The sequence below is a fragment of the Plecotus auritus genome (genome assembly GCF_963455305.1).
Source record: "Plecotus auritus genome assembly, chromosome: 9".
NCBI lineage: Eukaryota > Metazoa > Chordata > Mammalia > Chiroptera > Vespertilionidae > Plecotus > Plecotus auritus.
In genome coordinates, this window is record NC_137783.1 from 124691778 (window position 1) to 124980135 (window position 288358).

Consider the following 288358-nt stretch of genomic DNA (forward strand, 5'->3'; position numbering starts at 1 on the left):
GGGAAGGCTGTGACCCCTCACCTGGTACAATATCTTTACAATTGATTTCAGGCTCACTCCTGTCCTCTTCCGCCAAGCCCAAATGCTGTTGTTTGGAAGCAGAGCTGTGCACTGAGGGCTGAGAAGGGGTGGGAGGAGCCAGGAGCAGTTCCCTTTGCATTCTGATTTGCATTTATACTGGAAACAGAATCTCTCTGAGGAGACCCTCCCAGTTCTTGAGATTGTGGCAGTGAGGTCAGCTCTATCCCTGTTCCTGGGGTGCCCTGCCAGCCCCCTGCCTCCCTGAGGAGAACCCACAAGGAGTAGGTCTGTTCACCCTGTCACTCTGGAGTCTCTGACTCCACATTGATAAACACCCCCACCCTGGATGAGAGCCTTCCAGCTCCCCAGCTGCCCCAGGGATTATTTTATGGGGTCAGGGTGGCAAGGAACTGGGATTATTGCATAATCCACTGCAATCTATCTCCCGAACCACCACCACCCACCCCCTCCACCAGGGAGAGCAAAGTCTAAAGCCAACTAACACACTGGAGTTGTCAACTTTCACCGATTGCCCTGACAAAGGTTTAAAACGAATCCCGCAAGCCTGTCCCCACAATCAATTCCATGTGGGAGGGAGGGGACAGCCTCCAAAGGAAGGCCTTCCCAGCCTGCCCCATTTCAGGACCTGCCGCAAAGAACTCCTGCTGGGTCTGTAGTCTTCTGGGCAACCCATCTGGGCCGCATCCCTAGGCTCTCCCAAAGTTTCAGGGGTGACAGTGGAGTGTGATGGGCCTGCAGCCCTCCAGGAGTCTGCAAGGGAACCCTGCCAAGGATACTGGCTCTGGATCATTGCCCAAGGCAGGAAATTGTGGCCCTGGTTACCATGGAGATGCTGGCAGAGCCTGTGCCTATCTGTGGTTGACAGCCTCCCTTAGGAAAGGAGGAGAACTTCGGTTGCTTGAGAACTAGCTGAGCCTGGGGGATAGTCTGTGACATCATGAGCCAGCCCCTGAAGGGGCTGGAGAGGAGAGTGAGGCTGGGACCTCTGGGAGAAATTCCACTGAAGTGGCTTCCTGCCAATCCTGCAGCTTTAAGGGCTGGGGCTAGCCTCTGGCAGAGTAAGGCCTCGCTTCCAAGCTGCCAACCCCAGCAAGGGCTGTTAGAAGAGGTTCTGACACAGTGGAAAAAAACCAGGAGTCAGAGCCGGAAGTGAAAGCCACGCCCACAGGAAAGAGCCCAGGCTAGTGGAGAAGGTGTCTAGTGCAGAGGAGAAAGCACTAGACTAGTTGGGAGGTTCCAGTCCCTGAGTCACCAACTCTGAATCACTGAGGTAGTCAAGAGCACTCTTCTTCTTGGAGCCCGAGTTCCCGGCTGTGAGACTAATGTTCGCCCTGTGGACTGAGTCGCTGAGAGCCCAATCCCTCCTGGTGTGTTAGCAGGTGTGAGGGGCAGGTGGTCTCCCTCTGATTCAGCGGGTAAAGGAGGGCCAAGGCTGTGAGGGCGTCTCCTGGGCATTCATCCCTTCTGTGGCTAAAACTGGAGGATGAGCTAAGTTAAAATATCCTTTGAGAGGGCCTGACGCTGCAAGTGTGCTTGTGCAAAGGGCAGAGCTTGGCCCTAATACACATGGCTGTGCAAGGCTAGCAGAGTGCCAGGGAGAGGGAGGCTGACCGGATAGGACCCTGGAGCAGCCCAGGGGGCAGGTGAGCTGCCTGGACCTTCCTGCAGCCCTGGGCGAGGGGCTCAGGAATATCCAACACATTTGCCCTTTGATATCCAGGGAACAAAGGCCGCGCTGTTTCGAAGCTGTGAAGCACCTTTGGAAAGACTGAGAGGCAGAGTAGTGTAGGGGAAGGAAACTGATCTGGGGACTCAAAATCCACCAGGCTGCTTTCCAGCTGTGCGGCCTGAAGCAATTACATTTTTCGAGGTTTGGTAGTCTCACCAGTAAAATGAGATAAAAATTCCTGCTCTGCTTTCCTCTCCTAGTTGAGGTGGAAATGCCATGAATGAATAGAGATGTGCTCACTTCGGCAGCACATATGCTAAAATTGGAATGATGCAGAGATTAGCATGGCCCCTGTGCAAGGATGACACACAAATTCCTGAAGTGTTTCATATTTTTTTAAATAAATCTTTATTCAGATTATTACAATTGTTTCTCCTTTTTCCCCCCATAGCTCCCCTCCACCCGGTTCCCACCCCACCTTCTCCCCTTACCTCCCCCACACTGTCCTCATCCATAGGTGTATGATTTTTGTCCAGTCTCTTCCTGAACCCCCCCATACCCCTTTCCCCCTGAGAATTATCAGTCCACTCCCTTTCTATGCCCCTGATTCTATTATATTCACCAGATTATTCTGTTCCTCAGGTTTTTAATTCACTTGATTTTTAGGTTCACTTGTTGATAGATATGTATTTGTTGTTCATAATTTTTCTCTTTACTTTTTTCTTCTTCCTCTTCTTTAAGAATACCTTTCAGCATTTCTTATAATACTGGTTTGGTGGTGATGAACTCCTTTAGCTTTTCCTTATCTGTGAAGCTCTTAATCTGCCCTTCAATTCTGAATGATAGCTTTGCTGGGTAGAGGAATCTTGGTTGTAGGTTCTTGCTATTCATCACTTTGAAAATTTCTTGCCACTCCCTTCTGGCCTGCATAGTTTCTGTTGAGAAATCAGCTGACAATCGTATGGGTGCTCCCTTGTAGGTAACTAACTGTTTTTCTCTTGCTGCTTTTAATATTCTCTCTTTGTCTTTTGCTCTTGGCATTTTTTTTTCTAAAATATATTTCTTTATTGATTTCAGAGAGGAAGGGAGAGGGATAGAGAGATAGAAACATCAGGGAGAAACCAAGATGGCGGCATAGGTAAACACCTAAACTGCTGCCTCGCACAACAATTTCAAAACTACAACTAAAAGACAGAACGGACACCATCCAGAACCACAGGAAAGCAGGCTGAGTGAAAATTCTACAACTAGAAGGAAGGAGAAAAGCTCACAGAGAATTGGAGGTACGGCAAAGGGGCTTTGTGCGCGCAGAGAGGAAGGGCGGCTGAGAGCCTGGCTGACTTCCTCTGGCGGAAGGGGAAGGAAGCCTCCGACCGCACTGAACCCCAGTTCTGACTGCACTGAACCCCATTTCCGGGCGAGCCCCTGAGGACCCACGCTCTTGTGGGGGGAGTCTGGACTCTCGGGCGGAGACTCGGGAGCCGGGGAAGGCGGAGGACTGAAAGTGCACACGCGCGCGAGCGCTGGTGCGCACAAAGGCTGCGGGGGTTGCCACAGGCTTTCCCTAGTGGAGGGGAGTCAGAGGATTCTGACTGCACTGAGCCCCAGTTCTGACTGCAGTGAACCCCGGTTCCAGGCGAGCCCCTGGGGACCCACGCTCTTGTGGGGGGAGTCTGGACTCTCAGGCGGAGACTCGAGCTGGGGAAGGCGGAGGACTGAAAGCGCACGTGCGCGCAGGGGCAGGGCTGACAGGAAGCCAAGACTGAGGCTCCACCCCATCCAAGCTGAGCACAGAGGCTATTGCAATTTGGCAAGTCTAATCCTATAGGGCTGCCTCCAGCACCGGGCTTCTCCCAGCATAGACACAGCTGATCCTTACAGCCAACTGACCCGGAGGTCAATTCTTCCCAGTGATACCAACAACAATAAAGACTTAATTACAACAAGGCTGTACACACAGTCCACAAAGGGGTGCACCAAGAGTGTCCACCTCAGGTTAACTGGGGAAGCAGACCCACTGGGCCATATTGGAAACCTAGCACAAATATCTACCTTACCAACTCAGGGAATCAGTGAAAATGCGGGGTCAAAGAATCAGATCACAAACGAAAGAAATGGAGGAAAACAAACGACTGGATATAGAATTCAAAACCACCGTTATAAGACTTTTTAAGAATATCCTAGAAAAGGCCGATAAATATAACCAGACCCTCGAAGATATGAAAAAGGACCAACTAGAAATTAAACATACACTGACTGAAATAAAAAATATTATACAGAGACCCAGAAACAGAATAGAGGAACACAAGAATCAAGTCAAAGAATTGAAATACAAAGAAGCAAAAAACACTCAACCGAAAAAGCAAAAAGCAAAAAAAAAAATCCAAAAAGTTGAAGATAATGTAAGAAGACTCTGGGACAACTTCAAGCGTACCAACATCAGAATTATGGGGGTGCCAGAAGAAGAGAGAGAGCAAGATACTGAAAACCTATTTGAAGAAATAATGACCGAAAACTTCCCCCACCTGGTGAAAGAAATAGACTTACAAGTCCAGGAAGCCCACAGAACCCCAAACAAAAGGAATCCAAAGAGGACCACACCAAGACACATCATAATTAAAATGCCAAGAGCAAAAGACAAAGAGAGAATATTAAAAGCAGCAAGAGAAAAACAGTTAATTACCTACAAGGGAGCACCCATACGACTGTCAGCTGATTTCTCAACAGAAACTATGCAGGCCAGACGGGAGTGGCAAGAAATTTTCAATGTGATGAATAGCAAGAACCTACAACCAAGATTCCTCTACCCAGCAAAGCTATCATTCAGAATTGAAGGGCAGATAAAGAGCTTCACAGATAAGAAAGAGCTGAAGGAGTTCATCACCACCAAACCAGTATTATATGAAATGCTGAAAGGTATTCTTAAAGAAGAGGAAGAAGAAAAAAGTAAAGAGAAAAATTATGAACAACAAATACATATCTATCAACAAGCAAACCTAAAAATCAAGTGAATTAAAAACCTGAGGAACAGAATAATCTGGTGAATATAATAGAATCAGGGGCATAGAAAGGGAGTGGACTGGTAATTCTCAGGGGGAAAGGGGTATGGGGGTTCATGAAGAGAATGGACAAAAATCATACACCTATGGATGAGGACAGTGGGGGGGAGGTAAGGGCAGAAGGTGGGGTGGGAAAGGGGTGGAGGGGAGCTATGGGGGGAAAAAGGAGAAATAATTGTAATAATCTGAATAAAGATTTATTTAAAAAAAAAGAGAGAGATAGAAACATCAATGATGAGAGAGAATCATTGATTGGCCGCCTCCTGCACACCCCCTACTGGGGATCGAGCCCACAACCTGGGCATGTGCCCTTGGCCAGAATCGAACCTGGGACCCCTCAGTCCGCAGGCCGATGCTCTATCCACTGAGCCAAACTGGCCAGGGCTTGGCATTTTAATTATGATGTGTCTTGGTGTGGTCCTCTTTGGATTCCTTTTGTTTGGGGTTCTGTGTGCTTCCTGGACTTGTAAGTCTATTTCTTTCACCAGGTTGGGGAAGTTTTCAGTCATTATTTCTTCAAATAGGTTTTCAGTATCTTGCTCTCTCTCTCTTCTTCTGGCACCCCCATAATTCTGATGCTGGTATGCTTGAAGTTGTCCCAGAGGCTTCTTACACTGTCTTCAACTTTTGGGATTTTTTTTTTGCTTTTTGCTTTTTCGGTTGAGTGTTTTTTGCTTCTTTGTATTTCAATTCTTTGACTGATTCTTGTGTTCCTCTAGTCTGTTGTTGGGTCTCTGTATAATATTTTTTATTTCAGTCAGTGTATGTTTAATTTCTAGTTGGTCCTTTTTCATATCTTCGAGGGTCTCGTTATATTTATCGGCCTTTTCTAGGATATTCTTGAAAAGCCTTATAACCGTGGTTTTGAATTCTATATCCAGTCGTTTGTTTTCCTCCATTTCTTTCGTTTGTGATCTGTTTCTTTGTCGCCACATTTTCACTACTTCTCTGAGTTGGTAGCTTTGTGTGCTAGGTTTCCTATACAGCCTAGTGTGTCGGACTCCCCAGTTAACCTGAGGTGGACACTCTTGGTGCACCCCTTTGTGGACTGTGTGTACAGCCTTGTTGTAGTTAAGTCTTGATTGTTGTTGGTATCACTGGGAGGAATTGACCTCCAGGCCAGTTGGCTGTGAGGATCAGCTGTGTCTACGCTCGGAGAAGTTTGGTGCTGGAGACAGCCTTATAGGATTAGCCTTGCCAAATTGCAAAAGCCTCTGTGCTCAGCTTGGATGGGGTGGAGTCTCAGGGCGGAGCAGACAGTCTTGGCTTCCCATCAGCCTTGCCCTTGCACGCACGTGCCACCAGACCTCTGCCTTCCCCAGCTCCCGAGTCTCCGCCCGAGAGTCCAGATTCCCCCCACAAGAGCGTGGGTCCCCAGGGGCTCGCCTGGAACTGGGGTTCAGTGCAGTCAGGAGCTTCCGACTCCCTTCTGCTAGGGAAAGCCTGTGGCAGCCTCCGCAGTTTTTGTGCACATTGGCACACGCGCCTCCAGACCCCTGCCCGCCAGGGCTCTCCCGCGGCTCCCCCGGGTCTCCGAGTCTCCAGGTGCCTTTCTCTCTGACAGTCCAGACTCCCCCTGTATGAGCTTGGGTCCATGGGGTTTCGCCTGGAACTGGGGTTCAGTGCAGTTGGAACTGGGGTTCAGTGCAGTCGGGGGTTTCCTTCCCCCTCCCACCAGAGAAAGTCAGCCAGGCTCTCAGCCGCCCTTCCTCTCTGCGCGCACAAAGACCCTTTGCCGTACCTCCAATTCTCTGTGAGCTTTTCTCTTTCCTTCTAGTTGTAGAATTTCCACTCAGCCAGCTTTCCTGTGGTTCTGGATGGTGTCCGTTCTGTCTTTTAGTTGTAGTTTTGAAATTGTTGTGTGAGGCAGCAGTTTAGGTGCTTACCTATGCCGCCATCTTGGTTTCCTCTGTGTTCCATATATTTTTTTTAATTTATTTTATTGATATTTTACAGAGAGGAAGGGAGAGGGATAGAGAGCTAGAAACATCGATGAGAGAAAAACATCGATCAGCTGCCTCCTGCACACCTCCCACTGGGGATGTGCCCGCAACCAAGGTACATGCCCTTGACCAGAATTGAACCCGGGACCCTTCAGTCCACAGGCCTACGCTCTATCCACTGAGCCAAACTGGTTTCGGCTATGTTCCATATTTTTTAAAGGGGTCAAATATATAATGACGAAAGATTTGACTTTGGCCCTGGCTGGTGTGGCTCAGTTGGTTGGGCACTGTCTAGTGCACTAAAAGTTTGATGGTTTGGCTCTAGCTGGTTTGGCTCAGTGGATAGAGCGTCGGCCTGCGGACTGAAGGGTCCCAGGTTCGATTCCAGTCAAGGGCATGTACCTTGGTTGTGGGCACATCCCCAGTAGGGGGTGTGCAGGAGGCAGCTGATTGATTTTTCTCTCTCATTGATGTTTCTAACTTTCTATCCCTCTCCCTTCCTGTCTGTAAAAATCAATAAAATATATATATATTTTAAAAAGTTTTATGGTTTGATTCCTTGTCAGGGCACATGCCAGGTTTGCAGACTCAATCCCTGGTGGTTGGGGGGGCATGCAAGAGGTAGCCAATCAATGCTTTACTCTCACATCGATGCTTCTCTCTCCCACTCTCTTCCTCTCTAAAAATCAATGCAAAAATATATTTTTAAAAAATATTTGACTACCCTAGCTGGTTTGGCTCAGTGGATAGAGGGTCAGCTTGCTGACTGAAGGGTCCCAGGTTTGATTCCAGTCAAGGGCATATGCCCAGGTTTCAGGCTCGATCTCCAGTAAGGGGCGTGCAGGAGGCAGCCAATCAATGACTCTCATCATTGATGTTCTATCTCTTTCTGAAATCAATAAAAAATACATTAAAAATAAAATAAAATAAGATTTGACTTTGCGTAGTGGGCAAATAATGTATCATAGAATTATAGACTTGAAACCTATATAATTTTATTAACCAATAAAACTTTTTAAAGTTTCTGAGGTAGATTCTGTTATTAACAAATGTTACCCCAATTTTAAAAAAAGAATAATTATAAAAGCCACCCTAAGCTACGCACAAATGAAGGACTCACGGAGCTTTACCTAGCTGAGAGAGGAGCCTTCTTCTTGTCTGAACTGGCCCCACCACAGCCTGAGATCCCACCTCTTAACAGAATCCCAGGCTCCCCTTCTGGTACCCTAGAAAAATGAGGTGGGGGTACCTTTTTACTCCTGCTTTGTGAGGAGTGATTCTGTACCGCAGTTTAAACAAAAACCCAGGGCCCCTCTGCCAAATTTCTGTGAGGGTGCTCTGCTGTCAGCAGCTGCACAGCTCAGACTCCCGTTCCTCTCCCCACCCAGCCCCAGGAAATGGCAGTCTCCTCTGCTGTATTCCCACTTGTAATTGCTTTGATCTTCTTCGAATTTTATAGGTAATTACTTTTCTTTTTCTTTCTTTCTTTCTTTCTTTTTTTTAGCTAGGACTTGGAATGTAATTCCCCATTTGGTAAGGTTTAAAGGTTTAAAACTATCTACACAGGAGTCAGAGAGATGGGTTCTGTTATCAGTAATCTGCTTTCAAAGCCCTGTGAGACTGTTTTTATACACAAATTCAACATCCAGCACTGCCTTGGGAATTTTGGATCCAGTTTGGAACTAATATAGGGGACAAGAGAATGGTAGGCATGGATTTCCAGGGGTGGGGCTGGTTCCCTCCTTGACTGCCTCTACCCCAGAAGCAGCCCTAATCATTTCCCAAACGTTGTGGGATGGGAAGGGGGGAAGGGAGAGAGAGAGAGAGAGAGAGAGAGACTCATGTGAGTCACATTGATTGGTTGCCTCCTGTACGCATCCTGACCGACCTACCGGGGCCAGGAATCGACCCTGCAATCGAGGTGCGTGCCCTGCCCTTGACCGGGAATTGAACCCAAGACCAATTAGTCTGAGGGCTGGTGCTCTAACCACTGAGAAACCCAGCCAGGATGAATATAGAGTTTCTGAGGTGGATTCTGTTAGGGGGTCACGTGAGGAATGAACTCGGGGTAATGAGAGTCCAAGACAAAAAGGGAAATAGAGGCAGCATCTAGTACCTGAAGATAAGCTCAGCCTAGAGGAGGGGAGGAGATGGGGGGGCGTGGGGTGGGGGGGCAGGTGGGAAAGGCACCAGAAGAACTTGAGGAGTGGGGCGGAGTCTTTGGCTTCCACTCGCATCATGTGAGAGATGGATAAAGTTGGGGGGATGACAGCACCTCCTCTAGTACCCAGGGGAGGTGCCTGCTGTCTTGTCAGAGAGAGAAACCTTTGCTTTGGCACGTACACACCAGGCCCTGCTGGTCAGGGAAGGAAACAGATGAGGCCATCTGCATCCTGGGCCCTGCAACTCAGGAAAGCCATCAGCTTTGCAACCATGAGAAAGGTGAAAAAGTCAGGCTGTCAGTGAGTGTTCAGAGGGGCTGCGGGGCTGGTGGGATGTGTCAGAGAAATGTGTGTTCTATGCCCATGTGGTTGAAGCTGTATATGCTCTGAGCTTCTTATCAATTTCTTATCCTGGCATTTAAAGCTAAAGATGCACCTGACACATCTTAAATTTCCTGCCTCCCTGCATTTACTCATGCTGTGTGCTCTGCTTCCTCAACACCGGATCTTCATTAACCTTTGTCTGAGCTCAGATGCTACCTTTTCCAAGAAGCCTTCTCCGGTATCTCCAGCCAAGGACCCCTCTCTCCTCTGAATGCTAGAGCCATTTTTCTATTTCTGCTATGACAGTGTTACATTTCATCTTGCATTTTAACTATTGAGGGGATGCTGTTTGTCTCCCCCCACTAAATGGTAAGTCTTTGAAGGCTTATTAATTTATCTCATTCATTTTTTTAATCCCACCACCTAACACAGTACCATTTACATAACGGGCACGTAATTCAAAATACATTTATTAAACAAATAAGTGTATACGCTGCGGATATGGAGACAAATGAGAGCGTTTCTGTCAATTAGGAGCTGTCAGTGAGGAAGAGATGCACAGCTATAAGAATCAATTTAATATCAAGCCCAAGGAACAGTATTTGGCCTATGGAGATGTGGGGTTTGGGTGGGCAGAGATGGTGGCAAGGGGGAGAACATTCGGGTTGAAGGAACAGCCTAGGTGGATGTACCTGGCACATTTGGGCAATGTGGTAAGTAGCCTTGGGACTGGCATATAGGAAGCATGAAGGCAAATAGGAGATAAGGCAAGAGAGGGCATGGAAGGCCTTGCATGCCTTTCCAAGGAATTTGGATTTTATTCTGGAATAAAATGGAATGAGGAATCATTGAATGCTCTCAAGGAGTGTGACAAATATTTAGTGAATGGAGGACTGAATCAGCACTGTGTTTTGGGTGGACAGTATTATTTGTCCAGGTCCATTTTAGAAAAATCTTGTATTGGGTGCTGAGCAGCACCCATTCTCTGAGGCCAAGGATACCCTGATCAAACCACTTTTGTGAGATTTTCTCTTTTAAAGAGGACACCCCCGAAGAGCACTTAGGTTGAGAAGTCTGTTTTGCCCTATGAAACAAACAGTGTTTCCTAACCCATCCAATGGGTCCCTCCCTCTGCTTTGGCTTTACTACAGAAATTCTTTCCTTTGGATTACATTAGTCAGGGCTCTTCAGAGAAACAGCGTGTGTGTGTGTGTGTGTGTGTGTGTGTGTGTGTGTGTAATGAGATTTAATGTAAAGAATTGGCTCATGGGACGATTATGGCGGATCTGTCGTTATCTGTAAGCTGGAGACTCAGAAAAGAAGGTGGTATAAATTCCCACCTGGTGATGGGAAAAGATCAATCTCTCAGTTCAAGCAGACTGGCAGAGATGCCCACTGATACCCACTGTCTCTCAATGAAAACAACTTTCTGAACATGGGACTGGCTTGAACCTCCCTACATAATTTCTTCACCTTTGTGGAGTGGGGGAGTGACAACATATAGAGAAAAAAATCATACACTTTGGAGTGAAGTCAGTCCCAGGTTAAGTACCTGCTGAAATCCTTATTAGTTCTATGACCTTGGCAAAGTCATTAATCTCTCTTAGCCTCACTTTCCTTATCTGAAAAAAAAATGGAGATAATTATGACTGTTACAAAGAATTAAAGTGAAGATGAGCATGGGGATTGCCTACCTTGCCGCCTGACACATAGGAGGTGCTCATTAAATGGTATTTATTTTATTCATATTAGCAGAGTTAGAGGCTATTTATTGTTTTGCATAAGAAAAGGGAAGTTGTGCTTGGAGTGAGCTATTGTTAAGTGTTTTAATTTAGGGGACAGCAAACTCCTTGCCCAGATTATCTTCAGAGGTCATCCCAGAGCCCTTCTGGTGAGGGTTCTTACCTGTCTCCTTAGCCTAATACCCGCTCTCTGCGCTCTGGCCTCCTCTTCCCAGCAGCTGTGGTCATCTTTGGTAGGCAGGCGGGTAGGGGCCCAGCCCTAACTAGATGAGGACATTGTTTCAAACACTGGGGAACCACAGACACTGTTGCAATCTGCCCTACCCTGAGGAACCCTGGAAAACCTGTGGCTGGCCCTCAGACCTGCCAGCTGTGTGTTTCTGTGAGCGCCTAGGTTTCTGGGCCTTAGAGTGATGGGAAAACTGTTAGAAGATGGCAGAGAGATGCCTTGCTTTTCTAGAGATGAGGTTAGAATTTTCCCTTCACAACCAAGAAACTCACAATTTATGGATTGTTCTTAGAGCTGGGTGCTTAGGTGATGCCCCAGGTGCAGGGAGGAAATAGACTCATTTATGGCCTTGGACTCACTGTCAGGTAGGAGAGCAGAGCCACACACCTCTACTCCAGAGGGTTTGAGGGATGCACAGACCAGTGAGGTAGAAGCAGATAGGAGGGAGGTACCGAAGCTGTGGGTGTAGGGGGTGGGGAAGTTAGGGGGAGTACCAGGAGATTGGTAGTTTAAAGAAGCGATGGAAGAGGAAGGCAGGCCAGGCAAAAGAACCAGCCTGAGCAAAGGCTTGGAATGCAAGTAAAAATAACATGTTTAAAAACAAAAAACGTTGACAGTGCTTGGGTGCGGTTGGAATGCTAGGTGCTGGGTGGGTTAGGCCAGTAGGGAGAGCAGACCATAGAGGCTGAGTCCTCACTGTGAGTTGTGGGGCTTAGAAGGTTTAGCAGCAGGGGAAAAAGCAGGTCAACTTTTGGAGATCATTCGACTTAGGTGAGAAAGACAGACTGACCCCGTGCTAGGCATTTTCTTTCAACAAATAGTTGTCGAGTGACTATTTCGTGCCAGATGTCCTGGGCACTGGGAAACCAAGATTCAAATCAAGCCTTCTCTGAGGGTAAACTCCACATTTTACGGAGGAGGAAATTGAGGGTAGAACTGACTCCAGCTGGTGGCTCCGGCTGGGGTCTTTCTGACCGGAGGGCCGAGCGGCTATGGGCGGCCAGCGCACGTGGGTCTGCTTGTGCGTCTTCTGGCTGCGCGCGCCGCCAGGGCCTCTCCACAGCCGGGCCCGGCTGGGAGCCCGCCCCCAGCCCGACCCACACGTGGGTTCCCGCACGTCCGCCCTGCTCCCCGCTCCCCGCCCCCCTGACGTCAGCCCCACCCTTCCATTTAAGGCCCCTCCCGAGCTAGGCTCAAAGTACCGGAGCCGCAGCCGCCAAGTCCGGATCGTACATCGTGCGCCACCGACGCCCGCCCCCCGTGCACTCCCGGTACGGTAGGGCCCGGCGCGCTCTGCGCCCGATGGGGCGGGCAAGCGAGCTGGCCCGGGCCTCTGTGGCCTGGCGCTACCTGCTAAGCAGTCCCTACTCCCTGGGGATGTAGGCGCTGCTTTCCAGAAGCATAGTGAGGAGACCTGGGCGGTGGCCCCCGCCCGGCGTGGGCGCGGATCCCGGCGCACTCAGCTTTTGCTCTAAGTGGGCACTGTGGCATCCGGCCTGGCTGGGGAACCCAGGAGGTGGCCGCACCTAACCTGGGGTGGAAAGTCCAGGTGGATGCAGGACAAGGGCGGGTCTGAAGGGTGGGGTGAACCTCTGGGCTGGAACTCGGCAAACGGCGCAGGACTCGAGGTCCGGTTCCGGACCCCATGGAGCCAAAAAAGCCTCAGCAGCCTGGGTGGGTTCCTGGAAGCCGGAAAGCCGCTGAGCAGCTCCTTCCCGAGTCGGATTTTAACCCTGGGACTCTGGAGCAGTGGGCTCCCTGGGAGTGGCCGCTGCCTGTAGATTACAGAGCGCTCTTTGCGCCAATCACATTTATTAAGCAGCGACTGAGGTAGCTATGCTTAGCACTGTGCATCAGCTCTCCCGCGTTTCACACGGTCTATTGAGAGGAGAATCATCCGGAACCGTTCCTTCTGGCAAATGGGGAAACCTAAAGCTGGGAGAGGGTTGGGGCATCTCTAAGGTCACAGTAGGTGGCAGAGTTGGGGAGTAGACCCTCTTTCTGCAGAGCTTCCTCTCCCACACGTGTCCCCACATTGAAGGAAGCGCTGGAGCCCAGAGCTTAGGTTTTGGTGAAGGCAGGAAGGTCTCTGGAGGAAGAACTGCTCCCTTCCCCCTGCTAGGCTGCAGGAACCTTACAAGGCTGTCCAGAAATAGCAGTGATTTGTAAGGAGAGACCCGATTCCAGCCTGGCGACCCCGGGCTGCTTGCCTGTAAGCCCTCTTGGATATTTGCCCTTTGGAACGCTGTCAAAACTAGATCCAGTGAATGCAGCGCCGGGTTAGGTTAACAGAACCTAATGTGTGTTCCCTCCCAAGCTCTGGAAATCGAGGGTTCTACCAAGTATTAACACTAGGACTCTAGGCCTCAGGCCTCTGAAGCTATTTCCGCACTTCCTGTACTGACAAAAAATTTCCTTGTACCGGGCCTCACTCCTTTGCAACAAGGATCACTGCAGAAGCCACACCGGGCACCTCCCTCCAGGGCTGGTTAGCAGCCCCTGGTATTGCGATTTAGAGTCTGGCTCTGGCCGTGCGCCAGGCCCAGGAGGCTGCCAGCCGGGCTTCACGTGGTTCACGTCTGCTTCGGAGCTCTAAGTCTAAAGTCTGACTCTGAGCTTGCGCCCTCTGACCCTAAGGGCGGGATAGTTTCTAAGCTTTTCCGCTGACGGGCGGGGCCGGTGCCCACCTCTCTACAGCCCTCGGCCTCTGGACCACTCCCAGTCCATTCCCAGCTCTCTGAAATTTGCAAGCGCTCCAGGTGCGCGGGCGGGTGGGGGAGGGGAGAGCTGCTAATCTTCCGGGTCTGGTTGTTTCTACCCCAGGGCGCCTGGGGACCCAGCAGTCAGTCTGATCTGCCCTTGGGGGCGGGGGGAGATGAGTGAGCGCGCATGAGCAGAGCTCTCTGCCCGCCTCGCTGCCGCGGGGTTGGGTAGTGAGGCAGTTAAGCAGTTAATGGTACTCTTTGCACGTACCTCTGGAGTAGACGGCTCTTAGTGATCTTGTTTGAGGAAAGGCCGGCCCAGCTTGGAATTAATAGAGCAAGATGGGTGAACACTCAGGAGGCTATACTTACACTCAGACGTCAATATTATTTTTACATGCGAAGGTGAGGTTTTTCCACACCAAGTTCCTAGCCAAACCAGACCAGACCCTGGCATTAGGCCTTTCATCTCCCCTTTGGCTATCTTTGGGTTTTTCCTCTTCCCCCTTTTTAGTCATTCCTTGTGATTTCTAGTGGCAAGTACCCCAAAAGGAAGTGAAATAAGCTTTTTTCCGAACGTCTTTTGGTTAATAAGTGTGCAATGACAGTTCATGTTCCCCCCCCATAGGTTCCTTTTGGTTCTAAGTCCAAAATGGCAACACTCAAGGATCAGCTGATTGTGAATCTTCTTAAGGAAGAACAGAGCCCCCAGAATAAGATTACAGTCGTTGGGGTTGGTGCTGTTGGCATGGCTTGTGCCATCAGTATCTTAATGAAGGTAAGTGAGAGTCCCATCACTCTGGAAGGCAAGGATAACTTGACCCCACCCATTCCTCCACTCCCTAATAATTGCATGATCACATTGTATATGTAAATATTGAGGTTCATGCACTCATTCAAAGAACTTTATGTGAAAAAAACTTTTGAAATATGCTATGCCAAAAGGATATCAGAACAAAAAAATATCAAGGTTATTAGGCTGGCAACACAGTTTCTTAAATTCACTCTGCTGTATAAACATGCATGAATTGCCTACAAATGAAAGAATCCCTTTAAACAAGCTAAAATTATTTTAAAGTAATTTTTGAAGTGAAATGATATATACTATGGTAAAATGAAAGTCACACTGAATGTGGGAAATTTATTTTTATTTTTTTGTCAGTAAAGAGGATGGATGTTTTTATTTTTATACTATTTTAATTTTATTAAAAAATTTTTTTAATTTTTAATTTTATTTTTGACTGTGGCAAATCTTAAAGTCTTGCTCCCATGTAAGTCACCATTGGCCCTCTACTTGGATAGCAATTTTAGTATTATTTTTGGAAGCCAAAGTTTAATTAGAAGAAAAAAATGTGTGAATGAATAAAAAGCATTTTTTACTGTAGTCAAGCCTGGTTTATATAAAACCAAAATTGAGGCAACTTATAGTATTAAAATATTTTTATTTTTTTTAAGATATTTTATTGATTTTTTTTACAGAGAGGAAGGGAGAGTTAGAAACATCGATGAGAGAGAAACATTGATCAGCTGCCTCCTGCACACTCCCTACTGGGTATGTGCCGGCAGCCAAGGTACATGCCCTTGACCGGAATCGAACCTGGGACCCTTGAGTCTGCAGGCCGACGCTCTATCCACTGAGCCAAACCGGTTAGGACTAAAATATTTTTAAGTTCAGATTTGGAGTTCCTAATAAGAGCAGTGGGCACACAGTGCAATATACAGATCACGTATCATAGAAATGTACACTTGAGACCTTTATGATCTTATTAACCAACTAGAGGCCTGGTGCAAGTGGGGTCCTTCAGCCTGGCCTGCGGGATCAGGCTGAAACCAGCTCTCGGACATCCCCCAAGGGGTCCCGGATTGTGAGAGGGTGCAGGCCAGGCCAAGGGACCCCACCAGTGCATGATTGGGGCTGGGGAGGAATGCAGGAGTTTGGCCAGCCCAGGAGGGACCACGGGAGGGCTCCAGGGTGTGTTTGGCCCGTCTTGCTTAGTCCGGATTGGCTGGACCCCAGCAGCAAGCTAATTTACGGGTCGACTGTCTGCCCCCTGGTGGTCAGTGCACATCATAGTGAGCAGTTGAGCGGCCTTAGCATATCATTAGCATATTATGCTTTGATTGGTTGAATGGATGACCAGACACTTAGCATATTAGGGTTTTATTATATAGGATGTGACCCCAATGAATTTAATATAAATAAATGAAATTATGAATTCTGGGTTCTAAACAGAAAAGGATTGAAGGCAGAAATGAGCTATGCAGATGTTGCAGAGCAACATAGTTGCTCTATCTGTGTTCTTAGGAAAGGCCACAAAGTATTCCAACTCTTAATTCCTTCCACCACTGAATCAGAAATGGATGCCATCTGTTTTTCCTACACTACCTATGGTCTTTTTCAGTGATGCCCTCTAATTCAGATGTGGGTAAGAATAACTGCCAGACCACTCATTACACTGTAGATGATTTGGGGGTAGATCTGCAGCTCAGCTAGTACAACCTCTTTGGTTACGACAGTCATATCCTATTTGTATTAAAACTATTGTTGGTGCTCCTGGTCAGATGCACCTAAGGACTTTTATATGTTGAACTGAAAGGATATTTTTCACGAATAATTTAAAATGCACAAATCTATGTATGTAAAGTTGTTATAGCTCTTTAATATATGGAAACATAATTAGGGAATGATCCAGAATATCACTTTTTAATTCTAAGTCGTTTTTTTAAAAATATATATATTTTTATTGATTTCAGAGAGGAAGGGAGAGGGAGAGAAATAGAAACATCAATGATGAGAGAGAATCATTGATCTCCTGCCTCCTGCATGCCCCCCACTGGGGATTGAACCCACAACCTGGGCATGTGCCCTGGACCAGAAACGAACCCAGGACTCTTCAGTCTGCAGGCCAACTCTCTATCCACTGAGCCAAACCTGCTAGGGCTAATTCTAAGTCTTAATACTGGTCATTATCACCTATTTAATAAATAACCTAAAATCTATATGTGAAACTGAATTTGAAAGAGTAGCTCAATCAGTTTTACATAACTGAACATTATCCTAAACACTACCAATCCAGTGTTCTATTTTAACATGGGGGCCTGCTCCTATGCCAGAAATATGGAAATTTTGCAGGCCCATCTAAAAATTTGGAAGTAGCAAGTTTGATTTTCATTGTTGTTGAAAATGTTTTATTTTTGAGGTGGTACCTTTGGAAGCAATTTTGATTTAAGAAAAATTTTTGTCTTTTTAGGACTTGGCAGATGAACTTGCTCTTGTTGATGTCATGGAAGACAAATTAAAGGGAGAAATGATGGATCTCCAACATGGCAGCCTTTTCCTTAGAACACCAAAAATTGTCTCTGGCAAAGGTTAATTTCAACATATTTATATTGAAGTCCATACTAGACTTAATTGTTTATCAGGCTCAAAATCCTAGCTCTTCAAACACTTTTTTATACAGGATAAGAGAGCTTTTGAACAATTTTGCATCGGTACCTACTGATATTGAAGTTTCAATTTATTTACTTTCCATACTTTCTTTTGCACACTAACATAATAATAGTATCTGTTTTGACACTTGAAAATCATTGTCAACTTACCTGATAGGTATCTTCCTTCATTATCTTCATCCCTCACTTAACCATCCTGTGCCATAAGGATCTAGAAGCAAGATATACTTGACAAGTGTAAAGCTGCCTCTGCTTTTTTAAAAAGAAGCCTGTTCCTGGGCTGATTTGACCACAATTAAGTATTTAAGTAGAAGCAGGAGTGTGGAAGAGTATGAGCATTGAGCTCAGGTGGCCAAAAATTTGGCAATGTATCTCATTTGATATGAGAATCTATTAAGTTTTATTCCTTCCAGCTCCCCCCAGTTGTAGTTATATAAAGTCACAATGTGACTAAAACAAAAAGGGGGCATTGATGTACTCTTCATCCATGTTAGTGGCCACCGTGATAAAACTCCAAAATCTAAAGGAGAGAAGTCTGGGGGGCATTAAGGACTTTTTTCTGCCACATATACAAACCACTGTCCCCCCAAAAAAGTTGATAGAAAAATGTTTTGCCGGCTAGGTATTGGAGATCTCTTAAAGGCCTTAATCTAATTATTGTTTTCTGTTGTCTAGACTATAGTGTGACCGCAAACTCCAAGCTGGTTATTATCACAGCTGGGGCTCGTCAACAAGAGGGAGAAAGCCGCCTTAATTTGGTCCAGCGTAACGTGAACATCTTTAAATTCATCATTCCTAATGTTGTGAAATACAGTCCCAACTGCAAATTGCTTGTTGTTTCCAATCCAGGTGAGGTTTTTAATTGCATAACAATAGATGAGCTAGAATAAAACTGATAGTATATATTATATTCTGTATACACATATTTATTTGTCATCTTTCACTTTCTTCCTGGGAGTGGATTTTTCTTTTTGTAAAATAGTTAAATTTAAAGCATGAAAGGGGATAGGATACAATGCCTCTGAATGTAATTGGAACTTTAAAATTAGTTATTTGTGCAAGAAACCTTGGATAAGGTATAAGTTTATGGCTAATGTGATATTCTCTTGATGCACAGCTTATTTTGATTAAATTACATTTCTTGAATACTTAATGTTTTGCTATATTATACATATTATAGAGGTTTACAAATATTAACAAAAACATTGACCACGATCATAGTCAAGATCCATACAGAGCCATATGTCTTTTTCTCTCTCTTGAAAGTTTAACTGGTCCTTGGGAAAGGGAGGTAGGCAACCCCTGCCACCTGCTGAGGGTGGCACAAGCCCTCCCTGTTTCCCATGGTGTTGATGGGAGGTTCACGTGCTGGGGAAAGACCAGGAAGACCTTGAGCTTAGGCCAGGCACTTAGGCAAGCCAGGTAGGCCAAGAGCAGGGGGAAGGAGTCCAGGCAGTGGGTGGCTAGGGCCTGGTGATTCAGCAGCAAGTCCAGCAGGTTGTAGTCTGCGAAGGAGATCATCATGTTACCCATGGTTCTGGACAGCGAGGACTTCAGGTGCCCAGACAGTTCCTCCACATAGTCCTCCTTGCCTGCCTATTAGTTGGTATAGATGAAGGTGATGTATTTGCAGCAGAGGTTCTCCATGCTGTCATTCACCATGCCTACCAGGGCCGCCTCTTGAAGGTCCTTCCCATGTAGCCCAAGGGGAGCAGCTTAGGTGGTACAGGATAGCACTGGACTGGTACAGGGTGAGGTCTCCGCCCTGGAACTTGGGGAACTGCCTGTACATACAGGAGGTCTTGAGGGAGCCCTGCAGCCAGGTCTCCTTAGTCACCACCTCTTTCTTCCAGCTCTGGCCCTGGTCAGCCAGCAGCATGTGATGGCCTCACAGCACCCTCAAACAGGGAAGTAGACCATGGTGTAGGGCAGCATGGTGAAGGTGTAGACAAAGGCGGTGGCTACACCAGCAGCAGCAAAGTTCAGGCAGGCCTCCGCCATATATCTTCAGTAGCTAATCATTATTTAATCATTCACCTGGTGTCTTTGCCTAAATGTTTTCTTCACAGTGGATATCTTGACCTATGTGGCTTGGAAGTTAAGCGGCTTTCCCAAAAACCGTGTTATTGGAAGTGGTTGCAATCTGGATTCAGCCCGGTTCCGATACCTGATGGGGGAGAGGCTGGGAGTTCACCCATTAAGCTGTCATGGGTGGGTCCTTGGGGAGCATGGAGACTCTAGTGGTAAGCATGCCTTATTTCCTCTTTCTGTTTTCAAAAAGATTGTGTAAAAAATTGACAGTTTAATTAAATTGGAGCCTAAATCAGATATCCATTCATCAAGGTAGAATCATTTTCAGAAATCGATTCTTTGTGTAATTTAATGTTAAGAATTGTTAAGATTTTAGCCATCTTACATGACATTTATCTGGCATGCAGGATGGGGAATGAAATTTATTGTATTTCTTAACCATGGACATGTTACATAAGACCTCAATCACTTAATATCATAGCTGTTTATAATAGACCTGCATTGTTTGGCCCTGAAAAGGTTAGTCAAGTCAAATGGAGAGTATGAAAAAATCCTATTATCTCAGTAGAAGTGTTATAATTTTTGCAGATTCTCAGTTCCTTATGCCAACATAATTTTCCTTATAATCTTATACTATCTTTATATTCCAATATATGTCTATTAAGCATCCCAGTAGGTTAGGAAAATAGGTTAGAATATTGTAAAAATTCTTACTTTTATAATAAAATATAAACAAATGGAAATCTAAAAGTAAGGGTATTGCAGTCTTTTTTTTTTTTTTTTTTTCATTTCTTTTTATTTTAGGTATTGTAGTCTTGAGTATCTACTAAAAGGGGTAATACTCCCCAGATAAAAGAGAATTAGAAAAACGGGTCAGAATTACTAGTTGCTGACTGATGCATGGAAATAAGTGAATTTTGTACTGTTTCTTTTAGTGCCTGTATGGAGTGGAGTGAATGTTGCTGGTGTCTCCCTAAAGAATCTGCACCCTGATTTAGGCACTGATGCAGATAAGGAACAGTGGAAACAAGTTCACAAGCAGGTGGTTGACAGGTAATATGTCTCATAATTTGGCAGCATGGGAAATTAAACTTTATTGTTTGTATTTAAAATATTAAAAGTTTAGTAGTATATGCATTTGAGTATATTTTGTTAGAGAGAAAACTTGTTTTCTAAAACCTTGTTAAAGATCATACTATAAAAAGAGGTAAAGATATTAAAAATTATAGACATTTATTAATGCTACAGTTTATCTTTTGCCATAATTCCCAACTTATAATATGATAAATCTTTCTGCTTATTATATTGTAAATTATTAAGTTAGATTAAGTCTAGTCTGCTGGTGCTTGGAAATGAGTGAATTCTCTGCTTCTCTCACTCATCCCTCCACCCCCCAGCTCCCTTACACTCTTGAGATAATCCTAAGTAAGCATGTTTATGTATTCTTGGATTTATTTTAAATCCAATGTTATATCTTAAAGACTCATTTACTTTGTTACAAGGTACTATAGTTATTTGTTTTGATAGTTATGTAATATTTCAATGTATGAGTATACCATAGTTTATTCATTCTTCTGTTGGAGAGAATTGGGCTTGTTGTCAGGTTTTTGCTATTGCTGGCAATACTATTGTGAACATCCCTATACATAATATCCTTGTATACATGGAAAGGTCTACTCTTTTTTTTTTATATTTTTATTGATTTCAGATAGGAAGAAAGAGGAAGAGAGAGATAGAAACATCAATGATGAGAGGGGGAATCATTGATTGGCTGCCTCCTGCATGCCTCCTACTGGAGACTGAGCCCGCAACCTGGGACCCTTCAGTCTGCAGTCTAACGTTCTATCCACTGAGCCAAACTGGCTAGGGCACAAGGTCTACTCTTGTGTGTATAATGCAACTTTGTGGCATTATCCTATATAATAAAAGGGTAATATGCAAATTGACCCTAATGGCAGAATGACCAGTTGCTGTGATGTGCACTGACCACCAGGGGGTTGACGCTCAACGCAGGAGCTGCCCCCTGGTGGTCAGTGCATTCCCACAGGGGGAGCTCTGCTCAGCCACAAGCCAGGCCTGACTGCTGTGAGTGCAGTGGCGGTGGCAGGAGCCTCTCCCACCTCCTTGGCAGTGCTAAGGATGTCTGACTGCGGCTTAGGCCCACTCCCCGTGGGCTCCAGTGCTGCCATGGACATCTCCCAAAAGCTCCAGTGCTGCCAGAGGGATGTCTGACTGACAGCTTAGGCCCGATCCCCCGGGGAGTGGGCGTAAGCTGGCAGGTGGACATCCCCTGAGGGATCCCAGACTGCGAGAGGGCACAGGCCGGGCTGAAGGACCCCTCTGGGTCCATTAATCTCGTGCACCAGGCCTCTTATTCACTATAAAGCTTATGTTCAGTAAAAGCTTTGTGTATTGTTTTTGTTTGTTTGTTTGTTTCTCCTATCTTACGTTTTCTTGCCCTTCCCTGTGATTTATACCCTACAGTGCTTATGAGGTAATCAAACTGAAAGGCTATACATCCTGGGCCATTGGCCTATCTGTGGCAGATTTAGCAGAAAGTATGATGAAGAATCTTAGGCGGGTGCATCCAATTTCCACCATGATTAAGGTAGGTCTATGTAGTGATATGTTGTACTTGAATGTCATTAATTTACATTTTTAAAAAACGATTTCTTTTGAGAAAGCAATTAGATTAATGTACGTCCTCAGTCATTGATTTAAGAAATTAATGCACCTGCAACTTTCTTTTTCGGAAGAAACATGGGCAAGCATTAAGATGAATGTCCACTAGCACTAAGTTTAGCACATAGATAACTTGATAATTTGTTGACTTAAAATCTATTCAATTATGTTCAAATGGGTGGAAGACTAAAGAAACAGAATTTCTTCTTTTGGGAAAAATGGAAATCACACTCAAGTTACAGTTACCAAAAGTGTTATACAGTAAAAATTGGAAAGTAGTATGGATAATAGCAATAGTTTTAGATTTTCTTTTAGAATAGAATTTTTTAAAATTTTTTATTGATTTCAGAGAGAGAGATAGTGAAAGAGAAACATCTATTTGCTATTCCACTTATCTATGAACTCATTGCTTGCTTCTTGTATGTGCCCTGACTGGAGATTGAACCGGCAACCTTGGCATATCTGGACGATTCTCTAATCAACTGAGCTATCTGGCCAGAGTCTAGAATGGAAATCTTTTTGCAATTTTAATGACTTTATTTTACACTGTTCATTACATCCTAACTGAAAATTTGGAAAGGAATTTCTACTTACCCGTTTATATCAAATAAGCTTCATAATTGTAGAGAATGTAAGTCTTGGGAGACCCCAAAATGTATAGAAAAAAAACAAAATATTTTTCATTTTGTCTTCAGGGTCTCTATGGAATAAAAGACGACGTCTTCCTTAGTGTTCCTTGCATCTTGGGACAGAATGGAATCTCAGATGTTGTGAAGGTGACTCTGACACCTGAGGAAGAGGCCCGTTTGAAGAAGAGTGCAGATACACTGTGGGGGATCCAGAAAGAGCTGCAGTTTTAAAGGCTTCTGATGTCATACCACCTCACTGTCTAGGCTACAGCAGGATTTTAGTTGGAGATTGCATATTGCCCTTTTTATCTGATCTGTGACTAAGAACATCAGTTTCCTAAAGATAGAGATAAGTAATGGTTCATAAAACCCAGCATCTGCATCCTGATGCTGGATGGTCCTTGTGTAGTCCTAAACTGGTTAGTGTGAAATAGTTCCACCTCCTCAAAGGCACCGCGGCCAATGTTGCTCACATTACAGTTGCCCTTCAGACTAGATGTGTATTCACTGTGTGTTACATAACTTGTGGTTCCTTTTTCTCCAATCAATCACATCCTGGGATCCAATGTAAATCCAATATTGCATGTTTTGTGCATAACTGTTCTAAAGGATCTTATTCTGTGTACTGTATGTATCAGATTAGTGTACATTGCCATATAATGTAAAAAGAAAAGTCTACATATAAATAATACAGCCAACTATCCAAGTGTCATACCAACTAAAATGCCAAATAAACCTTGAACAGTGTCTACTCTGTTAATTTATTACCATATAAAATCATAAAGCTACTATTCATTACATTACTGGGAGCTACTACGTTATTCTTGGGCAGCTGCAATGATTTTTATTTATTGGTTGATTTTAGAGAGAAAGAAACATCTATTTGTTGTTCTAATTTATGCATTCGTTGGTTGATTTTTTTTTTTTTTAATATTTTATTGATTTTTCATAGAGAGGAAGGAAGAGTGATAGTCAGTCAGAAACATCGATGAGAGAGAAACATCGATCAGCTGCCTCTTGCACACCTCCTACTGGGGATGTGCCCGCAACCAAGTTACATGCCCTTGACCGGAATCGAACCTGGGACCTTTCAGTCCGCAGGCTGACGCTCTTCCACTGAGCCAAACCGGTTTTGGCCGTTGGTTGATTCTTGTATGTGCTCTGACTGGGCATTGAATCCACCCACAACCTTGGTATAATGGGATCGTGCTCTAACCAATTGAGCTGTAATGATTTTTTTTTTAAGGGATATTTACTATTGACCAGACTTTAGTTTAATCTGGATTAACAGATTAAGGCTGTGGCTAGATTGATTAGGTTCTTTTGGTACCATTTCCATTTTAGTCAGTTGTTTTAATATACTAAGCCCCAAGGTATTACATAAGATAACTTGATAGAATCTTTGTTTTCTGGAGGCCAGTAACATAATGGTACAGTAGTCCCCCCTTATCCATGAGTGATACATCCAAGACCCCCAGTGGGTGCTTGAAACCACAGACAATACCAAACGCTATGTATACCATTTTTTATCATATGAAATATGATAATGTTTAATTTGTAATTAGCAGTGCCCTGACCGGTTTGGCTCAGTGGATAGAACATTGGACTGTGGACTAAAGGGTCCAGTTTCGATTCCAGTCAAGGGATCTATGTACCTTGGTTGCGGGCACATCCCCAGTAAGGGGTGTTCAGGAGGCAGCTGATCGATGTTTCTAACTCTATCCCTCTCCCTTCCTCTCTGTAAAAAATCAATAAAATATATTAAAAATAAATAAATTAGGAGCAGTAAGGAATTAATAATAAAATAGAACAATTATAATCAAGACTAAAAAGTTATGAATGTGGCATAAGGTCAAATAAGAGTTACTTGAACATAAGCACTGCGATATAATAGTTGAGCTGATAACCAAGATGGCTATTAAATGACTAATGGGTGGCTAGTGTGTACCATGTGGATAATCTCCATAAAGTGATGATTCGTGGCTTAGGCAGGATGAAGTGGGATGGCACAAGATTTCCTCATGCTACTCAGGATGGTGTGTAATTTAAAACATGAATAATTTCTGGAATGTTCCAATTAATATTTTCAGACTGCATTTGACTATGGGTAACCATGGAAAACAAAACTGGATAAGTGGAGGGACTACTGTTTTTTTATTTTTATTTTTTATTGATTTCAGACAGGAAGGGAGAGGGAGAGAGAAACATCAATGATGAGAGAATCATTGATCAGCTGCTTCCTGCATGCCCCCTATTGTGGGTTGAGCCCATAACCCAGGCATGTGCCCTAACTAGTAGTCAAACCATGATCTGGTTCAAAGGTTGCCATTCAACCACTGAACCACTCTGGCTGGGCAGGACTATTATCTTTAATAATTTTAAATAAAATAGTCCATAACTATGACTCTTATCCAGACCTAAAAACTGTACTTCCAGAGCAACTTTATTGTCATCCCTTTTCTAGAAATTTTCCCCCAAAATTTCCCTCCTAAGAGCTAGTTAAGGAAAATAATTACACTTTTTAAAATGTGTCTTAAATGTAAAATGACAGGACTGACTTATGTAGTCTTGACAATTAATTTGCTTTCCTGTAGACCAACCTTAAGCTATAACTTACCATAAAATTTACTCGAAGTGTAGGATTCTGTGGATCCACACAGTTGTGCACTCCCACCACTAATCTTGGGACTTTTCAATTTACTGGGGGAGAAAAGTGTATTTAATCCTACAGCCTTTTAAGTTAGGCACCTTTAGTCTTTAAAAAATTTTTTATTTACATTAATATCAAATTATTTGATACAATAAATTAGTCAACACCAACATGACTGAAAAATAATGCTTAAGAGAGACTTGTTAAACTTTTATAGATTTTTCAGATTTAATCTTGTTAAGCTTCCTTGCTTTCTGGCACAGTAAGTGTTCCAGGTACACATTGTATCTTTGCCCCAGGCAAGGAATAGGCCAACTCTGCAAGGAGCCCTGAGTCTTTTTAATGGAACATGATCTCATTTTAGTTTTAATGCCTTGTGAAGTGGATTAAGCAGGTCTTAGCCGCCATCTCACACAAACGGCCAGTTAGTGGTGGAAAAAATGGAATGTTCACAACATGGTCCTCCTTTCATATAGGTTGATATGCCTATATATCTCTCTCTCTCTGTGTAGATATTTCCCCCCACTAAAACCTACGCTGAGAAAATAAAACTATCACGACTTCAAAGCCATATTCTTTCTAATCCTTTGCTGAGTGCCTACTATACTTTGGTAGGTGTGGGAATATGCAAAAATCTTGCATATTTGGCTCTCTTGTAACAAAATGGTAAGTTAGCTTGGCTCACAGCCACCAGAGAAAACCACTCAGGCAGAGAGGATGTCTGGCTCCTGCCAATGCCCCTAGGCCTTGGGCAGGTAAGAATGAAGAGCTTTTCTTCAGTCAGGAGTTTGGTCACTACCAGATGATAACTCCTTAGGCCAACAGGGGTATGAAGCAGATGTAGAGCTTAGATTTGGAGGTCATCTAGGCCAGCAGTGTCTCCCTCTCAGCCCCATGGAAGTGAGGTTCAAAGGCAGGGAGTTGCTGTGGAAGCACACAAGTAAGTGTAGTACAGGATCAACAACAGCTGCCACTCCTGTCCACCATAGAAACCTCTTGCTTGGGGCTGGCAATAGGTTCAAGTCCCTAAGAGGAACAGGAGTAGGGAGGTGGTGGTAGTTGACACATTGGTCAAGGAAAGCTAGAGGAAGTGGCATATATGCTCAAAACTGAAAATGAGCAATCAACTTTGAGAAGGGCTGGGGGAGAACTTTCCAGATATAGGGAACAGCAAGAAGTTCTCAGCCAAGAAAAAGCTGGGGAGAGAGTGGGATGAAGGGTGTTTTGAGATGAAGTTGCAGAGGTGTGAGGAGGCCAAATTTTTAACGTATCATAGGTTGTAAAAATTGGTTATTTTTTTTCCTTTTTTTTAAATTGATTTTTTTTAGAGACAGAGGGAGAGGGAGAGAAACATTGATGTGAGAGCAAAACATCAATGGGCTGCCTTCTGCATGCCTCCTACCAGGGGATGGAACCCGCAACCTTTCTATGCACAAGAGGACGCCCAACCGAGCTGCACAAACCAGGGCAATTTTCGTTTTTAAGTGTGACAGAAAGCTATTGGAGGGCTTTAAGCAGTTATTGCATGATCTGAACTATATTAATCATAGGCTTTGATACAGAAAATGAATTACCCTTTAGATTTTGAAGAAGATTCAAATGCAAATGACAAAAAATGACAGAGGAGGTTGTGTCCCTTTGTGTGAGTTATAAATTAAAAATCACTCTTAGAAAACTAGACATGGCCATATATATTTTTGATTTCAGAGAGGAAGGGAGAGGGAAAGAAATAGAAACATCAATGATGAGAATCACTGATCATCTGCCTCCTGCAGGTCCCCCCCTGGGGGTCAAGCCTGCAACCCAGGCATGTGCCCTTGACCGGGATGGAACCTGGGACCCTTCAGTCTGCAGGCCCAGCTAGGGCTTTTTTTATTTAAAAAAATTTTTTTTTAAATTGAATTTTAGAGAAAGAGGAAGGGAAAGAGAGAAACATTGATGAGAAAGAAATATCCATTGGTTATCTCCTGCATGCCCCCCACTGGGGATTAAGCCTGCAACCTGGGCCTGTGCCCTGACTGGGAATCAAACCAGTGACCTCTTGGTACATGGGTGGATGCTCAACTACTGAGCCACACCGGCCGAGCTCATTTTCAGGATTACCCTCTACTCTCGCAAGAGAAATTCAAACGTTATTTCAGCACTCCATCCTGAAGTTACATAGCTTAATAATAATTTTTAAAAATTCCTGCAAATGAATGTTTGGATATAGGTGTGATAAGTACACCAAAATGTGTGTTCCTCAAAGTCAGGTTGGTTACTCCCAAGTCCACACTTTACTGCTTTAAGCTGGCAAAACCCTAAAAACAGGAGGTGTTCCCAGGAGGGTTCTTTCCCATGGGGACCTGGAGAGCTTAGCCGGGTGGTTGTGGGGTCTCCAAAAAGTCAGGGCCGGAAAATCAGTCCCAGGCCGCCGGAAGGAAACGAAACAACACTCCGATAACCTTGATTGCACACTCTCCAAGATCGTCTCTTAATTCTTCACACGGACAGCAGAAGGGAGTAACTGCAGGCACCCAGGTAACCAGCTCACACCGAGCGGACGCCGAGCGTCTGCCAATGCGCCTGCGCCGGCCGGCGGGGGCGGGGCTTGCGTGCTGACGTACGCGGAGCGTGCTCGCGTGTCGGGCGGGGAATAACCGTAGCCGGGCTTCGCACCTGTACTGCCGTGGCTGTTGTTCTCCGGGGTCCCTATTTTAAAAATCCTTAAAGGCTGTGTGTTATGCTTCCGTGGGGGTCTGTACTGAGTTGCCCCAAGCAGAGCATTTGTGAGTATCTGGCACTGGGGCGAAAATGGTGGCTGGAGCAGGGAGAGCTCAAGGAGCCTGTTGGTGCCTCAGCCCCTACTACCTCTCCACACCTTTGACCAGGATATTCTTTCTTTGGCTTCCCCTCAACCCTGGCTCCCCTTTGGTGCAAACTCAAGAGGTAGTTTCTTAGTTCAGTGTGATTAAGTACATCGCTAGCTATGAGCGTTATTTAGGGAGTTCGATTCCACTGAAATTGCGTTATCTCTCAGGTTCTCAGAATGTCAACGGTCAAGGAGCAGCTGATTAAGAATCTAATTGTGGAAGATAAAACCTCCAATCAGAAGATCACCGTTGTTGGGGTTGGTGCGGTAGGCATGGCTTGTGCAATTTGTATCTTATTGAAGGTAAGTAAGTGATAAGCCTATTCTGGGGCTGAAGATCAAGCACTTTTAGGTCTTGCCAATAGATGAGTTCAGGTTTGCAGGGCTAATCAATTGACAGCAAATATGTATCCTCTCATCAGACTTTTTTTCTCTTGGTCATATTCCTCTCATCTGATTTTGACACAATTTAAGAAACATTTACTTGGAGTTTACCATTCTGAGACTATTGCAAATTTATTTATAGGCACGTTGTTAAGTATTATAACATTGAATTATAACAATGAATTGTCTTCCTTGAGTAATGGGTGAAAATTATATTTCCCAATGGCTTCCACTTTACAATAAAAAAAAAAAATGGTGTGACATGCTCATTATAAAACAAAAAGTACACAATTTGATAAAATAACAAAGTTATTTTGAAATGGAAGTTCTTTAATTTTCCTTTCTGTGTCCAGAGCATCTTCTCATGTGCTTATTGGCCATTTGTGTATCTTCTTTGGAGGAATGTCTATTTAAATCCTTTGCCCATTTTGCCCAGCCAGCATGGCTCAGTGGTTGAGTGTATACCTATGAGCCAGGAGGTCATGGTTCGATTCCTGGTCAGGGCACGTGCCAGGGTTGTGGGCTTAACCCCAGTGAGGGGCGTGCAGGAAGCAGCTGATCAGCGATTCTCTCTCATCATTGATGTTTCTGTCTTTCTCTCCCTCTTCCTTCCTCTCTGAAATCAATAAAAATATATTTTAAAAAATCTTTTGCCCACTTAAAAATCCAGTTATGTGTTGTTTAGTTGCAAGAATTCTTATATTCTAGATGTTAACTGCTTATCAGATACATGATTTTTACATATTTTCTCCCATTCCCTTGGTTTCCCTTTACTCTCTTGATTGTGTCCTTTGATGCACAGAAGTTTTTTATTTTAATGTAGTTTATCATTTTTACTCTTGTTGCCTGTGCTTTTGGTGTCATATCTAAAAATCATTGCCATATTCAGTGTCATGAAGCTTTTCATCTGAGTTTTATAGTTTTAGATCTTCGATCCATTTTGAGTTAACTTTGTATATGGTTTAAAGTAAGTGCTTCTACTTCATTCTTTTATATGAAAATATGCCATTTGTTGAAAAGATATCCTTTCCTGGTTGAATGTTTTGGCACCTTTGCCAAAAATCACTTGATCATATGCATTAGAGTTTATTTCTTGGCTCTCTGTCTTGTTCCATTGCGCTATATGTCTGTATTCTGTTACCTCACAGCTTTGATTACTGTAGTTTTGTAATAAGTTTTTAAATCAGGAAGCATAAAATCTCTGTTATTTTTTAAGATTCACTATTCATGCCTTCTCCCTCCCCCTCCCCTTTACTTTCCCCTTCTTCCCTCCCTCCCTTCCTTTCTCCCTCCTTCCCTCCCTCCCTCCTTCCCTACCTCCGTCCTTCCTTCCTTCCCCTTTTCTGTATTTGTGGGTTGTTTTTTTTGCCTTCAATTTGTTTTGGAGCTCGAGCATTGGCCTCATCTTGCCCATTCAGTGGTGGCAGCAGCAGCCAGATTTTGCCTCCTCCAGAGTTCTGAGACTAGCTCCTTGAAGCTCCTGTTTTAGTCTTTCTGTGCCTTCAGCCTTAGGGGTGGTAGTTTCAAGCTGTGGTTACAATCTCTGGGTTATCTCAAGTGTTATCTTTTTCTTCTTTCATCCTTCCAACATCTGTCTAAACAATTCCCTATATTAAATCCCTTCCATTGAAATGCTTAGAATGGTTTCTGTTTTCCTGTTCCAGACCCAGACAGATACATAGATTGATGTAAAAATGGATCCATAAACATTTAGTTTTTAAAAAATCAGCTAGCCCTGGCCGGTGTGGCTCAGTGGATAGAGCGTTGGCCTGCGTACTGAAGGGTCCCAGGTTCAGTTCCGGTCAAGGGCACATGCCTGGGTTGCGGGCTCAATCCCCAGTGGCGGGCGTGCAGAAGGCAGCCAATCCATGTTTCTCTCTCATCATTGATGTTTCTATCTCTCTTTCCCTCTCCCTTCCTCTCTGAAAACAATAAAAATATATTTTTTAAAAATCAGCTAGCCAAAAGTTTCATTCTTCTGGATGAAACTCATCCTCCTCCTATTCCTGATATAGGACACATAATTTAGTAAATTTTAGAATTTACAGTTGTCCAGTCAGATAACATGGTACCTGATTTGAGGAAAAAAACATTAGTAAATAGGGACTTGTATCCTTTTTCGTTATTGCTCACCTTTGGAATCTGGCCACTGGAATCTAAGGGAATACCCTCCTTCTGTATAGTTTTATATTCTGTTGAATCTGATGAAAACCCAATTCAAATTAGAGTAAGCATATAAAGAGACTATATATTGTCCATATAACTAGAAAATCTAAGAGCAGAACTAGCTTCAGGTACTACTAGATTCTAGAATTCATACATATTGAGACACAGTATTTGTATATCTTGGTTTATATTTCCTCTGTTGGCTTAATTCTCAGGCAGGGTCTTTCTGTGTAGTGGTAAAGGTGACTATACAGTTTATTCTTAAGAGCCTTATGTCATTCTTAGAGCTATGATTCCAAAGAAAAATGACACTTAATTTTCCATCTTCCATTTTCAAACCTTATAGACATTATGCCCATTTGTTATGTCTGGGCCATATGCCCATTTGTGAACTAATTTTTGTGACCAGAAGGAAGAATGGAACAATTGGTTGGGTCTGGTTATATGCCCATCTACTGTTAGGTTGGGGGGCTGATATTAATTGTACTGTACTGACCTACATGGAAAGGGTTCCTATAGGTGGCTACTTTTTTATTTGGCCATAACGGTGCATACTAAAAACAACTTCAGCCAATTTAGAAATAAGGCATGTGGGCTAAATATAGTAAAATCCTTGGAAAAAATTTAATAATTTTTCATTGGCTTTATTTTTTAAATTGATTTTTAGAGAGAGGAAGAGAGAGAGGAATGGAGGAGGGGAAGGAAGGACGGTAGGGAAGAGAGAGAGAGACAGAGAGACAGAGATAGAGACAGAGACATCTCTTTGTTGTTCCACTTATTTATGCATTTACCAGACACCCGGTGCACAAAATTCGTGCACAGGTAGGGTCCCTAGGCCTGGCTGGCAGTCAGAGCCAATCGGGGCCTTCGGCTGCCGGCTGGGGCCTTCCTTCATTCCGTGCCACCCCCTGGTGGTCAGCGCATGTCATAGTGAGTGGTAGAACTCCCAGTCTCCTGGTCAAACTCCCGAGGGGACACTTTGCATATTAACCTTTTATATATATAGACTAGAGGCCCGGTGCATGGATTTGTGCACTGGTGGGGGGCATGGCCACAGGGATCAGCCCGCTGTGGGAGCGCTGCTCATCCCTGTCAGCCAAGCGGCTGTGGACCCGCCCACTGGGCGGCTGTTCCACTGCGGGAGCGCCGCTCATGCCTGTCAGCCAAGTGGCGCTCCCACTGTGGGAGCACACTGACTACCAGGGGGCAGCTCCTGCTTTGAGTGTCTGCCCCCTGGTTGTCAGTGTGCGTCATAGCGACTGGTCGACTGGTCATTGTGGTCGTTCAGCCATTCGGTTGCTGGGCTCTTACATATATAGATTGGTTGTTTCTTGTATGTGCCTCGACCAGGTCATCTTACTGCAACCTTAGTGTATCTGGACATGCTCCAACCAACTGAGTTAGCCAGCCAGGGCAACTTTTTATTGGTTTTAAACTGTTATCTGAAGTGGAAGAAACCCAATTCTAACAAAATTAACAATTATATGAAGGCAAAACAATGAATTTTTATTACATTCTGTTGTTTACCTTGACTTCTGGCCCATTCTAGGCATATTAAAAAACTATCATTTTTTATATATTTTTTTTCTATTAAAAATATAACTCTCCTTTGAGTATAAAATAGCCACACAACACTTTTTCTCATTCTTCTAAAATAGGAACATTTTCCAGAATATCTTATTCATAACTTTAATGTATTTTAGGATATGGCTGATGAACTCGCCCTTGTTGATGTCGCAGAGGACAAGTTGAAGGGAGAAATGATGGATCTTCAGCATGGCAGTCTTTTCTTTGCTACTTCAAAGATTGTTGGTGGAAAAGGTTAATTTTAGTGTTTTTAAAAATTTTTATTTATTGATTTGAGAGAGAGCGAAGAGAGAGAGAGTGTGGGGGGGGCATCGATTTGTTGTTCCATTTATTTATTCATTCATTGGTTGATTCTTATATGTGCCTTGACCAAGAATCGAACCCATAACCTTTTGGTGTATGGGATGATGCTCCAATCAATGAGCCACCCAGCCAGGGCTCTACTAAATTTTTATGGTTTTCCTTCACTTTTATTTTCCTCATACTTAAAAGGACAATTTAAAAAATATGTTTTTATTAATTTTAGAGAGGAAGGGAGAGGGAGAGAGAGAGAGAGAAATATCAGTTGGTTGCCTCCCACACATGCCCCGACCAGGGACTGAACCTGAAACCCAGGCATGTACCCTGACCAGGAATTGAACTGGCGATCTCCTAGGACATAAGTAAGTGTTCGACCACTGATCCACATCGGCTGGGCAGGACAATTTTTAAACAACTTGCTTTTAATGTCTTTCTAAGACATTCAAATTAATAGCCATAGAAACAATTATTTTAAAATATTAATTTTGAAATGTAAAAAGAGTTTAAGTATAACAGACATTAGTGCATCCCAGTGAAACATTACCAATTCAGTTGATACATTATGTAATATCTATTCAAATTTCATTCAGAAATTGAGGTCCAAGACTAGCCTAGACAAGGTGCTTTTTTTAAAAAAACACATTTTAAAAATACTTATTTTGATACAGTCTATCATAAATAAGTCAGTAGAGTTTCCAATCTGCTCCAGATGCATCTGGGTAGTAAGACTGGTGCCATCTAACTCGTGTCTGAATGATGTTCCATTTCTTGTCCCAGCTGGAGCCCAAACCTTCCATGTTGTTCCTGTCCATTGATTGCTTCCAAATCCATATGACCAAATAGTTTTCATCCTCAGAGTAAACTTAAAATAGTTGATTCAGGCATTCCAGGATCTGCACCCCTCTTAAACCCCAAGTAAATCATGAGTCGAATAAAGATGCAATGAATGGCAAACTGGCCACACTTTAAGAGCTGCTGCATCCTCTGCTTGACCTCTATGCTCAGCTTCACCATGGTAGCAGCCTGGGCTGCGCAATCCACTAGATAATCTTGAAAAGAACAAGATGGTGAGAGCTTACTTTACCAGATTTCAAGGCTTATTCTAAATGTAAACCTACACTAATTGAATGCAGACACAAAAGATTGTTATATAACACTCATGTTGTTAATAAACATATCATTGGGAAATTTATGGACTTACAAAATTTTTTGTTATGGTAATGGTTATTTTCATAGAAAGAAAATTGAACCATTATTTGATAATACAAGAATTAATTCCAGCTTGGTTAAAAACCAAAATGTGAAAGGTAAAACTTGAAAACTTCTGTTTAGAAGATAATATATTATCTTTATGACCTCAGGGTAGGGCAAAATCTTGTAAAGACAAAGACACAGCTCAAACAATAAAGGAAAGAATATAGAATTTGTGTTTATAAAAAGACACTGTAAAAGAGTGAAGAGACAAGCCATAAACTGAGAGAAGATATTTGCAACATAACTGACTAAGGAATAGTATTCAGAATAAAAGTATTTGTATAGCCCAGGTGGTGTGGCTCAGTGGTTGAGCATCGATCTATGAACCAGGAGGCCACGATTTGATTCGCATTCAGGGCATATGCCTGGGTTGCAGGTTCAATCCTCAGTGTGGGGCATGCAGGAGGCAGCTGATCAATGGTTCTCTTTCATCATTGATATTTTATCTCTCACTCCCTCTCCCTTCATCTCTGAAATCACTAAAATATATATGTAATATATATATTTAAAAGTACTTGTATAATAAATGGTAAATATACAGATCTCAGTAGAAAAATGGGAAAAGACAAATATTTCACAAAAGAAGAAACTCAAATCGTCTATAAATATATGAAAAGACAGTTTCATTAGTAACTAAAGCAAGGGAAATAAAAGCATAACAATATACCATTACACATCCATTAGATTGGCAGAAGATGATAATACTAAATGTTTGTCACCATGTGAACAATAGGTGCTCTCATACTTGACATGTAGGAGTATATTATAGTAAAACCACTTTTTAAAAAAGTTGGCTATTACCTGGTGAAATTGAACATAAACATATCCCACAACCCAGAAATTGCACTCCTAGATAAATTCCCAAGAGAAACTACACATGTGGGCTAGGATACATGAACAAGATTGTATAGTGGTGTAATTTGTAATAGTTCCAAATTGGAAACAATTCAATGAATATCAGTACTAAGTTGTATATATTACAGAACTTTGAAAGTGAATGAACTACAAGGACACACATTAACATGGATGAATATCAGAAGCACAATAATTAGCTAAAATAATATGATTCCAAAACATAAAACTTATTATGTTGTTTAAATAGGCATTGGTGGTGCCCTAGCTGGTTTGGTTCAGTGGATAGAGCATTGACCTGTGGACTGATGGGTCCTGGGTTCAATTCCAGTCCAGGGCACATTCCCAGGTTGCAGGCTAATCCCCAGTAGGGGGTGTGCAGGAGGTAGTCGATCAATGATTCTCTCTCATCATTGATATTTCTATCTCTCACTCTCCCTTCCTCTATGAAACTAATACAAATATATTTTAAAAAATAGGCATTGGTGGTAAACCTTTTTAAAAAGTTAATATTGTGATTTCCATCACTTAGGTAACTTCTGAGTATGAAGGATGTAGGTGCAACCCTGAAAGCATACAGGGGTCTTCCAAGATATTGGTGGTGTTCTGTTAATTTGTATGATTTTTACAGAGTTGTTAACTTTAATGTTTTAAAAATTGATCATGTATTTCTTAAACACTCTTCTATATGAATGATATAGTTCACAATAGAACATTTTGAAAATACATTTTCCAAGTTCTAATGAGGAAGAACAATGGGACATCATTGATTATCCACAGATGTTTTAAATTTTCTGATGTGTACAATAGTTAACAGACATCAAGTGCCTGGACCATAGAAGGTGCTAAGATCTTTTTTTTTTTTTTAATAAATCTTTATTCAGATTATTACAATTGTTTCTCCTTTTTCCCCCCATAGCTCCCCTCCACCCGGTTCCCACCCCACCTTCTGCCCTTACCTCCCCCACACTGTCCTCATCCATGGGTGTATGATTTTTGTCCAGTCTCTTCCTGAACCCCCCCATCCCCCTTTCCCCCTGAGAATTATCAGTCTACTCCCTTTCTATGCCCCTGATTCTATTATATTCACCAGATTATTCTGTTCCTCAGGTTTTTAATTCACTTGATTTTTAGGTTCACTTGTTGATAGATATGTATTTGTTGTTCATAATTTTTATCTTTACTTTTTTCTTCTTCCTCTTCTTACAGAATACCTTTCAGCATTTCATATAATACTGGTTTGGTGGTGATGAACTCCTTTAGCTTTTTCTTATCGGTGAAGCTCTTTATCTGCCCTTCAATTCTGAATGATAGCTTTGCTGGGTAGAGGAATCTTGGTTGTAGGTTCTTGCTATTCATCACTTTCAAAATTTCTTGCCACTCCCGTCTGGCCTGCATAGTTTCTGTTGAGAAATCAGCTGACAGTCATATGGGTGCTCCCTTGTAGGTAGGTAACTGTTTTTCTCTTGCTGCTTTTAATATTCTCTCTTTGTCTTTTGCTCTTGGCATTTTAATTATGATGTGTCTTGGTGTGGTCCTCTTTGGATTCCTTTTGTTTGGGGTTCTGTGCGCTTCCTGGACTTGTAAGTCTATTTCTTTCACCAGGTTGGGGAAGTTTTCGGTCATTATTTCTTCCAATAGGTTTTCAGTATCTTGCTCTCTCTCTTCTTCTGGCACCCCCATAATTCTGATGTTGGTACGCTTGAAGTTGTCCCAGAGTCTTCTTACACTATCTTCAACTTTTTGGATTTTTTTTTCTTTTTGCTTTTTTGGTTGACTGTTTTTTGCTTCTTTGTATTTCAATTCTTTGACTTGATTCTTGTGTTCCTTTAGTCTGTTGTTGGGTCTCTGTATAATATTTTTTATTTCAGTCAGTGTATGTTTAATTTCTAGTTGGTCCTTTTTCATACCTTCGAGGGTCTCGTTATATTTATCGGCCGTTTCTAGGATATTCTTGAAAAGCCTTATAACCGTGGTTTTGAATTCTATATCCAGTCGTTTGTTTTCCTCCATTTCTTTCGTTTGTGATCTGTTTCTTTGACGCCGCATTTTCATTGCTTCCCTGAGTTGGTAGGGTAGATTTGTGTGCTAGGTTTCCTATATGGCCCAGTGGGTCGGCCTCCCCAGTTAACCTGAGGTGGACACACTTGGTGCACCCCTTTGTGGACTGTGTGTACAGCCTTGTTGTAGTTAAGTCTTGATTGTTGTTGGTATCACTGGGAGGAATTGACCTCCAGGCCAGTTGGCTGTAAGGATCAGCTGTGTCTACGCTGGGAGAAGTTCGGTGTTGGAGACAGCCTTATAGGATTAGACTGGCCAAATTGCAATAACCTCTGTGCTATTGGATGGGGTGGAGTCTCAGGGCGGAGAAGACAGTCTTGGCTTCCAGTCAGCCTGCAGACCTCTGCCTTCCCTGGCTCCCGAGTCTCCGCCCAAGAGTCCAGATTCCCCCCACAAGAGCGTGGGTCCCCAGGGGCTCGCCTGGAACTGGGGTTCAGTGCAGTCAGAACTGGGGCTCAGTGCAGTCAGGAGCTTCTGACTCCCTTCCACTAGGGAAAGCCTGTGGCAACCTCCGCAGCCTTTGTGTGCACTGGCATGCGCACGCCTGCAGACCTCTGCCTTCCCCGACTCCCGAGTCTCCCCCCGAGAGTCCAGATTCCCCCCACAAGAGCACGGGTCCCCAGGGGCTCGCCTGGAACTGGGGTTCAGTGCAGTCAGAATTGGGGTTCAGTGCAGTCAGGAGCTTCGGACTCCCTTCTGCTAGGGAAAGCCTGTGGCAACCTCCGCAGCCTTTGCGCACACTGGCACGCGCACCTCCGGAACCCTGCCTGCCGGGGCTCCCCCGGGTCTCCCCCGGGTCTCCGAGTCTCCGGGTGCCTTTCTCTCTACCTGACAGTCCAGACTCCCCCTGTATGAGCCTGGGTTTACGGGGTTTCGCCCGGGACTGGGGTTCACTGCAGTCAGAACTGGGGTTCAATGCGGTCGGGGGCTTCCTTCCCCCTTCCGCCAGAGAAAGTCAGTCAGGCTCTCAGCTGCCCTTCCCTCTGCGCGCACAAAGACCCTTTGCCGTACCTCCAATTCTCTGTGAGCTTTTCTCTTTCCTTCTAGTTGTAGAATTTTCACTCAGCCAGCTTTCCTGTGGTTCTGGCTGGTGTCCGTTCTGTCTTTTAGTTGTAGTTTTGAAATTGTTGTGTGAGGCAGCAGTTTAGGTGCTTACCTATGCCTCCATCTTGGTTTCTTTGGTGCTAAGATCTTTATGGAAGAAAGGGAGGACTATGAGATCAGAACTTGTTATTATGATCTTACGAATCACGTTAGAGTTTAAATACAACATACCATGGGAAGAAAACCTAAGGCACTATATATAAGGACTATTTTAGAATCATAAGCAGTAAGTGCTATAAAAATTCAGTGAAGTAAGACAGTAGTATTTATGAATGATATCATTAGGGAATGCCTAGCAGAGGAGTTGGTATTTAAAGAAGTACTTGATTAAAAATATAGCCAAAACCGGTTTGGCTCAGTGGATAGAGCATCAGCCTGCGGACTGAGGGGTCCCGGGTTCGATTCCGGTCAAGGGCACGTAGCTTGGTTGCGGGCACATCCCCAGTAGGAGGTGTGCAGGAGGCAGCTGATCGATGTTTCTCTCTCATCGATGTTTCTAACTCTCTGTCCCTCTTCCTTCCTCTCTGTAAAAAATCAATAAAATATATTTAAAAAAAAAAAAAAATATAATAATAAGCCGAAACCGGTTTGGCTCAGTGGATAGAGCGTCGGCCTGGGGACTGAAGGGTCCCAGGTTCGATTCCGGTCAATGGCATGTACCTTGGTTGCGGGCACATCCCCAGTAGGAGGTGTGCAGGAGGCAGCTGATCGATGTTTCTGACTATCTATCATTCTTCCTTCCTCTCTGTAAAAAATCAATAAAATATATTTAAAAATATATATAATAATAATAATTGCTAATGTTTATTGAACATTTAATATGTACAAGGTTCTGTTCTGAGAATTTTCTGTATATAAAATCACTGAATCATCTAAAGGAAAAACTCTTAATCACCCAGTCTTGCAGATGAGGAATTGAGGGTCAGAGAAATAGGCAAAAACTTGTCCAGAGTCACACAGCTAAGAAGTGGCAAAGTCAAAATATAGGCGGTTGGATCTCAAGAGTCTTTGCTCCAGACCATTATGATTTGCTGTCTCTTAGAGGATTGAGTTATATTTAAAAAGGAAAATAAGTAATAAGTATGGAAATTATAGCATTAACAAAATCAGGGCATCTGGAAAATCTGACAAAAATAATACACAAAGTTAGTAAAATAACTTGGAGGCAGATTATGAAGACTTGATATTTTACTTTGTTATACACTTTGACTTTGTTAGGCACAGTATTTCAAATAATCAATTTGAATTGTGGAGAGATGACTGAAGAAGTTGTAAGGCTTTTATGTCTGTGTATCCTCAAAAAGTTGAGCCCTGACTGGTTTGGCTCAGTGGATAGAGCGTCGGCCTGTGGACGGAAGGGCCCCAGGTTCGATTCTGGTCAGGGGCATGTACCTTGGTTGCGGGCATATCCCCAGTAGGGGGTGTGCAGGAGGCAGCTGATCGATGTTTCTCTCTCATCTATGTTTCTAACTCTCTATCCCTCTCCCTTCCTCTTGGTAAAAAATCAATAAAATATATTAAAAAAAAAAAAGTTGAGGTGGGGAGAAGGGAGGAAGAGAGGGGATGGTGGAAAGAGAGACAAACAGATTACTTTGGATTTCTCTGGTTAGGTAAGAGTTTATGGAAGGTCAATGTCAAGCAAGGTCTTTGAGCAAGAATGAGTAGACTGTGTGCAGAGAGAGAATTTTTTATAGATTTTTTTACTTGACAGAAGGGAGAAACAGTCTTTTAGATTAATGTAACACATACCAGCCTAAGAAATGCCATCTTCCTAAGTTGTATTTCTAATTAAAATTTTTACTGGGGGAGGAAAAACAAAATGTTTATGGTTTATAATTTGCATTAGAAAAATAAGAATGACTGTAAATGAAGATGTAATCAAATCTTTAAAATTGAACAAATTTTCTTTTTAAAAGAGCATTAAATAATTTTTAAAATAGAGCAGATTTTATCTAATTAAATTTTTGACATCCATATGATAAATAACTTCCAGGTATGTAATACTTAAAAAAAGTCCATTATGGGATAGTGAGCATCATATCATATTGTCATTAGGGATTGAATAGGTGAAACAGTTTTACAACTGATCATTAGATTTAGAAGGTAGTTTATTTTCTTTTGTGGATCAAGAACGTGCTTGTGATCTCAAATCCAGTCCCTTCTAATTAGAAATAAATACATTCCTACTCTTAGAATCCTGGAACAGATACATACATTTTCAGAGTTTTAAGCTTTTGATATATATAGTGTTTCTAAGAAGCCAGAGAGTTGATTTGCATTGCCTCAGGCCTTAATAACAAATGAGAATGTCAGCTTAAAAGGATAGTATGATCTGGTTTTTTTTTTTTTTTAAGCTGTTTGAAACTTTTAAGTCATAGTGACAAGGCTTCCTTCAGGTTATTCAAAATAATATTACTACATGGAAAGTCTTCATTTCCAAATGCCAGATATGAAGGTATATAAATGCTTTAATACCAAGATCATACAATAGTCTTTTAAAGAATTAAGGCACAATGATTATGGCAGTCATGATCCAAATATTGTCTTTTGTTTCCCTTTTAGATTGTCGTGTATCTGCAAACTCCAAATTAATTATTGTCACAGCAGGTGTACGGCAGCAGGAAGGAGAAAGTCGTCTTTCCCTGGTTCAACGTAATGTGGACATCATGAAATCAGTTATTCCTCCCCTGGTCCAGTATAGTCCCGACTGTAAGATACTTATTGTCTCAAATCCAGGTGAGTCTTTTCTCTTTAACTGCATAAGGATAGTCTTTCCAGACCATTCCTTTTTTTTTTTTTTTCCCCTAGCGCAAGGGGAAGTTTATTTAGCATGCAAAGCAAAAGTACACTTAGAGAAGACTGGAGCAGAATGCTCAGAGAGCTGCCTTGGCCCTTTAGAAAGAAAGTCACAGAGGCAGAAGAAGTGAGCCAGCTGGGCTGTGTGAACTCAGGAATCAAGTTACAGAGGCAAAAGAAGGGGCTTGAAGGGAGTTAGCCCAGGATGAGCCCAATAATCCCCTAGTTGCAAGTCTTGTGGGAACCCTAACAGAAAGAAAACAAAGATACAAGCCTGAAGAATGAAGGCATGGGCAGGCTCTGGAGAGAGAGCATGTACTGGGTCCTTTATCTTTTTTTTTTTTTTAATTTATTGATATTTTACAGAGAGGAAGGGAGAGGGATAGAGAGCTAGAAACATCGATGAGAGAGAAACATTGATCAGCTGCCTCCTGTACACCTCCCACTGGGGATGTGCCCGCAACCAAGGTACATGCCCTTGACCGGAATCGAACCCAGGACCCTTCAGTCCGCAGGCCGATGCTCTATCCACTGAGCCAAACCGGTTTCGGCTGGGTCCTTTATCTTAAGAGTTTATTTTATTATTATTATTTTTACTAGAGGCCCAGTGCACACACTCGTGCATGGGTGGGGTCCCTTAGCCTGTGCCCTCTTGCAATCTGGGACCTCTCCGGGGGATGTCAGACTGTCGGTTTTGGCCAGGCCTGTGGGGATCAGGCTGAAACCAGCAGTCCGACATCCCCCCCGAGGGATGTAGCAGTGCCAAAGCAGCAGGTGGTCGGGGAAGACCCCAGCCAGGGCCGGGCACAGCTCTGCTGCCACTCATCTTGGCCCTGCTGCACCTGCCGCCACCACCGCCACTCGCCACTTGTTAGCGCTGCAGCAGAGGTGAGAGAGGCTCCCACCACCACAGCTGCGCTCACCAGCTGTGAGCCTGGCTTCTGGCTGAGCAGTGCTCCCACTGTGGGAGCGTACTAACCACCAGGGGGCAGTTCCTGCATTAAGCATCTGCCCCCTGGTGGTCAATGCGCATCACAGCAACCAGTTGTTCCGGTGGTTCTGGTCATTTGGTCATAATGGTCACTTAGGCTTTTATATATAGATTTTTTATTTTCAAGAAAAACAATTTTAAATATAATAATGTTACATGCAGTAAACATTAATATTTCAAGAAAAATGATTTTAAATATAATATTACATGCAATAAAAATTAATATTTCAAGAAAAAAAGATTTTAAATATAATAATACCAAAACTGTACTAACATAGTATCACAACTGTAGGAAATATTAAAAATCTGCAAATAACAGGATTACTTCTATTCTAAAATATTTTTTCTCCCTTTTCTTAAACAACTTTATTGAGGTAAAATTTATGAACAATAAACTACCCATTCAAAGTATATAATACAATGATTTTTTCCAGATTTTTTGAAATATAATTGCCACATAACATGCAAGTTTAAGGTGAACAGTGTGATGATGATTTGATACATTTACATATTGGGAAATGATTACCACAGTAGGGTTAGTTAACAACTCCATCACATACAGTCATCCCTTGGTATTCTCAGGGTATTTAGTTCCGCTGTGGATACCAAAATTCTTGGATGGTCAAGTCCCTTTTATAAAATGGAGTGTCTTGTAGTTGCATATAACCTATATTTGCATATAGACTACAGCATGGTATGCCTACATATTGCTTTATTTGTGTGTAGTCAGCATAGAACTCAGTGCATGACAAATTCAAGTTTTGCTTTTTGGAACTTTCTGGAATGTCTTTTTAAAAATATATTTTATTGATTTTTTACAGAGAGGAAGGGAGAGGGATAGAGAGCTAGAAACATCGACGAGAGAGAAACATCGATCAGCTGCCTCCTGCACACCCCCCACTGGGGATGTGCCTGCAACCAAAGTACATGCCCTTGACCGGAATCGAACCCGGGACCCTTGAGTCCGCAGGCTGACGCTCTATCCACTGAGCCAAACCGGTTAGGGCTGGAATGTTTTTTCAAATATTTTTGATCTGTACTTAGTTGAATCTGCAGCTGTGAAACCTGTAGGTATGGAAGGCTGACTATAATTACCACTTCTTTTATCATGGTGAGAACATTTAAGATTTTCTGTTTTAGCACCTTTCAAATATATATATTGTTAACTATAGTCACCAATGCTGTATATTAGATCCCCAGAACTTATTCATCTGGAAGTTTACGTTTATCCTTTGACTGACATCTCTCCATTATCCCCTTTCCCAAACCCCTGACAACACCATTGTACTCTCTGTTTCTATAAGATTAGTTTTTTTTTAGATTCCACCCATAAGTGATATCATACAGTATTTGTCTTTCTCTGTCAGACTTATTTTACGTAGCATGATGCCTTCAAGGTCCATCCCTGTTGTTACAAATAGGAGGATTTCCTTCTTTCTTGTAGCCAAATATTCCATTGTATATGTATATACCACATATTCTTTTAATAAATTATATATATATTTTTATTGATTTCAAAGAGGAAAGGAGAGGGAAAGAGAGAGAGAGAAACATTAATGATGAGAATCGATTGGCTGCCTCCTGTACACCCCGCACTGGGGATCGAGCCCGCAACCTGGGCATGTGCTCTGACTGGGAATCGAACCATGTCTTCTGGTTCATAGGTTGGTGCTCAACCACTGAGCCACATAGGACAATATGCCACATATTCTTTATTCATTCATTCATAGACAGACACCTAGGTTGCTTTCATATCTTGGCTATTGTGAATAATGCTGCAGTGACCATGGGAGTGCAGGTATCTTTGAGATACTGATTTCATTTCTTTTAAATATATACCAAGATGCCAAAACCGGTTTGGCTCAGTGGATAGAGCGTCAGCCTGCGAACTGAAAGGTCCCAGGTTCGATTCCGGTCAAGGGCATGTAACTTGGTTGCGGGCACATCCCCAGTAGGAGGTGTGCAAGAGGCAACTGATCGATGTTTCTCTCTCATCGATGTTTCTGACTATATATCCCTCTTCCTTCCTCTCTGTAAAAAATCAATAAAATATATTTAAAATAAATAAATAAATAAATAAATAAATAAATATATACCAAGAAGTATGATTGCTAGATTATATGGTAGTTCTATTTTTTAATTTTTTGAGGAACCTTCATACTCTTTTCCATAGTGGCTGTCCCAGTTTAAATTCTCATCAACAGTGCACAAGGGTTCTCTTTTCTTCATATCCTCACAAAATGTCCCTAAATGTTTTATATTTTTGATGCTATAAAACGAGTTGTTCTTTACATTTCGTTTTTAATTGTTTATTGTGAGCATATAGTAATACTGTAGATTTTTATGTATTGACCTTGTATCTTGAAAAATTACTAAATTCACTTTTCCTAGTAATTATCTTTAAATTTTGGGGATATTCTCTATGTATTATCATGTCATCTGCAAATACAATTTTATTAGTTTTAATTCTTCCTTTACAATTTGAAGACCTTTTTACTTTCTTGCCTCATTTAACTGTTTAGCACTTCTAGTAAAATGGTGAATGTAAGTACTAATGACAGACAAATGTACATCACCCTGGAGGCTCATTTCCTCCCTTTTTAAAAAAATATATTTTTATTGATTTCAGAGAGGAAGGGAGAGGGAAAGAGAGATAGAAACGTCAATGATGAGAGAGAATCATTTATCAGCTGCCTCCTGCTAGCCCCTTAATGGGGGTCGAGCCTATAACCCGGGCATGTACCCTTGACCGGAATCGAACCTGGGACCCTTCAGTCCGCAGGCAGACGCTCTCCCTACTGAGCCAAATTGGCTAGGGTCCTCCCTTTTTCTGGGTAGCTTATCAGAGAGTTGGATAAGCTAAATTGAGCCATTGAGCCAACCTATGTAGAAACAGCAAGGTCTTAAGCTGATGTCAGTATTTCTGGCATGCAAGGTTCTTTTCAGGGACCTAAGTATGTATCTTGGCTCTGGAAATGCATGCTGCTTACCACTGTTCCCAGACCCAGCTATCCTTTGATAAATTTCTTGTTTAAAGAAACTAGGACAAAACTAGGGGTTCACTTCCCCCTCCAAAGCTACATACAGATATACAAGTTCATTTCCTCCCACTGAGCCAAACCGGCTAGGGCTCTTCGCTCATTTTTAAATTGGGTTGTCTTTTGGTTGCTGAGAAATAAGAGTTCTTTTGTATTCTGCATACAAGACTCTTATCAGATATATGTTTACAAATATATTCTATAGGTTGTCTTTTCACTCTCTTGATAGTCTACTTTGATCCACAAAAATGTTTAATTTTAATGAAATCTAATTTATATATTTTCCCTTTTGTTTCTTGTGATTTTAGTGTCATACCTAAAAAAATCATTACCCAATCTCAGGTCATAAAGATTTACCACTATGTTTCTAGCTCTTATAATTAGGTCTTTGATTCATTTTGAATTACCTTGCACACGGTGTGAGGTAAGGGTCAAGCTTCATTCTTTTGTATGTGGCTATCCATTTATTTCAACACTAGAGGCCCGGTGCATGAAATCCATGCATGGGGTGGGGGTTCCCTTAGCCCAGCCTGGACCCTCTCCAATCCGGGACCCCTCGGATCGGGCCGAAACCAGCAGCCAGACATCCCTCTCACAATCCGGGACTGCTGGCTCCTAACTGCTTACCTGCCTGCCTGCCTGCCTGATCGCCCCTTAGTGCCCCCCCTGCTGGCCTGGTTGCCCTAGCTGCCGCTCCTGCCGGCCTGGTCACCCCCAACTGCCCCCCCCCCCTGCCAGCCTGGTCGCCCACAACTGCCCCCCCCACTGGCCTGGTCACCCCCAACTGCCCCCCCCTGCCAGCCTGGTTGCCCACAACTGCCCCCCCCCCACTGGCCTGGTCACCTCCAACTGCCCCCCCCCCCCCGCCGGCCTGGTTGCCCCTCACTGCTGCCCCTGCCAGCCTGGTTGCCCCTCACTGCCTCCCTCTGCTGTCCTGGTCACTGCTCACTGCCCCCCTGCTGGCCTGGTCACCCCATGCAGCCTGCTGGTCAGTTGTTTGGTCGTCCCGCGCTAACCCTGCTGCCGGCCTTGTTGCCCTATGCAGCCTGCTGTTCAGTTGTTACTGTGAGGGCGTCATGACCAATTTGCATATTACCCTTTTATTAGTATAGATTTGTAGAAGAGATTACTCTTTTCTCAATAAATGGTCATAGCACCTTTATCTAAAATCAATATCATAGCCCTAGCTGGTTTGGCTCAGTGGACAGAGCATTGACCTGAGGACTGAAGGGTCCTGGGTTTGATTCTGGTCAAGGGCACATGCTGGGATTGCGGGCTTGATCCCCAGTAGTGAGCATGTAGGAGTCAGCCAATCAATGACTTTCTCTCATCATTGATGTTCTATCTTTCCCTCTCTCTTCCTCTCTGCTATCAATAAAAATATATTTAGCCCTAGCTTGTTTGGCTCAGTGGATAAGAGCATCTGCCTGCAAGAAAATGAAAAGATGACCCACAGAATGGATAGAATATTTTCAAATCATATATGTGATTAAGGACTTGTATCTAGAATATATAAACAATGCTTATAACTCAATGATAAAAAGAAATGATAGCCATTCTGACAGGTGTGAGGTGATATCTCATTGTGCTTTTAATTTGCATTTCTCTGATGATTAGTGATGCTGAGCATCTTTTCATATGTCTGTTGGCCATCTGTGTGTCCTCTTTGGATGTCTATTCAGATTCTTTGCTCATTTTTACATTGGATTGTTTATTTTTTTGGTGTTGAGTTTTATAATTTTTTTAAAAAGTTTATATATTAAGCCCTTATCAGATGTATTAGCAAATATGTTCTCGCATTCAGTGGTTTGTCTTTTCATTTTGTTGGGGGTTTCCTTTGCTGTGCAAAAACTTTTTAGTTTAGTGTAGACCCATTTGTTTATTTTTCTTTTGTTTCCCTTGCCTGAGGGAATATATCAGAGAAAATATTGAGAGAAATGTCTGAGATTATACTGCCTATGTTTTCTTCAAGGATTTTTATGGTTTAGAGCAGCCGTGGGCAAACTACGGCCCGCGGGCCGGATCCGGCCCGTTCGACTGTTCTATCCGGCCCGCAGAGCCAAAAGAGTGGAGGGTTCTCTTGCTCTCCCCTCTACTCCTTTACTTTGAATTTATATTAGTTCACACAAACACTCCATCCATGCTTTTGTTCCGGCCCTCCGGTCCAGTTTAAGAACCCATTGTGGCCCTCGAGTCAAAAAGTTTGCCCACCCCTGGTTTAGAGTCTAACATATAAATTTTAATCCATTTTGAGTTTATTATTATGTATGGTGTAAGAAGGTTGTCTAGTTTCATTTTACTGCACATATCTATCCAAATTTTCTAACACCATTTATTGAATAGACTGTCTTTATCCCATTGTATGTTTTTGCCTCCTTTGTCAAATCTTAATTTACTATAAAGGTGTGGGTTATTTTTGGGTAACGCAAAAATTAGAGACAAAAAAGCATATTACATAATGACAAAAGGTTAATAGATACAGAAAAAGCATTCAACAAAATTCAACGCCCAATCATGATTTTACAAATGAATCTCTCAGTAAACTATGTGTAGAAGGAAATTATTCTGATAAAAGATATTTATGAAAAACATAGCTATCATCATACTCAATGGAAAAAGACCGAAAGGTTTCTCCCTGCTAATAAGATCAGGTAAGACAAAGATGTCATTTCACCACTTCCATGTAACATCATGCTGGAAGTTCTGGCCAGAGTCACTGAACAAAGATTTATCAAATACTTTATTTATTTATTTAAATATATTTGTATTGATTTCAGAGAGGAAAGGAGAGGAAGAGAGAGATAGAAACATCAATAATGAGATAGAGTCATTGATTGGCTGCCTCCTGCATGCCCCATACTGGGGACAGAGCCTGCAACTTGGGCATGCACCCTTGACCGGAATTGAATCTGGGACCCTTTAGTCCACAGGCCGATGCTCTGTCCACTGAGCCAAACCAGCTAGGGCTCAGACAAATACTTTAAATCAACTATTATAAGTATGTTTAAAGAGCTAAAGCAAACCAAGCCACAAGAAGTAAAGGAAATATGAGACTGATGTCTCACCACATATTGAATAGTAATAAAAGAAAGAAACTAAATAGAAATTCAGAATTGAAAGTTAAATGAAAATTCAATAGAAGGGTTTAACATCAGATTGAAAAAGCAGAAGGAAGAGTCAGTAGACTTGAAGATAAGTTAGTTCAATGTTAGGGCTTTCTAAGTTTCTATTGCTTTTTTTCCTTTGGTGCAAACTTCTTTATTTTGTTTCATGCCTCATAATTTTTGTTAAAAACTGAACATTAAAAAAATTATAGTATGAAAACTGTATAAATCAAATTCTTCTCTCCTAGGGATTTTTGTTGTTGTTGATACTTGTTGCAGTTGTCTTTTGTTTATTTCATGACTTTTGTGAACTCATTCTGCAAGTCTGTATTCTTTGTTGTGCATGGCCACAGACATCTTTTGTCTGTTTGTTTAGTGATCAGCTAATGATTGAATGGAACTTTTAAAAAATGTGGAACCAAAAAGTATTTCCCAGTCTTTGCTGTAGGCCTCTGTGTGCATGTTGAAGCATGCCTTCAACACTCAGCCAGTTTTACAACTGTACCCTTCACTTCCTGCTTGTGCAGAGCCTCAAGGTCATACAGAGCTTAAGCTTAGGATCTTCTCATGTTTTTTCTGAGCATGCACGCACTGGCATACTGCCCTGGGTATGCATGTGACTTTTGTCTAGGTAGGAAATGTTGGTAGCTTAGATGAGGCTATGGTGATAGGAAAAATCTAGGCAGCCTTGAGGTAGAATTAATCAACTATAAAATATACAGATAGGCACATATATTATCTTAAAAGAATTTAAAAAATTCTGATAGTGAATAATTTAACCTCTTAAAACCTATGTGAGAGATTATCAATATTGTTGAATTGCTTTGCTTCAAATTTTGTAATTTATATTTGACTAAGACAATTGATCTGTCTATTCAGAAAAGCAAATTGTTAAAGGAAGTTATTATAAATCTTTTTGTAACAAGAAATTTTTCTTCCTAGTGGATATTTTGACATATGTGGTCTGGAAGCTAAGTGGCTTACCTGCCACTCGTATAATTGGAAGTGGTTGTAATCTAGACTCTGCCCGTTTCCGTTACCTGATTGGAGACAAGTTGGGTGTCCATTCCACTAGCTGCCACGGTTGGATTATTGGAGAACATGGTGATTCTAGTGGTAAGTTTAAACCCATTTTCATTATGTAATTACACTTACCTATAATGATGCTTATTTAAAGTCTATTTTTTGTGATATTAATATAGCTGTGTAACTTTTGTTTTATTGGTATTTCCCTGGTGTACACTATCTTTTTTTATTTTTTTATTTTCAGTCTTTTGCATCATTGATTTATTTACCACTCATTAAATTGTACATAGAGCATATAACTTTTTAAAAAGTCAGTGAATGTTTCTTTAGCTGGAGCACTTTCATTTATTGTTATTTTTTTAAACATTACGGAGGTACAATTCATATACCATAAAATTCACCCATTTAAAGTGTATAATTCACTGGTTTTTAGTATATTCACCAAGTTGTGCAGTCATTACCACAGTCTAATTATAGAACATTTTCATCACCCCAGAAAGAAACCTTTACTTCTGAACTCACTCCCACCCCAGCCCCATGCAACCACTAATTTACTTTCTGACTATATAGCTTTGATTATTCCAGACTTTTCATTTAAATAAATTTATATAATTTGTGATTTAAACTGTTACTTAGGCCATACCAACCTTTTTCTTTTCTGAACTTAAAACATTTAAGCTCTGCAGCACAATTAGAACTTTATACTTTTTACAGTGTTCTCTAATTGTATTATATGTTTGAATCTTCTTTCCACAGTGGCAGTAAACCCATTAAGAATAGGGGCCATTGATTCAGTTATTCATTTGTTTAGTCAAAGCATTTAATGAGTCCTTCTTGTATTTGTCTGTTGTTTTTTTACTATAAATGTCATCCTATATAATAAAAGCCTAATATGCTAAGTGTCCAACTGTTCGTTCGACTGTTCAACCAGTTGCTATGATGCACACTGACCACCAGGGGGTAGATGCTCCAACCGGTAGGTTAGCTTGCTGATGGGGTCTGGCTGATTGGGACTGGGGCGAGACAGGTGGACATGCCCTGGAGCCCTCCCACGGTCCCTCACCAGCCCCAGTCGTGCACTGGTGGGGTTCCTTAGCCAGGCCTGTGGGGATTGGGCCGAAACCAGCTCTCCGACATCCCCCAAGGGATCCTGGATTGTGAGAGGATGCAGTATGATAACAAATATTTTTGATTTGTCTTAGACAAATATTTAATTTCACCTATTGGCTTGTTACTATACTAATTCAGCTCTTCCTCCTGGAAGTCATTAAAAGTAAATTTTCCTAGTTACATTTTTATTTCTCACTTTTATTTTTATTTTTTATTTTTTTTAATTGTTTGAAGTATTAAAAATAGTAGTACATATGTCTCTTTTTTTTCTCCCATTGACTTCCCCCCACCCTCCCCTTCCCCCCAGTACATGCCTTTACCTGCCACCCCCCCCCCCAGTGTCTTTTATCCATTGGTTATGCTTATATGCATGCATACAAGTCCTTCGGTTGATCTCTTACAGCCCCCCCACCAACCTCCCCTGCCTTCCTGCTGTAGTTTGACAGTCTGTTCAATGCTTCTTTGCTTCTGTATCTATTTTTCCCCCTTTTCTTTCCTTTAAAAAATCTTGCCTCTGCAGACTAGAAATAAACATATAATAACAAAAAATGTTTGAGTCCCAATTTCAATGTCCAACAGTTCTGATTCCCCGTTTCAATGCCAAACAGTTCCTTATGTGTACATGTCAGCAATGATATCTGGATGGTGGGCACGTGGTGGCAATGCAGGTCCAACCCTCTCTGGTTTGGTCCTAGGCACGCTGCTGCGTCACACAGCTTCTGACTGCTAGCATGGTAAGGCGTCGTCAGCATCTCCCATCTCTGGACTGTTTCTCCTCTTGTCTCGTGGTTGGAGCAGACCTGTCAATTCCTCTCTGTTGCAGGAATCCACATGGTCTTGGAGTTGTTTTCTGAAAATATACAAACATATTCTCGACCGAAAGTTAATAAAGGAATCTTTTCTATATAATTGATTTGGGATCCTTTTTATTTTTGCCCAAACGATTTTCCTTTGTCTTATTTAGACACCATGTGTGTTTTTCATGGGTGTCTTGCTGTTAGTATTACAAATAAAAATTAATTTTGTAAAGTAAAAATTTTCTAGATGTAATTTACTTATAGGATATTTTTCCTTACATGATATTACCCTACTATCCCCCCTTTTTTGATTAATGGAGGCTTTTGTAAATTTTATAATGCAGTCTTGATAACTTTAAATTTTAATTTTTTGCACAAAAATATGACTGCTTTAGTTTCATTGCATGTTCAGGGATTTTACCATGAGATGAACTACCAAAAGAAATTTTAGTTAACACTTTAGGAACAGCTTTTTGTCCAGTACAATTAAATTTTCTTGAATATTCACTTATTTGAATTAGTCAATTTAAATTAATCTGAAAACTTGATTATTATTTTACTGTCAAATTTAATACTCTACCAACAATCTTAGTTTACCCTGTAAATATTAGTGGAAAGGATTATTTGCATTCTTGAGTAGGCCCTGAGCATTCCTGGTGCTAGGCTGGATTTAGATATAGGGCAGCTGCTGTCAGCCAAGTCTCTGTCTGTTACCTGGGTCCCAATCTGAGCTGGGCCAAGTCACACTGTCTGTCACCTGTGTCCCGATCTGAGCTGGGCGTGGGAAGCAAAGCAGCCATGGGAGCAGGAGACCTCCCTCAGACGGGGCGAGGGTTCAGGCCCCTGCAAGGTTGGGAGGGTGGGGGTCTGTGACCCACCTCTGATGATCCCCAAGTTCTCTCCTGATGGCCCCTCTGCGACTGTGCCTGTCTTAGGTTGTTCCTTCCCTGAGGAATCTTACCCGTCTCTGGCTAACCAGTCATCCTCCGGGGCCAAGCAGGGTGATGTGAGGTTCAGTTCTGTCTCCTTGGTAGCCTATGCCCCCGTGGCCTCCACGCCCAGCACCTGCCTTGGGATCCCCTGGCCTGCTGGCGGGGTATTTCTCACTTTTAATAGTACATTATTTTATTTGAAAACAAAGCAGTGTATTTCTTCAAAAAACATTTTTATTTACTTTTAAATTGATTTTTAGAGAGACAGGAAGAGAGAGGCAGATAGAGATAGAAACATCAATTAGCTGCCTCCTGCATGTCTCCTACTGGGGATCAAGCCTGCAACTGGGGAGTGTGCCTTGACTAGAAATCGAACCAGCAACCTCTTGATGCATAGGTCGATGCTCAACTACTGAGCCACACTGGTTGGGCAAACATTTTTTATATATTGACTTGAGAGAGAGAGAGAGAGAGAGAGAGAGAGAGAGAGAGAGAGAGAGAGGGACATATTGAGATTAAGAAATTTGTTGGCCGAAACCGGTTTGGCTCAGTGGATAGAGCGTCGGCCTGAGGACCGAAGGGTCCCGGGTTCGATTCCGGTCAAGGGCATGTACCTTGGTTGCGGGCACATCCCCAGTGGGAGGTGTGCAGGAGGCAGCTGATTGATGTTTCTCTCTCATCGATGTTTCTAGCTCTCTATCCTTCTCCCTTCCTCTCTCTGTAAAATATCAATAAAATATATTTAAAAAAAAAAAAAGAAATTTGTTGTACCACTTATTTATGAATTCTTTCGTTGATTCTTGTATTTGCCCTGACTGGGGATCGAACCTACAACCTTGGTGTATCAGGATGATGCTCTAACTAACTGTGCTAGTTGGCCAGGTCAGCTTCACCTCATTCTTTATTGGATATGAGATTCTAGATTGATAATAGTTCCCCCTCAGCTCTTTGTTACTGTTGATAAGTGTGGTGTTAATTTGTTGCTCTTTTCCCGTTTTGCTTGTAATATTTTATCTTTTTAACCATTTTTTTCTTTGTGGATTCTGTACTTGCACCTTGCTTTAAAATGCCTCCTATGTCACATAGTTATAAATAAATTCTACTACATATTTTTCTAACACATAATTTTATTTTTTACATTTCCCTTTTTGGCCATTTGAAACTTATTTTTATTATATGGTATAAGGTAGTAATCTAAGTTTATAAAAAATTAGTAGAACAACCGAAGCAGTACTAGGAAGAAGAGTTCATTCTGAGATACATTTCTTTTTAGTGCCCTTATGGAGTGGGGTGAATGTTGCTGGTGTTGCTCTGAAGACTCTTAACCCTAACTTAGGAACTGATTCAGACAAGGACCAATGGAAAAATATCCATAGACAAGTTGTTGAGAGGTAAAGTACTCACTAAGTTTCTTAAAGTATTAATATTCAGTAGTAAGAACAAATGTCACAGAAAAAAATATAGTTGATCTTTGAGTTTTGCGTGGTAAATGATTCTAATCGTATGAAAATCCTTGAATTTAGACTTATATTACTCATAGCTTTATTTGGGGGCATTTTGACAAAGCAAATGTGCTTCACAAGAACTCATATGTGTTTCAGGGTAATTTAGCAAGTAATTCTGAGCACTTTGGAACCAGCTTTCCTAGGTTTAAAACCTGACTTCACCATTTATTAAGTAGTGTGATATATTTAAAATTTCAGAAGCTCAGTTTCCAAGTTTTTAAAATGGGGATAATAATAGAGCTCGCTTTAGAGGGCTGTTATGAAGAGTAAATGAGTTAGTACACGTAACATGCTTAGAATAGCTCTTAGAACTTGTGTTCATCAAATGACTCGATGAAAAAAACAACACGAAGCGACGCAGATGATCAGAAATTAACTGGGTGTATTTATAAATGAAGTGTCTGTGTAAATCAGCTTTAACAGTACACCTGATTCTCCTTTATGCTTTAGCCAAGTCACATATTAGTAAAAGTTATACAACCTAAAAATCACTTCTGGATATTCTAAACTGGAATATTAAATTTATAAAAGCTCAAGTGTAATGTATATTTAGGATGCCAACTCTACAGAAAAGTATAATAATTAGGGAAGAGACTAAAAAGGTACACAATATAGCAAAAGTGATTATGGGCAAGTTTTTATTTTTTAAATGCCTTTTAGTTTAAAAAAAATAAATTGTTTTCTGATCATAAAATCACACGATCACCTTAATGTGTACAGAGTTTCAATTGGGAAGATAACAAAGTTCTGGATATGATGGTGGTAATAGTTATACAACAGTGTTTATGTACTTAATACCATTGAACTGTATACTCAAAATGGTTAAAATGGACAATTTTACCACAATTTAAAAAAGGAAATAAAGTAAATGGCTATAAATAGTGTTTTGAAGTTCAGACTGTCAAGTTAGCGAAGCATAATAAGCTTTAACCTAGCGTTAAGTTCATCAAGCTTGGTGAAAGCACACTGGACAAAAAAAACAGTATAGAGTATTAGCATTTTTAAGGAGGTATTACAAGTGCTCAGGTGTAGCTTCCAGGCCACATCACTATGTTGAGCACACTCAGTTGCAAGGGAAAAGGGCAGATTACCCCACTATAAGAAAGATGCTGTCTTTGTTTTCCAACACCTTTTTGTTAATGGTGAAAATGAGACTTTTATACATTCTTGCAAGAGCAGGTGTCAGTCCAGTTATACAGGCACCAACACTTTTTTTTTTTATTACAGTTGACATTCAGTAGTTTTTAATACAGTTATTGCCACATAGCCCTCAGGATCTGTATGTTTGCTCTCAGTCTTCTAGTCCTGGTACATTGCACAAATCAAGGGTTACATAATATACAATGCTGATAACCTAGCTCTGTTAATGTTTAATATCCAACATTTTAACTAATTTATTTTTTCAAATTTTGATTGTGATAGATTATACATAACATAAAGTTTACCATCTTTAACCATTTTAAATTTATTCAGTGGTATTAAAATCATTCATATTATTGTGTAATCATCACCACCATCCATTTCATATCTCTTTCATCTTGTAAACTAAGACAATCCTATTCCTCCCTCTCTCCCCAGGCTCTGTCAACCAACATTCTTGACTTAAAAAAAAATTTACTTTAAGTCTCTTATATAAGTGGAATCATACAGTATTTGTCTTTTTGTGACTGGCTTATTTCACTTAGCTGATTCATTCTTCTCTCTGCTCAAATCTGCCTTTGAATCTGTAGTGAGTTTTTCATTTCAGTTACAGTCTTGCACTGCTTAACGATGAGAATACATACTGAGAAATGCATTGTTAGGTGGTTTTGTAATTGTGAGAACATCAGTGTACTTAAGATAGAACCTAAATGAAGCCCTGCCCAGTTAACTAAGAGCTTAAATTGGTTGAAATTAACCACAATTTACCCTACAAACCTTCCCCTGAAGTTTCAATCATTCAAAAAACTTCAGAGTTCCAAAAGAGTTACATGAGACAGATTCTGTTAGTGTAATTATTGCCTAGGTAGAGAGATAGAATCTTAGTGCTTCCTATTTTGCCATTATCCTAGAATCCTCCAGTGCTTAACTAATTTTTTTAAACCTAAAAAATTGTGTTTTTTTGCAAAAGCAAACTCAAGATCCTCTTCCCAGATACTCCTGTCTTTTCTGAAAGGTCCATACTTGCTGTTAACCTTTTACTCATGATATCTCTCCATGACTTGGGTGATTATCTTTGTATCACATATTCCTCAGAGTTTGTTTGACTAACATGTCTTTAATATTTTATACATAGAAAATGAAAGGCTAGTATACCTATAACCATTAGGATCTATTAAGATCGAAAGGTAATTAGAATCTCTCAAGGTGTTTTGGTAATTCTTTACTAATTGAACTACCTTACTTTCCCCTTTTATTTACTACTGGAGGCCTGGTGCATGACATTCGTACACTGGTGGGGGTCCCTCAGCCCAGCCCCTGCCCTCTCGCTGTCCAGGACCCCTCGGGGGATATCCACCAGCTGCTGCGGAGCTGGCTCCCGCCACCACAGCTGCACTCGCCAGGTGTGAGCCCGCTGGCGAGGCCCGCTTCTGGCTGAGCAGTGCCCCTCCTCCCTCCCCCTCCCCCCCTCCCCCGTGGGAGCGCACTGACCACCAGGGGGCAGCTCCTGTGTTGAACATCTGTCCCCCGGTGGACAGTGCACATCATAGCGACTGGTCTTTCCGCCGTTCAGTCAATTTGCATATTACCCTTTTATTATATAGGATCACTTTTATTTTATTAAAGGTATTGGTAGACACATTCAATTGTGTGTTCAGTATCTCTAAAGCAAATTTATTTATTTATTTCTTCTTCCGGCCAAACTGTTTCCACAGAGTTTGCATCAATTGGAAGTTTTCGGTCAATTTCCCAAAATATCTTTTCACTTTGATCATTATTATTGTTATATTTTATTTTCTTAAATTTCCTTAAAGGAATCTACAAACCCTTTGTTAATAAATTAGTTAACAAAACGTGTTAATATTAGTATCATTTTCAATCCTTCTCAACAAAAATGTCCGTTACCTATAGACCATATGTTTTCAGTTACCAGGACCCTTAGACACCATTTCCCAGTAAAAGCAGGAATCTACTGATCTGGAGGCACAATCATAATATAGCCAACTAAGGAACATATTTTAGCTAATAATGGTTTCCAAGTGTCAGGGAGCAGTCCATCTATTGCTTATAGTGATGTTACAGTATTAGTCTTTTGTCTGCCCAACCCCTAGTAATCAGATCACAGGGAATGTTAGTTCCTTTTCATCTCATGGCACACATAAACTAATTGTTACCATTCTGTGGTACACCAAAAATGAAAAAATATTTTTTGCTGATCTGGCAAAAAATAGGTATAATTTTGAGTCATTCACACTGGACAGCTATGGTTGTGTTGGCTGTTGTCATTTTTTTTTTTAATTTGACAATCTAAGGGAAAAGTTGTCAGCATCCCTGACAAAATAATTAGGGTATTTAAAAAAAATTCTTGCGGCATACTGATTGAACAATGATTACTATCACATTTCCCGCTGGAGTCCTATGTGTTTTGAATACCAAATAGTATAACATGTTATAGATCAGTACTCATTCCATTTAGTCCTCTCAACAATGCAGTAGCCAAAATGGAATTATTTGCCCTTTAGTCATTTAGCAGAGGATCTATAATTATAAAAAAATCTTTAGAGTATTGCTAGTATTTATCTAAAAAATGACTCAACTCTTTTATAGTCTTTGATTTTCCAGTACCTAACCAATAATTGCAGAGGAGTGACATCAGGATTTAATAAGATGTCCTTCCAGGTTCCCAATAGATCATGTAATTTAGAACATGGATCAGTTTTTGTCTTAAAATACCAGCCTTAGAACTGCTTGTTCTCTTTGCTCCCTTTAGCTTTCCTTTTATACCAACAGTTTTATTTTCATTAGGATGGTTAATAACAAATAAAGGATTATGTTTTTAACCATTTTTTCTCAATCCTCTTTCTCAAGCCATTTTTTGTTGTCAATCTTACCTGGAGGATATTTTTCCATTGATTTTTAGAGAGAATGGAAGAGAGGGGCAAGAGACAGACAGAGAAACCTTGATGTGAGAGAGAGACATGGATTGGTTGTCTCCTGAATGCACCCTGACCAGGACTGAGGATCAAGCCTGCAACTGAGGTACATGCCCTTGACTGGGAATTGAATCCGTGACCCTTTAGTCTGAGGGCTGATGCTTTAACCACTGAGCAAAGCTGACTAGGGCTCTCAAGCAATTTTGTTAATTCCTGAGAGGATAGATCTGTCATCCAGATTCCACTGATAAGATTTGTCCCGAGTTATCTACGAAGAGCTTTCAATTTGTATACCATCAATTAATTACTTTCTAGGCATAATCTTCCTCCCTTTCCTTTTACTTACCCCACAGAGTCTTGGTCTGAAAGCTAATTCTAATTTGACACTAATCTGCATGAATTCTAATAGTACCCCTGGTTCTGGATTGACAGTCAAATCCTAGCACACCACGATGAGTACAGTCCAACTGTTATGTGCCGAGGTGGTCCATTTACACATCAGTCTTTTTAAAAAAAAAAAAAAATATATATATATATATATATATATATATATATATATATTTATTGGTATTTTACAGAGAGGAAGGGAGAGGGATAGAGAGCTAGAAACATCGATGAGAGAGAAACATCAATCAGCTGCCTCCTGCACACCTCCCACTGGGGATGTGCCCGCAACCAAGGTACATGCCCTTGACCGGAATCAAACCCGGGACCCTTCAGTCCGCAGGCCGACGCTCTATCCACCGAGCCAAACCAGTCAGGGCTACACATCAGTCTTATATTTTGCAACCAAGTATGTTATGTGCAGTCCTGGTGCCTTGAAATTATGTGTAGGTGGTTGTTAGATAACCTGATAGGAATAACAATGCTGTACATTCTATGTTTCCTATCCTGGATCCTTTTCTCAAAACTAAGTAAACTCAGTGCTATGTTAAAACCTCCTGTCCTTTGAGTCAATCCAAACCTGAGACCACTGTTGGTGGCAGTACAAAAATATCCTATATAATAAAGAGGTAACATGCAAATTGACCATCACTCCAGCACATAAGATGGCCACCCCCATGTGGACACAAGATGGCCACCACAAGATGGCCAGCAGGGGAGGGCAGTTGGCAGGGACCAGGCCTGCAGGGGAGGGCAGTTGCAGGGGGACCAGGCCTGCAGGGGAGGGCAGTTGGAAGGGACAAGACCTGCATGGGAGGGAAGTTGGGGGAGGAACAGGCCTGCAGGGGAGGGCAGTTGGGGGTGGATCAGTCTGGCAGGGGAGTGGTTAGGGGGTGATCAGGCTGGCAGGCAGAAGCGGTTAGAGGCAATCAGGGAGGCAGGCAGGCGAGCGGTTGGGAGCCAGCAGTCCTGGATTGTGAGAGGGATTGGGCCTAAACGGGCAGTCAGACATCCCTCGAGGGGTCCCACATTGGAGAGGTTGCAGGCTGGGCTGAGGGACACACACACACACACACACACACACACACACACACACCATGCATGATTTTCATGCACCGGGCCTCTAGTAATACATATATATTGTAGACAACAAGAATATTCAGGAAAGCATAAAGAAAATAATAGCAGCACAGCCAGCATGGCTCAGTGGTTGAATATTGACCTATGAACCAGGAGGTCACAGTTCTATTCCTAGTCAGGCCACATACCCGGGTTGTAGGCTCAGTCCCTAGTGTGGGCCTGCAGGAGGCAGCCAATCAATGATTCTCTCTCATCATTGATGTTTCTATCTCTTTCTCCCTCTCCTTTCCTCTCTGAATTTAATGAAATACATTTTCTTTAAAAAAGAAAATAATAGCACCTGTAAGCCTGTCACTAAAAAATAATCACTATTAATAACTTGGTGGGTTGATACAGTTCTAAAGTTTCTATAAAAATGTATTATGTTCTATCCTGGCTGGTGTGTTCAGTGGCTAGAGCATCGGCCTGTGAACTGAAGGGTTGTGGGTTTGATTCCTGGTCAAGGGCACATACCTGGATTTTGGTTTTGATTATCTCCAGCCATGATCAGGGCACATGGGAGGCAACCAATTGATGTGTTTCTCTCACATCGATGTTTTCCTCTCTCCCCCTCCCTCCATTCCTTCCACTCTCTCTCAATGGAAAAAAATATCCTCCAGTGAGGTTTAACAACAAAATAAAAGTATTGTGTATTTTACAAGTTTGAGATGAGAAATTACATAGTGTTTAGGACTGTGTTATTTTCTTTTGAAAATGTATCATGGCCCAGCCAGCATGGCTCAGGGGTTGAGCATCAATCTATGAACCCGTATGTCACAGTTTGATTCCCTGTCAGGGCATATGCCCAGGTTGCAGGCTTGATCCCCAGTGTGGGGCATGCAGGAGGCAGCTGATCAATGATTCTGTCTCATCATTGGTATTTCTCTCTCTTTCTCCCTCTCCCTTCCTCTCTGAAATAAATAAAAATAAAGAAAATGTATCATGACCTGGTTTAATGATATATTCTTCGGAAAAATATGTGCACATGGTTTAAATTGTACACATTGCACCCCAGTAACAATTTTAAGTGGCTAGCAAGATGTATATGCTAACTTTCAAGGTGAACAGGTTCTATGTTTGGATATTTAAGCAATAATATAAAATACACAATATAACATACAGATGATATATTGTAGAATTGTATACCTAAAACCTATGTAATTTTTTTAAACCAGTGTCATCCCAATAAATTCAATAAAAAAAGTTAAAAAGAAGCAATACTACAAAAAGTTGAAAACTAATTTTCATCTTGAATGGCATATATGCTTCAGTATTCTGCCTTTATGATAAAAGGAGGGTGAATTATTAAAGTGATAATGAAGTCTATGAGAGTAGTATAGAAACTTGTATTACTTATTTATAACTGATTTCTAGAAAATTTAATGGAGTGGCATTGATTTGTAAGTTGCTTCAGAATGGATGCTTGAAATATATTCTTTTCTCTAAGTTGACTTCTCATTCATTTGATTTTCTTACTTTCTACAACTATAGTGCCTATGAGATTATTAAGCTGAAGGGGTACACCTCTTGGGCTATTGGCCTATCTGTGACAAATCTGGTAGAATCAATTTTGAAAAATCTTAGGAGAGTGCATCCAGTTTCGACTATGGTTAAGGTAGGCTTAAATTGATCTTTATTATCATTAATGTTTGTTGAGTCCTTACTATGTGCCAGGCATATGCAAGGTGTTGAGGATATAATGGTGAACAAAAAAGACAGAGACCCTGTCCTCATAGAAGTTAATGAAAAAATGGATTTAATAAAACAATTACAAAAGAACACATCTAATAATAAATTATACTAAGTGCTATGATGAAAAACTAAAAAGTGCTAAGAGTACACAAGAAGAGAATTTAACTACTCTGGGAAGGGGCATGGGTGGTGGTTAGGGAAGTCTTTCCAAAGAAGTAAAATGACCTAATCCAAGTAATGAGGAGGAGTTAATTTGGAAGGCTGGATTAATTATCCAAGCAGAAGGAACACATGTGCAAGAGCATCTGGAGGTAGATATAAGCAGAGAACACTTGAGGATCTAAAAAAATGGGTCATCTGTTGAAATGCAGAGAGCAAAGGGAGTAATGGGAAGTGCACGGTGAAGGGAAAAGCAAGCAGGGTCAGGCCACCAAAAGGAAGAGGGTAGACTGGGTCATGGTCAGCACATAGGGCCAGGCCAGGCCCCAGGGGTCTAGGCCCTTGTTTTCAGCCCACCCAGCAGCCCCCAAATGGCTTGATGGGATGGGCATGCATTCTACAGTTCTAGTCGGAGAAGCCCCTTCTAGAGAAAAGAGGGGGTTGGAGAGAGAGAGAGAGAGAGAGAGAGAGAGAGAGAGAGAGAGAGAGAGAGAGAGGAGTAGAGGGAAACAAATTCCCGGAACACTGACAGAGAAGCAGAGGGCTTTCTTTCCCAGCCATAGTGACCTTCTTTCTGACGCCACCCAACATCTGGAAGCTCATGTAAAAACTTCAATAGTTACAGAGAGGTGACAACAGAATGACCAAGTACAGGGAAAGTAAGGGAAGGTGAGTGTAACTGGAGCTGGAGCCTGGCTGGGAATAGAATGTGGGCTGACAGTCTGGTGGGGCAGTGGACTTCCATAGCTAGGCACAGGCCAGAGTGGAGTGAATGTGAGTACAGCCTGGCAAGGGACCCTCAGAGGAAGATGTGTGGTTGGTCTGATGGAGCTCATGAGGTTGAATATAAAGTGGCTACCAAAATGAGGGAGCTGGACTTCAGTGGAGGAGGTGGCCAGAGAATCCCTCTGTGGGTGACTATAGCAAGACAGGAACAAGGTGTATACCCTGAGCTCCTGAGGAGAGCCCCAGAAATGGTGAGAGGGAAGCTTGGTTAAGTAGTGCCTGTGGGCTTTGAGCTATTGTGTGAAACTGGGAGGCACCACTCTAGAATCAAGGGGCTTTGCCTTTCTCTGAATGCTAGTTCCTGATAATCAGACCTGGGGGAAGAACAAGACCTTTCCATCACCTCCTCTAACCCTAGACTCAACCCCAAGGATAGGGTAGGAAAGAGTAATGAGTGATGAGATACAGGGAGGTCTGAGGGGTCTACTGGGTCTTCTTATCTTTCAGGGGTAGTAGGGAGAGGGAGAGGCTAGTTTAAGAGCATGCAAGCATTGTGTGAGTTGTGCAAGGCTTTTTTGTTTTTGTTTTTAAAATATATTTGTTTTGATTTCAGAGAGGAAAGCAGAGGGAGAGAGATAGAAACATCAATGATGAGAGAGAATCATTGATCCGTTGCCTCCTGCATGCTGTACACTGGGATAGAGCCCGCAACCCGGGCATGTGCCTTGACCGGGAATCAAACCGTGACCTCCTGGTTCATAGGTCAGTGCTCAACCACTGAGCCATGCCAGCCAGGCAATTTGTGCAGGTTTTAATAGACTTTCTGGCAGCTGCTTCTGTGGCCTTGGAGTCAGCTGCTGGAGTGGAGGGAATATTAGGGCTGTAGACCAATGTTTCAGTAGGCCCAAGATAGGGCAGTGGCCATGACTGCACCTATGCCATGGGCCCTGTACATCATGAGAGGTTCAGGATAGAAGTCAGGTTGGGGCAGTGGATAGAGGTATCCTGGAAGGCAAGAGTATATTCCATTGGCAACTGGTGGGGGCCCTGCTAGGCACGAGAGAGTACCCATACCCATAGGTTCCATTGGAGGCTCACTTCTGGAGACTTGAGATGCCATCTGTGGCATCTTTTGTCCAAACTCAGTGGCACACCATAGTGTAAAGGTCAATTTATACAAAACAGAGCCTTCTCAGCCACTTTCTGCTTACAAATTCACTGTTCTCTTGGTGTATCTCAAACACAGGCTACTTGATTTTACAGTACTTTATCCGATGAAATGACATTATGAAGGACTGCATGGCATTCTTCCCCTTAGACAGAAGGATGATCTGGGAAGGGGTAAAGTAAACAGTGCCTTTCTTGGTCCCTTTGAGACCTCTGGCATGATATTCATGTTACTGAACACAAGTTCCACATGGTCATAGGACATTAGGATGCTCTTGGTATTGTCAATGATCACTTAACCACCCTCTGAGTGATTCTTGTTGTGCTCCATAGTCTCTCCAGTATACTTTTATTCTTAAGAAGCTCTCTAGCACAGCTGCTTTTCCATATCAGGTTAACTGAACAATAATCTAATTTTGCCTTTTAGGGCTTATATGGAATAAAAGAAGAAATCTTTCTCAGTGTCCCTTGTATCTTGGGGCAAAGTGGTATCTCAGATATTGTGAAAATTAACTTGACTTCTGAGGAGGAGGCCCTTTTTAAGAAGAGTGCAAACACACTTTGGAATATCCAAAAAGACCTGGTATTTTAAAGCCTTTTAATGTTCCACTGTTTCATAGAACAAAAGATAACAAACTGTGTGTTTTACATTTTGAAAGTATTTTCATCTGATTTGAAAAATATAAGAAAACATTGGAGACCTATAGCATACTCTAGCTTCTCAAGGGTAGAAAAAGGAAGTGGTAAAGAAATTTATCCTCTTTTATGAATCTCGCATTGCTCTACTCTAATGATACCCAACTTGTACAAATGTAAGAGTGGCCTTCAGGTTTAGTAAAATATATATAACAATCCATTATAATATAGAACTTAAGATTTTTTTTCACAAAACAAGCACTTTTTCTATTATTGAAATTTTATCTTGTGCTTTCTTCCCTTAGGGAAACAGCATATTCACTTTATATTGCTTCATGTGTCTATGTATAATTTTTACTGAGTACTTATTTTTAAGACCATGTGTATCAGAAGGAAAATAGAAATATACCCTTTTGGTGTAAAAATTTTTAAATAACTTCAACCCTGCAGGTATAATACCAATTAATCTAAATTCAAATTGTGGATTTGGTGTCTTTGTTGAAATACTACACAGGGAGCTTAGACCATCATATTAGATATAAGTGAAAATTAAGCATTGTGGAAAATAAATACAAAGAAATTTGTCTTGGTTTGTGTGATTAACTCAAACTAATATGAAACATGGAACCTTTGATTTCCAACTTTCAATTCGGAAATCTGGATTACATTTCTTTCCAATTCGTTCATCAAACTACTATTATTCTTGCTGTGTTATGGTTATAAGTCAATATGACATGATTTCTGCCCTCAAGTATCTCACAGTGAGTATTTAAGGTATATCAACTAATTAATTATTAATGAATGCTTTATAAAAGTCAATTGATAGCTCCCTCTTTGTGTACAATCTAGGAGTAAATGTTCTTCTTTTGATTTATATATACACAAATATATATATATATATATGTGTGTGTGTGTGTGTGTGTGTGTGTGTGTGTATATGTATATACATATAATATGTAACATGTATATTTCTTTACTCCACAAAGAATTAAGGCAGCTGTAGGAAATACCAATAAAACAAAAGCTAAGGAATCAGGACCAAGGCAATTTACAAATTAGGCTAGAGCAGTGGGGAAAGTTAGAAGGCAGCTATGCCGGCCCTGAGGACTTGCATGGCTCCAGTGCAGGCGTACGTATTTGCAAAGAGAGTCACAGTTCACCTTGTTAGTCTTGCTATCGTAATAGCTTTCATTCTAGTCATCTACCACTAAACATGATTAGTTCCCTATTATTTTGTTTTTTAATATTTTATTGATTTCAGAGAGGAAGGGAGAGGGAGAAAGAGAACCATCAATGAGAGAGAATTATTGATCGGCTGCCTCCTGCACGCCCCCTACTGGGGATTGACCCCGCAACCTGGGCATGTGCTCTTGACCAGAATTGAACCCAGGTCCCTTCAGTCCACAGGCCGCCACTCTCTCCACTGAGCCAAACCAGTAGGGTTATTTTGTAAAAAAAACAACAATGCCCTAACTGGTTTGGCTCGGTGGATGGAGCGTCGGCCTGTGGACTGAAAGGTCAGTCCCAGGTTCGATTCCGGATGGGGGCATGTACCTTGGTTGTAGGCACATCCCCAGTAGGAGGTGTGCAGGAGGCAGCTGATCGATGTTTCTCTCTCATCAATGTTTCTAACTCTCTATCCCTCCCTTCCTCTCTGTAAAAAATCAATAAAATATATTTAAAAAATTAATAAGTAAATAAAAAGAAAAACAACAACACACACACACTTCCCTTGAATACACAAAATATGATCATGAGTGAGTTTAGGTAGGATCGAGGGAAAGAGGAATCTTCTGTGGCTTTTGCCTTGTTTTAAAAGCTCCTCTTTGTATTCCAAATTAAAATTTCATTTTAGGAAATCCTGGCAGAGATTGAAAAGCTGTAAATTATAGTTTCTACAGTGAATATTCTAGGAAGTACAACTACATCATGTATTCCCAATGGGGGCAATCTCACCCCTTGGGGTGTGTGTGTGTGTGTAAGTGAGAATCTTAGATGTTACAAGGGTCTGGCTCTCTAAAGCTCAGCCCTACCAGTTAAAATCTTATTACTTAATATTTAATTTAATGATGTGGGGGGAACCAAATGATTAGGGGGAAATGTCTAAAAAATATCTTGAGGGAGAGATAATGAAAAAAAAAGTTAAACACTGCCCTACATTTATAAAATTATTCGTTAGATGTGTATTGTCTATTATGATTCACAAATGAATTAGAAAAAGTTAATTATGTAGGAATGTGGCAGGAGAAGAGATGTGGAAATCTTGGTTTATTTCAGACTAAGGGTTAAGTGGGGAATTTTGGATTCTACACTCAGATAATGACTTGTTTTCCCTTCCACTTGTAGAAATGGTTATCAGCACTGCACTGATCAAATTCTTAGGGCTTCATATCTTATTTAAAAATCCATGTTGCAGGCCCTGGCCAGGTAGCTCACTTGGTTAGAGTGTCCTCCCCTTATGCTAAGGTTGCAGGCTCTATCTCCAGTCAGGGACCATACAAGAAGCAACCAGTGGCCCGACCAGCGTGGCTCAGTTGTTGAGCATTGATCTATGAACCAGATTCGATTCCCGGTCGGGGCATATGCCTGGGTTGTGGGCTTGACCCACAGTGTGGAGTGTGCAGAAGGCGGCCGATCAGTGATTCTCTCTCATCATTGATGTTTCTATCTCTCTCTCCCTCTCCCTTCCTCTCTGAAATCAATAAAAATAAAAAAAAGAAGCAACCAGTGCATTCATAAACAAGTAGAACAACAAATGCATGTTTCTCTCTCAAGTCCATTTTTAAAAATTAACAAAAAATCTTCATTGCATAGAGGTTTTAAAAATTCTTATTTTTTTTCTACTTAACCTCACATTTGTGAGTAGTAAAAAGTAGTCCTGAGGGGTTGTGGGCTCGGTTCCCAGTAGGGAGCATGCAGGAGGCAGCCGATCAATGATTCTCTCTCATCATTGATGTTTCTATCTTTCTCTCCCTCTCCTTTCCTCTCTGAAATCAATAAAAATATATATATATTTAAAATGTAGCCCTGTGGTATCTTTCTCCTACAGCCCTGGTGAAAAATTCCCAATCAAGTGTCAAAAGCCCTTATTGCATACATCTGGACAAAGTTTGGTTAGAAATAGCTTTACTTGGGCTCTCCGGTGGATGGGTTCTGGGAAAGCAGTACTCCTTTTGATAGCTGAGGCCCTCTAGTTCAGTGTGCCTGCTGCACCTCCTGCAGTGGGAGCCCAAGGAGCTTCTGAGCCTCTTTGAAGATCACCAACTACTGATTCCTCAACCCACCAAATGTGCACAGATGACAGGCATCAGAGCCCCTATCTCAGACCTCGTGCTTACGCCAGGTGTGCTAGGCCCCTACGAGGGCGCACGAGCTGGGCACAGCTTCAGTCAGGCGTCCTCAAACTATGGCCCGCGGGCCACATGCGGCCCGCCGAGGACATTTATCTGGCCCGCCGTGTGCCGCTGCCTGTCCTGCTTAGCAGCCAACTCGTCCCGGGCCCACAGTGCGCATAGGAATTTGTTCATAGTTTTTTTTTTAAAACTATAGTCTGGCCCTCCATTGGTCTGAGGGACAGTGAACTGGCCCCCTGTTTAAAAAGTTTGAGGACCCCTGGTTCAGTAATCAATGATTTTCCTCCTCGGACCTCAGCCAGCTTTTCTGCATTCTCATCCTCTACCTCTCCAGTGAGTGGCCATAAGCTGGGCAGCAGGAGTCCTGTGCACTAGTGGGAGAGTGGACTCAGTGGGAGCGAATTTTTTACCCTGGGGATGGCTCTGGGTCCCTTGGGGGTGGCACGCATCCCCCTGGGGGGTGTCGTAGCCCTTTTCCCGTGTGAGTGTGGCTGGAGGTACCTTGCACCTGGCTGTGCTTGGCCTTGGGCTGTACTTGGCTCGGTTCTGGAGCTGACAACTGGGGCAGGGGAAGGACGAGGGTGGAAGGGGAGTAAGAACCGAACTGGCTGGTAGTCTCATCTTTGGTGAAGCAGCCCCCTTTCCTTCTTTCATTCCCTCTTGTACACACCTTCCTCTTCCTCTCCTTGCTTTGCCTCCTGGATGCTGGGCTGCTGGCCAGAAACTACCCAGCTTGTCTGATAGTCATCTTTGTCATTCCCTGTTGTGTCTGAAGCACCTCCTTCCTCACTGGCGCCCAGTTCTCTACAGACCAATTTCTAATGTGGACGTGACTTTGCAGTTTTTCTCTATTAGATTTCCACGATGGCGACTGCCAAGCATGAACTTACTAAGAATTTCACTTCAGAGAAGGTCATTCATCACTATAAGATCCCTGTTATAGGACCTGGAGCAGTTGGTGTGGCCTGTGCAATCAGCATCTTATTAAAAGTAAGTTATGTGCTTAGTGCCATAGCGTGAGCCAAGGTTTCCTCTGTTGGAGGTAAGGCCACTGCATGTGGTTGTATAAGTGGGTCCAGTTCAAAGGTTGAGTGGGAGCCCTATTTGGCTTAACCCAGAGGAAGAGATGACCTTTTATTTTAAATCCATACCCAAGGATGTGTTTTTATTGATTTTAGAGAGAGAAAGGGAGAGAGAGAGACATCAATGTGTGGGATTAAACCCGCAGCCTGGGAATGTGCTCTGGGAATAAGGACTATGTTCCTAACAACTGAGTCACACCAGGTGCCCTTTTTAATTGCTCCACCCAGAGTGGGCTTCTTTTTCTAGTGCTTATGATAGTATCATGTTAGAAGCATCTGTGTGAAAGCATGTTGACATTAGACTTTCACTCATTTGCTTGACTAAGAAATTGAGCTCACAGCCCTAGCTGGTTTGGCTCAGTGGATAGAGCATCAGCCTGTGGACCAAAGGGTCCTGGGTTTGATTCTGGTCAAGTGCATGTACCTTGGTTGCAGGCTCCTGGTCAGGAGGCAACCAGTTGATCTGTTTCTCTCACATCTTTCTCTCTGTCTTTCCCTCTCTCTTCCATTCTCTCTAAAAATCAGTGGAAAAATGTCACTGGGTGAGGATTAACAAAAACAAACAAACAAAATAAATAAAGGTGATTAAATGTTTAAGAAAAAAAAAGAAATTGAGCTCATAAAAACAAAACCAAGAAAAAAAAAAACCCTGGAGAAATAGGTGGCAGGAAAAAAAGTGTTTAGTTGTTCTTAGTATTGATATAGCTGATAAAACTAGCTTCCATTTTAATGGCTAGTCATAGGACTAAAACGTTTCTGAATCCTTTCTAAGAATATTACCCTCATCTGAACCCATAATGGCTTAGTAAATCATAAACTATAAACTATGCTTTGCTTTTATTAATGGGATATCTATGAAGTTTTTGTAAGCCACTTTTCGATAGCCTTTGATCTTGGCATGATTTATTGGATTTAAAGGATTGGCACTGAGTTTCATATCTTAAGGCATATCAGCTGCTATCAACTGCTGCTCTATGACTCATTTTGTCCGATAAACTATAATGCTTTTAACAGCAGTGTCCTCAATGCTGATGCATACATACATGAAGACCAGTACATTTGTTTTCAATATCAATAATAACAATATGCTTTATGTATATTATCCTATCTAATAAAAGAGTAATATGCAAATTGACCATCACTCCAACACACAAGATGGCCGCCCCCATGTGGTCAAAGATGACCACCCCCATGTGGACACAAGATGGCCGCCACAAGATGGCCAGCAGAGGAGGGCAGTTGGGGGGACCAGAATTGCAGGGGAGGCAATTGGGGGGGACCCAGGCCTACAGGGGAGGACAATTGGGAGGGACCAGGCCTGTAGGGGAGGGCAGTTGGGGGGGACCAGGCCTGCAGGGGAGGACAGTTGGAGGTGACCAGGCCTGCAGGGGAGGGCAGTTGGGGGGGACCAGGCCCAAGGGAAGATAGTTAGGGGTGACTGGGCTGATGGGGGTGGGCAGTTAAGGGGGACCAGGCCAGCAGGGGAGGACAGTTGGGGGGAACCAGGCCTACAGGGGAGGGCAGTTGCGGGGGACGCAGGCCTGCAGGGGAGGGCAGTTAGGGGCAGTTGGGCTGGCAGGGGAGTAGTTAGGGGGTGATCAGGCTGGCAGGCAGAAGCGGTTAGGGGCAATCAGGCAGGCAGGCAGGCAAGTGGTTGGGAGCCAGCAGTCCTGGATTGTGAGAGGGATGTCTGACTGCCCTTTTAGCCATCCCTCGAGGGGTCCCAGATTAGAGAGGGTGCAGGCTGGCTGAGGCCCCCCCCCCATGCACGAATTTCGTGCACTGGGCCTCTAGTCTAATATAATCCCCTAAAGTAATTATTAGATCTGTTTTATAAAGGGGGATAAAAAAGGTACAGACTGTCTCAAGTTACATGACTAAATATGTATATAAATAATATGTATAGATAATATTTATCATCTCTGCTTTGAAGGGCCTTTCTGGGAGGGATTGGCCCCTATCTCTAAAGATAATAGCCATAAGCTCCCAGAGCTTCAATATTATGATGCTGCAAACTATATCATTGTATATCTTAGAAAATGTGGTGCACAATCTCTCTACAAAGCCCCAGGTTAGCCCTAGCTGGTTTGGCTCAGCGGAAAGAGTGTCAGCCTAGGGACTGAAGGGTCCCAGGTTCGATTCTGGGCCAAGAGCATACATATGCCTGGGTCTTGGGCTCAATCCCCAATAGGGGGTGTGCAGAAGGCAGCCAATCAATGATTCTCACCATTGTATTTTTCTCTCTCCCTCTCCTTTCCCCTCTGAAATCAATAAAAAATATTTTTTAAAAATCCCCAGGTTAAGGTTTATATTAATCTCTTCCTCTCCAGAGTAAGTTTACTCTGTAACTTCTTTTATTCAAGGAAATTATGAAACCTTAAAAGCTCCTTGCTGATGAAGAAGGAATTCTCCATAGGAATTGTTTGGTAATTTATTGGCAGAAATTTATGGTGCAAACCTAGTAAAGAAACAGCAATGTCTTTGAAAGTTACTAAATTATACCATAATACATAAACTTCCATTACTATAGTATAATACCCATGAATCTTTATTTCACTTAGTGTTGTATCCAAAGTATAGAACAGTGCCTATTGGAATAGACACTTAGTAGCTAAATGAAAGAATTGCTAGCTGTGGCCAGATTGCTTGGTTGGGTTGTTGTCCTGTACACCAAAAGGTTGCAGGTCCCATTCCCAATCGGGCCCATAAGGGAGGCAACCAATTGATGTTTTTCTCTTACATCCTCGGCAGAGGTTAAAAAGGGAAGAGTTGCTAAAAGCTAAATGCATGTTAAAAGGGAAAAGGCACTGGATAGCAAATAGAGTAGATATTATACTCATTTTCATTTTTCTAAATAAAGAAAGAAGATCCAGAGAGATCAAATTAGAATACCTTTTTTTTAAAAAAAAAATACTTTTAGATTTACAGAAAAATTGAAAAGATAGTACAGAGTTCTATCTTTACCTCACATCCAGTTAACATCATACCTTAGTATGGTATATTTGTCATAATTAATGAGCTGATATTAATACATTATCATTAACTTTACTTAGATTTTCTTAGTTTTTACCTAATGTCCTTTTTCTGTTCTAGGATCCTATCTAGGATTCCACATTGCATTTAACCATCATGTCTCCTTAGGCTCCTCTAGATTGTGACAGGTTGTTATACTTTCCTTGTTTTTGATAACTTCGGCAGTTTTGAGGAGTACAGTGAGGTGTTTTGTAGAATGCCTTTCTATTAAGATTTTTCTAGTGTTTTTCTCGTGGTTATACTGGGGTTATGGATTTTTGGGAGGAAGATACAAAGGTAAAGTACTGTTTTCATCACATCACGTCCAAAGTATGCCTGTGGTCAATATGCTTTATGATGGTTGATGTTGACCTCAGTCACCAGGCTGAGATAGTGTTAGGTTTCTCTGCTGTGGAGTTCCTCTTTTTCTCCCCTTTCCATCCTGTGCCCAGTCCACACTTAAAGAGTGGGGAGTTATGCTCCTCTCCTTAAGGGTGGAGTGTCTACATAAGTTATTTGCAGTTCTTCTGCTTGGGAGATTTGTCTTTCCCCATTTACTAATCCAATTTATTAATATCAGTTTGGACTGACAGATTTTTATATTTTGGGTTATAATCCAATACATATTATTTTGCATCTCAACTTGTTCTAGCTTGGGCCACTGAGAGCTCTTTCAATTGGCTATTGTGTCCCTTTGACAACTTAGTTTCTGGCACTATGAGATGTTTTGGCTCCTTCATCTTTTATATTTTCTGCTCCAGTCCTAAATGCTTTTCCCAAGGAGCCCTTGTTCTATTTATTGGGGAATTGTGTTATAAGCCAAGATCTGGGTGCTAGGTGTGTTCACTGCTACTGGGGTTACAGTACATTTAAAAAAATAATCTTTCAAAGATAATGTTATAAATACTGCATAATTCTGGTCCATACTACTCCAATCTCTGTGAATAATTCAGAGAGTCTAGAAAGCATTGGCATCTCATTATGCAACAGCCTTTTCCTTGCAATACAGTTTAGACTTCTAGGCTAATCAGTTATAATCTAGTTTAAAGTGCTTGTCTTTAGATTTCCATTAATTAGAATAAAGTGAAAAGATCCAACAATATGACCTGGACATATACTTAAGTTATAGATACTTGAGTATCTCTAAGTACTAGCACACAGTCATTGTTTTTTTTTTAAATGAAAATTTTAGTATAAAGATAAAATATGTAGTTACTTAAACATTTTTTTTCAAAAGATAATACATTCACAAGGTTAGAAAATGAAACATAACAAGATACACATGAAGAAGTCACACTGTCATCCAGTTTCTATCCAACCTTTCCCCCAACATCTGCCTTAGGCAACCATTTAAATTAGTCTCTTGTGTGGAATCCTCTAGTGTTTCTTTTGCAAATACCAATATATTATTTTTCTCTTCTTCCTTATAAAGTAGCTTGCCAGAAATATATAGTACTGATTAGTTTTTGCAGGAAACATTGCCTGATTGTAGAACTATAACATTTTAGTGTTGGAAAGGATCTTATATTTTAATCCACTTATTCAGAAAACTTTTATTGAGTTCCTTTGTGCCAGGTAGATGCTAATCATGAGATGAGTAAGACTGCCTATTTTCTTTTTTTTTAAATGAGAGACAACATGTTCGTTTTTTAAAAAGATATATTTTTATTGATTTCAGAGAGAAAGGGAGAGGGAGAGAGAGATAGAAACATCAATGATGAGAATCGTTGATCAGCTGTCTCCTGCACACCCACTATGGGGATGGAGCCTGCAACCTGGTCATGTGTCCTTGACTGTAATTGAACCCAGGACTCTTCAGTCTGCAGGACGATGCTCTGTCCACTGAGCCAAACCAGCTAGGACAAAGACCGCCTATTTTCAAGGAGCTCATAGTCTGGTGAGAAATCTCGTTTACAGAATTCATGCTTTATCATTGTGCAGCCTCAGCTTAAAATGAAGAGATGTTCACTAACTTCAGAGACTATCCTATTTATTGAATGGTTTCTGGTTTTGTTTTCCTAATTATGAGCTGAAACTTCCCTCTTTCTAACTTGTATCTCTTCTTTTTGGATTTCTATATCATTACGAAATGTTGAGCAGGTTTACTGTGTCTTCTAATAAGAATTTTCTTTTATTCTCCAATGAATCAAGAGCCCCACACTCCCTTGGACTCAAATGTCTTTTAGGGCTTGAGTGATGAACTTGTCTTGGTGCAGCGGTCACCAACCTTTCGGACCTCATCAACTACAGTGGTCCGCGGACCATTGGTTGGTGACCGGTGCCTTGGTGGATACTGATGAAGGCAAATTGATGGGTGAGACAATGGATCTTCAACATGGTAGCCCTTTCATGAAAATACCAAATACTCTTTTTTGCAAAGGTTAATGTCATAACCAAATACTATAAAAATATAGTATTTTTTATATATTTCTTATAAAGCTGGTTGCTCCCTATTCTGTACTCTTATAACATGTTGTTCAGATTTCATTAGATTATACTTCATTTGTTCATGTGTTTACCAACACACTGTACTAAGTTCCTGATAGCAGCAGCAATAGTTATCATGACAGTTAACATTAATTGATTGACCACTTTGTGTCAGACACTGAGCTAAGCCCTTTAAATATATTACTTATTCCTCAGCACAACTCCGTTTTACTGATGATGCATCTGCAAACTCAGGTTAAATAAAAGTGATGGAGCAAGGTTTTGAACTCAATTCTATTTGACTCAAAAACTGAAGCTCTGAACTACAGTACTTTTTTACTACAGGAGATAATTATTTAAACTAAAATCTCCCTGTTCAAGGATTTTTCATACCACATTATCTCCAAGTAAACATTCTCATTTACCAGATTTAGTTAGGTGTATTTGACCTACAACTGTATAAAGTACAAAAGATATATGTTAGGAGGCTTTAAAAAAAGAGTACATGAAAGTGTTGCTTTTCCTGAAATTAAAAGAGTGCTACAGGCATAGTAGATCTAGTAGAGCCCACTCTTTAGCAAACATAGTGTGGTGACTGAGCTGAATAGGAAATGTGTACTTAAATGTCAGATGTTTTCTCCCATAATCTATTTTCTAATCAAATCTTTCCCCAGATTACCTTGTTATTGCAAAGTTCAATGTAGTGATCATCACAGCAGGCACATGCCAGATAAAAGGAGAAACACCTCTTAATTTAGTCCATCACAATGTGTCCATTTTTAAATTAATGATTTCCAACATTATCCAATACAGTCCCCTCTGCAAACTGACTGTTATTTCCAGTCCACATCAGACTTAACTGTTCAGTGCATTTTTTTGGGGGGGGGAGAGAGAAAGGTTAGTAACTTGGTAGAAAAAAATGAGTATTAAATTCTAAACTAATATAACCAAAATCTTTTCCTGTTTTGTTAATTAATATGCATTTTTACAGTTATATTCAGTGTGTATGCACCATAATGAAGATTTTTTACATTAAATATCATTCTGTATTAGTTTCAGATATACAGCGTAGTAGACAATCATGTACTTTACAAAGTGGACCCACCAATATTTCAAGAACCAGCTGACCCCCATACATAGTTATCACAATACTAGAGGCCTGGTGCATGAAATTTGTGCACGGGGGTGTGTGTCCCTCAGCCCAGCCTGCACCCTCTCCAATCTGTGACCTCTTGAGGGATATCCAACCGCAACTGCTCGCCTGCCTGCCTTCCTGATTGCCCCTAACTGCTTCTGCCTGCCAGCCTAATCACCCCCTAACCACTCCCCTGCCAGCCTGATTGATGCCTAACTGCTCCCCTGCCAGCCTGATTGCCCCTAACTACCCTCCCCTCCAGGCCTGGGTCCCCCCCCAACTGCCCTTCTCTGCATGCCTGGTCATCCCCAACTTCCCTCCTCTGCTGGCCCGGTCACCCCTAACTGCCCTCCCCTGCAGGCTTGATCGCCCCCAACTGCCCTCCCTTACAGGCCTGGTCCCTCCCAACTGCCCTCCCCTGCTGGCCATCTTGTGGTGGCCATCTTGTGTCCACATGGGGACAGCCATCTTTGACTACATGGGGGCAGCCATCTTGTGTGTTGGAGTGACAGTCATTTGCATATTACTCTTTTATTAGGTAGGATTATTGACTACTAGAGGCCTGCCTGATGCACGAAATTCGTGTATGGGTAGGGTCCCTAGGCCTGGATGGTGATCAGGGCTGATCCAGGCCTTCCTGCTGCCGGCCAGGGCCTTCCTTTGTTCTGAGCTGCCCCCTGGTGGTCAGTGCACATTATAGCGAGTGATCGAACTCCTGGTCTCCTGGTCGAACTCCTGAGGGGACACTTTGCATATTAGCCTTTTATATATATAGAATATTCTCTAAGCTGTAGTTTAGATCTCTGTGGCTATTCTGTAACTATTTGTACTTCTTTTTTATTTTTTTTATTTTTAAAATATATTTTATTGACTTTTTACAGAGAGGAAGGGAGAGGGAGAGGGTTAGAGAGTTAGAAATATTGATGAGGGAGAAACATCAATTCAGCTGCCTCCTGCACATTCCCTACTGGGGATATTCCCGCAACAAAGGTACATGCCCTTGACCAGAATCAAACCTGGGACCCTTCAGTCCGCAGGCCAACGCTCCATCCACTGAGCCAAACCGGTTAGGGCTGTACTTTTTAAATGTTTGTTTAGTTAATCTTCACCTGAGGATATTTTTTCCTTTGCTTTTTCAGAGGGAGTGGAAGGGAGGGAAAGAGGGAAGAGGAGGAGAGGAGAGAGGAGAGAAGTGGGGGAAGGAGAGGAGAGAAAAGGGAAAGGGAAGGGAAGAGGGGAGAAGAGAGGGAAACATAGATGTGAGAGACACATCAATTGGTTGTCTCCCACATGCACCCCAACCAGGGGCCGGGAGTGAACCCAAACCCAGGTATATGCCCTTGACCAGGAATGGAACCCGAGACTCTTCAGTGGGAGGGCAGATGCTCTAACCACTGAGCAACATCAGCCAGGGACAAATTAGTACTTCTTAATCCCTTCACCTTTTGACCCAATCCTCCTCCCTTCGGTCAGCCATCAGTTAGTCTGTTCTCTGTATCTGAGTCTGTTTCTATTTTGTTCATTTTGTTCTTTAGATTCCACATATAAGTGAAATCATATGGTATTTGTCTTTCTTTGTCTTCGTATAATACCCTCTAGGTCCATCCATGCTTGCCGGAAACCGATCATTGTCTCACTAATTAGAAAGGTGTGGACAAGGAACCTTGGAAGGCTGGTCAACCTTGAAGCTCTGAAAGGTCAGAGCCAACCACTCCCTATCTAATTGAGACAATGGTAATTGAGGCAACTTCCCCATCTTGTAATCATGTAAATCCTTACTGATATGATAATCCGCTTATTACCTGCTTAAGGGTAATGGGTGTATCCCATAGCCTCAATAAAAGGGATGGCAAGGCCAAAGCAAAGGGTAGTCCTCCCACTAGAGTTGGGCTTCCGCCTGGCCCCCCAATATTTCCAAATTAACTCTTTTCCAAGTCTCTTTTCATTTGTGTGCGGCCTTCTCCAGAACCTGAACCCTGAATCGGAACCCTGAACCACGAGGGACGTGAAAGGGGTTCACACATCTGGCGCCTTCAACGAGGGACTTCTGGAGGAGAAGGTATTTTTCGCCTAAGAGCGAAGGAAGAAAATTACACCGAGGAAAGGTGTGGAAATTCACCGGAAAAAGGTGAGGAAAATTCACCGAGAAAAGGTGAGGGAAATTCACCGGAAAAAGGTGAGGGAAATTCACCGAGAAAAGGTGAGGAAAATTCACCGCACGCAAAGCCCACGGACTAGCTGCAGAGTCGCGAACTGTAAGTAGGGTGGGAACGTCTTTTTCAGCCAGGCTTAAGGGGAAGAATTAGGTTATAAATATAAAGTAAACTTTATTATTAGAATTTTCAGAAAGTATTCCTTTATAATTTTTGTTTAACATAACCCTTGGTTTTAGATCTTGAGTGTTTGGCAAAAAGTTGGTAAAAACAAAAAACTGTTTTCCCATGGGGAACATAATAGTGCGTTTGCTGGAGCCTTTTAGAGAGGCTGGGGAGGAGCTTCCTCCCCTGGTTCCCTCCGCTCCTCCCAGAGAAGAGCGGGAAGAAAAATTGAAGGAATGGCCTTTATGGTCCCCTCCACCTCCATGTCCTAATCCTGAAACATTTAATTCACCAATAGAATCCCCTCTACAGAAAGTCATCAGAGAAGGAATAAAGGACATGTCGGTGGAAGAAAGGCTCGCTTTTCCTGTTATACAAGTAGCTGACCCACAGTACCCAAATCAGATAATAAGAAGCCATGAAAAAATTGATTTTAAAATGATAAAAGCTTTACGAGAAAGCGTTGTTCAAAATGGTCCAACGGCTCCTTTTACAGGAGAAATCATGAATAATATTTCTGATGCATTCTTAACTCCTTCTGATTGGTATACTCTGGCTCGTGCAACTCTGAATGGAGGAGATTATTTACTATGGAAGGGAGAATACTTAGAGAAATGTCAAGAGCAAGCCCGCGCAAACGGAGGGCTGAATGCTCAAATAACTTATGAAATGCTGGCAGGACTGGGACAGTATATGGATGTACAAAATCAGCTACATTATGTGCAACAGGCGTATGAGCAAATTAGACTTTGTGGAAGGAAAGCTTGGTGGGCTTTACCAGCAAAAGGGGACCCTGAGGGATCTTTTAGTAAATGTATGCAGGGACCTACAGAGTCATTTTCTGATTTTGTGGCTCGTCTCACTCGAGCAGTGAGACGACAGATTCAACATGAGGCAGCAGGAGATATTTTAATTCAGCAATTAGCTTACGAGAATGCCAATGCTGATTGTAAAAAATGCCTGATGCCTCTGAAAAGAAATAGTACCATTACAGAGATGATTCAAGCATGTCAGAATGTGGGATCAGGCACTTTTCAAGCAAATTTACTCGCTGCTGCGGTAACAGGTAGAAATAAGAGGTGTTATAAGTGTGGAAAAATAGGACATTTCCAAAAGGAATGTAGGCAACCGAGAAGGACACAAGGTAACACTCTAGGAAGAGGCGTGAACACTCCGCCTCAAGATTTAAGCATTTCTCGGTGTCCTAGATGTCAGAAAGGGAACCACCAGGCCAGTTCTTGTAAATCAAAATTTCATAGAAATGGGCAGCTGCTAGATCCAGATAGATGGCATGGTCAGTTGCCGGGAAACGGCCAGAGGGGCGCCCCCCAGCCCCGTCATCAATAGGGGAAATCTGCCCTTCAAGGCCCACAGTGGATTCTCTCATCCGAGCAACTCCAGGAAGCGCAGGCCTGGATCTTAACAGCACTATAGCGGTCACTTTGACCCCCGATATGGCTCGGCAAGCTATTCCTACAGGAATTTGGGGACCTGTGCCACTAGGAACTTTAGGATTAATCTTAGGGAGGAGTGGAAACACTCTAAAAGGACTAACTGTCCTACCTGGAGTCATTGATTCAGAGTATGAAGGAGAAGTTAAAGTTATACTAGAATGTAATCATATTATGCAAATTACTCCAGGACAAAGAATTGCTCAGATACTACTTCTACCTTATGTTCAGCAAGGTGAGGCTATAAATAGGAAAAGAAAGATGCAAGAATTTGGAAGCTCAGACATCTATTGGATACATGAAATTAACAAAACCCGTCCCATGATTAATTTAAGAATAGAGGAAAAACAATTTAGGGGTCTAGTGGACACTGGAGCAGATGTTAGTGTTATAAGTAAAGAATTCTGGCCTCCAAGTTGGTCCATGGTAGAAGCTATGGGCTCAGTTAAAGGAGTAGGAGTTCCTGATAATACACAACGTAGTGCTGCAGTGTTAAGGTGGCAAGATGAGGAAGGACAGACAGGATGGTTTCAGCCCTACATCATTTCTGGAATTGCAGTCAATTTGTGGGGCCGGGATGTTTTAGAAGGTTTACAGGCATGTATTGTTACCGGCAAAGGAAAGAAGTTAACTGAGATAGGATATCAACCTTTTTTAGGAGTGGCCACTGTTCAGTCTCCTCACCCTCACGCTGATCCTATACAATGGAAAGATGATAAACCTGTATGGGTGGATCAGTGGCCATTAACCAAGGAGAAATTAAGTCATATTCATGAATTAATACAAGAGCAAATAGAGGCTGGCCACATAGAACCTTCCAATAGTCCCTGGAATACGCCTATATTTACAATCCCTAAAAAGGCCACAGGAAAATGGCGATTGTTACATGATCTTAGAGCAGTTAATGCTACTATGCATACCATGGGAGCTTTACAACCTGGACTCCCAGCGCCTTCACAAATCCCTTTAAATTGGTCCCTCATAGTAGTAGATCTTAAGGATTGTTTTTTCACCATTCCCTTGGCACCTCAAGATAAAAAGAGATTTGCATTTTCAGTGCCATCTATTAATAATATAGAGCCTATGAAAAGGTATCAATGGAAGGTTTTACCTCAAGGAATGGCCAATAGCCCTACTTTGTGTCAAAAATATGTGGCTCAAGCTGTTCAGCCTTTAAGGGACAAATATTCCCAATGTTACATTATTCATTACATGGATGACTTGCTCTTAGCAAGCCCACGGGAAGAACAGACCTTGGCCATGTTTTCCCAATTAGAGGAGGAGCTCCCTAAATGGGGCTTAAGAATTGCTCCAGAGAAGGTACAAAAAGAAATACCTTTCCAATATCTGGGAACCATAATTGAAAACCAAAGCATTAGGCCTCAGAAGGTGGAGATAAGAAAAGATTGTCTTAAAACCTTAAATGACTTTCAGAAATTATTAGGAGACATTAACTGGTTAAGACCTTATCTGAAGATCTCTACAGGAGAAATGACAAATTTATTTAGTTTACTTAGAGGTGACTCTAATCTTTCTTCTCCTCGAACTTTAACAGATGAAGCTAGAAATGAGTTGCTAAGGGTTGAGCAGGCAATTTCCTCAGCCCAAGTAGCACGGGTACAGCCCGAATTACCTTTATTGGGACAAATTAACCCTACTGCAAATAGTCCCACTGGAGTCATCTTTCAAAATAAAAATTCTCCCGCCATTATTGAATGGGTCCACCTAGGACATCAATCCTCTAAAACTGCAGTTACATATGTAGAACTATTGGCCCAATTATTATTTCAAATTAGAAAACGTTGTAAACAGCTTAGAGGGGAAGAGCCCCAGTGTATCTACCTCCCCCTCACTGGAAAGCAATTAGAAATGTTATTTCAGACTGATATAAATTGGCAAATTGGACTAAGTGGATATTCAGGGGAACTTAGCTGTCATCTATTAAAAGATAAATTACTACAATTTTTATATAATACCTCCATCATTATACCAAAAAATACTAGGCAGGAACCTATTCCTGGAGCTTTAACTGTTTTTACTGATGGTTCATCTAATGGGAAAGCTGCCTATCATACAATAAATTCAGACCGAGTCATACTGACCAGTCATACTTCTGTACAAAGAATTGAACTAGAAGCTATTAAGGCTGCATTGCAGGATTTCCAAGAACCTCTTAATATTGTCTCTGATTCCTTTTATGCTGCAAACTTAGTGAATAGAATTGAAACTGCCCGGTTGAAATGGCTTAGTGACCAAAGTTTATTTTTACTATTCAAACAAGTTCAGCAGATTGTACAACAGAGACAATATCCTTTCTACATCACCCATATCAGGGCTCATAGTGTCTTACCTGGTCCTTTAACAAAAGGAAATGCACAGGCTGATAAACTGGTTGCTTTATTAAAAGAAGCCTTAGAATCTCATCAGCTTTTACATCAGCCTGCCAAAATGTTGTCTAAACAATTCTCAATCACTCGACAACAGGCAAAACAGATTATTAAGGAATGTCCAACCTGCATGTTACATCTACCTCAAGGGCCTAACACAGGAGTCAACCCTAGAGGTTTGCTAAGAGACCATATCTGGCAAATGGATGTAACGCATTATAATTCCTTTGGACGCCTTGGGGCATTACATGTCTCTGTAGATACCTTTTCAAAAGTCCTATGGGCTACTGCATCTACAGGAGAAACAGCAAAACAGGTTATTAATCATTGCCTAGCTGCTTTTGCTGTCATGGGAATTCCAAAAATTATTAAAACTGATAATGGGCCTGCTTACACGAGCTGTCAATTCCAGGAATTTTGTAAAAGGTGGAAAATTCAGCATATTACAGGAATACCATATAATTCCCAAGGACAGGCCATTATTGAACGACAGCATCAGCGGCTAAAATCCCAACTTGAAAAACAAAAAGGTGGGATGATGGAGAAATCACCTGCAGGTAGATTGCACCAAGCCTTAATTACTTTAAATTTTTTCACTTGTGATGATGAAGGAAAGACACCTATGGAGCTGCATTGGTGTCAGAACAAAACAAAAGAAAATGGTCTAGTTAAGTGGAAGGATCCCGAATCTGGTTTATGGAAGGGACCTGATCCATTATTAACCTTTGGCAGAGGGTATGCTTGTATATTTCCAGAGAATTTTTCCAAACCCGTGTGGATTCCTGCTAGAAATATCAAACTGCAACAGGGATCCAAGAGAGAAACTAGCCAGACTGAGGACCTTGCACCTGGAGCCACACCATGCAGCTGCAGACAATCAACTACCTCAGCCACAGAGAGCAGCGACTCCAAGCAATCCACTGAAGATGAGGAGCAGGAGGAAGACGAGCTGGACAACAAACAGCCCAGAGACCACCTGGAGCATGGTAAAAGAAGACGGTACAGACTCCTGAGAACGTCTTTGTTGCCATGCTAGTAGTGATCAGCTGTACGGTAATATTACCTGGGGAAAATGGGCAAAAAAGGGGAAGTATTTTTGGACTTATGTTCCCGACCCTTCATGGGTAAGAACCCTTATGTGTGATTCCCTGCCTAATCTAGTATCCAGGAGGAACATGGGTGGGGCAAGGAAGTAGGGGACTATCACTACTTGCTCCTGGGAAAGGTGCAGAGAATGTACAGTTTGAATTTGAATTGCCATTGGCTTAGAGCAAAGAATATCCTTACATGGTATTTTTCCTCATATTCGCCATCTTTCCCTTTTCCAGCTAATGAATTAAAGTTTTTACAAATTCATAAATGCATTGGGGATTTCTGTGCTCATGTAAAGCGAAAAGGCCAGTTTAAAAACGAGTGCGCATAGTTTTTGAGCTGGGCTTGACACTTTTCTGTGTACAGAATAAAAACCCTAGAGATTTTAGCTTTAAAGATGGCGAAGATGAACTGGGAGACAAATTAAAGCTAGTTTCCCAAGGCATTTTAAGCAGCCCCTTTTGAAATTCCCGCCCTGAGGCAAGTAACCAGGAGGAAGTAGATAACAAGTTTGCATATGAATGGCGGATGCAAAAACTAGTAAATCATTTATGAATATAAATATTTGTTTGATGGATTTTTTTTTCCATGTTAAAATTTCAAAGCCTTAACAGAGATGATTCTTGTAAAGCTCCAAGGGCCCAGAGTAATACAAGAAAATTATTCTCTCTTCTTAAAAGAAATCCTTTTAAAACATCTAATATACTTGAAATTGCATGGTATTATTCTACAATGTCATTATAATTTTTGATATTTTACAAACAGCATATTGTACAATTAATCCAAACAAACTTAAAAATCTAAATTTTTTTTTTTTTAATGTTTGGCAGCAATTTAAAAGGAACTCTCTTCTCACAATTCAATTGCTCACAGCTGTTGCTTGAGTTTTCAGTTCATTCTGAGGTTGAAACCTCATGTTGGATGGTACCATAGATCTGTCTCTCGCACGATGGTGTGAGCTGGGCCCGCCCTGGAGAATAAACCTGGGTTCCCCAAGATATATGATCAATACCGGGGCCCCCCACCAGTGGGGGGATCCCAAGGCAGGTGCTGGGCATGGAGGCCATAGGGGCATAGGCTACCAAGGAGACAGAACTGAACCTTACATCACCCTGCTTGGCCCCGGAGGATGGCTGGTTAGTCAATGACGGGTAAGACTCCTCAAGGGAGGGGCAACCTAAGACAGGCACAGTCGCAGGGGGCCATCAGGAGAGAACTTGGGGGTCAACAGAGGTGTGGCACAGATCCTCACCACCCCAACATTACAGGGGCTTGAACACTCGCCCCTTCTGAGGGAGGTCTCCTGCCCCATGGCTACTTCGTGCTTCCCATGCCCAGCTCAGATTGGGACCCAGGCAACAAACAGATTTGGCCCAGCTAAGACTGAGACCCAGTTACAAACAAGAGACTTGGCCCAGCTAAGACTGAGACCCAGGCAACAGAGAAGTGGTTGATGGCAGCTGCCCTATACCTAAATCTAGCCTAAATCCAGGAGTGCTCAGGGCTTTCTCAAGGATGCATATAATCCTTTCCATTAACTAAAATTGTTGTTAAAGTATTAAATTTGACAGTAAATTAGTCAAGTTTTCAGATTAATTTAAATTGACTAAATGAAATAAGGGAATATTCAAGAAAATCTAATTGTACAAAAGGCTGTTCCTAAAGTATTAACCAAAATTTCTATTGGTAATTCATTTCATGGTAAAATTGCTTAACATGCAATGAACCTAAAGCAGTCATATTTTTGTGCAAAAAATTAAAATTTAAAGTTATCAAGACTGCATTATATATTTTTCAAAAGCCTCCTAATAATTAAATCAAAAAAAAAAAAGGGGGGGGGATAGTGGAGTAATATTATATAAGGAAAAATACCTTGTAAGTAAATTACATCTAGAAAAAATTTTTACTTTGAAAATTAATTTTCATTTGTTACGCTAACAGCAAGACACCCATGAAAAACACACATGGTGTCAAAATAAGCCAAAGGAAAATTAGTTGGGCAAAAATAAAAAGGATCCCAAGTCAAATTTATAGAAAAGACACCTTTATTAACTTTTGGTCGAGAATATGTTTGTATATTTTCAGAAAACAACTCCAAGACCATGTGGATTCCTGCAACAGAGAGGAATTGACAGGTCTGCTCCAACCACGAAGACAAGATGAGAAACAGTCCAGAGATGGAAGATGCTGACGACGGCTCGCCATGCTAGCAGTCAGCAGCTGTGCGTCGCTGCAGGTTGCCCAGGACCAAACCAGAGAGGGTCGGACCTGCATTAACACCATTTGTCCACCATCCGGAACTGAAATATCATTGCTGACATGTACACATAAGGAACTGTTTGACATTGAAACTGGGACTCAGAACCGTTGGACATTGAAATTGGGACTCAAACATTTTTGTTCTCATACATTTATTCCTAGTCTGCAAATGCAAGATTTTCTTTTAAGGAAAGAAACGGGGGAGATGCCGGAAACCGATCATTGTCTCACTAATTAGAAAGGTGTGGACAAGGAACCTTGGAAGGCTGGTCAACCTTGAAGCTCTGAAAGGTCAGAGCCAACCACTCCCTATCTAATTGAGACAATGGTAATTGAGGCAACTTCCCCATCTTGTAATCATGTAAATCCTTACTGATATGATAATCCGCTTATTACCTGCTTAAGGGTAATGGGTGTATCCCATAGCCTCAATAAAAGGGATGGCAAGGCCAAAGCAAAGGGTAGTCCTCCCACTAGAGTTGGGCTTCCGCCTGGCCCCCCAATATTTCCAAATTAACTCTTTTCCAAGTCTCTTTTCATTTGTGTGCGGCCTTCTCCAGAACCTGAACCCTGAATCGGAACCCTGAACCACGAGGGACGTGAAAGGGGTTCCCACACATGCTGTGCAAAAGGTAAGATTTCATTCTTTTTTTGTGGCTGAATAATAATTCCATTGTATGTATGTATCACTGCTTTTTTATTCCTTCATCTGATAGGCTCTTGGGTTGCTTATAGTGAAAATTTTTTTAACACTAGTGGGTATGAAAAAATAATTTGTTTAATCAAGTGACTTTCAAGGTTTACATTCTAAAGTCACAAATTAATTGTTTTCAGATTACTGTACTAAGTGTTCAGAAGTGAAAGTAACACTATAGTTTTTTTTTTTACTGCCTGACTCTCCAAAATTGTACTAGACTTTTCATTGGTGAAATACAGAGTAGATAAATTCAAGATATACTTTAGAGATAAAATATCCAGGACTGCTGATAGATTATGTGTAGTGAGGGGCAGAGAGGAATAAAAAACGACTTCTAGATTATTTTCCTTGAACAATTGATTTCATGGTGGTTCCATTTATCTGGGTTAGGATGCTTTGAAGGGTGTGAGAGAAAGGAGTGCTAGGTTGGGAAGGGGTGCGGAATCAAGGTTTCCAATTGGGACATGTTAAATTTGAGATAATCTGAAAAGACATTCAAGAGGAAATATCAAACAGGTAGCTGATTAAATTTGGGCATCACTGTATTTTAAGGTCATTGGAATAGTTTTTCTCTAGTGGTAGGCTAAAACTGAGTACATGATTAAGTTTATTCATTTTAATTTTGATATTAAAATTATTTAAATTTTGTTTCATAACTTTATAAAATATTTATGGATTGAGGGCAGTCTGATTCAGCAGTATTATCCATTACACTTCCAGTAGCAATTCCTTCGTCAGCCACTGGGGTGGGTTAAGGATAGAGCCAAATCTTTTTTTTTTTTTTTTTTACACTCCTCACCCGAGGATATTTTTCCATAGGTTTTTTTAAAAAATATATATTTTATTGATTTTTTACAGAGAGGAAGGGAGAGGGATAGAGAGTTAGAAACATCAATGAGAGAGAAACATAGATCAGCTGCCTCCTGCACAACCCCCACTGGGGATGTGCCCGCAACCAAGGTACATGCCCTTGACCGGAATCGAACCTGGGACCCTTCAGTCCGCAGGCCAACACTCTATCCACTGAGCCAAACCAGGTAGGGCTCCATAGGTTTTTAGAAAGTGGAAGAGAGGGGGAAAGACAGAGAGAAATATTGATGTGAGAGAAACACATAGATTGGTTGCCTCCTGCATGAGTCTCAACCAAGGCCTGGGCGGGGAGGAGCCTGCAACCAAGGTACGTGCCCTTGATGGGAATCAAACCCAGAACCCTTTGGGTTGCAGGCCAAAGCTCTATCCAAACTGGCCAAACTGGCTAGGGCTAGAGCCAGATCTTGAATGTGCCTGAGCCTCTGCCTCTGTGCGATCATGGGTTACTTAGGGTAGTTTTTTTCAACCTTTTTCATCTCATGGTACACATAAACTAGTTACTGAAATTCTGCAGCACACCAAAATATATATATACTAGGGGCCCGGTGCATGACATTCATACACTGGTGGGCGGGGGTTGGTCCCTCAGCCCTAAGGGGATGTCCGACTGACAGCTTAGGCCCACTCCCTAAGCCGCAGTTGGACATCCTTAGTGCTGCTGCAGAGGCAGGAAAGGCTCCCGCCACCACCGCTGAGCTCACCAGCCATCAGTTTGGCTTGTGGCTGAGCAGTGCTTCCCCTGTGGGAGCGCACTGACCATCAAGGGGCAGCTCCTGCATTGAGTGTCTGCCCCCTGGTGGTCAGTGTGTGTCATAGCGACTGGTCGTTCCACCGTTCGGTCATTTTGCATATTACCCTTTTATTATAAAGGATTTTTGCTGACCTGATAATAAAAATAGGTATAATTTTGATTGCTTCACACAGAATGGCTATTGTGTTGGCTCTCATTTTTTTAAATTTGATAATCTAAGGGAAAAGAGGTCAGTGCTCCTGACTAATCAGGTATAGCATGTTTTAAAATTTTTGCAGCACATCTAGTGTCCTCTTGAGGCACATAGGTTGAAAATCACTGACTTAGGGGAATGTGTTAATTTGCAAATATTTGTTAATTTCTCAGATTTCCTTATGTTATTTCTAATTTAATTCTGTTGTGGTATGAGAATATACCTTGTTATGATTTTAGCTCTTAAACTTGAGATTTTGTGGCTTAGCAGGTAGTCTATCATGGAAAACATTCCATGCACACTTGATAATGTATATTCTGTTGCTGGGTGTTTTAAGATGCCATTTAGCTCTGGTAGTGCTGTTCAAGTGTTCTGTATCCTTGTTGATTATCTTAGTAGTTGTACTATTTTTTTTTAAATATATTTTATTGATATTTTACAGAGAGGAAGGGAGAGGGATAGAGAGCTAGAAACATCGATGAGAGAGAAACATCGATCAGCTGCCTCCTGCACACCCCCCTCTGGGGATGTGCCCGCAACCAAGGTACATGTCCTTGACCGGAATCGAACCCGGGACCCTTCAGTCCGCAGGCTGACGCTCTATCCACTGAGCCAAACCGGTTTCGGCTGTACTATTTTTTTAAAAAAATATATTTTATTGATTTTTACAGAGAGGAAGGGAGAGGGATAGAGAGCTAGAAACATCGATGAGAGAGAAACATTGACCATCTGCCTCCTGCACACCCCCTACTGGGGATGTGCCCGCAACCAAGGTACATGTCCTTGACCGGAATCGAACCCGGGACCCTTCATTCCGCAGGCAGACACTCTATCCACTGAGCCAAACCGGATAGGGCTGTACTATTTTTTTAAAGTATATTTTTATTGATTTCAGAGAGGAAGGGAAAGGGAGAGATAGAAACATCAATGATGAGAACCATTGATCAGCTGCCTCCTCTAAGTCCCACACCAGATCAAGCCCACAACCTGGGCATGTGCCCTGACCAGGGATTGAATCTGTGACCTTCTGGTTCATAGGTCGATGCTCAACCTCTGAGCCATGCCAGATGGGCTGAGTAGTTGTTTTATTCATAATCAGTGTGGTGTTGGTTTTCAATTCAATTATTGAATTGTCTACTTCTCCAATTTTTGCTTCATGTATTTTAGGACCTATGTTTATAATAACTCTGTTATTACAAAATATCCCTCTTTGTTTCTAATAACATTTTTCAGTTAAGAATTTGTCTATTGTTAGTAGGGCTACTGAGGTTCCCTTGTAGAACAACTACAAAAAATGGGTGCATCATTTTCCACCCTTTTATGTTCAACCTATTATAACTTTTAAAATCTAAAATGTGTCTTTTCTACAGAGCAACAGAGTTAAGATCTCATTTTACTCAGTTTGAAAATATGTCTTTTGAATGGATTTGTTTATTCAGTTTTTTTCTATTGATATGTTTGGATTTATGCATGCCATTTGGCTGTTTTCTGTGTCTTGTGTCTTCTTTTGTTCCTTGGTTCCTCTTTTACTTCGTTGTGCATTAAAGGGATGTTTTCTAAAGTGGCATTTAATTTTTATTAAATTTTAAGTATGTCTTTTGAGTGTTTAAGTGGTTGTTCTTAGGGTTACATTATCAGCTTGTCTTTTGTGTAGAAGCTAAGAGAAGAAGAAAAATATACATTTATAAAGTTTTTCTTAACATTGACCTTATTTTTCATCCAAGTTTTTTTTAGTATATTTTTATTGATTCAGAGAGGAAGGGAGGGGGAGAGAGAGAGAAACATCAATGATGAGAGAGAATCATTGACTGGCTGCCTCCTACACGCCCCCTACTAGGGATCAAGCCCGCAACCCAGGCATGTGCCCTTAACCGGAATTGAACCCGGACCCTTTAGTCCATAGGCAGATGCTCTACCCATTGAGCCAAACCGGCTAGGGTTTTGAAATGTACTGGCAGGTTTCATATTTTATGACTTGGAAAACCTATGGTTAACTCTCCTGTTTCCTAATATTATTTGTTTGGGACACAGCCCTTTTACCCCCTCATTTTGCTATTTTTGATTTCTCTCTCTTTCCCTAAGAATTAGCTTTCTATTTTATTGATATTGGTTTTTTTAAATCTTACTATCTGCTCTTATCTTCATTGATCAATAACTTTATGACCAATAATTTTGTCATTGATTTTAATGTTTTAAAAGATACATTTAAAAATATACATTTACCTTTTTTTGGTTTTGTGGCACTTAGTCGTTCAGTTCTAAATATTTTGTAATTCCTAATTTTCTAAGACAGTGAGTTAAGAGTATTTTTTCCCTTTAAAACATTTTAAAATTTGTGCTATAAATGGGTTGATTCTAACTTAGCTCAATTGAGATCAGAGAAATGTGGCTTGTCCAACTTCAGCTCTTTCAAATCTCTTCTTGACTTAGTCAATAGGAAGTGTAAATGTTCCTTGTTTTGGAGGAAAAATAGGTTTTACTGGGCATGATAATCTTTCTATATCGATTCAATCACACTTACTTTGTTGTTTACTAAATTACTAATTTTTAATTTTACTAATCTGTATAAATTTCTGATAAAGGTATGTTCTAAGTGTCCACTATAATTGTGAATCAAATATACCTTGCATTTCCCAAATTTTTTTCATGTATTTTGATGCTAATTTATTACTAGTTGCATCTAAGTTTATAATTATTACATATTGTTGGATTGTTTCATATATCATGTAGTGTTACCCATTTTAATGCTTTTTTATTGAAAATTCTATTTGTTTGCTAATACTATAGCTACACTGCCCTTCTTTTGGCTAATAGTTACCACTTTTTAAGTTCAGTAAGAAAAAAAATTTTGATAAAGCTAATGCTGTTTAAATAGTTCACATACCTAAAACATCAGACTACCCCAAAATTATTCCCTTATCTAATGGGACTAAGGCCTGGTTTATGTTTTTCCTAACAATTATATTCTACCTATGCTTGTTTCTCTCTGTTCCCCACTTAACTAAGCTTTGTGCTATAAATGGGTTATTCTCTGAGAAAAATTATTTAAAAGACTTAATGAGTATTCATGTTTCTCAAAATGGAATGAACCAAATCTACTGTATTTGTGCACAATAGACTAAACAAAGAAACAACAAAAAAGTTTTATTTCTTTGGGTAGATATTGTTGGAATTGTGGTATAGCTGGAGATTGATAGAGAACCATATCCCCCCCCCCTAATAAAACCCCCCACAGATTTACGTTTTAGATAAATCTAAAAAAAAACATTATTTTAGACGAGAACATTTTCTGACATGAATTTTTTCTTCTCAGTGGCTAACTTATGAAGCCTGGAAATTTAGAGCATTTCCCCAAAACCGTATTATTGGGAATGGCTGTCACCAGGACACTGCTGGTTTTGTTTCCTGACTGGGCAGAGGCTTGGTATCCACTCTGAAAGCTGTCATGGGCTGGTCCTTGGAGAGCATGGGGACTCCGTGGTAAGCACCTTTGAACCATGCATACTCTTGTGAAATACATCTTGACTATATTAATCATAAAACTATTTAATCATAAAGTAAAAATAGCTTCTGGGTGGAGAGAAAGAACTTTTATTGCACTTTTAGGCCCTTTTGTTAGTTTTTTTTTTTTTTTTAGTTTTTGGCACATTATTTATTTTTATAATCTACCAGAAACACAAGTTTGAAAAAACTGAGAATGTTACTGTTACTTTAATGTTACACGTATTAGATATTTGTGGTTAAGATTATAATTACAGCACTAAGTAACATGATGTAGTTTATATTTAACTTGGGCCACTCTAGTTCACTCCAATTCATGAGTGAACATGAATCCTCATATTAATTAGAAAAATTTAAAGAAAGAGGAGGAGTAATATAGTCATAGCAGTTCTTCTTTTCCTTGTTTCTTCTGGCTAAGAACCCTTGAAATGCACCTAATATAAACCTGGCTATGGAAAAGGACTTGAAATTATAAAAGTTAAAACTGTCACTTTCTTGTTTGGAGAATCTTGCCAAGATAATAGAATAGTGGGCCCCATCCCTGGAGATCTTGAAGAAGCAGATTTGAGGTGGGACTTGGACATGTGAATTTCTAGATAGTTCCGTTGAACATTCCAAGTTGAAAACCACTCAGGGCAATTATAATAGTTATACTAAGATTTTTTAAAGTCCTGTTATAGAATACCATGCAATAAATAGATTTTTGGGTATCTTTTTCTTAGTTCCTGTGTGGAATGGAGTGAACATTGCTGGGGCCCTCTGAAGGACTGAACTCAATATAGGAACTGATAAAGATCCCCAGCAGTGGGAGAATGTTCACAAAGTAATTGCCAGGTAAGATGTTTTTTTGTATTTTTGGGAACTAGGAAGTGAGTGAGCCTGAACTCTGCCAGAGGAATGAGATTAGCTCCCTTAAATATATGTTGTCATATTTCCAATAATATTCTTTCAAGAGCACTTTTTATTTTTTGTGTGATCATATTCACGATTATATATTTTTAAAAAATATATTTTTATTGATTTCAGAGAGGAAGGGAGAGGGAGAGAACATCAATGATGAGAATCATTGATTGGCTGCCTCCTGCATACCTCCCATTGGGGATCGAGCCTGCAGCCCGAGCATGTCCCCTTGACTGGAATCAAACCTGGGACCCTTCAGTCTGCAGGTCCGTGCTCTATCCACTGAGCCAAACCAGTGAGGGCCAGATTATATATTCTTAAGCAGTGATGTCTTACTGCTGAGCCTAACCACAGTGCCTACCATCTAGTAGGCACTCACTGTTGACTGACAATATATTATTTTAAACTGCTGCTATATAGACTTAACTGTTAGTGGTAAAACTGATTTAATATTAATTTCTGGATCTCAGCGCCTTACCTTAAATAACCCCTCTAAGAAATTTCTAGGAATAAACTGCCTGCTCCCTAAATATCTTGAAAACATCTCAAAATTAGGACATTTTTTTATAACCTCATGAACCTTCTGTTCTACTAGATGAGCTCTGCAGGACAGTACAGCTCATTTGGTGGTCCCAAACAGAACCACTTGCCAGGAAGGCGGACTTCAAATGACAATAGAAGCGTAGTTCATTGCCCTAGCAGTCCGTGGTCGGCAAACTGCGGCTCGCGAGCCACATGCGGCTCTTTGGCCCCTTGAGTGTGGCTCTTCCACAAAATACCACGGCCTGGGCGAGTCTATTTTGAAGTGGCATTAGAAGAAGTTTAAGTTTAAAAACTTAGGCTCTCAAAAGAAATTTCAATCGTTGTACTGTTGATATTTGGCTCTGTTGACTAATGAGTTTGCCGACCACTGCCCTAGCTGGTTTGACGCAGTAGATAGAGCGCCGGCCTGCAGACAGAAGGGTCCCAGGTTTGATTCCACTCAAGGGCACATATTCGTTTCAGGCTCGATCCCTGGCAACCAATCGATGTCTCCCCGCTCCACTTTGTCTAAAAACGAATGGGATAATATTCTTGGGTGAGGATTAACAACAAAAGAGTAGTTCATCGCACCTTCTTCCTCAGTTATGGCCAGACCATCTTGCCTAGTTAACATGAATTCTTAGGTGTAGAGGTTGGCCACTTTCTTCTTGATGAAAAGTTATATGATAGTCAGGCCTAGAAAGGAAACAAATCTAGGTAGGGATTGCCTGGCAGGAGGGTATCACTCAGGACTTATTAAAGTTTCATGAATTTTTCCTAAAGATGTTCAATAAAGAAGAAAACAGTTATGCAACAAATTTTATTTAGCATAGTCAGTCCGAACATTCAGCACAAAAGTTTACAGAGGATAGAAAGTGCATTAATAAAAGCCAGTCTTTACCAAAAGAAAACAGAAAATATATTATTGATTCAAAATATTTTACACTTGAGTGATAAACTGCAATAACTTATTCTGGTCATCTACTGATCAGAGAAAGAAAGAGAGAAAAGAATGCTTTAAGAAGAGCTCGTCTCCAGCTGGTGTCAGAGAAGTCAGTAGAGGTCACTGAGACCGGCAGTCTTTCTTGCTTTTTGCATTAGTGCCCTCAGCTGGAACTGTTTACGGGACAGAAGACGTACATGCTGGGAGGGGGAAAAAGTTTCAACAGTTTAGAACGGCTTTGGCCCAGGTATGAAGTATCAGACAGTCTGTAACACAGATGTGACCCAAGAATCCTAAACTCATTATATCAACCTTCCTTTGAAACCAATACTTCATTACATATGGTTTTTTAAACTCCACTAGCTTCATGCTGGTAGGTTGTGTTAAGGAAAGTAATCTTCTGGTACCTTATAAAGATATATTTCACAAGAAAAGCACCATATTGCAGAATATAGCTCAGGAATTTGAGCTACATCTTGAGACTATCAAGATGCCAGGTAAATTTGTACTATGATCCTAATGAAGTTACAAAAAACTTTGATAACTATGACTGTTTGTCCTCACTTGGCTAGGAAGGGCAGGGATGAGCAGCACAAGGCCAGCTTTTGTCCCATGCTTAACAAATAGCATACCTCTTTTGCCTCCTCTCCAAGTGCATCTGTCCCTCAGCTATGCCACCTAAGTAGGGGACAGTGTATGGAAGGGAGACCCCTTTGGTCTCCTGTTTATGCCCAGCCATCATGTGTTTGCACAAGGTCCTCACTGAGATAGGCAAGATCATCGAGTGACCCGACTAGCCTCACATGTACACTGAATCATCAACAGCAGCCAGATTGAATATCCAAAGGGTGGCTACTGCTCTTCCCAAAACCATGCTGCTTATGACCCAACAAAGACCAGTAGTCAGATTTGGCTCAGGATCTTTTCTTCATGTCTGTACAATAGCATTAAGCCTGAAACAACCTTCATTCAGAGGGCTTTAGTACCAGCAGGGCAGCCCAAACTTTGCAGGGCTGGAAAAACTGGTCTAAAATTATGTAAACTTAAGAAAATTATCAGAAAAATAATGGGGGTGGAGCGTTGTCAGTGATCTCAATTTATATGGTATGACCAGAAAGAACCAATGGAAATGTGAGTGTACCTCCTGATCCACCCAGGCTCAGTAGTAAGAATGATATTCAGTTTAATGTTCCCAGGAATGATGTGTGTGTGTCACTAGCCCACTTTTCTTCCCCTTCTCAGACAGATCCTCAGCCTTTGTAGGTGAGAAGACACTGCCATATATGACAACTTGCTCTCATTTGGGGAAAATGAGGAATTTTAACGCACACCCTCCAGAGAAACCCTCTTGCGTTTGTGGTTTGTAAGATCAGTGTCTCTAAAAGTTCCAAAATCCTGGAAAGCAGAGTTAGGAAGACATACCTTTAAGAAGACATCCAGGTCTATTACTCCCCGCCTCAAGGCTTCTCCCAGGTAAAAGATAGTGTCTTCAATAGCATTTTCTTCTGCATACAGATTTAGGATCTGTTTATATAGTGGGGCTGTCGGAATGATGACTTCATCAATATCATTGTTTTCAGATTGATTTTCCATTTTTTCCAGAGCAGAGCTGAGTTCTTCGTCCTTCTTTCTCAAAAGTTCTATGTTTTTATCAACCTCAGCCTGAAAACAGAACAGTCCAAGCATGACGACTTTATACTAATTGTGTGTAATTATCTGCTTGTCAGACATCTACAACTCCTGGATGAGATTAATGTTGCATTCAGCACATGGGTCAAAGGCAGAGGAGAAGGTATGATGAGTGAAAGCAGAATAATGTTGGAAATACCTTGAGCTGAACCCTTTCAGTGGCAGTGATAACCTTATCACTTACCACTGACAAATGATATTGTAAAATAATCAGACAAGACACTTTACAACCAGAGGTTCTTTACATGAAACTACAAGAGATCTTCCTTTCCAACAAGTGGGCATCTGCCACAAAGGAGTAACTCTTCCTCAGTATAGAGATTCAACAGACAGAACCCTAAACACTTGAACAAAGTCACAAGATATCACAGGTGGTAGCTGCAAGCTCTGAATTGTACTGGTGTCACTTTCCTGAACTTTTGAAAATAGATGGCTACTGGGAAGCTCACTTTACACTAAAACCACTGTGTAAGACTAATATGCACATAACAAATCACTTCCCCAAAGCCCTCAAACATTCACTAACTCTTAACCCTTTCATCAAAACTGTCCCTTGCGGGGATGAAGTAGAGAGTGAAGCTGGCACTCATGTTATTGCCTCTATTTCATTGTTAAAGTCACAGGGCTGACTTACACTGACTATCCAGGGCACAGCAGGCTGATAAAATGTAAGAAAGCTTAAGAACTAAAGGTTGCAAACTCTACATTTATATGTACCTCTTAAGTCACCCATATATCTTTGAATTAAGTCAGAAGGGTTCAATGAAGATACTTTAAATACAGCTCAAACAACACTTGGAAACAATACAAAAGAACTGACACCGAGGTCTGCAGATCTTCACTATGGCTAAGAGCTCTCAAATTCTTATTTCCTGGTAACTGGCAAAATCAAGCACTCAAAACACAGTCCTCCTGTGTGTCAAAACACCATCCCCCAGGGTGAAGGTGCAAGCAAAAATGCTCTAAATACCACCCACCTTCCAATCAGATCTGAGACACAGGCTCCATTTAAACAAAGCTATACAGAGGCTAATGTTTGAAGACGTATAATTTTCTCAACTGACTCTACCCTACAATGTCCAGTGTAACAAGGTAACACTGCCTACCATTCATCCTAAAAATCACAACTATTCAATGAGTTACTTACTACTTCTTGATCTAAACGGGTAACCATCTCTTCCAGTTTCTGGTGACCTTTTTTCAGGTCTTCCTCTGTTCGTTTCAGGGCATTGAGCTCCGCCTGAGCGCGATCCATTTCCTCCTTCATCCGCCATCTCAGTTTGTCACTGACCGCTGAGATGAGAGAGGCTCGGATGGTGTCCTCACTGATTGTACCATCCCTACTGGGACCTGCAGGAAAAAAGGGCAAAAAACACTTATTTCCAAAATCCTTCTATTTCTTTCTCAGGAACCTTCAAAAACAGGGCAAAGTATGAGCTGACACTTTCAAAGTAGGAGGAAAGAAAAACTTTTAAATGTTACAATTCCATAAATAACTTTGAAATCTCAGTTGATTCAGAAATACTTTTCCTTCAAGAGATTATTAATTCATATATTTCTTAACAACGAAGTTATACCAACGAGAAACATTTTATTCAGGCCAAGACCATTCTCAGGCCTTACCATTAGACTGAAGGAGACAGGAACCCACTCGAGAAGCCTGTAACAGGACTGAGATCAGGAAGAGTCCCTAATATATGGGTTAATAAGGCTTCACTTCCGCAAGGCTTTATTCCTTTATTTTTATTTTTATTTTTTTGAGAGTGGAAGAGGAAGGGAGGGAGATGAGGAGAGAATGGGGGAAGAAGAGAGAGAGAAAAACATCAATCGCCTCCCATACACACCCTACTAGGGATGGAACTGGCAACCTGAATATGTGCCCTGATTGGGAATCGAACCTGCCACTTCTTGGTGCATGGGACAGTGTTCCAACCAAATGAGTCACACCAGCCAGGGCTACTCCTTTACTCTTTTTTTTTTTTTTTAATAATTTTTTACAGAGAGGAAGAGAGAGGAGAGGGATAGAGAGCTAGAAACATCGATGAGAGAGAAACATCGATTAGCTGCCTCCTGCACACCTCCCACTGGGTATGTGCCCGCAACCAAGGTACCGGAATCGAACATGGGACCCTTCAGTCCGCAGGCCGACGCTCCATCCACTGAGCCAAACCGGTTTCGGCTACTCCTTTACTCTTTACCAGAACCAGTGAGCAAGACAATGACATCCAGAAAAACTCAACAGCTGATAACTTATTTATTCTCAGATTCTTTACTATTCTCTTCTAAATGACTTTTCCTAACCAGTGTCTTAAATAATTTTCTTGCACATTTCAGATCAAATAAATGCTGCAGATATTTTCTTCAAAAGGTCCTGTGTGGTGAAGTTCTGGGAGGGGTGGGTGCAGGGTGGACGGGGTCAATGGGGAAAAAACGGGGGGGGGGGCACATTTGTAATACTTTCAACACTAAAGATACATTTAAAATAATCAAGAAACAAAACAAAACAAAAAACCCCCACAAAATGTCCTGCATTTAACGTAAGGATTGTCTTTATAATTATCAATGTTTTTCACTCTTAAATCAGCAAATGTATAAATGGCATTTGATTTTCAGTTATGTTTGATGATGGAATACTATGTGGGGAATTACTCTAAGTATATTTACCTTCTATTGCCTTCAATGCATAAGAATGATTACAGACTAACAAAGTATACCTCCACCTTGAGCTGAAAATTTTTATCATCTTGACAATGAATTCACTCACCAGGGAAAAAGCCCTTTTAGTTTGTAAGAATGTACTTAAACTCTCACCACTCATTTCCATCTATTACAAGCCTCTTCTTGGTCCCAAGTTACAGTATGTAAAAGGAACCTGCTGTTCAAACCACACCGCAACCAGCTCCACACATGCTCTTCCGTGTCCCATTTGGTCACAACTCCACTATTCCATAAACTGGTCTCACTCTGCTTTTTAGTTTTTGATTAATAAAGTTATCCTCTCCCAGAAGCTGTTCAATACCCAGGTTACCCTGAGTGCTCTTCTGGGCCTTTGTAAATGACATGGGGAGACTCTGGTGTTCTCTGGAGTCATGGGTATTGAGAGAGACTAAAGTTTTGCTCCCCACCCCTTTCTCTTGTTTCCACCCCAGAAGAACTGTTTTGTTTTTCTGAATTGGATTTTCTTTCTCTTGCAAGTGAAAATTAGTACAGTGTCTCACATGGCCAGGTTTTCCTGAGGAGTGTCCTTCGTCCATCTGTCCAAAGGACACTGCTTATGCAGAAGGAAGAGCTCAATATCAGATTCCTAGTTCTACTACAAGGGTCTCGACTTCTTTCCACTAGAAACTTCTTGCTGAGGAGAGCCCAAACAGTATCCAACCTACCAGAGGGTTCATACAGAGGCAATTCCTGCTTTTGGTTGATTACTAAAATACAAATCCATATAGTATATACTTTCTACAATTCACTTCTGATCTTACCAAAGTACTTCAGCTTATTTCATTTTTCTGAGAAACAGAAATATTATCTCAGACAACCTGTGCTTTGGAGTTCAGAATTGTAAAGCTAGAGGCTAATCACATTTTCCCAGTTAAAACTGAGGTATTATTTACTAGAGGCCCAGTGCACAAAATTTGTGCGCTGGAAGGGGGTGTTCCTCAGCCCAGCCTGCACCCTTTCCAATCTGGAACCCCTCAGGGGATGTCCTAACCGCTCTCCTGCCTGCCTGCCTGATTGCCCCTAACTACTTCTGCCTGCCAGCCTGATCACCCCCTAACCACTCCCCTGCCGGCCTGATTAATATCTAACTGCTCCCCTGCCGGCCCGATTGCCCCCAACTGCCCTCCCCTGCTGACCTGATCTTGCCCCCAACTGCCCTCCCCTGCCAGCCTGGTTGCCCCCAACTGCCCTCCCCTGTAACCCTGATTCCCCTCAACTGCCCTTCCCTGCCAGCCTGATGGCCCCCAACTGCCCTCCCCTGCAGGCCTGGTCCCCCCCAACTGCCTTCCACTGCTGGCCTGGTTGCCCCTAAATGCCCTCCCCTGCAGGTCTAATCTTGCCCCCAACTGTCCTCCTCTGCCTGCCAATTTGGTTCTGATTGGTCGGTTTCTATGTTAGTGTCAAAAGCTCTGCCTCCTAGGCAGCCATTGGTTCCTCACACTTCACCCAGATTTGGTTCCTGGAGAGAAATGGAGGCGTGGCTGCTGGCCAGGTCCAGAGAGAGAGAGGCAAGTGCTGATCAACAGGTGCCACAGAGGCTATGGATCAGACCCTGCTTCTCTCTTCAGGCCTCTCTCCAGGCCTGATTTGCAGCCCCCTCAGCAACCAGTGCTGGATCACCATGCCTGCTGCCGTAGCAGTCAGTGCTGGGTCGCCACGGCAACCCAGCGCTGAATGCAGCCTCCGGTCGTGATGGACCCAGGGTTTTTATATATTAAGATGGCTTCTTAGTACCTAACTTTTCCAGAGTGTTCTCAGGAATTTGCCAGCTACTGCATCACCTGTAGGCTCTCTTCACTCAATTTTTCTTATTTTCCTCTCTCAGATCTATCAGATTTCCAGGACTTCTAACTCCAAAGCCCTCATCTGCCAAAATGTAACAAAAACCCTCAATCCTTTTGAGTCCTTAAAGCCCTCTGCCCCCTTTCCCCATCTTCCCACAAAGGCCAAAAATCCTCAGAACATCTTCAAAGAGGACTGAAACCATCAGATGGAAGTCTTCCACTTTATTCTCTCGTTTGGAATAAGGATCCAGACCCTTTAAATACGTGCTTGATTCCTCACACTTCAAAAGTACTAACCTTTCTCAACAAGACAACTTACTTTCTTCCAGAGCCCTTCCAAGGACCAAGGACCAGGTGCTTTCAAGCTTTCATGTATCCCTCTTTCTAATTTGCATGAGTCTAAAAGCACAGTGACTGCCTTATGTCCTCTGCTTTTGTTCTGATTCACTGGTTAAGGAAAGGTCCATTTATTACCTCTTTTCCTAACCCCAAACCTCAGGTAATCTTTGAACTCTTATTTTCTCTAGTTCTTACCTCTCTGAGTTCTAGTCCACTTTTAGCCACCATCACTGTAATCCATGACATTTTCAATGGCTGTGACATCGCTTCTCTAGTTCATGAAAATTGGCTTTGAGGTAAAAAAAAAAATCTTGCTCCTTTTATGTATAAACTAGAGGCCTGGTGCATGAATTCGTGTACGGGTGGGTCCCTCTGGGTAGCCTGTAGGGATAAGGCGAAACCTACAGTCCAACGCCACCTGCAGCTCCTACTCCTGCTCATCCAGGCCCCACTGTGCCTGCTGCAGGCTCACGCCCAATCAGTCCGATCGGGAGAGGTTTGAGCTGCTGCGGCAGTACTTGCCAGCCATAAGCCCTGCATCTGGTGCCCTCCCAAAGGGAGTGGCCTGCGGGATCGGGCCAAAACCGGCTCTCCGACATCCCCCGAGGGGTCCTGGATTGTGAGAGGGTGCAGGCCAGGCTGAGGGACCCCACAGGTGCACGATCGTGCTGGGGAGGGACCACGGGAGGGCTCCAGGGCATGTCTGGCACCATCTCATCCAGTTCTGATGGGGGCCGAGCAGGGTCGGCTGGCCAAGGAGGGACCAGCCAGACCCCAGCAGCAAGCTAACCTACCGGTTGGAGCATCTGCCCCTTGGTGGTCAGTGCATATCATAGCAACTGGTCAATTGTCTACCCCCTAGTGGTCAGTGCACATCATAGCGACTGTTTGACCAGTTGACTGTCTGCCCCCTGGTGATCAGTGCACTTCATAGCAAGTGGCTGAGCAGCCTTAGCATATCATTAACATATTATGCTTTGATTGGTTGTTCAGTTCTGCCATTTGGTCTATTTGCATATTACCCTTTTATTATATAAGGACTGGAGATATATAGTACATAAATAGATATACAGTATAACCTACGGTATTAACAGTTCATGGGGGGGGGGTATGACTAAGAAAAAAATGTCTAAAAAGGTTCCTGAGGTTAAGAAACACTGCTATAATCCATCTGTAATTCTTATTTTTACCAGAAATTTTATTGCTACTGTAAACTTCTACTTGCTGGCCTTATCATCACATCAAACCTCATTCCTAAACTTATGATCTACACTTGCTACAACACTGAAGTTATGCTAACTAAAACCTATGAAAGGCAAACTTCTTGAAGGGCCTGTAATAATGACCTGCTAGATCAGCGGTCGCCCGCCAACCGGTGGTCCGTGAGGTCTGAAAGATTGGTGACCACTGTGCTAGATGATACTGCTTTTTTCCATAACCAGCTCTACCTCTTCCATTAACAAGCTCTAGTCATTCTAAATTTACAAAAAGTTATACTTAGGATAAAGTTTCAGATACCCATTTTTAAAAACATTTAAATCATGGAATTTATACTGTTTCTCTTACATGTTAAGGCAAATGCTACCACATAGCACCAAATAAGTTTCCAGCTAAAGCCATTAACACTCAAAATGGAACCCCACTGAGGCAGTAGTTGCCTGGCTTTCTATAAAGGCCACAGTTCATCTGAGGAGGCTAGAAATGCCAAGATAGACCTAGTCCTTTCACACACAGACCATTTTATACAGCATATTTGAGTACTTTAAATCCATCTTTCTAAAAATAATTATAATTAAGATCTGAAATGTAAATGCCAAAAGAGAAAACCCACACTGAAGTTCAAAATTCAATGAATCTTGACATTTTAAGAGATTGTTTATATAAACAACAAAAAATATGGTGGAAGATTCTCTTCTGGATCACTTCTCAAAACTATTTTTCCCCCTTAAACATTTTAAGAAAAAAATTTAATATTCTTTAACATTTTTATTGCTTTTAGAGAGAAAGAAGAAGGGAGAGAGAAACATTGATTTGTTGTTCCACTTACTTATGCATTCATTGGTTGATTCTTGTATGTGCCCTGATAAGGGATCAAATCCACAACCTTGGCAAATCAGGAAGATGCTCCAACCAAGGAGCAATCTGGACAGGGAATTTCAATATTTTTATACCTGCTAACAGGGGTGGGAAACATCTGGCCCACGAGAAATCATTTGGTCTGACCCTGCTAAGGCATTAGGGGTGAGAGTTAATTAAACGTTTGACCAAATATAGCAGGGTAATTTTTAAGTTGATAATTTGGATGGCCCTCTAAGGATGTTATAAATATCCAAACAGCCCTTGGGAGAAAAAGGGTTCCTCACCCCTGTGCTAGAATAAAACTTGAAGAGTGTGTGGCTAACCGGCATACCTCAAAAGTCCCCACATCCTGACCTTTACCCATGCAGAGTCAGATTTCACAATTCCAGATTAGTAACAACACAGATTTTGAGATAGTCCTAAGCAAAAACCTCATTTAAATGTCAGGATCCAATCACTAAACTTAATCCTTAGGAAATAAGGCAGTTTTCTACTATTGGGAAACCAATACTCTACCCAATGAATATGATAGTTCAATGAATTATTTAGGACAGTATCTTCAAAGTTCACTACCACACAATCCGGATTTAAAACAATCTTTAAACACTTAAGACAATTAGTTTTATCTTTTTTTGTTGTTTTTGTTAATCCTCACTCAAGGATATTTTTCCATTGATATTTAGAAAGAGTGGAAGGCGGGGTGGGAGGTGGGGGGTGGGGGGAGGGAAAGAGAGAGACAGAGACAGACAGAGTGAGAGGACTATCAATGTGTCCACCTTGATTGGTTGCATCCCACACATGCTCCGACTAGGGCTGGGGATCAAGTCTGCAACGGAGGTGCATGCCCTTTACTGGGAACTGAACCCAGGACATTTCCTTGCCTGGGCTGACACTCTATCCACTGAACCAAACCAGCTAAGACAGTTTTACTTATCTTGTAACAGTACTTACTACTGATCACTACTCCCTATAACTTAAATACAAGTTAACTACGTAAATAGTAACTTTCTTGATCTTACCTCTAACCAGCAAAAGCTAATTCCATGCCTAGTAAATCCCATGCCTAGCATTTTTACTTAGGATCTTACTCGTTCAGACCCACATAATAGTCTTTGGTCTGGCAATTATGCTACAGAGCAAACTATGGAGGCTAAGCAATCCCAAGCAGTAGCTTACTGACCATCTACTCAGAAACTGGATCAAGCCCATTATTTCCTTTTATAATAGAAATTAAAAATAGGTCAATCTAAAAAAAAAAAAAAGAATAAGAAAAAGAAGAAGAAGAAAAGCCCTAACCGATTTTGCTCAGTGGACAGAGCATCGGCCTGCGGACTCAAGGGTCCCAGGTTCGATTCCTGTCAAGGGCATGTACCTTGATTTCGGGCACATCCCCAGTAGGGGGTGTGCAGGAGGCACCTGATCGATGTTTCTCATCGATGTTTCTAACTATCCCTCTCCCTTCCTCTCTGTAAAAAATCAATAAAATATATTTAGAAAAAAAAATAGGTCAATCTCTGAAGTAGGAACATTTCACACAATACAAGCAATTCTGATTCATGCCATTAAGCTCAAACCAGGCAAATTCATTAAGCTGCTCACAAAAGGCTTTTATTTATAGTCTATATAAGTTCTAAAACTATTGCCAGGCTCTGTGGCAATAAAGAAAGAAGGGGCTCCCTCAATTTATTTTTTTAAACACTATCAGAGTTTAAAACTTAACTCATTAGTTAAGCCCAGAAAAGTTTCTATAACCACAATGAGCAAGTTTATAGAAAGCCATCGGCAGGTATACATTTCTTGAAAATAAGCACACACCACAAAGGAAGATTTAAATTAGTTTACATTATAAAATCAAGTTTTCAAAAGTGGAGGAACCTTATTAAAACAGGATATACCCTGCCCTGACCGGTTTGGCTCAGTGGATGGAGCATCAGCCTGCGGACTGAAGGGTCCCGGGTTCGATTCTGGTTAAGGGCATGTACCTGGGTTGCGGGCACATCCCCAGTGGGGGGTGTGCGGGAGGCAGCTGATCAATGTTTCTCTCTCATCAATGTTTCTAACTCCTCTCCCTTTCCTCTCTGTAGGAAATCAATAAAATATATTTAAAAAAAAAAAAACAAAAAAAAACCAGGATATACCCTGACCGATTTGGCTCAGTGGATAGAGCATCGGCCTGCAAACTGAAGGTCCCAGGTTTGATTCCAATCAAGGGCATGTACCTTGGTTGAGGGCACATCCCCAGGAAGGGGTGTGCAGGAGGCAGCTGATTGATGTTTCTCTCTCATCAATATTTCTAACTCTCTCCCCTCTCCCTTCCTCTCTGTAAAAAATCAATAAAATATATTAAAAGAAAAACAGGATATAAAAGTAACTACTTAAAAAAATGCCACAAAATCATTCAACTATCATAATTGTAAAAGATGACAAATGGTACTGGCAGGCATAAGCACAAAAAATTACCTGAAAGATAGTAAAATTCCATCCTTTAAAAATGAGTGAGAATCAGAGTCAGTTCTTAAAATTATTTTGTAAAATAATGTAAGAATTACAATGTTAGAGGTATCCTATTGGAATAACAACAGGAAGACAAAGGAATTAGCTTCTCCTTTCATTTGTTGATTAAAAAAACTAAAATCCATTGTTAAATGACATGAAGGCTTTTTTTTTAAAAGCTTTCAAAATTGTATCATTACTATGGCAGATAACATTTAGCACAGCAAGCCCTCTGCATATTTACACTCATAATTTACTGACTACCCAGGATTGGAAGAAAGTGCTACCTACCCTGAAGATGAGAGTTAGGTATTCCCAAAGGAAGTGTGTCAAAGACTGGAGATGAGATGCTCAAATCCACACACTAGCAAGTGTGCACTAGTTCACCCACATGAGCCAGGTGCCCAGGAAGGGCAGTTTCTATAACTGTAGGCCAAACTCATTAATCCAGGGCAGCCAGAGAAGGAAGAACAGCTTTAGACAGGACAGGTAAGAAAACCTTGCCATGTTCACTAGCTTCTATCCTCAAAGGAATGTTACTCAATAGGAAGCTTTCAGTGTTTCTTTGCTCTTTGTCTAATTATTATATATAGAACAATGAATGGCAAAATACAGAAACGAAATAATTCAGTTGCAGCATTTTATAGGGTTTTCCACTCCGACACATTAAACAAGACTTTAATGGTAAAACTGGTTTTTCAAATGTCTGTTGATAATACTCTTCCAAACGTACTGTTTCTGATCCTTGTTTTTGATTGAGTTTAGAAACAAAATCTTAAAATGACATTATTAAACTCTGAGGTTGAGATATACAGTACTTAGGAAGATTTCCCAAGAGAAATTCTGTATTAGGCACTGGCTTTAACTCTAGGGTTACCATTCTTAATTTTCTAGTAAAGAACTAAACCAGTCGTCTTCTGTTGGGTGTGTCGTACGATATGACAACCCGGTAATTAGGCTGCATCTTTTAGTTATTTTAGACAAAATGACAAGGATTAAAAAAGAAAAAAAGAATTATATTAAATTCAAGCATCATTCCATACAAGATGGTGGTCTATTACTGTGGAGCTTACAATAATACAAATCTTTGTCACATATAAGTTATTCATATATCCTAGGTACCAGCCTAATGTGACAGGAGTATCATCAATTGAATATATATTTCCCTAAGCATCTTGCTTGATAGCTCCCAACCAATGATTGTCCTGAAAGATTACAGGGAAAATAAAAAGTGGGTATAAGCACCCATTTTCAATATTACCATTATTGAACTATAACAAACCAAAAATCATACTGTATGTACATTCAAGACCTAGACTCAGAATTATCAAAATCTACATAGCTTCCTGAAATAAACCAACCTTCAAGAGAGAATTTCTACACTTTGCTGCGATTGGGATTAAGAGATTGCCAAACTTTTAACTCTTCTGTTTGACAGAGGTTTGTTGGTGGTGGCAGTGCAGACCTAAGGTCTCACCTGGTACTCATACCCATCTTGTATGTGAAACTGGTGAAGATATAGTCATGGACAAAGCAGTTTCTCTCTTGTTTCTCTAGTAATAGGAAAAAGGACCTTTATGTTAAGTTCCAATACATATCACTGGTTAGATTTTATTAAAAAATTTATTTTTGCCATGAGAGTAGTTTGTTCCTTCATTACTTGTTGACTACCAAAGTAGAGATGAATCAACAAATTCAGTGTAACTAACTTTTCAACAGAGTCCAGGGGTCCTCAAACTATGGCCCGCGGGCCACATGTGGCCCGCCAAGGACATTTATCTGGCCCGCCGGGTGCCGCTGCCTGTCCTGCTTAGCAGCCGACTCATCCCGGGCCTACAGTGCGCACAGGAATTTGTTCATAGTTTTTTTTTTTAATTACAGTCCGGCCCTCCAACGGTCTGAGGGACGTGAACTGGCCCCCTGTTTAAAAAGTTTGAGGACCCCTGGAATGGAGAGTCCTCAAGAACTATAGTTTTGCTGCCCTGGCCGGTTTGGCTCAGTGGATAGAGCATTGGCCTGAAGACTGAAGGGTCCCAGGTTCAATTCCAGTCAAGGGCACATGCTCCAGGTTGCGGGCTGGATCCTCCGTAGGGGGTGTGCAGGAGGCAGCCGATCAATGATTCTCTCTCATCATTGATGTTTCTGTCTCTCTCTCCCTCTGCCTTTCTCTCTGAAATCAATAAAAATATATTTTTAAAAACCCACAAAACTATAGTGTTTTGTTTTTTAAAATATTTTTATTGATTTCAGAGAGAAAGGGAAAGGGAGAGAGAGAAACATCATTATAGTAACACTAGAGGCCTGGTGCATGAAATTCGCTTCCCTTCCCCGGCTGCCGGCCAGGGCCTTCTTTTGTTCCAGGCTGCCCCTTGGTAGTCAGCACACATCATAGCGAGCGGTCGAACTCCTGGTCGGTCAAACTCCCAAGGGGACACTTTGCATATTAGGCTTTTATATAGATTCTTGAACATTTGCTAGATAAACCTTAAATCTTTCTTAATTTGGATTATAATATCCAACAACTTCATTATTCCCAGATTACTACCACTAGCACATCAGGATCTGTCAGACAGTGTGTGATGTACAAATCAAGGTGTAAATTAACTGATCCCACATCAGGCCACTCTTCCCTGTCCAATGGAGTTTGGCATTGTCCATGGGAATGCCCAGTTGGGGACCAACGCTTCTTAAGTGCCTGTTTTCAACCCCGAAAACCTATGAATTACCTCATATCTATACCTGCCACTGCTTTCTTCTAGCACTGCTATTAAGAGAACATAAAACTTAAGTATTAATGTTGTCTTGTAAATTTAGTCTTTGTGACTTGGTAGTGGCCAAGTAGTTTTAAACCTTTAAAATCAGAGTTCAAGTTCTCTTACAGTTTTCAACTTTGTGAAAGTTATATCCCCAGTCCTAACAAAAATGTTTCACTCCAAAGAAACATATACTTTACCCTGAAGAAACAGAAACTTAAATTTTTTTGTTTTTAAAATTTAAGTTTTATCCTCAGATATCAAGAAAAGTGGTAAACATTTGATGCCTTTGTTGATAAATAATGTCTGCAATGGACAGAAAATTTAAAGAATGTTGTCTAGTTGCACATCTTTTCCCACTGATCTTCCAGTAGAAATGTTTTTGGCAGTCACTTGCAAAGATGACATCCAAAAAATATACCTGGTCTTAAAATGACTTCAAGAAAGAATTTAAGTTACAGGTTGCAGCTTTCCCCTCCCTTAAATAATGCAAGTGTATTAAACCCCACTACAACTGCCCAGGCCTGATGGAAAAGCCTCATCAACAGATTTTTCATTATTCAACGCTGACATCACTGCTTGGTCAATGCCCTCAGTGAGTTCCAATCTCATGAAGGTGACGTTAAGTCAGGTTACACAGCTGTCTGCCCAGGTAACAAAAAGCTATAAAATGAGATGAGACAAAACAAATGCTATGATATTATTTTAAACTAGAGGCGCCTGCTTGCCTTCCTGATTGCCCCTAACCACTTCTGCCTGCCAGCCTGGTCACCCCCTAACCACTCCCATGACAGCCTGATGCCTAACTGCTCTCCTGCCAGCCTGTTTGCCCCTAACTGCCCTCCCCTGCAGGCCTGGTCACCCCTAACTGCCCTTGCCTGCAGGCCTGGGTCTTCCCCAACTGCCCTCCCCTGTAGGCTTGATCGCCCCCAACTGCCCTCCCTTGCAGGCCTGGTCCCTCCAAACTGCCCTCCCCTGCTGGCCTGATCACCCACAACTGCCCTTCCTTGCAGGCCTGGTCCCTCCCAACTGCCCTACCCTGTTGGCCATCTTGTGGCAGCCATCTTGTGTCCACGTGGGGGCAGCCATCTTTGACCACATAGGGGCAGCCATCTTGTGTGCTGGAGTGATGGTCAATTTGCATATTACTCTTTTATTAGATAGGAGAGAGGCCTGGTGCATGGGTGGGGGCCGGCTGGTTTGCCCTGAAGGGTGTCCCGGATCAGGGTGAGGTTCCCTTGGGACGTGGAGTGGCTTGGGCGAGGGGCCTGTGGTGGTTTGCAGGCTGGCCATGCCCCCCGGCGACCCAAGCGGAGGCCCTGGTATCTGGGATTTAACTTTTTTTTTTTTAAATATATTTTATTGATTTTTTACAGAGAGGAAGGGAGAAGGATAGAGAGTTAGAAACATTGATGAGAGGGAAACATCTATCAGCTGCCTCCTGCACACCTCCTACTAGGGATGTGTCTGCAACCTAGGTACATGCCCTTGACCGGAATCGAACCTGGGACCCTTCAGTCCGCAGACCGATGCTCTATCCACTGAGCCAAACCAGTTAGGGCTTATTTATCTTCTATAATTGAAACTTTGTAGTCTTGAGTGGAGCCAAGCCTCCTGCTTGCTCTGTGGCCACAGCCATTTTGGTTGGGATTTATTTATCTTCTATAATTGAAACTTTGTAGCCTTGAGTGGAAGCCTGGGCCTGCCAGGGTGTGCGGAAAGCTTGGCTTCCTCCATTGCTGAGGAAACCCAAGCATCCTGCTTGCTATGTGGTCACAGCCATCTTGGTTGGGTTAATTTGCATACTTGCTCCTGATTGGCTGGTGGGTGTGGCTTGTGGTGCAGCAGAGTGATGGTTAATTTGCATATTACTCTTTTATTATATAGGATGTTGTTCAAAAAAAATAAACTGATGAACAGAGTTCATCCAAAGATATGGAAGCATGAAACAGACTGAGGAATCTCAGAGGGAAGGTGTGGAAGGGTGAGTGGGTGGGAAGTGATCAACCAAAGAAATTGTATGCATAATGCATAACCCATGGACACAGACAACAGGATGGTGAAGGCCAGGGCAGGGGGAGGAGGAAGGCTGGATGAGGTCAATGGGAGAAAAAAGGGGACATGTGTAATACTCTCAACAATAAAGATTAAAAACAAAACACTACATTGAATGGAGTCAGACAGAGCTGTTTTAAGTTCCAAGATGTGCATCCATCCTCAGTCTTCTCTACTCTCTCAGAAGAGGTTGCTTTAAGAATGCCATCTCCGCCCTAATCCGTTTGGCTCAGTGGATAGAGCGTCAGCCTGCGGACTCAAGGGTCCCAGGTTCGATTCCGGCCAAGGGAATGTACCTTGGTTGCAGGCACATCCCCAGTAGGGGGTGTGCAGGAAGCAGTTTCTCTCTCATCGATATTTCTAACTCTCTCTCCCTCCCCTTTCCTCTCTGTAAAAAATCAATAAAATATATTTTAAAAAACAAAAAAAAGAATGCCATCTCTATTACTTCATTGTTAAGTGGTTTATTTACTTCAATATTGTTGGAGATGGTTAAAAAACAACAATTGCACAGTCATCCCCATCCTATCTAATAAAAGAGTAATATGCAAATTGACCGTCACTCCAACACACAAGATGGCCACACCCATGTGGTCAAAGATGGCTGCCACAAGATGGCCTGCAGGGGAGGGCAGAGTTGTGAGCAATCAGACCAGCAGAGGAGGGCAGTTACAGGTGACCAGGCTGACAGAGGAGGGCAGTTATGGGTGACCAAGCCTGCACGGGAGGGCAGTTGGGGGCGACCAGGCCAGCAGGGGAGGGCAGTTATGGGTGACCAGGCTGGCAGGGAAGGGCAGTTAGGGGCAATTGGGCTGGCAGGGGAGCAGTTACGCGTCGATCAGGCTGGCAGGAGAGTGGTTAGGGCAGGGGTGCACAAACTTTTTGACTTGAGGGCCACAATGGGTTCTTAAACTGGACCGGAGGGCTGGAACAAAAGCATGGATGGAGTGTTTGTGTGAACTAATATAAATTTAAAGTAAAGGAGCGGAGGGGAGAGCAAGAGAACCGGATAGAACAGCCAGATCCGGCCCGCGGGCCGTAGTTTACCCACGGCTGGGTTAGGGGGTGATCAGGCTGACAGGCAGAAGCAGTTAGGGGCAATCAGGGAGTTGAGCGGTTGGGAGCCAGTAGTCCTGGATTGTGAGAGGGATGTCCGACGGCCCGTTTAGGCCCGAGCCCACCAGGATTGGCCTAAATGGGCCGTTGGACATCCCTCGAGGGGTCCCAGATTGGAGAGGGTGCAGTCTGGGCTGAGGGACACACACCCCTCCCCATGCATGAATTTCGTGGACCGGGCCTCTAGTCAGCAATAAAAAGACATTTGTTAGTTAATGGTGCCTTTAAACAGGTGCTTGTTTTACACCATCAAATCAAAACCTATAAAGGGAAACTATCATGTTCCACAAAGTTTAATGATAAATAACCACATTCATTCTTTCTCATGGCCACAGCAGAACAGACAATAATAGCACCAATCCTAATAACCACTGATAGAAAATTTAACTGTTTGTGAATTCTGATATTCAAATGATACATTAATGTTTCTGCCTTGCTTTATTACAATTTTGAAGTTCACCAATGTACTACTAAAACATAATGTACTATGTACAATGTATTACTAAAACATAATGAAAAAACCAAGCCGGTAAGCCACAAAGTTTAGAAAAATGATATACATTAAAGGATAACCTAAATTATCATGAAATGATAAATTCTTTCTAGCCATTCTAAAAAAAAAATACTCTTAAAAATACAATGAAATATTGACTTGATAACCTATTCTAAAAACATAAATATTAGATTTTACTGTAATATGCCATCAACGTTCCTGTTTTTGGATATATGGAAATCATCTATTCTAAGCTATAAAATGTTTTATACCTACCATACTGAAATGAGTTAACACTGAGGTCCTCCACAAATCAAAGGATACACTATCATCACAGTGAGAAACAGGGTGAGAAAATAGCACTGTTCCTATTTTATTGATGCTGCCTGAACCAAAACTAATAGCTTAACAAGATTCAGTGTGCTCTGCTTATGGATGAAAGATCTCCCTTCATTAGGTTTCTAACTCCATCATTTAAATTATATTGTAGGGAGGATCCAAGATGGCGGTGTAGGTAAACACCTAAACTGCTGCCTTGTACAACAATTTCAAAACTACAACTAAAAAACAAAACATCTATCACCCAGAACCATGGGAAAGCTGGCTGAGTGGAAGTTCTACAACTAGAAGGAAAGAGAAAAGAGCACTGAGACGTGCACAAGTGCTGAAAAGCTGAGGTACGGAGGTGTGCGTATTGGGCTGGCGGTGGGCGATTGGAAGAGCTGCTTTTTTCAACCCGAAGGGAGATAAGCTCCCGATTACTCCAAACTCCAGTTTCTGGGGAGATGCGGGGGACCAAAACTCCTACGGGGAGAAGCTGGACTGTCTGCCATCGGGTCGGAAAGTGAGAGTGGCTTGCTTGCAGAGGTGCGCGCAGGAATAATTGTTTACTGCACTGGGGCGCGAGATGCGGGGATGAGGTTGGAGAAGCAGAGCCGGCTTACTGGCAGCCATCCGCTGTTTGCCACGCCCTAGCCTAGTGACGCCCTGAGACCTCGCCCCGCACAATCTACACACCCACCCAAGCTCCAAGCAGCAGCTTTAGCATATGAATGGCCTGCCCTATCGCAGCTTAACCAAGCAAACTTGCAACCCGGGTCAGACAGCTCCAAAACCTCCAAACCCCAAGCAAAGAGGAGAAAACTGTAGTTCTCGCTGTAGCTCCTGCTGGGTGGCCTCAGACAGTAGCTGACCTGCACCCCATTGGAGATCCAGAAGCCATTGTATCTAGTGGTCAGTGTGAGACACCAGATTTCAACTCCTCACATCCATAAGTGACACATTCAAGAGGCAGACTCAGTGAGCACCAAAGCCCCACTGAAACAAGTCCTGCACCATAAGCATGTCTCCAGCGCAGCAGTTCTTCCATTATAGACACAGCAGGTCCCCACAGCCAATTGGCCTGGAGGTCAATTCCTCCCAGTGTACCAACAGCAATCAAGGCTTATCTACACCAAGACTTTGCACTCAGCCCACAAGGGGGTGTACCAAGAGCATCCTCCTCAGGTGATTGGGGAGGTTGAGCTACTGGCCCCTATAGGTCACCTACCACACAAAGCCACTCCATCAACACAGGGAAGCAACCAAAATGCGGAGACAAAGAAACATGTCACGAATGAAAGAAATGGAGGAAAGCAAACTACTGGATGACACAGAGTTCAGAACCACATTTATAAGGTTACTCAAGAATCTTCTAAAAACCGCTAAGGAACTTAGCGAGACCTTTAAGGATCTTAATGAGAATGCCAAAAAAATGGAAAAGGACCAGTCAGAAATTACACATACACTGTCTGAAATAAAGAATATACAGAAATTCAACTGTAGATCAAAGGACCCCAAGAATCAAACCAATGATCTGAAATATAAGGAAACAAAAAACACCCAACCAGAAAAACAAAAAGAAAAAAGAATCCAAAAATATGAAGATAGTGTAAGGAGCCTCTGGGACAACTTTAAGCGTACCAACATCCGAATTTTTGGGGTGCCAGAAGAAGAGAGAGAGAAAAATATTGAAAACCTATTAGAAGAAATAATGACAGGAAACTTTCCCTACCTGGTGAAAGAAATAAGACTTACAAGTCCAGGAAGCGCACAGAACCCCATACAAGAGGAATCCAAAGAGGACCACACCAAGACACATCATAATTAAAATGCCAAGGGCAAAAGACAAAGAGAGAATCTTGAAAGCAGCAAGAGAAAAACGGTTAGTTACCTACAAGGGAGTACCCATACGACTGTCAGCTGATTTCTCAACAGAAACTATGCAGGCTAGAAGTGAGTGGCAAGAAATATTCAAAGTGATGAATAGCAAGAACCTACAACCAAGATTCCTCTACCCAGCAAAGCTATCATTCAGAATTGAAGGTTAGATAAAGAGCTTCACAGATAAGAAAAAGCTAAAGGAGTTCATCACCACCAAACCAGGATTACATGAAATGCTGAAGGGTATTCTTTAAGAAGAGGAAGAAGAAGAAAAAGGTAAAGATAAAAATTATGAACAACAAAATGCCATCAAATACATACCTACCAACAAGTGAATCTAAAAATCAAGTGAATAAAAAATCTGAAGAACAGAATGCACTGGTGAATATAAAAGAATCAGGGACATAGAAAGGGAGTGGACTGACAATTCTCAGGGGGAAGGGGGTGTGAGGGGTGTGGGAAGAGATTGGACAAAAATCTTACACCTATGGATGAAGACAGTGGCGGGGGGTAAGGGCGTGGGGTGGGGTGGGGGATCAGGTGGAGGGGAGCTATGGGGAAAAAAAAAGAGGAACACCTATAATAATCTGAACAATAAAGATTTATTAAAAATTAAAAAATAAATTATATTGTAGAATAAAAGCTACATTACAGTAAAAATGAGAACATTAAAAAAAATCAAAACCATGATACTAGAATCTCAACAACTGGAATATATCAATGACAAAAACAGTGGAAGAAAATGCTTTTTGGGGGCAATATTTACGTCAGATTGCAGGATGGTTATAATTTATCAGAACATATAACAGAAAAATAAGCTTTACAAGATCTTACATTCAGTAAGGCACTTGGCAAAATATTTATTAATTAGTGGCCCGGTGCACGAAATTCGTGTACGGCGGGGAGAGGGGTGTCACTTAGCCTGGCCTGAACCCTCTCCAATCTGGGACCCCTCGAAGGATGTCCTACTGCTGGTTTACAGATTGGGCCTAAACTGGCAGTCGGACATCCTTCTCACAATCCGGGACTGCTGGCTCCTAACCGCTCACCTGCCTGCCTGCCTGATTGCCCCTAACCACTCTACATGCCGGTCTGCTTGCCCCCAACTGTCCCCCGCCGCCGGCCTGCTCGCCCCCAAATGCCCCCCCTGCCAGCCTGATCACCCCCAACCGCCCCCCATGCCAGTGTGCTCGCCCCCAACTGCCCCCCTGCTGGCCTGCTCACTCCAAACTGCCCCCCCACTGTCCTGATCACCCTCAACTGACCCCCACTGACGGCCTGCTCGCCCCCAACTGGCCCCCCTGCTGGCCTGCTCACCCCCAAGTGCCCTCTCCCTGAGCCGGCCTGATCACCACCAATGCCCGCACCCCCCAGCCTGATCACCCACAACTGCCGTCCCATCCTGGCCTGATCACCCACAACTGCTCTCTCCTCTTGGCCTCTAACCGCCTCTACCTCGGCCCTGCCACCATGGCTTTGTCCAGAAGAACATCTGGAAGGTCTCCTGGGAGGTCTCCCAGTCTAATTAGAATATTACCCACCCTTTTATTAGTATAGATGAACTTCCTATATATCAAACACTGTTCTGATGTGTGTGTGTGTGTGTATGTGTGCGAGAGGTTGGTGGTGATGGTGGCAGCTGACTGATCAGGGTAGGCCTGACTGCTTCGTGCAAAGACAGTAGGCAGTGGACAAATTCTAAGACAGAAGAGAAGCAGGAGATAAGGTCAGGATCGCATAGGGCTTTGTAGGCTTAAGAACTTGGGACTGAACTCTGGGTGAACTGGGAAAACAATGAAAGGTTTTGAGCAGAGAAGTGACGTGATTTATTTTCACAAGATCATTCTTGCTGTTGTTATAAACAGATGTGGAAGGCCAAGGAAGCAGCAGAGAAACCTTTCAGGAGGCTTTTGAAGTGAATAGTTAAAAGTAAATTAACAATAAGAGTTTTTCCTCTAAGGAGGATTCTAACAATTCAGTGTAAAAATAAAAAGCAGGGGTGGGGGAGGGAAGGATAATGATAAGACTAATGGTGTTTAAAAATACAAACTTGTAACGAGGAGTAAATAAGCCATAAAGATCTAGTGTGCAGTATAATGAATATAGACAATAGTATTGTATTATAATTTCATAAAGTGATATTGCTACAACGGCAATATTACAACATATAAATGTATCAAAGTAACATGCTGTACTCCTTTACTTACACAATAGTACATGTCAAATTTATTCAATAAAAAAAGTGAAATGTACTTTTCACAACAGGAGACTCACTCTCCTTATGTGAAGAAATACAATTTTGAAGGCTACTTACCAACAGTGGTCACGGGAGGCTGAGAAGGGTACTGGGAACTTGTTGTGGCAGGATACGGACCACCAGGTGGGTAAGGACAGCCTGGGTAACCACTAAAGAGAAAAACGGAAAGCATTTAAATATTAAGATGACCCAACACTACAGTATCTTTAGAACCCCATTCAGGAAGTTAAACTTGACATGTCGTTCTTTTACTAGTTAATGACTTCACAGTTTTGAAGCTACAGGTGTCTATTCAAGCAACGTTCTATAGAAATTCCATAAATGACACTAGCTTTATTCTCAAAGTGAATGGTTAAAATGCTCTTGATTGGCCCTGGTTATTTGAAGGTCATCTTCACAGCAACAGAAAGCAACTAGAGTATTTCTAAGGGCAGTTCAACAGCATCAGAATGGGAAGCAACAAATATTTTGTGAGAGAATTTTTCCATTCTGATTTCCTAGCAAATAGGGAAATGATACTATTTAGTTTTTTAAAAAAATATTTTTATTGATTTCAGAGAGGAAGAGAGAGGGAGAGAGAGACAGAAACATCAACGATGAGAGAGAATCATTGATCGGCTGCCTCCTGCATGCCCCCGACTGGGATCGAGCCCGCAACCTGGGCATGTGCCCTTGACTGGAATCGAACCCGGGACCCCTCAGCCCACAGGCCAACGCTCTATCCACTGAGCCAAACCAGCCACGGCTACACTATTTAGTTTTTACCTGTGGTTCATTGATAACCTTTGTGAATATTTGATCTGAAAATACTAAATAGTTTTAAATTTTTTTCTTCTCTATAGAAACTTTGTGTTATTCATGCATTCACATAGAGTTGGAAGGAACTTTCCTTAGAAGCATTATCCTCCTATCTAACATTGTTTCATAAATACCATTTACAATACCCCTGACAATAGTATCACTCCTCTTGCATTTTGGAGCCATTACTGAGTAAAAGAAGAGCTACTTGAACACAAGCACTGTGATACTGTGAGACAGCTGATTTGATAACTAAGAGGGTTACTATGTGTCTAATGGGCAGGTAGCATATATAGCATGGGTACACTGGACAAAGGGATGATTTATGTCCTAAGCAAGGCACAGTGAGACAGTGCAAGATTTAATCATGGCACTCAGAACGGCATGCAGCTGAAAACTTATGAACTGTTAATTTCTGAATTTTCCATTTAATATTTTTGGACCATGGTTGGCTGAGGAAAGTAAAATCACGGATAAAGGGGATTACTGGACTATTTTTATCTTTGCATGTTATTAAGCAATTTGCCCTAAGTAGCAACTCTCTTTCAGGTTTTTAAAGAGCCCTTTTTGACCTAAGTGTATTTAAAAAAAAATTTCCAACACTTTTATGTTCCTTTTTCTTTATGTACCTCTTCAAAATTTACTTTTATATTTAAGGCACTGTGTCAGTGCTTGAGGCAGAAGCTAAGATGTGAATCCATCTCTTCCTCAGGATACTACTAATAATTAAAATAGGTCAAGATCCCTGTAAAAAAATCTTGATAGGATAAAGGAAATAACACATGCCAAATCAAAGTTCAGGAGAAGGAGAGCAGAAAATCAATACTAGCTAGAGATCAGGGAAGGTTTTGGGAGATGTATAATACTTATGAAAGTTGTACCTACCTAATTCTCTTTAATTCCCCTACTCATAACTCTATATTTTCCAGCTACAGTAAAGTATTTCCCTATTCTTTCCTGGTTTTTATTTATTTATTTATTTATTTTTATAAATATATTTTATTGATTTTTTTACAGAGAAGAAGGGACAGGGATAGAGTTAGAAACATCGATGAGAAAGAAACATCAATCAGCTGCCTCCTGCACACTCCCTACTGGGGATGTGCCCGCAACCAAGGTACACGCCCTTGACCGGAATGAACCTGGGACCCTTGAGTCCGCAGGCCGACGCTCTATCCACTGAGCCACACCGGTTAGGGCCTGGTTTTTATTTTTATTTATTTTTTGGCTTGCATAAAATGAGTGGACTGGACTTGATAATAAGTTTCCTCTCAGTTATCAAATGTTATTACTCTTTGCTGCTCCATCTACTTGTAAACACCTAATTTTCTTAAGGTCATCATTAAAAACCAGTACTTGCATTTATGAAGCTATCTCTAAGCTCCCACTTCCAAACCAGATGTGACATCTTCTTTAAAGTTCTGTTTATTTATCACAACACTTACCATTTTCTGTCTTTTATGATACCGGGAATTGTTTTCTAATACTCTTTAATACATGCTTACTAATACATATATCAAAACTGGGACAACCATTCTTGACATACCTTTTAGTTTCCTTGTATACATCCTGCAGATGCTAAATAAAACTTTGAAAAGATCTTAAGATTTGGAAGAGACCTTAGAGATTATCTAGTTCAACTTTTTATAGCAAGAATAAAGACTCTCGCCCTGGCCGGTTTGGCTCAGTGGATAGAGCGTCGGCCTGCGGACTGAAGGGTCCCAGGTTCGATTCCGGTCAAGGGCATGTACCTGGGTTGCGGGCACATCCCCAGTAGGGGGCGTGCAGGAGGCAGCTGATCGATGTCTCTCTCTCATCAATGTTTCTAACTTTCTATCCCTCTCTCTTCCTCTCTGTAAAAAATCAATAAAATATATTAAAAAAAAAAGAATAAAGACTCTCAAAAAAAGAAAAAAAGACTCACATAGCCATTGTTTTAAGATAAAGATTCTTCTTCAGTCACTGATTTATTAATTCCCTTTAGGACAAAGAGGGAAGAGAAAGAGGTTCTGGCTCTTCTGCCAAGACCTCTTATATACAGAAAGATATAGATGGCAATGTGAATACAGTTACCTTCACACATCATTAACATGTTATGCTTTGAGATGAAAAGTTATGTTTCACAGGAAAAAAACATCAAATCTTTGAAAAATAGCTGCTTCAAAAAGGAACTTCTTACAAATAAGATCACAAAACACACTTTTATGGTTACATATGGTAAGTAGATAAAGGTTACATTTCTGTCAACATCTTTGGCCTTCATTTTTGACAAGTTTCTTTGCAATGGCTTTATTATTCAGAAGTACATTTCCCTATTGTCCTTCCAACAACTATTCCCTACACATCTTAAGTTCCTTTTTATTAGCAACTGCTAATTATAGGCCGTAATTTCAGGGCTTCATACAGGATTCCATTTCTAGAACTTAAATCAGAAAATTAAGGGCTTCAAAAAATCTAAAACTACAGCCTGCTTAAGAGGCCTGGTGCACAAAATTCGTACACAGGGGTGGGGACGTGGGAGGGGGAAACCCTCTAGCCCAGCCTGCATCCTCTCCAATCCAGGACCCCTTGATGTCTGACTGCCTCTTGCAATCCGGGACCACTAGCTCCTAACCACTAGCCTGCCTGCCTGCCTGCCCCTAACTGCTCCCCTGCTGGCCTGATCGCCTCTAACCGTCTCTGCCTCGCCCTGCACCTGGGATCCAGGTTTCCCTCCTCCAGCCAGTCGCAGGCACCCGGGACCTGGGCTTCCCTCCCTCTGGCCAGCCACAGGCACCCAGGACCTGGGCCGGCTTTGCCCGGGCCGGCCGTAGCCACAGGGGACCGTGGGCAGGTGGCTTCGCCTGGGTCACAGCTGCAGGCACCTGGGACTGCGGGGTGGGCGGCTTGTCCCCCTCCTGGGCCACAGCCCCAGGCGCTGATGCCCGGGACCACGGGATGTGCAACTTGTCCCTCTCCCGGGCCAGGCTGCAGGTGCAGTCGCAGCCACTGGTGCCCGGGACCTCGGGGCGGGCGGCTTGTCCCTCTCCCGGGCTGCAGGTACAGCCGCTGGCGCAGCCTGGCTGGTCCCCATTCCTCTCTTGCGAGCTCATTTGTGCCTGGCTGGTCCCTATTCCTCTCTCCCCAGTGTTCGAGTGCCTGAGCTGTTACAGCGTGAGGGTGTGATGACCATTTGCATATTAGCTCTTTATTATATAGGATAGGATAATCATAGGAATCCTTCTCTATTGCACCTGACAGATGTTCATCTAATCTCTGCTTACCTAATGTGACAGACTGCATACTACTTTAGAAAGCTAGTCTCTGAGATTAAGAGAAAGACCCAGAAATAAATAAGTTGGCTAAATTTAAGTTATATAAGATCCTACATATTATATGTGTAAATCTATATATTTAGCCATAGCAGTTACCTGTTTAGGCAATCTGGCTGCATTTATCTGTGAGGGTTATCTGACTCGAAGAAGAGTTAGCAGGGTTAAAAATTTCTTGTTAATTGTTAGAGCAGCTGGAAATCTCATTCAGGCACCAGTATATGCCAGTCTTTCTGGCATATTCTGCCCAAAGATCACCTTTCAAAACTATTCCTAGATTACCAATGGAACAAGTACACATTTAAAGAGGTGTTTTGGTTTTTTTAAAATATATTTTTATTGATTTCAGAGAGGAAGGGAAAGGGAGAGAGAGGTAGAAACATCAATGATGAGAGAGAATCAATGATTGGCTGCCTCCTGCATGCCACTACTGGGGACCGAACCCGCAACCTGGGCATGTGTCCTTGATAGGAATTGAACCTGGGACACTTCAATCCACAGGCTGATGCTCCATCCACTGAGCCAAACCAGCTAAGGCCCAAATACACATTTAAAACATGGGTTAGGAATTATTTCTTACTGATTTTCTAGTGTGCATTGTTCATAGACTGGCTGAATTATTAAATTAATTTATCAGTGCTATATATTATCAAATGGGTAATAAAGATTTGTAGCACATATTAGTTTATGAACTGAATGAATAAATACCACGAGGACAAGACTGACTCCATCATATGAACCATTAATTTGCTCCTTGTAATTTACAGAAAGGTAAGCTGGTCATTTAAAAATATATTTTTTTATTGATTTCAGAGAGGAAGGGAGAGGGAGAGAGGTAGAAACATCAATGATGAGAGAGTCATTGATTGGCTACCTCCTGCACACCCCACACTGGGAATCGAGCCCGCAACCTGGGCATGTGCCTTGACTTGGAATTGAACTGTGACCTCCTGGTTCACAGGTCAATGTTCAACCACTGAATCACACTGGCCAGGCCAGAAAGGTTAAGTTCTTAAAAAGGGTATTAAAATATTATTCTCCTGGTTGAATTCATTAAAATTCATATTCCTTTAACCTCTGAGTCACTTACACTGTTCCCCAAGGGAAGTAGCAAAAATTTCAAGGTCCAAAATCAATCAAAGATCATTTTCATTGTCCCCTCCCTTTCCTCTCTGTAAATGGGACAGAGCCACATTTCTCTAAAATGGAAAAAACTTTTTTAGAACTATGTACATACCATAAAATTCCACCAATACACCGAATTTTACTTGGCATTTAATTGTTAATTAAATTTACTTTAATGCCCAGCACCTATTATTTTGACTCTAGATCAACAGAATTTCGAATACAGTTATTCAAAAAATAAATTTTTTATTACCTGGGATTGGAAGGGTATCCGGATGGGTATGAAGAGATTCCACTGGGCATGCCTGGCATGTAGGAAGCTGAAAATAAGTTTTAACATTTTAAAATAATATTCCTAGTCCTGGTACATAGGTTATCACATGAGATATACATCACTGAAACTGTAGCAAAATCTCACACAAAGAATCAAAAATTTCATACAGTTAAAGAATCCAAATCTCAGCACAAAACAAAACAAACACTTCACCCACATTAGTTCTTTACTTCAAGCATAATGCTCTGTATATCACATAATTCTCAAAGCATTAAACATGAGTTATATATAGGTGACAATCCCAACAAGGACTAACTGGCACATAGGTCAACCTGGTCAGCTCTACAAGCTCTCAAGGAGTCTCCAACTTTAGACAGGAACTGGTTTAATTTAGAATTTAGAAGAAGGTAACTCTGCCCTCATCTGGTCCAACGTCAGCTTCTTAGTGACCTCTTTATTATATCTAAGAAATCTTATTATATTTCCTTTAAGACTATGTTGACCGATTAGCACAGCTGGTTTTGTTGGCTTGACTGAGGACTTTAAATGACTTCAAATTACTATGAGAAGTCCTGTACAAAACTTACATTCAGCTAGAATAGTTTAAAACAAAACAAAAGTTTGGGAATACTAGAGAAAAAAAGTTCAAATCTAGCAAGCTTATAGAATGTTTTACATATATTTTAAAGTGAAGACCAATGACAGAACTAGTCAGTCGTGCCAAGAGGCTAATCAACATAGAGCAAGAAAACAGAATTTTGACTTTAACTGGAAATGAGCCGTCTTAGAATCAATGTGTCCCAAGTGAAATTTTTCTCACTGAACATAACAATGAATTACCCTTAATCCAATCAATATCTTAGTGCCTTCTATGTGACAGGCACTGGGAATGTGATGGGAAAATAAAAAGGAATTCCTGGCCTCAAGTGGCTTATATATACTCTAGTCAGGGAGATAAGCAAGCAAGGAATAATAGTAGAGCGACAAGTGTTACAACAGAGGAAGTCATACAGGAGGCAGGTAATTTAAACGCAGGAGGTGGGGAAAAACAAAAGTGATCTAACAGGAATGGTATATGAAGGCTTGAAGGCAAGTGAGGTGGAGCCCTGGAGAAACAAACTTTTAGAGCACAGAATGCAAGTAAGGTGGGAGAAGTATGCTGAACTCTGGCCAAGGACCATAGAAGTCTTTATCAGAGCCCTAACTGGTTTGGCTCAGTGGATAGAGCGTCGGCCTACAAACTGAAAGGTCCCAGGTTCAATTCCAGTCAAAGGTACATACCAGTAGGTGTGCAGGAGGCAGCTGATCGATGTTTCTCTCTCATCGATGTTTCTAACTCTCTATCCCTCTCCCTTCCTCTCTGTAAAAAAGCAATAAAATATATTAAAAAAAAAAAAAAAGAAGTCTTTATCAGAGTTGCTGAGCATACATCTCTCAGTACCAGTGTTCACAGTCTTCTAGTTAGGATGAATCTATTGATGTCATAAGTAAAATTTTTCTTAAGTATAATGAAGCTAATGATGTTCAATGCTATTTTAAAAAGATAAAAACCTCCCAAAATGTCACAATTACTAGATGACATAAAATATCTTTTTTTCTAGGGGCAAAGCACAGTTGATCTTTATGAACATCAAAAGATGAGGCCACTATTAAGTGTCAGCAACATACATAGTCAATTAATAACCCCCATGCTAGTTTCTCTCTCACACATGTAAACCACCACCTCATAGTTATAAGCAACTTTCCTTTTCTGAGGTTCTGAAAAATTAACAATTCTACCGAAGCCTTCAAATTTTGATTTTGGGAAACAAATGCTATTTGGAGTGAAGACTGGCAGGGAAGCATATAATGAAGTGAAGTCATTTTAGAGCCAGAATAAAATGGGATACAAATACACAAAATGTAGAGGGTTATTATAAGGATTAAATAACAACGAATATGAAGTGCTTAGCTGTGTCTCATTGTTACCATTCAATAAATGTTTTTCTAAAATAAATATTTTTATTGATTTTAGAGAGGGAGAGAGAGATAGAAACATCGATGAGAGAAAATCATTGCTCAGCTACCTCCGGCTTGCTCCCCATTGGGGATCAAGCCTGCAATTTGGGCATGTGGCCCTGACCAGGAATCAAAAGGTGGCCTCCGCCAAAACCGGTTTGGCTCAGTGGATAGAGCGTCAGCCTGCGGACTGAAGGGTCCCAGGTTCGATTCCGGTCAAGGGCACGTAACTTGGTTGCGGGCACATCCCCAGTAGGAGGTGTGCAGGAGGCAGCTGATCGATGTTTCTCTCTCATCGATGTTTCTAACTCTCTATCCTTCTCCCTTCCTCTCTGTAAAAAATCAATAAAATATATTTAAAAAAAAAAAAAAAAAAAAAGGTGGCCTCCTGGTTCATAGGTCAACACTCAACCACTGAGCCATGCTGGCCAGGCCCATTCAGTAAATGTTGACTATTACTGTTAGTTGTCAAAAATGAGATTTGAACATAACACTTTTTATTTTTTAATATATTTTATTGATTTTTTACAGGGAGGAAGGGAGAGGGATAGAGAGTTAGAAACATCGATGAGAGAGAAACATTGATCAGCTGCCTCCTGCACACTCCCTACTGGGTATGTGCCCGCAACCAAGGTACATGCCCTTGACCGGAATCGAACCTGGGACCCTTGAGTCCGCAGGCCGACACTATCCACTGAGCCAAACTGGTTAGGGAAAACATAACACTTTTTAATTGTGACTCATAGCTAGCTTGAAAGTTATCCTAAAACAGATCAAAAGTGTTTTCATGCAGGAGGCAGCCAATCAATCAATGATTCTCTCATCACTGATGTTTCTATCTCCCTCTCCCTTCCTCTCTAAAACCAATAAAAAAATATATTTTTAAAAAAGTGTTTTGACTGCCCTACCCGGTTTGGCTCAGTGAATAGAGCATAGGCCTGCGGACTGAGGGGTACCGGGTTTGATTCTGCTCAGGGGCACATGCCTGGGTTGCGGGCTCGATCCCCAGTGGGGGTCGTGCAGGAGGCAGCCAATCGATGATTCTCTCTATTCATTGATGTTTCTGTCTCTCTCTTCCTCTCTGAAATCAATAAAAATATATTTTTAAAAGTGTTTTGACTAATGATAATAGTGATAATAGAAGTATATGATTTCTCACCTAAAATATAATACTTATTTAAGTATGTACCCATTTCTGAGCTATTCCTTGATATGAGGAACAAAATTCAGACTTTAATTTTTTACAGTTATACCTAACTAGAGGCCCGGTGCACAAAATTCTAAAAGGCTAGTTTTACTTAAGTGGTCTCTGAAGTGTGTCCCTCAGCCCAGCCTGCACCCTCTCCAATCTGGGATCCCTCTCACAATCCAGGACTGCTGGCTCCCAACTGCTCGCCTGCCTGCCTTCCTGATTGCCCCTAACCACTTCTGCCTGCCAGCCTGATCACCCCCTAACCACTCCCCTGCTAGTCTGATGCCTAACTGCTCCCCTGCCAGCCCGATTGCCCATAACTGCCCTCCCCTGCTGGCCTGGTCACCCCTAACTGTCCTCCCCTGCCAGCCTGGTCACCCCCCTAACTGCCCTCCCCTGCAGGCTTGATTGCCCCCAACTACCCTCCCTTGCAGGCCTGGTCCCCCCCAACTGCTCTCCCTGCAGGCCTGGGTCCCCCTACAACTGCCCTTCCCTGCAGGCCCGGTTGCCCCCAACTTCCCTCCCCTGCAGGCCTAGTCACCCCCAACTGCCCTCCCCTGCAGGCCTGGTCCCCTAACCCCCAATGGCCCTCCCCTGCAGGCCTGGTCCCCCCCCAACTGCCCTCCCCTGCAGGCCTGGGTCCCCCCCAACTGCCCTCCCCTGCAGGCCTGGTCCCCCCTAAATGCCCTCCCCTGCAGGCCTGGTCCCCCCCAACTGCCCTCCCCTGCAAGCCTGGGTCCCCCACAACTGGCCTTCCCTGCAGGCCCGGTAGCCCCCAACTTCCCTCCTCTGCCGGCCTGGTCACCCCTAACTGCCCTCCCCTGCAGGCCTGATTGCCCACAACTGCCCTTCCTTGCAGGCCTGGTCCCTCCCAACTGCCCTCCCCTGCAGGCCATCTTGTGGTGGCCATCTTGTGTCCACATGGGGATGGCCATCTCTGACCACATGGGGGCAGCCATTGTGTGTGTTGGAGTAACAGTTAATTTGCATATTACTCTTTTATTAGATAGGCTAATAATATTGTTTAAGTGTATAAAAGTATTAAAACTGGAAAGGATGGGCAATAAATTGGTCTTTTAATTAAACTAGTAATTTACCTAAACTAGTTCTAGATCACGTCACAAAATTGAACTCCAGTAACACTCTCTTTAGTGTGATCTCTTTCTAGAATGTTGTGCTTACCAATGTCAATATAAAACTGGGAGAAATTTAGGGGGGAAATGTTGCTTAGGAGACTGCCTATATTTCTGAAAAGGCTAGCTTTACTTTAAGTGGTCTCTGCTATGTTATTTGACCAAATAAATATGAATCATGAAGAAATATTTGATTTTTGAAAAACATGAGCAAGAGTATATAACTTGGGTACTGGAGTCAACAGAATTTAAGATGAATAATTTAATACCTAGAATCTTTATTAAAAGAGGTACTAAATTCTAAAACCAAACTTACTCTGGGAAGGCAGGAAAGGAAAAGGAAATGGGTTCAGAAAGTTCTTTCTACTAAATTCCCATTCCGTTTCTGAGTCAAGATGCTCCTCAAGACAGAATGGATTAAAAAGGAAGAATAATTTTCAGCAGAAAAATTGAAGTGCATGTAGTTTGATTTATAAGATAAGTCTGGTTAATTATAATCTTAAGCAAAATTTGTAAAAAATAATCACAACTCAAAACAATGAAATCAATGCAGGTTTATTAAAATCAAACAAGTACAACCAATTCTCAATTATCCAGGGTGATTTTAAGAATTATTAGAAAAAACAACCCGGAAGTAGTTGAGATAATATACACCAATTAGGGGAGAATTGGTACTGACTCCATGCCCCCATGCCCTTCCCTCAAAGTAAAATCACGAATTGGCTGTACTAAAGAGAAGAAAGCTGAGAGCTAGATGTCCAATTGTGTACACCCAGAATAGCTGAATGAGAACGATTTATGACTTTGTTTTTGATTCTTATCTGCAACACTGACCCTGGAGTTGCAAAGAAAAGGAGAGGTCAAACTACCTTTCAAGTTATGTCTGCTTCCAAAATGACCAAATAAGGCTATTCTATGGCATGCATAATTTAAAAACAATTCTAGCTCTATTCCAGCATTCTTTCTCCCCCATTTTGGAATCCAGCACACCAGAGTCAGATTTCTACCCACAAATGAAACCCCAAATGCCAGTCTTTGATGGGAATCTGTACATGCAGATGTGGGGCCTCAGAACATCTCCAAAAAATCCACTAACTTGACAAGCTAGAAAGCAAAGTGAAGTCATTAAAAACATTTTGTTAACAAGGTTTTCTGTCTTCTTTTGTTTGAGTTTAAAAACCAAATCTCAATTCTACTTACTATTTGGTGGCCCTGTTGCCTGGTATGGTGGGTAAGATGCTGAAACTGTAGGTCGAGAGAAGACTGGAGGTTCATCTCCAAACACCACAATCATGACCTGAATAAGCCCCAACAGGTCTGACTGAGGCTAAAAACAAAAAACAAATTTAAGTCAGCTAGATTTAATTTTCGGCAAAAAGGCAGTCTGGCCATTTCTTATCAGTTTTCAACTCAGCTTGTTAATTTTCTTTACAGAACCCCCAAACACAAAATTTTCATTTAATTAATAGAGCTAAGTGATTTTTTTTTCCTTATTACTTAGTTATTTATGTGTAACAAGTCTGCTGCTTCATGTATAGTACTCCCCACTTACCTAAGGTTTCACTGTCTGCAGTTTGTTATCCATGGTCCTAAATATTAAATGGAAACTACAGAAAAAGAAATTCATGCTAGTTTTGCTGCAACACTTCAAACTGCAAAAGTTATGGCCACAGTGTGTGATAAAGTGGCTTAGTAAAGATTGAAAAGGCATTAAATTTGTGGGAGCCCTCACTCATGGCTTAGTTGCTTGCTGGTTTGATGCCTGGTCAGGGCATATGCCAGAGTTGCAGGCTTGATCCCTGGTGAGGGGCATGCAGGTGGCAGCTGATTGATGTTTCTTTCTCCCTCTCCCCTCCTCTCTTTAAAAATCAATAAAAAAATATTTAAAAATAAAATTTGTAGATAAAAGACATGAACAGAAAATGTGCTCCAACTGACAGCAACATGTTGCATCAGAAAGCACTGAGCCTACCTGAACACTTTAGCAAGGGATTCTCTGAAACAAGTGATCACATTCACATAAATTGTATTATAGTATATTGTTATAATTAGATTTTTATTTTATTTTATTTTATTTTATTGATATTTTACAGAGAGGAAGGGAGAGGGATAGAGAGCTAGAAACATCGATGAGAGAGAAACATCGATCAGCTGCCTCCTGCACACCCCCTACTGGGGATATGCCCGCAACCAAGGTACATGCCCTTAACCGGAATCAAACCCGGGACCCTTCAGTCCGCAGGCCAATGCTCTATCCACTGAGCCAAACCGATTTCGGCTATAATTAGATTTTATTACTAGTTATTGTTAATCTCTTACTGTGTCTAATTTATAAATTAAACTTTATCATAAATATGTATGTATAGGATAAAAGCCACATGATATATATAGTTTGGTACTATCCGAAGTTTTAGGCATCTACTGGAGGTCTTGCAATGTAACCCCAATGGATAACGGGGGGCTACTGTATATTAAAAAAAGCAGTAACCAAAAGAATACACTGCAAAATTCAGGTAGTATTATTCTTCGTTTGATTCCATAGAGCTAACCAAAACATAACTCAAATGGACAAATTAAGTGTTCTGTTACAAATTCAGGGATGAGCACAGCAGTAGTCACAAATATTGAGGCCTTTAAAAGATAATGTTACCTTGGAAACACATATTCTTATATTGATTTTATTAAAGATAGTATTATAAACTCTGAAATCATAGGCAGACTATCTCAGAATCACTAGATTGTTGTACAAAATATCAAATTGTTAAAGGATCTTCCCTTCCAATATCATAGTTACAAAGAGAGTACCTGTTTTTCCATTATAGGTTGCTAAATTTTTATCTCAAATATCAATCAACCACCAATTTAAGATAAATTATGCTAGGCAAAGTTATTCAAACTGGCTTATTTAATGGTTCCATTTTCATGCCTTAATATAGTCTGTGTATATCTCATCTGATTTACTTCATGCATGAGTTCATCAGGTTCTGAAGGATTAGTTCAGTCATCTGGATCAGCTAATGATCTTCATAATTTCTCTTTTCCAGATAGAAGAGTTCATCAGCAGTTTTCAACTTTCCAAGTACCAAACTCACCTCATTTGTTCAATCTGTCCCAACTTAGGAATAATAGACAAGTAACATTTTAGAAAGCTTCCTGTAAAAAACCCGCCAAGTCCCACTATTCTAATACGTTATGTTTGTCTGTGGATTTATATGCTGAGCCTGGGAATAAGCATGTGCAGTATCTGTGTAGTGCCAAGAAGTGTGGGCTGGAGATTGTGGCTAGTATGAGGAGGTGGGGAAGGCTATTAAGACCACACACTTTTATCTCTTGTTAATTATTTAGTTCAACAAAACACCTAAACTAAATTGAAATATAATTCACATACTATAAAATTTACCCTTTAAAAAAAATCCTCACCTGAGGATATGTTTGGGTTTTTTTTAGAAGAGGGAGGGAGGGGAAGGTGGGAAAAGAGAGAAAAAGACAGAAAGAAAGAAAAGGAGAGAGAGGAACATCGATGATCACCTTCTGTACATGCCCTGACTGGGGATTGAACCTACAACCTGGGTATGTGCCCTGACTGGAAATTGAACCACAATCTTTTGGTGTACAGGCTGATGCTCCAACCAACTGAGCCACCTGGCCAGGGCTTGGCTCTGTTTTTCAGAGGTTTTCTGCTTGGCTTTTTTTTAAATCCCCACTGGAGAAACTGATGTGGGAGAAATACATTGACTGGTTACTTCCCAGGTGCCCCAACTGGGGCACAGGATCAAACCTGCAACCAAGGTACATGCCCTTGACCTGAAATCAAACCTAAGACCCTTTGGTTCTTGGGCCAATGCTGTAACTACTGAGAAAAACTGGCCAGGGCTTTTTAGCATCTTGTCTTTGAAGCTCAGGAACCCAGCATATCCCTTAAGGGGAAAATGCAGATTATCTTGTGTACTTATTTATTTTTAAATATGTTTATTTATTTTTAATATATTTTTATTGATCTCAGAGAGGAAGGAAGAGGGATAGAAACATCAATAATGAGAGCGAATCATTGATTGGCTGCCTCCAGCTTGCCCCATACTGGGAGTCGAGCCCACAACCTGGGCATGTGTCCTGACCGAAGTCCAACTATGACCTTCTGGTTCCTAGGTCGACATTCCACCACTGAGCCATGCTGGCCGGGCTTGTTTATTTCTTTTTAACTTCCTCTTCTCCCAAATTTTGGTTCCTAAAGTACTGGCTGTATTGGCATTCAGAACTACAACTGTTGTCTTTTCAGCCTTGTGAAACAGCTAGAAACTCTTCACGTTTCTTTGCCTCTTAGCGAAGGCCCTCTGCCCAGGTTCTCAGCCTCTTACCCTGTGGCAAAAATCAATAAATACTCCCAGGGGAAATTGGCAGAATGTTGGCTTATTTCTTGCAGTTCTCTTTACTAGTGGATCGTGGCCCTTCAAGTCTGATTGCCTCAACAGTTCTCCAAAGCCTTAGAGATGTTGTTTGTACTTTGTTTTTTTCTAGTTATTTTGATAAGAACACTGGTCTGCCAGAGCTTTACCATCAAGAGGCAGAAACAAGTTTCCTATTCTTGAAAGGAACACTCTGGGTAATAAGATTTGAACAGTTTCACAAATATATGCCATCAGTATACTATTTTTTAAAATGCACTTCCTACTTTATGAATTCTACCTATTCTTAAAGGCTCAATTCAAGCAAATAAAAGTGACTATGTGTATGATGTAAATTACCAAGCTCTATACAAATATAAGATATACAGTCATGGGGATACATTCTGAGAAATGCGTTGTTAGTGATTTCATCATTGTGTGAACATCACAGAGTGCACTTTCACAAACCTAGATGGAATATCCTACTACTGTAATTGTATATGCTATACTTGTATATGACTAGCAGCGTAGTAGGTTTGCTTATACCAGCATGACCATAAACATGAGTTATGCGTTGTGCTATAATGTTAGGATGGCTACGACATCACTGGACAATAGAAATTTCCATTATCTTATGTGACCACCATTGTATATGCGATCTGTTGTTGTCATAGGGCACATGACTATATTTGTTCTGGAGAGCCTTTTCTGATTACTCAGCTCAGCAATTAGTGATCTTACATGAACTTATCTCCTTTTTGGAATCCTCTTTGAGTGCTAACAAAAAGTAGATGCCAGTAAGCAAAATATATAAAATACAACAAATTCACAGAACACTGTTAATACTTACGTGTTTCCATTCATGTAGATAAGGAAGATATATTTTCCCATTTGCATCAACATGCTTTCCTGTTTTAATAGTCATTGAACTAGTAGGCTTAACAAAACAGATAGGGGGATTATATGGGTATGTGTCCAGCAACCACAGGCATATTGGAATATTATATGTATTACCTGAGAGAGAAAGAAACTTCAGTTACACCATTTTTTATTATTTTTCAATAATGGCTTAGTAGGCGAGCAAGAGAGAGCTACAAGTAAGCAACACTTTTTAAAAATCACAACAAATATTTTAATATTTCAAAGTTCTGTTTAAGATCAGTTCCTTAAATTTTCTGTTTGCAAAATACATCAGCAGGATTCAGTAGCTAATTGATCACTACTCTGTTAAGTGTGTGCTTGCTGCCCTAAAAGCATTCTTCATGAATTATCTTCCTACTCAGTCCATTCTTTGCTACTTGACCCCTGTCATTTCAGTTAATAATGTTCACTGAGAAGGGTCATACAAGGAAGACCATGGATTATGGTATCCTATCAGAAAGTGATAAAATTCTGTTGCCAAAGCTAATCCAACTGTCAAACAGATGCTGATTGGTGGCTACAAGTTGACCAATTCATATGGCATTTTCAGTGATAGTTATTCAATCAATGATGTCATCTTTTTTTAAAAAAATATCTTTTATTGATTTTTTACAGAGAGGAAGGGAGAGGGAAAGAGAGTTAGAAACATCGATGAGAGAGAAACATCAATCAGCTGCCTCCTGCACACCTCCTACTGGGGGTGTGCCCACAACCAAGGTACATGCCCATGACCGGAATCGAACCTGGGACCCTTCAGTCCACAGGCCGACGCTCTATCCACTGAGCCAAACTGGTTAGGGCTAATGATGTCATCTTGTTCTCTTTGCTTTATGTAACAGAATCTCTTTCAGTTGAGAAATCTGATATATATAGTCAAACTAAACAGTGTATCAAAGGATCCAATAGAGTTAATACAGTGAACATAATTATAACCTTATCTGACTAATAAGCTCAAAGTCAATGTCCCAAGAAACCATTTGAATCACCTAATATGAATTCAGATACTTTTCCTCTCAGAAACAGTTTCACTTCATATAAATATATACATAGACATTTGCTTAAATCAGAAAATTGTGGGACTGTGGTTTTTTTTACCCAAAACTACTGCTACAATAAAAAAGAACTCCAATAGAATATATTTTAATACAGAAAACATACGTTTATTTCCACGAACCAGAATTGTTTGCTTTGTGAAAATGAAGAATTTTACAGAATTACTTAGGCATAAGAACTATGCCATATAAAATATGGTGAGGGCACATGGAAGGATTTAGATAAAATTTATATATATGAAATAAATGTCTTTAATTATGTTTACCATAGTTTCCTGTCTTCCTTTTTTCCCCATTACCTATTTCCTTAACCAGAGTTTACTTCCTAAAGGCAGTCAGTAATCCTAAATTTTATTCAGTCCACCCTAATTTTATCATACTTGCTTAACTGTGTTGATGTTCAAATATTTTCCCTCTGCCTGAAATGTCCAGGCAGAGGGAAAATATTTGATGTCTGTTGTAAATGGTTGATTCATTCTTTAATACAAAGTTCAAATGTCATTATCTTCCAATATGGTCTTATTCTCCTTTGTAATCTCATAGCACCTTTATTTTTAAAAAATATATATTTTATTGATTTTTTATAGAGAGGAAGGGAGAGGGATGGAGAGTTAGAAACATTGATGAGAGGGAAACATCGATCAGCTGCCTCCTGCACACTCCCTACTGGGTATGTGCCTGCAACCAAGGTACATGCCCTTGACTGGAATCGAACCCAGGACCCTTGAGTCCGCAGGCCGACGCTCTATCCACTGAGCCAAACCGGTTAGGGTGTCATAGCACCTTTATATTTTATCATTCTATAGCAGTTATGGAATATTGTAAATACCTATTTATTCCCTCTGTTTCCCTATTTGTATAACTTCTTCCAGAGAAGGTACACTTTTACTTATCTTTGCATCCATAGCCCTTATCTCCTATGCCTCATGCATAGCAGGTACTATATAAAATTAATGGCTAAGTTACAGAGACACAGGTCTTAGTGAGTCACAAGGAACAATTCACAAAGAGAGCTGTCCAAAAACACAACTGTCATTTATGAAACTGAATGTTCCCTTATCACTGTAAAGTATTCCAGCAGAGGGTGCTGACTGGCTAATAGATATGTAATGATCCATCATCAGATTATCACCAACATTACAACCTTAAATAATACCTACTTTTTGTGTTTATTACATACCAGACTCATTGCTAAGTCCTTTACATACAATGAATTCTTGAGTTAGATACTATTATACAAATGTTATAGATGCCCACTGTCACAAACCTGATTAGAGAGAGAGAACTAAAACCTTACTTTGCCCTTTTTTTCCCTTTTAAAAAAAATGTATTTTTATTGATTTCAGAGAGAGAGAGAGAGAGAGAGAGAGAGAGAGAGAGAGAGAGAGAGAGAGAGATAGAAACATCAATGATGACAGAGAATCATTGATTGGCTGCCTCCTGCATGCCCCACACCAGGGACCCGGGTATATGCCCCGACCAGGAATTGAATAACCTCCTGGTCCATGGGTTAACATTCAGCTACTGAGCCATGCCAGCTGGGCTGCCCTGACTTTAAAGCCTCTATCTCAGCAACTACACTGTACAGCTACCATTGTCAGAAAAGTCTGAATGGGGTGGGATGCTGAACTAGGAGGCATGTAAGATTCTAGTTTTAAGATTCTCTGATTCTATGAAACTTCAGCACAAGGAGTCACTTATTGATATACTGTATGTGGGTAGGAAAGGAAAAAGTAAGCTAAAATAGTAGGTGCTGCTGACAAATGAAGTTCAATTTCAACAGAAGTCAAATCTCTACATCATCATGAAATCATGAGGAAATAGGTTTAATTTAGTTATAACTCTTTGACAACATATTATGTGAATCAAAATGCATCTATGCTGGAAACATAAATTACATAAGATACTTACCTCTATAAAGCACAGGAACTGTTCCAGTGAGGTTCATTAGTTCCCTGGAACTGCCATCATTAAAAACTGAAAGGAAAGAATGATTTAAACATGAGCATTTTTGTAGATGTTCCCATTAAGTTATTCTTTCAGAAGTGCTGATTAAAACTCATTATTACCCTTGAAACGGGTTAACTTGTTAAATGTATCACCCATTTTGCCGAATAACAGTATCCTTCGCTGATTCACTCAGAGATCAGTTTTTAAATGAGTAAAGAAAAGATGCTTTTGAAGTACTTGGAAAAATGAATGTGAGTGCTACAATCCCAGTAAACAAGAGCTCTGCTTCCCCAACTAACACGATTATAAAATTATATAAAAAACACTATCAACTAATACCATACTGTTAGTCTAATATCATAAAATTTTAGATTCCCCATGTTTAGCCCAAACATAGCATCAAACGAGTTTTAAAAAAGTTTTCACAATGAAATACAGACATGTTTTAATACGAATATTTCTCATACCATATCACACAAGTTTTTCTAAATATAATTAAGGCACACATAATTTGTATTTATTGGCTATTATCTATATATAAAAGCCCAGTGACCGAATGACGGAACAACCAGAAAGACTGGTCGACCAGTCACTATGATGTGCACTGACCACCGGGGGGCAGACGCTCAATGCAGGAGCTGCCCCCTGGTGGTTAGTGTGCTCCCACAGTGGTAGCACTGCTCTGCTGACCAGGATGAGAGGCTGCTCCCACAGCAGGAGCAGGCAACTGGCTGACGGGGATGAGCGGCGCTCTGGGAGCAGCTGCTCCAAGGGTGGGTCCACAGCCATTTGGCTGACCTGGATGAGTGGCGGCTCCCACAGTGGGCTGATCCCCACAGGCCACACCCACCAGTGCATAAATCCATGCACCGAGGCCTCTAGTTTGTAATAATGATTTGGAATTAACACTGTACCACATAGGGAAAAGGCTGTAATGTGAAGTACAAGAACAAAATACTGTGGACCTGCCGAAACCGGTTTGGCTCAGTGGATAGAGCGTCGGCCTGCGGACTCAAGGGTCCCAGGTTCGATTCCGGTCAAGGGCGTGTACTGTGGTTGCGGGCACATCCCCAGTGGGGGGTGTGCAGGAGGCAGCTGATCGATGTTTCTCTCTCATCGATGTTTCTAGCTCTCTATCTCTCTCCCTTCCTCTCTGTAAAATATCAATAAAATATATTTAAAAAAAAAAATACTGTGGACCTTAGTTCTTTCACTTACTACTGACAATTACAAACTATGCTGTAATTTATTCTGATTTTGTGTTGTTTTTTTTTTTTTTTTTTTAAAAACACACACATCTATTTGAATTATGACTTATTTTACTCTAAAAGCATATTGATAATAATGGTTGGACATGGTCTGGCCACATAAGGTTAATATAAGATTTGTTCAATGATATTGGAGTCTTTGCCAGTTTTGATCAACATACTTACTCTTTCAGCATGAAGTAAAAACGATCACAGTAAAATTCTAGCTCCAGTCCCCCTCCATCCCACCCTACCCCATTGAAGCCAGTTTTAAATAAACAAATTTTGGTAATACAAGGTTTTTGCGACTCTAGATACCATTGTACAGTATGTGGACATGAAGTAGAATCGTGCCCTAAGTTTGGAAGAGAACTTGAAGTTCACGTCTTAGTTGTTCAGGAAACTCAGGACTGGTTGTCCCTCTGTTGCCTCCCACCTCTCCTCTCCAGGCTCCTAATGTTTTCAAAGCCCTAGGAGTGAGTGGAGTTTAGAGTGAGAGTCTCAGCTACAGAATTCAGCTCCTTGTCCTAGGTGCCAAGGGCCTCCTAATGGACAGGAGCTCTTGGCCCTGGCACATAAGGTGTGGGGCCAAAAAGACTATTTAAAAAAAAAGAACTTTAGGTATTGTTCTTACTTAAAACCCACTTCATTTGTCTCAATAACGAAACTGTCACCTACGCACTCTACAGAATTAAGCATCAGATTTTAAAAATGTTTTCCTCATCTACAAAATAAGTGATAGTCCAGCATATAGTTTTGCTAAATGTCTTCCTAAGAATATACAGAGATGCGGGGGGTAGGGAGGAATGTGTCAGTAGTTAATTAACTTTAGGATACACTACAATATATTCTCTCCCCTCTTGGTGAGGTAGCATATTAAAGGCTCTGAGAGATATTGCAACACTGCTGCAAATAAGCCCACTTAATTTTGTTTAATCTGTAACTACTCAAACTTAACCATAGAACCCAAACTCCCAGCAACATTCTTTACAACTATGGATAATACTTTGGGAAATGATTAACGAAACCATCTTTAACATCCCCTCTAGGTCTAAATTTGCATAGCTATATCTTTGAGTACCTTTTTAACACTTAAAATAACTAAACAAATATAAGACATTATTATTAGGTCTTGCAATTTTCTATCCCTCCAACACTTATATTAGGTGGAAGTTTAGTCCTACAATAGAAAAAACAACTATCTTAAAAGGAAAATGGAAAACCTAAAATAATTAACAAAAGGAGTAAACTCAAAGTACAGTGATTGATATTTTATTATGTAAACTCACCATATGAATCCAATACCGGTTTGAGATCTTTGTATAATGTAATCACATTGATAGTTTCACGTACAGTTAGGTCTCTGTATTTGTACTGAAAAGCAAAATCACACAAGAATTTAGTTTAAAACCAATGTACATATTTTACTGCTAGGTTAATTTTCTTAAAATCTTATTTTTTAATAGCACTCTTCTTAAAAGTATAATGGTTCTGACTAATCATTAACATTAATCAAAGCCTGAAAAATTTAAAGTAGAAAGTTATTTGTATAAAGCAAGATGGACTAATGGTATAAATACACCTCCATAAATTGCTAAAATAATGGCAGAGGAGGGTGTTAACTAAAAGTTTTATTTAAGTTGGGAGCTAAGATAATGTTCAAAGAAAAAAATGATCTGTAACAATATATAAAAAGGTAATATAATGTTATGTCAACTGTATCTCAAAATAAAATAAAGACACATTAAGTTAAAACAGGTGGACCAAAGTACTATGATGGGTGCAGGGTCCCACAATCAGATAAAGAATCAAGAACCATCACCTATGTCTAGGGTCCTGGCTAGCAATTCCTACAGGAACCACACCCGACTAAAAGAATAACACCTGAAGCTAGCCCTCCACCAGAGTATGAAATTTCACAAAGTGATGCTACTTACTATTCCTTCCATCTATTTATTGGCTGGATAGAAAAAATGCTGATACTCAGAATTAATATTATCACTTGTAGGAGACTCAGTTTTTGAGATATTGGGCCAAAAAACTAAAAGATAGGTAGAATAACACCCTCTCCCACCTCTCCCCTATATCCCTTTTGTTTCTTAGGGTAAAAAGAGGTTAGACGGAGAGGGAGGCAGCTTCCTCAGCAGGGGTGGGCAAACTTTTTGACTCGATGGCCACAATGGGTTCTTAAACTGGACCGGAGGGCCGGAACAAAAGCATGGATCGAGTGTTTGTGTGAACTAATATAAATTCAAAGTAAAGGAGCGGAGGGGAGAGCAAGAGAACCGGATAGAACAGCCAGATCCGGCCCGCGGGCCGTAGTTTGCCCACGGCTGCTCTAGAGTCTACTAGACCAATGGTTCTCAACCTTTCTAATGCCGCGAGCCTTTAATACAGTTCCTCATGTTGTGGTGACCCCCAACCATAAAATTATTTTCGTTGCTACTTCATAACTGTAATTTTGCTACTGTTATGAATCGTAATGTAAATATCTGTGTTTTCCAATGGTCTTAGGCGACCCTGCTACTTCATAACTGTAATTTTGCTACTGTTATGAATCGTAATGTAAATATCTGTGTTTTCCAATGGTCTTAGGCGACCCTGCTACTTCATAACTGTAATTTTGCTACTGTTATGAATCGTAATGTAAATATCTGTGTTTTCCAATGGTCTTAGGCGACCCTGCTATAGAGCCTAAGACCATTGGAAAACACAGATATTTACATTACGATTCATAACAGTAGCAAAATTACAGTTATGAAGTAGCAACGAAAATAATTTTATGGTTGGGGGTCACCACAACATGAGGAATTGTATTAAAGGCTCGCGGCATTAGAAAGGCTGAGAACCATTGGTCTAGAGGAAGCCTAGAAATCTTAATTACGGTTTTAAAATTCAAAATCAGTATCTGAATATTCTTGTCCTTATGTATACTTAATACTATGTTATCAATTTAAAGATCAAAAATGGCATGGAGGAAAAAAACCAAGATGGCGGCATAGGTAAACACCTAAACTGCTGCCTCGCACAACAATTTCAAAACTACAACTAAAAGACAGAACGGACACCATCCAGAACCACAGGAAAGCTGGCTGAGTGAAAATTCTACAACTAGAAGGAAAAAGAAAAGCTCACAGAGAATTGGAGGTACGGCAAAGGGGCTTTGTGCGCGCAGAGAGGAAGGGCGGCTGAGAGCCTGGCTGACTTTCTCTGGTGGAAGGGGGAAGGAAGCCTCCGACTTAACTGAACCCCAGTTGTGACTGCACTGAACCCCAGTTCCGGGCAAACCCCTGGGGACCCACGCTCTTACGGGGGGAGTCTGGACTCTCGGGCGGAGACTCGAGCTGGGAAAGGCAGAAGTCTGAAGGCGCACGCGGGCCAGTGCGCACAAAGGCTGCGGAGGTTGCCACAGGCTTTCCCTAGTGGAAGGGAGTCAGAGGATCCTGACTGCACTGAGCCCCAGTTCTGACTGCAGTGAACCCCAGTTCCAGGCGAGCCCCTGGGGACCTACGCTCTTGTGGGGGGAGTCTGGACTCTCGGGCGGAGACTCGGGAGCCGGGGAAGGCGGAGGACTGAAAGTGCGCACGCCCGCGCGCGCCAGTGCGCACAAAGGCTGCGGAGGTTGCCACAGGCTTTCCCTAGTGGAAGGGAGTCAGAGGCTCCTGACGGCACTGAGCCCCAGTTCTGACTGCAGTGAACCCCAGTTCCAGGCGAGCCCCTGGGGACCCACGCTCTTGTGGGGGGAGTCTGGACTCTCAGGCGGAGACTCGAGCTGGGGAAGGCGGAGGACTGAAAGCGCACATGCGCGCAAGGGCAAGGCTGACAGGAAGCCAAGACTGAGACTCCACCCCATCCAAGCTGAGCACAGAGGCTATTGCAATTTGGCAAGTCTAATCCTATAAGGCTGTCTCCAGCACCGAACTTCTCCCAGCATAGACACAGCTGATCCTTACAGCCAACTGGCCCGGAGGTCAATTCTTCCCAGTGATACCAACAACAATAAAGACTTAATTACAACAAGGCTGTACACACAGTCCACAAAGGGGTGCACCAAGAGTGTCCACCTCAGGTTAACTGGGGAAGCAGACCCACTGGGCCATATTGGAAACCTAGCACAAATATCTACCTTACCAACTCAGGGAATCAGTGAAAATGCGGGGTCAAAGAATCAGCTCACAAACGAAAGAAATGGAGGAAAACAAACGACTGGATATAGAATTCAAAACCACGGTTATAAGACTTTTTAAGAATATCCTAGAAAAGGCGGATAAATATAACGAGACCCTCGAAGATATGAAAAAGGACCAACTAGAAATTAAACATACACTGACTGAAATAAAAAATATTATACAGAGACCCAGAAACAGAATAGAGGAACACAAGAATCAAGTCAAAGAATTGAAATACAAAGAAGCAAAAAACACTCAACCGAAAAAGCAAAAAGCAAAAAAAAAAATCCAAAAAGTTGAAGATAATGTAAGAAGACTCTGGGACAACTTCAAGCGTACCAACATCAGAATTATGGGGGTGCCAGAAGAAGAGAGAGAGCAAGATACTGAAAACCTATTTGAAGAAATAATCACCGAAAACTTCCCCCACCTGGTGAAAGAAATAGACTTACAAGTCCAGGAAGCCCACAGAACCCCAAACAAAAGGAATCCAAAGAGGACCACACCAAGACACATCATAATTAAAATGCCAAGAGCAAAAGACAAAGAGAGAATATTAAAAGCAGCAAGAGAAAAACAGTTAGTTACCTACAAGGGAGCACCCATACTACTGTCAGCTGACTTCTCAACAGAAACTATGCAGGCCAGACGGGAGTGGCAAGAAATTTTCAATGTGATGAATAGCAAGAACCTACAACCAAGATTACTCTACCCAGCAAAGCTATCATTCAGAATTGAAGGGCAGATAAAGAGCTTCACAGATCAGAAAAAGCTGAAGGAGTTCATCACCACCAAACCAGTATTATATGAAATGCTGAAAGGTATTCTTAAAGAAGAGGAAGAAGGAAAAAGTAAAGAGAAAAATTATGAACAACAAATACATACCTATCAACAAGCGAACCTAAAAATCAAGTGAATTAAAAACCTGAGGAACAGAATAATCTGGTGAATATAATAGAATCAGGGGCATAGAAAGGGAGTGGACTGATAATTCTCAGGGGGAAAGGGGTATGGGGGGTTCATGAAGAGAATGGACAAAAATCATACACCTATGGATGAGGACAGTGGGGGGGAGGTAAGGGCAGAAGATGGGGTGGGAAATGGGTGGAGGGGAGCTATGGGGGGAAAAAGGAGAAATAATTGTAATAATCTGAATAAAGATTTATTTTAAAAAAAAATGGCATGGAGCCGAAACCAGTTTGGCTCAGTGGATAGAGCGTCGGCCTGCGGACTAAAGGGTCCCGGGTTCGATTCCGGTCAAGGGCATGTACCTTGGTTGCGGGCACATCCCCAGTGGGAGGTGTGCAGGAGGCAGCTGATCGATGTTTCTCTCTCATCGATGTTTCTAGCTCTCTATCCCTCTCCCTTCCTCTCTGTGAAATATCAATAAAATATATTTAAAAAAAATGGCATGGAACAGACACTCTTCAGTTACACAGTATGTAAAACAATGTACTGTTTTTAAAAAGTGATATATAAATGTTACAACATAGGTCTGGGCCACAATCTTCTAGGGCTCCCCAAAACTTTCTCTACAATTAAGAATAACTACTTTGTCAAAAGAAAACCAAGACTAGAAGATACTAGACAACCAAGAAAAGAAATATTTTGAAAACTGTCACTTTCTCTATAGAGGTTATGTTCTCTTCAACCAAAGACTACTGACTAGGAAAAATATTTTTTCAAAGAAATAAGCTTATAAACCTAACTAGAGGCCCAGTGTATGAGATTCGTGCACTCGGGGGTCCCTGCACCCTCTCGCAGTCCGGGAGCCCTCGGGGGATGTCCGACTGATGGCTTAGGCCCACTCCCTGCCAGTTGGACATCCTTAGTGCTGCCGTGAAGGTGGGAAAGGCTCCCTCCACTGCCGCTGTGCTCGCCAGCTGTGAGCTGGGCTTCTGGCTGAGCAGCGCTCCCCCTGTGGGAGCTCACTGAACACCAGGGGGCAGCTCCTGCATTGAGCGCCTGCTCCCTGGTGGTCAGTGCACATCATAGCGACCAGTCGTTCCGCCGTTTGGTTGATTTGCGTATTAGCCTTTTATTATATAGGATATTTTGTTAATATTGATAACTGTTTACATTACTTCAATTTCTATCATTCTTTTTTATTTACATCTTTGTGTGTGTTTTTTCCAGGTCAGTTGATTTTTTTTTATTGTTGCTATTGTTAATCCTCATCCAAAAATATTTTTTCCGTTGATGTTTTTTTTTTTTTTTTTTTTTTTTAGAGTGTGTGGAAGGGAGGGGGAGAATCAGAGAGAAATCAATGTGAGAGACTCATTAGGCCACCAGTGACTGAACCAGCAACTTAGGTATGTGCCTTTGACTGGAATCGAACCTGGGACCCTTCAGCCCACAGGCCAACACTCTAACCACTGAGCCACTGAGCTAAACCAGCTAGGGATGATTTCTATCATTCTTGTTCTGACAAACATCCAAAGCTAACCCAGTGAACTACAGAAGAATCAACTCTCAATCACTAAACATGCATCTTATTCCAATTAGGTGTGGTAAATGTAGGGGGAAAAAACAAATGCCCAGTTCACTCTGGTATCAGGTGCCATATTTGAAGTAACTACCAAAATAATTCATAGCTTTAATAGACAAAATGCCTGCTTTTTTTTTTAAAAAAAAAAAGAAAATTTACACTATTCTTGAACTGTGAGGATTATAAATTAAGTTCAAAGCAAATAAATTCATGTTATAAGCATACAATTAAAGATAGTCACTTTTATGGCCAATAGACATGAAAAGATGCTCAATGTCACTAATCACTGGAGAAATGCAAATTAAAACCACAATGAGATATCACCTCACACCTGTCAGAATGACTATAATCAATAAATCATCAAACAAGTGGTGGGGAGGATGTGGATAAAGAGGAACTCTGATGCACTGCTGGTGGGAATGCAGATCGGTGCACCTACTGTGGTGAAAACAGGAAGTTCCTCAAAAAAAAATTAAAAAATAGAATTGCTTTAGGACCCAACAATTCCACTTCTGGGTATAATCCAAAGAAACCCAAACACTAATTCAAAAGAATATATGCACCCCTATGTTCATTGCAGTGTTAATTACAATAATCAAGATATGGCCCTAGCCAGTTTGGCTCATTGGATAAAGCTTTGGCCTGTGGACTGAAGGGTCCCAGGTTAGATTCTGGTCAAGGGCACATGCCTGAGTTACAGGCTCAACCCCCCGTAGTGGGCGTGCAGGAGGAAGCCGATCAATGATTCTCTCTCATCATTGATGTTTCGATCTCTCTCCTTTTCCCTTCTTCTCTGAAGTCAGTAAAAATATATTTTAAGATATGAAAGCAACCCAAGTGTCCATCAATAGACAAGTGGATAAACAAGATATAGTGCATAAATGCAATGCAATATTACTCAGTCATAAGAAAGAATGAAATCTTACCATTTGTGACAGCATGAATGGGCCTAGAGGATATTAATGCTAAGTGAAATAAGTCAGACAGAGAAATACAAATATTATATGATTTCACTTTTCACTATATGAATCTAAAGAACAAAACAAACAAACAAAATAGAAACAGACTCATAGATACAGAGAACAGACTGATGGCTTCCAGCAGTGAAGGGAGCTGGGAGGCTGGATGAAAGAGGTGAAGGGATTAAAAAGTACAAATTGGTAGTCACAAAACAGTCATGGGATGTAAAATGCAGCATAAAGAATATACCCAATAATATTGTAATAACTATGGCGCCTGGTGAAATATCAGAGGGAACACTTTGCAAAGTATGTGCTTATCTAACCACTATGCTGTGCACCTGAAACTAATACAAAATAAAGAATATAAACTGATTGAAAAAATAATCTTTAAAAAGTAAATGACAAGATAGTTGCTCTTAGCAAATCAAAGTCCCTGAAATGGTAATGCAATTCTATTTCTTTTACCCGAGGTAGGGAGGTACTGGTATTTTGGCTTCTCTGGACGTTTTTACCTAAATCGAGCCTGTTCACCAATAGTTACTGATCTCCCACCGGTCGGGTATTGAGCTGTGCGAGGAATACAAAACTGAGAAAGACCGTCTCTGGGAGCTTCGAGGGAAGGGCCAAAGCTGACAGACCCCTACAATGGAGTGGAGGACTGCCCCAGATCGAGAATTAAATACAACCTTCTCTTTGTGTTTAAAAAAACGAAAACAAAAACTATTCTGCCCCACAGACTGCTCCAAACTCAACCCAAAGAGAGCGGGGCGGGCGGCAGGTGGCAGACGGCCTCCACTCCGCGCCTTTGTTGACAGCCGCCGCCCCCCACCTTCCCCCGCCCGGTATCGGGTACGGGCTCTAGGCGACCGGGACCTCTGGGTCCGGGCCGCAAAGGCGCTCAAGGACCACACTGGGCTCTCGGCTGGTAGGCCGGGCAGGCTCGCTGGACTGGTCGGGACATGCCGGCCCGGGCACGGAAGGCAGCGGTGGGCGCGCGCCGGGGGCGAACGCGTCGCGGCCTCACCTTGGACACCATTTTCTTGAGCTGGCTCTCCGACACGGCCATGGCGGCCACCGCGCCGCTCCGTCCCCGCAGGCAGAGGGTCAGCCGCGCCGGGGCTGCCCAGGCCGCCCCACAGCACTAAACACCGAGTAGCCAGTCCCCCGCCGCCCCGCCTCTAACAACAGGAAATCGGCCGCCACAACAGACTTTCCGCTTCCGTTACGTCACTTCCGAGGTAATCGCTGAAGCTGCGGTGGTTCTTGCCCACCCGCTGTTCAGGTGTGGCTGGTCGCGCCCCAGAGTTGAGGGCCGCTTGTCCCCAGGGTCGAAACCCTGGGCTGGGGCAAGATCTGCAGGTGTTTCATAGTTGCCCTCAGACTAGGGGAGCAGGTGCAGGGAGGAGAAGTACTGTGAAGGACTTGCCAACGAGCTTTAATGGCTGATTCATCGAATGGGAGGGCACTGGAGTGGGCGCCAGACAACTGCCACTGACTTGCCCTTGTGATAATAGCAAGTAAGTGCACTTCTAGCTTGGGCTGAAGTTTTTAACAGTTCTAAGACGAGCGGCTTGCTTTATATGATGCCCAGTGTCTCAGGGTTTTTGTTTGTTTGAAGCTTGTAAGTTCTTAATACTTCATTCCCAAGGGCAAAGTGCAGATTCCTCCTTCACAGGAAGCCTGGCAAACCAATCCCCTGGGTCAGAACTTCTCTATGCCCAGACATAAATGCTAATAGAGGCTGCATTTACTTTGCACTAGGTTTGTATACTAACCTGTCCACTGTCAAAGTCCAAGTCTTTGAGGGCAGGCTCATCTTCAGATGCTCATTGCCTTGTACAGCACAAGAGTACTTGATCTTAATTGAATTTCTACTTTGGATAAAAGTTGTTCATAGTCATATTAGTCACTGAACATTACCAGTTTTATGATGTTATTCAAGATATTGTAAACTGTAGTATGGTAATTTGGATGATTCAGCCTAGTGCTAATGAGGAACAGGTTGTGGTATTAATTCCCTTCTAAGTTGGCACTTAAGGTCACACACACAAAGGGTGTAATTGAAACCACGTGAAAGCATCATTATAAATTGTTGCATGCAAACACAAACTATATTGCTTTTAAAAATATGGACACCATACGTTAGTAAAGCATACAGTTCGTCAAAGGAAACCATAAGGCTGTCTATCTTGCCACTGCACCTCTTTTATGTCACTTGAAAGCAATCTGGTTTTCAAACAGCTTACTCAAGAGCACCTTCACTTAGGGGTAGAGAACGTCCTGACAGCCCATGGGCTGTATAACGCCTGAGAAATCATTTGGTCTGGCCCTGCCAAGGAATTAGGGGTGAGTTAATTAAATGTTTGACCAAATATAGTAGTCAAATTTTTAAGATGATAATTTTATATGACCCTCGAATGATGTTACAAATATCTAAATGGCTCTTGGCAGAAAAAGATTCCCAACACCTAATTTAGAGCAACTATGCTTTTATTAATTGTGGGAGCTCAGGTAAAACATTGTTTAAAAACTTTTCTTGCTAAAAAATTTTTTAAAGTTTGAAAACAATTAACAAAATCCAGTCTCTTCATTTTGCATTTAAGCCACTTAAAATGAAATAACTAAATATCTTGGGGATTATAAAATTATATGAAAGAATCTTTCTCTTCAACCTGAATAAATTTCCTTCCACTCAATAAATTAGGCATCTCCTGGTGATTTTAAAGTCAAAGTTTATTTTTTTGATAACTTCTGACATTTAAGGAAAACCGCAATGTAAACCTGGAAAAATATTTATTTCTGCTACAATATCAAAGAATCATTTTAATCCAAGCACCACTAAAACTCAGAACAAGAGATATTGCATGATTTTGGAAAAATAAAAAAGTGAAACTTAATAGCAGCATCACAAATGTCAAGTTATTAGCAAATCATAGTGAGATGGTGGTGGTACTGCTTCTTGACTTGTATATGGAATTTACAACATAACTGATAATATTCAACACTCAAGGAACTGTCTGATAGAATTACTTCTATGTTGTGGGCTTCTATAGGGCAAGGGCTGTTACTCATCTTTGAATATTCAGATTCTAACATAGTACTTGGAATAATAATAGGTGCTCAATAAATATTTGTTGTATTGTCATGTTTCTTCTATAATTAACGTAGCAAATTCTTGGCAATTCATCTATAATACAGTATCTTGTGGTTAGATTTATGTTTTAGAGCATATTAGACAGTAAAATTATCTAATTTCTCATTAGATATCTAATATTAGAAAAGGCTAGTTGTATTTCTAAAAAACACAAGAATCATTCTTTCAGTTTTACTTTCCTATCTCATACAAATGGACAATGAGGGTACATTGCTAGAGTACACCAAAATAATCTACCCATCTAGTGAACTTACACAGAACTAATGCTCATCTCTTTCAAATGTCCAAGGTTTTTATACTAGTTCATTCTGGTGGGAATCTTTCCATGCATATTAAATACTTTCCTACTTTTTTAAACACAGGATATAATATAAACTGATTATATACTGAATATACTCTCATCTTTTCTTAATGATTTAAGCTCATCATTATAAACATTATTGTACTAAATCAGCATTAGATTGATGGTTTCCTCTCTATCTAGGATGTATCTGTCCTTATAAACCACTAGTGGCCCAGTGCACGAAATTCGTGCACATTAAAAGGAGATTAATTAGAGGAAATAATTTAATATTGCTATTTGCCCTTTCTCTATAATAGAAGTGTCAGAGATGAAAGAAAATTAGTAAAATGTATATGAAAACCTTCCTCCTGTGAAAGTCTGGGACGCACCACGGGACCCAGAGTCAAGTCCCCGTCCACCCACATGCACCTCAAAATCGCGTGAGACCCAGACCTGGCCGTCCCCCTGCCCCCTCATTGGGATAGATCCAGACCTGGCTAGTACCACCCTTGTCAAGCCCCACAGGGCAGGGAATGTAGCCTCAGGTCCCCTGGCCTGGCGCCAGGACGGGTGGTGTGGCCTGAGGTCCCCCAGCCCAGACCGGGGTGGGGGGGGTGTGCCTTGAGGTCCCCCGTCAAGCCCTGCCAGGTGTGGAACATGGCCTGAGGTCCCCTGTCAAGCCCCACCAGGCTGGGGGGGGGGGGCAGACTCAGGTCCCCCGGCCTGGCACCGGGAGGGGGGAACAGCCTCAGGTCCCCTGTCAAGCCCCATCGGCAGGGGGGTGAAGCCTCAGGTTCCTCCTGGGCGGGGGGCGCGGCCTGAGTTCCCCCGACCCAGCACTGGGGGTGCACCTTGAGTCCCCTGTCAAGCCCCGCCAGGCAGGGGGGTGCAGCCTCAGGTCCCCTGGCTCAGTGTTGGGGCGGGGGGTGCGGCCTGAGGTCCCCTATCAAGTCCCATCTGGTGGGGAGCGTGGCCTGAGGTCCCCTGTCAAGCCCTGCCAGGTGGGGGGCACGGCCTGAGGTCCCCTGGCCTGGCGCTGGGATGAGGGGAGCAGCCTGAGGTCCCCTAGCCCAGCACCAGGACAGGAAGCACACCTTGAGGTCCCCTGTCAAGCCCCACGGGGGCGGGGGAGGGCGTAGCCTCAGGTCCCTGCTGATTGCTTGTTAAGGCTCCTTATGGGAAGTTGGCCTCAGCTGTGGGTACAGCCATCTTTGTGACGGAGTGATGGTTAATTAGCATATTCCCTCTTTATTAGATAGGATTGGGCTCCTATCTCTCTGACCATTTATGATATGCTTTCAAAGCACCTGGACTTCTTCACAGAACTTATTACATTTTCAATTGTACATTTATTTGTGACATTTGATCACTGTGTATGTCGTACTAGATTATAAGGACCATAGGGCTTGTACCTAACCCACGTTTGCTCACCACTATACCTGCAGTGCCTAAAAATGCAGTGCTGTGGTATAGTGGGCTCCCAGTCAATACTACCTGAATAACCAAATAAACACCTACCGCAGTGCATACCCATCTCTGCCATTTGCTGAGGGCAAATCTGGGAAGTCAGGGAATCAATCCTTCTAAAAACTACATTGGGGGTGAGGGGGAAAGTCGGCTCCTGCATGAGAATGGAAGAGTACAGAACCCCAGCCTTAGGGGCCTGTGGTGACTATTTTGGCTATTAGGCCTTTTCCCTCTACTAGCACTTGGAAAAAGTAGAGGTTGTATGGATAAGTGCCCTTTACCCATGAGATCTTGGTCACTAAAGCTCAGTTCCTGCCCATGAGATCTTGGTCACTAAAGCTCAGTTCCTGCCCATGAGATCTTGGTCACTAAAGCTCAGTTTTCTCTTCTGTAAAATGAGGATGATAATTCCCACCTCACTGGGTTACAGTAAGGATTCAACAAAATAATGAAGTGCTTATCACACTGCCTGAAACATCAAGTGTTGATGTTGGTTGTTACTATTAGTTGTATGCCACCTCAGTAATAATATGCAATCTTTCACATATGAACATATTGTTATTGAACCATCACCAAAGGGTATGTACTCTGATAGTTTCTTTAGGAATTGTTAAAGGATCTGCTCAGAATAATCAGTCCATCCAACCTCTCCCCCTTTAAAACTAATGGCTTTTATGACAGCCTCGTATTTTAGCTTAAAAGTAAACTGCTTGGCTTTCATTCACAATCTATTTTCACTGAAAATACACATTTCTCTATGATTCTAATATTACAGTGAATTTATGAGGTGTTAGAGATCTGATAGCCCAGAAACAAGTTATAGAAAATTTCAAAAAGGAATTTGAAATTTTCCACTGGAAGGTAAACTATAATTTTTCTTCATATATTAAAAAAAAAAATTCACTTTCCCTTTTACTATTTTAAAGTACATGTAAAATTCTTTTCCATTGTTTGGTAGCTAATTAATTGAAGAAGGAAAACAAAATGCTTTATTACCATTACTACCAACATTATTTTTAAACCTTAACTTGTGGATCCTTTGTATACCTAGCAAAGATCTGGCAAATCCATACTGAGCCTTTGGCTTAGCATGTTTACTGTAACAGTTGAAGAGTACTTTTCTTCTAAAAATGTATCACTTTCTAAATATTCCCAAAGTGCTGAATGTGCTTTTAGTTGAGGATACATAATTTTACATGATGCATTTTGCAGATAAAGTTCATCTCTGCTATAGGTTTAAAAAATGATATAGTTACATAAAGAACGACAAAGAAAATCAGATTTTTCCCCTCCTTATCCCTAAGAATTCAAATTACAAAAGCAACCAAGAAACCATCTACCTTAACCAAGCAGTTTGTAAGGATAAGTAATAAGATACAAAAGTTCTCAGCCCTATATATGTTGGCAAAATTAAATGACCTTTCCCTCCAGGTAGCTGTGAACTTCGGACTTAAAGTTTTAACTGTTGTTGGAGATCATGGAGTGTGGAGGCGCTGCTCTGGAGTTTCTCAGTCACTCTGTGTTCTTGCACTGTGCTTTTGATGACTTCAGATACCCCACTGGTTCCAAGGATGCAAGGCAAACTTAAAAACACTTCACTATTTATATCATAATATCCCTGAAATGAATAAAATTAATTATAATAGAGCTAAAGCACTACAAACAAGTTAATATCATAAATATGGTTACTTTCTTGCTTTTACAGCCATAGTACAAAGTGACACAGTTGAACTTTAAAAAATTTTTTTTTGTTCATTTATTTTCTAAATTCAAGTTATTGTTTCAGATATTTTTTGTGAGATGGGAGGAACTTGGTCAAAGATATCCCCTTTATGGGAAGAGAAGCTATCGCCCTGCAATATGAGCAGCAAGTTGGGGGCAAAGAAAAAAGACTGTTAGAATAGATTCCCAGGAGAGGGGCACAGAATAGGCTCTGGGTACAGTCAAATATAATAACCTGTTTTAAGTTCTCCTTTCCATGTTTTATTTCTCCTGGTATTCCTAAGTTTTCAAGAAAATTTGGTTAAGCATATGTGCCTGTCTTAGTGGTGCTTGAGATGAAGTGGTAAAGCACAACTGAGCTGGATATTGCAAACTGATGAACAGCTAAGACTGGTGACACGTCAGTCTGGGGTGACCTGGCTGGTTAAGGTGATAAAGGACAACCAGAAGTTTATGGAATATTTAAATGCTTCTTAGGAATTCCCCAAAATTACACGGGGGTGAAAAGAAACATGGTAGAAGTGCAGAATTTCCATAGCCAAGCAGGATAGGGCTTAGACCAGGGGTGGGCAAACTTTTTGACTCGAGGGCCACAATGGGTTCTTAAACTGGACCGGAGGGCCGGAACAAAAGCATGGATGAAGTGTTTGTGTGAACTAATATAAATTTAAAGTAAAGGAGCGGAGGGGAGAGCAAGAGAACCCTCTGCTCTTTCGGCTCCGCAGGCCGGATAGAACAGCCAAATGGGCTGGATTCGGCCCGCGGGCCATAGTTTGCCCACGGCTGGCTTAGACCAAACTGCCTCCCTCCCATGTATTACTCTAATGTTGAAGATACCTCATTACAATATGAATAGCATCTTTTCAGGTTTTAAGCTAATAATATAAAAGTTTAACCGTATGATGAGAGAATGAGAATAGCAATTACCTTTGCTAAAGTTGATACAGAATGCACTTTCTTTCTATCATTTATAAGACTGTCAACCAGGTCAGCCACTGATAGACCAACAGACCAGGATCTTTGACCTTTTACCTTTAATAGTTCCGTGGCTCTAGGTTATGGAAAAAAAAATCAATTCAGAAAATGAATAAAATATGTAGTTAGTCTTTCAATTTAAAGTATTAATTACATATTTTTATAACACAGAAATATGAGTTATACACTAATTGTTAGGAAAACCCACAGATAAATTAATGATTAAGGTTTTCTTAAAATGTTGGATAAACAGTTCACAAAAGGACAATACAAATGGCTTAACATAAAAAGATGCTCTACCACTACTACTATTTAACTAAATGTGAGTTGAAACAATATATCAGTTTTGCCTATCAAAACTGGCAAATATTAAAAAAATTGGTAACTACTTTTAGAGAAGCTACAGAGAAACAGGCATTCCCATAACTGCCGGTGAGAGTGTAAGGTGATACAATTTTTTAGGAGAAAGATTAAGCAACATCTGACCTAGAAATTCCTCTTCTAGGAATTCGTCCTTCAGCAATATGCTCAAATGTGCAAAGACATATATATAATTATGTTTGCCTTGTTTGAGACAGAAAAAATTTGGAAACAATTAATCAAAAGTGAGTTAAATAAATCACTATCCAATATGGTGCCATGTAGCTCCAGAAAAGAATAAAGTAGATTTATATGGGCAATATGGAAAATGTCCAAGATTTATTATTAAGAAAACAAAGCAAGTAGCAAAGTAATATGAATAACATAAATCTGTTATAATAAAAATAATTTAAAAAATGATGTTTGCAGAAGCATTGAAAGAAATGTTTGAACATGTGGGCACTAAACTGTTAACAGTGGTTGCTTCTAGAGAATGGAATTACCCCAGCTTTTCACTTCCTGCTTTATAGATATCTACAGCATATACAGTTTTATAATAGTACACATTGTTTTGGTAACTAATAAAACATGATATAAAATTTAAAAACATGTTTGAATTTCTTCCTTTTAAAAGCTATAAATGCAGGTTTATATAAAGAATCAGGTTAGAATGGATTGTGCAACATACTCCCCTTACCAATAAGAGAATATTCTTTCCAGTTAAAAACTATATGCTGAAGATTTAAAAAGCTAAAAATCTCCACCACTCAGACTGTAGGAAAGTATGTCATTATGTGATGGTGAAACAATAAATGGCATGAAAATATATGTAGAGTTCAACCTATAAGTTCTATACCCCCAGAAGTCCTCTGAATAAAGCAAAAGATACAAGGATCTGTGCATTATACTTTGTTTTTGCCTCCACTTATAATATGGCTTATCCATTCATGTTAGACTAATTTCTAAATGTATTGATGTGTGATTAATAAATATGTATTAAATTTTAAGTGGTATGAGAAGTTTTTGTCTACATTTAAGAAAATTGTCAATATCCTCAGATGTTTAGATATAGGAGCAGTAAATCACTGTCTGTAAATCAGGAACCTGTTCAACCCTGTCAACTGTGTATCTGAAGTAAAGTTTGCAAAGCACTCTGTTCAATTTTCAGATAAGAAACAATAGGAAACATTGCTCCCTTGTATTTTTGGATTTGTCCATACTAACTAGTTTTGTCTGCAGGAGCCTGGTAAGTAAATGTTAGTTAGAGAAATGTAAATTTACACTCAGTGTTACCTGCTGGACAGCTGCACCTGCGAGTTATGACTCATGACTTCTTCTTGACCACCCCATTTGGTAACTAAAAAGTAAATGAAAAAGCAATTATATTTTGTCAATAACTCTTTTAGGATTAAGATGTGATAAATGATTGTTTGCCATCCAGGGTACCCACTTCTAGCAATAAATTTTCCACTAATGACACTAAATGTGCTGTAGTGACAGCTGGGGTAAGACTTTGAGTTGCAATCCCCGAAACACATGACCCCCAAAGTCTACTTGCAGCCTCCTTACCTGTTCTCTCTCATCAACAATAGTTCTACCTGGGCCATTTTACTGTCCAAATAGAAAGCTTTCCTTCCTCAGCAGGCTGCGAATAATAGGCTCTCAAGTATTACAAACACTTGGCATTTGTTCTGCTGGGACCCACACAGACTAATTTCTTTCACCAGGTGAGGAATAATTTGACCATCTATTCTAGGCTAGATTTCAAACTTGCTAAATGTAAATCCATGCTAGTTTAAGGAGCCCTTTTAAATGTTGTATCTAATATCAATCCTAATCTTTTTGGTTCCATTCTTCAAGAACAGTAATCCTCTGGATCCCAAAATTTAAATGAAAAATAACCATGGGACAGCACTTTTCCTTTACATAACACCTTCCCCTTCGGTAAGATGGATGCGTACGTAAAGCAGATGATCTAACACTCTGTTCTGAGGTCCAGCCTTGGATTTCTAAAACACCATTCGAAGGAGCTACCTGCAGTTTACATATGATTTCAATATCACAGCTGAAAATAGCTGCTCCAAAGTATATGTTTTGCTGATTATCTAATTTGGTAGGGCATAATATGAATGACCTTTGATCACAAGATGGTGTCAGGATCATTCCTTCATCTCAAAACACATTTACTGAGACCATTCCAAGGAGCTTACAGTCTTGTGGGGTAAACAGACTGGTAAGAATGCAGTTATAACATAGTGTGACAGTGTTTATAATAGAGGCATAAACTTACTTAACCTGGATAAGTAGGAAAGGCTTCCTGGGAGAGGTGGCACTCAAGCCCAGTCTTGAAGGGTAAGCAGAAGTTCGCCAGTGAATGAATATTCAGGGAAAGGAAGCATCAGGAAGTAAAGGCAGAGAGACATGAGAGTGCATGAACCATTCAGGAAATTGCAAGGTCATCATCTGACTAGCATAGAATGCCTGGCTGGATGGCAGAAGATGAAGCAGGGGAAGGAAGCAGGAAACAGATCCTAAAGGGTTTTCTATGTTATATGATTTCCTCCCTAGGCTGTAGTTGCCACTTGTCTCTGAAATAGTTGAAGAGAATAATTTTACTTACACACCTGCTATTATTATGTTTCCAAATCCTAATGTTGCTTTACTTCAAAACATAGTTCTACATGTTTTTACCAATTTTTATTCATAACCATCTTGCTAATTAATGTAATAATAGCTACTATTTACTGAGTGTTTACTTGATGCCAGATACTGTACTAAATGCTTTAAGTAAATTATCTAATTAAGTCACAGCAAGAAAAAGCACAGCTTTGAAGTCGACCAGGGTTCAAACTTCAGTTTTGCTCTTACTACATGTGTAACCACAAACAAATTAGTCAACCTGAGTTTTAAGCTTCCTGATATATTAATTTGGAAAACCACCATCTCCTTCTCAAGTTGAGATATGCAAACCATTTAATACACATAGTATCCACTCAATCTACATATATAAAAGCCTAAGCGACCAAATGACCAATCACTATGACGCACACTGACCACCAGGGGGCAGATGCTCAATGCACAGGGTCGGGCTCCCTCCTGTCTGGATCGGGCCTCGGGGATCAGGCCGAAACCGGCGATCTGACATCCCCCAAGGGGTCCCGGATTACGAGAGGGTGCAGGACAGGCTGAGGGACCCCACCTGTGCATGAACCCATGCACTGGGCCTCTAGTCATATATAAAAAAAAAAGCCTGATATGCAAATCAACCAAATGGTGGAACAACCGATAGCTATGACGCCATTGACCACTAGGGGGCAGACACTCAACGCAGGAGCTGCCCTCATTGGTCAGTGCGCTCCCACAGTGGGAGTGCCACTCGGCTGACCAGGATAAGCCACTCAGAGGGCAGGTCCACAGCCGCTCGGCTGACCAGGATGAGAAGCACTCCCACAGCGGGCGATCCCTTCATGCCACGCCCCCACCAGAGCATGAATCCTGTGCACCGAGCCTCTAGTATAATTATAAATGCTATTACTGTGGTAGTATCACTTATACAAAAATATAACCAGTTGATATCTATGAAACCAGCAGAGGGAGTCTCTAATCCATTTCTGGCTCAGGGCCAAGCTAAGTAACCAATCCATAGCTATCACTATCTCTGAAACAAATAGAAAACAGGATAAAAAGTGATCTGACAGTGGTATCTAAATGAAAGATGGGGAGATGGGTTGGGGAGTACATAGGTAGTTTCAGTGGCATAAGAACTGTTCTTAATAATTGAGTGTGGATTCATTGAGTGTGGATACGTATATATAAGTAGACATTTGCAAGTTATGAATGTTTATTCTATTATGCTCTAAAACATATATATACATTATAGTATATACTTTTGTATGTGTCAAATATTACATACTAGAGGCCCGGTGCACGAAATTCATGCACAAGGGGGGGAGGTGTCCCTCAGCCCAGCCTGCACCCTCTCCAATCTGGGACCCCTCAAGGGATGTCTGACTGCCCGTTTAGGCCCGATCCTACCTGACATCCCTCTCACAATCCAGGACTGCTGGCTCCCAACTGCTCGCCTGCCTGCCTTCCTGATTGCCCCTAACCACTTCTGCCTGCCAGCCTGATCACCCCCTAACCACTCCCCTGCCAGCCTGATTGATGCCTAACTGCTCCCCTGCCAGCCTGTTTGCCCCTAACTGCCCTCCCCTGCAGGCCTGGTCACCCCTATCTGCCCGCCCCTGCAGGCCCGGTCGCCCCCAACTTCCCTCCTCTGCCGACCTGGTCATCCCTAACTGCGCTCCCCTGCAGGCTTGATCGCTCCCAACTGCCCTCCCTTGCAGGCCTGGTCCCTCCCAACTGCTCTCCCCTACTGGCCATCTTGTGTCTACATGGGGGCAGCCATCTTGTGTGTTGGAATGATGGTCAATTTGAATATTACTCTTTTATTAGATAGGATAGAGGGTTGGTGCATGGGTGAGGGCCGGCTGGTTTGCCCTGAAGGGTGTCCTTGATCAAGGTGGGGGTTCCCTTGGGGCGTGGGGCGGCCTGGGTGACGGGCCTGTGGTTGTTTGCAGGCCAGCCACGCCCCCCAGCGACCCAAGAGGAGAACCTGGTATCTGGGATTTATTTATCTTCTATAATTGAAACTTTATAGCCTTGAATGGAGCCAAGCCTCCTGCTCACTCTGTGGCCCCAGCCATTTTTGTTGGGATTTATCATCTATAATTGAAACTTTGTAGCCTTGAGTGGAGGTCTGGGCCAGCCAGGGTGTGCAGAAAGTTTGGCTTCCTCCATTGCCGGGGAAACCCAAGCCTCCTGCTTGCTCCGTGGCCGCAGCCATCTTCGTTGGGTTAATTTGTATACTTGCTCCTGATTGGCTGGTGGGCGTGGCTTGTGGGTGTAGCAGAGTGATGGTTAATTTGCATGTTATTCTTTTATTAGATAGGATTATACTTAAGTGATCCTAATTCTCATGTACCTACATCCCTCTATTTCTAGTTCCCATTTGAGAGCTGAAGACAAATTTACCATATCATTCCTTATGCTTTTATCCTACTTCCCTTAGACCAGTGGTCGGCAAACTCATTAGTCAGCAGAGCCAAATATTAACAGTACAACTATTGAAATTTCTTTTGAGAGCCGAAAACCAACTTCTGCGCATGGGCCACGAAGTTTCAATCGCACTGTACGTGCACGCCCGCACGTGGTATTTTGTGGAAGATCCACACTCAAGGGGCCAAAGAGCCGCCTGTGGCTCCCAAGCCGCAGTTTGCCGACCACTGTCTTAGACCTTTCTCATAGGAAGTCAATACTGCCTTTTATTACAGTCATTTCCTATATTATATGCTAAGCTTCCTAAAAACAGGGTCAGGTTCTTATACATCTATATAGCTCTAACAACAGTCAGCACAGTGTCTTAGGTTTACTTATTGTCACACCATCCTTTATTTTCTCTTTACAATTTGTGATATTAATGCAACCATATTTATGAAATGTTCTAATTCATTAAAAATTATAACTTATTAGAGGGATTGGTTAAATAAATTTTGATATATTGAGTAGTTAAAAAGAATGAAATATATATATATAGTAGTCATTTGCAAGTTATCAATACATAAAAGGGCAAGGTAGAGAATAATGTATGATGTACAGTATATTTTATACATCTGCTTCTCTATGCACAAAACATTTCTGTAAGGTTACATAAGAAACTGGTAACTGTGATTGCTTTTAGAGAAAGGGGTGTCTGGCATACAAGGGAGGTTTATTTTCCACTGTATACCTTTTTGTACTATTTAAATTTTTTTGCGATATAAATGTATGATTTTTTTCAACTAGAAGAGCAGGTTAATAATTTACACTTTTAATAAGGAAAAGGTGCAAACACAAAATTCAAATTGTATCAGAATAAACAGCAATTTCACAAAAGAATAAGCATCGTGAGACAATATATGGTTAATCACCATATAGCTAACAATAACTTTTAGCTCAAAGGAATGAAAAAATCACTGTAAAGTGATGTGATCTGGAAAAGCTTCATAATGTAATAAGGGGGGGCTTGACTGAAATCTTGAAGGATGAGAGGGAGGGAGAAGGGATTAGGAGGAAAATGAGGTGGGCAAAGATCCCTGCGGCTGAAGCAAAGCTGTAGGTGGGGCTAGGCGGCACAAGCCCTGGGTTTTAGACCCGGAAAGCTATAGGCTCCTGGACAGGTCACTCTTACCATCCCTGTATCCATTTCTGGGTTCTTAAAACAAAGTATAACTGATGATCCCTTGGGTTCCTTCCAACTCTTTAATAACATGACTACCTCCATAACTATAACTGGGAAGGAAGATTAGGGCATTCCTTGAATACTGTGGGTGGGACTCCTTGAATGCCAAGCAAAGGAATTTAATGATTTGGTCAGAGAAAGCCAGTAAACGTTTTTGAAAGGAGGTATATGATTTAGGAAGACTGAATTATAATGAAAGCATTTGTAAACACTGTGTAAGTTTTGGCTAATATCCTTATTAATTTGGTAGACTAGAGGAGAAAGAGCAAACTAACTGGGAGATTTACAATAACCAGATAAGCAAAAGATCAACCTGGACCAGAATTCAAATGGAGTAGTGAGCAAAATTCAGGTCTTAGGTTTGTTTGAATCCCTAGACATTCATTACTCTAATACATCTGGCTCCAAGTTCTTGTTCGCTACCCTTTTCTAGGGTCCTATTGATTAATGTTTAGCATTTTGAACCTGGAAAGTATTTCTGCTTGAATTACAATGTCAAGCTCTGTAAAAGTTTATTCCATAGCACTGAACTTTCTAGGTAGCCAGTGCAGATTTATACATATTTAAAATACTACTGTATTTTATTAAAATAATTTTTTTAAATTATACAAATACCACATATCCATAATAACAAAATTAGAAAACACAGAAAAGTACACATTTTTTAAAAGTTACTTCTACCCCAGACATAACAGCTGTTAATATTTGGAATCAAAGCATATAGGAAGCTTTAAATTTTAAGAAAATCGTTTTGAGGAAATATAAAACCTGACTAAGGAGTCTTGCCTAATTGTAAACTTACAGAAAGGTAAATATATTTAGGATAACACACTTGAGTTTATTCACTATGCAGAGCTTGTTACAGAAAAGGCACCCAAATGTGGAACAAAACCCAACTAAGTTCCACAATTCTTGAGTCCCCAGATATATATGAATATCATGGGCACTAGTGATTTAGGTTATCAATATAACTAGTAAAAAGGTATTTCTTACCTTTGTCTTCTCCCTGCTCACCAATAACCCATACTGGTTTTCCTGAAGTCTCTGCCTTTAAAACCTTTGTAATAATATACTGTAACCTCTGTGAGTCCAGATTGCATCCAATTCCAATTACTCGATTTGCAGGAAATGCACTCAGTTTCCATGTCACATAAGTCATGATCTCCACTAAATATTGCACACAAGGTAAATATGTAAATATTTTAAAAAACATACTTCTAGCCTAGTTCATAAACAAATATTTATTATTTTAATAAGTATATTAGAACTTGTATATATTCTTCTTAGGTCCTAAATGCACTATAAGGTATATTTCTAATGTATATTAAAAACAAAACAGGTTTCAGCATGATTCAACATAACTTTGTTGCTAAATATAAATTGTTAAAAGCAGAGAATAATTTCCTAGAATAGTTAAGCAAGAAGGATAAAAACCAGGTACAGAAAACCAGAAGATAATATTTTTTCATTGATCAAGTTATCTTCTATATCTATCTTAAGCTGAGTTTCTATCTTTAAATTAAAATACTGATTCATATACCACCACTGTGTGGTACAGGATTATGAACAAAAACACAATTACTTTTTTTTTAACATGCCAAAAGGATGTCAAGAATTAAAGAGACCAGAGTTCCTCAACCAATTACTACAGGAAAACAAGTAAAATGCATCCCATACTCTTATATGGGGAACATGTAAAAAATCTGTTCAACAACTTGAGGCCAGTACCACACCTAACTCTTTAAAAATATTTCTTTCTTAAGTAAAACAGTTTCAAATAATATAAATTCAAAATGTTAAAAATGTACTCTGGCATGCTCACTAACATTTTATGACACTTCAGAATTTAAAAAAGCTCTTTCACATAACCACTGCATTTTTCTCTAGGGAGTTTAACCATTTTCTCACTGAGGAAAGCATGGCTAGCAATAATAATAGTAGTATAATATAAAAATTGTAATTTGTAAACTTCTAGTTAATGCTAGTCATAAGTCACTGTATGACAGGATATGGAAATACTGTATTGTTCATTATAAGAGCAATTTAATTGACTAGTCATCCTTTTATAATCTAGTTTTATGACTTTTATCAGTAATGGCAGTTCTACTGATGCACTGGATCATCAAATTTATTTAAAATAAAACCTTTTACCTGGTTGAGATGCAACAAGCATGACACTGTGTTGACTATAATGTCCCAGAGCTGGGACAAGGGCTCTGAACATATCCACATTTCTCTGCACCACATCAAGGTAGGACTGAGAACTACCCAAAGAGTTAACGGTAAAGATGACCACTTTGGAATGAGCAGAAGCAGACAAATCTAATGAATAAAAAGAAACAGTGTGAGCTCAAGGTATATGTTTTAATCAAGTTTGTGTCCATAGCAAAGGTTTTTCTTCTCTCCAAGTAGAGACCTTTTCTGCACACCTACCTCCAGATCAATCTTATCTCTATAGAAAGTATACAAAGTGCTGAAGTTTGCCACCAGAAAGAGGATTAAGAACAACAGTGTATTCCAAGGGGGGAAAGAGAGCAATAAAGATAAACCAAACAAATTACAGGATCCCGAACCCACAAAAAAGGATTAATTTTTATTTAATCCATCATTTTATTAGGGAAAATAAATAATGCTATAGGCAAAATTAACTTAAAATCAATTACATCACTCATTTTTAAACTTTTAGCTTAGGTGTCCTAAAGTTCCTTAAAAGCGATTCAGGGGCCACCTGGGAGGACTGGGAATAAGTGAAAAGAAGGCTGGTAGGCACAGCTCCAGGCCATTTACTTCAACTTCTCCAAGCAGAGTAGTTCTGCTGTATCTATTTTATTTATTAAGGAAGGATTCTACTCCAAAGAGGGGATAAAAATGGTTTGAAAATCTTTAAATCAAGATAAAATGTCTCAGCTCATTTTTTACTGACTTTTTCTTATACTGAATGAAGCCCAGAGTCCTTGGGTTTACATTCTTCTTTCAATGGGACTTAATGCATAAGCAACTGTTATGACTTAGGAAAAGCTATTCTCTGGAGTTCACTACTGCCCAACTGGAGTGGCTCAGTTTTGAGCATTGTCCCATGCACCATAAGGATGCTGGTTGCTAATGTCTGGCCAAAACAGTGGCCAGACATTAGCAACATCAGATACAACAGAAAAATAATGAAGCAACTAAAATGGCATCAGTTTAATCAACCTTTGTAAATGAATACTGGCATCCCAGGGAGACAATGAGTAGATGCCAGGGTTTAATCTTAATGAAGCCTCTAAGGCCATCGTTTTAAACAAGTTTATGTACAATGTGTCCACTGGGAAATGCACTACCCAATTTTAGTTCATAATCTAATGCAACTGAGGGGATGGTAGCTCCAGAAACTGACTCATAGATTTTAAATATGGTTCTTCACAAACCATAATTAAGTAATTCCTATGATCTAGTGTTCAAAATAGATATCTGGTGATGAGTCAAAACCTCAAGAATTAGAAGACCACAGAACTGGAAGGGAAATACTAGGTGTACCGGTTAATAATGGCGGATTTTGTAATCAAAGTAAACACAATAATTTCAAGAGAAACATCAAAAGTGCTTTATTCAAAGTAATGTCCATCGCTAGCTACACATTTCCCCATCTTTCAGGTAATTTGTGGATACCGTCCCAATAGAACTTTTCATGTTTTGAGGCAAACCATTCAGAGAACCAATTTTCCACTTTTTCATATGTTTTGAAGTGCTGCTCAGAAAGTGCATGTGCCATCGATTGGAACAAGTGGTAACCTGAAGGAGCAAGGTCTGGTGAATATGGCGGGTGGGTTAATACTTCCCAGGCAAGACCTTTTAACGTGTCTTTAACTGGTTTTGAAGTGTGTGATGGTGCGTCATCATGAAGCAAAATTACTTTGCCGTGTCTTCTGGCACATTCTGGTCGTTTCACGATCAAAGTGTGGTTCAAATTGATTATTTGTTGTCGGAAGCAATCAGTATTAATCGTTTCACCTGGTTTTAGAAGCTCATAACACACCACACCTTCCTGATCCACCAAACGCAGAGCATTGTCTTCTTTCCGAAGTGATTTGGTCTTGCAGTCGATGTTGATGGTTGACCTGGATCAACCCATGATTTTGTGCATTTGGGATTCTCAAAATAAATCCACTTTTCATTGCCAGTCACAATTCGATGGAAAAAAGACTTTCTTTCATGCCGTTGAAGCAACATTTTACTGAGGGTTTTCCATTTGTCTTTTGTTCAGTTGATGTGGCACCCATTTTCCTTCCTTTAAAATCTTTCCCATTGCTTGTAAACGATCGGAAATTGTTTGCTGAGCAACATTTAATCTTTCTGCAAGTTGTTTTTGAGTTTGACACACATCTGCATCCAATAATGCTTGTAATTGTTGGTCTTCAAACTTTTTTGGTTGACCTGGACGTTCTTTGTCTTTCACATCGAAATCATCACTTTTAAAGCGTTTAAACCAGCGTTCACAAGTATCTTGAGATGGAGCATGTTCACCATAAACTTCCCGAAGTATACAATAACTTTCAGCAGCACTTTTCTTCAAAATAAAGTAATGAATTAAAACTTCCTGTAAATGCTCTTTTTTGGGCACAAAATTCTATATTTTTAAGCGTAAAAATATCTATGATGTTAACACCTTCAGCAAATTTGACATATGAAGTTTTTGTGTTTTTTTTAAAATATATTTTATTGATATTTCACAGAGAGGAAGGGAGAGGGATAGAGAGCCAGAAACATCGATGAGAGAGAAACATCGATCAGCTGCCTCCTGCACGCCTCCCACTGGAGACGTGCCCGAAACCAAGGTACATGCCCTTGACCGGAATCGATCCTGGGACCCTTCAGTCCGCAGGCCGACGCTCTATCCACTGAGCCAAACCGGTCTTGGCGACATATGAAGTTTTGATGCTTGCTGTCAATACAACAAAATAGCATACATATCAAATTGCATGTATGTCAACATATGTGTAACTCCATCTATTGAAAAAAATCCACATTATTAACCAGTACACCTAGTAGTTAACACTTCCCTACCACTTTCGTGTGTCAGGTATTGTTCTAAGAGCTTTCCCTATATTTACTCATTTAATCTAAGCTACAAGATACTATGGAGTTAATATCATCCCCATTTGACAGATTTGAGGCACAGAGAAGTTAAGTAACTTGTTCAAAGCCATAGAACTAGTAAGTAGCAGAGCCAGATTTAAGCCCAGGCAGTCTGGCTTCAGAGTGCTGTTTAGCACTGTGCTATATTTACAGATTTAGTCCTATCTTATCTAATAAAAGAGAAACATGCAAATTAACCATCACTCCGCTACGCCCACAGCCAATCAGAGTGAGTATGCAAATTAACCCAACAAAGATGGAGGTTAATTTGCATATGCAGGCACGGAGCAGCTGGGAGGGGCGTGACCCCTGCTATGAGGGGAAGGGGGGTGGTGGAGGGAACTACTGGAGCCGTGCTCCGGACAGAAGCAAGGACTTGCCAGCTCCGGGCAGGCCAGGAGCGGGGACATGCCAGCTCCTGGTGGGCCGGGAGCGGGGACATGCCGGCTCCTGGGCGGCTGGGAGTGAAGCCAGGGGAAAGAAAGTCTATTCTTGCACAAATATCGTGCAACGGGCCTCTAATACCCTCATAAAGATGAGGAAATTGATACCTGCAAAGATTAGGTGGCTTGTCAATATTATTAAATATCAGTGAATAGTTCAACTTATGATCCTATAATTTGGCATCAGCCTACCTTGCCAGGAACATTTCTTTTCTTTTCCCCCTTTAGCTTCCTCTACTTTGAATGATAAAAATGCCTTACACTCAAGGCTGATCATTAGTAAACAGAGTAGAAGCTGTCTAACATTTCAAAAGTGCAAGAAAGGCTTCCTACTCCATATGTCAAGCTCCCAAGTTGTTCAATCTCTCTATAGAGGTGCCAGGCATCTGTAACTTTAAAAAGCACCTCAGGTGATTCTGACTCAAGTTATCAATCCATAAACCATGTTTTAGGAATCAATGGCTATTGAGTAAATTTTACTTTGCTAAATTTTACAACTACTGAACACTTTTTTCTCCATGCACACATGCTTATACCTCTACACACAAATATTTATGCTTGTATATGCAGAGACTATTCCTGAAGTAAATAAGAAATTGGTAACAAACATGTTTGAAACCCAAGCTAAGCCACTTACTGTGTGACCTAAGCCACGATCTCTCTGAATCATTTATAAAATAAAGAGAAGAAACTGTGAATATATATAAAGTATCTAACATATGTTATTGATTCCCTAAAATAATGGCAGCGAAATAAGCATAGTAGTGCCTTCAGTCAGAAAATGACATGATTAAAATAATCCCATAGGAGAATTATTTCATTAGCTGTGTTTAACAATGAGAAGTAATTGAGAGAATGGAAACAGGAACCCTCATACACAGTTAGCGAGAGTTTAAATAGGTACAACTTAAAAATACAAGTTTTAAAAACACATCCCTTTTGACCCAGTAATTCTACTTTATCCTACTAGTTAGAGAAGTGCACAAAGACTTTTGCATTACAATGTTCTTTGAAGCATTATTTGTAATCATAAAAATACAAACAACATGCCCTGGCCAGTGTTCTCAGCGGTTAGAGCATCAGCCCATGCACTGAAGGGTCTTGGGCTGGATTCCCGGTCACGGGCATGTACCTGGGTTGCAGGTTCAATCCCCAGGCTGATTGGGGTGCATGTGGGAAGCAACCAATCAATGTGTCTCTCTCACGTCAATGTTTCTCCCCACCCCCATCCTTCCCTCCCTTCCACTCTCTCTTTAAAAAAAAAAAAAAAATCAATGAAAAAAAATATCCTCATGTGAGGATTAACAAAAAAATATATATGTATATCCATATGGAGCAAAGTACAACTCTAAGATGATCAGTCAGTTGCAATCATCAGTGACTGTTATGACGGGAACATTACTAAAATGTCCAAATGAGTTCAATTTCCCAAAATTATAAATGCACTTTTTCATAGCATAGAATATATTTATGAAATGTTAATTAACATTTTATTTTAAATTACTTCATGTCATAGTAATTAAATATTATCAGGAATGGGCAACCAAAATTAACATGGGCAACATGAAACTTGTCCCAAGATAGGAAATGTTGAATGAGTATACACTATTTGGTGGCAAGCACCATGCCCTATATATCTACTCCAAGGATTATATACTTTCAATTATCTAAAACAACAGTTATTGATGGTTAATGAGATACATAGGAAAAAAATAATTTCCTTATGTCTTAAGTGGCCTCACAACCTCTAGGGCCAGGTACTAACAGTTCCCTAAAGTGCTTTGGAAGAGTTAAGATGTCCCTTAAGAACTTCAGTACCTAGAAATGACAGGCACAAGAGAATATCCAGCTCCCCCAGGAATCCTCTTTATGAGGCCTACAAAAGGATCACTAAAGCAACTATTCTCCTCTTTCTAGAAAAGGAAAATTAACTCATTGTGTCCTATAGGGATCTAGAGGCTTGCTAGAACTGTTACACACAATTTTTATAACCTAAAGGTATTATATCAACATTTCTGACCCACTTTTGTTCTTAGTACATTTAAGCTTGTGAAACCATTATGTCTCAACATTTTATTTGGAAAACATGGTCAAAGAATAAAAGGGACCCAAGTAAGGGAAGGCAAAGGAAAGCCAAACAACTACAACATGTTACAACCTGACTTTTGCTATAACCTAGATTTGGAAGGTTGGAGTAAACAATTTTTAATTCAATGGTCTTCCAATTTTTTGTTCATGCATCCTTGTTAATAACATATATATATATATTGTTGTTGATAATCCTCACCTGAGGATATTTTCCCATTGATTTTTAGAGAGAGTGGAGGGAGGAAGAGAGAAAAACATCGATGTAAGAGAGACATATAGACTGGTTGCCTCCCACATGGGCCCTGACCAGGGCCGGGGATCGAGCCTGCAACTGAGGTACGTGCCCTTGACCAGAATCAAACCTGAGACCCTTCAGTCTGAGGGCTGATGCTCTATCCATTGAGCCAAACCAGCTAGGGCTAAAATATTTTTATTTATTTATTTATTTATTTTTTAATCCTCACCTGAGGATATTTTTTCTTTCTTTTTTTATATATTTTATTGATATTTCACAGAGAGGAAGGGAGAGGGATAGAGAGCTAGAAACATCGATGAGAGAGAAACATCGATCAGCTGCCTCCTGCACACCTCCCACTGAGGATGTGCCCGCAACCAAGGTACATGCCCCTGACCGGAATCGAACCCGGGACCTTTCAGTCCGCAGGCCGACGCTCTATCCACTGAGCCAAACCGGTTTCGGCGGGCTAAAATATTTTTAAGTTCACATCCTCAAATATAGCATTTACCTACAGATATATGTCTGCACTAATATATTACATACATTATAAAGTATATGCAAAATTTTTACATTAAGAATATCAGATAAAATTACTTTTTAACATTAAATTTTTATTTGATACAAAACCCTTCTTGTTATTAAAATTTATTTTAACAATGTATTTTTAGGGAAAGCAATGTTAATTGAATTTTTAGAAAGAACATTGGTTTCGCACTTTTGCTATATACCAAGAAGTATGTATTTTCTCACTTTAGAGATGATAAAACTGAACTTTGAGAGATTATATAATCTGACAAATGTCAGAGCTATAATGTGACAGAATTAGGATGCAAATTCTATCTTTCCAACTCTAAGATGAGTATTCTTAACCAATATATTATAAAAAGGAAGCAATCAGAGAAAACAAATTCATAATAAAGTGAGACAAATAGAAAGAAGAAACAGTTTCCTCATATGCTAAATGGCCTTACAACCTCTAGGGTCCATGTACTGGTACTAAACAGTACCCTAAAGGGATTTGAAAGAGACAGAGAATAAATCCTTCTGACCAATCTGAATATTATTTGCTTAGCTGGCTCTTGTTAATATAATCAGTTGCAGTCCCCATATGACTCTGAGTGAATCACTTAACTTATTTGAACCTTAGTTTCCAAATATGTAAATTGAGGGATTTGGACTAGGTGATCTTTAAAGTACTTTCACTATTAAAATTCTAGTACTCTAGGCAGAGCACAGAGGATTTTTAGGGCAGTGAAACAACTCTCTATGATACAATAATGGTGGATATATGTCATTATAGATTTGTCCACATCCACAGAATGTACAACGCCAAGAGTGAATCCTAATGTAAACTATGGATTTTGAATGATAATAATGTTTCTAGGTAGGTTCATCAACGGTATCACTCAGGTAGGAGATGTTGACAACGGGGGAAGCTATGCATGTGTGGGAGCAGGGGGTATATATGGGAAATTTCTGTATCTTCTGCTCAATAATGCTCTGAACCTAAAACAGCTCTAAAAAATAAAATTTATTAAAAAATTCTAGGTCTTGCCGAAACCGGTTTGGCTCAGTGGATAGAGTGTTGGCCTGCGGACTGAAGGGTCCCGGGTTCGATTCCGGTCAAGGGCATGTACCTTGGTTGCGGGCACATCCCCAGTGGGAGGTGTGCAGGAGGCAGCTGATCGATGTTTCTCTCTCATCGATGTTTCTAGCTCTCTATCCCTCTCCCTTCCTCTCTGTAAAATATCAATAAAATATATTAAAAAAAAAAATTCTAGGTCTTAAATACAAGAGCAAATGAGGCATACATCTGTTAAGCAGAGAAACCAGACCTTTGCTGATCTCCACATTAGGCAGGTTGAAGATCTCAAGGTCCATCATCCCTCCTTTAGTCCCTTCTGAGAGGTCTAAGAGGACAAGTCTGTCTGCAATGCCCTGTATAATACAATAAAAAAAGAACAGCATTACATGGGGCATGTCCGATTACTCAATTTAAATTCATTCAGAAGTGAGGGCTAAGAGAGAATGCAGAGGTGTCATATGCTGTCTTAGGAAGCAAAAGTAACATAATAATAATAAAAGGGACACGCAAGCAAGAAATTATTATGAATACTGTGATCCTTTAGGCTTGACTGGAAACTGAGATCTTACTGTAAATGACAAGGAACATCCTAAAAAGTCTGATTACCTTTGTGGAAGGTCTTTTTCTAAAATAGTAAGGGATTTAAGGCTCTCTCCTATCTTAGAGTGCAGGGGAAAGAGTCCCCAGGGATCTATCTGACTACTGGGAAAGAAGTGTGAAAGAAAACAACCCAGCTGTACAACCTATTTGCTCTGTAATGCTGGGAAAGTCACTGAACTTGGCCTTACTTCATGCGGTATGAGGATTAATTATGTTACACAGGGCTGGCAGAGAGCAGTCCCCTCTAAATTGTACCGGTTAATTTTATTATTGTTAACCACTTGTAAGAGAAATGCAAAGAAAGCTGAGTTACCATTTTTAATTTAACATACATGCTAAGATCCAAAAGTTTAACAACTGTAAAACAGGTATTTTCATACAAGATGGGTATGAGAATAAACTGGTATAGTTGACATGGGGGATAATTTGACAATTTCTATCAAAATTTAAAAACACATAACTCCTTTAATCCATCAATCTCATTTATATAAATTACCCTATAAGTTTTTTAGTACATGTAGGATAATGATATAATATGTAAAAATATAAGGATATTCAAAAGACTAGAGAGAGCATTTGAGATCTTGCTTCCAGCATATGTCATCACCTTGGCTCAAATAAACTCATTAAAAAAAAAAAAAGACTAGAAACAACTTAAGTGTCCTTCCATAACAGCAACAATAACAAAGCAGTTTAACATAGTGGTTTGAAGCAGAGCTTCTCAAGCTTTAAGAGATCACATTTAATAGATCAGTGAAGCACATGGATCACTAGGGATTTTGTTAAAATGCAGATTTCTACTGTAGGTCTGGAGTGGGGCCTAAGATTATGCATTTCTAATAGGATCTCAGGTGACGTCAATGCTGCTGGTCTAAAAGCCACATCTGAGTAGTAAGGTTTTAGAATATAGGTTCTATAAGTAGACTGCCTAGCTTCAAATCCTCCCTCCATTTACTAACACTGTGACTTTGGCAAGTTGGTAACCTTTCTATGCCCTGGTTTCTTCATTTGTAAAATGGCAGTAATGATGGTATCTAAGCCACAGAGTTGCTGTAAAAATGAGTCAAGTGTTTAAAATGAGTCAATTGCTGGCACCTTCTTAAGCATTCAGTAAAGGTTACTGCTGCTACCATCACTATTATGGCTACTATTGTACTATTTGAATATTGTTATCTTGTATCAAAATATTAATGTTCAGCCCTATCCGGTTTGGCTCAGTGGATAGAGCGTCGGCCTGTGGACTCAAGGGTCCCAGGTTCGATTCCGGTCAAGGGCATGTACCTTGGTTGCGGGCACATACCCGGTGGGGAATGTGCAGGAGGCAGCTGATTGATGTTTCTCTCTCATCGATGTTTCTAACTCTCTATCCCTCTCCCTTCCTCTCTGTAAAAACATCAATTAAAAAAAAAAAATTAATGTTCAAAAAGAAAAACGGAAAAAATTTTCCATCTAGACAGCTCACAAAGAAATACTGACAGTGAGACTCTGCTAACAACTAAAGAAACATGACTTTAAGAGGCCTTCCTGTACTTAACAAAAACAAAGAAAACTGATAAAACTCAGTACTGTTAGGAATGGCAAAAATCTGGTTGATATGCACATTTTTATTAGCAGCATAAATTTGTTCTGCCTTTCTGAAGAACAATCCTGCAATATGTAGTAAGTGTCATAAAAACCATCCATGTCCTCTGACTCACTAGTATTTTATACACACCTAAAAAAATTCAGATGAGAAAATAAGCAACTTGTAAAGCAATGTTTACAGAAGCATTCTATTCAGTAACAGAAGAACTGAAAACAATTCCAATTCCAATTAAGAGGGAACTGTATATTCTGATGGAGGATGGAGGAAATGAAACTATAATATGTCAAAAGTTAGCATATATTGTTCTGAGCAGCCAGCTTTAAAATTTTCTAGCTTGCTAGATACAATTTAATCATTTGTTGAAGTAGACCCTACTTCCAAGACATATGTGATTCTTAAATGGAAGAAATTAGATGGCAAATAATCAAATTTTAATAGAATAGAAAACCAAATGTCAACTACCAAATAAATATATATAAAGGGACAGCTATTCTATCATGGGCTATATCCCTCAAATGACATAGACATGCTGTTACCATGATTCTGGGCCCTGGAGGGTCTTTTGAAGCACTCTGGAAGGAGATTTAAATGCCTTTCTGAAAATAATTTATACGGAAAAGATCTAGTAAAAAGGGCTGATAAAAATAAATCTCAAACTATCAACTCAGGAATTACGATCATAAAAGAGAGTAATTACATAAAAAAGGCAACCTTAAAAAAATTCTAAATTTAGAAAAAGCTAAAATTAATTTATTAAATAAGAGTTTAGTTAAAACAAAAGAATTTGTGATGAAGTCAAATGAATGTCAAGTTGAGGTTTCCCTTGAATTAGGTTGATGATCCCAATATTCAAACCACTTTTTCAAAGCCTATTCCATGACTAACTGCTAATTAAGAGGCAACATCCCTAATGAGCTTTTAGCTACTTTTTTTGTCAACTAAATATATTTTAAGGCAAAATGAGTTTATTCCACATGAAAAAATTAAACATAAACTACCTAAAAGCATATCAATATGATATATGTATTTATAACTACTATGCTAACATACCTTTGCTGAAATTGCTAATGTGCAGGCAACTCCCAATTCTCCACCTCCAACCACAGTAATTTTCTTTACTGTTTTATTCTCATGATTTGCCCAATTCTTTGAATTTATGTCTGAGACACCTAGAAAGAAAAGTGAACGATCATGACAATTTAAAAATAATATCAAAAATCTTCTTAGCATCTTTCAAAAAAATACACCAAGCTTCAATAACTTAGGACAGAAAGCATGGTGCTAGCCCGTAATAGGCACTCAAAAATACCTGTCAAACAAATGGTATACTAGAAAGGTAGGAATCTCTTATTAAATATTCCACTAAATAAAGACAACGCTTTTAAAAAGAAAATATCTTTCCAAACATTTAAAAAATATTAAATAAAACAAAAAAACAGGATTTCCATAATTCTGGAAAATGCTCTGGTTTAAAATGCAAAATATATTTAACACCTTACAAAATTTTGCAAGCATGGGTATTTTACTTTATACTCAGTAAGAATCAGATTTTCTGGTCCAATATATTCAAACTAGAGGCCCAATGCATGAAGATTCGTGCAATAATGGGCCTTCCTTCCCCTAGCTGCTGGCACCGCCTTCGCTCTGGCTGGAGCCGCCTTTCCGCTTTCCCACGCTGCCCAGAGGCCCGGAGTGGCTGGGGCGGTGCAGAACGCTTGCATCCTGCCCCCAGCCATTCGGCGCCTGTGTATGCAAATTAACCCTCCATCTTTGTTTGGGTTAATTTGCATACTCACTCCTGACTGGCTGGTGGGTGTCGCGAAGGTACGGTCAATTTGCATCTTTCTCTTTTATTAGTGTAGATGAGGCAAAAAAACACATAAAAATATAATGGAGCCGAAACCGGTTTGGCTCAGTGGATAGAGCATCGGCCTGCAGACTGAAGGGTCCCAGGTTCGATTCCGGTCAAGGGCATGTACCTTGGTTGCGGGCACATCCCCAGTGGGAGGTGTGCAGGAGGCAGCTGATCGATGTTTCTCTCTCATCGATGTTTATACCTCTCTATCCCTCTCCCTTTCTCTCTGTAAAATATCAATAAAATATATTTAAAAATATATATATAATGGAAAAGTTTTGGGATCATTAATACAGGGTCAGCAAAGATAGGTTTATAGTTTTGAGTATGTGAAACACAGAGTTTTCCCTGTAATATTTATTTGTATTCTTTCTATTGTTATTGTTATTATTATTACTTTGTATCCATATTTATGATGTATCTTTTAGGTAATAATGTCTGGTAATTTAACCTACTTTTGCCCAGCCTTGTATATACAAGTGGTTTTATACAAAATACAAACTATTTTATTTGTCAGTATAAGGATAATCTTTTTATATATTTTTTAACACTCTTCACCCAAGGATATGTTTTTATTGATTTTGAGAGAGAGAGAGAGAGAAACATCAATAAAAACCATGACCATTCAGTTTACAGGACGACATGCCAACCAACTGATCCACACTGGCCAGGGCTAATCTTTTATATTTTAAGAAAGCATATTCATTAAAACTGTATAGTTAGGTAATTGGAACTATAGTAGGTAATACCCTATGATATATGTTCAGGAATTTTTGATTCAACACAGACATGTGTGTGTATATATGCATGTGTGTATATATGTATATATGCATGTACTTATTTATAAAAATAAAGTAGCAGAGAGCAAAGGCTATCAGTGAGAAATTATAAACTTATAACTCTCTGAATAATAAAAATACAAACCTTCAGTGATTTTTGCAATATAGGCTAGCAAGTCCACCTGCCGTGCCTCATCAGATGATGATAGAGAATACAGGGGAAGTTCCTCTTGAAACTTGGCAATCATTTCTTTAATTAATCCTACGACGACAGATTTAGGCTGCAGAATATACACAAAGGGAAGAGTTATGCAAAAATTTTGCTAACGAGTACTTCCTTGTTAATCTATACATTGTTATAGTTAGCCAAAACAAAGTATTGTATTATGCTCTCATTTTTGAATACTACCATAGAAATTATACCTTCAACTGTTTCATTACTTTTACCTTCAATTGTTTCAATACTTTTAACTGAAAAATGAAGGGAGAAATGCTAAATCCACATCTCCAAAATATAGGGTATAACATGGATGTGCTTATGAGCAGAGTATGTTTGGGAACAGTCTGTCTTTTTTTAACTTTTTACTTTGAAACAATTGCAAACAAAGAAAAATTGTAAAAATAGTAAAAGAATTTCCATGTACTCTTCACCCAGATCACTAAAATTGTATCACATTTGCTTTCTTAGTCTCTTTCTTTCTATTTTTCTGAACCAATTGAGAGTAAACTGCAGATATGATACATCTTCATCCCTAAATACTCAGAAACAGAGTAAAGAAATAAAATGGAGTCAGTGTAAGTCAAACTGCTAAATCACTAAAATCAAGTAAGTTGAAGCATGAGGAAATGATTCTATTCTTGTTTTAATGAGCCTGGAAACCTAAACTTTTGAACTTTCCAGTCCTGTGTCAAAGCCTGGATATACAGCAAAGCTCCAGATAACTCTCTCATTACCCTCTAAAGGACTAAGGAAAGAATGTCACGTATCCAGATAAAATTTAAATGCTCAGTTAAAACAAAGCACATAATAGATTATCTGATTTAATATACTAAAAGTCAAAAACAGGCAAAACTACAAATAAATACGTATATTACATAAGACTCTTTAATAGTGAGGGATTAGGAAATAATGCCCAATACTTGCTAGTAACTTTACATGTGCTTTATCAAGTAGTAAACAACTATAAAAAGACTAGAGGCCCAGTGCACGAAATTCATGCACTGGGGGCATGTAGGGGGTTCCCTCAGCCTGGCCTGTGCCCTCTCGCAGTCCAGGAGCCCTGGGGAGATGTCTGATTGACAGCTTAGGCCTGCTCTCCATGGGGAGCAGCAGGCCTAAGCTGGCAGTTGGGCATCCTTAGCGCCTTGCGGAGGCGGGAGAGGCTCCCGCCACCGCTGCTGCATTCGCCAGCCGTGAGCCCAGCTCAGGGCTCTGGCTGAGCAGTGCTCCCCATGTGGGAGCACACTGACCACCACGGGGCAGCTCCTGCGTTGAGCGTCTGCCCCCTGGTGGTCAGTGCACGTCATAGCGACTGGTCATTCCGCTGTTTGGTTGATTTGCATATTGGCCTTTTATTATATAGGAGGATAGGGAGCAAACAACAGTTGGCTCTTAGATTCAAAGAGAGCAGCTTCAGGTAGGCTGCTGTCATCAGGCCGGGCTGTCATCAGGGTTCTGGGACTCGGGTATCCCTGGGAGCTCAATTTCAAATTACTTTTAATGACCATATGAAGAATATCATTGAAAGAAAATTCAGTAACTTATTTACTTTTATTCACTAAAATCAAAGATAAATATTCAGAAAAATAAGAACTTTTCAAAGAAAATCCAAATTGATCTTACATGGCTCCAGTTTTGGAGGTAGGGCAAGTATATTCTGCCTTGAGCATCCACATGTTTTCCAACTGAGATTCCCATATTTGCAGTTGGCTTTAAGAAGCAAATGGGGGGAGCAAAAGGGTGAGAATCCAAAATCCACAAACGAATTGGTATGTTATATGTATTACCTATTTGAGACAAAATAAACATACTTCAAACAATAAGGCATGCACACTATGTATGGTATAGCTAGGTGGCATTTTAAGATGTGTAGTCAAGTTTATATATAAAGGACTTATGTAAATTGAGGCCTATTTTTCCCATTTCATCTACATTAACATTGGAAATATATTCCCATTAAATCACCAGCATAATATTTGAGAAAATTCAATTAAGACATCCAACTCAATTCAATAAATATATAAAGGATCTACTGTGTCAGGAGTTTGAGATACACAATCTTCTCTATGTAACCTTCTTCACTCTACCTGAGCAGAGCTATAGTACCTATCTTGACTGGTAGTGGACACATATTTTTATACTTCTGCACTGAAGTTATTTGCTTACAGTTCTGTTTCTCATTTTACTCTATAAACTTTTTCCTAAGAGAGGATTATGTATTATTCATTTCTATAACCCCTGCACTAAAGACAGTGCCTTATGTACTGGCTGCTCAATGCAAGTTTCTTATGTAATTAAGAATGACTGAGTTAATAAATAAATGAATGAGTAAAGATGAATTTGATACTGGTCCTCAAGTTGCTCACTGATTGCAGGTACTAGAACATACCAGCTAGTTTTGATATATAGAACTTAGAGCTGAAAATAACCTTAATAGTCACCTTGTCCAGTGGTTCTTAAATTTTAGTGTACTGAGAAAGGAAGCTGCACGTTATGTTCTTCCAATTGTAATCATGTATGTCATGCCTACCAAGAGCCAAAATCTGACTGCCTTGGTTGTCAGGAAGCCCAAAGTGAAACCTAAGTAAGTATGAAAATAAAACTTCAACTAGAAATCTCATCAATTACCTTGGCTGTTTTATTGTATCTCCTGATATTTATTCCTGCTTTCATAGCCTTATTGCATATGTCTTTCACTGTACTTAAGAACATGGATGCTCAGAAGCAAGAATGCATAGGTTTCACTCATTACTAGCTGCATGATTTTAGGCAACTTAACTTCTCTGTGTCTCAATTCCTTCTTCTATAAAATGTGAATAATAATAGCTCCTACATCACAGGGTTATTGTGAGGATAAAATTAGTTAATGTATGTAAAATGCTTATGACAGTATATGATATGGTAAATACCATGACGGGTTGGCAGGGTTTGCATTTTGAAATAGGCCCATTATAAGTAAAAATATTTTCTTTTCCACTGCAACCTTTTCTTACTAAGGAAAGCCTCCTTCCACTGAAAGTTACTTTTTTCATCTTGCTTACTGCTCCCCTAAGCACAATGGTAGCCAGAGGTGTCTGCAAATTAGAAACACTTAAGGAACTTCAAAACATACCAATATCCAGGCCACTCTCCTAAAGTTTCTGACTCAATGGAATGGGGACTGGATGTCATTTTTAAAAAGATTCCCATGTAATTCTCATGTTCAGCTAGGACTGAAAATTAGTACATTATAGAAATGTCCTAATACCTGGTCCACTATTTCATAATAGCAGTTCTCAGAACCATACTCCTCTTCTGCTTTTGTCTAACTATTAACAAAATGTTTTTATTGAGGTTTGTCACCACAATAAGTCTAGTTACCATCTGTCACCATATATAGTGCCTAAGTATTTACAATACAGGTATAGAGAGAAGTAGCTATTGGTCTGTAGATAACTCTGTGATTATAAAGTCATGTGATCATAGCACCACAAAGTAACCATTTATATGGGCCTATTTGATAATGAGAAAGATAATACATTCTGACCTTCTGATCAGCAAGAAATAACTAGTGTGCATCACACTGAGTTAATATAATTCCAGTCAAAAGCAAAGAGGAAAAAAGGTACTTCCAATGAAAAGGTATTGCAGGTACCATTACTACCTTGAAAGACCCAGGCAGCATAAGAATCTATGACATAACTCGATGGCAGGAGAGTCAGAGTGCCAATGAGGGGCATCTTACCAATAGCAGTAAGATAACTTTTATGCCCTCCTGTTACGTCCCACATTGTCCTAGAAACTAAAATGCTACTAAGCAATGATTTATTTAAATTCACAAGCTCCTCCATTAATATGCAAATACCTTGAAATTATTGGGATGGGTAAGAATTGTGAACTCAATCAATCAATCAATCAATCGTTGGGGTGGATAGGAATTCTTTATCTCTCTTTCTAACATCTAACCGTTAAGAAATGCAGAACAGGTCTGAATATTATGGCACTAAACAAATTTAAGTTCTTACTGAACTGCTCATTTAGAAAATTCCCACAATTTCTCAACATCCACACTTACCCTGATACATCACAGGAATAGTACCAGTGAAATTCAGCAAGTCTTTCTGGGAACTATCTTTGAAAACTGAAAGGGGAAAAAAAAAAGCCTCAAAATGTGCAATCAGAAGTAGAAGAGGAATTAAAGTCGACTCAATGTCAGGTAACGCACATACACATGTACAGAAACACATAATTTCTAAATACCATTATCTAGGAATCAGTAAAAATGTTGACAAAAGAAAATTACTACATTTTTTTTTTTCTTAGAAATCAGAACAGGTAGGTGAGTAAACACAGGACTTTGATACTGAAATCCCAAGTTTTAGGCCCACCTTCCCCACTTAGAAGCATGTGACTTTTGGTTACTTTAATCTCTTTGACCTTCAGTTTGATCATCCATAAAATAAAGATAACAAGACTGCATCACAAAGTTGTTATAAGGGTCTAATGATATAATGTAAAAAGAAGTAAAGGATTATAAAATGTGAGGACATCTATACTAATAAAAGGGTAATATGCTAATTAGACCAAACATCTTCCAGACGTCCTTTCGGACAAAGCCACGGTGGCAGGGGCCAAGGCAGAGGTGGTTATGGGCGATCAGGCTGGCAGGGGGGAGCAGTTAGGCGGCAACCAGGCCCGCAGGGGGGAGCACTTAGGGGGCGATCAGGCTGGCAGGGGGGAGCAGTTAGGGGGTGATCAGGCCAGCAGGGGGGAGCAGTTTAGGGGCAATCAGGCCAGCAGGGGAGCAGTTAGGGAGTGATCAGGCCAGCAGGGGGGGCAATTAGGGGCAATTAGGCCGGCAGGGGAGGGCAGTTAGGAGTGATCAGGCCTGCAGGGGAGGACAGTTAGGGGGCGATCGGCCAGCAGGCAGAGGCGGTTAGGGGCAATCAGGCAGGCAAGCAGTTAGGAGCCAGCAGTCCTAGATTGTGAGAGGGATGTCCTGCGGGATCGGGCCTAAACTGTCAGTCGGACATCCCCCGAGGGGTACTGGATTGGAGAGGGTGCAGGCTGAGCTGAGGGACACCTCCCTCCGTGCAAAAATTTTATGCACCAGGCCTCTAGTTGTTAAATAATTGTCACATGTAACAAAGCAGTTACAATCACTTTCAGAAATCAGGTTATAAGTTTTAGAATAAGAAAAAAAAGTGTTAGCTTTATTTTTGAAAGTGACCTTTTAGAAAGATCAGTAATTATTTTCTTTGGTTTCTCTAATTACATTATTCTCAACCTTTATTCAATCTTCACATCCCTGAAATTTCATCAATAACTAGGACACACTGATGGAGAATGAATGCCCTAATCTCTGAACTGAATACAGAAAAGACTACCTTTGGCTTCAAACTATCATACTGCCTTGGAATGTAGTCCTTTTAGTGCCTCAGTAACTATACTATTTAGGCAGTGGAAGAAAAAATTCCAAGTAGATTTGATGATTTACTAGAAAGGGAAATGAGGAAACCAAGCTGACAAAAACTGGAGGCCAAGAGTGTACTAAGTACAAATGTTTACCTTGACCTATATAAATGAAAGGTAACAATGGGTGAAGAGAACACTCCATAGCAAAAATTAAATTGGAAAGAGGTGTGGAAAAGGAACTGTTACTCAGGGATACAGGATAACCTCGAAATGTGGTAGAAAAACTATCGGTGTAAATATTTATTGTCCGATCAAATTATTCAAAAAGCCAAAATAAAAGTGATTAAGATGCTTGACTATCATTGTCTTCAACAATAAAATATATATTGATAACTTAACTCCTATAGCTTAAGGGTCTAATGGCACCATAGCTCACTTTCTCTAGACAGGGGACATGAGAATTAAGAAATAACTGGTATAGTAACTCTATATAATAAAGAAACATAATATAAAAGGACAAGAAGTATTCAAGCAGAGGGCAAGACGAACATGGGTACAAACTCAACTCCATCTCTAACTAGCTGTAATCGTGAGCAATTTATTTAAACTCTCTGAGCCTTGGTTTCTTTATCTGAAAAATGAAGAAGATAATGCTTACCTCATAGCTTTGGTTCTAAAAAAAAGATAGATCAGAAAACATAGATAAAACATTTGGAAGTACATCTGGCATTTAATAAGTAGCAGCTGTTGCATCTCTTACCCCAGGCATGTATACAACACCAAATAACTAGGTGCCAATTAAAAGAGGCTAGTCACAGATGGGCCTGAATCTAATAATGTCTTCCACATATAAAATTAGCTATTCCTAAGAAACACTTCAATAACTCCTCAAAGTTTCTAATATATAAATCTGAATTAGATACATTTTCTTAACCCAAACTAATACAAATATAAAACATACCAATATAGAATAAAGAAGTTTTTCAAAACTGTGTGTTTTGACTAATTCATGGGTCCTGAAATTAATTTAGTGAGTCTCAATCAGTACTTGTTTTTAAATGGAATGGAATAAATAGAAGAAAAAATGCCAGAGAGTCCATAATATTTTAGTTATGTGTATATGGGTTCATGATATGAAATGTATTTCCAAGTGCAGGCTATGGTCAGAAATTTTTGAAAGATAGTAAATCAAAATCTTTCTTAGGTAGCCAGACTCTCTGTATTAAGTGAACAAGATAACTAAAACTTCAGCCATGTATGTGGTAGGCAGAATAATGACCTCCAAATATATTCAATACCCTAATCCTGGAACCTCTAAATATGCTAACCTTACTTGGCAAATAGACGTTTTAGATGTAATTAAGGACTTGAGGTGGGAAATTATCCCATACTATTGGAATAGACCTAATCGGATCACACGGGTCCTTAAAAGTAGAGGACCTTTCCTAGCTGTGGGTAGAGGGAGATCGGAGTACAGAGGATGGTGAGAGAGATGCAACATTGCTAGCTTTGAAGACGGAGGAAGGAGACCTGGAGCCAAAGAATGAAGATGACTTTAAGAAACTGAAAAAGGCAAGGAAATAGATTCTCTCCGAGAGCCTCCAAAAGGAACTGAGAACTGCCAACATTTTTAGTCCACACTTCTCATCTACAGTGATCTGTGCTGCACTTCTGGCCTACAGAATTATAAGATAGTAAATATGTGTTGTTTTAAGTCATTAAATTTGTGCTAATTTGTATAACAGCAATAGAAAATTAGTATTAAGTTAAATTTCCTCAGAAATCACAGGTCACAAAGTGTAGTTCAAAATCAGGGGATAAAAGAGAGAATTATAATTTTATAGCTCACTAGGAACAAATAATTAATAGTTTACATAATGTAGCAAAAACTAGACAATACAACTCTTACCATAGGTGTCCATGGAATATCTGAAATGTGGGAAAAACATATTTACATTCTTTAGTTCTTCCACAGTTAGATCCCTGAACTTGTACTGAAAAGAGAAAAATAAGCATGGGATAAGAATAAATCTATAGACAACAGAACAATTACAATCAACATTTAACTGAACACTTACTGTGTACGAGGCTCTGAGTTTTACAAACATGAATAGTATTTGATTTACAAACATGAATTGTAATAACAACCCTATAAAGATGAAAACGAAAGCTAGAGAATACAAATAACCTGCTGAGTTAGTAAATTAAGTAGGGAAGCCAGAGATGAAACCTAGGACCCGGGCCTTTAATCACTAAATCAAACTGCCTCCAAATACCCCCTGAAGGCTTAAGAAGTAGGGCAGATGTATCTATCACTCCTGTCACCACTGTTCAAGATCCACTCTTATTCTTGAATACCTCATTCATTCACTTGACACACCTTGAATTTCCCTTCCAACCCTCCTGGCACTGCATCTTGGGTTTCAAAGGGAGAACAGGAAAAAAAAGCATGCATGGGTTTGCAGTCAGGCTGAGTGAACTGTCTCCTCATTCATCCAGATGCACTCCCAGAAACATGACATCGGTTGCCCTGTGGGCAAAATCATTTAATTTCTTTGAATTTTTCTTATTTGCAAAGAGAAATAATACCTACCTTGTAGACTTGTGCTGAGGATTAAATAAAAGAAAAAAAAGTATGTTAAGAATCTATTACCATTTTAAAAATGATTTTGAGAAAACATTTACAACAATCCAAATGTCTATCAATTGATGGATAAAATGTAATATGTCCATAACATGGAATATTCAGTCATAACAATAAAGAACTGCTACAGCCTGGCAGGCGTGGCTCAGTGGTTGAGCAATGACCTGCGGAACCACCAGCTCACAGTTTGATTCCTGGCCAGAGCATATGCCAGGGGTTGTGGGCTCCATCCTCGAGGGGAGGGGAGGGGAGGGGACGGGGTTGGAGGGAGGGAGGGAACGTGCAGGAGGCAGCTGATCAATGATTCTCTCTCATTGATGTTTCTATCTCTCTCCCCCTCTCTGAAATCAATAAAAAATGTATTTTTTAAAAAAGAATTACAACTAGAAAACTGAGAAGTGGGGCTGCCTCAGACTATCCAATGGTGGGGAATCAGAGAGCCTGAACCGGAAACTGGCGCTAGTCAAGCCCCAGAAATGTAGGTCAGACTTGTGGGTCAGCCCTCCGGTCAACCTTTCAACGTTAAGAGGATCTCTTCTGGGCCTTCAAGCCCCATCTTCATTCCTAAATCTACTCAGGTCTTTCGTTCGCTGCACAGTTACTGAGCACCTCCGCTGTTGTGAGGCACAGGGCTAGGCGGCAGAGTTCAAAAGCATGAGTAAGGTGTGTAAGTACACAATTACTCCACGATGTGATAATCGATATTTCTAAAAGCAAGTAGAGAGAATGGATTGTTTCTATCTTCCAGGCACTGGCATCTGAGTTAGATCTTACAGAGGCCGAGTGAACATTGCAAGTCAAGAAAAAGTGGAACAAGCCATTTCAGCAGAGAGAAAAGAGAGCGGTTCCAGGGACAGACAGGTATTAGAAGCTATTTGAGACCAAGAGACGCTGGAGGCGTAAGGAAGTCTCACACCGCCGGAGGTTGGGAGCCTCGGAGCTGCGGGTGCAGCCAAAGCCCGGCCCTGGGAGGGAGGGAAAGGTGGCTTCCCCGAGGCCTCCCCTCCCTCCCCCCGCAGCCGACTTCATGCCAGCGCCCCCTCCGCTCCAAGCCCCGCAACAAGTGGGGGACACGCCACTGGGGGGTAGCCCGGCCGGGGGTGAAAATGCCCCGAGACCCCTGCACCAGCCCGGCGGGCTGCCCGCACCTTGCCCAGTTGCCGTCTCAGACCCTCGCAGTCGAACTCCATCTCCAGGCGGGTTCCCAAGTTAGATTCCGCGACCCCAGCCCCGTGACCTCCTTTCCCACCGGCTCCTGGACGGCGGCCGCCGAGGACCAAACTTCCCAGGAGGCGCAAGGCCCCGCCCCTTCCCGGGCTCGAAATTCCACCCGCCTCCAACGCCCCAGACTCCGCGGCGGTTCAGAGGGAACTAGGATCCAGCTTGCTGGAAAGAAACTTGGGGACATCTATGAAGAGAGGTCTAGGAATGACCTGAGGAGAAGCAGTCAAGGAGGTGGAAGAGAGTTTCTAGAAAGAGGTGTTAAATTCAGTATCGAAAAAGATCAAGAACGAATACAGTAGTTGGATTTAGGAAGAAAGATAATGAAAATTCAAAATCAAAATTTCAGGGACCTAGAATGGGAAGCCAGCAGGAGCGTTGTCGGAGAACTGGGAGATAGGGAAAGCCCTGTGAGGAGGATACCGCTTCGGGGCAGGGGTTGCCTTTTTTTCCCAAGGGAGGGTCCATAACCATATTGGTGGTTGAGAAAAGCAAAAGCTAGGTGAGAAAAAAAGAAAACTTTGAAAATAGGAGTGGAGGTAGATTGGTGGATTAGGTCACCTGGAGAAGGAAGGCGAAGATATGCAATATGCTGGCTTTGTTTGGTCTCCTTGACTTGTGAGTTACCTGCTTTGTGTTCCTGGCTTGAGCAGGAACAGGAGATATTTTTTTAACTGTCAAGAGGTTGGGCTGGCAGTAGGATGATTGTATTAATTGGAAGACCTAAAGGCAACAATGCTGTGACTCAATTAGGAGAAGAAGGTTGAAAGGCTGGAAGGAGAATTTATTCAACAAACTTTTGGTTGAGCATTGACTAGTGGCTAGATATTTTTCTAGGTCTGATGATACAGAAGTGAACAAAATAAACAAGAACATCAGCTTTCCTAAGGCTGATGTTTTTATTCCTAGGAGAAGAGCAAAAATAATAAATACAATAAATAAGTAAATTAGACTGCACGTTATAAAGTAATTTTGTGTTTTGGTAATATAATTTTAAAAGGCAGCCTAAGGAGATCAGCGTAGGTCCCCTTGAGGGCTGAAACAATAAGCATTTCATAGAGGATATTCCAAGCAAAGTTCTAAAACAGGCATGAGCTTGGGGAGGCTTGAAACAGCGAGGCCAGTATGGCTGGAGTAGAATGAAGTAAGAAGTGAGGAAGCAGAAGTAGGCTAATTCAGAGAAACAAGAGGGAGCTAACGCAGTTATTCTTCCCGTGTGGTCCACAGACTTACAGCCTCAACTTGTTAAAAATACAAATTCTGAGACCCCACCTCAAACCTACAAAATCAGAACCTTAGGGGGTGGGGTCCAGCAGTCTGTTGTAAGAAGCCTGGGTAATTCTAATGCAAGAAAAAATCTGAGAACCAGTGTGAGTGCTTTGCAGAAAATTGTGACCGGCTTGTCAAAGACCAGCCAGAAGCCAGCCAGAGACCAGCAGGCACACACTCACACTTAAACAAGTTGGGTTGATTACTCCTTGCAGGGAGGGAGTAGATAGTGTTGAAAAGAACCTATTACAGGATTTGGGTTTTGGGTGATTTGGGAGAGGGTTTAAAAAAGCAAAGTTCCACTTTGGGTTGGGTGGTATCAGAAAGGACAATTCTATGATTGATTATCTCAAATATCTATAAGATGGGCAAACTAGAGTGATGATAGAGCTGTGATTGGTAAAAAGAAAAAGCCCCAATCACCTATATTTGCAGAGAAAAGAGGATGACCTTGTTTTTGCTTAGACAGAATTATGAAGTGGCCTTGTTTTGTCTCATTTTTGTCATGGTCTGAATGACCCATCTGATGTTGGTTTTCTGTGAGACTGTTATACATACAGGAGACTCACATAGCCTAGCTGTGAGTGCCAAGTAAGCTAACAACACTGAGACAGAGCTGGATCAGAGGAGTTTCAATGTCAGGGCTGCTTTTTTATTTGTTAGGCTTTTACTCTGAAAGAGGAAGCCACAAGAGGGTTTTGAACAGAGGAATGACCTGCTGTGTAGTGAGTATGAGTCATGTGACCAATGATGTCACAATGCCCTACTAGACTTCAACTTCTCTACTAGGGAGTTCTGGATCCCTTGGAGCCAAGGACTGGAACTGACATGCGAGACCTCTGCCAACTAAGGGTTTCTTGAGCATATTCCTTTGCCAAGATCTTGGTGAAAGTCTTTCACTGTGCAATTGTGTCTTAGAAGTTGTTTTATAATGATCGTGCTTGGTTGGATGCTTTTTGTTGGCCTTGCATGTTACATGGGCACGTTTCCGGAGTTTATGGTAAGTAATGATTCTGCCTGCAAATTCCTGGTAGTCAGTCCTGGCTCTGACTAACCCTCTGACCTGGGCTTTCTGACCAAATGGGAAAGATAGTTGAGATCTCACCACTAATTAGAAGTCAGGATGTGATGGGAGCAAAGTTAGTTTTCCAGGCTACTTCCCATCCCAGTGGGACATCTTTAAATCCCCCTTACCTTAGGTATATAGTGTCACTTATTTCAAAGCATTATGGGATTTATAAGGGCTCCGCCAAAGATAGTACCCAATGTCTGGATTTCAGGCCCAGTTGCTGATCAGGAGAGGGAAGGTAGGCCTTGGAGGGGACTTTTCAGCAGTCCTTCCAGTCCCAAACAGAGGCAGTTACCTACTGGACCAACAAGTGGAGCCATGTCTGCCTTTAAATTTATTTCTGACTCAGACTCCAACTCTGAGGTGGAAAGAGAGGTGGCCTGTTCAGGAGAGCAAGGCCCGACGGAGCAGCCAGGCTTTGGATGAAGATCTACAACTGTGAGTGGTGATTATATGTGTTGGGCTGAATTCCTCCCTTTCCAGAGGACTTGGTAACACCCTGAAATCTCTGTGGAGAGTTTATATTCCTCTGGAGAATATAATGAGCTGTAGAAGGGGAAATGATTAGAGGTAGATAGCAGGGAAATAGAATTTGGGGAGCACTGCTGAAGACAGCAGATCAAGGTTCAAAGATTTGATAATAATAAAAGGCTAATATGCAAATTGACCGAACAGTGGAATGACTGGTTGCTATGATGTGCACTGACCACCAGGGGGCACATGCTCAACACAGGAGCTGCCCCTTGGTGGTCAGTCCACTCCCACAGGGGGAGCGCCACTCAGCCAGAAACTGGGCTCACAGCTGGTGAGTGCAGCAGTGGTGGCAAGAGCCTCTCCCGCCTCCGCAGCAGCACTAAGGATGTCTGACTGACGGCTTAGGCCTGCTCCCCACGCAGAGCAGACCTAAGCCATCAGTTGGACATCCTCCAAGGGCTCCCGGACTGCAAGAGGGCGCAGGCCAGGCTGAGGGACCCTCCCCCTCAAGTGCATGAATTTCGTGCACCGGGCCTCTAGTCTGATAATAACAACTCTGGTCTGTTTTGAAAAGAAAGGTATTAGTTTCAAAGACTGTTCCCATCTATTAACTTACAAACTCTATAATAAATTGGACCAGCATTTTAATGCCCCTTTTGGCAAATACTGAATTGGAGTTAAGGTGAATTTGGGTTAAGTCCTAACTTTGCAACTTACTAGCTATGTGACTTGGGAAATTTTAATTTCTGTGAGGTTTAGTTTCTTCATCTGTGTAATGGAGATATCTCAGTATCTTAATAGTTGGATTATATTTGGGAATTCATGTAAAGCATTTAATGCAAACCTTGCTAATTAGCATTTAGTAAATGCTAACTTAAAAACTAAGCAAAATCATGAACCAGTCAACCAATCATGAACCAGATTTGCTGTGGCAATGACCTCAACTGTTTATCCAAGGCCACACAGACCAACTTGTTTGTGAAGCTGGGCTATAAACATAGATCTCTGGATTTAATAGCCCCTCACACTCATTCTGCTAGACCAGCCTGCCTGTAGCAAGCATTAATAAGAGTGTCCTTTTAGCATCCCCTGGGTTTCTCATATCCCACCCCATTTTATTCAGACCTGTTTTTTCAAGGATGTTACCACAGTTAAAGAAACTTACTTCTGTGCCTTAGTAATTTACTGACTACAGGAGCAGGTTTTCTAGGCAGCTACTCTGAAGGCAGGGGTATCAAGTCTCAGCCAGCCCGAGATACTCTAAGAGAAAGGCATGATGGTGGTGCTTTTTTTCCCTCCCTCTGCCCCAGAATTCCTATGAGGGTATTGGCACAACACAGTCACACCTCTGTGGGGGTTGGGATAAGAATGGAGGCCCTGGGCACTTGTTTAGCTGAGCCACTGCCACTCTGTGTTCCTGACCAAACCACTGAAATTATCCTGTGCCTCAGTTTCTCCAGTTGTAAATTGAGTGTAATAGCCCATGTTCCTTCTTTTCCCTTCTGAGGGAAATTGTAAGGAGGTTTACCTTGCATGAAAGTTTAACTGTGTGCTATTTCACAAAATTCAAGAGTTTTCACCTGTCCAGGTAGTTCAGTTGGTTAGATTCCCCCATCAGGACATATACAAGCAACCAACCAATGAATGCATAAATAAGTGGAACAACAAATTGATGTTTCTCTCTCTCCCTTCCTCTTTCTAAAAATCAATTGATAATTTCCAAAATTTTTTTTCTTCTTTGAATAGTCCTAACAATCTTACATAAAGTAATTGCTCATAACATATCTAGCCAATTAACCCTTCCAGTTAATCCAGGGTATTTTTTGTTTTGTGTTTTACATAGGAATTTTTTTTTTTGCATTTGATTGCATAAAACCGAAAGTCAAAATATTGGCAGGTGATGAGTTAATAAAGATCTGATGCCAGCTAGATCCCAACTGCATAGAGTCAGTCACCAGGGAACAGGGTCCTTCTGATAAGGGTTCTTTAGCTCCAACCCATCTGGCATCCTGGCCAACCATCCCTTACTCTGACTGGTCCCCAAGGTCACAGGAGCTGATGTCACAATTGGTATCTGAGCCCTGGCCCCCAAAATGGCAATGGCAAGCCATTTCAGTTCAGACTAGACCACAGAGCTCCTCAGCCAGGAGCTATCATGCTGGGCCATCCACCATCAGGCCTTGAATGAAGACAGCCCCGTTCCCAGGACTCAGGGAATAGAACACACCTTTCAGAACCACCCATTTGCCCCTGCACACACCACCAACTGAGCCAGAAGCCCACAATGATTGTTGTCTTATGGATGCTTCTCATTGCAGGAACAATGTGGAAGGGATATAAGTATCCCCCAGGAGGGGTAAGTGCACCCTCAACTTTGTTCTCTATTCCTACTTTGAAATGTGTTCCCCCGATCAGTGGTCGGCAAACTCATTAGTCAACAGAGCCAAATATCAACAGTACAATGATTTAAATTTCTTTTGAGGGCCAAATTTTTTAAACTTAAACTTCTTCTAATGCCACTTCTTCAAAATAGACTCGCCCAGGCCGTGGTATTTTGTGGAAGAGCCACACTCAAGGGGCCAAAGAGCTGCATGTGGCTTGTGAGCCACAGTTTGCCGACCATTGCCCCAGATAAATGAATTAAGTATCAAAATCCAACTCTAGTAACTTTAGAAACAAACATCCTCTTCTTTATTTAAAAAAAGTTATGTAGCTTACCTACTTCTATTACTATTCACTTTCTATTTACAGTTGGGAGAATTCCCTGTCTTTCATGTGATCTTTTATACACATTTTCCTAAGAGCCTCTATTCTTTTTCAGTTTCTTTCAAATAAATTGGCAGTGTAGAGGTCAAGATTTCTCAGGCCCAGTGTCAAAGCTGCCTGACATGGATGACCTAGTCTTGTTCTCATGGGACATTGTATATGCCCAGTCTTTAATACCATTTCTTAGATGAGCCCACACGAACAACCCCACTTAACTCTCCCTCAAGTAAACACGGGTTTGTAATGGTTCTGGTGGCACATGTCTCTCTCCTCTCTCCTCCTGTTGGACCTTGGACATTTGGCCTTTCTCTGCCTCGTCAGCTCCAATACTGCTAAGCCCCTCTGGCAACTGAGATCAGAGGCATTTGGTGACAGAGTTGGACGCAGCTACCCCTGCCTGCTTTTGGCAAGGAGGGCAATGACCTCAGCCTACACTAAGCATGACCCACCTGACATACTTTTCTCCCTTCAGACCCCACTGGAAACAAGCAATGATGATCCTGGTGAAGCAATGCAGCTCTGAAGCTCTCCTGACCCGCTGGCTGTACAGTTCCTGTTGTTGGTTTCTCATAAAGTAATTGCACATTATTTTTGTCACATTTTATGTAAAACGTTGCCGTACTTTTTAAGATAAAGACTTGGTATTCTGTTAGCTCGAAACAGGGAGATGGAGGCTGGGGAAGTAGTTGGGGTGGATGGAAGTGGTTGGTTCCCCTCTGTTTCATGGTCCCTAAGACTGGTATTAAGACTAAGATATCCAGTTAAAATTCTTCTCTATTCTGTATCCTTAAGGATAGAAATTCTCAAGAGCTCTTTAGACCTGTTTCCCAAGTAATGTCTTTCTCCTGGGTCCAGGATTGAAAATATGTTAAAGGGCTAGAGATTGCAACAACTTTAAGCCTATTCTTTGGGGGTATTTCTCTGTGGCCTTTCCACAACTATTATTAAGAACCCAAAGCTTCCACCTTGTGGTGAAAAGGACCTCATTTTCATATTAGGTGTAAGATACTAAATTTTACATTATTTTAATCCTTACAGTAACCGGAGTAGTAGCCTCATTTTACAAAATGGCAAAAATGAAGTTGAAAGTCTTAAGTACCTTACCAACCTATGCAGCTCTGAGCTGCAGCGAAGGTTAAGATCCTGGCCTTTTCCTTGGCATGCTTTTGTGCGTCAAGGCAAAGGGCCAACCAAGAGACTGGGATATCTAAGATCTTAACTGCCTCATGGTTCAAATGTCTTCCTCATCTGTATAGCCAAAGAAGTTGCCCGATGGTTCTTTTTGCACTGATTGCTGCTAAAACAGGCAAGTGAAAAAACAAAAGCTAACTGCTTAGTCCTCATTATGATGCAGTTTGAGTTTATGAGACCAAGGATGGAACCTAAGTATAAGATCTATCCAATTAAGCTTGGTGTCTGAGCCCTAGGTTATTCCAAATAAGCCCTCTAGTGATTTGGAGCTTTCTGACCCTAAGCGGGGATAGGGAGGAACAGCTCTAACAGGAGTAAACATAATACTTTTAAAATAAACTGTATAAATTGTTCCTATTCTGTGGAACAATTGGATGACTGATATAGTTCCATTGTCCAGAAGAGCACCCTTACCAGAAGATCTTTTGGTTATGTGCATTTTGTTGATGCCTATTTGGTAGATTTGCTGAACTATTTGTGTCTCTATGCACTGAATGGATTAGCCTTTTAATTTTTCTTTGTGTAAAGAAATGTGAATTCAAAACCCATAAGCAAAATTCACAATTTCTCAATCTAGGATACTAGCATCTCTTGTACTTATGACCTAGTCTCAACACATTTCATGAAGTGACTGCATTCTTCAGCTGCAAGGCTGTCCCTCATGTACTAGTATGTATTCCTAAAGATTCATCTCAGCCATCTCAAGCCTTATTACAGGGGGTCAGAGCCTGCTTTTCTGGATAAGTATATACCCAGTTCTTCTTCCCTCCAGGTCAGAGTACACCTCCAAACAGTTCTCCTAATTTGGGTGCCTTCTGTAAGCTGGTGGGAGAGATGATATGTCACTGGTAGGGTCTGAACAGATGTGAATGTATTAGGGAGAATGAACAGAGGCATGTGTATAAGGAGGCAAACCCCATCTCTGAAGTCTGATGAGTCTACTGGGGTTTCTAGCTGGAAATATGTTCAGGGTGATGATATAGGAATATGAGTTTTGGTAAATAAGTGCAAACCAGGGAGATATCAATAAAATATTTTTAATGCCTATAATTTCTTTTATACATAAATTGCAAAACTTTCACCTGTATATGCAAAAGTAGATTCTCTTGCAGGTCAACAGCACCAGGTTAACAAGCTAAGCTATGTAAATGTTTCTAAACTTGTTTAGAAACAATGTTTATGTAAAAGACATGATGGATTTAATAACTTCAAAGAAATCTATATATCCCATTCTTAATCATACACTAAAACCTGAATATTTCATCACATTCACTCATAAAATAAATAGTCTAATATATTCAGCACATTGAAAATAAATCAACCGTCTCTCTTCATATATTTATTCTCTTTCCAAACATGTTTTGGTCTCCTGCTATATCTCAGAAATGTACTAGTAGCTGCTTTTAAGTTACAAAATACAAAACAGTAATTTATTTCTTGAAGAAAATCTTGGGGATTACATTTAAAAAAGAAATTTCGAGTTCCCATACTTTCTTTTTTGTTAACAGTCTTTGAACCTTTTCACGGAACACATGTAAGGCTGCCTGTGACATGTGGTACCCTGGCCTCCAAATGGACATAACTGCATTTATAGTTTAGAGACAATACAAAGACAAGTCCTGAAAGTAGCCTTAAAAGAAAGTGCCCTTGCTTTGACATAGCAACCATCAAAAGCAAGCGGGACTGTGCAATCAGAGGCATATTGAGTTTTATGAAAACTACTTTCCTTTCACGTCATCTGTTAGAGAATACCACACCCATGATCATGTAACATTATTACAATCGTGAAATAACATTACTACATTCGTGCATTAACATTATCCAATAAAAGGCACATCTTCAAATATTGAATTAATAAAATCTGAAAGTCAAGACGGAGGATACATTGAAAATCAAGCACTTAATTTGTAAACCTTGATAAAATAACAGCCCATTCCAGTTTCTTCAAAGGTTTGTGAACTTTGTGGTCAGGAATTGCAGAATAAAATGGAAGACAGGATTTGGAAACGAGGCCAAGATTAATTTAAAAGACTCAGAACTTTAAAAAAAAATGAACCAGCCGAAACCGGTTTGGCTCAGTGGATAGAGCGTCGGCCTGCGGACTGGAGGGTCCCGGGTTCGATTCCGGTCAAGGGCATGTACCTTGGTTGCGGGCACATCCCCAGTGGGAGGTGTGCAGGAGGCAGCTGATCGATGTTTCTCTCTCATCGATGTTTCTGGCTCTCTATCCCTCTCCCTTCCTCTCTGTAAAATATCAATAAAATATGTTTAAAAAAAAATGAACCACAGAAGTGCCCTTTTATAATGTTGATGTTGCAGATTACTATAAATCAACATTGATATTAGAGAGGAAACATTCAGAAATGACAGACGCATAAGGACACAACCTGACTTCTTACCAAGTTCTGGAACTTTTATCTAGCACAATGGTGCCTTTTTCTGTACAAATGTCATTGAGTAAAGTGCTAGAAAACTTTAAGCCACCAAGAATCTTTCAGCTGTGACAAGCACTTGATTGTAATTGACAATTTCAATATTGAAAAAAAATTATCCAAGAAAAATGCATTTTAAGGGGTGGAGGAAGTACACAGCAACAAAGGAAATAATGTTCCAAACCTGTTTTATTACATGGAACATCACACTACCCTCAAACCAATTTCACTGAACTGAAGGTATTTGAGATCCGTGAGGCAGTTAATAGGATTTTCTGCCACCAGTGTAACAGTCTATGTGGAGCATTAGGAAGGGTGCTATTCCTAGTGATGAAGACACCTTTCATTGGACTCAACTTCAAAATTAAATCTTTGCACTTTCAAAGTTTGAAACTCAATTCAAAATGAGTCAGGGTTAAGAGACTGAGTCACATGGTCAACTCATTAAGGAAGGCTAAAAATGGTCACTTATAATACCCAAACTTGAAAAATAAAGCTTTTTGAATAAAAAGTTAATAGCACAAAACAAGTTTTGGACCTACTGAATAGTAAGGATTCTTTGTAGGACAACCTTTACTACTTAACCCCCACCATCCAACAGCTTAAAGTAGCCACAATCTTTATTGTAGAAGTGTTCTGTAAGCTTGTGTCCCTCTGTCCCCAACCCTCCACATTTAGCATCAAGGACAAATATTCTCTGTCATCATCATATCTCATTTTCTGTCACTGCCTTTCCTTGAGACTTAGCTTCTCTCCAGCTAGAACCTAAGTCAGCCTGAGAATTGCTTGCATTTGAGGCTTGAGAGCAAGTCTAAAGAAAGGTGAGAATGAAGCAAATTCCACAGCCCAGTACACCACCAGTAACAGGGAACATCCTTTTCAACCTGGGGAAACAATCTCTTCACAGTGCATAGTTTGAAATAAAAGTGCAATATGAGCAAAAAGAGGCGGTGGTGCTCTTGATACACATGAATTTAGTTTTTGGTTTTTGCCATTAATTGCTAAGGAATTTTAAGATAAAAATGCAAAGTCATTAACATCAAGAGATACAAGGGCACCTTGGATTCCAAAATACCTTTATAATGGGGGAGTAAGGGTCGCCTCACGTGTCACTTGCTTATTTTTTAAACTATTACTCTTTCAACTCTAATCTTTGAATAAAATATTTTTTCTTCAATATAAAATGACTTTTTAGATAAAAATCAGCACAGTAACATTGTCTATTTTAAAATAAATCTGAAAGGAAAACTTGGAAAAGAATATTCTTACACCAAATGGCATAACTTGTTTTTTAACTTGAAATTTTTTTGGTTAATTGCCTAATCACCTAAATCAGTGAATAAGAATGCTCAGCATCCAATCCATGAATATAGAATACAATATAATTTATTCTACTTTTTACTTCAGAGTCACAGAGATGACATCCATATAATTATAAAGCCTACTCTACATTTTCAAGTTCTCAATCCAAACATAGATTAGAACAGGTCACTTTATTGCTGGCAACATTCATGGAAGGGCCAGATTCCTCATAAAAAGACAAAATAAGTTTGATTGGGAGCCGGCCATTGCCCTACTCACCCATCAACAGAATTATGGAAGTCAAGAGACAATCTTTTTTCCTTTTTAAAACAGCAAAGGAACAAAAGAAGATTGGCTGACTGTTGAGTGGGCCCCACATTAGAGTGCATAGCTCATCAGGATCAAGGCCGGCACCTGTGAGCAGTTAACTTCCTAAGAGCACTCACTGGGCATTATTGTCATCTGCACTACAGATTTCACTCCGGAAAGTATTTGAAAATACTTTATGCTCAAAATATACAGTATCCATTCCTTGTCCTTGAGGACCCAAGTATAAATCTAAAATGATAATGGGCTTCTTCAGTCCGTAGGCAGGAATTCTTTGCAGTAGAGTCTCTCGAGAGTTTCACAAAAATAAATAAAAGCAGCAGCTAATGTTTTTTCAGCTTCTTGACCTTTCGGCTTTTCATTGCTTCTTCCTCCCGTCTCATTTCCTCTAAGTCCTCTTGCATACCTAGTCTTAAACTGTCAAAAAAGAAAAAGAAAAAAAGGTATTTGTCAATACTACTACTACTACTTCTTTTTTCTCCCCAGAAAGGGACTGTTTGTTCTAATACTGCTGGTAATATTGGAGAGCAGCAGGTCATCCACAAAATCTGCTCTGCCGCTCCCCATAAGCCAGCTGCTTATATTGGGTAGGACAAAGATTCTACTTTTTTTAAAAAGCAAGAATGAAATTTCCACTGAGAGCTCAGATGGAATGTAGTATGCACTCAAAATTACTACCAAGAGCCATGCCATTGCCTCAAATTATAGTGGAAAGAAGACCTCACAGCTTGCCTGCTGTTGCTCAGTGGTTTGAGCATCGACCTATGAACCAGTAAGTAGGTCATGGTTTGATTCCCGGTCAGGCTCCATCCCGGTGTGCAGGAGGCAGCCAATCAATGATTATCTCTCATTGATGTTTCTATCTCTCCCCCTTCCTTCCTCTCTAAAATCATAAAAATATATTTAAAAAAAAGACCTCACAACCTCAAAATTTTATTTTCCTCTTAAAGTAATAAAGTAGAATTATCTCAACAGATCTTAAAAAATAAAAAGAAATACTTATACAAAAATAAAATAACATTCCATGCTTGCCCCTTCCCAACACTTTAGCTTGATACTTAGTTACAGGACAAGGGAGGGCAAGAGGGAGAAAAAGGTTTAATGTTCTGGGTTGAGACTGACATGAATTATTTCACCAAGTTAATGCTATAAACAAAGTAATCATTGGTTACCACTAACCAAGAAATTATCATTAGTTTGCTACCAGGTAGCCAAACAGGAATCAGACAGAGGGAATTTAATATCCCTCATCAGGTCCCTGAGGCCAGCAGTGGCACAGGGTAGGCAAGAATGAGATGTGTCTGATGTCAAAGGGAATCAGGATGGGGAACAAAAAACAAGACCATGGTATGCTGAGATCCCAGGCGGCTTCAAACAGTTGTCGTGTGTCTACATTGTGTCAATATTATCTTAATCCTCACAATACCCCAAGCAGTAAAAACAGTATATTCTCATTTTACAAACAAGAAAACAAGAATCAGAAAAGCTAAGGAATTTGTATAAAGCCCCACAACAAGTAAGCAGGACGGAATTCAGAATTGTGTGGCCCAAAGCCCCTGCTCCCAATGGTACAACTGAAGCAGCAAATAAGAGTTTTTAGGACATGCCAACACAAATGTAAGTTTTTTGCTTACCTTTTTGCTTCTTCCTTCTGCTGTTCTTTCCAACTACTCTCCATGTAACGTAAGGCATAATCACTTTCATCTTTGTATCTGAAAAGAGGAAATCAAAATTGTTTAAAAAAAACAAAAATTCAATTTTCTAAAGGAACTAAATCCTGCTGTTTTTAAAATCAACATTTTTTTAAAACATTTTTTATTGATTTTTTTACAGAGAGGAAGGGAGAAGGATAGAGAGTTAGAAACATCGATCAGCTGCCTCCTGCACACCCCCCACTGGGGATATGCCCGCAACCAAGGCACATGCCCTTGACCGGAATCGAACCCGGGACCCTTCAGTCCACAGGCCGACGCTCTATCCACTGAGCCAAACCAGTCAGGGCAAATCAACATCATTTTTTAAAAATACATATTTTATTGATTTTTTACAGAGAGGAAGGGAGAGGGATAGAGAGTTAGAAACATCGATGAGAGAGAAACATCGATCAGCTGCCTCCTGCACACCCCCTCCTGAGGATGTGCCCGCAACCAAGGTACATGCCCTTGACCGGAATCGAACCTGGGACCTTTCAGTCCACAGGTGGACGCTCTATCCACTGAGCCAAACTGGTTAGGGCTAAAATCAACATCTTTATAACTAAAGCAAACACACTTAGGGTTACTCTTCCTTGCAAAGAATGGGTAGAGGTGGTTTTCTGAAGACAAATTAAATGAGCTTTTATTACTCCCAGAAGGCAACTATTCCTGACTCTAATGCTAATGAAGGTACCAATCCAATGCTTACTCAACTCACCTCTACTTAACGTGATAGTTTATATTAAAACCCTGAAAGCACAATATATGTGAAAATTATTGTGTATAAATTTCATTTGAACTTCATAACCATCATGAAGTAGGGAAGGACTTTTAGAACAGAGACTGAAGCACATAGGTTAATGGCTTGATAAAGAATATATAGCTTAACTAATGTGGTACAGCCTTTCTGTTCTATACACATACTACTTCATTTAATCCTTCCAAATATCATCCTAATATAAGAGTAATATGCAAATTGACCACACCTCCACCACACCCAGCAGCCAATCAGGAGTGAGTATGCAAATTAACCCAACCAAGATGGCTGCGGCCACAGAGAGAGCAGGAGGATTGGATTTCCCCAGCGATGCAGGAAGCCAAGTTTCCGCAGCCCTGGCCTGCCTTGGCCTCCGCTTAAGGCTCCAAAGTTTCAATTATAGAAGATAAATAAATCCCAGATACCAGGGCCTCCACTTGGGTCAATGGGGGGGCGTGGCCAGCCTGCAAACCACCACAGGCCCCTCGCCCAGGCTGCCCCACGCCCCAAGGAACTCCCACCCTGATCCGGGACACCCTTCAGCGCAAACCAGCCAGCCCCTACCCGTGCACCAGGCCTCTATACTATCTAATAAAAGAATAATATGCAAATTGACCATCACTCCAACACACAAGATGGCTGCCCCCATGTGGTCAAAGATGACTGACCCCATGTGGACACAAGATGGCCACCACAAGATGGCCAGCAGGGGAGGGCAGTTGGGAGGGACCAGGCCTGCAAGGGAGGGGAGTTGGGGCAATCAAGCCTGCAAGGGAGGGCAGTTAGGGGTGACTAGGCCGGCAGAGGGAAGTTGGGGGCGACCGGGCCTGCAAGGGAGAGCAGTTGGGGGAGCCCAGGCCTGCAGGGGAGGGCAGTTAGGGGGTGATCAGGCTGGCAGGCAGAAGCGGTTAGGGGCAATCAGGAAGGCAGGCAGGCGAGCAGTTGGGAGCCAGCAGTCCTGGATTGTGAGAGGGATGTCCGACTGCCCGTTGGACATCCCTCGAAGGGTCCCAGATTGGAGAGGGTGCAGGCTGGGCTGAGGGACCACCCCCCTCCCCCCATGCACGAATTTCATGCACCGGGCCTCTAGCCCTATATAATAAAAGCCTAATATGCTAAGTGTCCAGTCATCCAGTCAACCAGTCAAAGCATAATATGCCAATGATATGCTAAGGCCGTTCAACTGGTCTCTATGACGTGCACTGACCACCAAGGGGCAGACGCTCTGACTGGTAGGTTAGCTTCTTGATGGGGTCCGGCCTATCAGGACTGAGCGAGAGGGGCCAGACACGCCCTGGAGCCCTCCTGCGATCCCTCCCTGGCTGGCCAACCTCCCACATCCCTCCCTGGCCACAATCGTGTACCGGTGGGGTCCCTCAGCCTGGCCTGCGCCTCTCACAATCCGGGACCCCTAGGGGGATGTTGGAGAGCCAGTTTGGGCCCAATCCCGCAGGCCAGGCCGAGGGACCCCACTGGTGCAAGAATTCGTGCACTGGGCCCCTAGTTTTACACAAAATAACTTACTCAAGTTTACCTAGCTAACAAGTGGTGGAACTTCCACTCAAACCCTGATCTTTCCTCTGCTTCTCAAACTTTCATGTGCATATCACCTGGGAACCTTATAAAGCTGATTTGGACTCAGTAGATCTGAAGTGGGGCCTGAGAGCCTGTATTTCTTTCTTTCTTTTTTTTAAAATATATTTTATTGATTTTTTTACAGAGAGGTAGGGAGAGGAATAGAGAGCCAGAAACATCGATCAGCTGCCTCCTGCACACCCCCCACTGGGGGTGTGCCCACAACCAAGGTACATGCCCTTGACCGGAATTGAACCTGGGACCCTTCAGTCTGCAGGCCAACGCTCTATCCACCGAGCCAAACCGGTTAGGGCGAGCCTGTATTTCTAACAAGCTTCCAGGTGATACCAATGCTGTTGGTCCAGGGACCACACTTCTGAGTAGCAAAGTTCTACAGGTGTCAGATCAGATCAACTTTCAACATAGCGCTGTGGATGGCTTTGATTTCAAAGCCAATCTGTTTTCTACCACACCACACTGCTTCACTCACATTAAATATACATCTTGAATTCCTAGAATGGCATTCAATACCTCTACTATTAATGTTTATTTTTTCCTCTTTGCATGAGTTATTCAAAATGAGAAGTATATCTAAATATTCTTTAGCCTTACTTTTTTCGGTCATAGCCAAAGATTTCGCGAATGTGCTTGGATATTTCTTCCTGAGATTCTCCTTCATCTTCGATAAAATCTTCCATTTCAGAGTCATAGTCCTCATCTTCCTCCTCTTCATATTCTCGCTGTCTTTTGTAACCACTAGGGAAGGGAATCCTTTGAGGACCTAAGAATAGAAAAGCCATTATTTATAAGAGCATTAAAACTTAAAATAGCCGCCCCCCCCCCCCAAAAAAAAAAATTACAATAGTCCCAACAAAGTTCTATGTAAATTCACATTTTGAGAACTCATTAAGATGGTCTTCTCAAAAACCTGAGCCAGCAAGCTAGTGCAGGGCATGGAGTCATTCCTACATCATCCTTGATGCTTCATGGTATCCACAAGGAATAGAATTCCTGTATATCCCAGGACTTATTATGTCTTACATTTTCTAGCTTAGTAGTTTCCATTCTTCTGGACTTAAAAAATTTGCAACATTAAAAAAATTACAAATAGCTATAGGATCACTAACTTTTAATTTTGCAAAGAAAAGACACCATAGGTAACAATCTACCATCTATTATCACCATTAATGTCATTACATTTTTAAAAAGTCCAATGAAGTAGGAAAGATTCTCAGAATTATGGGTAACTGTTCAAACTGAGTAAAGTTCGACTTTAGGAAAAATTCACTATATTATCCTTATTTTTGTCATTTTTCCAAAAGACTGATTAAAATTTTAGCAAAAGACTGACACTGATCAATAGACCAGCATCTGGGAACTGCTTTCTTGTCCTTGATTACAGACATTCCTTTTGTTCTTCTAAAGTTTTAACATTCATGGCTTGTCTTATTAGCTCAGAGCTTCTTTCTCAGCTTCGGCATTACTGACATATTGGGCCAGATAATTCTTTGTTATGAGGAAACTGTCCTGTGCATTGTAGGATAATAGCAGCATTCCCGCCTTTTGTCTAGCAGATGCCAGTAGCGTCCCATCCCCAGATGTGTCAATCAGAAATGTCTCTAGACATTGCCAAATGTTCACTGGGGATCAAAATCATTCTTGGTTGAGAACCAATATTTTAGTTAAATTAGGAAGTTAAAAGCATGGATGAGAATCTTTTGTTTCTTTTTATATTCTCCACGAGAGGCCCGGTGCCCGAATTTGTGCACAGGTGGGGTCTGGCCGGCCAGCCCCGATTGGTGTGTGTGTGCTCGCGCGCGCGTGCCAATTGAGGGTGGGGCTGCAGGCAATTGGCAGGCCTGCCCCATCCCCTGGTCGAACTCCCGGGTGAGGGGACAATTTGCACATTAGCCTTTTATTATGTAGGACTACAGGCCCGATGCACGAAATTCGTGCAAGAGTAGGCCTTCCTTCCCCCGGCTACTGGCACCGGCTTCCCTTTGGCACCCAGGACCCAGGCTTCCCTCCAGCTGCCAGCAGGCACCCAGGACCTGGGCTTCCCTTGCAGCCCCGGCTTTGTCCGGAAGGACATCGGTCTAATTAGCATATTATGCTTTTATTATTATAGATGGTGCCCAACAAGTACTTTAACAAATGCTTATTTACCATGAAGAACTATGACCTAGCAGCTAGTAGGTGCCACCAAGGATCCTGTATCTTGGGACAACAGAATCCTAAAGAACTAATAGCTAGGGCTTTAATGTTGAGCACTCTAAGGAGCAGAAACACAAGGGCAGTCTAAAAGAGTTCCTGGAACATACTGGGTATTTAACAAATAAAAATATGTGATGAATAAATAATGCACCAAAAGGCTTCAAGCTTACAAATACACTCCAATGCTTGAAGACAGGTCTCTTTAGTCCTCATGAAAAGGTGAATTTACTCATTGAACGATTTAGGCATATACACTCACTGTCTTACAAATCACAGAGCTAAAGTTATTAAACTTGGAGACATTACTAGGATAAACACAGAAGACCTAGATAAGTCTCTTTCTAAAGACTTTTCCAAGCTATGATCACTAAAGGAACTCTCAGGCACAGACAAAATATATAAATAAATAAATAAATAAATAATCAGGATTCTGTCAATATACGAATACATTAAAGGGCACATACAAGGATTATAGGGTCTCTGGTTATAGTTTTAAAAGGTGTGTCTTCCAATTTCCTAATGACAGATGCTCTTAGGGAGAGGGGCAATTTTACCTTGGGCAGATCTGTAGCCAGCCAAGGAAGGCTTCATTCCATTCATCTGTCCATTGCTGGGCTTGGTAATGATATTCTTAGAAGATATTGTTTCTGAGACGACAGTGCATTTGGGCTTATGGGGGGTACCTGAGGTACTAACTATTCGCCCAGGTCCCAAGCTGCTCACTGGTCTTCCAGGGCCTGAACTACTGACAGTCCGTCCAGCTGGAACTGAGCCACTTACTGATCGCCCAGGGCCACTGACTGACCGCCTGGGGGGTACTGAGCCACTCACTGGTCGTCGGTCATGTGGACTGTGCACAGGCCGTCCAGGGCCACCAGAGCTGACCACTGACTTCCCAGAACCACCTGAGCCACTGATGGGTCGTCCAGAGCCACCTGTACTGCCGACTGTCCTTCCAGGAGGATTTGAGTCACTGGCTGGCCTCTTGGTCCCACTGACTGATCGCTCAGGTCCTGAGCTGGAGCTGCCATTCTGGCGCCTGGACATGGAGCTAGAACTAACCGTAGGCCGAACACTCACTATGCTGGGCCGCCCAGGAGCTGGACTGGAACTGTTGCCTGGCTGCCTGACACCTGGACTCTTAGCCTTATGTGGGGTGACCACAGGTCCAGGTCTGGAATGGCTAGGATGGGGAGGAGATTTTTTGGCTTTGTGCTCAGTAACAGATTTCTGCGATCCTTTAGCAGAAGTCTTTGGAACACTTGGTGAATAGGTGCTCGAGTGGGTCTTTCCAGCCCCATTGAAAACAGGCCTGTCATGGTCCTCCCGAAGTGAGGGTTGGGAGCAGTTGCTAGATCCTACTTTGGTCCTCTCTCCTGGCATGGATTTGGATGAAAACAAACCTAAATGTTTCTCATTAGCTGCGCTGGGTCTGGATTTCTTCTCAGCACGAGGAAGGGGAGTACCCTTGGAAGAAGGATGCTTGTCCCCAGAAACTCTGCTAGGTTTTGTGCCCATACTTTCTGTCTGAGAGGGTGCCTTTTTGGTCGGAGGTAGTCTTGCATCTGCCTCAGGTTTCTTTTTCCTGTGCCTTCGTTCAAGAAATTCTCGCTCCTTAAGTTCTTGTGCAGTCATAGGCCGCTCTTCTGTTTTCTTCACTACCTTGATTTCCACTGGTTCGTACTGCTTTTTCTCAGCCAGCCTGAGTAGGTCAGTGAAGTTCATGATTGGTGGGGCACTTTTAAGGGGGACCTTTGGTTTACTTTCAACTTTGGGAGGAGGTTCTTGCTCTTCTTCATACTCCTGCTCTGATGCTGCTTGATTGTATTCTAAGAATTCTTCCTCTTCTTCCATCTCATACTCTTGGTCTGTTCCCTGACTATGGCTTTCCATTGCCTGTCTTTTCTTTGACTTTTCCTCAACAGGAACCCCATTGTAACCATGGAAATTATCCTTTGTCCTCTTGGCCATAGCTCTTGCTTTCTTGTCATGTTTTAGCTCAATTCGCTTTTTCACTAGTTCTTCTTTTCTCCTTTTTTCCTCTAAGGCTAAAAGGGACAAAAAAGAATGTATTTCAAGGTCTCAAGATAACAGTATGTTTATAAAAAATCAGTTGGTGGTCAAAACATAAGCAACATGTAGTTTGAAACAATATAGTTTGGCCCTGGCTGGCGTGGCTCCATGGTTAGAGCGTTGGCCCACAAACTGAAGGGTCATGGGTTTGAATCTAGTCAAGGGCATATACCTGGGTTGCGGGTTCCCTGCTCCAATTGGGGCACACACAGGAGGCAACCAATTAATGTGGCTCTCTCACATCGATGTTTTTTTTGTTTTGTTTTGTTTTTTCTCTCTCCTCTCTGCCCCCTTCCCTGTCCCTTCCACTTTCTCTAAAATCAATGGAAAAAATATCCTCCAGTGAGGTTTAACAAAAAACAACAATAAAAAACACCAATACAGCATGCTGGCATGGCTCAGTGGTTCAGCATTGACCTAAACCAGGAGGTCACAGTTCGATTCCTGGTCAGGGCACATGCCTGGCCTGCGGGCTTGATCCCCCGTAGGTGGAGCACAGGAGGCAGCTGATCAATGATTCTCTCTCATCATTGATGTCTCTCTCTCTCTCTCTCTCCCCCACTCCCTTCCTCTCTGAAATCAATAGAAATATATTTAAAAAGTACACACACACACACACACACACACACAAACATCAATACAGTTTGAAGACATCTAGGAATCAAATGAGAAAGTCATTTGAATGAATATCAATTGAGTCATCTTAACACAATGAGTGGGTCACATATGGGTTTTTCTATATGACTAAGCAAGTGAGACTTGACTAAGCAAGTGAGACTTGACAAACCCATGACCCTTTTAAATATAGAAAATAGTTCATACCAAATAATTATACCAAGTTAAGGGGACAGTAGTACTAACTTAATAGTTATTAGAATCAATGAATACTTAAACTTAATGAATCAGTTTCCTTCTCATGAAGTAAAATTACTTCTTGAGTTTACTGGTTTTCAAAAATTGCCTCTATTTTAATTTTTTAGATAATACTTTTAATAATAACAAAAAAATTAAAATACGAAATAGGTTAGAAGCAGATTCAGAACCAAAGTCAAAGAATGGCATTCTTATAGGTGTTCCTATGATCAACTAGAAGATATGATCACTTTTCCCAAAAAACTTTTAAGAGGGAATAAAAGATAACACCGTTACAAATGATCAATACAAGAACATATGACCCGACTGGTGTGGCTCAGTGGTTGAGTGTTGACCTATGAATCAGGAAGTCATGGTTTGATTCCTGGTCAGAGCACATGTCCAGGTTGTGGGCTTGATCCCCAGTAGGGGATGTGCAGGAGGCAGCTGAACAATGATTCTCTCTCATCATTGAAGTTTCTATCTCTCCCTTCCTCTCTGAAATCAATAAAAATATATTTTTAAAAAAACAACATATATACTTCTATAAATAAATACAGTTGACTCATACACATACGCAACAAATCCATTAGCCTGTTATGTTATTACGAATATCCACTGGTTAAGTATAAGCTAGCTGTGTAGGTGGAAGACTTTAAAATTAAGAATAAGCCCTGGCTGGCGTGGCTCAGTAGTTAGACTGCCCATGCAAAGAAGGGTGGTGGGTTTGATTCCGGTCAAGGGCATGTACTACCTGGGTTTCAGATTGGATCCCTCATGGGAGGCAACCAATTGATCTGACTCTCTTGCATCAGTGTTCCTCCCTCTTTCCCACTTTCCCTAAAATCAATGGAAAAGATATCCTCACTGGAAGACTAATAAAACAAAAAACAAACAGAACAAAAAAACCAACAACAAAATAAAATTGAGAATAAGGCTATAGATAACGTACCTTTTCGTCTGAGCTCCTCCTCTTTTCTTCTGAGAAAAGCTTGTACAGCTGCTGATTGGACACCCTTAACTTTTGGGTCTTTTTTGGCAGGACCCACTGCCAAACTATACCTTTTCTACAAAAAAAAAAAAAAGTAAAAGTTATAATCAATTCAAGTTTAAAAATATATTGTCTATTAGGTGTAAGGCACTGTGGCAAGCAATAGGAGGTTTAAGTATTGACTGAAATACCTATTCTGAATAATTAAGACATCAAATAACCCACATTAAAGCTTAGCCATAAAGGTCCAGGCTAAATATGATTATGAATGACTATTTTTATGTGCAGTTTCTCTGTAACATCTCAAATAATGCATAAATAAGAAATTCATAGAACCTGAACTGAAGGCTAAAAAATAAAAAATAAATAAATAAATCACCACTTAGAACAGATTGCTTTAAAATTCTGATTTTAAAAAAATCAGCCTTCTCCATGCAATGAGGCCTTCCTGGAGGTGAAGGTTCTTCGGCTGGGCTCCATGACAGCCTGTGAGACCGCTTTCAGAAGAGACCCAATTTCAGGCAACAGTGTACTGTGGACTGTGATGGTTAACTTTTTGTGTCAACTTGACTAGGCTAAGGGATTCCCAGAAAAGTAGCTGGTAGAACATAATTTCTGGGTGTATCTGTGACATTGTTTCTAAAAGAGATTAACATGTGAATCAGTAAACTAAAGATCGCCATCACCAATCAATATAAATTTTTTTTAAATCAGCCTTCTTCAGAATTAAGCATTTCAAAGTCCAACTTTTCAAACAAGCAGAAAAAACTACTACTTACACCTATGTTCTTTCCTGAATACCCTACTCCAGCTGATTTTCTAGTAGGGACTCATGGCTACATAGTTTTGCCATGAAACACTGAGATTTTACTCTGACCAACCAAAAAGTGCTAACATTATGCTGGCACAGATGGTATTTCTCTGGGCTTCACTTTTTATGTAACTGCATCGGGAAATGACTAACACTAGAATATTGTTAATTTGAACTGTGAAAAGAAAAACATTTCCATTTTATAAGTAACTATCATTAAAGAAGTGTGATAAACAGCTAATAACTCAGACTAAGATGATTCATCTCTAGGACCATCCACATTAAATGTATGGGCTAGGAAATAAGATGTTTAAAGTGCCCTCCCGCATTTGTTTTATTACTAGTAAACATGATATTTTTATCCATTGAAGCTGTTGCTGTGTTAATTAAAAAAGAAACACTAATTCTGAGAACAAATCCAGCTACATAGGAACCAAAAAGTGATTCCCAAAGTGTGTATGAAATTCCTGGAGGAAAGCCAAAGGATCCATGCTTACCATATGGCTGTCAAACACAAGGCATCTTGAAACAGGCTGGATGTTCCAGCTGAGTCAGTCTACTAACAAGCAACTGGCCAAGAAAGCAGGCCCTAACCAACCTGAAAATCCTGCATAATAACAATGCTGAGAACTGACACATCCCTGACAGAGAAATCCCAAGAGCATCCAGAGTTCTTTCCCAGTCCCCTTGGCTAAGTCATAATGAGATCCTTTAAAAAAAAAAAAAAAATCCGTATCTTTGTAAATTTAGTTGTAGATCCTTCCCATAGTGGATTGGGGCCCAATCCACTTAAGGAGAAAAGGAGAGGTAAAGGGAGACTGAAGAGAAGGAGCAGTGAAGAGTAGCTTTGCTACTCGTCATAATCCCATTACCTATCTCTTAAAGTCCCAGGTTAAAAAGAAAGATGTTTATCCTAATTGCTTACCCAACTAGGTATATAAAATTGTCCTGGTTTACAAGAATAGATTTGCCTGCCAAATCAAAGCTTATATACAGTATTTCCCACAGAAAAATGCCAATATACATGTTAGTGTTAAAATTTATTTTTAGAGAGTCTTTTTTTAAAAATTGATTTTTAGAGAGAAGAAAGGAGAGGGGGAGAGTGAGAAACATTGATGTGAGACAGAAACATCGATCTGTTGCCTCCCACATGTGCCCTGATGAGATGGAACCTTGATCGGAATCAAACCTGCCACCTTTGGGGTATGGGACAATGCTACAGCCAACTTGGCCACACCAGCCAGGGCAGTGTTAATTATTTAAAACTAGAGGCCCAGTGCATGAAATTCATGCACAGGACGGGGAGGGGGGGGCCCTCAGCCCAGCCTGCACCCTCTCCAATCTGGGACCCTTTGGGGGATGTCCTACTGCCGGTTTAGGCCCAATCCCAGCAGTTGGACATCCCTCTCACAATCCTGGTCTGCTGGCTCCTAATTGCTCACCTGCCTGCCTGCCTGGTCGCCCCTAACTGCCCCCTGCCGGCCTGGTTGCCCCCAACTGCACCCCCCCTCACTGGCGTGGTCACCCCTAATTGCCCCCCCACACTGGCCTGGTCGCCTCTTACTGCCCCCTGCCCCCCCCCTCCGCTGGCGTGGTCGCCCCCAACTGCCCTCCTCTGCCGGCCTGGTCGCCCCACGCAGCCTGCTGTTCAGGCATTTGGTCATCCCTCACTAACCCCCCTGCTGGCCTGGTCGTAGGCAGCCATCTTGTGAGAGTATGATGGTCAATTTGCATATTACCACTTTATTATATAGGACTAGAGGCCCGTTGCACGAAGATTTGTGCAATAGGCCTTCCTTCCCCTGGCTGCCGGCACCGGTTTTCCTCCGGCACCCGGGACTTAGGCCTTCACTCTGGCTGCAGCGGAGAAGCCAAGCCTCTTCAGTCTTCGCTCAGGCCAGAGCCTTCAGTCTTCGCTCCGCGCCCGCATATGCAAATTAACCCACCATCTTTGTTGGGTTAATTTGCATACTCACTCCTGATTGGCTGATGGGTGTCGCGTAGGTACGGTCACTTTGCGTATTTCTCTTTTATTAATGTAGATAGGAATGGTTTGTTATCTAGATATTATAACAATGAGCACTTCCTAACCTGGTTTCAGGATAAACATCTTTCTTCCTAACCTGGGACTTCAAGAGATAGGTAATGGGATTATGACAAGTAGCAAAGCTACTCTTCACTGAATACAGGTACCCAAAAGGAAAACAATGTCAATGGGCACAATTTAACACAGTGTTTACCAAGCTTCAGACATTCTCATACCACATTCATGATTTTTCTCCTTTCAGTATACCATCTGTATTATTTACTAAGGCCTGGCGCATGAAATTCGTACATAAGGGGGGGGGGGTCTCTCAGCCCAGCCTGCACCCTCTCGCAATCCAGGACCCTGAGGGGGATGTCCGACTGCCCTCTCGCAATCCAGGACTGCTGGCTCCTAACCACTCGCCTGCCTGCCTGATCACCCCTAACCACTTGCCTGCCTGCCTGATTGCCCCTAACTGCTCGCCTGCCTGCCTGATTGCCCCTAACCACTCTGCCTGCCTGCCTGCCCCTAACTGCTTGCCTGCCTGCCTGATCGCCCCTAACCACCTCTGCCTCGGCCCCCGCCACTGCAGCTTCGTCAGGAAGGACATCTGGAATGACGTCCAGAAGGTCATTCGGCTGCCCGGTCTAATTAGCATATTATGCTTTTATTATTATAGATTAACTTTAAGAAAATACATAGACTTAACACCATGACTTAGTATTACAGCTTTACCTCAAGTAATAATATCTATGAAGTGACAGGTTAGAAGGCTAGTTATATTTTTCCAAATCATATCACAATATGTAACTATTTTTAAAAAAATAACTATTAGAATAAAAAGTATTTGTGCATCAGTTTAAAATCATGGTAGAGCCAGAGCTACATATACAGCACTTTAGGAAACACAAACTAGGAACTTAAACACAGAAACAAGGAGGGGGTTTTCAGGAACTCAGATTCACTAAGAAAAAAAATCCTGCTCTAGCCATGTAGTTTAGCTGGTTCCTGGTATGTTAAGGTTACGGGTTCGATCTCCTGTCAGGGCACACACAAGAATCAACCAGTGAATGCTTAAATAAGTGGAACAACAAATAGATGTCTCTCATCAATCACTAAACAAAAATTTAAAAAGGAATTCCTAAAGCTAGCATAAAACTGACCATCAAGGCCACATATTGTATATTTTTCTTTCAAACTATTTGAGAAAATATTTTTCTTTCAAAGTTTTTATCTGAGCAATGCCCCCCTCCACTTTATATAAGTTAATAGGAAAGTCAACACTGACTACAGAATAAAATTACATTACCATCATTTTAAATTTACTTATATAATTGTCATTTTTTAATTTCTAGGATATTCTGCTTTTACTCCAAAAGAATTAAAATGATAACCTTGTTGAAACATTTAATGGGCATAAAAACTAATGATCTCTTAATTAGTTAAGCCATAGAAATAATTATAATTCTCAGTTCAAGGATGTTAGGAAACAGCTTAGAAAGCATTCTCCGAAAGGTATTCTCTTGGCCTTTGAAGGTGTCTATTTTCAAACTTAATAAAGTAAAAATTCATGGGGGTTTTCAAAATTTAAAAAAATCTTATATACGTTGTATAATTACTTATTTAATCATTTGCTTATGGCCTATACATTTTACCTTATTTTATGATATCTATCACTATGTAATGTTACACTGGGTATATACTTTTATTTATATGAAATGTCCAGAATTGGCAAACTCATACAGTAGATTAGTAGTTGTCAAGGCTGAGTGGAGAGGGACATGGGGGAGAAATGACTGCTAACAGTAAGGAATTATTTTTGAGGATGATGAAAATGTCCTGGAATCAGATATTGGTGATGGATGCACAACTCCACGAATTTTACACATTAAGTGGGTGGGTTTTATGCTATGTGAATTATATCACAATAAAAATGCTGAAGAAAGCCTCAAGCTGGAATTACAATATATTCTAGTTATAAGGCAGAAGAACTACTTGGCACTTTCCCCTACATCAGATGGTCACATTTAGCTCTAGCAGCAGCACATCAAGATGCTCCCACCAATACTGAATCTGATTCAAGGCACCAGGCTGCTTCATTATTTCAGCTTCATGAAAAGCAGCTGGACCAGAGTTTCTTTCATCCTAAGTATATCCATGTCATTACACTGTAAGCCAACTCAGTCATTCTGCTGGACCCCAATGAATGATCCACAACAGTGAAGCTTATCCAGTGGTCGGCAAACTCATTAGTCAACAGAGCCAAATATCAACAGTACAACGATTGAAATTTCTTTTGAGAGCCAAATTTTTTAAACTTAAACTTCTTCTAACGCCACTTCTTCAAAATAGACTCGCCCAGGCCGTGGTGTTTTGTGGAAGAGCCACACTCAAGGGGCCAAAGAGCCACAGTTTGCCAACCACGGGCTTATACCATTTAAAAACAGTATTGGAGATTTTGCCAAGGTTTATAATTTTAAAGCCAACAGACTTAGAACACACTAAGTCACTTTAAAACATGTGTTACTTGTATTGAGACTATACTGTCATGGTCATATTAAGAAAATTGGGGGTGGGGACGGGAAGGTGGAGGAGGGTTTAGAGGGGATAAATAGTGATGGAGACTTGACTTGGGGTGGTGAACACACAATACAGTGTACAGATGATGTGTTGTAGAATTGTGCATATGAAACCTGTATAAAACCAATAAGTTGCTATTCAGGATTGTTATGGCATTAAATGTAAAATTTACTATTACTTTATTTCTAAAATACCTGATTATAAAATGAAGTATCAGATAGGTACTTCAGAGTTCAGAGCCTCTCCAACCTCTATGTTTGAAATGCCCCAGGAAGCCCTAGCTGGTTTGGGCTTGGATGGAGCATCGGCCTGAAGACTGTAGAGTCCTGGGTTCAATTCTGGTCAAGGACACACACCCGGGTTGTGGGCTTGATCTCCAGTAGAGGGCGTGTAGGAGGCAGCTGATAATGATATTCTCTCATCATTGATATTTCTATCTCTCTCTCCCTCTCCTTTCTTCTCTGAAATCAATAAAAGTATATTAAAAAAAATAAAAATAAAGAAATGTTCCAGAAAGGACAACCATGTATTTCCAGTTTGTAGCAGACAGAGTCTGAATTAGCACCTAGGTCTCAGGCAGGTCCAAAAGTGTTCCCACTACAACATGCCTCACTTCTTATTTAATTCCAAGACTTATATCTCTAGCTCTAACCTCAATCTTAAATGCCATTCCCTAATTTCCACCTATCTCTTGGACAGTGCCATTACCTCAAACAGGTCCACCACTGACCTTTCTATTCTCTCACTCTCAGACTGTTTCTGTTAACCATGATGGCACGCACTCTCCCTAATAGGCCCAAATTTTTTTCTATCCACCAGTTTCAAATGCTGTTGATTTGGCCTTCAAATCTCTCTCCCATCAGACTTTATTATACACTAAGAAGTGTTATTAATAAAACTAATAGGGTTACTGCTTAAGGCTATATTAGCCTGGAGTTGGATAGGGAGCTGGATCGGTGCGGTGGTTCAGGCTGTATAGATGACACACTCTCTTCATTCAACACAGTTCTTCCACAGAATGAACTCTGCAGCCAGTCCGTCTAGATTAGATTCTCTGCTCTGCCATTACTAGCCCTGTCACTTTATTAGCTGTGTGACTCTGGGCAAGTTTCTACATCTCTCTGGGTCTCATCTGTAAAACAACTTTCCTTATATGGTTATTATAAGGTTAAATTAATTAATATGTATATAAAGTGCTTAGAACAGTGCCTAGCACAGAGTAAGCACTATAAATGTTCATTGCTATTGCTATTATTCAGAAAGCGATTACCTAGGTAATGATGAGGAAGAGAAATAATTTCTGTAGGGATGTTAGTTTCTAAAAGACCCTTTCCCTAGCCCTGGCCAGGTGGCTCAGCTGGTTGGAGCATCATCTGGCATACCAAAAGGTTGCAGGTTCCATTTCTGGCCAGGGCACATACTGAGGTTGGGGCTTGATCCTGGTGGTTCGGCGATTCATATACAGGAAGCAATACTGATCAGTGTTTCTCTCCCTGTTTCTCTTTCTTTCTCTCTCTCTCAAATTAAAAAAAAACAACATATCCTCAGTTGAGGATTAAAAAAAAAAAGACCCTTTCACTGAAATACTGGATGAGAAGTATAGCTCTAGGCTAGAAATCCATATTTCTAGGCACTGGAAAAGTCATCTTCAGATCCAAGAATGGGGAGCAATCCAGTTATAACGATTATAGATCAAGTTTTACAAAGTGACACCTGTAGAAACTTTATTGTTGGCTCATACTGTTTGTTTATTTATTTATTTTTATTTTTTGTTAATCCTCACCCAAGGATATGTTTTCCATTGATTTTTAGAGAGAGTGGAAGGGAGGGAGTGAGGGAGTGGGAGAGAGAGAGACAGCAATAGGCTGCCTCCCACAGGCGCCCGAACTGGGGCCAGGGATGAAAGCTGCGCTCCTTCGGTCTGAGGGCCAAATCCTCTAACCAATGAACCAAACCGGCCAAGGCTCATAGGGTTCTTTAAAAGGAACTATAACTACTATAATAAATAGTAGGTTTCTTTGGAATATGTGGCTCTTTGTCACCTATCATTTTACACTTTAAGAATTTACACTATCTAGCTCCTGAAGACATCTGTAATTGCCATTCCAGTTACAGTTCCTGGGCTCCATTTTCAGTACCTCTATTTTTCTCAAAGAGCCATAGCCCCCCAAATCCTTATATATCTGGCACCAAATGAAGGCTTCCCCTTTACTTTTTGGTTTGAGGGTCACATCAGAGCTACTGTTATCTTGTCTGGAATGATGTTCACTGTCTCACTGTGAGAAAGACCATGTAACCTGTCTCATGCACTACAAGCCATTAAATATAGCTATTTGAAACCTAGAAGAATCCATAATCTAAGCTCTACTATTCTATCAAAACAAGATAAATGCTTTGTTTTTGCTAGAGGAAGGCAGGGAGAAAAATCTTAAGCATAAGTTTACAAAAAATGTCTTTTCTTGTTTAAATATAAGCAGAGCTAATGACAATGACTGGTTACATCACCTTGATCAGCTGTTATTCTGCACTCAGTTTCCCACTGGGAAATATAGCGTGCCAAATATTTCTAGGCATGATGCAATCCTTTCTTTGTTTTAACTAAGACATTATAAAAATAACTAATTATTTTAAAAAGAAAACAGAAAAAAGAAAGATGTCCCATGGGGAAATAAATGTTCATTGATTCTCAAGCCAGGTAACAACAGACACCTCTTAAAAATAAAGCCCTGCAGAGTTGGAAGTGTCTGTACAGGTGTTTCAGATTTTACTAGTAGCCTCCCTTGGATTTCATTCTAATCCATGCTAATGGTATCTTCCTGTAGTAAAGGTCTGCCATAGGAACTATGAAGACTACATCTGAACATCAAGTCTGACAGGATCCAAATGGAAGATGGGGAAGAAGATGGCTAAAAAGGAAAAATGAATCATGCACTAGAGAGGGATGGTGATGTCACTGCCAATTATGGCAAAGACTGATTCTAGAAAATCAATCAACCAAGTTTATGTCAAGCTGAGTGTGTGTATGTGGCTTGAAATGTTTCTTGATTTGGATGGTGGCTTACAAGGATTTTTTTTTTATATGAATCTGTATTGCCTTAGCCAATGTGGTTCAGTGGATAGAGTGTCCGCCTGTAGACTGAAGGGTCCTGGATTTGATTCCAGACAAGGGCATGTATGTCAGTTGCTGTGGTTGCAGGCTTGATCCACAGGGGTGCGTGTGGGAGGCAACCACATCAATGTTTCTCTCTGTGTGTCTCTCCTCCTCCCTTACACACTCTCTAAAAATCAATGGACAAAAAAAAAAAAGATAAAAAATAAAAATCAATGGAAAAATATCCTCGGGTGAGGATTAAAAACAACAACAACAACAAAAAACAACCACACACACACAAATCAACAAAAAAAAGAACCTATACCAGCCGTGGGCAAACTACGGCCCACGGGCTGGATCCGGCCCGTTCGGCTGTTCTATCGGGCCCACGGAGCCGAAAGAGCTGTGGGTTCTCTTGCTCTCCCCTCCGCTCCTTCACCAGCAGCAGTGTTAACATGGCAACATCGGGAAACAAGGCTGCAGCTCCTTGTTCTTCAGTAGAAGGAACAACCTCTCAATCTTCCAGAGGCTCCTTGTAATGCCCGCGGACGCGTCTCCCGACATCACCCTGGGAATGCATAGACACGTTATCGTGGTGATGTAGGGAGACACGCCCCTGGAGAGCACAGTATCAGAGCATTAGCTAAAAAGGCGACCAACAACACTGTTCCCACTGAAGTTGATGTTTTAAAGACCAAAAACCTTTCAACCCAGTCTACATTGCCATCTACATCTACGTCCCGGGCATAATTTGGAAGTTGCACTAAAGAAAATGTTTAATTTACTGTTTACACATTTTGTTCTTTTCTATTTGTTTTAGTTTTAAATTATTTTATTATATTTAAGTTTAATTTGAAAGGCTTTTGTACCTTTCCTTTGTTAGGCAATTTTATTTTGCCTTTGCCATCTTCAATATAAGGTATGTTATTGTGCTATGATTCCTCCATTTTTTGAAGTTTCAAATTATAATAATTAGTGTTTACATTCTTCTTGTTAAAATGTTTGAAATGAATAAAACTATTGAAATAAAAAAAAAAGACCATACCCTTTTATGTAATGATGTTTACTTTGAATTTATATTAGTTCACACAAACACTCCATCCACGCTTTTGTTCCGGCCCTCTGGTCCAGTTTAAGAACCCATTGTGGCCCTCGAGTCAAAAAGTTTGCCCACCCTGACCTATACCATATGTTATAATTTTAAAAACAGGAAACAGGGCTTGGGAGACTCTTCAGTCATATCAATTAAGCTTTATTTCTTTAGCCGGCGTGGCTCAGTGGTTGAGCAGCAACCTATGAACCAGGAGGTCACGTTTTGATTTCTGGTCAGGGCACATGCCCAGGTTGAGGGCTCGGTCCCCAGTGGGGGGCATGTGGGAGGTGGCCGATCAATGATTCTCTCTCATCATTGATGTTTCTATCTCTTCCTCCCTCCCTTTCCCTTCCTCTCTGAAATCAATAAAATTATCTTTTTAAAAAATATGGCAAAATATTGATGTATGTTAAATGTGAGGTGTGGGCATATAAGTATATGTTAACACTCTATATGTTTTACAAGTGTCCAAAGATTTTAAAATATGTATTTTGTAAAAATATGTCTCTCCAGTTGACTTAAAATTAAAAAGAATCCTGCAGAACCTAGAGATTATTATGCCAAGCAAAAAAAGCCAGTCAGAGAAAGACAAATAGCATATGATCTCACTTATAGTTGGAATCTAATGAACAAAATAAACTAACAAAATAGAACCAGAGGCATGGCTACATGGAACAGACTGACAGAAGTCAGAGGGAAGGGGGATGGAGAGACTGGAAGAAAAAAGATGAAAAGATTAGCCAAAGAACATATATGCATAACCCATAGACACAGACAACAGTGTGGTAATGGTGTCGGGAGAGGGGAGGGGGGAGGGGCTGGATGGAGATGGTTAAAGGGTTAAAAGGGGAGGGGCATCTGTAACAATATAAAATAATAAAGAATCCTGCAGAAAGAAAGAAAGTATTTTTCCTGGGCCTTATTATGTATACATTGTTTGCATTGATGGTGTGCTCCAAAAGACTTGACTTCAAGCTAATGAAGAATGTAACTTAGAACAATTAGGGTGAATCAAGTTGAAGCAAGATCACGGATTAAATTTAAAGTTTTGCCTCTACATCAGTTTCTCTTGTGATGTAAAAAGATAAGGATTATAATGCTGCTAACTGAACCAACTTTTAAGCTTACTAGCTTTTTGGGGATAGGTAGGGGAAAGCATGCTTTCATAACATCATTAAATTTTAAATGACCTCACCAATTTACCTGTTTATCTTTCTGCTTCCAATCTTTATTATTCAAATCATAGGCAGATCAATAAATAATGCATATATTCTGAAATTTACACATATTCTGAAATCTGCTTCTGCTCTAGCAACATTTGCTTTTCTCCCAGAGGCTAATGGTTTTTAGAATAAGAAATTACTAACTCTTGGCCCTAGCCTAGAGTGTGGTCCTGATACTCTATCCCAGGTCAGGGCACATACAAGAAGCAATCAATGAATGCATAAAAAAGTGGAACACCAAATCGATGTTTCTCCCCCTTCATCTCTCTCTCTCTAAAAATAAGTATATAAATTTAAAAAAGAGCCCTGGTTGGATTAGCTCAGTTGGTTAGAGTGTTGATACACCAAAGTTATGGGTTCGATTCCCCATGAGGACATATACAAGAATCAACCAATGAAGGCCTAAATAAGTGAAATAAATGTTTTTTAAAAAAAGACTATTTAATTCTCCTACAGACTATTCCTGGGCATCAAAGATAGTATTACCACCTATTTTTCACCTACACTGAAACTCAGATCTAGAATTAAATATGGACCTAACATAAAGATCAAGTATTACAAAATTCAATATTGACTTGTCTAGGAAATTTACAGATGTAGGAAATAATTCTGTTGTTCAGGGTTTCAAAGGTTTAAGCCCAGAACTTCAACCTGCATAGCTAATGACTCATGGCTTAAGGAAATGATTAGTAAGAGTACTTGGGATGGAGATGGATGGACAGATAATAAACGGATATCAGTTTTATTTACCAGTTATTTTACTATAATCAGATCACTGTTTTCAAAAGGGTGGGATAGCATCAGAAGACAAGAAAAGTATGAGAGAAAAAACACACAAAGCGTGGTAATAGACAAAATTCTAAGAAATGCAGACCGCAGTGAGAGAGCAATAAATTCCAGTTGAATTGACTTTAACAGAGAGCTGTTTGAGTTCTACGTCTCAGTGCTCAAACCGCAGGTATCACAATGCAATTTATCGGTTTACAGCTGTCTTGTGGGCACCATCTGAGGACCCAGAAATGATCAGTTTATGCAAAGCACCTACAATCCCGCAAACCAGGCACTCTCTACCATTTCAGCGTTTCGATTTTAAAAGCAGTACTAGAGAATTGGTAAACATTACTAAGCAAATGAGACCTAGATTTCAAACAAAGACAAATCTGGAAGGCCACAAGTAAACGGAAGCTAAAACTAGCTCACCCATGCTGTTAGCCAAGGATTTCGTGGAATCTGCTCAATTTCTCTTTCCAATACAAAAAGTGATCCTTAGGAAATGATAACTTTAATCACTTCATTTGTTAAGTGGGTGGGGCCACAAATCAGAAGAACTTGTTCGGGAAAGCACTAAATGTTTGACCCGAAAACAGGCGGGAAATCAGCCAAAAGGCTCTCAGGCCAAGTCTCTAAACCCCCTGAACTCTCAATATACATACTTCCTTCCCCACTCTGGGCAGAAGTTTATTCCGAAAGCCAGAAAATACAAACGCTCGATTCCACTGTGTGCCAGGCACCACTCCACTCATCAGCTCTCACGCAACTGTGAAACACCCAAACCGCACAGCCCTTACTGCAGGGGCAACCGAGCTGGCAAAACCACTCACTGGACGGCTCCCGCCTCATCTCAAGCCCCTCTTCACCCCGAGTTCCCAGAAGTACATGTCCAAGAAAAGTAAGGTGTTCAGGTCTTTCCTCTCTCGGAGCCGAGAGGAGGATGCCTCCAAGTTCCACCCGATCGATACACATTTCCAACTTTAAAATTAGAATCTCAGGGGTGTCCCAGCGGCTACTTACCGGTATGCTGTTGGTTCCTTGTCCTTTAGAAGCTATCATGAGAATTTCCCTGAAATCCATGTTGACCGAATCGGACAGAAAGGGCCAGGTTCTCGGAGAGGAGGGAGTACGCGCCTTATCCAGGCGGCCAGCTGCAACCAAATGAACTGGCTAGCCAGCCTCTTTCCTACCTCTACTCGGCACGACCACTTCCGGCGCCGTCCCAGGCGGTCTGTCCGCCCCCTTCCTCAAGTGGCCTATGTCCTTACAGGTCCATCGTTGCGCTCGCGAGTCCCTAGCGTAACTTCCGCTTTTAGGCTGGAGACACGTAGAAACGTGGTACGTGGCTAATGACGTCAACTCAAAGGGGCGGGACCAAGTTCTTCATCGACCAAGGAGACGCGGCCCAGTAAACTGTGGGGTGTGGCTATGGCAGAGCGCCCCATTCTAGCGGCCCCTGCGTGTAGCCTGACAATCTCGGTGCTCCGAGCAAGCTGCGAGGGGGTGGGGTTTACCTACCGGGCTTGGGTTCGTTGTGTATCACGGGTGGACGCTCAGGTCTGAGACGGCGGTGTCCCAGCAGCAGAACCGGCAGATCGCGAGCAGGGGGTTTTTGTTACTGGTTTCTAGGCACTCACGAAGCCGCGCAGGCGCACACGACACGGACTGGCCCTGCCTTGGATACGCGTTCCTCATCACTAAGCACATGGTGCTCATCTCCTACACTGATGCGCGCATTGCGTGTTTAGAGGCACCCGCTTACCGCTTTTGCACCATTTAGATAAGCACGTAGGGCAGCTATCTGTGTTTTGGTCAGTGCGAGAATGAAGGAATTCCTCACATACAGATCGAGCCTGAACATAGTTGGCACGTTGAAAAAACATATATACTCCATATTCATAGTCATTGGGAGTCCAATCCTGGGTTCCTTTTAGGCCTTATCTGGGGTCTATAAGGTCATCTCAACTCTAAAATACACTTATTAGGCTGATTTGGAACAGGCTGGGACTGATTGTAAATGGACAGTAGGGATCTTTTCAGTGTGATGGAAATATTCCACAACTGGATTGCGGTGATGGTTGTCCTGTAAATTTGCTAAAAATTATTGTACACTTAAAACAGGTGAGTTTTGCAGTATGTAAATTGTATCTGCATCAAGCTGTTTAAAAATATTAGGCAAAGTGCCCTTAGCTGGTTTGGCTCAGTGGACAGAGCGTGGGCCTGCAGAGGGAAGGGTCCTGGGTTCGATGCCGGTCAAGGGCATGTACCTTGGTTGCAGGCTCCTCCCTGCCCAGGTCCTGGTTGGGAGCCTGCAGAAGGCAATTAATCCATGTGTTTCTCTCACATAGATGTTTCTTTGTAAATATTTCTCTCTTCTCTGCCTTCAGTGTGGCTAGAGAGCGGCAGTTCCTGAGGAATTGAGAAAATGAAAGAGACAGACACAGAGATGGAAGGAAAAAGTTGGGGCTGGATGGGATCACTGTCCTCTGATGGATAGACAGGGACCCAGAGCCAATACAACGTGTTTATTTTATACAGCAAAAACCAGGAAGTTTTGCTAAAGGTCAAGACAAAAGGAGATTATGTGCATTCTTGGATTAGATTATGTTCAGTCCCAGTGCTTGGCTGGATTTACATAACGAAACCCACCGCTGGTGCCTAGGCTGAAGGTCAAGCTGGCAAGGTGTGTTTCCAGGATGTGGCTCTGCCAATGCCACTGGATTCAGCTGACAATAATTAAAGAAATGCTCATGTGCCTTCCCGGGCGTTCTCTACATTTCTCTCTCTCTTTCCCTCTCTCTTCCACTCTCCCTAAAAACCAATGGAAAAATATCCTCCGGTGAGGATTAACAACAACAACAACAAAATTAGGAAAAGCTACTCGGTCTTATCCTTCCAACTGAGTTTTAATGCTGAGTTGTGGCCCTCACTACATTTCTACATTTAAGGCAGCCAAAACATCAGACCAAGATTAAATTAGTTTGATGGCTAGAACTCTCAACTTTCCCATTCCCTTTGGGAAACCCAGCATAGCTTACAGGCCACCTAAACCATACATTGCCTTTAGATACATACCCACCTGTTTTTATTTGTTTGTTTTAATATTTTTATTGATTTTTAGAGAGAGAGAAACATCTATGAAAGAGAAACATTGATGGGCTGCCTCCTGCACACCCCCTACCAAGTATTAAGCCCCCACCCAGGCATGTGCCCTGACTGGGGAATGGAACCAGCAATCTTTTGTACACAGAAGGATGCCCACCCAACTGAGCCACACTGGCCAGGGCAACCACTGTTTTAAGTAGTAGGAAGCCAACTCTACAAATATTTCACCCTTGTGATTGAGTTATATGGAAGCTTAGGTGCAATACATTGAAAAAATTAGCAGATCTTGGTTCCTCATCTGTAAAAAATTAAAACTAAGATTTTTGTGTTTCTTTCAAGTGGTTTATTATTCAGTGGGTAAAGTCATCCTTCAATAGCTTCTCATTATTCTTAGGATAAAGATCAAAATCTTAATCCTAGCCATGGCCTGTAAGGACTGCTGTGATTTTCTCTGGTCCACTTCTTTAACAACATCACCTTGACTCTTTCATCCCTTCATATGTGCCAAGCTCTCTTCCACTCCAAGGCCTTTCAATATACTCCCCGCTACCTGGTATGCTCCCTCTAATCTTTGGTGGGCCATCTCCAACTCATCCTTCGGTATTTCATAAGCCTTCCGGGTGGTTATCCAGATTCAGGCCTGAGCACTATTGGTTCCTAGGTATTGTGTAATTTGGAAAATGCTTAACCTCTCTCTACACCTCAGTTTGTAAGATTAAAATAGCAATGATAGAGTTGATGTAAAAGAATGCATGTAAGGACTATAGATTATTGCCTAACTGTTAGGGGCTGAGTTGTGTGCCTCCAAAATTCATATGCTGAAGTCCTAACCCCCAGGACCTCAGAGTGTGACCATATTTGGAGATAGGGTCTTTAAAAAGATAATTAAGTTAAAATGAGGTCATGAGAATGGGTCTTAATTCAATGAGGGTATCCTTATAAGAAGAGGACATACGGAGACAGACAGGTACAGAGGGAAGACCATGTGAAGACACAGAAAGAACATGGCTACCTACAAACCAAGGAGAAAGGCCTCAGAAGAAACCAACCCTGCCAACACTTCAGTCTCCAATTGGGAGAAAACAAATTCCTATTATTTAAGCCACCCAGTCCGTGGTGCTTTATTATGGTAGCCCTAGCAATCTAACATACTGGCATATGGTGAGAACTCAATAAGTATCAGGCATTATTTCTCAAGGAAGCTCTCTCTGACCTAGCTCAGGACTTCTTATGTAAAATCTTAAAGCCCCCAGTATATTCTCCTTCATAGATCCTTTCACGGATGCAACAGCTGACATATATTGAGCCCTTAATGTATATTAAGTGCTTGACATGGATCACCTGCTTTAATCATAGGTGCCTGTAGTAATGCACTTGTTACTATTGTAAAGATTAAAAAAAACCAAGGCATGACCTGGCTAGTGTGGCTCAGGTGATTGAAGCATCGTCCTATATACCAGAAGGTGGCAGTTTGATTCCAGGTCAGGGCACATATCCAGGTTGAGGGTTCAATCCTCAGTTGGGGCACGTGCAGGAGGCAACTGATCTCTCTTTCTCTCTCTCCCTTCCTCTCTCTCTCAAATCAATTAAAAAAATAAAATAAAGTGTCACACCCTATAAAAAAACAAACAAAACAAAAACCAAGGCTTAAAGAGGTTAAATAACTGGACTAATATTGTACAGCTAGTCAATGGGAGAGCCAAGACAAATCTTTGAAAGATTAGCTACCATAGATTAATTAATCCATTTGAATTGGTATAAATACATACACATTAAATTATAGATAATTTAAGTGGGCTGGGATTAGGCAATTACTCAAAATCAATAAGAACTGTTGGAGGTGGGAATGAGGAAAGGAATGACGGGGAAAGAGAAATTTTCCTGTAACCATATAAGAGAAAATTTATATCACTGAACTCAGCAAATATTTCCTGAGAAACTATGGTATGTGCAGCTGTATATACAATACAAAAATAGGGAAGACCCAGCCCTTGCCTGGGTAAGGCTTTTATTCTTGTATGAATGCAAGTAACAATAACGTAAGACAGAAAGATTTAACTGCATAAGGGGGCACAGTGTATTGGAGGGAGGGTTGCTAGATTTTAGCAATTAAAATAAAATATCCAGTTAAATTTTAATTTCAGATAAAAACACTAAAAATTTAGATTTCATGGTTGTCCTGTATTTTATCTGTCAATCCTAGAAGTGATGGAATTCCAGTTAGAACATGAGCAAAGACAGAGGCAGGAAAGCATATAAATGGGACCAGAGAACAAGTAGTGTATGTATTTAGAAGAAAAGAATGTTGAAAATAAGCATAGGAAATAAGGTCAGAAAGTGGGTGAAGCCATGCTGAGAAGAGCTTAAGAATCAGGGCAGGAGGAGAGGAGGGAGAGGAACCATTAAAAGACCAGAGAGTGCCGAAACTGGTTTGGCTCAGTGGATAGAGCGTCGGCCTGCGGACTGGGGGGTCCCAGGTTCGATTCCGGTCAAGGGCATGTACCTTGGTTGCGGGCACGTCCCCAGTGGGGGGTGTGCAGGAGGCAGCTGATCGATGTTTCTCTCTCATCGATGTTTCTAACTCTCTATCCCTCTCCCTTCCTCTCTGTGAAAAATCAATAAAATATATTAAAAAAAAAAAAAGACCAGAGAGTTAGGAGGAGAACCAAAGGAGTATAGTGTAGTATTCCAGGAGGCAATAGAGAAGATTTGCCAAGGAGGAGGGGACAACTTAATAGATCTAAGCTTCAAATGTCAAATGCTCCAAGGAGGGTCAGTAGGAATAAGGTCACTGAAATATTCCATAATTGAGTATATTATATGAAAATTAAAATCACAATGAGATACTCTTTTCACCAATCAGATTGATAAAGTTAAAAAAAAATGGAAAATAAGCAATGTTGGCAAGGGTCAGAGAAATAAAAGACTATGGTGGGAATATATATTACTTTAACAAAAGTAACTTGACAAAATAATAAATTGATATAATAAAGGCTAATGTTATGTGTTTATTGCATGCCAGGTACTCTAAGCAGTTTTTGTGTATTAACACATTGAATTTTCCCAGCAACCCTGTGACATAGAGTGATTTGTCCAAGTTCACGCAACTTGTAAGTGGCTGAGCCAGCACTTTAGCTCCAGGCTGTGTTCTACAACAATGCACTGGCCTCATCAGTCAAAGCCTAAAATCCAACTCCTCTGGCCCTGGCCAGTATGGCTTAGTTGGTTGTAGCATCCCCTGCACTGAAAGCTCGTGGGTTCGATTCCCGGTCAGGGCACATATCTAGGTTGGGGGTTTGATCCCCAGTGGGGGCACATATGGGAGGCAACAGTGTTTCTCTCTCCTTTTCCCTCTCTTTAAAGTCAATAAACATGTGCTCAAGTGAGGATTAAAATCCAACTCCTCTGACACAGAAACTCCCTTTCTAGGAATATGTTCAACCAGACTATCCCACATGTGTGAAAAGACAACTGAACGAAGTTATTCATTGTAGCATGGTTTGAAAAATTAAATACATTTTGGTACAGCCTTAGGGTAGAAAACTATGCAAAGAATGTATAATATGGAATAATCTCTAAAATATATTAAATGGTAAAAAGCAAGACACAGAACAATGTATGCTACTACTAGGGTAAAAAAAAAGGCGAATATAGATGTATATACACACATATGTGCTTGTATATATAAAGATGATTTCTGAAAGGGTGGGTGCCAAAAAGATGATCTAGGAAATGGTTGCCTCTGTGGAGGACAGAGCTCAGTCACCTGTGAAAGGAAGGGTTACTTTTCACTGCATTTTCTTTGGTGCTATTTGTTTTCCCCTGTGAATGTACTGCCTTTTCAAAACAAACCAATTTTTTTAGGTTTTTTAAAAAAGAAATTATGACAGCCAACGGTCATGTAGTACTTTTCATTTTATAAATGTGCACTCACGTGCATGTATTTCTTTGATCTTCCAACAGTTTCCAGGAAAGCCTTATTTACCCTTTCTGGGGAGTCATTTGTACAGACATGAAATACTCTATCAGAGATCTCGGTCTGGAATGGACTCTCTGGAGTGTCAGAGCTGCTGCAGTGGCGTTTTATTATCATCAATGAGAGGCAGAGGCCTGGGCAGGGCAGGCTCCAGTGTTTAGCTATCTCAGCACTCAGACTTCCTGCAGTAATTAAGCAACCCAAACCTGATGGCAGGGCTTTGTAAGCAGTTTCAGTAACGGGATGCAGGGAGAACAGAGCCACTAGAGCCTAACGAACGGGGTGGGAGGAAAGATGGGTGACTATGGTATTTGATGAGATTTGGTGATGAAGAAAAAGTGAGAGACACACAGTAATGAGGGTGGGGGGTGGGGCTATTGGGAGAAAGGTAAACTCAGAGAGGTGGTGTGGACAGGCAGTAATGGAATGAGCCTGGGTCTTTGCTGACCACGGTCTAGGCTTTAATCTTAGCTCTGCCGTGGAAGGGTTATGTGTTCCTAGGCAAGTTACTTTTTGGTTATTTTTTAATGTATGTATTGCACAGCATTTTAATACAATGCTTGATGAAAAAAATTTGCAAGGACTAGAAATAACACAAAAGTCCCACTCAATTTCACTCCTCTCAAAACCATTGTAATTAGCTTGCTATTAATAACTAGAGGCCTGGTGCACGAGATTTGTGCACTGGGCGGGGGGGGGGGGTCCCTCCGCCTGGCTTGTGCCCTCTTGCAGTTCAGGACCCCTTGGGGGATGTCCGCTTGCTGGCTTAGGCCCACTCCCTGTGGGGAGCTAAGCTGGCAGGCAGACATCCCCCGAGAGGTCCTTAGCCCTGCTGTGGAGGCGGGAGAGGCTCCTGCCACCGCTGCTGCGTTCCCCAGCCTTGAGCCTGGCTCAGGCCTTCTGGCTGAGCAGCGCTCCCCCTGTGGGAGCGCACTGACCACCAAAGGGCAGCTCCTACATTGAGTGTCTGCCCCCTGGTGGTCAGTGCACATCATAGTGACCAGTCACTCAGCTGTTTGGTCAATTTGCATATTAGCTTTTTATGTCATTTGGGCAGCTTCACCAGAGGAAAACTATCATATCAGATGGCTGTGTGTTCTTCTGAGATGTTTTATTATGTACAATTATGCCTAATGTACCATATGCATGTAATATATGTATATAAAGGTACATTACATGTATTTCATAAAGTAGCATATATAAATATTTGCATGTTAATACAAATTTAGAATATTTATATTTGAAAACATAACTTTGTTTACAGAAATGAGATGATTCTATATATGTATATATATGTATGTGGATTTGTTTTCAGTTTAAAATATGTCTTGGAGCTCTTTACATGTCAGTACATATTGACCTACTTTATTTTATTTTTAAATATATTTTTATTGATTTCAGAGAGGAAAGGAGAAGGAGAGAGAGGTAGAGAGATCAATGATTAGAGAGAATCACTGATCGGCTGCTTCCTACTGGGGATCGAGCCTGCAACCTGGGCATGTGCCCTGATGGGAATCGAACCATGACCTCTTGGTTCATAGGTTGATGTTCAACGACTACGGCATGCCAACTGGGCCTATTTTATTTTATACAGCTGCTGCATTATATTCCATAGTATGTATTTGGCATAGATTATTTAACCACCCTACTGCTAATGAATTGTAAGGCTTCTTACAATTTTTTGCTATTATGGACAATTGGGCAATGAATAGCCTTATAAATGCTTCTTTGTGCAAATAGTCCTCATGTTTTCTTATACTAGATATTTAGATACCTAGAAATTGGATTGCTGGGATAAAGAGTATTCACAATTAAAATTTTGATAGCTACTACTTAACTGTCCTTCCAAAAGGGTGTACCAGTTTAGATTCCCACCACCAATATACCAGAACACCCTTTTCTCTATACAATGACTCCGGATATTATCAAACTTAAATTTTTGTCAATTTGATTGGTGAAAAATATCTTATTATTGTCTTATTTTTCCTATCCTTAATTACTAGCCAGCATCAGTTATTAGTCACTTTTCATATGGTAATTGTAATTTGTTGTTCTTTTTCTTCTGTAAATTGTTCCCATCTGCAACAGATATTTTTATTATTTTGCTGGTATCCATCCCACTCCCCTGTGCCATTGTACATCGGAAATCCCATCTGGGTGGTATAGACCCTACTCCCAGCTCTAGTGAGTGCCATAATCCAATCAGTATAACCTCACCCAGGCTTTCCAGTGGATGTGGTTGTAAACCAATCAAACAAGAAGGAGCATTCCTCAGGCATAGTAAGCACAGTGCCTAGAGCACTAAGTCTTTTTAAGGGCACATGAAAATGCCTTAATTTTTAAATAAAATCAAAAGGAAAACAATGAACTTTTAGATTAAAGAAGATACTTTCATATTTATGGATTGAACTGTGTTCCCCCCAGATCCCTATGTTGAATCCTAATTCCCAATGTGACTGTATTTGAGGCTGGTCTTTAAGGTTAAATGAGGTTTTAAGGCAATTAAGGTGAAATGAGGTTTTAAGAGTGGAGTTTTGCCCTGCAGTGTGGCTCGAACCAAGAGGTCCCTGGTTTGATTCAGTCAGGGCACAAGCCCGGGTTGGGGGCTAGGCCCCCAGTAGCGGGGGGCATTTGGAAAGCAACCGATCAATGATTCTCTCTCTCATCGATGTTTCTATCTTTTTATCACTCTCTCATCCTCTCTCTCTGAAGATAAATAAAAACATTAAAAAAATAAAGAGTGGAGCCTTAATCCCATATGATGGTGTTGACAAGGAGAAAGTTCTGAGAAGTCCTAAATTAAATTACAGCCGTTAACAACTGCAGGCCAGCTGACAAAAGACTGCTGGAATTCCTTTATGTCTGTTAGAATCTCAGATTAAATTCCAGATGGCTATTTCTGAGATTATCCAAAAGAGAGAATAGCCAGGTGCCATCGGACCCCTGGAGCCTCTGTTTCTTGTTTACACACAAATTTTCCAATCTGTTGCCTATAGACAATCCACAGGAACGAACATCTTTTCCTATCCCAGAACTATCCAGATTCACCTTCTCCCACCCCCCTTATCTATAGCTAACGTAAATTCTTTCAGAGTGGTTTACCTCTTTCTCCCCCCTGCTTGATGTATAAAAAATGCCCTCGCCCGGCTGGCGTGGCTTAGTGGTTGAGCATCCACCTATGAACCAGGAAGGAGGTCACAGTTCAATTCCCAGTCAGGGCACATGCCCGGGTTGCAGGCTCGATCCCTAATGTGGGGCCTGCAGGAGGCAGCTGATCAATGATTCTCTTTCATCATTGATGTTTCTATCTCTCTCTCCCTCTCTGAAATCAATAAAAATATATTTTAAAAAATGCTCCCAACTCCAGGCTGGCAGACATGTTTGCCTTTTCCACTCAGCATTGTGCCAGGACCTGGTTGTCTTTTTCTTGCACCAATGACCTAATAAACCCTTTCTTTCCAAAAAGATTTTTCAGCTCTGGAAGTTAAATTTTTGTTTCACAGTGTCCTCACAAGGGCAGGAAGATATACCAAAGAGTTTCTCTCCATGTGCACATGTAAGAAAGGCCACAGCTAGCAGATGGCCAAGTACAAACCAGGAAGAGAGCCCTCACCAGACACCAACCCTTAATGCACCTTGACTTCCAGCCTCTAGAACTGTGAGAAAATAAATGTTTGTTGTTTAAACAGCTCTGTGGTATTTTGTTATGGCTTCCTGAACAAATACGCAATATATAGTACTAATATATTCATCTTTATCACCAGGGCAGTCATAAAATATAATTTCATTTAAATTTTTTATTTTTATGGAGGAAGTGTCTAGGGCCAATGAAAGTCATAATGTGACCCTTCAATCAGGCCCTGGCATTCTCTAGGTCCAGGCCTTTAGAATAATGGGAGGGAAAAGAAGACTGCTCCAGATGGTTAGATGTGCTAATATGAGGCCAGGAATGGCTGCAGCTACTTTTATTATTAAAAAGGAAGCAGAAAGACACACTGAAGAGAACAGAATTAAGATCACAGACTACTGCAATCAGAACATACTGACTTCATTTTTATTTACTAATGAGAGAGAGAGAGAAAGAGAGAGAGAAACTTGGATTTTTCTTGTTTATACATTTATTGGTTGTTGTCCAGACCAAGGATGGAACCTGCAACCTTGGCATATGGGGACAATGCTATAAACTACTGAACTACCTGGCCAGAGCTGACTTCGGTTTTAAAAGTTAAACAGTAAATTTATTTTTAAGAGAGTAGTCTTTTATTCCACTCCTCTCCATATACCCCAGATGTCTTCCAAATGGCAACTGCCCTCAACTCTTCTTGATGTCTCCTCAGTATTTACTTTTTATATGCCTAAAACATATCTTTATATTTGCTGTGCTCTTTTTAAAAACATTTACTTTATTTTTTTTTTTAAAGAAAGGCAGACTGCCACATGCAGTGTCTCATTTGGATGTATGTGGAGTCTTGGAAGCTTGACTACCCGATGTTCTCCTAAAAACGGGCCTTGAGAGCTTGTTTGGAGGTGCTAGCAGGGAGCACAGCTACTCGTATACCCTTGACCGAAGACCAGTCCTCTCCTCTGGGTGGAGGGGAGTAGGTCATCTTTTTCAACCGAGTGCCCAGCTTTGGGGAGGACCACATGGATCAGTGAGGGAGGAAGGGGACACCTGCCTCGCCAGCCAGATCAGCTGAATCAACTCTGCCAATCAACGGGGTGACAGATCTCCCTCATATTCTGTGCTCTTTTATTCTAATAGTAATAACCACAGGAACTGACACATGTAAAACACTTAGTGCTCAATAAATGGTAGCCTTAATGTTAGAAATCATCAATACAACCAGAGAGGAAAATATTATTCTTATTCTCATGACAAGGAAATAGAGACTAACACAAGAGAGGATGTTACTTTCAAGAGATTTCACACCGTGAGAGCTAGGATTCAAATGCAGAGCCAGCCCAGCCAGTGTGGCTCAGTGTGGCTCAATACCCAGGAACCCAGAAGTCGCCGGTTCAATTCCCAGTCAGGGAACATGCCTGGGTTGCGGGCTTGATCCCCACTAGGGGGTGTGCAGGAGGGAGGCAGCTGATTGATGATGATGATGATGTTCCTCTCTCATCAATGTTTCTATCTCTACATCCTTTTCTCTCTAAATATCAATAAAAATATTTTAAAAAAAGAGGCTGAGAACTAAGACAAACTATGTTGTAGGGAAAGTAAAAAAAAAAAAAAAAAAAAAAAAGCAGAGCCAAGGTCTTAACTACAATGATTCATTATCATCTGCAACCACCATTGTGAAAACTGCTGGGATGGATGTGGTACAATAGAACTTGCTGAGAGTGGAGGAGGTAAGGCATAGTGAGGGTGAGTCTTAATGGGAAGCCTGGAAATAGGATTGCAGTGTAAATTACAGATACCCAGTTACATTTGAATTGCAGATAACCCATGAATGATTTTTAGTATTGTATATACCAACTAAAAAGTTATTTATTGGAAATCCATATCTAAATGGATTTCCTAAATCCATTTTTATTTGCTAAACCAAGTACCTAGGAACCAAGGGCATGATTCCAGCAGGGAGTTCAGCTCTGGTGAGGCCCAGGGAATTAGTGTCAGTGAGGGCCTGTGGTAAATCCCAGCCTTGTCACTAGGCGGCGGTAGAGGACTGAGCAGGACAAGGGTTGGGGCTGTGGGTGGGTAGAGAGCAGGTGTGGGGAAGGGCTTTGTTATGGAGAGAATCTCAAAGCACAAAAGAAAGAACTGGCAGTTCACAGAAAAAGCAGTTTATATATGACTAATAAACACAAAGAAAAACACAACCGCTTTCATAATTAAATGAAGAAACTTAAAATTAGATATTTTCTGCCTCTCAGGTTGGCAAAAATAAAAAGATTAAAAACACTAACTATTACGGGGGTGGGGTGAGGTAGGAGAGAACAAAGTGGGGGGGGGAAATAAATGGTGATGAAAGGAGACTTAACTAGGTGTTAAGACAGGCTAGTAAGCCAGGAAAAGTGGAATAGGAAAACTGAGGCAGATAGTTAAACTGCCAATCAGTTTACAGCCATCTAATAAATTGCAAAATCCTATCTTCTCTAACCAAGGACCTAAGAGTATTATCTGGCCAGTGTGGTTCAGTGGTTGAGCGTCAACTTATGAACCAGGAGGTCACGGTTCGATTCCTGGTCAGGGCATGTGCCTGAGTTGTGGGCTCGATCCCCAGTGTGGGGCATTTTGCTACTTTTCTGGGCCTGGAGCTGAAATACAACTGAGGCCTAGATGTTATCTCTAGGGAGGAAATGTCAGGGGGATCCAAACCCCATGATCAGTGATGTGCTAGGGGAGGAAATGTCACCCCCAGGTCCCACACTACAATTGTCATTTGCTGGGCACCTAGGGTTTTCCACCCTGGTGGCCTTCTATACCTGGCTCCTCCTCCTTGCTCTGCTCATGTGTATCTAACTGTTGACCACACCCTGAGACCTCCCCTAAGATTTCCACCTGCAGGAGAGAAACACCCTCAATGCAAAAGACTCAGAGCTCTCCTCCAGGGGAGCACACCTTCATCATTCCTCTCTGGCCCCTTCTTCCCTCCAAGGGACTTCAGGAGAGTTGCAACTAGAGAATCAATTGGCAGCGGCAGCTCCTCCCGATCTAACCCCCTGAACCTCTCCAATGCCCCCTTTACTCTGACTTCCCAGTGAGCCAAAGCATCCCAGCCTAGGCTCTCCTATTGCTTCTTCTATGCCCTTCCTTGCTTCACTGTCCTGAGTGTGTTACTGATGCAGCCAATAAATTCTTGCTTTGTTGCACTTTGTCTCTTGACTGAAATCTTTCCTTCAAGAAGACAAGAATTGCCCTAGCTGGTTTGGCTCAGTAGATAGAGCGTGGTCTGAGGACTGAAGGGTCCTGGGTTCGATTCCACTCAAGGGCACATGTCTCGGTTGTGGGCCCGATCCCTAGTAGGGGGTGTGTAGGAGGCAGCTGATCAATGATTCTCTCTCATCATTGATGTTTCTATCTCCCTCTCCCTCGCCCTTCCTCTCTGAAATCAATAAAAATATATTTAAAAAAAGACAAGAATTGAGGTTTCATCATCTTGCCAGGAACAGTTCCATCCTGGGTTTAGGCACTTACAAGAATTGACCAATGAATGCATAAATAAGTGGAACATCAAATTCATGTTTTCTCTCTCTTTCTCTCAAATCAATTTAAATGGTTTACACTTTTCCTCCCTAACCACAGGGTAAATAGCTTAAATCACCCTACTCATGGAAGATAGACAGCAGAAATCCAATTAGTGCCATTTGCTAACAACACCCAAGGACAGATAAGTTGAGAGAATAAATCTCATTTTGGTACATCAGTATAAAGCTCATGAATTTTATATTGAGATCTTCCCCTAAGATATCCCCTAAACTCCCAGCCTTTAACACCCCCAAGACAGCCCTGCCAGTGTGGCTAAGTGGTTTAGTGTCGACCTAAGAACAAAGAGGTCAAGGTTGTTTCCCAGTCAGGGCACATGCCCAGGTTGTGGGCCAGATCCCCAGTAGGGGGCGTGCAGGCGGCAACTGATTAATAATTGTCTCTTATCATTGATGTTTTCATTATTGATGTTTCTATCTATCTCCCTCTCCCTTCCTATCTGAAATCAATAAAAAAAACTTGAAAAATAAAATCCTCAAGACAGACCCAGTGAGCACTCTCCCTCCCTAGAGCATGCCTGTGCCTTTCTCTTCCTCCTCTTCTTCCCCCACAAGCCGGTTACCTTTGCCCTTCTCTCTTCTAAGCTCCAAGGGCCCTTCCTTTGCCTCTGTAGCTTATTTCCTGAGCCTATGCAGCCCAGCTGACTCACTTCTACTACCTCTGTGACTTTCTAAATAATCTTTCTCTTCTAGTTTGAGTCTTGGCTCTGAAATTTTTCTTAGCCAGAACTCAAGTATCAAAGTTGCTGAACCTAGGTCTGATATGACTCCACAAGTCTAACACCTGATGCCCTTTTGCTGCCAACAGCTCAAGGTTGTTAGTCAGCAATCCTTGAAACCATTAAAACCAACCTGTCATATTACAAGGAAGTCCTTTGTCATTCTTAGTAAACAGACTTAGAAATTCACCTTTATAATGACAGGATATAAGTACATATAGATTTAACAAAAATTTGATGGTAACTGATATGTAAATATTCTCTATTCTTTTCATTAGCTTTCAGAGGTGAGGCCAACTGAACAATTTCTCTCCAAGTACCTGTGTCAACAGTCACCTTATTCTTTTCAAGATTCCTCATCAAATGGGAAACTAAAGCTTGTGGCCCTTGGCTTCAGATATGATTTTTAGCCAAGGCTTATTAAAGAATTTGGGGGTATTATAATTTTCTGTTTCCTCACATGTGACCTAGGTCAAGTCCCTTAGCCTCTCTGAGCCTCAAATTGCTCATTTATAAAATGGAGACAATATTAGTACCTATATCATAAAGGTATTGCAAGAATTAAAAAAAAAAAATAGAGAGTGTGGGCAAAAGTAGATTTACAGTTGTGAGTATCAAAAACACAGAGTTGCCGAAACCGGTTTGGCTCAGTGGATAGAGCGTCAGCCTGCGGACTGAAAGGTCCCAGGTTCGATTCCGGTCAAGGGCACGTACCTTGTTGCGGGCACATCCCCAGTAGGAGGTGTGCAGGAGGCAGCTGATAGATGTTTCTCTCTCATCAATGTTTCTAACTCTCTATCCCTCTCCCTTCCTCTCTGTAAAAAAATCAATAAAATATATTTTAAAAAAACAAAACACAGAGTTCATTCTTGTATTTTTTTTTTTTAATTAAAAAAACTAGAGGCCTGGTGCATAAAATTCGTGCATGGTGGGGGGGGGGGGAATGTTCCTCAGCTCAGCCTGCACCCTCTCCAATCTGGGACCCCTCACGGAAACTGGCAGTTGGACATCCCTCTCATAATCCAGGACTGCTGGCTCCTAACCACTCGCCTGCCTGCCTGCCTGCCTGCCTGCCTGATTGTCCCTAACCACTCTGCATGCCAGCCTGATAGCCCCCTAACCACTCCCTTGCCGGCCTGATTGATGCCTAACTGCTCCCCTGCCAGCATGATCGTCCTCAACTGCCCTCCCCTGCTGGCCTGATCGCTCCCAACTGCCTTCCCCTGTGGGGCTGAGGGGACTGGGGGACTCTGGCTAGATGAGGTGGGGCTGAGGGGACTGGGCACCGCCATCTTGTGAGGGCATGATGGTCAATTAGCATATTCCCTCTTTATTAGATAGGATATTTTTATTGATTTCAGAGAGTAAGGGAGAGGGAGAGAAAGATAGAAACATTAATGAGAGAGAATCATTGATCAGCTGCCTCCTGCCTACTGGGGATTGAGCTCGAAACCCAGGCATGTGCTCTTGACTGGAATTGAACCCGGAACCTTCAGATGCTCTATCCACTGAGCCAAACCAGCTAGGGCCATTCTTGTATTATTTTATTAATGTATTTTAAAATTATTATTGATTTTAGAGAGAGAGAAGAAGGGCGAGAGAAAGAGAGAAACATTGATGTGAGACAGAAGTATTTATCAGCTGTCTTCCACATGCACCCCAACCAGGGATCGAACCCACAACCTGAGTATGTGCTCTGACTGGCAACAACATTTCGGTAGCTGGGACAACATTCCAACCAACTGAGCCCCACCCACAGGGCTATTGTTTATTAATTATTGTATTATTTTCCATACAAACAACTGTAAACCTACGTTTGCCTCACCCTGTTGGTAGAACACCCAGCATGCTGTCCGGCATAACAAACACTAGAAAACATTTATTATTAATACAGAGAGTAGAGCCTTTAGAAAAATAGAAGTGTGATCTTTACATCATGCTTAAGTAAAGAGTTTACATGTCTATTTACCAGGTGAACCTAATATTCTTCATAGCTGTCACAAAAGCAGAGACTCTTTTTGGAGGGTAATTTGGCAATTTATCTGCAGAGCAATTTTGTTGTTGTTGTTGTTAATCCTCACCCAAGGATATTTTTCCATTGATCTTTTAGAGAGAGTGGAAGAGAGAGGGGAAGACAGAGAGAAACATCCATGTGAGAGAAGCACATTGATTGGTTGCCTCCTGCATGCACCCTGACCAGAGCCCAGGCCAGGGAGGAGCCTGCAACCAAGGTACATGCCCTTGACCAGAATCGAACCCCAGACCCTTTGGTCCACAGTCTGAAGCTCTACCACTGAGTCAAACTGACTAGGGCTGGAGAGCAATTTTTGAATAATAAATATAATAATTCCTTTTGGTTTAATCATCCTACTTTTAAGACTTTTCCCCTAGAAAATAATTTAAGATGTGGGCAAAGATTTATGTAGAATATGTTTAGTGCAGCATTATTTATAATAGAAAAAACAATTTACATATTCAACAGTATGGGAAACAAATAAATTATGGTGAATTTTCACTTTAAAAAAGTTGAAATATGCATGTAAAAAATTGGAAGGAAATATACTAAAATATTCAAAGGTGATTATCTCTGGACTGTGGCATTATAGGGGATTCCTATTATATTATTTATGCTTTTCTGTTTTTTCCAAATTTTCCATAATAAATACATTACTTTCACAGTTGAGATAGGTTCTTTTTAATAGCCTCATGCACACATTTTTTTTTGCTAGGCTTTGTAAAAGACCACGCATATGAAAGAATTCCCCATATGTGAAGGAACTACATAAAAATCCTCTCACTGCTACTCCAGTTGGATCTTTCACAACCTCCTCATGAACTATTGGAACAGCTTCCTAATTGCTTTCCTTGCCTCCAGTATTGACTTTACCATCCCATTTTTTAAAAAAGATTTTTTTATTGATTTCAGAGAGGAAGGGAGAGGGAGAGATAGAAACATCAATGATGAGAGAGAAACATTGATCAGTTGCCTCCTGCAGTCCCCCTACTGGGGATGATCCTGCAACCTGGGTATGTGCCCTTGACCAGAATCAAACTTGGGACTCTTCAGTCCACAGGCCAACACTCTATCCACTGAGTCAAACCGCCTAGGGCTTACCGTCCCATTCTTCATACAATTTGCTGCTAAAATGAGCTATCTATAGTGAAAAGCTGTTGTTTACTCCCTACCTACAAATGTTTATGATTCCCAAGGACTTTGTCATAAAGTTGAAACTCCTTAGCAGAGCAGGTCAATCACCAACTAGTTCCGAAACACACACCTCTTCCTGCTTCACTTCCCATCCCTCTCCCAAGTGCCCTAAGATCCAATCATGTCTAGTCACACTGTCACACCTTTATGTCTTAGCACACATCTGTTGTAGGCAGTAGGAACTGCACCTACAGGTGTTAGACCCATAGGGTCAGGCTGGACCTGGGTTCAATAACCTTGGTACTTGAGTTCTGGCTAAGAAAGAATTCAGAGGCAAGACCCAAACTACAAGAGAACATTTATTTGGAAAATCACAGGATAGAAGTAATTTGCAGAAGAAATGGGCTTAGGAGTTATAGAGGTAAAGGAAGGGCCCTTGGAACTTGGGAGTAAGGAAGGTAATGGTAACCCGCCTGGGGAAGAGGGGGAAGGGAAAGGAGAGGGTTGCTCTCTGGAGGGAGAGTCCTCTGTCCTAAGGTTTAAGGGTGGAGATTTTAGGGGAAGATCTCAATAGAATATTCAGCAGCTTTCCAGGTATGTCCTTTCAGGGTCTAGGTCTCCACTGATTGATTGGTTGGTGCCAGGACAGGGGGTCATTATCCAATGCAGCTGGTCCTGAGGTCAGTCAGTGGTGGTGTTGCTTGCCTGGTTTTGTTGCTTTTCTGGGCCTAGAGCCTAGATGTTATCTCTAAGGAGACAAGATCAGGGGGTCCAAACCTCATCACCAGTGATATGCCAGGGGAGGAAAGGTCACCCTGGGGGCAAGGTCCCACCCTACAATTGTCCTTTGTTAGGTACCCACCTAGGGCTTTTAGCCCTGGTGACTTTCTGTACCTGGCCCATCCTCCTTGCTCTGTTCATGTCTACCTACCTACCACACACCCACTACTCGGGCTTGTAAACCCATCCTATCCTTCAAGCTGGCAGATGACTCCTTCCTAGAAGCCTGTCTGACATATCCCTCCACTGGCATCACTTGTTACCCTTTGGCTACCCTTTCTTTGGTGCCCACTTTCATTCAAGTCCTTGTGGCTATTTAGTGGTTTCTATGTCCTTGTACCCAACTGAATGCACCTCCAATACACTTCCTTGAAGACTATCAATTTTTTTTAAACTTCATCCAAGGATATGTTTTATTGATTTTAGAGGAGAGGGGAAGGGAGAAAGAGAGAGAGAGAGATAGCAGACAGACAGAGAGGTGAAACATGGATCTGTTGCCTCCCATATGTGCCCCAACTGGGGATCTAACCTACAACTTAGGTGTGTACCCTGATTGGGACTGGAATTGGCAACCTTTTGGTGAACAGGATGATGCTTCAACCCACTGAGCCACACTGGCCAGGGCTGAAGACTATCATTTTTAAAAAATTGATTTTTAGAGATAGAGGAAGGGAGAGGGATAGAGAGATAGAAACATCCATGAGAAACATTGATCGGTGGCCTCCTGCATGCCCCCTACTGGGCATTGAGATGCAACCCGGGCATGTGTCCTGACCGGGAATTGAACCAAGGACTTCTTGGTTCATGGATCGATGCTCAACCACTGAGCCATATTGGCCAGGTGAAGGCTATTTGATAAGTATTTAATAAGTGCTTTCTATGTGCCAGGCCCTGGGCTAGGCATTGGCCTTTCTAAAAATATGTTGTTTTCTTCTTTGCCTCTGGCCCAGCACGTGCCAGATGTTTATTGAATGAATGGCTGAATGAGTTATCTAGTACAGAGATCCTCAAACTTCAGTGTGCATATGAATCACTTGAGGAACTTGTAAAAATACAGATGCTGGGGCCCCACCCTAAAGCTACTGAAGTTCAGTCACCTGTATGTTTAATAAGCTTCCCAAGTGATTCTGATGCACTCCAAAATTTGGGATTGTTGAGAAGTCCCACTTATTTTCAGAAAAGACTGTGCCTACACCATTCCAGGCAGATAAAAGCCCACTCTGCATTTGTTTCCTCAAAGTAAGGAAGACACTATTTATTAAGCACCTATTAAGTATTGGGTGAGTTATATTTAGGAGCCACGCTGGCTGGGCAAAATGTCTTTTCTTTTACCAAATGATGGTGATGGCAGTTGATTGTTTCTCCATTTTCTTAAATTTTATTTTTAAATTACAGTTTACATTCAATATTATTCTGTATTAGTTTCAGATGTACAGCATAGCACTTTACAAAGTGGTCCCCCTCTCTTTTTTTTAATGTCTTGGCAAAATAAAAAATAGGTAACTCTGGTTTGGGGTCCAATCTTTTAAAACTTTAATTATTAAAGAAAACATGCTTATTGTACAGAACTTGAAAAATATATCTAAGCAAAGAGAACAACATAGATATTTTTGTCTATTTATTCTACCAAAACCTACCTCCATCCCACCTACTCTTTTTTTTTTTTTTAATATATTTTATTGATTTTTCACAGAGAGGAAGGGAGAGGGATAGAGAGCCAGAAACATCGATGAGAGAGAAACATCGATCAGCTGCCTCCTGCACACTCCCTACTGGGGATGTGCCCGCAATCAAGGTACATGCCCTTGATCGGAATCGAACCTGGGACCCTTCAGTCCGCAGGCCGACGCTCTGTCCACTGAGCCAAACCGGTTTCGGCCATCCCACCTGCTCTTAATCCCACACAAATACAGGAGTTGAGAGGAGGAATGACAAATTCAGGGATTTTACTTTTTCATTTGCTATTATATCCCGAGTACTTCCCATGTCATGAAGATTTTGTTGAAATATCTTTGTTAATAGCTATTTGGTATTTTATTGTAATTTATGAAACTATTTCTCTTCTGTTTTGATACAGTTAAATACTTAAGGCATGTCAGTCATGATTTTCCCTATGGACGCCTTTGATTCTAGCTACCTTCCAAATGTTGATGTTACTTAAAAGTCTGTCTTTGGCTCTTCTTCTTTCTCTTTCATTGATTTTATGTTTTCATTTTTTTTCCAGCCCCTTCTATATGCCAGGGACTCCCTATATACTCAGACCTCTCTCCTGAGTCTAAAGCCCATGAGAGTGAGAGAGTAACATAAAAATAGTGGGGACAGTCTTGACAGCCATATTGAAGAGTTGGGGTCCAATTAAAAAAAATTAGACTAGTTCTGTAAATCGCAAATGTGGTTACTGCTGATTCAAACACAAGGGCCCTTTTACAGTATGAGCCTGTTTCCTTGGCTCTCCCCGCAGCAAGTGGAAATCACTCACACTTCCCAGTACAATGAAGCTTTGACACTTGCTGCAGAGTAGTGTCTGCGTGCGTGTGCGTGTGCGTGTGTGTGTGCGCGCGCGCGCGTGTGCACGCTGTAGAAGAATGGGCCAACTTTTCAGGGACAGGGGAGCTGCTCAGCATCCCCATTTGACTGCTGCCTTCCCTTTCTCCCTTTCTGAGCCTGGCCAGGGAGGGAGCTATCAGGGCTGGGGGCAGGGAGAGGAGTATGGTCACAATTCCAGCTCTTTTTCTTGGCAGTTCAAACCCTATTGTAATACATAAGTATTACACTCCTCGGAAGCCTGAACTTCTCAGGACAGGAGGCAGGAAGCTGAGCTGGAATACAAAAGGGTTTGAAGAGGGCTGAGGTTACACAAATAGCTTTGCTGACCCCTGCACAGGGTGCTTCGGCCTCATGGGCTTTGCTCCATTTCCTGTCAGGTTGGAGACAATCTCCTGGAAGGTCCAGCCCGGCTTGGCCAGGCCCAGACAGACCTCTCTCTCCCCTGCCCAATTTTCTGGTCTTGGGAAATCTGAGGAGAGGGTGGGTTAGGCAGAAGGGTCTGCTCTGATCTATCTCAAGACTGGTCCTCAGGCACTAATGTTGAGGAGAGAATTACTTACTCAGTATCCTGGTGCTTGATGATATGACCTTCTAGGTATTTTTTTTCTCAAAAGCCATCGTCTTGCCCAACATCCAGATACTTCTCCTTTCTTATTTCTACTTCCTCATACAAACTTCTCAATACTGAAGAAGGAGCAACCCAAAGCACAACCTAGAGTTCTTAGGGTCTGGAGGAAGGGAGAAGTTGGAGGGGGACTGGGATTAGCGAGATGACTGGACTTGGATGACCCCAATGCAAGGACTTTCCAAAAAACACTTGGACTGCACAGAGACTGGAGCTCTAGAAGCTTGGGTATTGGAGGCCATCTAATCCCACAAACACCACCACAATTAGGGATTCCTCCTGGGGCACCCATAGTATTGAACCCCATCAGAAGACCCTTAGTTTGGCAGCTTTACAGTTAGAGAAATCCACTCATGCTTCAAGATCTGATGATGCCTTCATTAACAAAGGAAAGGAAAGAGGTAAAAATCCAGGCGAGTCTGGCCCCAGAAGCCAAACAAACATCCCAGAATGTCAGTGTTCAGAATGACATTTACCTAGGTATTATCTCAAGACAGCATTACAATTTAGCCCTAACTGAGAGTCTAGAAAGATGAGTTCTGCTCAAGTCTTTGTTCTTTTCCTAAAGGCCTCCAGGAGCTCACTCTGTATCTTGGGTTACATTAGCCATTCAAGGGCTCACCTACTTGGCCCAAGTAGGCTCCAGTACAACAAAGGCATTCTGAAATGAATATCTTCAGAAGTTGGGTGACACTTGGATTCTGTATTCCTAGGTTGACTCCTGTAAGCAGTGAGGGCAGGAGAGACCTGTAGGAATGCCCTGGACTGGGGTTGGAGGAATGGCGCCTCACATAGACCATGAGCTGATAGAGAATGCAGTCAGGAATGGAGATGGGTCATTGTCCTTCTGGCTGGGTCTGCCTTTCTCCCTGTGAGTGTATATAGCCTTAGCATATCTGTTTACCTTCATATCTGTGTTTATCTCCTTCCTGGTCTTCCCTTCCTTTCCCCCCCTTGGGGCTGGATCTGGTCAGTCTTCTCTACTCCCTCAAGATCCCTCCCTGGTTAATCACATCCCATATACCTTTCAGTACGGCCATGGCTTCCAAATATATGGACTGGTCTTTAATTCAGTTCTGAGCTCCAGCTTTGTAATTAGCTCCTCCTAAACACCTACACTTGGCTGACAGACATTCAACTCACTTGTACTAATTTATCAGTTCATTCCCCCATACTGCTATTGGAACATCTGACCTTGTCCCACTTCTTTAACATTTCTTCAGTGGTGTCTGATTTCCCTCCCCAGATGTGTAGATGGGGTAGGGGTGGGGTGGGGTGCGGGTGACTGAGAGTTGGTTTGAAGTATTCTGAGGTCTGGAACAAACAGAGAAATTATCTGAGATCCAATAGCAGGTCAGGAGTAAGGTAAACAGTTTAGATGTGCATTACAATGTCAAGTAGGACAAACTGTGTGAGGAGAAAGTATCCTGTGGCAAAATCACAGGGATCAGAGCTGGGGGAGGCTACTGGATGAGAAGAAGCCCCACAGGAGGAAGCGAGGCAAAGCTAGAATAATGGTTGGTCACCATTTCTAAGCATCACCCATGTATCTGGTGTGTGAGAGTCAGGAACAATCAGAGAAGCTCAGGAACAGAAGATAACTAGCAGACTGTCATCTACTCCTTAGCAGAACATTCAGATTCTTTCCGACCTGGTTCATGCTTACTTCTCCAGGTTCACCTTTTTCACTCCTCAGCTCACCCCAGTACTACAGGCATTTCCCTGAATTCGGTGTGACTCCTGTGCTTCTGTGTACACGCACAATTCCCTCTGCTAGAGCATAATTGCCATTGGTGTCTACTCAGTGAAGAACAACTCACCCTTGTAGATGAGCCCCAGATTTCTCAACTCCTTCAGCCACAGTGAGTAATTCTAATGTCACCTGAGGCATACCTTCTTACCCCAATTATTTATTTGATTGCCACATTGCATAATAATTGTTTATCTGTGTGCCTGAACTGAACTAAACTGAACTGTGCACTCCATGAGGACAGAGCCTACATCTTACTGACTATTTATACCTCAGCACCTGCCTGGTCGGCGAGGCTCAGTGGTTGAGCATTGACCTATGAACCAGGAGGTCATGGTTCGATTCCCCATCAGGGTACATGCCTGGGTTGCGGGCTTGATCCCCGGTGTGGGGCATGCAGGAGGCAGTCAATCAATGATTCTCTCTCATCATTGATGTTTCTATCTCTCTTTCACCCTCTCCCTTCCTATTTGAAGTCAGTAAAATTATATTTTAAAAAATAAACCCCAGCACCTAACATACTGGCTAGCACATACTTGGTGCACCCTAAACATTTCTTGGGTGAATAAATGAACAGATTAATGGGTTCACATTCTTATAGGGGAGACAAGCAAGCAAAGAGAAAATTACAAAACTGTGTGGAAAGGGCCATGCTAACAGGTTGACTTGGGTACAGAGAGGAAGGAATGCCTCATTTCAGGCAGTTCTACCCCACTTTCTGCCCCTTGCATTATGCAATTCAATATAAAAACACTAAACAGTAAAATAAAATTTTATTTTTGAGACAAACAAGGCATCTTATTCATAGGAATGAAATCAGATAGCTCTTTCTTTTTTGGGAAGAGGGCAGTGCCTTATTTTGTTGGTGACTATCAGTTAGGGTGCTGGCAAAGTGAAGAATGTAACTGAAGAGAATGTAGGAACTGCTGACAGAAATGTGGGCAGGGTTGAGGAAACCAGTCAGGGCTGAAGAGGCACTTAAAAACTTGCAACAGCTGGAGGCTGTTGCCACATCTAAGCCTGAGGTCTAGGGTGGGAACCTGGAGCTACAGCCAATGAGGAGCTCAGCCACTGTCAGAACCTCAGCCTGGCCCAACAAGCTGGTGATAGGGGAACCCCAACCACACTTTTTCCCCACAATCAAAATCTGCCTCCAGCTCTCATTAGCTGAACTCAGTCAGAAGATAGAGAGCAAGAGAGCCCTGGTGAGAGTTCATAGAGGTCAGGCTCCAGGGGCAGGGTGGAGAGGAGCCGAGAATGGGTGTTAGGAGAGCAGAGAACCATCTGCACAGAGGGAAGATGCCTCTACTCTGCAGGCGGTCTGAGTGTATGATTATTGCCTTTTGGGTAAACATTAATTCGAGCCTTGTGGGTGACAATTTTATGTCTCATGTTTTGTATATTTCGGCATTTGTGTGTCCAAGCATATTGAAATATGCACTGCTTTATTAGTGGGTCTGGATGGGACAAGGGTACCTATGTTTTTAAAAAGCTTTCCAAGTAATTTTGATAGTCTTCGCTTTTAAAAAATAATTGTATTTATTGATTTGAAAGAGAGAGACAGAGAGAGAAGAAACATTGATTTATTGTTCCACTTATTTATGTAATCATTGGCTGCTTCTTGTATGTGCCCTGAGCAGGGATCATACCTGCAACCTTGGCGGATGGGGACAACACTCTAAGCAACTGAGCTACCCAGCCAGGGTAGATAGTCTTTGCTTTTTTTTTTTTTTTAATTTAATAAATATTTATTGTTCAGATTATTACAATTGTTTCTCCTTTTTCCCCTCATAGCTCCCCTCCACCCAGTTCCTACCCCACCCTTTGCCCTTACCTCCCCCACACTGTCCTCATCCATCGGTGTACGATTTTTGTCCAGTCTCTTCCTGCACCCCCCCATGCCCCTTTCCCCCTGAGAATTATCAGTCCACTCCCTTTCTATGCCCCTGATTCTATTACATTCACCAGTTTATTCTGTTCCTCAGATTTTTAATTCACTTGATTTTTAGGTTCACTTGTTGATAGATATGTATTTGTTGTTCATAATTTTTCTCTTTACTTTTTTCTTCTTCCTCTTCTTAAAGAATACCTTTCAGCATTTCATATAATACTGGTTTGGTGGTGATGAACTCCTTTAGCTTTTTCTTATCTGTGAAGCTCTTTATCTGACCTTCAATTCTGAATAATAGCTTTGCTGGGTAGAGTAGTCTTGGTTGTAGGTTCTTGCTATTCATCACTTCTAATATTTCTTGCCACTCCCGTCTGGCCTGCATAGTTTCTGTTGAGAAATCAGCTGACAGTCGTATGGGTGCTCCCTTGTAGGTAATTAACTGTTTTTCTCTTGCTGCTTTTAATATTCTCTCTTTGTCTTTTGCTCTTGGCATTTTAATTATGATGTGTCTTGGTGTGGTCCTCTTTGGGTTCCTTTTGTTTGGGGTTCTGTGTGCTTCCTGGACTTGTAAGTCTATTTCTTTCACCAGGTTGGGGAAGTTTTCTGTCATTATTTCTTCCAATAGGTTTTCAGTATCTTGCTCTCTCTCTTCTTCTGGCACCCCCATAATTCTGATGTTGGTACGCTTGAAGTTGTCCCAGAGGCTTCTTACACTATCTTCAACTTTTTGGATTCTTTTTTCTTTTTTTTGCTTTTCCAGTTGAGTGTTTTTTGCTTCTTTGTATTTCAAATCTTTGACTTGATTCTTGTGTTCCTCTAGTCTGCTGTTGGGTCTCTGTATAATATTTTTTATTTCAGTCAGTGTATGTTTAATTTCTAGTTGGTCCTTTTTCATATCTTCAAGGGTCTCGTTATATTTATCGGCCTTTTCTAGGATATTCTTGAAAAGCCTTATAACCGTGGTTTTGAATTCTATATCCAGTCATTTGTTTTCCTCCATTTCTTTCGTTTGTGATCTGTTTCTTCATCTCCCCATTTTTCACTGCTTCCCTGAGTTGGTTGGGTAGCTTTGTGTGCTAGGTTTCCTATATGGCCCAGTGGGTCAGCCTCCCCAGTTAACCTGAGGTGGACACTCTTGGTGCACCCCTTTGTGGACTGTGTGTACAGCCTTGTTGTAGTTAAGTCTTGATTGTTGTTGGTGTCACTGGGAGGAATTGACCTGCAGGCCAGTTGGCTGTGAGGATCAGCTGTGTCTACACTGGGAGATTTTCGGTGCTGGAGACAGCCTTATAGGATTAGCCTTGCCGGATTGCAAAAGCCTCTGTGCTCAGCTTGGAAGGGTTGGAGTCTCAGGGCGGAGCAGGCAGTCTTGGCTTCCCGTCAGCCCTGCCCTTGCGCGCGAGTCTCCAGACCTCTGCCTTCCGTGGTTCCCGAGTTTCCGCCTTACAGTCCAGATTTCCCCCGTAAGAGCGTGGGTCCCCAGGGGCTCACCCGGAACTGTGGTTCAGTGCAGTTGGAACTGGGGTTCAGTGCAGTCAGGAGCTTCCGACTCCCTTCCACTAGGGATAGCCTGTGGTAACCTCCACAGTCAGTCTTTGTGTGCACTCACGCCTCCAGACCCCTGCCGCCACGGCTCCCCTGAGTCTCCGAGTCTCTGAGTCTCCGTGTGCCTTTCTCTCTACCTGACAGTCCAAACTCCCCCTGTATGAGCCTGGGTCCACAGAGTTTCGCCCGGAACTGAGGTTCAGTGCAGTCGGAACTGGGGTTCAGTGCAGTTGGGGGCTTCCTTCCCCCTCCCGCCAGAGAAAGCCAGCCAGGCACTCCGCCACCCTTCTCCTCTGTGCGCGCGTGTCTCCGTACCTCAGCTCTTTGCCGCTCCTCTGTGAGCTTTCCTCTTTCCTTCTAGTTGTAGAATTTCCACTCAGCCAGCTTTCCTGTGGTTCTGGATGGTGTCTGTTCTGTCTTTTAGTTTTAGTTTTGAAATTGTTGTGTGGGGCAGCAGTTTAGGTGCTTACCTATGCTGCCATCTTGGTTTCTCCCTAGTCTTTGCTTTTTGAAAACCACTTTTTTAGTCCCACTCTCTCATATTTTAGATAAGGAAATTAAGGGCCAGAGTAATGGAAAAAATGCCATATTTAGGTGCCTCTTCAGCCCTGTTTGAGAACTAGCCCTTAGGTGATGTTAAAGGGTTTGGCTAGAAAAGTGATAGGTTTGCACTTATCACAGAGCCCAATTCTTCCATTTTACTGATGAGGAAACAGACTCCTAAGATGGAGTGATGGTCCCACTTAGTATTTTAAGTCAGGTAGTCAGGTAGTGAGTTAGTTATATAGTAAGTCACAGAGAAGGAGGGGCTAGCACTAAGATCAGTATTTTTAACTCTAAATCCAGTGTTCTTCCAGGCAGCACACTTTTCAGGAAGGTGTGTGCATGCGTGTGTGTGTGTGTGTGGGTGTGTGTGTGTGTGTGAAAGAGAGAGAGAGAGAGAGAGAGAGAGAGAGAGAGCGCCCTGGGGGCAACAATTCTAGTGTTCTAATCTCCTGTTCTGGTAAGGTGGGTCTCCCCACAGCCTCTGATTGGAAAGAAAACAGAAGAGGCAGAGTGCATTGGCAACTGGGGCTCTATGCAGAAGGGACCTGGAGGGACAGAGGAAGGCTGTGGGTGACCCTCAGTCAGGGATGGGGAGTCAGAGGTTTTAAAGGACTCTAGGCAGGCTTTTTTCTGGGTGGAGAATTCTCTGGGTGGATTGGGATTCTGGAAAAGTCCGGAGGGGGGAGATAATGGTCTTAGCAAGAGGAATGTGGTTTAAGCAAAAGGGAATGTCTGTTGTGAAGTGGTCTAAAGGTCAGTTTAAATATGTTTTTACTAGTGACCCAGTGCAGGAAATTCGTGCACATTAAAAGGGACTTAATTAGAGGAAATATTTAAATATTGCTGTTTGCCCTTTCTCTATAATAAAAGTGTAAGAGATGAAAGAAAATTAGTAAAATGTACATGAAAATTTTCCTCCTGTCAGAGTCTGGAGCACACTACGGGAACGAGAGTCAAGTCCCTGCCCACCCACATGCGCCTTGAAATCGTACAAGACCCAGACCTGGCTGGCCCCACCTGCATTGGGGTAGATCCAGACCTAGACAGCCCCACCCCCGTCAAGCCCCACTGGGGGGGTGGTAGGGGGCGTGGCCTCAGGTTGCCTGGCCCGGAGCTGGGGTGGGGGGCATGGACTGAGGTCCCCCGTCAAGCCCTACATGGCGGGGGGCGCGGCCTCAGGTCCCCCGGCCTGGTGCCAGGGAAGGGGGTGTGGCCTGAGGTCCCCCGGCAAGCCCTGCTGGGTTGGGATGCACCCTGAAGTGGTCCCCTGTCTAGCCCGGCTGGTTGGGGGCACGGTCTTAGGTCCCCTGGCCCAGTGCTGGGGCAGGGGTGCAGCCTGAGGTCCCCCATCAAGCTCCATCAGGCGGAGGGCATAGCCTGAGGTCCCCCAGCCTGGCGCTGGGGCCAGGGGCGCGGCCTGAGGTCCCTGTCAAGCTCTGCCAGGCAGGGGACACAGCCTGAGGTCCCCCATCAAGCCCTGCCAGGTGGGGGGCACAGCCTGAGGACACACAGCATGGTGCCGGGGTGGGGGGCGCAGCCTGAGGTCCCCTGTCAAGCCCCACCAGGCTGGGGGTGCAGCTTCAGGTCCCCTGCCCTGGCCCAGTGCCACACAGCTTCAGGTCCCTGCTGATTGCTCGTTAAGGCTTGTTAGCAGAACTCGGCCTCTGCTGTGGGTGCAGCCATCTTGTTATGCTGTGATGGTCAATTTTCATATTCCCTCTTTATTAGATAGAATTGATTTCAGAGAGGCAGAGAGAGGGAGAGCTAGAAACATCTTATATAGTAAAAGGCTAATATGCAAATTGTCCCCTCAGGAGTCCAACGGACAGAGTTCAATCACTTGCTATGACGAGTGCTGACCACCAGGGGGTGGCATGGAACAAAGGAAGGCCCTAGCTGGCAGCTGGAAGGCCCCGATCGGCCCTGATTGCTGGCCAGGCCTAGGGACCCTACCAGTGCACAAATTTCGTGCACGGGGCTTCTAGTCAATGATAAGAGAGAATCACTGATGGGCTGCCTTCTGCATGCCCCATACTGGGGATCGAGCCCACAACCCAGACATGTGCCCTGACCAGGAAGCTTCTTAGGCTTACACCAGGGATCTAGCCTGTAATCAGGCCATGTGCCCTGACTGGAATCAAACTGGCAACCTTTTGGTGTATGCAACTTCTTGGTGTATGCAATCTCAGTGTATGGGAAGATGCTCAACCAAATGAGCCACACTGTCTAAGAAGTTCCCTAATTTAAATTCTTTAAGAGAGAGGTACATGTTTTTGGCGAGCCTACAGGGTATTGATTGCCTTCAGCTCAAAATAATTCACATGCCAAAGTGGCAAAGTGGGGCGGCCTGTTCTAAATCCCTCCTCTAAAACTTCTTGAGAAATTTCACTTTCCAGAAGTTTTAGTACACTATTGATATTAAAGCTTAATTTAAAAAAAGTTCTAATAAATTCATACAATCTTATCCAGCTTGATCACATATAAAATTTCCTCTCTCAAGATTCCTTTTCATAAACCTTCTACAATTTTCTGTGTCTCTTTTAGTTGGTCTCTTGTTCTCTTACCCAATTCAGAAATAATCAGGATAAAAATCACTTTATTTCCCTAATGAAACACATCTCCGTATCTCATACTTTTTTTTTTTCCAAGCCAAAACATACTTATTTTGGGGGTATATGTAGTTGTTTTTCCTATTATCATTGTTTTTTTGTAGCTTTAATTACATATATTAAAATTCTTAACTTTTTTTTTTTTTTTTTTTTTTTACTACCAGGACATCAAACAAGTGTATTTCAGATGTAACAAGCAATGTTAAAATCAACAAGTTTAATTCTTAACGGCACCAAGTAAACTTAGTCATTTAAGTATTTTTAAAGTTATTCCCTCCAAAAAACTGAGGGAGCTTTTCTTTTTCACCCCACATACCATGGTTTCCCAATAGTTCTGTTTTTGGAGGACTTTCAATAAATTAGTAAACTGCTTTGGGGATATTTTAGAACTTCTTTCCCCAAATAAAAATTAATCTGGACAAATTATATTTTGCATTGTTTTCTCTGCAGATTCTTTTCCTTAGAACCTAAATGCAACTGCCATATGGTATAATTTCACCCCACAGTAAAAAACTATCTGTACTGAAAAATATGATGGAATCATATTCTGTAATCTAGTTAATAAAATTGTTTTAGCTTAATGATAATTTTTAAATCATATTTCAAAATAACCAACTCAACATGGGACATTATTTCAGTCTTTACTGACTCATATGTACATGAACTAGTACCCAGCTCTTCTATATCTTCCTCTTCCATAAGTGGGTAGAATTATTTAATACAAGTTTGATGTAGGACAATGAACTCTTTACAAAAATTTACAATTTAGGTTAAAGTCATTGATTAGTGTGGAAAAGGAAACACTATAATGATAGGGAGCCTACACCCTCAATTCAAAATTTAATATTTTTTTCCTCCTTCAATATCATGTACTTAATTGCCATAAGGCAGCTATTTGGTTTTCAATAACCACATTTAGGAACACATTCATAGGACTGATTAGAAAGTCCAGATGAAATGGTTATAGAAGTAGAGGCAGTGTCATCTCAGAAAACTCATTTATATATCAAAATCTATTTGATATCTGGAAGTTTACAAAAATGCTAAATTCTTCAAAGTAATAATGTGTTCTATAACTCAAGCACTCTTCTCTTGGCAAGAGGAAGTTAAAGCTTATCCATGAAGGTAAAGGTGCTTAACGTTGAACATTTCTTCTAAGCTTAGATTTAGACTGAATATACCCAAGAAATCAATATCGTCTTTCTACATTAGAACCCTATAAAGTTATTCATCAACTATCTTCCTTTTCTGCATTATTCTTGGCATTCAATTTAGACTGCTAAAGTCTATTGTACTTTCACATACAATTCTTAACCTTTAAAAACCTTAATTTCTAGTGAAAACTAAGAAGTAAGCAACTGTGAACTGTCTGTTACATATTATTTTAGATTGACAAATTTCTGAAAACATTTCATAATTTCTAAAATTACTGCCATAATATGATAATGTATGATAATGTAAAAGACTGTAAAAATTGCATCCAAGCTGCTTCTGGCATATGGAATAAATTAAAGTTATCTACTTTGATGGCAAAAGCTTTTTCTTATTAGTTTTTGTGGAGAAAACTATTAAGATTTATTTGTATTTGTCCTTGGGGTCAGAGGAGCCATTTGTGCAAAAAAACAAACAAACCTTTTGGTTTCCTTTCCCCCCCTTTCAGCCTTGGGAACAGGGGATGATAAATGTAGGTGGGCTTTGAACTGCTTCTACAGCTGTATTTCTGGTTTTGCAAAGATTTGTAAGATAAGAACAACTGCCCTCAAAACCATAACTTAAGTAACTTCATTGATTGATCTATCTGTCTAACTACTAGTACATCTTCCTAATTTGCATCATTTCCTCTGCAGTGGTCAGCAAACTCATTAGTCAATAGAGCCAAATATCAATGGTACAACGATTGAAATTTCTTTTGAGAGCCAAATTTTTTAAACTTAAACTTCTTTTAATGCCACTTCTTCAAAATAGACTTGCCCAGGCTGTGGTATTTTGTGGAAGAGCCACACCCAAGGGGCCAAAGAGCCGCATGTGGCTCGCGAGCCGCAGTTTGCCGACCACGGCTCTAGGGTACCTAGTTTTATTTTAGCTTGAGGAGGAGGCTCGAAGACTCCACATACACAGAGGTTCAGGGACAGAAAGTTAATTGAGGTATATATGACATTCTGAGCTATGGATGAGGTAAGGTGTCTTGAGGGCTTCAAGAGGTCATTACAGGATGATAAGAAGAGCAGATGTTTAGAAATTAAAAGTTTGTCCTGTCCTATAGATAGATCATAAAAAGGTATTTCTGGCAATAACTCTTTTACGGGGCAAGGCCCCTAATTTACATTCATTAAGGGAGAGGTTAAAGTTTCTCATGAGCCCGCAGGGTCTTTATTGCCCTCAGCTCAAAATAATTCACATTCCAAAGTGGTATACTTGGAGAGGCCTCTTCTGAACCCTTGCTAGTACACTATCCTACACATGCTGGGCTTGGAAGGAACCTTAGAGATCATCCACTCACATATGAGGAAATCAAAGAATGGAAGAGGAAATGATTCACCCAATCACACAGATGAAGTGACAAAACTGGGACTAGACCCCATTTCCCGTGAGTGCCTATCAAGTCACCCATGTAATTCCCATGATTTTGAACACAGTTTCAAATGTGCCTGTGTACCTGTGGTCTGTGTAATATCAACATTAAATCTGCTTAAGTTGTATTTTTTGGCAAAATAAGTATGCTCAGGTTTGCCTGTCCATCCGTCATTTCTGGTGTGTTCTTATGTGTATTACAGTTGTTTTATGGCTGTGTGCAGCCTACTATATATGTGTCTCTGTTTTAAGATGAAGGATGCGTGTCAACCTGCGGTTGTTGGTTTTGTGTCTATGTGATTGCTTGGTGCCTAAGGGCAACTGTGATTCTGTAGTTGCATAGGTATATGGTAGGATTGTGGTCTATGGGCTGCTGTGTACCTATTTACGTGCCTCTTTTCATGTTGAAAGGTGCATGTCTGCTGACCACTGTGTGTCCATCTGGATGTGTGTTTGTACACAGTAAAGGTTGTGGGTTTCACTGTAGCCACGTGGACTGCATGTTGAAAGGCTGAGGGGAACCTGTCTTTTTCTTTTATCCCCGGATTATGAGTAAATGTGGGTAGCCGTGTGTCCAGGAGAGGAATGTTTGTGTCTCACACAAGCTCGGTCCTCACTCAAGAACTGGGGTTACGTCTAGTTCAGGGATGCTTTGGCATTGCTTTCCCTGGAGGCCTGGCCTCCCCCCACCTCCCGGGAGCAAAAGCCCTTGGGGACTGGGGCAGGGGGCGGAGGGGTTGTTAGCTGCCTAGCCCCGCCCCCCCCGCACTCCAGCCACCACATTGGCTCAGTCCGCGGTGACGTCGCGGGGATCGCAGACAGAACCCCCGGCGCCCGGAGCGCGGGAGGTATTGTCCGTCACCCCGTCGCTTCCTCACCCGGCCCCAGGCGCCTCTTTATCCCTGCAGCCCGGAGCCGGTGCCGGCAGCCGCCGTCTCCGCCATGGTGTCCCCGGTCACCGTGGTGAGTGAACGAGCCAGCGAGCGAGCCAGCGTTCTGCGCGGCCCGAGCCCACCGGTCCGGGGACTGCACTGCGGCGGGCCAAGCCCCTGGGGGCCGAGGAAGGGGAGGGGTCCCGCAGCGGCGGTCTCAGCTGGAGGCGGTAGCTGTCAGGGCCTCCCGGCTTCCCAGGCCCACGGCGCCCTTCCTCCGCGCGCCCCCCGCCCCTCCGCGTCTGGGAGGGACACAGTGGGCACGTGACTCGGAAGCGTGACTGTTGATTTCTGCGTGTCTGGCACGGGTCGGCGGGAGTGCTGCCGTGGACAGGAAGGGTACAGGCGCTTGCTGCTGGGTTCTGCGTGGGCAGACTACGGGGGTGCGTGGGAGAGGGCGAGGGAGGGCAGGAGGGTGACTGGGTCCTCCGGGGAATCCTGTCCCAAAATTTGTTTCCTCCCCTTCCTCATTTTATAAACAAGTCTGGGTCGGGGAGGGGACGCACCTGAGTCAAAGCTTCGTTGATAAGACGCAGCAGGCAGAGGGGTCATTATCTATTGACACCTCTTCCTGTTCGACTTTCTCAACTCTAACCCTTTTCCCATATTTCCTCTAATGCTGGGTTCTTTACGACTGTCAAAGTCTCCCCAGCTACTACTGGCTATTTCTTCTAGAAAATATGGGGCTGGGGAGGGGTTTGGAGCAGATGTTGCTGCTTCCAGGGGCTGGCTGGTGGATGCTGGGGAGATCTGGGTTCAGTGGGGGCTCTTCATCTGTCTCCTTCAGTCTCCTCCTCTGCCTCTGCCTCTGCCTCTGCCTCTGCCCTGCCCTGCCCTGCCCAGCCTGGATGGGGGCGGGGGGAATATCCAGAGGAAGGGACTTAGTCATCTTTTCTTCCTGTTCTCACCCTCGCAGAGAAAGGGCAGTCTTAGATCCTGGACCCATCCATCTTCCTCTTCCCAACCTCCTTCATCAGTCTGATCAGTTCCCAGGTAACTGGTGATCTGGAAACTGAGTGTGTCCCCTGAGCCCTGTGCTGGACAGCTCACCCAGACAGAGGCACAATCACTTTGGGCAGAGTGTGGGTATACAGGGCACCTCAGCTGCTCTGAATAGCTCTTAGAGACCTTGTACCAGAAGCTCAAGGAAAGGAGTTTCAGGGGATCACATATTCAGAATATCTCGGAGCTTGTTCCCCCTCTCCTCCCAAGGATTGTGGAGCTTTGGAACAAGCTTAGAGAGTGCCTGCAGTGACCTTGGACACAATCTTTCTTTAGCTGCCCTCCCTCCCCAGTCCGGCTGAGTCCAAGTCAGCTGCTCTAACTTCCCCCTCTTAGTTCCCCATGTCCTCCCAGCCTGTCTGCTGGCTTCAGATCAAAAGCTGGACAGAGAACCCCCACCCCTTCCTGTCTCTCTTTCTGATGTGCCTTGAATTGCTCGTGTTCTCTGGGAAATGAGACTTGACACCCTCTCTCCCTCCAACCTCCAGGTCCCTGAAATTGCAAGTGTTTCAGGGGCAGTTTTGCTCCCAACTCCTGGGTCCATTTCTCTAGCCAGTATCCCTAGCTCCTCACCTTGTCCATGATGGTTACCTTTACACTGGAGCAGTTGGAGTGGAGGCTGAGGAGCAGACTGGCTGAGGAGAGAGCCTGTGGGCCTGGGGTGGTTGGCAGTGTACCACATCACTCATCCCTGGCACTCACCTGGTGTTGCCAAGGCCCTAAGCCTGTGCCTTGGCCCTGCTGCTGAGGATCATGAGTTGGCCAGTTGGCCAGGTGTCTCTGTGGTTTTCTGCTGACTGCACTCCAGACAGCTGAGGGCTGATGCTGGCAGAGAGGAGCTAAAGGGGCTTTGGGGAGGGACAAGGAGGGGGCAGGAAGGGTGAAGCGTCTGGGCTGCAGGAGAGGACATTATCCCAAGATCTGTTTTCTGCCCAGGGAGTGACCATTCTGGTCCTGCCCCAGGGTCAGCAATGGATATGGCCAGCAGGACTAGTGGAGCCCTTCCCCTTCCTAATGAATGAAGCCTCAGGGTAGTGATGGGCTTGTTCACATTCTGCTGGCTGGTTGGGGCAGGCCAAACTGGTTTGTGTGTGTCAATCCTCCATACTTGGGAGGTGGGCCTATCTCTGGGGTGAATGTCTGGGCTGGCTCTGAACTCCCGAGCTCTGAGTGCTGCCCTTATCCTATGTCCTCCAGGTGAAGAGTGAGGGGCCCAAGCTGGTGCCCTTCTTCAAGGCCACCTGCGTGTATTTTGTGCTCTGGCTGCCCTCGTCCAGCCCGTCGTGGGTCAGCGCCCTCATCAAGTGCCTGCCCGTCTTCTGCCTCTGGCTCTTCCTTCTGGCCCATGGCCTAGGATTCCTGCTGGCCCACCCCAGTGCCACACGCATCTTTGTAGGGCTCATCTTCTCCACCCTAGGTGATGCCTTCCTCATCTGGCAGGACCAGGGCTACTTTGTACACGGTCAGTTGCTGCAGTAGCTACCTGGGAGGAATCCTGGGGTTGGGGGCTAGAGAGTCCTAGAGGGCTAAGGATTTGGGAGCTTTGAACAAGAATATGGGGAATCTGAGGGGTTTTGAGACCAATAACTGTGGGGCCCCTGTTGGAGAATGACCTTGCTGGTGATCTGGTGATCAGTTCTGGAGTTTCTCAGGGGAGTTGGGGTCTTTACCTTTGTGGATTTCTTCCCATCCCTGTTCCTCCCAAAACAAAGCTCCTGGGTTTTCCCAAATACTCCATTCCCACCCCAGCCCCTGTACTCATCACTCATGTAAGCCTGCCCTCAGCAGCGCCTCATTCTCTCACTCCCAGGTCTACTGATGTTTGCTGTGACCCACATGCTCTACGCCTCAGCCTTTGGCATGCGGCCATTGGCTCTTCGGACAGGTCTGGTGATGGCAGCGATGTCGGGCCTGTTCTATGCCTTCCTCTACCCGGGCCTCTCAGGTCCCTTCACCTACTTGGTGGGGGCCTATGTGGCCCTTATCAGCTTCATGGGCTGGCGGGCTATAGCAGGGCTACGGCTGGTCGGGGCGGCCTGGCGCTGGACTGAGCTGGCGGCTGGCAGTGGTGCAGTGCTCTTTATCATCTCTGACGTGACCATCGCTGTCAACAAGTTCTGCTTTCCCGTGCCCTACTCGCGGGCACTCATCATGTCCACCTACTATGCTGCTCAGATGCTCATTGCCCTGTCAGCTGTTGAGAACCGGGAGCCAGTGGAAGACTACAGACTGAGCAAGGCCAACTGATACCCCAAGGGCTAGGGTCTGGTCACCTGTCCTCTCCTGGGACTGGGATCAAGAACCTGGGAACCTGCAAGAGTTGGTTCAGGATGGCTGCAGTATCAGACTGAGGCAGTAGGTACCACCTGGAAAATGTACAAGTTTGATGGGGTGAGCAGGAAAGGATCACTAGCAAAGCTGGTGGTCAAGGACAATGTTGAGAGCTAAAAAGATTCAGACTAATATTCCTTGCTGGAGCCAGAAGTAGACATCTCCCCACCTCTACCCCATTGGGATTGTCAAAACCCCTCTGGAGGGTGATGGTGCTCAGCTTCTTGACCTCCCCACACTTCTACTAGATGGAAGAGTCTGGCTCACCCACTCTCACTCTTTCTGATCTATGTAGAGTTGAGGGGGAGGGGAGAAATCTGTGCTAAGGCTTGAAGCCCCTTTCAAAGGCCCCTAGTTGGTAAGATTAGGTGGAGTGGAGTCTCCCTTTCCCTCACCTATCCTTGTTACTTGAACAATCGCAATCTCTGTGTGGTGGGTAGGAAAGTGTCTGACCAAGTAGGCAAGAAAGGGGATTCATTGGCCTGGGAGCTTGGGGTATCAAGGATTCAAGTTGGTCCCATCTCTCTCAAAGGCCAGCCCAGAGCTCAGGCCCCATATCACCACCCTCAGACCCTATCCCCAGGGGTAGGGTGAACCATGCCAAAGGAAGGGGCCAGCCTGTGTGTGTCTATGTGTGTGCAATTTGTCTCCCAGCCTGTGTCTTTCTCTGCCATCTGTCTCTGTTCTGCTGTCTGTCAATGTCTTATAGGGAGAGGCCTCAGGGAGCTGCTGAAGGGATACTGAGCCTGGCTTGGAGAGCTGGGAGTGCCCCAAAACACCCCTCAAGTTCTTTCTTCCTACCACTCCTGCACTGGGAGCAAGAGGAGGGGGGCTCCAATGACACTCTAGGGTCATAAGACCCAAGGCACATTCAATGCAAGGTGAGCAAGGATGAGACAACTCCATCCTTTACTGTTCATATGAAAAAATAAAAATAAAAATGAAGGGCCGCTGGCTGCCCTGCTTGTCTGTCTGTGTGGCGCTTGCCTATCCTGGAGAGGAGGGTGTGAGGGCATGGAGCCAGGGGCCCTGGATGTCCTCATAGTCTGGGTCACAGTACTGGCCACTGCATCTTGGCGCCAGGCTGGTTCCCTGGCTCTGGTAACACTGCTGGTTGGAGTGGGTCTCACTTCCCTGGTCACATGTGTGGGTGAGAATGTAGTTCAGGAGGAGGGGGGATGGGTAGAATTTGCCTCTGTCCAAATTTGTCCTGAGGCACTTGCCTGTGCATGGGTGCCCAGCACCTTTGGTGGTCCTTAGTTACCCAGTGTCCTCCTGCTGCCCACCTCCTCCCTGCCTCACCCCAGACCTGCTGCCTGCTCCAAACGATCCAGATTCCCTTCAACCATCTTCTCTCTTCTTAGACCCAGGGCTCAGTTGAACAGCTTGGAGGAATGGGATTAGACTGGGTCATTCATACTTTTGATGTGAAGCCCTGGTAGAATTATGTTCTCCCATACTCCAGGGACATTTGCATCTTAATGGGCAGTGCTCTGACCCAGAATTTGAAAGGGAAGCCTTGGGTGGTTTTGAATAGTAGATGGGTTGTATAGTTATGGGGATATGACAGAAGGCAATGCAGGTCCCTTGTGGGTATTGAATGAATCAGTGATTTTCAAAAAAGGGTTTTTACAGAAATCTCTGGTGGGAAATAGTAAAAGAATAAGTAAAGAAGGGAGGCTCAAAGACCCCTATCCTTTTTTTTTTTTTTTTTTTTAAAGGGAAGGATTCCACTGCAAAAACAAGTTTGAAACCTAGAGTTGGATGACTAATCCTTTCTAGCTCTGAGATGCTCTAGTTCTCAAACGTTGGGAACCCTGGGCATTAAAGAGGCAAGGTCCCGAGGCCCTTCAAACCCTAGAACTTTGATGACAGACCTACATGATGTAAAGAAATGGGAGGGAACAGGATGAGGAGAAGGATGAATCAGGCAAGATTTGACCACCCATGCCAGGAGAGGAGGGGAGGGTGCAGTGTGGCTACGGAGGAGGGGAAGGCAAAGGCCCAGTCAAGCGGGGGCTGGTCACTCTCTATGTGGGTGGGTTTGGACCAAGCTCTCAGCAGTCTGGGTTGTGTGAATCCCCATTCCTCTTCCACTTCCATCTCCTTGGTCCCTGCTGTACACCAACTGTACACCACCCTCAGAGACAGGAAAGGGTGAGCTTGCTCAGTTTATTGTCCCATCCCTTCACTGAATGTTTACATTGACAAGCACCAGAGAGCAAACTGGGTTTCCCTCACTGGGGCCATATAGAGGACAGGCCAAGAGGACCCACATCACAACATCCTGATGCCAGGACTGGGATGGAGCTCACATAAGGTACTTCGATTTCTTCTGCAGGCTCTCGGTGACTGATGCTAGAATTGTCTTGTCATCTTTGTCTGAAACAGCAAGGCAAGTGTTTGTTAGTTTAGTGATGCCAGGGGTAAGGGAAACTCCACTTAGCTGGTTACTATACAGGAACCGCCTGGGACCCTCAATTCTTCCCTGGGGCTGGGCCCCAGTTCTAATCTCCCAAGGTCAGCTGAGTGTGTGTAGCCAAGAGCTGCCAGTTATTCAGCACTTAATATTTGTCAGGCATTCTGCCAGGCACTTCCATGCTCTATCTCACTTAAGCCTCAAACAGCCCGAAGAAGTAGATGAGAAAATAGGCACAGAATGGCTTGTCAAGGTCACACGTCTGGTCAGTGGTGGAGCCAGGGCCCTGGCCCATGTGTTTAACAACCAGAATTGAGTTGTCAGGGATCTCTCTCCAGCTGTGGTATGAAAGCTAGATATCTCCCACAGTGCCTTCCCTGGTCTAGTTCTGTAACATAGTTCAGCAGCCACTCCGAACGCATCACCTCAGTGTGGCAGGCATTTAGCTGACTTGAGAGACAGAGCAACAGGACAAGGTCCTTTCCCCAAGGAAAGGCATCTATAACAGGATGAAACAGGTCTATAATTAGGGAGACCATGGACATCAATGGCATGTCATGGAGAGTTCAGGGAGTGCAGTGGATGAAACTTGGAGAGGTAGTTGTGGGCAGGGTGGAGCCTTGTTGGTTGGGATTTTATTGAGAGGATCATGGGAAGGCTAGGAAGTTAAGCAGGAGGGAACAAGGAAGGTCAGCTTTGCATTTAGTTCATGCTACTAGCTGTGTAGCTGTGAAGACAGTAGACTGTGTAGGAAGGCATAAAATATTTCCCCTACATGTGCACACACGAGCAGAAATGTGGCACACACAGAGTGTGGGCTTCCACTAGGTTCCCTTTAGCCCTCCCCTCATTTGTGCATCCCATTTCCCCTTATCCAAGACCAGTAGTTTTCAATCTTGAATCACTTGCAAACATTTGTAACCTAAAGATTCTTCCCATGACTCTGCCAGAGAGATTGTGATTGGGGAGTCAATGTCTTTTTCAAGGCAAGTCTAGGCCTACCAAGGGTTGCAAACTACAGTCGCCTGAGGGTTTGCCAAGTGGTACCAAATATGGCCAATGTTTAACCACCCGATGGCAGATTAAATACAAAACATTGCCAGCCATATGAAGAAAGTCCAGGACTGCCATTTTGTGCCTCTGCCCCAGATGGGAAACAACCCGTTTCCCACGCCCACCCCACCCCAGGCTCTTCCCACAGCACTCTCACCATAGACGGTGAGTGTGCAGCTGCTGCGGTCCTTGCCCAGCTCGTTCTCCACCAGCACGCTGTACTCGCCGCTGTCCTTGAGTGTGCAGGTAGGGATGACAATTGTGCATACCCCGCTGGTGGAGTTGTACCAGAACTTGGAGTTGGCTGTGATGTTAACGTCACCCTTGTAGAGGGTCACAGTGGGCCGGGGGTTCCCAAGGAAGGCACAGGTCATGGTGCAGTCCTGGCCACGCAGCACTGTGTGGGGCTTGAGCGGAGTCAGGAAGCGTGGCGCATGGCGCCAGTCCTTCTTCTCATATGGCTTTAGCTTGGCACTCAGGTCTTCGACTGTGAGAATGGAATGCAGAGGCTGTGAGCATATCCAGGTCCCTACCAGCTCAGAAGGTGCCCTTGAGGCCCATCACATGGAATTTTAATGACCTGGGTTAGATTCCCAGATGCCACCAACTCTGAGGACTGACTTCTTATTGCTTCCTAAAGTTCTCCTACCACCACCCTCCCACCCACTTTACCACTTCAGGGTTTTATATTTTCCAGACCCTGGAGTCCTAGTCTTCTTTCTAGCCACCAGCTTCCCAGAACTGAGGTGTTATCCTGCTTTTAATCCCCCCTCCAAGTTTTCCTCAATGTCCTCTCAGCCTCCATGGTCTCAGCTCTTTCCTATATAGCCCTGCATTTCACATTTCCTGACACTCTCCCCGCCCTTAACCCCTTCCCTCTACAGTTGCTGGACTTCATGCCCACTCCCTGCTCCTTGGAGACCCTTCCCAGTCCTCACTGCCTTCAGCCCCTGGGCTCAGGACCACTCTCAGCACTACACCCCGCCCCTCCCTCTGGCCCAATACTGTTCCCCAAGGGTACCTCCTCACCTCCATCTTAGTCTCACTCCTCAGTGTACCCCAAAGGTGGCTTCTCCCCTAGGCTTCCTGACCTTTATTGCTCTGCCTAGCTTCCCAATGTTCCCACTCCCACCTCAATGGTTCTCTGATTTTACCTTAAATCCTTGGTACCCTCTTGCATCAGGGATCTCAGGCATAACCTGAACCCCTAAACACCCTGACTCACTCTTGTCCTTGTTGACGAGCCAAGTGTCCTTGGAGTCCAGTGGATCACTGTCACCAATTTCGTTCCGTGCCAACACTCGGAAGTAGTACTTCCTGCCAGGGAGCAACCCGGTCACTGTGTACTTGTTGCTGAAGACGCGCTCTGCTGCTGTGAACCAGGTGGCAGTGCTTGCATCCCGTTTCAAGATGACGTAGTGGGCCTCACCGTCCTCCTGCACATCAGGGCTGTGGTTCCAGTTCAGAGTCACAGTGTTGGGAACCTCCTCAAACAGCCTTAGGTTTGTGGGTGGCCGTGGAAAATCTGGAATTGTCAGAGGGTCCATCAGCCCTTAGGGGTTTAAGGCTTTATGTAAGCTTCCAGCACTCTCTAAACTTTTATTTTTTAAATAACTGACTTGTCTTACAAATTGAGTCTTTTTAAAAAAAAATACGTTTTTATTGATTTTAGAGGGAGAAAGGGAGAGAGAGATAGAAACATCAATGATTAGAGAGAACCATCGATTGATTGCCTCATGCACTCTCCCTACTGGAACCCAGCCCGCACCCTGGGCATGTGCCCTGACCCAAAATGACCTGGTGACCTCTCAGTGCATGGGACGACACTGAACCAACTGGGCCACACTGGCCAGGGTCACCCCAGTTTTTAATGGATTATCTTCCTCTGTACCGCCTGCCTGTCACCCATTCTCTGCTCTGTTTTTCTGAACCTACTCTACATATGTCCTGAAGCTCACGAGATATGGCAGCAGAAGCTGAAACAAGGGCTTGGTCCTAGTTCAGTGCCCTTGGAGCTTCAGGACAGTGAGAAAAAGTGGCAACAACACTCCCCATTAAGGCAAAGGCAGATAAAGTCTTACTTTGTGGCACCAAAGAAACCTTCACTTCCTGAAGGCATGATTGTACAGTGGTAGGAAAGCAAGCACAGAGGGAGCTACATTTTGGAGACTGTGCAGCGATGCTCCTTGAGGCCTCTGCCACTGTCATACCTGCCACTCGTACATGGATGTCATAGTGTGCCTCTCCAAACTCATTCTGGAGCAAGATGCGGTACACCCCCGAGTCGGAGCGCTTGGTGCTGTTGATGAGGAACTGGGAGTGGTTTTTGCCTTTGGTGATAGTTTCCCTGCCTTTGGTGGGGATGCCATCTTTCTGCCAGATCACGTTGGGAGGTGGTGAGCCCTGGTGGTGACAGGAGATGGCACCAGGGGTCACCCAGGTGGTAGTTGGGGGCAGGTTCTCCCCCAATGTTGAGGAGTCTCCTGCCAGGCTCTAGTGTCAGGCGCCTGGCGAGGGGCAGAGGCAGAGACTACGAAAACTACAGCAGCAATCTTGGTTAAGTGGTGGACATCGGGGGCCAGGGTCAGGAATGACTCACAGAGAAGGCAGCATGGATGCAGAGGGCTGTCCCAGCACGAACCACCATGTGACTCTTCAGCCGGGCACTGAGGTCAAATTTGGGGGCAGCTGAGATGGAGAAGACAGAGATTGGGGCATGCATCTCTCTTTCCAGAAGACTCAGTTTAAGCCTCCCCTCCAAAGCCTTTCCCAACCTCTCCTCCTTCATGCCCTCATCATAGGCCATACAGACATCTAACAGCCCTGCATCGCTGTGAAGCATTTATCTGTTTTCTCATCTGTCTTCCTCTAATTGTATGTAAAACCCTTGAGGATAGGTCGAGTGTTTTATTTGTTTCATTATCCCTCACACCTCCTTTGGCACACAGTAGATACTATTTGGCACATAATGAGGTGTTTTTTTGGTGGGGAAGCCCCTAGGATCACCCCTGGCTCTGTCCAGGCACAGCAAGTATAGATGACTTTTTCTTGATCACAGTATGACCCAATTTTCCCCTGTGGAATGAGGTTTCAGAGTGGAAGGTTTGGAAGCCAGGATAAACCCCTGGCCCTCTGTGCTCTCACCTGGTGGTGGCATGGCACGGACCCCCTCGTCCAGCTCCACAGGCTCCCCAACCCCAGCCTCATTCACAGCCCGGATTCGGAAGAAGTATTTCTGCTTCTCGATGAGGCCTCCCACCGTGTAGCAGGTGCCCGAGATGGGGATCTTTGTGCACTTGGACCACTCTTTGGAGTCTTCAGCTCGCATCTCCAGGATGTAGCCAGAGGGTGGGTCTCCCTCTGCAGGCTCCCGCCAGGCCAGGGAGATACTGGAGTTGGAGGAATCAGAAACGTGCAGGCCCTGCACCAGGCCTGGGGGTTCTGGGGCACAACACACATCCAGTCAGCCCCAAACTCATTTTCACTCAATCCCGTGCCAGTTCCCACATTCAATAGCCCTGAAAACTAACTTCACAACTTCTATCTCCACTCTCACAGTTAATACCCTCAATACCTGACCTTGCACACTCAACAATCTCCAAGTTCAATTCTCTCACTTGACTTAACACTTTCACCCTTGAAGTCAGTATCCTCCAAATTCAACATATTATACACATTCAACCCCTCTATATGAAAACCCCCAACCTTTAACCCACCTATCTCCACCACATCCATTCACATGCAGTATCGCCACCTCAACTCCTAAATTCAACACTCTCCCACCATCTACCTAGCACCACTACCCCATCCTCAACCATGCTTCTACTACCTCACTTAATACCAGAAATACTCAGAGTTTAATAAAAATTTTTTTTCCAACCTGCCTCCTCATTGTCTCTGGCTCTCAATCTTTATTTGTTGGCTTTCTTATATGTCTGAATCCTGTCTCTCTGGTAGGCTGGAAGCTCCCAGAAAGTGAAGACTCTTTGATATTGCCCCCTCCCCACCCCATTACACTTTCCCATAGAAGCAGTCCTCTTTCTATGGTGAATAGGCTAATTCCACTATATGTTGGGGCCTGGCAGCCCCTAACTCACTGACAGGGTCTCTGGCCACCACTGAGTTGGATGGTATACTGGGATGTCCCGGGCCTGCCTTATTCACAGCTATAACTCGGAATTCATATTCTGTATCCTCCAGGAGACCATCCACTGTGCATTTCGTGCCTGAAATGGGAATTTGAGTGGTCATGAGGCCAGGAGGTACACGCAGTAAGAGGGCAAGGAAGAGGGGGTCGTGGATGCTATTAAAATCCCCAAAGGAGTTGGGGAAGGGAGTATGTTCAGATCAACAGGGGTCATGGTCCATCCAGCAAAGCCTCTCTTAGTCCCTTCCGGGACTCTGTCTCCAGGAACTCACCCTGGATGGGGTCCTTGTTGAATGGCACCCACAGGTTACTGCCTTTCTTCCTCCGTTCTACAATGTAGCCGAGCACTGGGGCTCCCCCATCCTGGGTGGGGGCATTCCACGTGATGGTCACGGTCTCTTTGGTCACATCAGTCACTTGAGGCTGGGAGGCAAGACCAGGGGGCTCTATAGGGGATGGAGAGAGGGCAGAGGTTAGGAGAAGGAGCACATAGACAGTTGCCCACCCCATGCTGACCTCTGGCTGCCTCCTTAAAAACATACACTCAACTTAAACCCATGATTCTGAAGTGGGAAGAAAAAAAGAACAAAAAACACACCACCAGTAACTAGTGTCTAGGTCCTACCTCAGATAGTTTAATTTAATTGGCCTGGGGTGGAGGCCAGGCACCAGCATTTTTAAAAAGACTCCCGGTGATTCTAATGTGTAGCCAAGATTGAGACTCACCCACTTAAACCTTCCAACATGTGTCACCCCCAATGCTCCAGTTTTTAAAAATTTATTTCGTGTGTGTGTGTGTGTGTGTGTGTGTGTGTGTGTTTGTGAGAGAGAGAGAGAGGTTGTTACACTTATTTATGCAATTTATGAATTTATTGGTTGACTTCTGTATGTGCCCTGACCGGGGATTGACCCCACACTTTGGCATATTGGAATGACACTCTAACCAAATGAGCTACCCAGCCAGTTTGCTCCAGTTCTTAAGGTACTGTCTTGACACGTAGGGACATGGGATCAGTTGGAAGGAGTGTAGCAAGTAATTAAGCAGTAATCTTAATTAAAACATTGATGTTATCAAGGGTTTTCTTTGGAAAAAAATCTTAGCATGGATTAAGGTTATCCTTAAAATAACATCTCTCACTTAGGTTTGGAATGATTGCTGGAGTGAAGAAACCAAGTGGAGTCAGGTCCCTGGAATTGTGCACAGTTTTGGAAATATACGCAGGAATATGTTGTGCATGTGCTCTGACTGGGAAAAGTTGAGAATTCCTGCCCCACAGGATATTTGGCTCTTACTCTGGAATCCATCTGTCTCATGGGTGGCTGGAGAAATGACCCTGTGAAATTCCCCACAGACCAGCATTCCTCACTGGCTAAAGGCCCCCATCCTGAACCCTGAGTGTGCCACTGAGCTTGGGGCTATCTCACTGACCGATAGGATTTCCTGCAAACACTTCATCTGTCTCCAGAGGGTCGCTCACTCCTTCTGAATTGACGGCCAGGATGCGAAACTGGTAGGCTTTTCCCTCTTCCACTTTGTTGGTGGAGAACTTGGTGACTTTGCTGTCCACTTCACCTATTTTAATCCAGGACTTCTTGCCGACTGCCCTCCGTTCCACTATGAACTGTGTCACAGGCCGCCCACCATTGTCCTTTGGGGCCTTCCACTTCATGTGCACACAATTACCCGAGAGCTCCAGGAACTCCACTCGGCCCTGGGGAGGCTTGGGACGGTCTGAGGACAGAAGATGCCGTCAGAATGGGGCTTTGGAGCAAAGGGTCAAAGGGATTCATCCCACTTGCCAGTGGCCCAGCCAGACTAAATCATAGCTAGATTCTGAACTTTCTGGATCCCCCACCTTTCCCTGTGTCCACTGCCCCTCCTTCTAAGACCTGTCCAAAGATTTGATCCTTGGCCCCCTGAGTCTCATGTCTGCCTTGGAGTGGATAGGCTAAAGACCTGAGGGGCCTTGTCAGACCCCCATCTTGTCCCCTTCCGGACAAGATCTCCCCCTCTTCTGAGCTTCCAGAACTCCAGTGTTCTCTGGTATTAGACATGTTAGAGTTACATGTCTACAAGTTTCTGACCCTTTTGGGTTGAAGGGCTGCTGGGGATACTTTACCTCTGTGTCCTCAGGGCTGAGAACACAAAGGAGATGCTAAATTTTGCTATTGGATTGAACCAAAATCCAAACCTTCCCACCCCACAGCTTGATGGAGATGCAGGAGGAGGAGGTGGGAATGGTGTCTGTGTGTTGCATGTGGAATATGAGTTCACAAAGGTCAGCTTCTCATCTCTTTACTCAACCTTATGCTCTGACCCATCTCAAATCCCATTCCCACTCTTATTCCAAGTTTTTCTCCAATCTCATTTTATCCTCAACTTCACTCCCAACTCCAATACTCTCCCCAACTAACCTCATTTCCATCCCTAAAATCCCACCTTTTTTACCTCATTGCCACCATACTCCCAACCATGTCCTCATCTCCAAGTCAATAACAATACTTAAGTAACACTTGAAGGTCTATTATATGCTATGCACTATGCTGCGTGCTTTATTCACTTGAAGTAGATACTTTAAAAAAATCACCCTCTTCCACAGAGAAACTGAGGCTTAGGAAGGTTAATTGACTTGCCCAAGGCCACCTAGTTAGGAAGTGGGGCTTCTGGCTACAAAGCCAGAACTCTTATTGTCATTCTCAACCAAACTCCAACTCTGTCTCCAGTCTGCCTCCTACCCTGAGCACTGGATGCAGGTGCCCTCAGCCCAGCCCACCCAGGGTCCTGCCCTCACCCAGCACATTGAGGTGCAGAGTGGCCGTGGCTGAGCCGTGGTCATTCTTGAGCTTGAGCAGGACAAGGCCGCTGTCCTCACGCACGCAGTTGGAAATGGTGAGCAACGCCTGGTCTTCCCTGCGCTCCATGGACACGCGTTCCTCCTCTGTCACCTCCACACCATCCTTGTACCATGTCACTTTGGGAGGTGGTTTTGCCCGGAAGGGCACCTTGATGTTCGCAGTGTGGCCCACCTTCACAGTCACTGGGTGCGCAGCAAGTGCCTCCAGTAGGGAGGGGTCGATAGTAGGAGGATCTGCAGGGCCAGATGGTAGGGAAGACTCACCCAGTAGGGATGGGGAGGAGTCGAGGGTGTAGAGGAAGAGAACGTGGGCGGGGCAGGCGTGGTTGAGGTTTGTCTACAGTGGGGCCATACCTGCGATGAATACCGAGGCTTCACTCTCAGCGCCCTTGGCCCGGAATGTGTACTTGCCCTCATGCTCTGGGCCCATATTGGGGAAGATGAGTTTGTGCACCGCACCCTGCTTCACGATCTGCACGCCTGGCAAATCCGTGATCTGGGGGTGAGGGGTGGGTGTGAGTGTGAGTGTGTGCCCGTTGAACCCCTTCCTCCATGGTCCCCTTCCCTAGCCCCTGCTCCAACCTCTTTGCCATCCTTCAGCCACACGCCCTCCACCTTCTCATCGTTCAGCACTACGCACAGCTCAGCAGGGCTGCCTGTGGCCGCATGCACATCGGACATCCCACTCTTCACGGAGGCCAGACGCTCTAGGGAGAAAGGGAATGGAGGCTTTGGGAAGACGCAGGTGTACCGTGTCTTTCAAAATCATTTATGACGAGCAGGAGGTTTGGAAATGGTCAATGGGCGATTGGGAAATGGTCACTGTGGGAATTGGAGCAAGTTAGGTGAGGGGTTGGGGAAAGGTCAGTGGCACTGGGAAATGGCCACCAGGAAGACTAGGAGATGACTAATGGGGTTGGGTGGGGGTAGCCAATGGTTCGAGAATGGTTAGCGGGACTGATGCTCAGTCAAAGAAGAATAGATGGTGGGCATGCAAGTGGTTGGTGGAGTTGGGATGATTAGTTGTGGTGTTGCTGGTCTGTGGGAGGCCCAGGGTCATTGGGAATTGAGGGTGGTAAGGGTCAGTGGGCAATGGTCCAGGCTAGTGAGTGGGGGCTGGCCAGGATCAAGGGGTGTGGGATGATCACGGTTGCTGGGGTAGTCAGAGACTAGAAGTAAAGCATGAATGAAGTGAAGGGATTTTGGATAGAGTTCAAGAGATAGGGGATGATCAGGATCTAGGAGATAGAGATGTTCAGAGCCTGGGAAGTCAGAATGTAGGAGATGGGGGTGGTCAGAGTGGGGAGGTAGAAACTGATCATGGTCTGGGGGAGGGTTGGAGTCATAGGGGGCTGATCCATATCCAGACTGACAGGATGTGTACCCTCCACGGTGACTGTGGCAGTACTGCAGTATTCAGTGGGGTCCCCATCCTGCATTGCGACCACGGTGTACTCGCCACCATCACTGAGCTGTGCATCCTCAATGATCAGCTCTGCTCGCTTGCCCTCGTGGCTCATGCTGTACTTGGTGCTGCGCTCCAGCAGCTGCCCATCCTTCTTCCAGCGCAGGGTCACATTCTTGGATGTCAGCTCACACTCAAGACATGCACGGCTCCTCTCTTTCACACGTACATTCTTGAGGGTGCTCACAAACTTGATGGGGATGCCTGCGGACAGAGAAACACTTGGACCTGCCCCCAACCACCTACATCCTCTTCTGCAGCTACTTGCTGCCCTGTTCATCTTTTTGGCCCCAGAAAGCACAGGGACTTGTGACATGAAGAGTGTTTATTTGCTAGCTGACTGCAATGCACTCATTCTCTGAATCTCCGTTTCCTCATATATAAAATGGGATAAATGTTCCCTGGTAACCCCCAAAATAACTGCATTGTCTCTCTGTTGTCTGGGTCTTTACACATACTATTCCCTCTTCTGAGAATGTCTCCTCCTCTCCATCCTTCTCTGAAAGCTGAACTACTTTTTGTTCTTCTTGGTAAAGCTTGGCCATCACCTCATCACATTCTTTCTGACATGGCCAGGTGGTGCCTCTTCTTTGGGCTCCTATAGCTTCTTTGTCTCCCTCCATCACAGTAATGATAATTCCATGTCACATGTGTCAAGTGTGGTTCCCATGTGCGACATGTTTCTTGGTGTACTTATCATCATCAGGTACAATTCTCCAAACTAGTTACAAGAATGTGAATAGTCAAGAGTGATGTGCTGTAATATATGTAATATGTGATATAATAATTTCTTGGCCCATGATTTCCCAGCTGACAATAAGACCCTCATATATCTTGACTGCTTGCTTGAGAACTTCTGTTCTAATTCTATTTCCACATGTGCCTCTCCCACTATACTAGGAGTTAGTGGAGAGGCAAACCCTCTCTGTTTCTAGTACCCATCAAAGGGCCTTGCAAAGAGGAGATGGGTGGATGGGTGGGTGGATAGATGGATGAATGGATGGATGGTTGAATGGATGGATGGATGGATGACTGCCCATATGCTGTGTCATAAAGCCCACCCCTCAAGCTCTGGCCCAATCACTCACGGTCAATAGTGAGCTGGGCCTTCTGTACCAGGTCCCCCACCTGGGCAGAGAACTCGCCACTGTCACTGAGTCTGGCATCCTTAATCTTAAGCGTGTGGGTCAGACCATCCTCAGACACTGAGATTTCATACTTTTCATCCCTCTTCAACTCCTTCCCATTGAACTTCCACACAAAGTCGGGCACTTTCTTGGAGAGGCGGATCTCAAATACAGCTGTCTGGCGCTCTGTCACCTTCACTGGCTTCATCTCTCCCAAGAACTTCAGCGGCTCGTCTGCAGCAAAAAGTAGGAGGGCCAGTCATTGGACTGCAGCCCTGGTCTCTCCTAAGCAGTGGGATGGTGAAGGGAGCATAGAGACTGAGGTGTCCTTGGCCTCCTGTAGCCCATAGTTGGGGAAAGTATCCTTCCTTTCATTCTGCTCATAAATCCTCTCATGGTGTTTATATGATCTCCTCCCCAGGGATCTTAATGGCAGTTTTAAAAAGCACTTGTGCAGTTTTAGATATGTGCCAGGAACTCTTCTAGCCAATGTGCATATAGTAATGCATCCAATTCCCACACAGGTAGATTCTACTATTATTCCCCATTTTACAGATGGGGAAATGGAGGCAAAGAGAAGTTAAATAACTTGCCCAAATCACACAGCTCATAAATGACAGACTGGGATTTGAACCCCAAGAGTCTAATTCCAGAAATTGTACTCTTAACCACTATAATACACTGGCCCATGGCACTTATTATCACATAGTCCTTTCCCTTACACCACTTGTCTCCCTGCTACATGAACTCCCATTCCCATGCAGCCCTTTCCGGCATAGCCCCACAGTTCTCTCTTCCATATCCCGATGGACCCGATCCATGGCTATTCCTCTCCCCGACCCCGACTATGTCCTCCTTGTGCCCCCTGATGCCCACACTCATACCCAGCACTTTGAGCTCTGCAGTCATCCGCTTGTCACCCACAGACAGGCTGTAGATGCCTGCGTCGTTCATATTCACGTTGGTAATAACCAGCATGTACTTGGTGCCCACCTGCTTCACATCATACTTGCCCAGGGAGTACTGGATCCTCAGTGGTTCAGTACCCTGACGCATGAAACAGGTAGAAAAGCTGATGAAGTGGTTTAGGAGACTTTCAGAGGTCCCCATTTCCCAAGGCCAGTCTGAACTGGAAGACTGCCATGTCTACCTCTTTAAGAGCCTAAAACACTCCCAGAGGCCCATAAGATCTCTGTAGCCTCATCCTCTGGCTCATTGGGATCCAGGGTCCCTGCCTTCCCTAAGGCCTGAACTCTTACTATGCATGAGTTCATTTGATGCTTTCTCTTAGGAGGCACAGAAACCTTTAGGACTATCTAATCCAGTCTTTTCAGATGGGTAGACTGAGGCATAGAGGAAAGTAAATGTCTCAAATTAAACAGCAAAGTGGTAGAAGAGCTAAGAATAGAGACCAGCTCCCAGCCAGTTTTAACCACATCAGGCGGCATCCTCTTGATGGGATGGAAGAAAGGACATGGCTGATGGAAAATGAGAGGGTCTGTGAAGGGAGGGGGTGCAGAGAGGAAATGATATTGCAGGGTGGGCCCTGACTAGGTGCTCCCCACCTTGACCCATGTCATCTTGGTATTGGGGTCCTTTAGCTCCATGATGCATTCAAAGACCACCGTGGTGTCAATCTTGGTCTCTATGTCTTCCAGGGGCTTTAGAATCCGGATGGCCTGAGAGATTGGGATAACAAAATGGCAGTGTCAAGGGTGCCTGAAGCCTGCCTAGTTTGTGTCCTCAATCCTGGAGGAGCTCCTCAAGGGTCTGGGGAGAAATGACTAGACTGATTAGATAGCTTGCTTCCCCTAACTCCTGCCACTGATCAACTGGAGGATTTAGGGGAAGACAGATAAGCCAGGGGATGAGAAAAGCAAGTACGATGTAAAGCAGGTGAGAACCATTTGCAGGACTGTTACTATGGACCTGGACCCATTACATAGATTTTCTAATTCCATTGTAGGTGAGTAATAATGACAAGTTGGTTGAGCAAATGAATGAAAACAACACAAAAACAAATGAAAGTGAAAGTATAGTTTTCATTTGGTAGATGAAGAAACTGAGGTTCAGAGAGATGCCCATGTCCAGTTAAAAAGGCAGTAGAACTGGTATTTGAACCTCAGTCTGTCTGACTCCAAGTCCATGCAAGTATATTAGGGAGTGAAGAGAGGAGAGGTAGAAGGGAGGTGACTTGAGTTCCTTTCCTGCTTTTGCTGTAGAGTATGCCTTTGAGTATGTGTGTGCAGGCCAGGAGACACAAAGGTGCTAGCCCTTTTGGTGAGACCCAGGCCCAGCCTGCAGACCCGTGCCCCCCATAGGCACTGACCTCCACGTCTACTTTTTTCATCCCTTTGAGCTTCTTGAGCAGCCCCCGGAAGTCAGTGAAACCGTACTCCATGCAGACCTTCTCAAAGTCCTTCTTAGGCACTTTGGCCAAAATCTCCAGCATCTCTTTCTCATCTGTCACTTTCTTCTGCTGCTTCTTGGGAGCAGGGGGAGCCCTGGGAGGAGGTGGGGACCGAGTTTGGACTCAGCAACTCCCTCTGAAGACAGAGGGAGCTTCTCCTAACCTTGAGATACCCCTCCCCACTCCATGGATTCTTGGAGCAAGGGCCATTAAATCAAAACCCTGTTGAAAGGCCTTCAAGAAGCTCTAGCCTGGAGGATAAGGGGACAGTACCCTGGGAAGAGGAGCCTTCCAGTCTCACCTCTTCTTCAACATCTTTTTGAAATCCATTTTTTCTTGACCTGAGGACAGAGAGAGGGACAGGGTCAGACAGGGGAATTTGGTTCTTAAGGAGAAAGACCAGGAGGAGGAGGCTGGCTCACCCTCTGTCACCAGCAAGGACACGGTATAGATGGCATCTGCATGGTCATTGCTTGCAATGCACTTGTAGTTGTCAGAGTCATCCGAGGTCAGTGGCTCCAGCTGGATCAGAATCAGGTCATTAGTAAGGGACAGGGGAGGGGATCACAGGGAGACTTTCTGTAAGAAAGGAGGGCATATTTGGGGGGCTGGGGAAGGAGCTGAGTGTTGGGGGTGTATGTGGGGAGGATTGAACAGCCTCTATGATTTGAAGGTAGCAGTCAGTGTGAGTGTCTGTGTTTGTAGCCTGATTCTGCATGGACTCTCCCCCTTGGTGGTGAGCTCCTGGAACACGGACTTCCTCTGGGTTGTAATTCTATCTGCAGCTTCTGGCACTGGGCTAAGCACTCCTTTCTTTAACACATAATTACTCCTCCCTACCAGGGGCTGAGCCCCTGAGGAAATAGTGGTGAGTAAGACTGTCTTGGGCCTTTAGCATGGTATTTACAGCCTAGTGGGCTCTCAGAAAGGGTCTGCTGAGTGAGTTTGTGCAAGGGTTGGCGAATAGGGGACTCTGGGTCTTTCTGAGGAGAAGGAACCAACTTTGGTTTCTGGGGGAGCAGGGTGGCTCTTTGCTTTTCCCAATGGAAGTTGGGGGCAGGACCAGTTGGGACAGGAGTAATTATAGGCCTAGGTCTCCTAGGAGTCCATCTCTCCAGACTAGAGGTTGCAGAAGCTGGTTAGACCTAAGAATTATCAGCCCCTGGCAAGACTCTTCTGAAAAGCCCAGGAACCCTACCCGCATTCCCATTCTATGACCAGCCCCTGCCTCCTTCCCTCCACTCAGCCTCCCTCTACTCACTATGGTCCTGCCCCTTTCTGGCCACACCGGTAGCTTTGGTCTCCTGTTCCTTTAGGCTCACACACCCTTTGGAACACCCCTTCTTTTCCATTTGTGCTGGCCCCCTCCTGGTTCTGCCTTGCCCTGCCCCTACAGTTTGGTCCCCTGCTCACTCTGGGAAGACCCCAGCTCCTGACTGGCCTCTCTTATCCTGCCCCTTTTCTAGGGTAATGACAGCCTCTTTTCCCATCTCCCAGTTCTGGGGTCTCGCTGTGACTGTCTTGTGGGTGAGAGGACCCATGGCTCCCTGGAGTAGGGTCCCTCCCTCTGGCCTCCTGGGTAACTGGATCTCAGGCTGGACCCCGCACCTTCAGCACGTGCTCCTTGTTAACGCTGTCGTAGAACATCTTGGCAGACTCCTTGATGGGGATGCCACTTTCCCTCTTCCAGGAGATGTTTGGTTTGGGGTTCCCCTGCACCTGGGCTCGGAACACAGCTTTATCCCCTGCAGTGGGCACAGGACGCATGTTCACCTGGTAGCCTCCAGGCTGCATCTGCTGCCTGCTCCCTGCCTCTTCCCAGGGATCTCGCTCCAGCCCAGGCAGGAGAAGGAGCCTTGGCCTGGCTCTGACAGTGTTTGCATGTTGGAGACGGTGGTGTTGATGGTGGCAGTGGGGTGGCTGGGGTATGGGAAAGAAAGGGAAGCAACTAGGAGCATGGGGAGACATGGGATGGGGTCAATGTACCCTCAGGCGCGGTGACTGGCTGAGGCTTCTCCACAAACTCAGGGACGCTCTCGCCCTCAGGGATGTTGGAACTTCGAGTCACCAAACTGAAGAACTGGACAGTGCTCGATGACGACGACTTAGTCATGACTTCCTCTGTGGTAGCAGGAGAGAGGTCAGAATGAGCTCCAGGCAGAGCTCAGGCTGGTATCAGAGAACTGGCCTTTTTTTGAGGGGATGGTGGGATACTTTAGGCCAGTGCCAGCGGACCAGCTTTTACCAAGAAAGGAAGCCCTTAGAGCCTAAAGTCATTGTATTATGGCACATTTCAACCACTAGGGGGAGCCAATTTCTCTCCCATCCTTCAATGGCCAATCACCCTTTTTGGGCCACCTCCTGAGTACTAATTTTTTTTTTTTTTTAAAGGAGACTTCTCTTTTGGGAATTTCTTAATCTCTTGTGCTTGTCTCTTGGAAGTCCTGGTCCCCCAGTAGCATGAGGAGGGGCTGGGCTTGCTCCCGCTTGGGAGGCCTGGTAGCTTAGCTGAGCTCTGCTGTGGGCCTTCCCCCTGCCCTCCTGTGGTTCAGCATTCATTGCCATGAAGTAGTGATTCCTGACTGAGGGACAGGAGACATTCCCAGTCCAGTGGGACTACATATGGGAATCTCACCATCTGAAAGAGCATATTCAATGTGGTAATATAATTTTATATTTGGGAAACAAAAAAGTTGTTTTTTCAATATTAAACTACACAAAATCTTGTTGGCTTAGTGAGTTAATGACAATTACTCTGAATCACGGTTCCCTTTCCTTGTCAGGAACTGCGCTAAGCACATTTCAGAAATTATTTTATTTAATCCTCATAGTGACGCGGTGAAGGAGGTGCCTGTATTATTCCCACCAACCTGAACGACTGAGGAGAGAAAAATGTGTTAAGAAGCCCTGTCGCCTGCTGTTCACTGGTGTCAGAAGTCTCAAACGAGCAGTGTGCAGGCTGCACCCAGCCCGTACATGTCTTATTTGACCTCCACAACGTTTAAACAAAAAGTAGCCCTATATCTAAAAATTGTGAGATTTCACATAAAAGTTCAGATTTCTGGATTCTTGTATTTCCATATGGTAACAACTAGTGGGAGGTGAATATGGCTGCCCCTCTCAAGTTGACCTCAGTCTCTTTCATGCATTTATGTTCCCTGCCTGGACCCTGAGGGTCAGTGGTTTTAAACTCTGGCCACATATTAGAATCTCTGAGAGTTTTAAAAACAAACACCTGGTTTAACAGTTGGGTGAGGCTCAGGTATTGCTATGTTTTTTACTCCTCTCCCTCTCGTGCCCACACTAAGATGACTCTAACTCCAGCCAGTGCTGATAATCCCTGCTATCATCACTTGAACTTGCAACTTCTGCCCTTAAGTCCCCATCTCCTCTTTGCTCTGCGTCACTGGCAAGGAGGGGGTGGTGTAGCATGTTTATCTGGCTTTGACCTCTGTGCGCAGAGGACTCTGAAGGACGGCCTGTCCAGGGCTTTGAGGGAGGGGCAATGGCTGAGAGGATGGGGATTCAATATCCTGGCCCCTGGCCATTTCTTAATCACTTTTCTCTAGAGACATGACTAAAACAATCTGTTTTGGTCTGAGACCATTTCTCAGCTTTTCCCTGGATCTGTCCTCCCCAGGTCTGGTCCCCAAGGGCTGAGAGCCTGGAAGCTTAGGTCACTTGTTTAGCTATTTGTTCTCTCTCGGCTGGCAGCTCAAAGCCTTCTATCTCTTAAGTGGAACAGGGTCAGCATTACCCATATGTAGATAAGGTGGCTGCCTCCCTAACTCCCTCCATGCTGAAATTCTACCATCAGGGATGCATGTGTTTGCCTATGGCTCTGATCTCCTTAAGTAATTAAGAGTTCATCAGTCACTCACACACAGCCACGTGATTGATTTTTTGTAAGCTGTTTTCCTGGAGAGTTGATCTGTGGGTGAACATAGGACTGGCTGAAGCTTTATCAAGGCACAGATTAGAAGCACAGGTTGAGAGAGGGTTGCTCTTGGTATCGCAAATACTGAGGCCACCCAGGGGATGGATGTGGAGGAAGAAAGGCTGCCCCTTCCCAATCCCCCCGGCCCCCATTCTACTTGCCTCCCACAATCTTGGTTGTCTTAGAGAAGGTCTGCACGTGGGTGGAGGAGCTGGAGAACTCCATGGACATGTGCTCCTGCATCATCTGCTTGTGAATGGTTGTCATGGTGACAGCAGGCGTGGGCACTCACCTGGGAGGACAGGCAGAGGATGAGGCCATGAAGGACAAGGAAGGGAGTAGGAGGGAGATTCAGAGATGTTCTCTGTGTGTGTGTGTGTGTGTGTGTGTGTGTAGAGGGGCAGGTGGACACAGCGGGTGAGAGGCAATACGCCTTTTCTGTCTGGCCTCTATCTTCTCCCCTTTGTATCTCACTTTCCCAGCCTGGCTACAAGGACCAATGGGCTTGTCCTCCACTGAGTAATCCCAAACCATTCCAAGTTCTGGGAGGAGAGGATGTAGGGCTTAGGTTTATCCTGCAAACCAAGGAAGGTCCAGAGGCACTGAGGATACCTATGGACAGCTACATGGAAGGGCTGGAAGTTTCATGAGGAGGAATGAAGTCAGATCTAAGAAGGAACTTCCTGACTAAGCCACACTGGAGCGGCCTTGGAAGGAAGCTGTGGATTTCTTCTTGGGCCTTGGGGCCCCTGGCCCAGGTGGAAGGCCAAGACAGATGACAGCTCATTATTCCAGCTCTTTCATTTGTGACGTAGGAAGGACAGAGTTGATTTCATACAGTTTTTTAAAAAAATTGGTACTTCAATCACATAGTTGAAAAACAATATAAACATCTTTATGAAGAGGCACCCTTCCATCTTGAGCCCCCCATCTTACAACCCTCCCCCAACAGGTAAGCACTGGTGGTCTCTAGGCTCCTTCATGAAAATAGGAATGTCTTTATCCTTGTCCCCTTTTTTACATGTAAGGTAGCCTATTATACACACTATTCAGCCCCTTCCTTTTTCATTTCATACATCTTGGAGGTCTCTCCATATCAGTTCATAGTTTCCTCATTCTTGTTAATAGCCACATGGTATTTCATCTAACCAGCATGGCAGTTTCTAAACCTCTGCTTTATATAGAAGGAAACTGATGTCTAAGAGTCAGAACTTGTCCAAGGTCACTCAGACTGGAATCCTGGCCTCCTGACTCCCAGTCCAGTGCCCTTCCACGGGATCCCAAAGCCCTGTTCTGAACCAGGCAGTTCAAGGCTAAACTTTATCCCCCCCGCCCACCCCCACCATGATCTCTCTCAGCCTGTCCTTTCTCCCTCGAGCTTCTGAGACCACCTCTGTCCCAGCTCCTGTGGTCCCTCTCTCGGCTCAGGAGGTAGTAGGCTCTGCCCCTTTTTGAGGGATGAGGGAAGTCTTACCTTTGTATGACCAGTCCCTCCTAACTTTCAAACGCTGTGTCCACGGCTTTGGAGGAGCAGCTAGTGCCCGGGTTGTAGAATGGCCCGTCTCCTTCTTCCTTTGCCTTAATAGTGAGGCTGCCAGGAGTCACCGGTTCCTTAAATGCCTGGCCCCTGGGGGCAATCCCTTACTCAGGCTCTGCAGCTGCCCCAGCTATCTGACACACTGCTTTTGGAGGGGGGAGGGGAGAAGGAAGAGGGTGGGTGGACGTGGGGCTGGAGGAAATGCTGGGCATGGGCAGGCAGGGGGCTGAGGAAGGTGGTCCAGGGGTACTTTACCTGTTCCTTTGTGGCAGAGGTTTTGCTTCTCACTGCTGCTGTGTGGGAACTCTTTGAGCTGAGGGGCTCAGGGTTGTGTGTGTGTGTGTGTGTGTGTGTGTGCGTGCGCGCGCGCGTGAACACACGTGCGCACACACACAGTCCAATGGGAAGGTCAAGGCAGTCTGCTATTTTGCACAAGTCCAGGGGATACCATTCATCTATGTATGGTGACTGCACAGCCTGTTAGCCTTCCTCCCCCTTGACACTCCTGCAGCCCAATCCCCCAACCTGAAGGGCAGGAGGTTCATCGCCCTGTGGGAGGGTGGCTGGACACCATGCCCCTACCCCTGACCTCCATCCCAGCTGTTCAAGCCCCTCCTTATTCTTTCCTCACTGTCTGTAGTCTACCTGCATGGCTAGACCCTTGACCAGCCCACACAAGGTTCTGCACCTGGAAGGACCTGTTGGCTGATCAGCAGCCCTGCCCTGGGCCCCCTCCTGTCCGGAAATGACCCCCGCTTGCCAGCCATAGCAAAAGCATCACAGCTACTTTTGCTTCATCCCTGGGGGCAGGGGCAAGAATAGAACAGGAGTGTCCAGAACTTGAGCCCATGGGCAGATTCCCCAGGCCCACTGGGAGGGGTTACTCTCAGTCCAGGCCTTAAAAGGGAAATTACCGGTTGCAGCTGCTGTTGGGACCTGTAGGGTTAGCATGGGATAAGTGTGCTGGCCAACAGGGAGGGGTTGGGGGTGGTGACCTGAAAGTCCCCCCATCTAGCCTTGGCTTCTCTGGCCCATCTGTCGGAACTGGTGCCCGGCCAGCCGTGTTGCCTTCTGTAGATGCATGCCACACCTGTTCTTGAGGCTTGCCCTGTCCCAGGGCTTCTGGCTGGATTGGGGTGAGGGTGTGTGAGAATCCTGTCCAATGGACTTCTTTGGCTTTGCAGATCTGGATTCTCTCCATACTCCCAATCTCCACAAGAGGGTGTTAGGGAGATGGGCACACACACACACACACACACACACACACACACACACACACACACACAGAGGAGGAGGAGGAGGAGTTGTTGTTGTTGTTGGAGGAGGAGGAAGAGGAGTTGTAGGTGTTGTAGGAGGAGGAGGAGACGACCAGTACTAGGAGGCAGGGAGTGGATGGGAGAGGCAATCACAGACCCAGGAGGCTAGTTTTGCTCAAAATGCTCTGTTTATTGCTCTATTCAATGACCACGAGCAAATTATAAAAAGACACCAAATGTCTCTGTCTGCCGTGGAATAAATATTTAAAGTCAGCAATAAAAACACGTGGCTCCAAGATAACACATGTTGCCGAAGAGTCATGCATACCCCGCGGATGGGCTCTCAACACACGCGTGGACACAGGAACACACGCAGAGCTGCACGCAGCAAGACTCCTGGGAAGGCTTCCCACGATGACACAGAAAAATGTTTCCCACAGATCTGGGGTGAGTTCCCAACCCACCCTCGGAGCTCCCCCTCTCCCTCCCATCCCCCCCCAGGGCCCACGTCCTCTGGGTGCACATCCCCACCTGTCCCCTTCTTCCCCGGTGCCTCGCAGGCTGGTCACTGCCTCCTGAGGACCTGTGACACCCAGGGGCCATCCAGGCTGTGATACTCCCCTACAACCCAGAGACCTCTCCCTAGATGAGATCTCTCTCCCCACCCAGGAGCTTCCCACACCTGACCTCCAGGTCCTCCGGCCCTTCTCCCCACCCCGATCCCAATAACTGAGGGTGAAATGCTATCTGCCTGTTGGGAGAAGTGGGGTGGGGGCCAAGCCAGGCACTTCTGCCTGGGCTGCTTAGGGGCTGGAGCTCATGACCCCTATCCTAGGCTGAGGAGACACAGTGTCCGGTACAGACAGCAGAGATGGATGGACAGACAGAACACGCTGTTCAGGACACGTGGAATGCAGCACAAACATTTTGGATCAAGTAGCAATGGAACCATTGTTAAAACTGAGGCCCCAGGTCTGCGTGGTGTGGGTCGGGTCCTGGAGCCCCAGGCCTGGCCTGGCACGTCACTCCCCCACCCTGCCCCACTCCCCAATATATACAGTAGGAATTGCTATGTTGGGGGTAAGGGCCAGCTGGAGAGAAGGAAGCAGGAGGGGCAGGGAAGGGAGCAGGCCAGGACCTGAGGCTGGGCCCTGGGGGTGTGGCTGGGGTAAGGGCCCAGACTCAGGCTGGGTGGTGCCAGGAGGACCTTGGGGGAGCAGAGAGGTCACTCTGGGGACTGGCGGGACAGCTGCTTCTCATACAGGCTCATGACATGATGCACAAACTGGTACTGCTCGCACGTCTGGATCATGCCGCCCCTGCCCGGCAGAGATGCACGGTGGGGAGGGGGTTGTTGAGGGATGGGCTGTGGGAGGTACCCCCAAACCCACGGAATACCAATCACTCATGAGGGGCCTTGTTTTTGTGGAGGCTGGAGAGGCCAACCCTAGCCAGGCGATTCCCTCAGCTCCTCCCTGCCCCTCCCAGCTTCGGTGCCGACAGCAGGGACAGAGATGGCATCCCCACCACTCCCAGCCTGTCCTGGCCACCCACTGTTTCTCTTTCCTCTTCATCCAGCACCGCCTGTCCAGATCCAGCCCCTCCACTTATCTAACTTCCCTACCCCATCAGCCAGCGGCCAGTCCATACCCAGTGTGCCCTCCTGCCCCTCATCCTGAGCACAGTCTCTCCCTTCTGCCCCTAGGGCTCACGCTCTCCATGTGCCCCCACCCTGCCCGTGGGCTGACCTGTCCTGACGGAGCTGGCACGTGGTCTTCAGGATGTCCACCACACCCTCCTGCCGCAGCTGCTGGCAGCAGATGCTGGTGGCAATGAAGCAGCCAGTCCTCCCAATCCCTGCGCTGAGGGCCAAGGGGATGGGTGGGGTGAGGGGCAGGGCAGCAGGGGTGAGTGGGCTGCCCTGCCCTGGCGGGTGGCTGGGAGGACCCACCTGCAGTGGACGATGATGGGGGCACAGTGGGGCCCCTCCTGCTGGGCAGCCTCCTCCACCTCCTGCACCAGGTGCAGGAGTGGGGGGGCCCGGTCTGGGGTCTTCTGGTCGGGCCAGGACGTAAACCAGTAATGCTTCAGACCTCGCTCTTCAGTCCCGCTCTGTCCAGGAGACAGAGGCCCACCCCAGATACACGTGAGCTCTGTGAGCCCACAAAGCACAGAGATGGGGATGGGATGGGAGGAGGAAGAACACAGGGGGGGGGGGAGGACACAGGGAGTGGGGCCTCTGGCCTCTGCCATAGACACCACATTGCCCAGTGGCACCAGACAGAGACCCAAAGCCAGCGTGGTAGTGGCGGCTGGCCAGTGGAATTGGCATTCGTCTTCACACATCATCCAAGAGAGGCAGAGTCCCTTCTCCAATTCATTCCTGCCTCCCAGTTTCTTATTTTAACAAACAGCCCAGTCACCCCTGCGCCACATAACCAGAGCTCAGGGACCTTCCTCTCGTCTTGCTGTGCTTGGTCTGACTCCCCCTCAACCTCCCTTTCTGGGGAAACAGGAAGCTGGTTCCTTGGGCCCTGGATCATCTGGCTGTGAAAGCTCCTACAGCCTCTGCCCCCCACCCCTTCCTGGCCCTTCCTGCCCTCCAGCCAGGCTTGTATCTCAGAGCTGTTCCGGGGGGCACTGCCCTCTGGGAGCATCCTCTCCAGTGGAGAGGGGCAGCTCAGAGGAACAGATCTCAGGCTTTGAACTGGACCTTGTGACTGTCAGCATCACTGGACTTCGCAATCTATCAGCTTCCCGGTGCCTGGCTCGCCTCTTCCAGTCTTTGGGGTTATGAGAAGGGAAGGGCTCTATCATTTCTTAAAGAGAGAACCCACTGATCCTCCTGACTCCAAGTGAACAGTCTGTTCTCTTATGCTGCTCCTGAAAGAAGCACAGCTTCAGGGTGGGAGGATACCTTCCCCCACTCTTCTGGGCTGTTTCCTATTGCTCATATCTTGTGTCTCTCCGCGCCTTCCCCCTCCCCACCATTTTTTTTTTTTGTAATCACAACTTCCTCCTGCAACCCAAATACAGCAAGGAGTGTCTACCCTCTGGTGGACAGATTGGGTACTACAGGCCAGAAGGCCTGTATCCCAGGTGAAGTGGGTGCTTTTAGCAGGGATCTTGAAGTCACCATGGTCTTTCAGTTATAAGGACAGTGCTGGAGGCAGCAGGAGACCCCTTGTCCAGACGGTCCTGGATTTGGGTGCATTTGAAGCAGAGCTGGAGGCATTATGAATAACTGTGTAGACACACAGAGAGCCCAAAAGCATAAAATGCAACAGGTTTGGTCCTGCTTCTGTCCCCTGGGTCCATTCAACCCTCCCTAATCCCTTGCTCACAAGTAATTCCTGGGAGACATAGGACTTGATTTCAGCTAGAGTGGACTGTGGAACCCTGTTCTGTGGCATCCTCCATAAAGCCCTTCCCCCCAGCAGCCCCGCCCAGGCCTTACCCTGAGGGAGATGAGTCGCAGCCGGTAATCCTCAGTGTGAATGACTTTGCGCACGGTGATCTCGACACCATCATATACCACCTGCTCCTCCGGCCAATACTCGGTGCACTTCTGTAGGGCCAACATCAGGCTGCGATACACTCCCAGTTTCCCAACCATGCTCTCCCCAGTGCCCCGTCAGGGCCAGCCAGGAGAGATATAAAGTGGCAACAGGTTTGCAGTTAGAGAGTACTGGGTTCAAAACTCAGCTTCATAACCTTTAGGTTACCTCCCTTTTCTGAGCCTCAGTTACCTGATCTGGAAAATGGGAGTCATATCCATCTTGAAGGGCTTTTCTAGGGGCTCAATTAAATGGGCTGTTTCGAGTATGGAAGTAGCCTGCGTCAGCCCTGGCAGCCTAGGAGGCCGCAGAGCATTCTGCTTAAGATCCTGGGCACTGGAGGTAGAGAAGCCAGCTCCAGACTCTGCCTCTGACTACTGGTGTGGCTCTGAGCAAATGACTTAACCTTGCTGAGCCTCCTACTTCCTCACCTTGACTGTGGAGTGAGCACTACCGACCTCACAAGATTGTTGTAAGACTATGGAAACAAGAGGCTTACGGCACGAAGCTGCAGACACCTGGTAATGGTGCAGGGGTGCCTACCTCGTTCATCTCCTCGATGTTGGTGATCATGACAATGATGGGTGTGTGCTCCTGCCACACCATGTGCCAGAAGTCGCCAACCGTGCTGACGATGGGTCCCTGAGTGGCAATGTACACCTTCTCCTCCCCACCGTAGCCCTGTGGCCAGCCAAGTCCAGGCTGTCAGGGTCAGATGCAACGTTCCTGGGGCCCAGTCCCCACACTCAGGCTCTTCCCGGGGCTGGCAGCAGCCGCACTGGCTTAGGGACAAGCCTGGAGGATGGATCCCACCAGCTTGGGCCTCCTTTTCAGGGAACGGGTGTTAGGATGGGGCTACATACCCGGATGTAGTTGGCGTTGATATAGGAACTCAGAGGGTCGTCAGGATCTGGTGAAGTCAGACACACTCTGCTGTGAGGGTCTGGGGTGGGAGAGACAGGTGAGGCTGGGATCCGACGTGTGCAATCCCCCTGGACAGGGCCCACCTTACCTGGCCCATTCAGGGCACCCACATTTGTTCTGAGACTCTAAGTTCCTCCTTCCCCTGCCCTGTAGCAAAACATTCACCCTTCCCCATGGCCCAGTGAGGCAGGCGAGGCCCAGGCTGAAGAGGAGGGTTGAGTGTGAGAGCCTGGGTCTCTACCTCTGTGGCATCAATGCCTGCCCCTTGCCCCTGCCCCTTAAGATGCCCTGGATTCACTGCGCCTAATGTTCTAGGGAGAAGAAAGCTAAGCAGAGAAAGGAGTTATCCGTGGTACACATCCTGGACAGCAGAGGTAGCAGGAGTTTGAATATATCCTCTCACCAACGTGCTGAGTGCGCTTGTAAAGCACATGGTCTTTCTAAGCCTCAGTTTTCCTGTCTGTAATATGGGGGTAAAGATACCGACTTCCTAGGATTGTTGGGAAGACAGATGAGAAAACAGCTGTGAACGTGCTAAGTAAAGTGCTTTATAGCTATAAAGGGCTGATGAGATTGGGGACGAAGGCCGAGGAAGACTATTGGGATAAGAGGAGTAAAACCTTCCACGCCTGAGCTGAGGCTAGGGTCGCCGCAGCAGATACGTGTGCACAAAGGGTTTTTTTTTTCCTCTTCAATCCATTCACGTGTCAAATCCCACGGTAAAGGTTTCTCATAACATCCCGCTCTTCTTCCTGGGGTAGAATCTGTTTTATTCCCGCTACAGCCTCCCTGCACTGCCGGCTCTGTCAGCCTGCAGAGGCTGGGGCCGAGGTGGAGACGGTGTGTGGGTTGGGCAGGGAGCTGGCTGGGGCCGCGGGTCCTGGCTGTGGACTAGCTCGGTCACCAGCTCACCGTCCTTTCTCTGGGCCTCGGTTTCTCTCCCGTATAGGGGGCCTGGACTAAGGAATTCAGATGTGCACAGCATGGGGCACGGTTAAGAGTCTGCACCACTGAGCCACACAACCTGGGTTCAAATCCTGCCTCTGACTTACTAGCTGTGCCAACGTGGGCCATTTACTTAAGCTCCCTGTGCCTTCTTCTGTAAACTGGGGGCATCCCTTTCATCGCAGCATTACTACTCTTGTAAAGGTTAAAGGAGTCCTCAGACCAGTAATTTAGCCCAGCATACAGAAAACACCAGGCAGTAAAAGTTGCTGCCGTTATTACCGCCATCATTACATGTGCTGCCATAGTTAACAGGTAAAAAGAAGGATGCCAAGTGGCAGGAGAAACGGCATGGAGCCTCTGCTCTCCAGCCTGTTATGCCTCAGCCCGAGTGCCTGAGGCTCTGGCGGGTGATTTGGGGGTAGGAGCAGGTGGGGGAGGGGCAGCTCTGTGGACAGAGGCGTAGAAGGATGTCTGGAGTGAAGAAGAGCATGGGTAAGCCGAGTGGTGCCCTGGCTGACCAGCAGGAGAGAGGAGCAGGGCGCGCTGCATGCGCCATCTCCCTTCCCCTTGTCAGCGCTGCCCAGATTAGGTGCCCAGACACCAGGGTCTTTGGTATTAAAGAACCACCGTGGGAATGGGAATGGGAATGGGAATGGTCCTTTTAACCCTACTGTGCCTGGCACTGTGCTTGAGAGTAAAAACTCCAAGATAAACAAGACATAGTCCCTGCTCCCAAGTGTTGAGCAGGCAGACAAGCAGTGTGTGGCCTGTGAGCACAGTGTGTGGCCCTGGCTTCCTGGAACAGGGGCACCTGGACGAGGTGTGAGGGACCAGTAGGAGGAGGAAGAGGAGGGCATGTCATTCAGTCTGATTCAAGTGCCCAGGGCAGGGTGGGGCTGCTGAGAGATGAGTTGGGGAGGAATCTGTTGACTAAGGGTCTTATAAGCCATGAGGATCAGCCTGGACCTAAACCCGAGGATTACAGGGTGACATGACAGTGTTGAAGGAGGAGAAAGACGACTGGATTTTGGTGACAATGATAGAAGATGGACAGGAGGGTAGGGTGTGGGAGTCAGACCAGTTAGAAGATTACTGCAATGATCCAAGTGAGATGTGTCTGGGGTCAGAGGGCTGCCCTGCCCTGCACAGCTCCAGGGGCATTAATTGTCAATGCAGTCGATGTACATGGCACCCTCTGAAACTGGGCAACTATCCCCTCCCCTGAAAAGTTACTTGGCAGTGAGGATGGAGAAGGGGCACTAGATTTGAGACACCCACTCATCCATTCACTCATTCACTCATCCACCCATTCATTCACTCAGATAGGTGCAGAGTGGCTACCACGTGCCAGGCACCCTTGGTGCTTGGGATACAGTGGCGAAATGGACAGAAATTGCTCCCCTGCATCTTGTTCTCAGTGATGCTGCTGAGTTCCTGGCCACTCTGTACTGTCACTGTCCACAGCTCTGTCTCTCCCATCCGCTTGTGAGCCTCCTGTGCACAGTCTATGTCTCATTCACGTCTGAATTCTCAGCCCTGGGGGCAGGGGCTCAGGAAACATGAGCAGAATGACTGTGAGAACAAACCTCAGGGCATCCTGGACCTGAGAGGGGACCTCTGCCAAGACTGCCCTGCCCTCTGTCACTGCCCCCACTCCGTCAGCCTCAGCCCAGCCTCTGAGGGCACAGGGTCAGTTCTTGCTGGCCACAGAGAACGTTCTCTGTTAGGCTTGGAGGCCTGGAGGCTCAGCGTGGCTCAAAGCCTCTCAGTAATCCAGTGCCAGGTGGAGTGATGGTCTGAGTCCCGTCCTCCCTCAGTGGCCTCTCTGCTCTGCCAGCAAAGGCCTAGGTTCTGGGGCACATGAGCCCCTCCCTCCAGGTGGGGCTAGGTGGGTGTGAGAGAGCAAGACAAGGGAAGAAAGAGGTGAGCAGCCCTGAGCAGTGCCTCCTGGCCTTACATGGTGCTTTGTTTAACCGGAACCACCTAGAGACTGTGTAACCATAGCAACCACAAGTCGATATTTTAAAAGTTAAAAATAAGTCATGACATCTTACATGTTGTTGGAGATGCTGATGGCAAAACTGCCTTTTTAAAGCCTTGTCACTCCATAAACTGAGTAGAGTAGGTTTGTGGGGATTCACTTTCAACAAGTCACCCCTCGGAGCTAGCCCTGGGGCCTGGGGCTAAAACACAGCAGGGTGACACACAGACAGGGGCTCCATTGAAGTTACCTGAAAATGACACCCCAGAGCTGAAAGAGAAACCTTAGGCCACCTGGTCTAACTACCCCCAGAGAGGGAGAATCCCTATCAGACCCTCCAGGGACTGCTCATGTAGCCTTGTTTGAACACCTTCAGTCGGGGCACTTACTCCCCAACTAGGCGGCTCACTCCCTTGTGGAGTTGCTCTGCCCGGTAGAGGATGCACAATCTGGACAAAATAAACTCGGGGTAGACAAAAGGGCCCAATTCTGGGGTCACAGAGACCTGGTTTGAAACTCAGTTCTGTGTGACTGTGGATGAGCCACTTAACTTCTCTGAGCCTTAATCGCCTCTCCTTAAAATCTGCCCACTCTGAAGAGACCAAGGATGCGAGAACACCTGCTGATACCACGCACTGTGTAGGAGCTGCTGCTGTTGTCATTCTTTCTGGGTTTCCACAGAGCCCAGCACAACACCTGGCCACGCGAAGGGTCCGGAGGGTGTGTGTGAAGGAATGAATTAACCTCTGCCCTCAGTAGGGGGTGTTTCTCTTCACTGGGCATCGCCACTCTCCATCCCTCCTCATGACCCTGGAGGTCCAGCTCTGGGGTTAAGGTCTTCCTCAGGGCGAGGGGATACCCAGGGGAGGGTGAGCCCCCCACAACCCCTCTACCCCCAGGGCACTGAGTACTCACTGGGAAGGATGGTTTTGTACCGGTTCTTCCGTACCAGCCCAGGGATGTCATACTCTTTCGGATCCACAAAGTTCATGGGGATTTCCTGCAGGAGGAAGGACATGGGGATGTGAGCAGCCATGGGCCGATTCTCAGATATGTTTGAATCCAGGGGCTGCTGTGCCCCAACTTCTAGTCAAGGGGCTGGCTTGAGTGCATGTGTTCATTCAACATTTACTATTAAATGAGTTCGTGCACACACAAAACGCAATTAGAACACTGTCTGGCACGCAACGAGTACGTAAAAAATGTTATTATTACTACTGTCTACTGAGGGCCAGTCTGGCACAGAGTAGACACTAAATAAATGGTCAATAAACAAGAATAAGAGTTTGAAAAGCAATCTGGCCAGTCACCAGCATCTCCCACGCTCCCTGTGCTGCAGCCAAACTGAGTGGCTTTGTTGATCTGTGTTCCCACCCTGGACATCCCTCGCTCAGGACCTTGTGTTGTGCTGCTCACTCTGTACCCCACCCGATTCTCATCTTCTCATGTCCTTCCTGTCCATCATCAATGCCACCTCCTCCAAGAAGCCTCCTCTGATTCTCCAGCAGGAGAGGAGCCTCCTGAGCTCCCAGGGCTGTATTTGCACCTCCCAATCATTCCTTGTCAAGAGCTCCAAGTCTGGACTTCTCTGCCTGGAATATGAGGTCTTCTGGGGCCTGGCCTTTCTTTACCAACAGCTGCTTTCAAGATTCCTGTCCTTCAGTTATGCCCGTTCCTTCCTGTTTCTAATATGCCATTCTCCATCTTGCCTCCAGGGCTGAGCTTGTGGCATTGCACTTGCAAGGAGCACCCCTCTTCAGTTCTCCACATCATTCCCACCCTTCAAGGTTCCTCTCTAGCCTCACCTCCCCCCATGTCCTCTGGGATGACTCCCCAGTGCTCCTCGCTTCTTCACTCCCCTTCTATCCACCCACACATGGTCCTATAGCGTTCACTGTGTTTGGACCCACTAAGTAAGCTCTTTGTAAAATGAGGCTCATAATACTTTCTAGGGTTGAAAAGAATAAAAACATGTGTGAAAGCGCCATGGGGTGGGTGTGTAGGCTGTGTTCCTTTCTCTGGGCAAGATCAACAACGATCTACTGAACAGGAAATGCTTAGAGGACACAAGTCCCCTTCAAGGCGGTGGGAACTCGGGGCGGGATCAGGGGTGGGATCGTCCAGGAAGGCTTTCTAGAGGCATCAGGGGTGGGAGATGATGTGCAAAAAGGCCCTGGAGGAGAAAAACATGGGGGTGGGTAGTGTTGGCCTAGTTTGAGGTGGACAGTCCCTGCAGGGGCTGGGGGACGTAAGGCTAGAAAAGGGGTCTGGGGCTAGCCCAACTCGGGTGATGCAGGCCATGCCAAGCTCTACAGGGTTTGGAGCAGTGGGTCACAAGGTGACGGAGGTCTTCTCCGAGAGCCACTGGGTCCATACAGGGAGCAGGGGGCTGGGGAGGGGGGGGGGATTTGTGAGGGAGGCACATCGGTTCCCCATCCCCCTGGCTTCTCCCAGGAGAGACTCTCCTCAAACACTCATGGCCCCTCACCCATTCTGCTCACAGAGGTGGGCAAGTAGCCTGATGGGTGCACTTGATTGAGGAATGGGCTTTTGGGTCCCAGCCTCCTCCTTCCTCCTCCTCTTGGGCCCTCCTGCCAGGAAAGAATTATAGGGATGCCCCATGGGGCCCACGATATGCCAGTACCACATGGGGTGGGTAGAAAGTTTAAATCTGGGGGTCACTATTGCTACATACTTAAGCCTCATTTTAAACCTCGTCTTCACCAACAAAAATAAAGACGATACTGTGATCTCCTAGGACTTAGCTCTTAACTGGTTGAGCATCCAGGCAGGTAAAACAGGGGTGGCATTTACTGGGTCCCTCGAAGTCCAACAGGAGGCAGCTGCAGGCTGTAGCACAAGTCTAGAGAGGAGGTGATTAGACCACCTAAGCTACAGCCACAGGGGTGGAAAGATGTCAAAGGGGCACAAACAATGCGTGGTGATGTTGGGCAGGAGGAGGGTGGGAAAGTAGCAGCCAGAGGGAGGGCTTTCTATAGCTTTCAAAGCACAGGGCTAGCCCTAGCCGGTTTGGCTCAGTGGATAGAGCATCGGCTTCTGGACCAAAGGGTCCTGGATTCGATTCTGGTCAAGGGCACCTACATTGGTTGCAGGCTCCTCCCCGGCCCATGCCCTAGTCAGGGCGCATGCAGGAGGCAACCAATTGATATATTTCTCTCACATGGATATTTCTCTCTGTCTTTCCTGCTCTCTTCTACTCTCTCTAAAAATCAATGGAAAAATATCCTGGGGTGAGGATTAAAAAAAAAAAAAAAAAAAAAAAGCACAGGGCTGGGCACCGAAGACTCAGGAATGCCAGTGAACACCAATCACCCGGATGGGCGCTTTGCATACCTTAGTGATCCCTTTAATCCTTGCAACATCCCCATTTTCTAGATGAGGAAACCGAGGCCCAGAGGGGAAGCAGCTTGCCCAAGCCATGAGGAGAACTGATAACACAATGGTGTTCATCTATCAGATGTTGAGTTCTGGGCACCCCAGTCCGGTGCCCTGCTGGTTAGGTGACTGACTGAGTAGAGAGGTCTGCCCACCAGGGGGTAGCGGGCTCAGGGGACTCACAAAGAATTCCGCCTGCAGCAGGAAGGGGTCCAGGGCCTTTTCGTGGAGCTCCTCAGCCTGCAGGACGCGGGAGGCACTGAGCAGGTACTCTCGGGCTGACTCCTCACGTGGGGACATGAGGTAGCCGAAGCCCTCCTCGTTGCAGCCGGGTGTGCACATGTCCAGGGTCAGGGAGACGTTGGAGCCCCTCCTGGAAGGACCGGGAAAGGGGAAGTGAGTCTCAGGGGCAGCGAGGGGCATCAGCTTGGGGCTTGGAGTGGGAAGACGAGGGGCAGAGAGATCGGGGGGTGGGAACTGGGTGGGCTCCAAGAAGAGAATGGGGGTGCGACAAGGAGTGCAAGTCTCAGCCTCAGGCGCAGGCCTGCCTCCCCGCCTCCTGCTAGAGTAGCTAGCTGAGTGAGAAGTTGGGGGCCCCAGATCCAAAGGTTCCATCTGAGGCAACCTTAACACAGGCCTCCCCTGGACTCTCCCCTGTCAGTCCTGGAGGCAGCACCCAGCCCTGTGGCCCCCAGGAAACTCCCAGAGAGAGGGCACCTGCCTAGATCAGAGAAGCAGGGCTTGACCCTTGGTAGCACAGTCCTGGGCCTGGCAGTCTGGGATGAGGTGGCCAATGAGTCAAGGACATCTCATCGAGGAGAGGCCGGGACCCTCGCTGTCAGGGAAAGAGGGAGTTCCGAGGGCAGCATGGCGGCGGCAAGGGTGTCTGCCCTGGACAGACTCTACTGTGTTCACTCTCCAAAGGCCCAGAACAGGGAGGGCCCTCATTATAGGGAAAGGGAAACTGAGTCCCAGAGAGGGGACAAGCATCGTCCAAGCTCGTGCAGTAAGGGGGTAGCAGAGCTGAAACAAAAAGTTAGGTTTACCGACACCTCATTCAGTGCTCTGTCCATGACATCGTGTGTGTGTGATCTGGCTTACCCCGCTAGCCTCTGAAAAGAGGGTGTCGACACCTCCCAAAGTGGGATCAGGGACACACTCTATAAAAGTATGGTTCTGTGGTCAAGTGGCTTTGAGGAATGTCACATACTACCCCCTTGCTGATTTACAATGAACAGGAGCACGTTAAAGGACCTGACAAGACCTGCAGTAAAGAAACTTACTTGTGCACAGGAATGTACAGTGAGCATGCTCATGTATGCATTTGTGTACGCCCATGTGCTTGTGTGCAGTAACAGGATTTCTTAGCACTCAAGAAATCCTGTTACTGCACACAAGGCATTCTGATCAGACCTAAAGAGCATGTGTTTACACTGGCTAAGCTATGAGGTCAGCTCGTTCTTGGGCATGGGAGGTAAGAATCAGGCATCTGCCCTTCTGACCGGGAGCTGAGCGCTCCAGGGCCCAGAGAGCCCCCCCCTCCTCCACTCCTCCCACCTCTCCTGCAGACCCATGGACTTGACGGTCAGTGAGGCGGGGTCAGCCTCAGGCTTGATGTCCATTGTGCAGTCAAACACAGGCGTCTCGGGGACGGGGTCCAGGTCCAGGAAGTCATCTTCGACCTTCTCTTCCATCCACTCGGAGTAGGTGAAGGAGGGCTGGCGGCTTACCGACTGGCGCCTGTCCTCGGGGGGCAGTGGTGTGGGCGGCTCTGGGGGAGCCCTCAGGAGGTGCCACACCTGGTTGGAGGGATAGAGCATCACAGACTTGGGACCATGCTGCTGCCCCCTCGCTGGTGGGCTGCGCATGGAAGCAAGCCCCTTGCCCCTCAATGTCTAGAGCAGCTCTGCTCTCCTGGGACCTATCTGCATGGCACTGCCCCTCACAGTGATGGCAGGCTCCACCCCCCACCTTGTCCCCCTGGCCCCTCCATCCCTCGACCTCTCGGTTTCTTGTGGATTGAGGGCTTCTTGGTGGGCTGTGGGGGTTCCTGCTTGTCTTCTCCCTGCCTCGGCCCCGTTCCCCTGCCTAGAACACTGTAGATCAATTCTGAAGGTGCTCTCACCCCGTGTGGGCCACAATGATGGAGAGGGACAAACAGCCCATCCCTCAGACCTACCCAGAATGTCTAATGGGGGCTGGTGGGGATCAGGCCTCAGGGTCAGGAGGCACCTTACCAGGCTGGTAACGAGGAGCACAGACAGAGAGACCAGCAGCAGACTGGGGACTTCCCAGGTCCCAACGCCCAGCCAGGCCTGGGAAACAGACAGACAGGTCACGGTGATTGGTGGGGAAGAGGCAGAGTTCTCATCTGTTTCAACAGGGACAGAACCAAGGCTCTGAAAACTTCAGGTCAGATGGGGGTGGGGAGCAGGGAGAAGAGCTCCAGGGGGTGGGGCTGCCTTTGGAACTCAGAGAAGGCCCGCACAGGGCTTGGTGCGAAGGGAGGCCCCCAACCGCTCCTCCCTGCCCTGGAGGTCCCGGATACTCACCCTGGGTCCCAGCTGTTCCAGGAGTGTGGCATTCTGCAACCAGGTGGGGCCATAGCCGCTGAGCCAGAACATCCCGCAGGCAAGCTGGACAAGTGGACTGAGTTAGGAGCCTGGGCTTTGTGCGCCCCTTCCCACTCCAGCCTGGCCCCAAGGTCCAGGCTGCACAGCGGAGGGCAGGGCCCTGGTACTGTGTGCCGAAGAAGGCCCGAGGACTCTCTCTGGAGAAGAGCTGACTAAAGGAGTCAAGGGGTAGCCCTTCCCAGGGGCCCCCCGAGATAGGAAGTCCTCAGAGAGACCCCATGCAGGGCCAGAGGCTTGGGTGGAGGCTATTCCTGCTCCTGGGGTGAGGGAGGGCAGGGTGTGAGGGGCTTGGCTATTGAGGTGGTAGCTCAGAACTCCAGCCCGAGGGCTGGGAATCACCAAGGGGCACCAAGAAGGGCCCTCACCTCTCCGCATCCCCAGGTGGCCAGCTTGGGGAGGAGGTGGAGGGCTGTCCCTCAAGCCGCACTCTCTCCAATCCCTCCTGGGGCCTGTGATGTCCTTACCAGGAACTGGGAGGCAGCCAACAGGCACAGGCTGCTCTTGACCGTGAGGGAGTGGCTCCAGGTGCCCGGAGGTGGCGGCTTCTGAGCTGGCTCAGAGGGTGATGAAGGAGGGGGTGGCGGTGGCATTTCTCTCCGCGGGTCCGTGAGCTCTTCGGCCTGGTCCAGGGCCTCCATCACTACCGGCTGGGGGAGACCTGTGGAAGGCGTACAGCCGGCCGCTGACTCGGGGCCCGTGGGCCCACGGTGGCCGCTCCTCCTGGGGCTGCCGTGCCTTCCTCTCAATCCGGGATCAGTCAGCGTGGCTCCACTTCCAGCAGTCACCCTCGATTAGCAAAGCAATATTCACCTACCTTCGTCAGAAACAGCTAAGTGTGGGTGGACAAATTATTTCTCTTTTATTTCTCCAGTAACAGAGTTAAAATGGCAGGAGGTTTTTCAGGGAGTTAACATCCGTGTGTTTATGCAGCTTCATTCTTTCCCATTTCTTAAGGAAACAAAAACCAACCACCTCAAACTCAATTAGAGAGAGAGAGAGAGAGAGAGAGAGAGAGAGAGAAGACAGCACAACCAGGTTGTGCACGTGAATAACCCACCCACGCCTGCCTTCCGGATTTTTGACTCCCGAGCCCTGGGCTCTGACTGGGGCTTGGGGCTGGAGGCTGGACACGTGACAAGATCCTAGCCACAGCCCTTCCCCAACCTCGAGACCCGCTCCCTGCCCCCACCTGAGGAGGAGTGTGGGCGGGCAGGGTGGTGTAGAGGAAAATCTGGGTGTAGTAAAATTGATTATTCAATGTCTGGAATTCAGTTCTGGGTCTGTCCCTAGTTGTGTGACCTTGGGAGGGTCACCCACTCTCTGGGCCTCAGTTTCCACACCTGGAAAATGAAAGTTGGGCTCAGCCCTTGGATTTCTAATTATGCTTTATGGAGCCCTAGTATTCACTCAGGTGCACCAGGTATTACCACGTGCTGAGTCCCTCTGCCTGTGGAAGCTCTGCTTGTCCCCGTTCCATATACTGGGTTTCCTTTAAGACCATTTCAACACAGGGTTCCACTACTGAGAAAGTCTGAACACCACTGGTTTAGATCTGGGGCCCTGACTGCCGTGTAGGGATTCCAGCAGCAGCCACTTGCTGAGTCCTGGATGTGGACGATCCCCTCCAAACCCACATGTTCCAGGCTACTGCCAAGAAGAGAGGGACCAGCAACAGGGCTGTGTAACGCTTGACAGTGGGGATGGAACTGTCCACCCATCGCTGTGTATATGGGACAGTGGACTCCTTTTCTGGTTGGGTTCATGTGTCTCTGCTCATTCATGTGTGAGTCCAAAAGGTGAGGGCCTCCACCTTTGCCCACAAAGACTACAGTTACGAATTACAGGAGCGCACAGCTCAGATCCTGGCCGGAACACCCACAGCAAGACCACGTGAAGCCAGCGTAGTTGTCTGTCCTTGTGCTTGCTTGCTCGCTCACAGGACGTCAACCAAGCATCTCCTGTGGCCTGGACCAACAGTGCTGTGCAGAGCGCAGGTCCTGGGAACAGCTGCATTTCCATCACAGGCTCCTCCTTTCCAGATGCTGACCCTGTATAGCTCCCTACCTGCTGTGTTCCAACCACACTCCATGCACTTCCTCAGGTGAGCCCACCCTCTGTACTTTGCACAGGCTATTCCCTCTGCCTGGAACATACCTCCAATACCCTGCACCCCCTACCCCATGACATCCCCCCCACTTTGCCAAGTTACCTCCTATTCCTCTTGTAGAACTCAATCAGTGTCACCAGATGTAGGTCCTGCCCTATCATGTGTGCCGGGTACCCTAAGCCTCTCCTTCGTCCTGCCAGCAGCAATACCCCTGGAATGTGAGTGCTTTACCTTTGCTAATTTACTCGCTTCACAGTACTCGTATGAAGTGGGTACTACTATTAAGCTCGTTTTACAGAAGATCAAGATGAGGCTAGCTACTAAGTGGCTGAGGTGGGTTTAAACTGAGGCAGCTGGACAGGCTTTGGAGTACATTACACTCACTACAGTTTGCAAAATTGTTTGTTGAGCCAGCCAGTGTGGCTCAGTGGTTGAGCATCGACCCATGAACTGGGAGGTCCTGGTTTGATTCCCAGTCAGGGCACATGCCCAGGTTGCATGCTCGATCACCAGTGGGGGTGGTGCCTCGGGAGGCAGCTGCTGGATGATTCTCTCTCATCGTTGATGTTTCTATCCCTCTCTTCTTCTCCCTTCCTTCCTCTCTCTGAAATCAATTAAAAAATATATTTAAGAACACTTATTTATTGAAAATCATCTCCCCCACTGTAAGTTCCATAAGGGCAGGAGTGGTATCAGTTTTGTTCATCATGATTGTCCACAGCATTTAACGCAAGTCCTGGCATGTAATCCTGCCGTAAATACTTATCAGTGAATGATGATGCGTAAGTAATCATCTTTGGCTCAGTTTTCTTACTGATAAATGGGGACCATCATATGTACTTTGAAAAGGTTGTTATGAAGACTATCGATAAAACATGCAGGATGGTATTTTATCTGGAAGCATTTAGAAGGTGTGCTTGATACACGTCAGATGATAATAATGATTACACAGGCCTCCCAGTCTCCTGGGTAAAACAGACGAGTGGACTCATTTTTACAATACAGTGCATTAAGTGACAAATCGGAGTGCTTCTGGAGTCCGTGGGGGCTGGGGAGGACCTCCACCTTTGCCCACAAAGACTACAGTTACGAATTACAGGAGCGCACAGCTCAGATCCTGGCCGGCAAGGGGGAAAGAAAAACACAACTACAGCTAAGAGATGGAGCATGCAGGAAGCCAAGCGTTTCCACTATAGATATGCAGAGGTTCTATTACTCAAGTGGCAAGGTCTCCACCCACACCCTCTGAAAAAGCAGCGGAGGGATGCTGCCAAATATGGAAGGCTGGGGGGGCACGCAAGCTGCGGACTTTGGACGATCCCTCCTTCTCCCTGGGCCTCGGGTGCCTTATCTGTAGAACGAGGGGCTTGAACTAGAACTCCATGCTTTTCGGATGTTCCTGCCACCCCGGGAGGACAGGGGGCTGGGTCTCGGGAGAACACAAGCTCACACAATCTTGAACGTGGCTGCTCTGTTTTAAAATTCATGGGTGCTCTTTGTTTTACACTCTGGTATATATGCATATATATATTTTGTTTTAATATTAAAATAATGTGGGTTTCCCCCCCCTCCCAAAGCTTCGAATAAAATTTATGCTTCAGGAGAATGTGCTACATTTATCCTGTGGCTTTGCCCTCAGGGGTACATGCACCCCAGTCTGAGAAGCACGGAACTTGCCTGCAATAAAACATTATGCCGATGTTATAAATGATTCTGTAGATGAATATTTA

At 43.1% G+C, this 288358-nt stretch overlaps 10 protein-coding genes and 1 pseudogene across 27 annotated transcripts in view; 4 read left to right on the forward strand and 7 right to left on the reverse strand.

The window, feature by feature from the left end:
* Positions 1-1206: 1206 nt before the first annotated feature.
* On the forward strand, positions 1207-23411 carry LDHA (lactate dehydrogenase A). 5 transcript variants are annotated; one of them, XM_080641934.1, is made up of 8 exons: positions 1207-1409; positions 14501-14650; positions 17124-17241; positions 17998-18171; positions 19392-19565; positions 20289-20406; positions 21838-21961; positions 22731-23411. In XM_080641934.1, the coding sequence occupies exons 1-8, from the start codon at positions 1365-1367 to the stop codon at positions 22893-22895; spliced, it is 1068 nt and encodes a 355-aa protein (XP_080498060.1). In that variant the 5' UTR covers positions 1207-1364; the 3' UTR covers positions 22896-23411. The 5 variants fall into 5 exon arrangements, with proteins under 5 accessions (XP_080498060.1, XP_080498058.1, XP_080498061.1 ...); XM_080641932.1 differs by lacking the exon at positions 1207-1409 and adding an exon at positions 9031-9155; XM_080641935.1 differs by lacking the exon at positions 1207-1409 and adding an exon at positions 12236-12441.
* Positions 18544-19385, reverse strand: LOC308257760 (glutathione S-transferase P-like; annotated as a pseudogene). The gene has a single exon. The product of its transcript is annotated as a glutathione S-transferase P-like (transcript).
* Positions 23412-28339: 4928 nt separating the features above from the next.
* LOC308234346 (L-lactate dehydrogenase C chain) lies at positions 28340-63690 on the forward strand. Its single transcript, XM_080641938.1, has 7 exons — positions 28340-28468; positions 32419-32536; positions 40436-40609; positions 48745-48918; positions 52941-53058; positions 60240-60363; positions 62920-63690. The coding sequence occupies exons 1-7, from the start codon at positions 28343-28345 to the stop codon at positions 63082-63084; spliced, it is 999 nt and encodes a 332-aa protein (XP_080498064.1). The 5' UTR covers positions 28340-28342; the 3' UTR covers positions 63085-63690.
* LOC308234345 (mitochondrial import receptor subunit TOM7 homolog) lies at positions 33455-33616 on the reverse strand (the record flags this gene model as incomplete). The annotated part of the gene is made up of 1 exon (XM_080641937.1): positions 33455-33616. The coding sequence occupies one exon, from the start codon at positions 33614-33616 to the stop codon at positions 33455-33457; it is 162 nt and encodes a 53-aa protein (XP_080498063.1).
* A 28189-nt stretch (positions 63691-91879) lies between the features above and the next one.
* On the reverse strand, positions 91880-142204 carry TSG101 (tumor susceptibility 101). 3 transcript variants are annotated; one of them, XM_080643222.1, is made up of 11 exons: positions 142026-142204; positions 134672-134756; positions 132097-132162; positions 129063-129226; positions 125031-125157; positions 124842-124934; positions 119487-119553; positions 114057-114148; positions 94858-95060; positions 93444-93683; positions 91887-92221 (listed from the first exon to the last, which is right to left on the reverse strand). In XM_080643222.1, exons 1-11 carry the CDS (start codon positions 142065-142067, stop codon positions 92132-92134), a joined length of 1269 nt encoding a protein of 422 aa, XP_080499348.1. In that variant the 5' UTR covers positions 142068-142204; the 3' UTR covers positions 91887-92131. The 3 variants fall into 3 exon arrangements, with proteins under 3 accessions (XP_080499346.1, XP_080499347.1, XP_080499348.1); XM_080643220.1 differs by lacking the exon at positions 124842-124934 and having other exon boundaries at positions 91880-92221; XM_080643221.1 differs by lacking the exons at positions 124842-124934; positions 142026-142204 and having other exon boundaries at positions 91880-92221; positions 129063-129149; positions 134672-134730.
* Positions 142205-143714: 1510 nt separating this feature from the next.
* On the reverse strand, positions 143715-179059 carry UEVLD (UEV and lactate/malate dehyrogenase domains). Of its 10 annotated transcripts, none has more exons than XR_013959104.1 (13): positions 178937-179043; positions 177054-177138; positions 173805-173870; positions 171374-171537; positions 169676-169811; positions 167947-168065; positions 164962-165064; positions 157394-157564; positions 156236-156409; positions 150256-150319; positions 148555-148678; positions 146240-147523; positions 143715-146203 (listed from the first exon to the last, which is right to left on the reverse strand). XR_013959104.1 is itself a non-coding variant. In XM_080642580.1 (13 exons), exons 3-13 carry the CDS (start codon positions 177091-177093, stop codon positions 147356-147358), a joined length of 1329 nt encoding a protein of 442 aa, XP_080498706.1. In that variant the 5' UTR covers positions 177094-177138; positions 177738-177751; positions 178937-179035; the 3' UTR covers positions 143724-147355. The 10 variants fall into 10 exon arrangements, 9 of the variants coding, with proteins under 9 accessions (XP_080498708.1, XP_080498706.1, XP_080498709.1 ...); XM_080642580.1 differs by adding an exon at positions 177738-177751 and having other exon boundaries at positions 143724-147523; positions 178937-179035; XM_080642583.1 differs by adding an exon at positions 177738-177751 and having other exon boundaries at positions 143724-147523; positions 171374-171460; positions 178937-179021.
* A 2150-nt stretch (positions 179060-181209) lies between these two features.
* MISFA (mitochondrial sheath formation associated) lies at positions 181210-184171 on the forward strand (the record flags this gene model as incomplete). The annotated part of the gene is made up of 3 exons (XM_080643033.1): positions 181210-181278; positions 181697-181785; positions 184140-184171. The coding sequence occupies 3 exons, from the start codon at positions 181210-181212 to the stop codon at positions 184159-184161; spliced, it is 180 nt and encodes a 59-aa protein (XP_080499159.1). The 3' UTR covers positions 184162-184171.
* A 2628-nt stretch (positions 184172-186799) lies between these two features.
* On the reverse strand, positions 186800-212909 carry SPTY2D1 (SPT2 chromatin protein domain containing 1). The gene is made up of 6 exons (XM_080643034.1): positions 212611-212909; positions 199957-200071; positions 196634-198127; positions 194478-194646; positions 191474-191551; positions 186800-190256 (listed from the first exon to the last, which is right to left on the reverse strand). Exons 1-6 carry the CDS (start codon positions 212668-212670, stop codon positions 190163-190165), a joined length of 2010 nt encoding a protein of 669 aa, XP_080499160.1. The 5' UTR covers positions 212671-212909; the 3' UTR covers positions 186800-190162.
* A 32486-nt stretch (positions 212910-245395) lies between these two features.
* On the forward strand, positions 245396-249845 carry TMEM86A (transmembrane protein 86A). 2 transcript variants are annotated; one of them, XR_013959102.1, is made up of 4 exons: positions 245417-245574; positions 247743-248007; positions 248356-248900; positions 249586-249845. XR_013959102.1 is itself a non-coding variant. In XM_080642539.1 (3 exons), exons 1-3 carry the CDS (start codon positions 245554-245556, stop codon positions 248790-248792), a joined length of 723 nt encoding a protein of 240 aa, XP_080498665.1. In that variant the 5' UTR covers positions 245396-245553; the 3' UTR covers positions 248793-249843. The 2 variants fall into 2 exon arrangements, 1 of the variants encoding a protein (XP_080498665.1); XM_080642539.1 differs by having other exon boundaries at positions 245396-245574; positions 248356-249843.
* A 1177-nt stretch (positions 249846-251022) lies between these two features.
* Positions 251023-268556, reverse strand: IGSF22 (immunoglobulin superfamily member 22; the record flags this gene model as incomplete). Its single annotated transcript, XM_080642540.1, has 22 exons — positions 251023-251258; positions 252506-252835; positions 253574-253873; positions 254559-254751; positions 254948-255036; positions 255493-255789; positions 256446-256574; positions 256768-256941; positions 257925-258227; positions 259288-259584; positions 259705-259846; positions 259933-260057; positions 260735-261019; positions 261904-262176; positions 262827-262989; positions 263508-263621; positions 264272-264446; positions 264654-264693; positions 264775-264874; positions 265961-266097; positions 266339-266473; positions 268451-268556. The coding sequence occupies 22 exons, from the start codon at positions 268554-268556 to the stop codon at positions 251188-251190; spliced, it is 3978 nt and encodes a 1325-aa protein (XP_080498666.1). The 3' UTR covers positions 251023-251187.
* A 2695-nt stretch (positions 268557-271251) lies between these two features.
* PTPN5 (protein tyrosine phosphatase non-receptor type 5) overlaps positions 271252-288358 on the reverse strand; it is a 45160-nt gene continuing 28053 nt past the window's right edge. Inside the window, exons 3-14 of the mRNA XM_080640556.1 lie at positions 284986-285179; positions 284441-284524; positions 284126-284203; positions 283446-283687; positions 282072-282261; positions 279408-279492; positions 275503-275582; positions 275183-275320; positions 274540-274650; positions 273034-273194; positions 272831-272944; positions 271252-272401 (exon numbers count right to left, since the gene is read on the reverse strand). Of these exons, the coding sequence (XP_080496682.1) occupies positions 272308-272401; positions 272831-272944; positions 273034-273194; positions 274540-274650; positions 275183-275320; positions 275503-275582; positions 279408-279492; positions 282072-282261; positions 283446-283687; positions 284126-284203; positions 284441-284524; positions 284986-285179 (1571 nt within the window). The 3' untranslated portion in view covers positions 271252-272307. The remainder of the gene's footprint in view (positions 272402-272830; positions 272945-273033; positions 273195-274539; positions 274651-275182; positions 275321-275502; positions 275583-279407; positions 279493-282071; positions 282262-283445; positions 283688-284125; positions 284204-284440; positions 284525-284985; positions 285180-288358) is intronic.

What these genes read in the sequence shown, in the direction of transcription:
- LDHA (XM_080641932.1), top strand. Translation starts at nt 9,090, where the DNA reads ATGAGGCCATCTGCATCCTGGGCCCTGCAACTCAGGAAAGCCATCAGC. An exon ending in AAAAATTGTCTCTGGCAAAG is followed by an intron (nt 17,242 to 17,997) that starts GTTAATTTCAAC and finishes TCTGTTGTCTAG; the next exon opens with ACTATAGTGTGACCGCAAAC. An exon ending in CAATTTCCACCATGATTAAG is followed by an intron (nt 21,962 to 22,730) that starts GTAGGTCTATGT and finishes TTTTGTCTTCAG; the next exon opens with GGTCTCTATGGAATAAAAGA.
- LOC308234346 (XM_080641938.1), top strand. Translation starts at nt 28,343, where the DNA reads ATGTCAACGGTCAAGGAGCAGCTGATTAAGAATCTAATTGTGGAAGAT. An exon ending in ACTTATTGTCTCAAATCCAG is followed by an intron (nt 40,610 to 48,744) that starts GTGAGTCTTTTC and finishes TTTTCTTCCTAG; the next exon opens with TGGATATTTTGACATATGTG. An exon ending in AGAACATGGTGATTCTAGTG is followed by an intron (nt 48,919 to 52,940) that starts GTAAGTTTAAAC and finishes ATTTCTTTTTAG; the next exon opens with TGCCCTTATGGAGTGGGGTG.
- TSG101 (XM_080643222.1), bottom strand. Translation starts at nt 142,067, where the DNA reads ATGGCCGTGTCGGAGAGCCAGCTCAAGAAAATGGTGTCCAAG. An exon ending in TCAAGAAAATGGTGTCCAAG is followed by an intron (nt 134,757 to 142,025) that starts GTGAGGCCGCGA and finishes TTTGCTTTTCAG; the next exon opens with TACAAATACAGAGACCTAAC. An exon ending in TGGCATTTGGGGTTTCATTT is followed by an intron (nt 119,554 to 124,841) that starts GTGGGTAGAAAT and finishes ACTTATTTTCAG; the next exon opens with CTTCCTACATGCCAGGCATG.
- UEVLD (XM_080642577.1), bottom strand. Translation starts at nt 177,635, where the DNA reads ATGAGGAGACAGTTCACTCAGCCTGACTGCAAACCCATGCATGCTTTT. An exon ending in ATATTCCATGGACACCTATG is followed by an intron (nt 173,871 to 177,053) that starts GTAAGAGTTGTA and finishes TTCCCCTTTCAG; the next exon opens with TTTTCAAAGATAGTTCCCAG. An exon ending in TATTCCTGTGATGTATCAGG is followed by an intron (nt 171,538 to 173,804) that starts GTAAGTGTGGAT and finishes TGTCTCAAATAG; the next exon opens with GTAATACATATAACATACCA.
- SPTY2D1 (XM_080643034.1), bottom strand. Translation starts at nt 212,670, where the DNA reads ATGGATTTCAGGGAAATTCTCATGATAGCTTCTAAAGGACAAGGAACC. An exon ending in AAGGAACCAACAGCATACCG is followed by an intron (nt 200,072 to 212,610) that starts GTAAGTAGCCGC and finishes TTTTTTTTGTAG; the next exon opens with AAAAGGTATAGTTTGGCAGT. An exon ending in GGAGGAGCTCAGACGAAAAG is followed by an intron (nt 198,128 to 199,956) that starts GTACGTTATCTA and finishes TGTCCCTTTTAG; the next exon opens with CCTTAGAGGAAAAAAGGAGA.
- TMEM86A (XM_080642539.1), top strand. Translation starts at nt 245,554, where the DNA reads ATGGTGTCCCCGGTCACCGTG. An exon ending in TGGTGTCCCCGGTCACCGTG is followed by an intron (nt 245,575 to 247,742) that starts GTGAGTGAACGA and finishes TATGTCCTCCAG; the next exon opens with GTGAAGAGTGAGGGGCCCAA. An exon ending in CCAGGGCTACTTTGTACACG is followed by an intron (nt 248,008 to 248,355) that starts GTCAGTTGCTGC and finishes TCTCACTCCCAG; the next exon opens with GTCTACTGATGTTTGCTGTG.